Source organism: Pseudorasbora parva, chromosome 5, assembly GCF_024679245.1.
Source record: "Pseudorasbora parva isolate DD20220531a chromosome 5, ASM2467924v1, whole genome shotgun sequence".
In the NCBI taxonomy this organism is placed as follows: Eukaryota; Metazoa; Chordata; class Actinopteri; order Cypriniformes; family Gobionidae; genus Pseudorasbora; species Pseudorasbora parva.
The window spans coordinates 29,655,989-29,944,346 of record NC_090176.1 but is presented as its reverse complement, the minus strand read 5'-3'; the positions used below and the strand labels follow the sequence as shown (position 1 = coordinate 29,944,346).

Below are 288,358 nucleotides of genomic sequence, written 5' to 3'. Positions count from 1 at the left end.
AGCTCTGGACAGAGACAGGGGATGTCCCTGGGCTCTGGATGAAGACAGGGGACATCACAGGGCTCTGGACAGAGACAGAGGGTGACCAGGACTGGGGCGCGACGCTCTCCAGACAACGGATGACAGCCTATCTCCAACTCAGTCCCATGGTACCTGGGAGGTCCACAGGGGGGGTTAATAATAGCCCCGGTCCTGAACAGAGTTTTCAGTGTCCCATCCTCGAGCGTACAGGTGATGGCAACAGAACCAAAACGAGGAATAAAAGAAAAAAGGTCTTTGCTCTCCTGAGCCAGGACGATAATTCTGCCCTATCATCCATTTTGAGGGGTCCAATTTTCTGTCAGGGCTGTGTGCAAGTAGGAAGATGATGGAAGAAGAAAGGAAGTTTAATAGCAGGAACAGGCAGTTAGGTACACACAATATAACACAACGGAGATCGGACAAGGGCTGAGAGAAAGGGGAGAACTAAATAGCAAACGGAAACAAGGTAATGAACAAGACACAGCTGAACAAAACTAGACTAACGATGGTAACCATGGAAACTGATGAAACTGAAAAAAGAACCATGTGACAACTGAAAAAACACTGAAAGTCTATGAACAAAACAGAACATGGCTGTGACAATAACACTATACTTTGTATTATATTAGCCTGACAAGCCAGACCCACATCAAGATGTTTGGTCTGGAAACTCACCATTGACAGGGCTCAGTCCGAGGGGCGGGATAAACGGTTGTCTTTCAAACTCCCTCTGCAAGCAATTGGATAGCGCAACAACCAACCAGAGCAACGACGGTGAATCGGAGCTAGTTGACAGATTAAACTTTCACTGTATCTGGTCGGCAAAACTCAGAACACTTCTTCCCTTCTTAAGAAGGACTTTAGTGCCGTTTTTTGTTCTTTTCTCAGAGAAAGGTTTAACTCCGAGTCTTCCAGAGTCGTAGTCAAAGCTGATTCGAAAGACCGGTGTTCACCAGCTTCTGTGTTTACTAGTAGCACACAAGCGTAACTCGGCCGTCATTATGTTAAGCCTCGCTCACCGACTTTATACATGATGTTATTGGCCTGACCAGAGTTTGGTATTTACAGCTCAGAAGGTATTTGCTAGACGACACTCGTATTATATTACCCGTAGTATTATATTACCCTTGCATAAAATTGGAAAACTAGTTAACGCTGCTGTGAGGGTGTTTCTAATACAGCGGTTATGGGAGTGACAGCAAAGTTCACATTTTTCTCTCCTGACTGCCGTTATCAATCTCTATTTTTTCCCCTCTTTTTAAAGTTGTGAAGTCTTTCTTTGCTATTTCAGAAAATGGGAGCACAAAACATACAATATATAGTCTCATTCGCTGCTATAGATGGTTCCCCAACTATGATGATTTTTGGAGTTATTGCTGAATAAAAATTCACTTCTTGATTTTATAAAATAATTTCTTGATTCATAGTCCAGAATTAGTTCATGTGTACTTAAAACTGTACAGGAAGTTAAATATGGTGAGTGGCAATTAAATGGGCCTGAGAGAATGATGTGAAGGGAGTGAATTATGTCTCAGAAGACTGTGTCTCCCCAGGGGTGGAGGTATTTGTTGCTGTAATAGGAAGCGTTTGGTCAGCACTGAGCAGCTGAAGTGAGCAATCAGGTCCGTGGCAGATTACCTTACCCAGACGACAGGCCTGCTGGGAGCGTCCTGATCTAACGGCACCTGACATGCCTTCCCACAGCTCCCTGCATGTGACTGTGTGTTTCTCCCTGTATGTGTGAGTATTTATTTGCATGTGTGTGAGAGTTTAGGGTCTGCTGGCTAGTGATAGCTGTTGAATCACATGTTTTGCCAATCTGGTGGGTTGGCATTTTTTGGGTGGAAAGGATTTGAAAACAAAAGATTTAAAATTCCACAATAATTTACCCCCCAAACTACCCACACTAAGTGCTTTATTTACCAGAATAGGAAGCGACTGTAGTGGTTCAGTCTCCTTAAGCCTTTTCCTCTATCAAAACATTCATGGCCTTCAACTCGGCTACTCGTGACCCTGGCATCTGTTTGAGGAAATGGCCCTTGTGCATCATGAACTAAAATGAACTTTTTCCTGTGGCCTTGAATGAGAAGGTCATTAATGGGAAATTATTCCAACAAACTCTCTCTCCATATCACACCAAACATATCTACAAAGCGGGTGCCATTTGTGTCCCTCATATGTGTAACAAATTTTTAGTTAAACTAGTCCGGCTCAACATGAAAATTATTTCATTTTTATTTTATTATTAAAGGTCTAAAAAATGATCTTCTTCTAAAAAAACAAAACTCTGTAGTTTCATGACCTTTTAACATAAGGATTGTATTATCAAATTGAATATTATAATTATGTTGCTTTTCTGTGAGGCAATTAGACGGACGGACAAACGGATGGACTCCAAGTCAAATGAATCCATGTCTTTTCCAAAATCAACTGAAACTGTTCTTTACTGATATATCACAGCTTGTTTGTATGCTTTCTGACAACGCCAACACTGTCAGAACGAGGCATATGTTCATCTGACTGCACATAATTTGCTTAGTGACATTGTAATCTATGCAAATGATTTTTAAGATGAACACAATAAAGCCCTCTCATTTTGTAACGTAAATAAGTATGCATGAACAGACAATTAGAATATGATAATGTAAATATCAATCAAATCGTGGGGAAAACATGTCAAAGCTAATTGCCCATCTATTTGATTGCCAATAGCCACAAGCAATGGTTTTCTCATACAGTTTTATTCATTTTGAAGTTCACCATGTAGATGAACTTTGTGCTGGCCGTTTGTCAGATTTCGATTAATATGGTGCGATGTGCTGTTGAACAGGCTTACAGTGTGAACTACAGAAGCACCTTCAAATGTGCATTCTTGAGTGTCAAACGACACAAGGCATATTAAACCAACCCGGGTCATCATGCCATTGTTTATTCTCCAATGTCTTAAAAACAGCATTGTTCCGCTTTTTTAATTAGTTTTGTGGACCTCCTAAATCATGTGACAAATGATACTGACAAACAGTTACACTTCAAAGTACTTAAAGGAAACATCCATCAGCAGTATATAATTTGCAGTTTGGTCATTATAACATTAATTTATATTTTCAGTCTTTTAATTTTTGTGGAATGCAGCTAATACTTGGTTTGAATGCTTCTTTTAGTATTACATTTCTCACACAGCCTATTTACTCAATTTTTGTTCTTAATTGTTTTATCTAATTAATTCCACACAAAGTTGGGGGGGGTGCACCTTTTTCCTTTTTGCACATTTGATGATTCAAGCATATGTCCTGGTTAACTTTAGTTATTGTGGTACAAACAAAATACAGTTTAACAAATCTAAAAGTGCATTTACACAGTATATACTATGTAAATTGTTCTAAACAAATCAGCTATATATATTATATTATATTAGTTTTATTTATTCAGCATAAGTTTCCCATATATTTTTTGTCCTGTCTATATTTGCACATTTTTGTGCATTTTGTTTTACAAGCCTGCATTTTGTGCATTTTTGCATGTGCTAAGAAGTGACCTCAAAGACATTTTTGTCAAGGAATTAAGAAAATAATTAAGTCATTATTCAAGAAATAACTCTACCAATCTGCCTTTGGTTGGACAAACAGATCCCGCCCCATAACACACCATTGGTTGATTCAGTGTTGCTGTCAATGCACATTAGATTTGGGTAAGAGAAAGTATTTTAACATCAAAAAATAATAAAAAAATACACACATCACACTTACAAAATAATGGCCACAGTGAGGTCAAAGGTACACACCTGACATTTCCTGCTTTTCCTGTTTCTAATTGGCCATGTCCGACGTTTACATTTTTAAAACCAGGGGAAGTGTGGCATTTATCCTTGTATAAACACACAACGCCATTCAGGATGCAACAGCTGTCGAAGATTTACATGCCGCATGCCAACCAGTGCCGCAAACTTGCATCATTAGAGTGTAAATGCTCAGACAGCAAGGTACCTGCAACATGTCACTCACTATATTTGTTATTTGAGCAGACATGAGTTGAAAGCATGAAAGCCAGCAAGAAGCATGCAGGAGTGATTTGTGACTGTATTTTTAGCTCAATGCTTCATGATTTGTAGAAGATACATTTTCATTGCGGCAGAAACGGTGCATTATGAAAAACAAACGTGAGTATAAGTTTAAATATTTAAAAATGCAATCGACACAGGAACTTTTCGTGTTTAATGTAAATTGTGCCGTCATTTGTATTTAACAAATCAAGCAGTTCCCGTTTTCACATATAACCTAAGGATTCATCGGAAATTGAGAAGCCTATAAATTACACGAAACAATCAAGTTCCCTAAATCAGCACTAGAGTTCCCTAAAGGCTTGTTCCATACTGTCGTTTCACATTCTCTGTCAAGTTTTTCCTTTTCACACACACTCACACACACTCACACACACTCACACACACTCACACACACTCACACACAGCAGCACAAAAACGTACACTGTGATTTTCTCATTGAAAAATGGCTGTGAGCAGTGAGCACCTATGAAAAGCTTCAGAATTGTATTTCCCCACATCATTTATTTTCTTTGGGCTGCCGAGTCTTTCTCCCATGCTTCATGCTCTGGCTGCGGTGAGCTGAGAGAGAACAGGACACGCCTAAAAAACCCTAAAGTGTCTCTGGTGGCCGGTGTCAGTTGTGCACAGAGATTGTGGTCCTTGGCCCCGACCCAAGGATTAGGTGTTCCAGGGAAGAGAGATTTCTTGGCCCTCGCCAATCCCCAAGAGTGCTTTGGGAATTGTGTGTTTGTGTATATGTGCCTTTTCCCTCCTCCCTTCCCACCTCCTCTGCACTTGAGTTTTACGCCATCTTCCTCCTCCTCAAATGCCCACGATAGCACGCGGATGGCATAATCAGGGTCTGCCCTGACTGGGTGGGTTTAAAAAAGACTGACAAAATGTAGCTTGAATTGTGAGGGGGGACAAATCTAGTAATATAGTCAAACAGAGCGGGAGAGCGAGAAGGGGGGAGAAGGGGGGAGAAAGAGAGAGAGCGCGAGAGAGAGTGCGAGAGCAGTCAAAGAAGTGAGCGGTGGGGGATCTTGGGCAAAGGAGGTAAGACAGGATATGAAAACAATGGACTCATTGTAGAGAGATGATAGAGGGATGAAAAGGAGATCGGTGGAACACAGCACCATCTACAGGCTGATATGGCACACCATCAGATGATCGCAGGAGGACGTCCAGAAGTGGGTGGGATGGCGTTTCCTTTCATGACTGGATATCATTTGTGATTGGGAAGAATAAATGATGAATTCACTGTAGTGACAAGGGTGAAATCGCTTTGATAAGAGATGGATACTGTTGGTTTTATAGTTGCAACATGAGAAAGAGTGAGTCGGTTTGAAATCCTGATGTGTTTCCACATAAAAGACTTCGACAAACAAGAGAGAGGTGACCTATAGTGACAAAATGCATTCTTCTCCATTTCCTGCATTTTTATGGGCTGCACATGAGAAGCTTGAATTTCAAATGGAATAGTTGTATGAGTGCCAGCTCCGACGCTTCCGCTCTGCTCCTAAGTCCCTCTTTCTGTTCTCCAGGTGACTGTTTTCTAGCCCCTCCACCTTTCCTGTGCCAAAAATGCCAACTGTAACAACAAAGAGTGGCAGATGCCAAGGGAATCCCAGACGAATGACCTCCGTGAAGCCGGCCTACCAAAGAGAAGCAAATATTTACCCTGCGTGTTTGAACCCATGGCGCGGTGCCACGACTGCCCCTCAGAGCACATACCGGGCCGATAGGCTTACTCGTCCTCCAACTTTACTCCCGAGGACTTCTTGGTACACCCTACATGATGGCCAGATAAAGTCTTCTCCATTTTCGACCATCACATCATGGAGAGGAACATGTCAGAAAGGGGTATGTTTAAGGAGATATTCCAGGTTCAATACTAGTTAGTTCACACATAAATTTTGATTATCACAAAAATCAATAAGTTCATCTCTCTTTCTCTTTAAAAAGGAAAAAGAAGGACAAACTTAAGATTTTTTTAATAAAATGTTATAAAGCCTAATTGAAATAGTATATGGATAATGTGCATGTTAATGTGATTCTCTCAGTGGATTTATTTTATAGACCAAGTTATAATGCCTTAAAAATATTATTCAAACAACAGCTAAAATAATATACACATTAAAAAAAAAGAATTATCCAAGTGCTTTTATAAAGTAACATTTCTGCTTTTAAACCCTCAAAATCTGCCCTATTCAATTCTATTGTAAGAGCCTAAACATAGCTGCATTTTATTTTTAAATAAAAGAAAATATGAGTTAAAAGTTTTTAGTAATAAACATTATGCCACAAAATCTGCCCTATTCACTTTTATCACTTTTTTTTATTTAAAAAAATAATAATATATATATATACAAAATGAAAGTTTGTGATAATCAACATTATGCAACAAATACTTTCAATTCAATTTAACTTGTACTGAACCCAAAATACTTTTATGTTTTCCCTTTTCTTATTTTTCTTATCAAACTATTTTCAATTTATCAAACAATTTCTCAAACTCATTTTAAATGTCCTTATTATTACCCGTGCCAACTCTTATTCCATTCAGGTCCAACACATCCCAGAGCTCAGCCGCCCTGAGACCAATGTCTCCTTACGGGGCGCGGACTTCAAAGTCCATTTTGGATGGACTGATCTGAAGAATGCGAACCCGTCTCTGATAACCAACAGAGCAGTCGGGATCAGTGGAGAAGCCACCAAATGAGATCTCCTGGGCATCAAACACACACACAATACATAAAATATGTGCATATATTAATGTGCTGTTCTATTCTTCTGTCGAGGTGAAGTTGGATGAAATATGCTGACAGTCTTGGCTGTGCAAGATTTACTTTTCTGTCATCATTGAACAATTATTCATGGAAAACACACATTGGTTGCAGTTTTCCTCAGCTCATAGACTATCGAAAGAGTTTGCAGGTCATACCAGGGTGCAACAGATGCAAGACAGCACATCCAACCCACCTGTGCACTCCATGGCCCCATAACCAAGCATCATCATCCATCAGATTAGCATGTCCACTCCAAGAAATGAGCTCTCAAATCAGCCTTTAATCCCTCAGGAGAAAAACAACAACAGCAACATGGCACCATATAGGACAGATGTGCAAAACCTTGACCTGGGACAAGAAAATGGCCACTTTGATACTGTGTGTCGGTCATCATTTTAACAAAACAAAACAAAAGTTAACATCAGACTTAATCTGATAAAAGGTTCCAGATTAGGTGCGGCGCAAATTGAGAAACTCTGATCAACTTTGAATGCCTGTCAGGATTAGGGTATTGTGCTCCAACCGTGCTGGATTGCTGGATTGTAATCCTTGTATCCTGTAGGAGCAGTCATCAACTACATGGTCGGGAAGCAGGGTTTAGAGGCAAAATGGAGATGAGTACAATGTATTGAGCTCTGCTGAGGAAAAAAATATCAGAGGCCGTAGCGGATCAGTGGATATGGAATCAATCACTAGAGCAACTGAATTCATGGCTCTACTAAGCTTGTTCAAATGTTCTTTTGAGAACAGTGACCCAAAGAAAAATCTTTAAAAAATTCTTCAATGTAAACAAAAATTAACTTTTTTTTTACTGAAATATTCCACATCAAGCTCCATGTCGAAAACGCATGACTCCAGGAGTTGGCATGCGGCGGCGACTCTAGCCTGCTCAACCCACGCCATCTCTAAAGACCCTTAAACCAAAGCAAACGTTTCAACAACATTTCCATCCATTTCTACTCTAACAGTGTGATGAGAGCAGGTTAAAGCTGTAAGCCATCAAAGTCTGCCGAGCAGCGTGCCCTGTTTGAAACTCATCTGGATCCCCCATAAACACTCGGCTGCTAATTGGCTGCACATGTGGCGCTGAGTGCATTTTAGCATGCGTTAGTGTGTGTGTGTGCTGCAGCGTGTTAGAATGTGCATGCGTGTGTTGGCATACACCATGGCTTATCAGTCTGATCAAAGACAGCCTTTCCTTAAACTGTCTGCAATATGAAAGGCACACAAAGGCTTCATGGTAAATATCTGATCCGGAGAGTAATTGGTACCTGTCTCGGAGATCTGGCTCTTTGATCGACACTCCTTTCCTCTTCCGTAGTTTAAATGTGGAAATATATTTATTGGTGGCTCCCCCACATCCGATCGTCGTGAGCCATCTGGGCAGGGTGCTAAAAGATGCTCGCTGCCAAAATGTGCTCATGAAACTGTCCTCGCTACTTGTCACACTGCATATCAAGAACACCTATAGGAGGAATGACATACAATGTAATTATTAGGAAAAATTGTAAAAGGTAATAATATTTCACAGGGTACTGAGAAGCACATCATTTCAGAAATAAAAGACTCAAATGACTTGCTAGAAAGACTACTTTCATAGATAATTCACGGTTGTGCAAGCAAGCAAATAAATAAAATCAAATGAATTACATTATTTCACGTAACAAAGAATGTATTTTTTTACAAGAACAATACATCCCTTTAGTTGATCCACTATTACAGACACGAAAATCATCTAAATGCATCCTGTTTAAATGATTAATATGATGAAAGCCACTTAAACTTAAACGAACCTTCTGAGGTCAGGTGACTAACATAGTGTCTTGCTGGGACAGGGTTGAGAGTCACGACTTTTCACCCCAGTGCATGGCTGTGTTGTCTGTCATTTTGAACATGACTGAATGACGGCTATTTACATGCCCTAAGGGACAGAATTGTGTGGCAGGGGCCAGATCACATGTGCGGGGTCCGCTGAATTGAACGCCTGTGTTAAAGGGGGATTTTTGCCACTGTAGAATACTTTCAAAAACATCATCCATAAACTCACACTTCCCTCTAAATAAAGTCAAAAACTGTTATGTCAGTAGATTTAGTATAGGTCTAATGTTTTGTTGGTGTTTGGATTTTTGTTTGTTTGGTTTTTCATAGAAATTATATGGATTATATAATTAAATACTCACATGAAATGCTGTAAGATGCATAAACGAGTTTCCTCCAAACCACCCAAAAAAAATAATTTACGGCTTTTATGGTTGCTGGGGCCAGTTGATACTCTAAACTAAACCATCTATCTTATGCATGTAACATATCACCACATTAAATAACTGTTGGTGCGCAGGCAGTGTATTGACAGCATACAGGCCAATACAACCTCAAATGTCACCTATAAGACCATAAGCCACTTTAGGGATTTCAGTGATGCGATAACTCACATATCATAATCAAACAGAGTCTGGATGCGATTACAAAAGAGCCAAAGGCCTCAAGAAATCCTTCTGTCCTCTCAATAACAAAAGGATTGCTTTTTCTCCCGCTAGCTGGCCACGTTCTGTTTCACGACTGAAACAGCGCCTCAAAAACATCTTTAATAGCCTTATCAGTCTGGTTGGAAAACACAGGCCCCCGATTCTCGCTCCGTACATCAGAAATGTTGCCCTTCAAATGCTTAGAGAGTCTGGAGTTATTTAGCTCTGGTCCCCAATTCCAGGCCCGTGCCAAACCCAGAGTAGCATTGGAGGATTGTGTTTAAGAGCTGGCACAGGATAGCTCGGATACTTGTGTGCAAAGACACTGCCAGAGGGAGGGTGCCAAGAGGGCCCATCTCATATCCAAGCTGTAAGCAACTGGAAAGTTTCAACAATTGTGGCATTACATTTTGTCTTGGACTGGGATATTTTAATGTTCACCATATTTTATGTCTTGCATTGGAATCACCTGAACAAAGTTCAGAAAAACTTTCAGCATTCATGCAAGCGCCGCCATCATTTTTTTACTAATATTGTAGTATTTATTATAAATTATTTATTTGTGCACATTATTATTTTATTTTAAATGTGTGTATACTGTTGAGGTGTATACTGGAACATCGTAATCTTTAATCAAAATAGCTGTATTCAAATAAGAGGGATAACCTGTCACTCAAACGGGAAAGCAACAATAGCAAACCACAACAATCCAATCAATTCACGATGGACAGAATCAAATCCCACCCTACAATTCTTTTTCCAACAAGCCATTTCATTCAGAAATATATCATAATAAGGAAAAAAGGATAATCGCAACTTCCGTTTCATTCCGACTTTAATTCGTAAATTTGCACTCTGCAACGTATTTTAGCAAAAAAGAAAAGAACCAACTTGGAGATGTACAAAAGTAGAATATCATTAACAGGCAATTAAAGACGACACAATCAACCTCAAAACTCTGTCGCTGATTTCTACTGGAATATATCAGTGCTCGATCTATGCAGATCTACGAACTTCCATTACCTCCAATGTATATCAGATGGGGAGGAAATAAAATCAGTATTCGCGTCCCATCCAGCTTTTTGCCAACAGGAGTCTACGAATTGGAGGCAAGTGGTGGCGAAGCGGGGCTGTGAACCTCTCATTTGCAAGAGCACAGAAGTGTGTGGCTTAGGAAAATGGCAGTAATAGCAAACATGTGTGCCATATGTAACATGTTAGTGAAGTTGGGGGGTCTTTACAGAGTGGAAATCTTGATAGCTGCTGATAAGAGCCCTTTCTTAATTTAGTTGACTATACAGGAGGAAACTACTATATACAAGCATCAGACAGATGAAACGGGAATGGGGGAGGTGGGGGTTGTTTGATGTTGCTTTTTATACAACAGTTCAATTAACAAGAGGTTAATATTGAGTATCTTACATTTTAAGACAGTTCTTGCAGTTACTTTGTTTGCTCCACTAACAAAGTCACACACAGTATAGGTTAGTTCCTGAATTATTTTTTAACAAAATCTATTGGGTGATCCAATGACTCAATAGAGAAAGACAACAGTGTTTGACATCAATGTACCACAAGAGCGACTGGAAAGCATACGGAGCTGTCTGCTCTTTAATTGTTCTCACGATACTTTGCTGTCATACACCGATCGGTCTGTGCAGCAGCTCTTCAAGTTGAACACACCTAACCACTTGTTCTCTGAAAGAATCAGCAATAATGAACGAATTGGGGATGATTGATTCAATGACTTTGCTGTAAAGTTTTTTTTTTTTTTTTTGCATTCATTGTTGTAGAAGTGTGCATCCAGATGGGAGATATGACTGCGGTTTAGGGCGGTTTTCTATGACATGCTTAAACTAATATGATTATGAAACTTAAACATATATAAATAAGTGAATGACTCAAAGATTAGACCAATACTTTAACAATACTGATTTGTTACACAATCAGAGAAGATTTACCATTGTAAAATAAAATAAAGATTTCAAATTAAGTGAACACATTTTTGGTAATGACTCCTGGAGAGTCTGTTTATTAATAAGCGGTGGAGATTTCATGCCCTGACTAAGATTGCATCGAAGTTTTACACTTTAATGTTTTTTTTTTTTTTTATAGATTTCCTGGCAAACATGGCCTAAATGCTTAGAGGGAGGATAAATTAATTTTTAGTGAGTATGACATGGTTCTCCTAAAATAATATTCACATTATTATGTTTCCAAATACTTAAAAGGCATGTATAATTGAGGACATTGCACACTTCATTTGACGATAAATTATTTTCAAAATGATGCCACTACAGCAATAGTTGGAGGCTATATCCAAACACAGGACTGTTTTACAGAATATCATAGAAAATTATACAGTATAGTTTTCCATATCTTTCTGTAATTCAGAAAATAAAAATGTCTTTATCCTCTTTATAATGTTGATTTCATGTTCATTTGCATTTCAGTGGTACAGGGATGAAGTATTTTTCTAGCATCACACAGGTTAAACCTTTAGGACGATGAAGCACTAAATGTTAACTTGTTTCTGGGTTTTGGCCTACAGAAAAGTGTTTTTCCTGCATATAATATATTTATGTTACAGTAATTAAATCACAGAATTATTATTTTTTTATTCTATTCCCAGCCATAATGCAGAGGACAACAGTTATTTTGAGGAAGTTCAGAGCCCTGTAAATAAGTAAATAAGAACCTCAATGTCACATTCATCCTTTGAGTTTTATTGTAACTACAGACTTGTTGTTTATTGTCAGTTTCTCAGCACTAGCAGCTCTAAACTAACATGGTTCATTGTGTGTTCATCGACAACTTGAAGCCTCCATTCTACTTCTTCAAAAAAAAAGGAGGATGCCACAAGGACACCAGCACGTTGGTTGAAACGGATTTGTGCTATTGCTAAGAGACCACTGGTCGAAGCCAAAACCTCTTCCTTCCTTCCGACCAGCCTTAGTAGAGAACAGCTTAAGCTGCAATGAATTAAGAAAATGAGAACCGGAAAATTGCACTTTTAATTTTCTGACCTTGTTCCATTTCCTGCACTAATGTCCAAGCGCTCTGGGAGCCACATCCCTCCTTTGTTTTTATGACTTTTATAGACAACACTCCACCATGTAAACCCTATTTTCAATACAGAGCCTAACAATAAACATTTTGTTTCAGTTTGGATCGATGTGTCTGGGTTTCCTCTGATCACGGGGTTTCCAGCAGAGAAAGGAGAAGAAGTGGCTCAAATAAAAACTTGAGGGACATCATGGAGATTTTGGCAGATTTTTGAGTACCATAACAATATGATTTTAATGTGGCAGAAAATCTCCATGAGCCATAATAGCCTGTAGTGAAACCCTGTTGAGTTGTACAAAAAGTGAAAGGAAGTATGCCAAAATTTTCAGAAATCACACAAACAGATATTTGATCAAAAACAGCGGTGACGGTAGAAATGTGGTACTTTTTACATGTACGTTATTCTTCTGAATGCTATTTCAATCTTTTATTTTTCCAAGTCCATTTTGTCCAGAGGATATTGGAATGACTGGAAGGTGCGTTTCGTATCAATGTATGAGACTGATATCGCTCAAAGTCAGCTTTACTGGGCCAAGTCTCAATGGCTCCCCAGTGCTGGTATATAGCGAGAATATACGCTGCTTGAATCACCATTATTCCACAGCTGGCTTACTGCATTTAAACAAACCGAACGGAGGTCCCATGAGAGAATGTAACTGTTTTAACAACAGCAGTCACATGCAGTACTAAGTGATGACATTCAATGGCTGTGGGGTATGTGGAGGCCTTATTAATCATCATACTTTTTTTATCATAGCTTTACTTTTGTAGTCAAACATTTTTTTGAGCTCTTCTTGTTTGTTTGTACTGCAGAATCCTCGGTGGAAAAACGAATCAGTACCCTGCGCAGAACAATAACTTATTTGATTTTAATGAGAGGGTTGATATTAAGCCGGCTCTTTATTTGTAGCGTACTATTTAGTGTAGTGTGTGAAAAAGAAAAGGGGAATACTGCATAACTGTCTTGCGTTAGTGTTTGGATGTAAGCCACTCTGTTTTTGCTCCATGCAGAGATTCATCGCGCCCTCAAGGAGCCTTATTTAGAGTACAGATGCATCTCATCTGCTGGGTCTTAGAAGCCATGCCACATGGGAGGACACAAATTTGTTTTAAGTAGGAATTTAAATACACACATAAAGAAAACTCTCTCAGTGCCTTGGCCTTACAACACAAACTTTGTCGATTTCACATGTCTCTTTCACTGAAGAGACACAAAGAAAAAAGAAAGACTGCTGCCCCATTTTAAGTCACGCACCACTGGCTGAAAAAGTTTGCGCTCCACCGCAGACAATGGTGCATATGAGCGATTTGGCAGTTCTGTATTGTTTGCGTCAGCAGTGTAAAGTAATTTATCCAAGATAACCTAAGGAGACCTCATTTGGTAGTGGTGAATTGACCATTCAGTCTTATCACAGGCCTTTCTGAGATGTTCATAGTCTCTCTGTTTTATCCGAGTTTAAGTATCACAACTCATTGTCCTTGTCTGATTTAATTAGATGCCACTTTATTTGGGAGTTAAATGACCATCTCTTCCTCTTTTCAAAATTTGAAATGACATTGTGACAAGACAGTGATTCCAATCTGCCTCTCATTGTGTCCTGCTCGCAGGGACGCAGACACATAAATTAGGCATATGAATTAATATTTATAAATTGTGGTTAATCTTTCTCTGCCTTGAGAGGTAAAATGATTGCAAATGACATACCGTATAGATACTGATGCAAGTTTTTGAAGTTAATATAGATTAATTTACTGTTGTGAGAGTAACAAACTGTAACGATCCTATTGCTTGTGCCTCACTTCTACGTGGAAACACCATGCATGTTAAGTATCCTGTTTTTAACAAGAAGACACATTTTATTTAAAATGTGGTGGTTTTTCATTGTTTTCATTGTTTTTAAATTGTTTTCCACCCATACAAATAAATCAAACCGTTGTAACCCTTTTGGCTGCCTTGTTCTTGTGCAAACCTACATTTACATGCATACTGTATACATGTTATGTAATGTAATGTATATGTATAATGTTACAATTACTACATTTAATTTTAAATTATTCTTTAAATATTGTAATATAAATTTTACATTATGGTTTTATCCTGTTTTCGAAAGACAGGTTGGAAATAAGTCACGATTTTAATCCCACATAATTTATTTTTGTAATATTGTTATTTTAGTTTGGTGGGGAAAAAATGTGTTTATTTAAACAATTCTCAGTTTAAAGTATTATTTAATCAATCTACATTCGATCAAATCCACAGGGAAAAATTATATCAAAAAGACTTTAACAACAACAAAAATTTACTTTTAGATTACATTTTTTTTTTTTTTTTTAAATAGAGATTGATAGAATGCAATCTAACCTTTGACCCTTCCTGCTTCCCTGGGTTATAAAGTGACTGAGTGCTACACAGCCACAGCAGCTCATTCTTAAAGGGCTCGTAGGAAGGACACACTGCGTCTGTAGTGAACAGCCCTCTGGTAGAGCGTTTCTGCACAAGAAAGCTTGAGGACGCATCTGAAGTGCTTTGATAAAGTGCTTTGAGAGAAAATGAACTCCCTCATGGATTTAATGACATCAAAGAGTAAGTCTCTGGCATCGTAATAAATTCAGACCAAACTCATTGAGAAAGAGAGGGAAATTGAGCCTTGATTATCACAGCTTTTGTGTGACATTGAAAAGACTAAGAAGGCCAAGGGAGGAAGGGGATAAAAAAACCCACTTGTCCTCTCTCAAACTAGCCCACAGAAGAGAAAGAGAAGAGCCGTTTTGAGGCCGTTAGAGCGATACACCGTTCTGAAACAGAAACTTTTCTGTCAGCTTTTATATAAGCCTATATGAGGGACAAAAGAAGGCCTAGAGTATAAGGTACCCTCACAGGGGCCATTATTTATTGGGGGGGGAGGGGGGTGTCCAAATCCCTTGATCCCTTGATGCATTATTATTTACATGTTATCACAGTGTTTAACTGGTATTTTTAATGGCAATCCAAACTGTGATCTTTGTTATTTTATTTTGACATTTAATTTTTTTTACTCTTTTCCCAGTATAAATAAAAATTGTCAGATGCTGTGTTAGATTCTGCCATGTTTCAAAGCAACAGAAATAATTGAGTTTGCAAGCACAATGGGTCTGGCATCAGTACCTTGTCACAAACGTTCTTACCTCATAAGAGGACGTAATTCCATCTCAGTTCATGCCAAATTAAATAAATGTTTTCATAGCGGTATCCAAACACTTATCCAAATAGCTTACCGACTCTGCCTTCCACACACTGACTCATAGGTGACAAACATATATGACATGGAAATATTGGATATAAAAGTCAGGGGGGTGAATTATGGGAGTATAAAAAAGACTGATGTAAAAGTAAGGCCAGTCTGTCATTACCTCAAGTTTTTACAGCAATACCTTTCAGCTTCAGTTTTGGGTGAGAGCTGAAAGGCTGAAGTCAACAGATTTATTTTACCTGTAGAAGGCCTTTGCCTGTCAGGATAGATGAGTGTGAATTGATGCCTCTAGAAATTGCCATTTAATTGTTCTGTTAGTTTTGACATCAAAAAGGTTTTTGTTTTTTTTATGTCAGTTTGTATAAACTAAATCTAGTTGTTGTTAAAAAAAGAAGACCAATTTAAATGTAGCCCTCCTGGCTGAGCTAATCTGTCGTTTAAATGGAATGACTTCAGCGCTGTGACTTGTTAAATGAATTGACAAGTGACAGAGAATGATTGGTGCAATGGAAAAAGCCCAGAAGACAGTTGGTGTACACATATTAAAGCCCTCTATGAAAATCATTTAGGGTGGAGAATCCGGAGGTCTGTGCGAATTAGTGCTGGTCTTGATTTAGTCCGAATAAATCTCTATAAAACTCAGCATATTAATGATTTCTGAAGGATCACGTGACACAGAAATTTTATTTTTATTTTTTCAGTACAAAAATATATTAAAATAGAAATTTTATTTTAAGTTGTAATAATATTTCACAGTATTACTGTTTTTTACTATTTTTATTTTATTTCAATTAAAAGCATTTAAAAAAACAAATGTAAAATATCCAACACACTTTTGGGCAGCTTTTTTACATATAAACCGATTGAATGGAATTATCTAGATTTTGGCTTAAAAGTTTGCTATAAAATTATCTTCATTTCATTACAGTCATTAAAACCATATAATTTAATGAACCACAGACATGAAAACCTGCAACATGTTACAGTGCCATCTTTGTTGAGCAAATAGTTTTAACAATCAACTTCAGTGATGAAAGAAGAATGTGAGTCCTTGTATGTAGTAATTGGGGGTAACATTGTGTATCAGTGACTGGAAACTGACTATTAATGCTGATCAATGCTAAGAAATTGTGAGGTATTTTGACCTACTGACATATAGTTTTAGTGTTAAGCTAAAGAATTAGTTTTGGCAATTGAACTACAAGATAATCAAATTGCTCCAAGTCCCTACTGTATTTCTGTGAATTCTATTTCATGGTATCCATTCAATGACCCTTCAATGACTCTCAAATCTTCCAATCCAAAATGTGACATTCTCAGCTCCTTTGAAATAAACAGAAGGTCAATAATATTATACAGTTATGTTTATGGTGGGGTTCCACACCTGAACTGACTGGAACACCTGACACTAATTACCCCCTTTTCAAGAGTTCATTATCCAAACATTCCACAGGCCTTTTCAATTAAGGCCTTCAATTGTTTAAACCAGGGTTGTTCCTGAGATCTACCTTTCTGCAGTGTTTAGTTCCAACTGTAGTCAAAAGTATGACGTTACCGTTATCACGTGAGCAAACACACAACCTGAGCGCCAGTCTGAACTCCGTCTCCAATATATATATATATGTGTGTTTTAATAAACAGTTAGGTCCAGTCTAACGATTCTGATTGGATTGTGTTGGTAATAGACTCTTTCCTAGAAACTAAAATGTGTTGTGCCTCTAATAAGTGCTTTTGATCTTCTTTTTGCTTTAAATGATATGCAGAAAATGCTGGACAATGCTTCAAGCGCCTCAAAGCTCGCAAAATGCGCTTTTTTTTTTACTTTTAAACAGGAAATGACGGAATTTTACCATACATTAGGCTTGTTTGAGATGAGCAAAATCTGCGCAGAACCGATCACCGGTGATCAGCGCGAGATGCATGCCGGTTAGAAATGTGTCCGAGGGCGGTCCGCCTTGCTCTGATGTCATGCTGACGTATGTCAAAAACCTCTCGAGCGAAAGGCGGATGTGTCGGATTCTGCAGTCGAGCGCAGTTGCTCTCCACCGACTGCGCGGAGCAAAAGCATGATGGGAAACGACTTGCTGACGACACAGCTATGCTTATTGTTTGAAACAACCGTAATGTAAGTTTGTTTTTTAAAATATTTGATTTTAAAACTCTGATATTATGTTTTTATGTGTATAAATTATGTGTGAATATTCCCAAACTCTCGGACAGTGCGATCTCTCTGTGGGTTATGTGAATGTTGTCATATTAATAAAAATATAAAAACGTGTGTAATTAAAATAAAAATAGTTGATAAACAGGCCTTTCGAAAGGAAATAAATAAGAAAATCTTTGGGTGTCTTGTTCATAATATTTATTTTCATATAAAAGCAACAGAACTTAAATGACATCCAGTTTATCAGCAACAAAGCGCACGAGTGTGAATCCCGCGATATCCGCAACTGATCTCGCAGGTGTCTGATCCACTACGAGAGGAGAGAACTGTCCGGCTTGCCTGCTCTTTTTTCACTCCTCCCCTCACTGCAGCCGCCTAGTCTCGCCTTTATTTCAGGCGAGGCAAGGCGCATCTCAAACAAGCCTATTTTTACAGCAGGTCTATTCGAACGGGATTACTATTACCCGAGGTCATTTTTCCAGACCTTTTTACAGAAGGTAAAAGTCTCGGTAATCTTTACTGACATTGTCCGTAATGATTACCGAGATGGCACATTCGGACGGGACTAAAATCACAGAGAACCTCTGGTAATAATTACTTTACCCCCACGTCCCGATGTTAAACTAATCCAGTCCGAATAGGGCTAAACACACCTAAACAGCTAATCAAAGTCTTGAACTAATGCCGCGTTCCAGGAAACCCGTATTTTTCCAACCTTCTGTGAAAGTGCACTGGAACGGCCGTTAAACCTGTGACTTCCCACCCGTGAATGCGTACTAGATCAATGTACTCCCAGTTACTGGCGTCACATATCCCGCAAAACAACAATGGCAGCCCCTACAGATGCAGTGTTTATGACAGTCATACATTAAAAAACCAAATCGTTTATTAAAATAAGGTATTGCTCTAACGTTATTTATCAGCAAATGTCAGGCATTATCAGCAGCTTTTCTAACGTTAGCTCATTTTTGGTCCATTGACAGCAAGAATACATTTATACCAAATAAATGTCCAAATATACAAATAATGTAACAAACTTTGCTTATCAATACATACATAACACACGTGCATGTACACCTATAAATTACTCGCATATACATTCGCGTATACTATTGGATGTTCAAAAGGCATATACGTTATACACGTGCACACTAATATAAAATCCATACCAATACATTTAAGGTTAGTAATGAAGGCATACACACTTTTGAATAACTTGCATACACATAAACTTGACGAAAGCATCTATAAATACTCGCATTTACATATAAACTTCCATGCATATACACCTATAAACTCGATGCGTGCACACACACCCATAAAACGTGCATACATACAAAAAAAAAAACGTGGATGCATGCTTTAGTTGTGTATATGCTAGTGATTTCACATGTGGATGTGCGTTAACTTTTCAGTGTAAAAAGTCATTGCAGTGTAAAAGGAAGTCATTTGTGTTTACACGGAAGTAACCTGCCTATATTTACCGCATTTGCAACTTTGCAATCATGGAGAGGGATCGTGCTACAACTGAAGCAATTAGCATTTTGCGAAATGTGCTTGCTGCGGTCAGTGTACCTTCGGATAATTCGTTCTTTTTTCGTCATTTTTTTTCATATTTTTATTTTAATCACACTTTCCTCTAATCCACCAAATGGGGGGGGGGGATTAAACAAAAATGGATAAACAGCTTGAATATTCGATCTCAACATGGGCGGGAACAAAACACCCCTTTCTGCTGATTGGTCAACCAAAGATCAAGCCGCACCTTCAGTTCTCTGTGCACTGCGCAACAGAATAGTATCTATCTGATACATTTGTACAAGGCATGTGCCGATTTTCGATAATGCGATTTATCACGATAATGAATATGCACGATATTGTTATTGTGGGCACTTTAAAATATCGTAAAAAATAATTTATTAACAAATAATATTTTTTTTAGAATGCACTCAAGAATACTTTTCCCATCAACCGTATAAATGCTCAACACCGCTGTATTCTGCGTCAAAGGGAAGAGCTCAGGTGTAAATGAGAAGCACATGAACAGTGAAGGAGACGCGCTAATGAAGTGCCGCTCACTGACAGCAGAGGGCGCTGATGAACTGCAGAATGCAGCGCTTATCCCAGAAACCCGCAAACAAACAAAAACACGTGTAGTTTTTAAAACAGCCATTCGTTTTTTGTAATCTCAATGTTGTTCATCACAGGCTCAGCAACAAATACTTAATACTTAAAGACTTAATAGGCTATTTATTTTCAAACTTAAACATTTTTATGTTTTAATCTGGACTACAACATGCCCTAATGATTAGAACTGTTCTGATTATTTGTTATTGTTCAGTAAAACTTTGAGACATACGACTTCATTAGTTAACATGTTAATTCATTATTACCAAACTGACAATGAAAAATACTTATAAAGAATTAATTATTCTAAGTAATGTTAATTTCTTAGTTACTGTTTAATAACATTAAAATCAAAATAACTTTTTTAATGGACCTAAGATAAAACTAACAATGATCAGTATTTCTTAACTAACATTACCAAAAACATTACACTTTCTGTACCAAATGTAGCTATTGCTCAATCTTAGTTAATGCATTAAATAATGAGACCTTATATTAATTTGTTGCCTGTTGTTCTTTATAGCCTAATTCTTTTGCACTTTAATATGTTTGAAAATTGTACTTTTACCGCTCTGAAAAAAAATCTGCCTCTTTATTAAGTCTCTTAATTTTGTTTCCACATTTGGCACACCGCCTGTTTTTGCGAAATTATCAACTTTACGCGAGTGCCTCGGAGTCGGCACAGCACAGTGCGGAGGAATCCATTGTTTTGAGGAGAATGTTGCAGCTGTCAGTCAGAGCGCCGGTGTGGAAGATCTGGTGTGGATACTATCATTCAGAATCCCAGATTCTACTGTTTGAATATATGACCGACATAAGAATGCCATCTGAACGAGTAAGTAGCTAACATCCACTTTTGTTCTGACCTAGGGGAAAAAGGCACTGTAATAAATCGCGATGATTAATGGAAGTTTCCATTTCTGTGCAGTCTAATTTCTAATCGTCATATAGGCTAGGCCCTACCAAGTAGGCCTACAACAAAATGTGGAGTAGGCCTAGTGCTAGTGAACTCCCCATAGCCAGCATAAAATAATTGCTGTTTACCATAATGCACATAGCAAAACGAGAAATGCACAACAAAGAAAACTCTGCAACTGTATGAATTAAGCGAACAATTACTGTTATAGCATATTTCAACTATAGAAATATCTTACCTGTTCAGCAGGGGAGAAAAGCAGAAAAAAACCTTCAAAACATGGAGTTCACGCCACCCTTAAAAGCCCTTTTTATCCTTGTTTTCGCATCGGCCGATCGAAGTCTCTTTTTTTTCTGTAGCCACTCCGAAGTCTGAAGACTTTTGCATTTTACAACGGATGTCAGTTGTCACTGTCGTTTGAACCTTTTTGGTTCCGCATCAAATTGATAAGTTTAACTATATCAAGTGTTGTGTGAGAAGGCTATAAATCTCCACCTCCACGTCCTCACACGCAATATAGCCTGCTAACCGGGACACCTTACTTATGTGGGCAGATGTGACGTAATGACGCAAATATATGCTTGAATTTCCCGCGAAAACCCACCATGTAGGCCTACCACTCAGGGTGCGAACTACGGGGGAGCTAGGGGGAGCTCGGCTCCCCTAAATAAGACATGGCCTCCCCTGAAAACGTGATTTGTGAAATTTTGGGGGGTCTCAAAAAGACACTGTGTTATTTTGAGGTGCAATTAAATTTTTATGTAATGTAATCATTGTGGATTATTATTTGTAAAAATTCCTAAAAATATATAATTAATTCATGCATGACAGCAGTTTAAATCTAATTCACTTCAATAAAGATAACTATACATGCTGTTCTTGTCATGACCATCAAGGTGTGGTGGCACTGCGGTGCAAATTCCACTCATGTTTAGTACATGTCAACGCAAAGATTCGTAGAAAAAACAAAAACGAATATCCACTTCTTGATCTTGAATTTCTGGAAGAACAGCAAATGAAGCTGACCTCAAGCCTCTGTGGTCGATTCTGTGTTAAGGCATGTTATTCCCAATTATGTGTTGTGGCTGGGTTGATATAGGTCTGCGCGACTATCGATTGAATTATGGTATTCTTCTGTAGCCTGACGAGTAACTTCAACCGTTGTTCATGTGAACTCAAAGACAGCCGGATGCTTTGTTTATAGATTTGTGGGTTTTTTGACCTATCAATTCTTGTTTTTTTCTTCCTTCATTAAAATCAAAGATGTTCTTCAATGATTGTAAATTGTATATTAAGAGTCTCCGCAATGCATTAAGCAATAGATTGACGCGTTCGTCTGTGTGTGAAGTAATATACACGTCCTCTTTTGTGTATAGGGATGCAAGCCCCCGAAAAGTGGGCTCCCCCAAAGGCCACAGTATAGTTCGAACACTGCTACCACTGGAATTAAAAACATTATTATTACAAGCTTATTATTGAAAATTGAGCTAAGATACGCAGATAGCTTTGAACACTGGCTAGTTATTACTTGCTCAAATTAATTCTTGGTTTCTAAAGATTTTCTGGTGTCAACATAGTAATTTAGCTGTATAATAAATAAATAATAATAAAAAAAAAATATATATATATATATATATATATATTAAAAAAAACAGTATTTTATATATATATATATATATATAATAATAATAGATTTTATTTATAATGCACTTTTCATTCCGAAGAATCTCAAAGTGCAACAAGGGGGGGGGGGGGGGGGAATAACAACAAAAAATGAATAACAAGTAAAAATATAGAATACTACAAACAATCAACCAACACAGAAAACAGAACAGAAACAGAGCTGATGGTGAACAGAAACAGAGCTGATGGTGAACAGAAACAGAGCTGATGGTGGACAGAAAACAGCTGATGGTGGAAGTCTCTGTTAGCTCCGCAGCACACTGTGGTCCACTCCATGTTTCAGATTTCTCCCAGCGGCAGTGTCCCGATGACATCGCCGAGGCACGACAGCTGAAGACCAGATGATGGGTCTTCTTCATGATGATTCAAACGATGGGGATCGCTGCAGCACCATGCAGGAGGCAGAACATTCCTCCGGGCACTTCTGTGGACACACCGGGGCCGGCGCAGATGTCCAAGCCGCTCCACGGTCGCAATGCAGGACGGAACAGCGGCGCAGCCGAGAAGCAGAACATCCCAACATCATGCCGGACGCCGACGACGAGAGCCCGGATGACGCTAGCCCGGTGCAAACCTCAGCCACCATGCAGCCCAAGCCCAAGGGAGACCACCAGTGAGCACCCGCGGCGAGAAACATCAAATGTCCTCCAAACCAGAAACCAACCGCAGCAATTCAAACGTAAACATTAAAGAAGCGGTTGAAAACGGCGAAACGACGAACAACGACCTCTCAGTGGCTGCCAGCAATCAGCAACAGTCCCAATTGTAGCTCTGACTGTTAGACTAGTCACAAACATAAGGAAATAAAATAAAATGTAAATCTAATAGTACATTAACATGATTTGTTGTGGGTGGAGAAGCGGCGAACAGACAACGCCAGCGTCCTCTCCCCCACGTTGCCTAGCAACTCCCAAATATACAATATATATTATATATATATATCCCAATATATATATTTTTTTTTTTTTTACTTGTTTACTATTCATTGGCTTAGAGTTTAACTTATGCTATATTCATAATCAAATATGTGGAGAGAAAATTATTCTATACTAAATACTGTCCTGTATTGTTTAATATAATGGTAAAAAAATATAAAATGTAACTAAAATATTTGTATATATTTTTTAAATATTTAATACATAATAGTTACCTTTTATTTCTTTACCACTATATTAAACATTAAAGGGCAATATTTATTATACATACATTTTCTTACAAAAAATTAAAATGTGTTTTAAAATAGGTTAAATAAATATTAGCGGCTGGGTTGAGCTCCCTTCAGCAGAGTGTTCTTTCTGTAGTTTAGAGGAAGAGCACAAAACTTTCAACATAACTGTCACAAGCCTCACGCACAACAGTCTCACTCAACTCGATAGCTCCACCCAGCAGTAAACGCTTTCCATTTTTTCATAGTGAAGGCAGAGCAGGAAATGATATAATTGTTGCATTTTTCCCATGCCCATTTGCCCTGTGCTTGACCCCCTCCTTCGGCTGCTGGGAATGGTCACTTAGTGATTAGTGCTGTGAGCGTCTGAGTTTTCATCCGCAGAGATCTGTGTAGGGGGTGTTCGGAGACCTTTACAGTACGTCCGTGTGGCTGTGAGAGAGGACTTGTGGGAAAAACGGGTTTATGTGGCGCTGCTTCTATAAATAGAGCATCAGGAAATCTGTTTAACAATCACTCATGGGATGTTTAATGAGTCTATAGTTAGCAATTCCAGCAGAGAACAAAAAGACATTTTTAATCAATCAGCTACATTGCATTACGAATGTGCAGTGTGCTAAGCTGCCTTTCGCAGTGGATTTGATTATGGCTGTTTTATCACGTTCAACATCAGCCTGTTCTTCAGTCGATTAATACTGTGTATAATAAGGTTGCTCATGGGAAAGGCAACATCTAAACAGTGAAGTGAATTGTGTCCTAAATCCAACTAAGTGACATCATGTCGTTTCAATGCTGAGGTCATATGAAACGCCCTGCGCCGTTTCCCGAGAGAAGACAGTGAAAGATATTAGGTGTTTCGGACACTCTGGATGGAAGTCGTAATTTAAGGTCTAAATTAGATCCACTAGTCTCAAATCTTGACCGTAACGGTGGGAAATGTCAGTCTGATCTCAGGCATCACCCAAGAGACTGCTGTTGCCGACTATTAATGTTAAACTGGCCCTCTGTAGTTCCCATAAACATTTATTGACTTCTAATAAGAAATGACACAAATGACTCTGTCTGGACGCTTCTAATAAACCCTATATTTGAACTTTTGGACAGTAGCCACTTTGACATGTTATAATCTACGATTGACTTTCCTGCAACTAATTTCTATCTTCTTGCCATTAAGTGGATACAAACTGAAGAATCTCGACGGAAGTAGTAAGTCATCCAGATAATTTTCGCCTGCTGTTTAATAAATACTGTAAATTTGGACATAATCTTTTCACCTACTATATAGGGAAGTATGTGTATTCAGATTGTCTGTCCAATTTGGCTAAAAAAAACGTGTCTTTCGATTGTTATGCGTAAGAGGGCAGATCACACAGAGCACATTTCTGCCTTAAAAACATGAGACGCATGCGTCAATGTAATGAAAAGTGTACTGTGACCGCCCTCTCATACCAGGACTCTATAATGTTTTGCTCACAGAATACATCAAAACACACACTCTTTTTTTTAAAAACTTTTTCTTATCCCAAAATGTTTTTTACTAATTTACCATTTCTCAAATGTTCTCTTAACAGAAATTTCTAAACTGAATCTCTTGATACAAATGTTGGACTATTTCCTTGACATATAATTGTTGTTTTATCCAACTTTTATACATTAATGTTTGAATTTAAAAAAAATTATATTGAGTTGAGCAGGATTGTCTATTAAGACAGCATGATTTATGATTCATGCTTGACTTGATATGCTACTTTTAAACCAAATAGATTCATTTGATCTCATGGTGTTTGTCAGCCTCTCCTCACCTTCTGGAATAAAGTAGATGGGAACCCTCAATAGCTCTGTCTCTGATACATTTCACTTACTGAAGGAAATCCAAACCAAATCACGAGTCATCAAACATCACAATGACGATATATCATTCTGGATCCAACTATCAGTCAGACCTCAATTTATTTGGCATCCACGTCGCCTTTGTGACATTATAAAGGAAACCAGTGCGCTCTGTGATTCCAATCCAGCTTTTCCCTTCCAAAGGTGGATAAACAAGTCATGAATTCTGGGCAGTCATCTCTGCAGAACTAAAGACGTACTGAGACCCAGAGTATCACGACCAGAGCACACCTCTTCCTTACAAAATGAATAAACTCGTACTGGATTTCCCCCCCCCCACCCACCCCCCCTTTTTTTTTGTTACCTGATACACAGAACTGGGTGGAATAATTGGCTGACATTTCCTTTTATTGAGAAATTCTATTAATTAGAAATTCTGAAAATATATTAATATATATATATATAATTTATTTTATTTTTTTTATTATTTTTTTCGCTGTTTTTTATTTATATATATATATATATATATATATATATATATATATATATATATATATATATATATATATATATATATATATATATATATATATATTTGACTGGTTTAGAGATGTCCAGAAAAAATGAAAAAATAAAATGTATAAAATGAAAATAATAATATTGTGATTGTGAAAATTTAGGAGCCACTTACACAACATCGTTTTCGACAAAAAATGAAAACATTCTATACGTTTTGTTCGCTCATTTACACAACAGTTTTTCGGGTCCTGAAAAAAAAATAGCGCTATCATTTTTGTGTAAACTTCAAATGTATGAATTTGTAAAAACTATGCTGTCATGCTCATGCATATTACTGGTTTCGTTTATAGGCACATAGTGGTTCTTTTTTCAAAGTGGCATCGCCAACTACTGGCCTGGCAGGAGAATAAAGATATTTAGTCGCTTTAAAGGGATAGTTCAAAATTAAAGTTCTGTCATCTTCTACGCAGACTCCTGTTCCAAAACGGTTTGAATTTTTTTCTTAATGCCTAACGCAAAAGAAGATATTTTAAAGAATGTTGGTAACCAAACAGGTGTTTTTTTCATACTATGGAAGTCAATGGGTGTTTGGTTCCTCGTGTTTTTCAAAATATCTTCTTTTGTGTTCAGTAGAAAAAAGAAATTCACACGTTTGGAACAACTTGAGGGTAAATGATGACAGAATTTTCATTTTTGCATGAACTTGAAACAGAGCCATGAGAAAAGGGATCATTTTGACAGCGTTCCTACTAAATGGAAAAAGCGGAAAAATAACCTTTGGGTTTTTTGTACATCGTTGACGTGTAAATGAACCCATATCTGCAGGTGCAAGACTGACCGAGTCATGCAATAATTGTCTTCATTTGTGTTGTGTACATTATGATTACATCTAATCATTTCTCATCAGTAACACAGTTGTATACCACGTTTTACCTTTTTTTTAACAGTGCAGGATGTCTGGTGACTGTTTATATGACGGATCCCAGCAGCCTTTGTGTTTGAGATTGGGACTATTGTAGTAGCTCAGGAGGTTTAGTTAGTTTGTGTTGGCAAAAATCCTTCATTTTAGGGTTTCAAACTACTGTTTAGTTTTTGCATAAACAATTGCATTGTTCAGTGTCAACCTTATTTTTACCTCCTTTCTTTTTTGAAAGTAGGATCGTGTCAACAGTTGGACTCGAAGTGGTCCGAAAAATCTTACTCTCATGAATTCCAGCCAGCCTCTCATTGATACAGTAACAAAGCACGATGAGTGTTGTTGGCTGTTCAGTTAAATCGTACAAACAATGTGAATTCTGGAATTTTCATTTGAGTTCCGACACGTATAGTTATTTATGCACTTGATATTTCAAAGATGACAGAAATGTGTGAGGAACTGCAGTTTAGTATCATAATAAATGTCTGATTTATTATACTTTTCTCTTTTGCCCCCTGTAATTATGTGTGTATTTTATTTATCGAAGATGAGAATTTATTTACAAATAATTAATGGATATTACAACACTATTTTCATTTCTTTGTGTGATTGTGCAGACCATCACAGTGATTTATGAACGGGATATTGGAGTAAAGCTGTTGGCTTGTGGTTTGGGAACTGTAAGAACTGGATTAGACCGTTTTCGGCCTGTGAAAGTAGAAAAAGAAAATACCAACATGCCAGCAATCCAAGGTCCATAGTGGTCTTGTGTGTGTGTTATCAGTGGAATGCCAGTGAGGTGGGGGATACCGTGGCATTCTAGCTGTAGTACTGAGGAATCCGTCTATGATGAATAATGCCAGGCTTAGAAGATGTGTGCCCAAGCCAAGATTTGAAAAGCTTCACCAGTAAAAGAGGAGGAGGAGAAATATGTGCTTGATTGTTTTCTATATGCAAAATTCTGTTTGTTGTTAGAATAGAATGAATTCTATTCATTTAAAGCATTCTTTTTATTGCTCTGCCTTCTGAACATCGGAGACATTTTAAAGCAGAAGAAAAAAGAATGAAAACAATACTAATTTGCACTTGCAGGGTTTAAGTAAAGGCCAGTGTTTGCTATACAGTATCTGAGGTGATTTTGTCAAGTGCATGGTTTCCTAAAGAAATTGCTGTCACTCTTTACCTCTAACATCTGCTTCCATTAAAAGCCACTCAGAATGGTAATTTAGTGACCTGCTGAGCCCCGAAGCCATCTCTACTGAAGCACACCTGTGCTTTTCTAAGAGTATAATGGGATCAGGACTATTAGTCTGCAATTAGAGATTGTTTAAACCTGAAGTATTACCAGATCACATTACGGGCACTGGCCAACATTTAAACAAGTTCACAAGTGCAAGTCACCCAGACAAAAATGGAAACCTCTTTAATGCGTATATATTTTTGCACAATTGCACTTGTGCTGAGATATTGGTATACATGCTGCTTTGTTATAAATGCTGTTTATGGAGCAATAATTAATTCCTGGTACCAAAAGGTCACAGCATTACAATATAATTTATGGCTTTTTAATTACTATTTTAGGTAATATTTTTGGTACATAGATGAACACCTAAAATAACTAATGTCACCTGCATTTATATTAATATTTGAGTTATTACCGCAGCTTCATTTGGAAGATATAGTTACACCACTTGGCTTTGGTAGATGACATAAGTAATACTTGAAGCAGCCGGGTACGAGTTGCTTAACTAAACATTTATATTAAGGAGACATTGTGCACCGTGTGAATTTGATAACTTTTGATTGACCCTTGTGGATTATTAAGTCTTAAGCACACACTGCGACCCATGATCTGTGTAGAACTGAAAAACGTCCAAAAGCTTGTTTCACTTGTGGACCAATTTGGCCTGTCCAACACCCTGCAGCTGTTAACATACCGTGAAATGCTCAGACTGGGCCAAAAGACAGGAAGTGGTTTGTATTTAGACATCGAGTTGATAACCACCTTCTTTCTTGTTTTTATGAGCGATGAAAAAATCTACACATGAAAAAAATGGGGAAAAAACTGTTAAGAAAAACATTCAATTACACACAGTCAAACTGAAATTACAGATTACTGCATTTGAATTACATTCATAACATGTTATTGTACGCTCAATCTGTCAGTAGGCAATACATCAACATTCTGAAAAGTGTTTTTGTTTGCTTTAAAAACCATGTGTTAAAGCCATAGACCAAAGCATGTCAATCTAGCCACTGAAATATAGCGTTAATGTCAACATGCCGCCCTCTAGTGTTCAAGAGACACTTTACTGTGAATGGAAGCATTTACAACAGAAACACAATATAAGAAAGCAATCTAAAACTACATACTCATTTTGATTTGAATTAAAATGTCAAAACTAATTACAATAACAAGTTCAATTGATATCAAAATATATAATCAGACAAAGGTTGAACATGCCATAGGCCTAAACATGAAAACACAAATGTCATTTTCATGTCATTTTGCATTGAACCAAAGCAAAAGTTGAAGTCAAATAATTAAATAAACATGGAATAAACATTTCAGACTAGTTATATATAAAACCTGTTCTCAAAAATTAATAAAAGAAGGGGGAAAAATCCCACTAAGCTTATATTAAAACATTAGCTTAACTTCTGCTGCTCACTTGACTTTCATTCTAAACATTTATACATGAAAAATGTTTTTTTCTTTTTTTCTTTTCTTATATTTTTAAGTTGTGGTGTGTCTCCTAAACTATTGATTTTGGGATGAGCTATTCCTGAGAAACAGCAGAAGAGGGATGTAGTGCAGCAAAATGTAGCCACCAGATGGCAGCAAAACATTGTCTATATGTCTGATATCTTCGTTCGTGTCACATGGAAGCTTTTGATTGTTTTAGACATTTTTGGAAAGGCCACACACACAGAGACTGTTAGTTAAATAAATTATACAACCAAAATAAAAGTGAAATTGATGGTTTATTTTATGCCATGTTTCGACATCCTAACTGGTTATATTACTATAGCAGAACAACCCTCCATTTTAACTCTACATTCTGAAATGTATAATACAGAGTCACAGAATTTGTCAAATTTTTAATAAATAAATAAAAAATAGGTCCGTATGAGATGGGTCATCATTTACTCACCCTAATGTCGTTTCAACCCCTTAAGACTTTATTTCATCATAAGAAGCAATTGAGTCTCTTTTAGAAAATTTGGAATAAACCTGATTTAATATAGTTTTACAATCTCTTTATGAACTTTTTGAAGCGTCAAAGTGGTAGTTGCTTACACTGTCAATGGGGGGACACAAATCTTTCCGATTTTATTAAAAATATATTTTGTGTTCCGAAGATTAATGAAAGTCACTAAAATAAAAATAAAAATTCTGAGTAAAAAAATACAATAATAAACAGATTTCATAGGACTCTACATTTAAATAAATTGCATGCACTGCAAAAAAAAATAATAATAATTCCACAAATTCTTAACACCCTTAAATAAAGCTGCATTTACTTGACTTGCAAACTGAAGAAAATAAGTCTTGTTACCTGAGAAATTGAACAAAATTAAGTGAGTTTATTGTTAAAACAAGAACAAACACATGTCATTGGGTATGAAAATGTGTGAAAATGTTTTTATTAACACATTGGCAGATAAAATCACTTTTACAAGATCACAAGATTTCCCAAGATGTATTATTATTTTATTATTTATTTTTTTATTATTATTATTATAGGGTTACTTCAGCGATTAGCATATGGCTTTGTATCAGTAGAAACCCTGGAGTATATTCAAACGATTGTGCTCCCCACCCCCTCCTCCGAGAATGCAAATTGACAATATTTGCGTCATTGGAAGAATTTTTGGCCAAAGGCTAAAGAATACAGGCAGCAGAGGGAGCCATTTCCTCATGTTTTCAACCTGCGCATGGGGATGGGAGATCGCACTGACAGCTCAGCTCACAGCTGCAGGCATTCATGGAAACAGAGCTATGCTGAGCAATGTAAGTGTTTAAACTTCTCAAATTAATTTCTGTGAAAGTTAAGCTTCCAAAGGCATGAACTGAAAACACGCCAGACAGAACTCGCGTTTCGAATGTATGCCGCGAGCACGGTCGCATTTACCTCAACTCTCATCACGAGAGCTCATTCATCACGGTGAATATGATCTGACTCCTGCTGGGTTTGTGCTGTGACACTCGTGCGGCAACTCACTCATTATATTGAACAGACATGTTCAGTTTTAAATGGTAGTGTCTGTTCTCTAACTGAACTGATTTTATGAAAATGCGGTGGGAAATTAATTCGGGAATTATTGTCTTTCATCCCCATGAGACAAAAATATATTTTCTGTCTTTTCTCAGTCTAGAAGGCACCTAAATTCCAAAATAATTTTACATTTCTGCTACATTAATTACCCAGTTTAAATACAGATTCATCTTCGAAGCGCTGAAGTACCCCTTTAAATAAAAAGTTATGGAGATCTGTTGGAAAATGTTTTTCAAACTTTGAAGTGTCACTACTACAACTCATTGTGTACTTAGATGTACATTTTTACACAGACTTACATTTAGAGAAAAAAAAATTACATGTTATGTTCCCTTCAGTTTATTCCTTAAATTGTATTCATTTTTTCTTAAAAAGTAGCCTGACAAGCCAGACCCACATTAAGATGAAGTTGGGTCTGGGAACACACCGCTGGCAGGGCTCAATGTAAGGGGGCGGGATAAATGGATGTCTTTCAAAGACACACTCTTTGCTCCTCACTTTTTGCCAGCTTCTTTGTTTACAAGTAGCACACGTAACCTCCGCAACTCTGCCGTCATTATGTTAAGCCCGCCCACTGAGTTTTAAGTAAAATCTAAACATGTACTCAATTTTTACTTGTAAATATTAAGATTAAGATGCTATCTTAAACATTTAAACCTGAGTGAAGCATTAGCTACATGTTTCTGTATATGCTTATTTTTTATTTCTTGTCAATAAATTACCCTAAACTGCACATTCACAGTATTATTTTGTCACATTATAAAATGCATTAACTCATTAACTCAGTCAATAGATTTACTTAATTATATTAACTTCATCCAATTTGTAAGTAAAAATTACTTAAACGTGCAGTATGCAACTTTTGGCCACTAGGGGTCACTCATTCAAAATAATAACAACAGACGTACTTTGATGACGTCGGGAAAGTGCGTGGGCTCATGGGAGTTGTTGTCATTATTGCCACTGTCAACCAGCGAATCTGGCATCTCCAGCAGAAAACATGTTCGCTGACAAGGTAATTGTTATATTACATCTCTATTATTGTTAAGTTTAGTTACGGCTTTTCACTTTATGTAATGTCAATCTAATGAAATAGCAGCGAGCTACCGTTACTTAACAAACTTATCAGTAACGTTAGATAATGTGCGAGACAGAATGTTGTGCGGGCGGTCGCTATGCCAACATACCTATAAGTTGGTAGGCTATGTTGACATAACCGCGCATCATAATTTGAGTTACTCAAATTATAGATATGTTGACATGGCATCCGCGATTGTCGAACATTCTGTATATCAACTCTTCAATAAGGAAATAAATTTCAATTTAGTTTATCATTACCAACATAAAACAGTAAATGAGAGAACCAGCACCAGCAATACGTTGTTCATTGGAACACGCGCTGTGTCGCTCCCCACGTTCATCAATCATTCTAATAAACATTTATTTTGGAACTCAGAGATATATGAATAAGTAGATCATTATTAAATCAATATTATATGTAGCTAGTATTAACATATGATAAAAGTGACGGTCACCTTATATTAATTGACCAAGATAGTGGCATATTACCTTATGAAGCTAACGTTACTTTCTCCAGCTACATATAAAACCAATAATAGCTAGTCCATCTGCGTTTTACACATGACATCATCGTGTCACCAAATATACGGATAGAAATATACTTTTGAATCAGTTTTTAAAAAAATAGCTCTTTCAGTCTCCAAAAACACAGGATCCGCCTGTTTGAAAAGCCGATACAAAATGTATAACATTACGTATTCAGCTAAACGCGTCTCAATGTGGTCAAGATCGCTATGCAATATGCAAACATACAGCATGTTATGATTATATGATTATTATGTTAGCTGAATGGTTACTTAAATGACCTGTTTATTAAAACGCAAGCGAGATCAGCATCTCTCTGCAGTCCGAGCTTGTCACGAAGATTTCGCCATCTTTCAAAGGCTTCTCCAAGGTTTACACGTCTCTTGCTTCTTCTACTGTCCCAAAATCTTCTCGGGTCATTTTTTTCACCTGTACGTTTGCGCTTTGTTGAGCTGGCACAACGTACAGGCAAAGAGTAGTCATGATCCATTATCATACAGACTTTTTTATACGGGGGTTCCCCTTATACTGTCTGTCAGTGTTCCTCTTTGAGTTTGGCGGTTCCGCCCATAGGTTCCGCCGAGTTCGCAGGAAGCAAGACGCAAACGTGGATATGACGTGAAAGACTGGCGACATAACGGAAATAAAGACACGGTCCGTGTCTTTGAATTAAAATATTAATTTCTCTGGATTTAGAAGTTAATTGGAACTGTCGGGATAATGTAAACACACAACTTTAAAAAATATATAACATAGATATAGTGATCTTTTATATTTTTAATGCTGAAACATTACATATTGTGCCTTTAATAAAATTTAACAGGCCAAGTTATATGTACTTGTGCACTTTGTAAATTTTACTCAGCTTAGTTAAGTAAATTTACTTAATTTCCTTAGGTGTTAAATTTACTTGAAAAAATGTTGTGCAAAAACTTGCGAAATAAAAATTGAGTAAATTCTACTTTTTGTTTTTTTCAGTGTGTGTGTGTATATATATATATATATATATATATATATATATATATATATATATATATATATATATATATATATATATATATATATATATATATATATATATATATATATATATATATATTCATTATTGTCAACTGTGGCTGCTTCTGAGATGTTTAGATAGATAGACTAGGAATAAACCTTGGGAGGAACTAATACTCAGCAGGGGGAGCCCATCATCTTCTAACTGTCTTTAGGCCCTATTTAAACAAACGCAGGAAAAAACAGAGATACATACACAAATGTTAATTTAACCTGATATACTAATCCAGAAACAGAAAATGACAACAGTGACTAATTGATCTCTCATTCAATTAAATGTAATGATGAATTATCATAAATTGACAATGCTATTCCCTCTCAAGAAGACATCTTCTCCTCTATTGAAGCTCAGCACTTGGAGCACAGAATAAAGATCTTAATGAGGGTTTTTGAGCAAAGCTACACTCGAGCCATCTCTATAACTAAAACCTTGCTTCCCCCTTTAGAGGAGAAACCACAAAACTGATGTCAGATTTGTGTAATGAGGTAGTTTCCACCGCCACCTTAATGAGATTTTCTTGGCAGCGCTTATAGCTCCATCTAATGCAACATAATTCTGAACGCAAGACCCCCTATTGATGCCTGATGATGTAATGCATGATGCAACCGTGTGTAAGGCTTTGACCAGATTATATAAAAGATGAGGCCGAGGGATATTGGTGGAAAGTCATGCCGTTAGGGAAGAACAAGTCTTGTACAACTTTTATATATAAAACTGGATTTGAAAAAGTATAGCGGCTCTCTGTTTGGTATCAACAGTCTACAAATAGTCTTTCGTTTAAAAAGCCTTTTGATATCTGGATTTATAAAGGCCACTTTGTGACTAATACAATAAAACCAAATCATCAAATGTTGTTTAAGATTGCTCTATTGTTAAAAAAATGTATTGAGCTGCCTGTTGCTATAAATACTGATGTCCTCGGTGATCGAACCGTGTGTTTGTGGGGATGTAAAGGTCATGTGCCATTTTAAACCTGTCTTTTATGTGCCTTTTTACTTCATGTAACCACACATGAAGGCTGGCACCACAGGATCTATCTATCTATCTATCTATCTATCTATCTATCTATCTATCTATCTATCTATCTATCTATCTATCTATCTATCTATCTATCTATCTATCTATCTATCTATCTATCTATCTATCTATCTATCTATCTATCTATCTATCTGTCTGTCTGTCTGTCTGCTCTGGATCTTCTCAAATCATGGTGGAAAACATCAGGTTTGACACAAACTTGTGGAGTTTATGCAGATTCAACGCTGACATTAAAGCAAAAGAGAAACAAAGACATTGGAAATTATTTTTTCAACTGAAACCTTTCACTCAAATTGTTATGGTAATAATACATGCTTTATTCAGTCTTCATTCATAATCGAATTTATAATGAACAAAAATGGTAGTAAATTAGAAAAATGCAAATTAGATTTTTTTTTCACTTCTCACTTTCAGACAAAAAAACTCTTCTTCCTTTATAATTTCAGCTGCATTGAAATAGCAAGGACAACTTGGTATCAACTAGTTCTTGCTAAAGTTTGTCACCACACGAAACAAACCAAACTCTGATGTTAAGCACACTTGAGCCTTCACCAAAATCTGTAGTGTGAGGCCCTTTCGAGTTTGACCACAGCAAAACAAAAGCACCACTAACATTCTGACTATAACTAAATATTCTAGCCGCTTCTGTGCACAGTAGATCCTTTAAAACCGTTTCAGTGGCTGTACCTTAAAAATAGAGGAATTATAATCCCTGGAAGTGGTGTCAATGAAGTTTTGTTGTGTCCCAGGGCATGTGTTGGTGTTTTTTGGGCTATTTATATATGGCAGAAATGTGCGCTAAGATGATGGGAGACATGTGTTTGTCCAGCCACGTTCCCTCTAAGCCTCGAACCAAAGAGGAAGGTGAGGATGGGATAAGAGCACCCATTCCTCTAAGGCAGGGTTTGCTTTTTTAAGCTGTGGTTGATCCCACTATATTGGCTGGTATTTGAGTGCAACTTGTTTAACACGCTTTTTTTTTTTGTCACCACATGTCCTTTGTGACTCTTCAGCTAATTCCCAACAGTGTGTTCACACTTGTAGTTCAGTTCTCTTGGATTTGTTCCAGAACAAAAAAATAAAATAATACATTCAGTCCTGGTTATCTTAGCGTTCATAGTGTCATTTTTAGGGCAGTACCTAAAGATACTTCCTGAGAATCCAAAACTATGCTGTGTGCTGGGCTAAATGCAATCACTTGTAAAGAGTTTATAAAATGTGTTAAACACAATTTCAGCCTTCTGTCCTTTTTAGGGTCACATCTGGTGACATCACGTCCTGTTTTTTGTTCGTTTAGATGTCTATGATCTGTGTTGTGATAATATTTCTGTCAAACCGCACCAGAGTTTGTTTGAAAGTGGACAGAGACCCACCTTTTCAGGGATCTCAGACCTCATTTTTGGTTCGGATGGAAGCGTTCACACTTATTAAAGGGATACTCCACCTTTTCATTTTAAACTGTTATTCCCTTTACTAAGACAAGTTGATACATACCTGTCGTCTCAGTGCGTCCACTTAACCGCTCTGGCACGCGGTGACATTTTGATAGCATTTAGCTTAGCCCACTAAGTCCAGTTCATTCACTATGGTACCAAACAGAGATCAAGTTAGAGGAGGCCAAACACCTCCACGTTTTCCCTATTTAAAGGGGGGGGGGGGTGAAATGCTGTTTCATGCATACTGAGCTTTTTACTCTGTTAAAGACTTGGATTCCCATCCTAAACATAGACAAAGTTTCAAAAACTAATGTTGGGACGTTTGATGGAGTATTTCTGTGTCAAAAATAGTCCTTCTGGTTTCTCACAAGTTTCGGAGAGTTTTTTTTCGAGTATGGGTCCGCTTGACGTCGATAGAGCGGAAGGTCCTTGTATTGGTCGTACGTGCTCTTCTCCCGGTAGGGTGCGCGCACGCATGTGTAGAGCGAAAGAGGAAATTCACGCCCATAAACACTCGCTCAGGTGCAGATCCAGTTGTCCGTGAACACTTATGTCGGTTATAGTCCGTGCAGCACTCCACTTTATTCCTATGGGTGACATCAAGCGACTTCAACCCTTCAGCACAGCATTCCGGGAAGGCAGCGCTGCATTTGAACCGATTTGAACGCAGAAATGACGGGAAGCTTCACAACTTCGCTTCAGTCGCATCGCAAAGTGGATTTCCACAGTCACTGCTGTCACAGGACTTCACCAAATCATACCAAAGAAGTGTGTTTTTGACAGAGCGGTCCCAGCGATAAAGGTTCGGTCCTGCTTTGGAAGCAGCCGGTTAGTAAAACTGCTTCAAATGTCTGTGCTGTTGGCTATCGTCACGTGAGTAAACATCTGTAAACGACACGATCGAGTGCTTCGTCATTCAAATGCGCTAACGGTTACTCCATTGTTGTTCTGCATTTACATTTACATTTAATCATTTAGCAGACGCTTTTATCCAAAGCGACTTACAAAAAAGGGGAGAGTAATAGAAGCAACGAAACAGACAAGGCCAACAACCTGTAAGAGTTGTAAGAAATCTCAATTAGTTAGCACAGTACACAATTTTTTTTTTTTTAAGACATCTACAACAAAAACTCACGTACGCGTACGCAAAATGCCGAACACTCGATTTTGATAGCTATGATAACAACCCATTAGGACTAAGGCTGTTGCCCCAGCTGTTGTCGTTAAAGCAGATTCTATGTATAACGTTACACTAGTCTGACGTGCAAAACCGTTTTGCTTGCTACTGCTAAGGTTTAGTCGCATACAATGGTCCATAAACCGAATCATGTCCTCATAAACTGCGAGTAAACACACACAAATGTTGACAGGCCACTAAATACAGTACATACCACAGAGACGGACGTCCTGCTGTTGCTTCTCCTGTTCAATTTATTTCAGCCTCCGGATCTGATTCTGGATCGATAGCCATGGGTTTCTCCACGCTTGAGGATGTCACCGCTTTGTGCGCATTCGTCATTCTTTAGCTCCGCCCACACGATACGCCTCCAGGCGCTCGTTTTTTTCCGGAAAGACTCTGTACACCCTATCTTTCTTTTATAAATTTAATAAAACTAAAGACTATTCGGAGATATGAAGGATGCGATACTACTCTATAGGTACTCAAGATTGACATGAGATGAGACTGAAACTGAGTGTTTCACCCCCCCACCCCCTTTAAATACAGTTACCTGAATAGTTAACGACCAAGTATGGCGACATAAAATAAAACTTGGCAATTTTCTAAGCCAGTTAAAAAGGATAACTATAATGTATGGCGGAAAAGCATATTTGAGAGTACTTTGAATCGGCGCAGTAAAAATTCACGCCTGAAAAACCCTCCTTCAAATCTCCCCTTCACGAATTCGATTCAACAAATACATTTATGATCCAGAATCGGATCTGGAGGCTGAAATAAATTGAACAGGAGAAGCAACAACAGCAGGACATCCGTCTCTGTGGTATACTGTATTTAGTGACCTGTCAACATTTGCGTTTGTTTACTTGTGGATTGTGAGGACATGATTTGGTTTATTGACTATTGTATGCGACTAAACCTTAGCAGTAGCAACCAAAAAGGTTTTGCCCGTCAGACTGTGTTATAGTGTTACACAGAAAAACAATGGAGTAGTGCATTTGAATGTGCTTTGTGTGAACGTCCCCTAGGTTTATGTTTGGGGTGGTTTTACAATAAACAAACAGACGCCTATAGTGGTCAACTAAACAAATGTATTTAAACATGCCATAAATTACATTGCATGCTTCATTGATAAATTAGCTATACGATCGTGTTGTTTACTGATGTTTACTCACGCGACGATAGCCAACAACATAGACATTTGAAGCAGTTTTACTCACCGCCTGCTTCCAAAGCACGATCGTGAACCTTTATCGCCACCGCTCCATCAAAAACACACTTCTTTGGAGATGTTGTTGATTTGGTGAAGTCCTGAGACAGCAGTAAGAGCAGTGTTTATGGGCGCCGTGCATTTGCTCTCACTTTGGTTGACGCACACGCACCCTTCCGGAAGAAGAGCCCGTACGGCCCATACAAGGACATTCCGACCCGTTGACGTGAAACGGACTCGTACTTGAAAAAAACTCTCAGAATCTTGTGAGAAACCGGAAGGAGTATTTTTGACACAGAAATACTCCATCAAACGTCCAACTTATTTTTTTTTTTTTTTACTTTTTCCATGTTTAGCATGGGAATCCAAGCCAACCCAGCATTTCACCCCCCGTTTAAAACAAGAGCCAGAGCAAATAATTAACATTTATATAAGAATGTTTACATAGAATCAATACAAAAACAAACTATCTGTAAAATAAGATATTAATAACACTTCCGCGGATATTCTGTATCATAACAAGCAAAGCGACTCACCTAAAAAAAAAACTAAAAAAAGGTCTCAAGCGCTCACAGCAAGCCGTTTTCAACTGAGTGCCTAGCGCTTTCAACTGTCAAAAAATGCTTTGGTGGACATTTAAGACATTTCTCCTTATACAGATCCTTTTTGCCATAAAGGGTTCTTTAAAATATAGAAACCCAATGAACCTTTTAAGAGTGTATGTGCATTTTTTTATTTTTTGCAGAACACAAAGACATTTTTAAGAATGTTTCTATACGTACAATGGAAGTCATATGAGTCCAAAATCATGCTGGATCAGATTTATTTGCTTGTATGGGCAAAAAAGGGATGTTTTTCAAAATATCTTAATTTAGAAAGACAGTAGAAAGAGTCATATGAAAGTGTGAACTCTCCTACTTTGAAGTTGCATGCCATATTTCCATCTTGGGTGTTTTTGGGTGTCCATCAAGGTGTTTTTTGGTGCATTCTCTTCTAGTGTATGGACATTCCAGTTTTAGGGTTAGTTACAGTTTGTGCATGGGCGTGTAGGATAATTAGCGTGACTGCCGGCATATGTATGAGATGGCAGGGCGGAGGAAATGTGAAAGAGTGGGGGGACATATTCTGTGTAATCAGCATAGCTTCATTTTGTGCGTCAATCCAACACACACTGTCTGCATCAGTGAATCAACCATCACCTTCTTGTCGTGTTTATGTTTTCACAAGTGTTTGCTTTCCTCGTTTCTTCAGTTAGTGAAACAGCTGCCATCTCACGCATAGCTGTAAGCTCCTGGATGATATGTGACTGGTTAACTACACAATGGCTTAGTCCTGCCGGGCTGAGGGGGGGATGGGACTGGGGTTTCTGGTCACATGATATGAACCATATTTAATACAATGTGAACATGCAGTAGGACTTGCAGCAGTGGGTGTGCCAGCGGCACAGTACAATCGCACATCTGTGTCAGTGACCCACTAAAGACCAAATACTGTGCGCTTGTTAATACCAGTCGTGTGACCAATCCAGGAATTCAATGAGAAATACAAGTACAGTGAATTCTCACACGATGCTCACAGTAAGGAACTACGTAAGCGGTAATGTGCCAGTAAGTCAGTAAGTGATTACTGCAAAATAAATTCTTGACAGGGTGATTGGGACCCTGGTGAATTGGAGGGGTCTTGTATCACCCTACAGTAAATGGGTTTATTTTGAGATAATCACCAGCTGACTGCACATTATCACAATTAGTATATGGCTACTTACCAAATAAAGTTAAATGGGCATGAAATATAATTATGTTTGAGTTGAAATTATAGTCTTAAGTTTCACTTAAAGTTTAGTGTTATTAAGTTTGGAGTTAGTCTGACTTTTTTTTTTTTAATTCAGCAAGGATGCATTCACTTGATCAAAAGTGACTTTTACATGAAAGATTTCTATAACAAAAATTCTAAAGAAAAAAAACTGTTTTTGAAATGACAAATGTTTCTTGAGCACTAAATCAACATAGAATGATTTCTGAAGGATCGTGTGACACTGAAGACTGGATACCATCACAGAAAAAAATTAAATTTTAGCTAAATGCAGCTATGATGAGCATAAGAAACTTCTTTCAAAGACATTAAAACACTCCCAAACCAACCCCAAAACGTATGAACACTAGTGCATGTATGTGTGCATCTGCAATCCAAGTTACTTCTAGCAATCTGCAGGTGAATTGTCTGTATATGAGAGTGTCTCTGTATCTTCTAATAATGTTAATCATGCACATTTCCTTTATTTCAGAATAAAGTCTGAGATAATAACAAAAATTGCTGTGATCAACAGCTTCAACACTGTTTCCAGAAACAGCGTGAAGGGTGGGGAGAAAATGGCATCATTCTCTGTCACCCTTGCTTTTGTAATCACTCTGAAGTGACATGTAGGTCACCATGGCTCACAAAGCTTAATAGAGTTGTGAAGTGTATAATCAACAGCCATTAACAGAGTGACATGTGAGACTCAAATCTGGATGAGTAGGATCTTCAATCTTTTCACATTAAATGCTGCTTATCGGCATAGAGGCTTCCATCTTAAACCTTCAAGAAATTACTTGTCAACCAACTTAGAAGGACTATAAGGATACACCACCATGACTTTATAAAATAAGCACGGGGGGGGGGGGGGGGGGGGGTAACACGCAATGTTTTTTAAATTTATTTAAAAACAAAATTCTGTTAAATTTTCTACTTGTTTTTTTGTTTTCGTTTTTTTGCTAGTACCCGTTTGGAGCACCTTTTGACTTCAGAACTGCCTTCATTCCCAGTAGCCCCTCACTGCAGAACACGAGATCCAGGAGGACGAAGACGGGTAGGTTTAGGGATATGTAAAGTGGGAGGAGTTGGATTCAGTTCTAGGGGGTAAAGATTGGTAGGTTTAGGGTTCAGGGGGCAGAGACAAATAGTTTTAGGGATATGTAAAGTTGGAGGAGTTGGATCCAGATCCAGTGGGTAGAGATGGGTAGGTTTACGGTTCAGGGGGCAGAGACAATAAGTTTAGGTATAGGTAAAGTGGGAGGAGTTGGATCTGGACCCACACTCGCCCCCTGGATCTTGTGTTCTGGAGTGAGGACCATCTCTTAATTCTTTGTAACATAGATTTAACAAGGTGCTAGAACCATTCCTCTGAGATTTTGGTCCATATTGACATGATAGCAGTTACTGTAGATTTGTCAGCTGCACATCATTGATGTGAATCTCACATTCCACCACGACCTAAAAGTACTTTAATGAATTAAGATCTGGGGACTGTGGAGGCCATTTCAAGAAACCAAAGTGTGATGATTTGAGCTTTTGTGACATGTTATCCTGATGGAAGTAGCTATCAGAAGAAGGTACACGTCATGGTCAGCGGGTGTTGTTTTTATGGTCAGTGGCATTTAAATAATGTTTAATTGGTACTAAAGGGTCCAAAAGTGTGCCAAGAAAATATCCCCCACACCATTACATCACCACCAGCAGCCTGAACCGCTGATACAAGGCTGGATGGATGCATGCTTTCGTGTTGTTTACATCAAATTCTGACCCTACCATCTGAATGTTGCTGCAGAAATCAAGACTCATCAAACCAGGGAAAGTTTTTTCTTCTTCTGACAATCTTCTGTTGTCCAATGTTGGTGAGCACGTATGAATATATAGTATATAGTATAATATATAGTATATAAGTATTTTTACTTGTACATCTTTAAAGTATATGTACTTTATCACTGTTTTGTGACTTTTACTCACAATATTCCAAAGCATAATGTCGTATTTTTTACTTTTCATGAATAAAAGTTGTTTTTTTACCTTTTAATACTTAATTACATAAACATTTATTTCCTATTCGCACTTGCACATGATTAGTATTATCTGGGGACCTCTGGTGATTTGTAATAATTGCAGAGATTGTCTGTTATCGTAATTCTGTGCGAATCGGCCATGTCTGTAATTTGTAAAGTAAAACTTTCCCCTCAAATTACCTACCATATTTCGCTGAACACCGAGGTCCTGTGATAATATTAGTCCCGTGCGAATGAAAAACATAAGAACAGTACAATGACAAGCTCGCTTAAATGGGCGCTTTTACATTTAGCTTTGAAACTGAATCTTCTCACTCATGATAAATGAAATCTGACTCCTGCCGGTGGTCTGTGCTCAGTTCAATTTTTAATTGTAGTGTCTGTTCTCTATCTGAACAAAATTATTTTTATTACTATAAAACAATCAAAACGATATTGATACATATATGATTGTTTGTGATTTTATACAGCTATATATATACTACTATATGTTAGTAAATTTGAGTAAAATCACAGGCTTTGCTTATCCCGTGCGAATGTGCCACGCAAAACTCAGATGTGGGGGAGTAATTTCTAAATCACAGAGGCCCCTAGATAATATTAATCCCATCATTTTAAATTATTTTTACTTGAGTAAAAGTAAGAAAGTACAACATTTTTAATGTGATTAATTATTAAATGATATGAAATGTAGTGCAGTAAATAGTACAATATTATGCCTTGGAATACTGTGAAGTAAAAAGTTTCTAAAGAAGAACACTGATAAAGTAACATACTTGAAAAATGTACTTGATTAGAAAGTAAAAAATACTTCACTACTGTCCGCCTCTGATTGTAGCCTCAGTTTTATGTTCTTAGCTGACAGGAGTGGCGCCCAGTGTCTTCATCTGCTGTAGGTTCGACGTGTTGTGCCTTCAGATATGCTCTTCTGCAGACCTTAGTTGTAACAAGTGGTTATTTGAGTTTTTGTTTTTAATGTTACTTTCTATCTGCTCAAACCAGACCTTTGGCATCAACGAGGCATTTTCACTGCCTAAATGCATGGAGTTGCTGCCATGTCATGGGGCTGATTAGATATTTATGTTATGAGCAGTTGAACAGGTGTCCCTAATTAAAGTGGCCGGTGAGGATATCAGAACAGAACATTAACCAGGTGACAATACAACAACAACCGTGAATCAATAACTAGATGGGGTCCATTCTTCGTACCTGAGATGATTTGACAACTGCCAGAACTTCTAATCATGATAACTGATCTGTGAGATAACTGTTCTTCAAACAGATTTGTGGATTTGATTGAAATAAATTATCTGAGATTCAAATCTAGATGACAGTAATCCACGTACGGAAAACGGGCCCCAAGTCATAAGCCAAAAGGCAACAACTAAATTGTGTCCCATGTTATTTCAAAAAAAGAGCCAAGATTTGGAAGAAAACCAAATATTCCATCGCACTATGAAAATCTCAAATATTTGCAATTAAATACTCATAAATGAATGCCTCCAAATGATCGATGTTTGTTGTCAAACTGCAGAAAAATACAAACAAAATGACATAGTGCTGAGCTTCAGAGATGTGGTGGCATATCTATTTTTACTTCATCTCATTTAAGGAGTTGATATTCATATCCTTGGAAGTATGCAGAATGTGTCTTACTCATCCATGCGTGATGTTGTCAGGAGCTTGATGAATTATTCATTACAGGCCTTTATTTTTGCGTGCCTCTTTAGGTTTGGATCAACAGCATAGTGCATCATTCAGGTGGCCGACAGTATGGTGCGAAAGAACAGTCAATATTTATGTGGGGGTCAGTGTAGTCATAGTTAAAACTAAAATATTCCTTATTGAAGTCAAGACTGTTTAAAGCAGCAGACATAAATCATTCATGCAGCGGACGTCCTCAAAGGATTCACACTCAAACCTGTAAATATGTTACACATTGCTTGATCTTGACACTTCAAATGTTCACCAAATACGCATTTTGTTGTTTTTGATTTAGTGAAAAGAAGCCATGTTTTTGTCTACAGTTCAAATGGAAACACTTTAGTACTCCTGTAAAGAAATTGAACATGTATGATTTGTACACAATCCAGAATGCTGGAAATAAGCTTATTTAACAGTACAATAAAATGAAGTAGGTTTGTGGCAGTTTATTTAGGTTTTGGTGTTTCTTTCATCAGATCAGAGAAGCTGACCGCAGCTTTCTGTTGAAGTGGGGAGGGTCGACGTGACCTAACACATTGCATCTAAATTCTGCTGCTAAGAGAGTCATCTATTATCCATGCTGTGCTTCCTGCAGCCCACGCGCTCTTTTCATAGAGAGATTATGCAATTTCCACCCAGCAGAAATCCTTTTTCTTAACATACGAGGAACATTACAGAAACACTATAGAAAGATCTTCATGCTTGCATTAAGAAGATCACACGATTTGGGTTCGCTAACACTTGTCGGAAAGAGATTACGCCTTTTCTGACCCCCCTGCTCACTGTTGATGTACAGAAACAAACACAATAGGACCCAATGGCATGTTTTAATGAGCAAAAGCAGTGTACTTTATGCATGACATATCGACCACGATATCAGTATCTGATACGTTTATTTTTAATGTTATTGTTATCTGCCAAATAAGAAAATTTGGCCAATATATGTTGATATTGGATTATTACCTACAGCTGTTCACAGTGATGGGTTTGCTTGAAATATTATTGAAAATCTAGTTAATTGCAACGTGCAGTGCAAGTCTGCCATTTAGGCTACATAAAATAATGATGAGGACATCATAATAATTGAGTGCTTGGGACATGGCTTTTGCAATGGCGATCGGAGCCATTTTTCACTTTTTGGCAAGTGAATCCAGAACTTGTCTTACAAAGCTTTACTTTTTCTTTGGTCAAGATAAATTTCACAAGAAATGAAATTATTTACACTTATTCATGTTCAAAAACATAAATTATATATGTTTTCAAAGTCAAATGTCTAGCACCTATAGCACCAACAATTCCTTCCTTCCTTCCTTCCATCCTTATTCTTGTTCAGAATTATTATGCATTCATAATACGTTTGAAACTAGTGAAAATCATGTGATTCAAAAGAAATAACACAAAATATACATTTATCAAAAAACAATCACTCTTAATATGCAAGTGCTGGTCATATAATTAGAATATCATCAAAAAGTTGATTTATTTCACTAATTCCATTCCAAAAGTGAACTTGTATATTCATTCATTACATACAGACTGATATTTTTCAACTGTATATTTATTTTAATTTTGATGATTATAACTAACAAATAAGGAAAATCCCCAAATCAGTATCTAAGGCAAAATATTACAAAATTTTTAATGTAGTTATGGCTCTAACAGCTTGAATGGTGAGACTAAACAGGCTCTCAAAAAATTATATAATTTTTTTTTTTTTAGATTTATAGGCCAATATATTGGTTACCGGCTTTTAAATATAAAGAAATACCATTATCGGTATCTACCAAAATGTTCATATCGATGCACCCCTAGTTTTTATCCTATTATTTTTCCTACTATATGCATTTGCTTAGTCAATGTTGTTGTAGATTTTGCTGTTGTACTTGGCTGTAAGGACCCTTGAAATAACTGAAATCATTTGGCGAAGCGATATGTAAGGGATAATGTACACCCAGCCAGTTATTATCGCAGAATAAACCCCGATAGAGTCATTAGGGCCCCGACGCGAAGCGCAGAGGTCTTGCATCACTCTGAAGGGGTTTATTCTGCGATAACAACCGGCTGGGTGTACATTATCCCGCTTATTACACGGCTACTAGTCTCAAATAAATAATTATTAGACACAAAATATTGTCTTGAGATTAAATATTTTATTAGCTCTTACGCAAAGCTTCCGCGAAGAAAAACAGTTCCAACCTGCTTTAAGCCTTTATCTTTTGCTGAAGATTTGCCATATGCCCTTGCTAAATGTTGAAAAATGAATGCTGAAAGGGTTAGTTCACCCAAAAATGAAACCAAGCCTATGATTTACTCACCCTCAAGTCATTCTAGGTGTATATGACATTCTTCTTTCAGACAAATAGCTACAATCGGAGATGTATTTAAAAAGTCCAGGCTAACGTTAATCCCAGCAGTAGTTGTACGTTAGTTGTGTTTGAAGTCCATAAAAAATGCAGCTGTCCATCAAATTACGTGTTCCACACGACTCCGATGGGTTAATAGAGCCTTCTGATTCGAAACGATGCGTTTGTGAAAGAAAAATATCTATATTAAAAACGTTATAAAGGAAACCCGCCTTGAAGTCTTCCATTGTAACCCACGGCTGTTTAAACCATAAGATGGCGCCAGCGTTAAGCATAGAAGTAGTACCGGTCAAGATAATTTGTAGTACCCGTATGAGCGGGTGTTATCTGGAAATAACATATCGCTGGAATGCTCGATTGACCAATCAGAATCAAGTTTTTCACAGAGCCGTGTAATAAGGAACTGTAATGCGGTCAAGACCCACCTGGAACTACTTTAGCCATGCATTTCCCTGAAAATAATTGCACACCTTATAGAGCGCACGCCAACTAATCGGATTCAAGTATTCAACAGCCCGCAGTAGGCCTTAAAGCGTGTACTAAACTCAAATATGACTTTAAATATTCAAGAGTTATTCAAAGATGTGCGTGTATAATGTGTAAAACCAAATTAAAAGCGAGTCATTTCTGATCAAATGATGAATGGTGCATTTACAGACCAAGTGCCACTGAAACCAACCGCCAGTATCAGTGACAACACCACACTATTCAATACGATTGCTAAAACACACATCCACAACATAGCGCATCCTCAGTAAATGCGCACGCTAATCTCTCTAAGCTCCAACTCTAGCTGTTCTTCCAGAGAATAATTCTTCCAGCATGAGTCAACTGTCACTAATCATTCAATCAGTTCACTCACGGGAGCGCAAACTGCCCGAGCAGCAGATTCCTTCAGCGAGAGTCAGAGAGGAACTCGGCGAGCGCAGTAATCCATACACGCAAGAGCACACATACACACGCTCACGCGCCCATGAGGAAAACAAGAGCTCGTGCATCTATTTTTGCTCTCCACGACCTATGGTTTTACAACAGATGCAAACCAGACTGAAAGCCTACAGGCTAATCGATATCAGAAAAAGTGAACCTGTAGCCACAGAATCTGACTCACTGTATATAGTTACAGAAAAGCAGTGAGTTGAAGTAACAGGATAACAAGAGCGCATCTACCCGCTGAAGCAGGGAAAGAAAACAAACTGATATATAGGCCTAGGGGCGTGAGTCGTCTTCATTAGATAGTTGGATAGGCTAGATTGGCGTCAACTGGAGGGGGAGGACAGGCTGTTCTCTCTGATGGCATAAGACATTTCCATTTCTGAGAACACACAGGTGAAACAAGCCTGTGGCAAAAGGTGTTTTATTGCATCACCCTAATCATAATGAAAACCTGTTCACCATGAAGCGTAAATGTTAGAGTATCAGTAATGTTGAACATCATCAAAATTATAAAACAAATTTATAATGACTAAATAGGATATGATTATTCACTTAAATAATTTGAGTTAAGGGCCAGTCACACTCATACTACACTTTTTTGAGCGTCCTGTGAAAATGTTAACTCTTAACTGACGTAGAATACAAACTTTAAAGGGTTAGTTCATCCAAAAATGAAAATGATTTCATTAATTACTCACCCTCATGTCGTTGGACACCCGTAACCTTCATTCATCTTCGGAACACAAATGAAGATATTTTTGATGAAGATAAAGCTGATGGCTGAGAAAGGCTTCAGATAGGCCTCCATTTTCATTCAGTATATTCCCATTCACAAGACCCATAAACAGTGGCTGTACAATCATTTTACGAAGCAACGAGAATAGTTTTTGTGCACAAAAAAAAATTCAAAATAATGACTTTGTCCGCCAAGATATTGTCTTTGGTGTAGGTGTCGGATGTGAACTCACCTGGAACTCACGTGATAGCGGCGCTCCTCCTCTTCTGGGTCATGTATTGAACGGTGGATCTGCGTCCTATTCTCACGCATGCGTCAAGTTCATATCAATAACTGGATAAAGTCGTTATTTGTATTTTTGTGCGCACAATAACTATTTTCATCATATTGTAAAATTGTTGTACAGCCTGTAGTGAGATGGACTTTGTAACGATGCCTTTAGTGCCTTTATGGGTCTTGTCAGTGGAAATGTACTGAATGCCTATGGAGGCCTATCTGAAGCCTTTCCCATCAGCTTTCAACAAAAATCTTAATTTGTGTTCCGAAGATGAACAAAGGTCTTACGGGTGTCCAACGACATGAGGGTGAGTAATTAATGAAATAATTTTCATTTTTGGGGGAACTAACCCTTTAAAGTTGCAGATTTGCAGCATTGCAAGATAGTTGAGTACATTGTATTTTTACATACTCAGATGATTTGACATTATTTACAGCCAGTATTTTCTGTTGGCTATTGCGTGTTTCCCAAATGAATCACTTGTATTGGGTTTTGTCTGTTCCATTTGAATTGGCCACATGGGTTAGGAAAGCAGTGTGAATTAGTGATTCTGAAACTTGCTTAAACACTGAATCTTTTAACTACAGTTCATTGAAAATAAGTTCATTCAAACTTGAAAATCCTATCAATATGTTTACATGGGCCCAACTATTCCATTTAGTAATTGGATTGATGACTCATCCCGACTGAAAAGCCTTCATGAAATCCAAATAAAATTTTGAACAGACTGAAAGGGATGGTGAAGACCTGAAATAATCAGATAAACATGAAAAAATAAGCATGTAAACGCTTGAATCCACTGTGTGTGTGTGTGTGTGTGTGTGTGTGTGTGTGTGTGTGTGTGTGTGTGTGTGTGTGTGTGTGTGTGTGTGTGTGTGTGTGTGTGTGTGTGTGTGTGTGTGTGTGTGTGTGTGTGTGTGTGTACATGTGCTGTGCTGTGATGCATATTAACATATAAACATGTGTATGTTTATTTACTTATGAACTGCTTAGTGGGGGAGCGATTATAGGCAGCAGCGCAAAATTGATTCTCCGCTCATTTGATCTAATATTTGATGTTTCTTGAAGATTCTTAAAAGTAACAACCTATTTTAAATATATATTTTTATTTTATTTATTTATCCATTATTTTTCCAGAAAGGTCCCATTGAGATTAAAATAAATCTCTTCTTCCAGGGAGTCCTGGTCAAGATGGCCATAACAAAATCTCACATAACACACAAAATACATTCTAAAAGGGTTAGAACTAAAACATTTAGCATAATTCAACTAATTAAAACGGCAACATGATTCATTCATTTTAGACTGCAAAACATTTTTGAACATTTTCAAAGGAGGAATTGTTTCTAGAGGGGTAGTAAGTTAAGGTAAGCATAATAAGAAAAAGATGATTTGCCATGCTCTGAGTGTACCCTAGGTGCAATTAATCCCCTTTGATGTTCTGGTGCTATAGTTTATTTGTCGTAAGCATAATAGACTAATAATGTAATCTGGAACCATACCTATTAGGGATGCAACAATACAGTTAATCCACGGTTCAATACATACCTCGATTTTTCACCACGGTTTTCAGTTCGGTTCGGTTTTTTGCTATTTTATTCTTAGGCGACAGGAACAGAAAGAGGTTAAGGAGAATTTTTTTTATTGTAATACTCTTTTCTTTATTTTACTTAAAAGACTTGAAAACCTTACTTTAACTTAAAACTTTACTTAAAAAAAACTTGTACACATTCCTAATGTATTGTATAATATAAAATAAATAAATATAAAGACACAGTGGCAGCTCAGAGATGTACAGTAGGATTTTGAATTAATAAATGTAGGCTAAAATTATAACTACATAGTCTTCAATATACAATATACATTGATTGAAAGCTACTGTATTATTACTTTATTCAAGAGCAGTGAGTGTTTTTTTTTCTTTGTCTATTTTAATACCTCATAATTTTAGAGGTGAACTTTCCCTTTAAGTACAAGCGTTCACAATCACTAGTCTGCGCTGCTAAGACCTCATACACACACGCGATTTTACTCTCAATTTAGACATAACCCGACTGTGTTTATATGTTACCCTTGTGTGTGTTTGACAGTATTAGCGTAGTAAGACCATAGGGAGTAAGACACTTTGCCCAGTAATCACGTGTCAGTGTGTCTTTTTGTGCTGGCTCAGCGAATGTAAAACGCAAATTAAATGTTTAACCAGCAAGGCTTAAAAACGCGGGTAAACACCCCTTAAAAAAACGTTCAAAAAACATTTCAAAACCGTTTTAGAAAAAGGACACGGGCCAAGTGGAATAACAAACTTGTAGCCAATCAGCAGGTAAGGGGCGTGTCTACTAATGATGGTGAGAAGAGCGCTCTCGCTCTGTGTACGTCATTATTCAAAACACACGAGTCACACATGACGGACAATAGGCGAGAACTAGCCTAATATATCCTGCTTGACTATGCTCGTGTGTCATGTTCGCTTGTTAGTCCATTTTGCCATCGTATTGTGTCTCACTTCAGCGATGATAAAGACCCGTTCATTTCCACACCGTATGGAGCACTGTGTGCTTCAAGCATCAGCTCACACAATGTCTCCAACAAGTAAGATACTATACTCCTAATATGTTTGCTTACTCTTTTCATGATCTATATAACCCTCTCATGATCTATATAACCTTATAATATGTCGTTAGCTGGACTGTCGTGCTTGTGTTCTATAGAGTTGCTCATGAGAACAGTTTGATCGCTATCTCTAATCTTGTCATAATTGTAATATGTCGTTAGTTGGACTGTCTGCTCATGCTAGAGTTGTTCATGAGAACAGTTTGTGATTTTGTGATCGCTATGACTAATCTTGTCATAATTGTAATATGTCGTTAGCTGGACTGTGTGCTTGTGTACTATCGAGTTGTTCACAAGAACGGTTTGTGTTTTTGTGATAGAAGGGATGACATTTTCATTGAATATTCGACCTGGATTAGTTACACAGAGATTCTGCCATAGCTGTTGATGCCTCTGCTTTGAGTTTACGTATGTGTGGGGTGGCGCTATCAAAATAGGGGCGAGACCCTTTTGGGGGTAGGGGCGTGTTTGTTTTGGTGATTTGAAGTACCAACAACGGTTACCAGATAGCACTTACCCCACCTTTAACTTTAGTGCATATAGTATATTTGCTCATATCAGCAAGTAGACTTGCAGGCACACTCAAAAAGAGACGTAATAAACTGAGATAAATATTTTAAAATGAAGAGTAATAGAAATAATTAATTAAATGCAAAACCGATTTATATCATATATAACCATTTTAGGTCAATATTTTTCACCCTGATCAATATATGTATATTGATGTCTGTATATCATAATATTTCATTTTATAGGGAATAACTTCAATTCGGTCCATGACATAATAATGCATGAATTAGACATTAATAAATGCCTAAATAATGACTAACACAATAATAAATGAATAATTTTGCACCTTTAATGAAAATGAAGAAGGAAAAGCCAACACACAAAAACACAGCCTGGCTTCATAAGTTACATTAGGCCTACGATAATAGGATAAAACATAGAAGCTTGCAGTCATGCAGAGGGACAACATTTTCATAGGTTAATATAATTAAGGGGAATCCAAATATAATTGCTCTGCAGAAGTTTGTTTTTGTTGAAAGAATGGATGCTTACAGTAAAGAGAAAGATTATAATAATAAACACCATCCAGCCTTTTCAATAAATATGCAGAAGCATGCATGCATATAAATAACATAAACATAATCTAAAATAGGTTAAAAAAAAGTACTCAAAAAAAATATTTACACAAAAAGTAAGTGTATAATTCTCTTTCTAGCTCCAAAGGAAAAGCTTTTTTGCTGAAAAAGAAATCTCAATCTTGGTTTGAGTCTTTTCACCAAATAACCAATATGAAAATAAAAGGCTAACTCCTCATCAATTCATTTTCCTTGGTATTTTATAAGTTGGTACTCTTTCTATATCCAGGTCATCAATAGTACGAATAAGCGGAGCAGTGGTCAAAGAACGGCAGCGCGTGAAAATAACATACTTGGTGTTGTTTACATTTAAGACTAATTTCAATTTTAATAAGGTAAGCTGAAAAGTATTAAAAGAATCCTGAAGTATTTCAATAGCTTAAGACAGAGAGGATGCAGTAGAGTAAATAATTGTATCGTCAGCATAAAAATGTAAATTTGCAGATTTTATTCCCTGCCCTAATTCATTAATAAAAATAGAAAAAAGGAGTGGTGCTAACTGCTAATAAAGAACATTGCAGGACACCCTTCTTGACTGTTGCCATAGATGACATGTAATTTCCTACAGCAACACATTGAGTTCTCCCAGATAAATAGTTTTAAACCAACTGAAAGGCCGAATTACAGAGGCCTATACTCTTATGCCTCTGTAACAGTAAGGCATGATCACCTAGGTCAAATGCCTTTGTCAAATCAACAAATAAGGCTGCAGTGCTGTCTCTTATCGAGAGCAGTGATTAAATCATTTGTAACTAGTGTAGTAGCTGTGATCGTACTATGACCCGCTCTAAATCCTGAGATGCGCTTAAAATATTATGATTAAATAGGTATTCTTTCAGTTGTTTATTTAGCATAGATTCAAAAACTTTAGCTAAAATATGTTGCTTGTACTGTAACTAGCTGCTTTCTCTGAAGGATTGCTTTCAGCTAAAGGATTAGCTTGCTCAGCTCATTTCAACCACCATCCTTTGCACATTGTGATATTTATTGACGATTGGCGTATTTTTACAAGAAATTACCTCTAAAGCACTGTATCACACGTGATAAGGTTGCTAGATTGCATCTGACAAGAACAAAGGCTTACCAGCGGTACAGTGATCATCCAACTAATGCAAACACAATCAAATGAGATGCTATTGTGTATTGGAGTAACACACGTAAGCCTCATCAGATATCCTAGCCGTGAGTACTTGCACAATCAGTAAAGAACTGTTTCTGTGTTGGCTGGAGCTCAAGTTGTTTGAGTGCTGCATTGTACTGTACTGTACGAGGAAGAGGAAGGGAGGGGCCAATCTGGAAAAAAGCCACATAACTTAAAAGCCTTCAGCACTGATCTGAAATCAGCATTTAGATGTCCTAATTGTGGTGAAGATTATGATTTGTTAAGCTTTAATTCCTTGGTAATTGTATAAAGCTAACAATTTAGTGGTAAAACGAAAATGTATATGCTTTAAAAGGAAGGGAAATGATGGCTCTGTCATTTTATTATTAAAAATAAAGACAACTGTTCTAATGTATCTTTGTCACAATTCGTGATGTCAGTTTAATACAATTGATTAGGCTATAGAATAAAATAAGTAAAAATGAATGCAATTAATAATGCCCCTTGACGCTGGAAGGGGCGAAACAGAACAGATTTTGTCTTTGTTTTTGTTTTTTTCTTCAACACAGCTTGGCTTCAGTGGTGGTGAGAGACATTGAAAAGAAAAGCAAGATCTGGTTGTGTTAGAGGCTGAGCTAAGACTGTCCGTCTGCACGTATGAATACACCAACATTTAAAATAGATCGAATGTGAATGCATGGATGGTAGACCAGTGAAAGAATTAAAAAAAAAAAAAAACATTTTGTAAAAACATTTTTTATAATTTCTAGTGATAATTATAATAAGTGCTATTTAAAAAATATAAAAAAGTGCTATGCTTTTGACTTCCACGTAAATGTCTTAAAGGTACAGTGTGTAGTTTTGGGCTCTGTCAACATCTGTGGTTGAAACAAAAAATTGCAATCTAATTGCAAAGGAAGCCTAAAATGTCCTGCTAAATCAAACTGACAGATTTGTTATGTACAGTGTGATATCTGAAATTCATTAAATTGTCTTGATTTATAGCCCATTTGCTAGCCTGACAAGCCAGACCCACATCAAGATGTTTGGTCTGGAAACTCACCATTGACAGAGCTCAATCCGAGGGGCAGGATAAACGGTTGTCTTTCAAACTTCCACTGCACGCGATAGGATACGGTGCACAACCAACCAGAGCAACGAAGGTGAAGCAGAGCGTGTTGATAGATTAAACATTCACCGTATCCGGTCGGCAAAACTCAGAACACTTCTTCCCTTCTTAAGAATGACATAAGTGCCGTTCTTTGTTCTTTTCTCAGAGAAAAGCTTAACTCCAAGTCTTCCAGAGTCGCGGTCAAAGCTGATTCGAAAGACTGCTGTTCGCCAGTTTCAGTGTTTACTAGAAGCACGCAAACGCAACTCGGCCGTCGTCACTCGTCATTATGGCCCCGCCCACCGACTCTATACACGATGTGATTGGCCCAGCAAGAGTTTGGCGTTTACAGCTCAGAAGGGTATTGAGAGTTGCTAGACGACACTCGCGGGCAGATTAGATTTGCTGTCGCTAGGGTGCGTCTAGATTTCTAGGCTACCCTTTTGCAACAGATACATTGAAACAATTGTGTTTTATTTAATTCATTAAAATATCATGAAGTTAAGATCACCGTTTGTAATCGATTGACAAATCTAGTTGTGATCTATAACATAAGGAATATGGACAGCACCAGGTGGTGTGGCACTAAAAATGAAAAGATGGGGCGGGGAGCTTTCAAAAATGAATATTTTTGGCTATAAACATCTCATTCTTTTTCAGTGTCTATTTGGTAAACATAATCAAGTACCTTTTTAAAGGCTAAGCTTAACATGTGTGGCTTTCTTTTTTTGCCTTGGCAGAGGAATATGTCGCTATTGATTTCATATGCAGCAGTAACACTGCATCACCGTGTGGAATCGATCAGCTGTTCAAGTGCTAAAGAGTGATTGCAAACGTGGAAAAAATAAACCTCATTAATGTGAAACTAGACCACTATTTTACTAAATGGCCAGTCAGACCAATAATGAAAATAAGCTGTGTCCTGTAGTTTATTTTTATAGATTACATATAAAAGGACGGTTCAACTATATTTCACAGTTTCACAGACATGTTCCCATTTTAGTAACCTGAGCAATGAGGACTTTATCAGCAGTAAAGGTAAAGTAAGAAGTTCCTTAGGGATGAGAATCACAAGAAATTAAATGAAACAGGTTCCAGCTGCAGTGATTTAAGTCTCACAAGTACAACATGGCTATAATCATAATGACTTGCAGTGAGCTTGAGTGATTGAATCAGATGTTAATTCATTAACAGCTCTGACTGATTCAGTGAGTGAGGCGTTTTAGACCAACAAGTAACCTGTGACTCATTTGAGTTGCTGTGAAAGATGAAAAAGAACTAGTTCGTAAGAATGCAAACATTCATCAACCATTAATACATTCAGTTCTGAATAAGAACTCCTTGATTCCCAATTTCTCAACCGTTTCTTCACACACACAAAATGTAGGAGTGAAAAAAATGCTGAGGGAGGGAGAGAGAAAACAGCCGACCAAATAACGCATAGTCCAGCATAGCCCAGGGAACCAAAGACAACTGTTGTCTTGTCATCTTTGGCACTTTTTTTCTCCGGCCTAGAAGAGAAAGATCATCGGAAAGAGTGAGAACGTGTGTGAATTTTCCCACTGTTCTTGGCCGAGCTGAGTGACTGCTTGGTCTGTGCGTTTAGTGGCTGCTAATCATCTCTTCCCGTCGTTGTTGTGGAAGTGCATCCTGTGCCAAGGCCTGAACCACCCTCGCCTGGCACACTGCCTGGACCATCTCGCCCAGGCTGCATAGCTGAAGTGGCTTGTGGAGCCAGCATGGACACGCAACCCAGCGGGACGCTCCTCACAACACCGCCCAGTGTTAAAAGAGAACAGATCTGTTCCGTTAGCATGAACATGCTAGTGCTGAAAATATATTCCTTTCTGATATGTGCAGAGACAGTGTGCTTTACACACTCACTATGGAGAACATATAGCTGCAGTGCAATATGGCTAATCGGAAATCAAAATGTACACTCTACAATTCTCGATCTTGCAGATTGCGCTGCAGTACCATCCATAATGAGCTGAATTTACATATAAAGATGGTGTTTGCATAAAACCTCTTTAAAATAATCACAGAACAGCATGAGTTCAATGGATTTAGCTTAAGGTTAAACTCGATTGCAGATTGTTTTGCGCAACATGCAGGTTTTTGTTAACCTGACAAGCCAGACCCACATCAAGATATTTGGTCTGGGAACTCACCATTGACAGGGCTCAATCCGAGGGGCGGGATAAACGGTTGTCTTTCAAACTCCCTCTGCTCACAATTGGATAGCGGTGCACAACCAACCAGAGCAACGTGAAGCGGAGCTAGTTGACAGATTAAACTTTCGCCGTATCCGGTCAGCAAAACTCAGAACACATGTTCCCTTTCTACAGAGCCGTTCTTTGTTCTTTTCTAAAAGAAAAGCTTAACTCCAAGTCTTCCAGAGTCGCGGCAAAGGCCGTTTTGAAAGGCCACCATTTGCCAGCTTCTTTATTTACAAGTAGTATATGGAACCTCCACCGTCATTATGTTAAGCCCCGCCCACCGACTCTATACACGATGTGATTGGCCTGACCAGAGTTTGTTTTTTCCAGCTCAGAAGTCTATTGAGAGTTGCTAGACAAAACTCATTGCAAAATATATTTGCTGCCACTAGGGTGCGTCTAGATTTCGAGGCTTTTTTTCATCTACTCACCCTCAAGTTGTTCCACCTGCATGCAATTCCTTTCTTCTGCTGAAAAAAAAGATATTCTGAAAAATTGATTGGCCCCACTGACTTCTGTAGTATGGAAAAAGAAAATGCAATGGAAGTCAGTTGGCCCATCAATTGTTTGGTAACCAATATTCTTCAGAATCTGTGTGTGTGTGTGTGTGTGTGTGTGTGTGTGTGTGTGTGTGTGTGTGTGTGTGTGTGTGTGTGTGTGTGTGTGTGTGTGTGTGTGTGTGTGTGTCCTGGTAAACCCTACGTTATGGGGACAAAATGTCCCCACAAAGATGGCAATATTTGAAATCCTTGTCCTTGTGGGGACACTGTTTAGTCCCCAAGAGGAAAACATCTTATCATACTAAGTGATGTTTTTTGTAAATGTAAAAATGCAGAATGTTTCCTGTGATGGGTAGGGTTAGGGGCAGGGGCAGTGTAGGGTGATAACATATACAGATTATACAGTATAAAAAACATTATACCTATGGAAAGTCCCCATAAAAATGGAAACACAACGTGTGTGCATGTGTGTGCGTGTGTGTGCGCGCATGTTCAGCAACACAGCAGAACTGTTTTTCATTTTTTTTTAAATATTAATGTCACATTTTGAGGATTACAATCGTTCTGGTGATTCTTTGAGGGTGTTAATGATGATTATCATATGAGGACGCGTTTCTGAATTGTAATCTTCTTAATTAGCGCTCGCAGTCATCTGTTGTGTTCATCAGTGGTGATGTAAATGACTGCATTAATAATTGATTGTTGGCACACTGATCTCTAGCTACATGCTTTTAACAGATGGCCTGATGCTGAATGGAGGTTTCTGCAGCTGTTGGTTACAAGTTAAGGCAGGTAGAACTGGATTTAATATCCACCAAAAGCTTTTAGTCTTTTTACTGCCTCCATGGATTTTTTCAGGTCTTCGTTATAAGGGTAGGATCACATGCCCCTGATCCCCTGGCAAACTAGGCATACTGTGCTACATATTCCTGATTATTTACTCTTCTTTTGGAGGGTTTTTTCAGCTTGGTCAGCTGACTAGATTTGTTACTGCCAAGGTTGTCCTTAGATACCCTTGTTGCACCTAGTCTTTGCAATTCAAGCTTAATCTGTTACACGGGGAAAGCGCAGCCGTGTAGGAGGGAAACAACATCAATCTTACAGCTGTGGAGATGTCACGCAGCTTACCTATTTCCACCCCTGCTGTCCCGAACAGCCGTAGCGCACATGCTTTGACCTGTTTAGTAGCTCTTGAGCCCTGTTTTCAGATAAAATATTGTTGAGAGAGCAGCATGGTCTTTGTATGAATGCCCACGCAAGGCCTTGCCAGGTTGCGGCTGAGTGTATCGCTAGCATCGGATTCCATCCCCATGGAGAGACAGAACCAAGGAAACCAAGGGGCTGATGAATAAATAGTATCCTGCTGATTTTACTGTGAAAATGTTTCTTTAGTTTGCCGTAGACCAGCAAACTTACATGAGCGATAGCGAAAGAGAGCAATACGTTTTTTATTATGCATTAACCCTTCTTAGTCACAAAGCTTGTTTTATTTAGTTATGAGCTGAATTGGAAGAAAAACAATATGAATAAAATGTGCTACTCAACAGAATTGCACTGAGAAATCATTTGCACAACCCACTAAAGCGCATGCTGCAGGCTAGTAACAACAATATATTGCATTTAGTGCATCATAAACCCCCTCAAAGAGGCACAAATGATGTCCTGCTTCCCATGGACTTATTTAAATTTGCAGAAATTTGCCTATAAATACATATTTTCTTTTCCATATGTAGTTGATTCTGTTCCTGAATAATAAATAGAATATATTTGTGCTACTAGCCTGCAGCACCATTGCTGGCCTTCTCATTAACAGCGGTGTTTCACGCACTGATGATATTTCACATGTTGAGCTTATTATAAATATTATAATGAGATTAGAAATAAATTTGCTGTTAAGAAGGCACAGAGAAATGTGCTTTTATTCATTATTTACTGATAAACAGGATTTGTTTGTGCACACACGCAGACACACACACACACACACACACACACACACACACACACACACACACACACACACACACACACACACACACACACACGTTCCATGTTTTATGGGGACTTTCCATAGGCATAATGATTTTTATACTGTACAAACTGTTTAACCTATCCACTAAGCACAACATAATTAAGTATGAAGCTGTTTTCCCATTGAGGACCAAAAAACTCCCAACAAGGCCAATGATTTCTGGTATTACTATCCTTGCAGGGACATTTTGTCCCCACAATGTAACCCCCCACAACCACACGCACACAAAAAAACATATTTATATCAAATAAATGGTTTATTTAATGTACGATTAAAGCCAATGTGTGTGAGTGTGAGTGTGAGTGTGAGTGTGAGTGAGAGTGTGTGTGTGTGTGTGTGTTGGTTCCGAACCTATTATTAGATCTGTTATGCATGAGTACATCAGATCACTCTTTCCTCTCCCACACATTGCAGTGTTTGAAGAGTATAGTTGTATAGTCGAGCACTAGCACTGACACCCATTACTAGTCGTCTTCAATCCTCCGTGAACTGCAGTTCATGCTGATATATGATGAAATATCTGCTATAGACCTTTGTGTGAGGAAGTAGTCAAATAGTCTTTGGCATATGTTTGCCAGTCACTGCTTTTTTTTAGATTTAAGCTTTGAAAAACACAATGTTCCATTGAACTTGAAAGACGACATACAAAGCTAGTGTCATATGACAAATGAATGACTTGGGAGGTGAACTAATCATTTCTGTTTCTCATCATTTATCTTTGCTCCATTATAATTATCTCTTAACTTGGAACATGATCAAAGATTCCATGAACATGTTCTGGGAATTTGGCTATTGAAAATGTAACTCAAGTGAACAAAATTACTTTTGAGATTTGATGATTGTGCTGAATGAGATTCAAAGATTAAGTCAATAAAATGATCCTCTCTTCCATTTTCGCATATAAGTTTAGTTAACAGTGTAATCACCGTCTGCAGTTTCGATTTTGGGAAAAAATAACCTGTGGGCGAAAGCAGACAATATGATTCAAATGGTTCATGAACAACCCTTCACTATTCGGAAGTACATTTTGAAGCGTCCAAGCAGCTAATTTGGTCAGTGCTGCATTTTTCGTGACTCATTATGTATCAGACATGCTGTAGAGTTTTAGTTTTCATAACACTAAGTCTACTTGATTCAAATAAAGTCACCATGATCAATGTTTTAGAGCTTTCTAACCAATGTATACAAGGTTTTTAGCATTCAAGACACAAACAGAAATGCTTTTCACACACTGACAGTAGCTCTCAAAACTACATAATTAATGGGAAAATGCACTCTAATCAAGCACAACAACCATTACAAACAATATAGTTATCAGTAAAAAACACTACATTTACAAATTACCAGTCATTTTCAGGAACATGGGATGTAAGTATTCATCTTTACTGCATATCCAATTATTTACACACAAACACACACATCTATATGTATATAAATTGTATTTGATGTCAAAAGGTTACCATACATATGGTCATTTATACAGACCAATACATACCGTACTGTATGTCACTTAAAATGCAATAAATTTGTACAAGTCAAGAGAAACATATACACAGTAATAACTGGAACCCACATTAAAGGCAAAGCTTTAAACTCAGTGACCCTTCTCCTAACAGCCTCGGATATGTCCTCGAGCCATTTGCCATGATCGTGACAATGTCACCGCGCTGCTTTCATCAATGGCACAGCCGTTCACTCGATCAAAGGGATCTAAGCAGAGAGCTGGTAAGAGTACGCTCCTCTGACGAGACCAAAGCTCTGCACATGGCATTCGCTTCAGCACTCTCATGTTGCAAATGATCAGCTAATTGGCTAATTAAAGTAATCTTTGTATAAATTGCTCCTTAATTACAACCAGCCAATAATGAGCTACCCCAGAGGGAGGGTAAACCCCCTACCCACACCAGTGTGACTATTATTACACCTCTTCAGTTTATATGAGCCTGTGATTGGTGAAACATCAACCATTCTTATTGACAAACATACACACATTTGATGCCAAATGAGTCAGATAGCCAGAACAGCAGATACACGCAAATACTTACCAGACAACAGCTGGCCACTGCTGACACTGAAAGGTATAGTTTCTCAAAAACTAATCTCTGTAATTTACTGACAAACTCCATTTTCTGATTGCGTTTGTGGTTATGTTCCAGTAAACATTCCTGCATAATCTCCCCCTCTCACTTTGAACAAATACTAGTAATTGATTTAGAAATGTGGGCCAACAGCCCTGAAATAACGCCTTTCAAGCAAAGAAGGCTATGCAAGTGATACACTGTATTTTTCTCTCTCACTCTCCAAAGGAAGTCTGAAGTTCTTCATGTGCTTAGAAGGCACTTAGTTAAAAAAGATTGACATTTTTCACAAGGGAGGAAAATTGGAGTCCCATGACAGCTGAAGCGCTTTCAGGATAATGTGCCATTAAGACTAGTTGGTTCCTCAACTGGAATTCAGTGTGGTTAATATTTAGGATGTATGCATATTTAGACTTGCATATTTAAAGACCTAGCAGAAAGCAAATTACTAATGTACAATTAAAAACTATATAAATCTGAACAGTTAAATGTTCATCTTAGATTTTTATTCAGTTGATTGGTGATGAAGCAACAACTATCTGTATGATTTAGTCTATAGAATGCAGTTACAATGCCCCTGAAATGTAAGATATTGGAGCAAAAATGCCCCGTATGAGTTTTTTGTCTCATATTTATAGTAATAAGCAATATCACATGAGTGCTGTTTTAACCCAAATGGCACGAGTGCAATGTGATATTGATTTTATACAACAGTTCAATAATAAGTTTAATATTTTATCATAATTTGGACACAAAATGAAAATATTACCTGTAAAGCTCAAGCAAAACTGTTGTGCATCTTTGAGCAACACACAGCGGTGTTTCGATTCTAAATTATTTAGCTTTTTTTTAGCTTTTATAGTTTCTTATTTCAAGAATAAAAATAAATAAATAAACATATATATATATATATATATATATATATATATATATATATATATATATATATATATATATATATATATATATATATATATTTGGTGGATAGTTTGCTGGAAATTTTAAATTGTTGTTTACTTGTTGTATTAAACCTGTATGCCTTAATTTGCAGAACATAGAAGATATTTTGAAGAATGTTTTGGTAAACAAACTTTTTTGCCTGTAAATATAGGGTGACCATATTTTTATTACCAAAAACGAGGACACTAGGCCCGGCAATGAGATACTTGAAGTTCACTCAAAGATTCCTTATTAATTTCTATACATTTAAAGTATGCCCCCTTTAGAAAATTGCTATATTAGGGCCAAGACTTGAAAACAGGATATGTCCTGGGAAAACAGGACGTTTGGTCACCCTAGTAAATATATCTACTGTTTCAGAATATAAATATATCTTCTGTTCATATTTGATCGTAACATAGCTACACAGACGAGACAGGACAATGAACTGAACAAACCAGGGAGGACTTATACTAGAAGTAAAGAGGGAACTAAAGAGTTTATTAACAAAGGCCCAGTGAATGAGATGAATAATCTCATAATCTTATATTAAATATATATACCTGTAGGGTTTAATACAGAGTTGTCCCACCCTTTGCAGCTAAAACAGCTTCTGGGTAGGCTTTCCACAAGGTTTATGAGTGTGTTTATGGAATTTTTTTGACCAATCTTCTAGAAGCGCATTTGTGAGGTCAGGCAGGCACTGATGTTGGACGAGACACTCTAATTCATCCCGTATCGGTTTAGGCCAGGATTCTGTGCAGGACAGTCAGGTTCCTCCACACCAAACTCGCTCATCCGTGTCTTTATGGACCCTGCTTTGTGCACTGGTGCGCATACATGTTGTAACTGGAAGGGGCCATTCCCAAACCGTTCCCACAAAGTTAAGAGCATAAAATTGCCTGATATCTTGGTATGCTGAAGCATTAAGAGTTCCTTTCACTGGAACTAAGAGGCCAAGCTTGATTGTATACACCCTTGCCCATGGAAGTGATTGGAACACCTGAATTCAGGGATTTGGAGGGGTGTCCCAATGCTTTTGGTAATATAGTGTTTAATGGATAAATTGGTAAGTATCACAGTGGACCAGCTATAAAAAATATAAATATATAACAAAAATTTGTTGTCTTTACAAGTTAAAATTGTATTTTATTTGTTAAGGAATATAGCAATAACATATTTATTGGTCATACAAAGTTTGTCATAAATGTCCATAGATGGATGAAGAGTCCTTTGGCATGTAATGATTTCATGGAAACTCTAGCAGTGAAATGTGAACTATCACAGGTAACATCGATTTCAACACGTCTGAGGGAGAATTCACTAAGAATGAATGGGCTACTTGTACAAACAGTTATGTTTATTACTGATCCACTGTACAGCACATCTATGCCGAAAGGTCATTTTTAGAATGAATGATTTTCATGAGATGATTTTTAAAAAATCTAATTTTAAAATTAAATCATTGTTTACTATAATATATATATATATATATATATATATATATATATATATATATATATATATATATATATATATATATATATATATATATATATATATATATATATATATATATATATATATATAGTAAACAATGATTTAATTTTCGTTTTAATATAGTTTGTATACTATATTAAAATAACTAAAATTATGTACCCACTTTCTATATATATATATATATATATATATATATATATATATATATATATATATATATATATATATATATATATATATATATAAAACACACACACAAAGAAGAAATGGACCAATACCTATAGGGACAATGCATATACATATATTGGACAAAATTCAAAATGGTGGAAATTGTTTACTTTTGTGAACTATACTCTATAATATACTATAGTATACTTTTGTGAACTATAGTCCTTTAGGTTTTTCGCCTGATCAGAACCAAAACAGTGCAGAAAGATTCTCTGGAGTCTAAATATATATTAATATATTAGTATATGGGAAAATATGTATTTAAAGGGTGGGTGAAATGCTGTTTCATGCATACTGAGCTTTTTACACTGTTAAAGACTTGGATTCCTATCCTAAATATAAACAAAGTTTCAAAAACTAATGTTGGACGTTTGATGGAGTATTTCTGTGTCAAAAATACTCCTTCTGGTTTCTCACAAGTGTCGGAGTTTTGTTCCAGTATGGGTCCGCTTGACGTTAATAGAGCGGAAGGTCCTTGTATGGGCCGTACGGCTCTTCTCCCGGAAGGGTGCGCGCGCGTCGACCAGAGCAAGAGAGAAAATGCACGCCCATAAACGCTGCACTCACTGCTGTCTCAGGACTTCACATATCAACAATGTTACCAAAGAAGTGTGTTTTTGATGGAGCAGTCACAGCGATAAAGGTTCACGGTCGTGCTTTGGAAGCAGCCGGTGAGTAAAACTGCTTCAAATCTCTGTGTGTAGTTGGATATAGCCGCATAAGTAAACATCAGTAAACGACACGATCATATATAGTTAATTTATCAATGGAGCATGCAATCTTTGGTGTGTGTTTAAATACATTTGTTTAGCTGACCACTATAGGTGTTTGTTTGTTTATTGAACCACCCCAAACATAAACCTAGGGGACGTTCACACAAAGCGTGCTTCGTCATTCAAATGCGCTAACGGTTACTCCATTGTTGTTCTTTGTATAACGTTACACTAGTCTGACGTGCAAAACCGTTTTGCTTGCTACTGCTAAGGTTTAGTCGCATACAATAGTCCATAAACTGAATCATGTCCTCATAAACTGCGAGTAAACGCACAAAAATGTTGACACAAAACAGTACATACCACAGAGACGGACGTCCTGCTGTTGCTGCTTCTCCTGTTCAATTTATTTTATCCTCCGGATCAGATTCTGAATCATATATGTATTAGTTAAATCTGATTGATAGCCATGATTTATTAGGGTAACGTTTTCTTTTTCACGCTTGAGGATGTCACAGCTTTCAGACGCTCTCAATGAAAGTTGCGTGCGCTCGTGATTCTTTTGCTCCGCCCACACGATACGCCTCCAGCCGCTCGTTTTTTTTTCCGGAAAGACTCAGTACACCCTATCTTTTTTTTTTAATAAATATAATAAAACTAAAGACTATTCAGAGATATGAAGGATGCAATACTACTCTAGGTACTCAAGATTGACATGAGATTAACTGAAACTCAGTGTTTCACCACACCCTTTAAGGCAGCTGTCACTAAGGGGGATTGGAGGGTGGATCATGGTTTTTGAGGAAATTTGAATAAGGTTTTTGTAGCATTGCTTGAGTGCACAATGAAGAGGAGAGTTTGTACTTTTTTACTACAAAAAAGTTCTAGACTGTTTTTATTGACAACCTGTTTTACTTTTTCTTTAATTCCACTCCACTTTAATTAACTCCTTTTTGGACTGCAACATCACTCCCGTCTTGGTGCGATTCTTCTTGTGACCGCTTGGGTTTCTATCACACATGGTGGCAGCGCTGGGATATCAAGTGATATCAGGTTTATTGCTGAGTTACATTAGAGCTGTGTGCCAAATCACATCAGTTGATGCCTAATAGCTCTGGGAACTGCTGAGGAAAGAGGACACATATTGTTTAAATCGGTGGGAGATGACTCCTTTGAGACAGTCTTCCAGATGTTTGACTGACAAGAAGAAAACTGGCATGGTTCAGTTTCCCTCAAATAAACGACCATGGGCTGCTCGCCTTTTACTGTATCTGCTGAAAGGAATTGTTTTTGTATGTTTATTTCCTGTTGGTATACACCATCTTTATTCTCCTCCCACACTTTCCTATTTGCTTGTATCCTCTTGACCTCATGCTGAAATATGAGTTTTATGAAATCCATTTTATATTAGACAGTTAAGGCGAACAGTGAGGGACTTTTGTTAGATATACAAGTGGTATTTTCCAATGTTTCTCTGAGAAGGCCTTGCGCAGGTGCCACACTGTCATTTTTCATTTCATGTCACCGTCCTCACACATGGCGGTTTATTTAATGGGATAAATAGGCAAGGAGCATCAAGTTTATTAATGCATCAGGGGGTGACTGCTGAGCAACAACAACAAAACTTGAGCTACTATTTAAAAGGTGGCATCCATATAATGCATGACCACCACAGTATACCTTCGAAATAAAAGGCTTTTATTTATATGCTGTCAATACAGTTAGCTTTACATCTTTTCAATGGCAACACAACGGCTCCAGACAAAGACGCGGTGAGAGGCAGCTATGTGAACGCAAAAAATATTGTTCGAGCTCACTACAGCTGCCTCGCACACTTTCGGTGACTGGTTTTTACTGTAGGTTTGGCCGGCGCAAGCGGCGCAGTGTGGGAGAGTGCCTCTCGACCTTGCAGACTGAAAGGGTTTCCCAGGGACAAGTCACAAAGAGGTCCGTCCGTCAGAGGGGCCCACGCACGCCGTCTCAAAGATCAGCAGCAGCTGTCACGCTGGAGTTCTCGCCAAGCAACAACAGTTCGCCGCTTTGAATAATTTCAGTGAGATTTGAATAAGCACATTTTCGAAAGGGGTTTTGCCAGCTTCGGGGTGACTGCGAGCAGAGCGAAATGAAAATGAGGTGACTGGAGTGAGAAATTGAAGCTCGAAGTGAAGTGAGAAGTTTAAAGGTGTGAGGAAATCCATCTCCTGGGTGGCGATGGAGAGATTCAAAATGAAGTAGCTAAACTAATATCACGCCGTTTTAAAACTTTTATTGTTACACCGAATACGTGTTTCCCAGCCTGTTTTGTCTCTTGTTACGCCTAGCCCATCAAGTCTCAAATACTCCTTAAATGGATAGTTCACCTAAAAAGGAATCATCAGTTACTCATGTTTTTCCAAACCCATAAAACTTTTGTTCATCTTCAAAACACAAGTGCAGATATTTTTTTATGAAATCTGAGAGATTTCTGTCTTCTCAATTGAAAGTCTGTTCACCTCTGACCGTTCAAAACATTCATTAAAGATTGTAAAAATAAATCCCCAAAACAACAAGCAACAGTCAATTATGCTGTGACTTTGGAACTTTTTTTTGTTTGGTGAAGCAACAGTTCACAAAGTAAAAGTCTGTTCACTCCAAGCACAATAGTTTTAATAATCATTCTAATTCTAAGATAACAAGGAAGTCCACACCACGGCAATAATGATAAAAGGAACTATTGTTGGAATCACTTTCAGAATGATTTTTTCCAGCCGATAAGTGATAAAAACTTTGACAGCCAATCAGAATCCATCCTGCTTTTAAGAGCTTGAGCATTTAAAGTGGCAGACAATGTAAGCTGTAGTGCCTTTATAGTAAAGATACCCTTATCATCAGTCAGTTTGGACAATAATGTAGTTATCTTTATAGTTATTGTTCTTGGTGTAAACTGGAGTTAACTGTCAATGTAGTATCTAAAATATAATTACTCTAGTTTATTGTAACTCTTTTCTTTCATTTTTTCTTTATTAGTACGTTTGTTTGAAGCCATAATTTGATTCAGAGAAAAATATAAATCTCCTGACCTAGAAACTGTTTAAGATTTTTTCTTAGTAACACAGCCTAACTCTGATATATTGTATAAATATTATGATAAAAATTAAATAAAACACGACTACTCATCTTCGTCAGATGATGCATGTTCAGTCAGTGCAATGAGAAAATTCAAGTGATATCTGATAACAGAAGCTTCTGGTTGATCTGAAGGGTTTCTGTACATCCCAAAATACCCTGGAGTCATCCTCATAAACCATATATCACCACATTTACTGCAGACAGCTTCAGCAGCCAGGAACACAGGCCCCAAGCTCAAGTTTCATTTGCATCTCTGATCAGGATTTTATCTACAAATAATGTGCAGACGCCATCTCGTCTCCTGGTCTGCGTGTTTGATCTCAAGCGCAGTGAGAATCTGATATCAGAGGCTCTTGTAAAAAGAGACAGGCATCAAAAAGCCTGCCACGGAATAAGTGTTTACCCATGACATAAGGAGCTGTCAGTGTGTCGTCCGCGCTGTCGGTCCCCTCGGGATAAAGAGCTGTGCAGAATTGAGGACTTTATCTCTCTAGAAGGGATTATATGTGGTTACAGGGCAGAATCGAATCATTAAAGGAGACTTCCGGGTTCAAGAGAAGTTAAGTTCTGGCTTAACATGCCATAATGTTGATTGTCAAAAAAAAAAAAAAAAATTGATTTTTTTTTTTTTTTCGAGGCAAAATAATTTTTACAAACTAAAATGGCCCCCTTGCTTTAGGTTATAACATCAGATTTCACATAACTTGCAGAGCTCATGAGAACAAGCCTTGATTTCACAGCATCTGCTCCAAGATTCTGTTGTAATCGTCAATGCCAACGTTTCATTGTCTGACGAGCTTACAGCGAAGTGCTTGTTCTTCTGCCAAGAAACAAAACAAAACACCAATAAATCTGACAATTGAATTTTTTTCCCTTTTTTCGGGTCTGGTAACTGACTTTGCATTGATGTCCTCTGGCAAATCACATTATTCATAACTGTTGACTCATTATTCAAAATCATTACCACGCAGACAAGCAATTAAAATGCACCCCAAAGTTGTTTCCAATGTGTCATTTTCAGGGACAACTGGGCAGGCATACAGCATATTTCAAACTATACAAAGATTTCTATTGTTTCAGATGGAATCAGCTGTCAGTACGGTTCTTGTATTTTGCAGTTTTTGAATACAGTATAAAAAAATCTCAAAATAGTGCTGATCTCTGGTGAGCTTTTTGCATTCTTATAATTCTGCTTATCAGGAAAAAAATTTGCACAAAAAAAAATCTTAATCTACTATCAGCATTAGTTTTTAATACATTAGGATTTTTCCATTTTTAGTATTAGAATATTTTTCAGAATATATTTTTTTTATTGAATACTAGAGATAAAAGATGGGGAATTTTTTTTCATAAGAATTATTAATTGTTTTAAAAATATTTAATATAAAATTTTAATATTAATAAATACAAATTTTATGCAAGAAAATATACTACATGACACATGTTTTTATTAAAAATATGTAATGATTAAACATATTTATATTTAAACATATAAGAGTTTGTCTGAATATATATATATATATATATATATATATATATATATATATATATATATATATATATATATATATATATATATATATATATATATATGCATATATGGTTGTCTTAAAATTTTGAGTTTATTGAAATTAAAAATGTGAGTTAATACAATGAAGGGAATTTGTTTAATAAATAGAAACTCAAAATATTTATGTATCAGAACCACATAAAAAATTTGATAAATCATGAAAATATAGCAATATTTGGCATGTTTCACTGCATCATCAGAATTAAAACACACACAATTACTCAATATGCTTACAAAATCTTTTAATAATATTTTAACAAAGGTTGTCGAATCTCAAAAAATGTTCATTGTATTGGCTCAAAATTTTAAGGCAACCAGGTAACTTTTTTTCTAAATAATTTTCACAGTATATACATCAACTGCAACTGACTCTGGTTAACTAGCTTCACTAACATGGAAAACCAAAAACAAAGATAATAATACAGTATCATTAAAAGCAAAGCACATAGGCCTATTCATATAATTCGGGGTTGCTATGGTCGCGCAGGTTGTTTACGCATTTACCTCGTGGCCATGAGAAATAGATGTCGTTTCCTCAACATATGAAGTCGAGAAAAATATATTGTTCTCTCAACATGACTTTACGTCGCAAGGCTACTACAAAATGACCACATGGCCATGTTTTATCACATTCCCACAAGTTAATATCTCATGGCCACAACCTTGTAAACCCTAATGTTCTCTTTACTTAAACAAATCAAGTAATCTTGACTTAATATTACTAGTTTAGTCCAGAAACTCACAAATATAAGTTAGTATAACTTATTAACCTACAAAATACATAAACTTAAAGGGGGGGTGAAACACTCAGTTTCAGTTAATCTCGTGTCAATCTTGAGTATCTATAGAGAAGTATTGCATCCTTCATATCTCCGAAAAGTCTTTAGTTTTATTATATTTGTAAAAGAAATATGGGCTGTACCGAGTCTTTCCGGAAAAAAACCGAGCGCCTGGAGGCGTATCGTGTGGGCGGAGCTAAAGAATGACGAATGCTCAAAGCGGTGACGTCCTCAAGCGTGGAGAAACCCTTGCTATCGATCTCAGCTGATAGATATATGATCCAGAATCTAATTCAGAGGCTGAAATAAATTGAACAGGAGAAACAGCAACAGCAGGACGTCCGTCTCTGTGGTATGTACTGTATTTAGTGTCCTGTCAACATTTGAGTGTGTTTACTCGCAGTTTATGAGGACATGATTCGGTTTATGGACTATTGTATGCGACCAAACCTTAGTAGCAAGCAAAACGGTTTTTTCACGTCAGACTAGTGTAACGTTATACAACAGAGAACAGCAATGAAGTCCGTTAGCGCATTTGAATGACGAAGCACGCGATCGTGTCGTTTACTGATGTTTACATACGCGACGATAAGCAACAGCACAGACATTTGAAGCAGTTTTACTCACCGGCTGCTTCCAAAGCAGGACCGAACCTTTATCGCTGGGACTGCTCCCTCAAAACACACTTCTTGGAGTGTGGAGATCCACTTTGCGATGCGACTGAAGCATTTCTGCGTTCAAATCGGTTCAAATGCAGCGCTGCCTTCCCGGAATGCTGTGCTGAAGCGTTTAAGTCGCTTAATGTCAAAGTGGAGGAATGAAGTGGAGCGCGGCGCGGACTATAACTGACATTAGTGTTCACGGACGACTGGATCTGCAGCTGAGAGCAGTGTTTACGGCCGTGCATTTCCTCTCTCGCTCTAGTCACGCGCGCGCACCCTACTGGGAGAAGAGCCCGTACGGCCCATACAAGGACCTTCCGGTCTATTAACGTCAAGCCGACCCATACTCGAAAAAAACTCTCCGAAACTTGTGAGAAACCGGAAGGAGTATTTTTAACACAGAAATACTCCATCAAACATCCAACATTAGTTTTTGAAACTTTGTCTATGTTTAGGATGGGAATCCAAGTCTTTAACAGTGTAAAAAGCTTTTAACCCCCCCCCCCCCCCCCCTTAACAAGAACTAATTCACTGATTGGAGGACATTTAAAAAGGCGGCCTTGTCTGTTGCTGATTCAAATTAAGATTCGTAAGTTACTAAACCCAACAATAATATGTGAACTAATGTATAACTAACCAGATTGACTTTATTTCTGTTTTAATGAAAATAATAGTTTCATTGGAAGTCACCATGATGGAGATGAGTTATTGCTTTAGTTGGGCCCTTGACCCTTGACTGTGTAATATTAGTGTTTCTCAGGCTGCTCTATGTTTGTGAGACACATTTGTTGTGGAACACAAAGTCAAGAGAAAATATCATCATGTGATGCTGTTTATTCATTGATGAAAATAACATCATCATGTAATGACAGAATCCATAATCTAATACAGAGTCCAATGCTCTGCTTGTTGAAGTGATTAATAATAGTTTTGAAGAATTATTAATAATAACCATGAGATCTTTCACTGTTATGGTAATTGAACTTTTAATATATATATATATATATATATATATACGGCATTAGTTAGACACACACAGACATGAAGAATCTGCGTATAAATCTCTACTATGGTGACAATCCCAAAAAAATTATTAAATTATTCCAATTAACAGATCAACTCTGAACATAAAACAAGCTACAAAAACATCAGAAGAAAAGAGCAAAAGTAAAAGAAAATAGTAAGAATCAAAGAAAATGAGTCGCAATTTCGATGCATAATTTATTCATGTCGCAATGCATGGTGGGACCCATGGGGAAGTTTTGATTGGTTGTACCCAGCATGGTGTACTGTACTGTGTATCCAGTTGGGTGAACTTAGCAATTAAAGTAGAGTGAACGTGAGCACCAAGTTAAGTGAACTTAAATATACAAGTTTTGGGAGACTCCATTACTCAATTAAATTGAGGGAACGAGTTTGAATCAACTTATTAGGGTTTTCAGTGAACATATTATCACGTTCCCACTAGTTTATATTTAATGGCTGTGACAAAACTAAGTGAACCAAACTCCCAGGAGGTCTCCCCTCCCGGTCACCAGGCCACTAAAAGAGACTTAAGACTTTACCCCCTATAGTTTCTGACTGCAGCATTTTATAATCTTTTTTTTTTTTTTTCATTTTGGTATGTTTTTCACAGTGAATTCTTTCATTTAAATAAAACAGGTGTGAATTTGAGAAAAACAGGCTGCGTTGGGCCACTACAGGGAATTGAAACCCATCTGGCATCCCTTCAGACATGACAATATCACTTTTCCAGAATGTGGCCACGGCTGACAGCGACAACTTAAATGAATCAACACAGCGGAGGCATATGCGATTTTCTAAAGCTGACATATTGAACAATATCTTTTTCAACCTATGGCTGAAATGGTTGAAGCCTGTCAACCCCACCATTCCCCCTTGGCACTTGCTCTCACATGGAGCACTTTGATACATTCAGTATGATTTAGAACCACTACCTTGGACAAAACTACTTCGGCAGGAGGGGAGGAGATCAGCAGGAACTTGAGAAATGGCTCTTTTATCAGCACTAAAGTGCTGGTTGATCGATGGGCCGAGATTAAAGAGACTCTGATGCTGGCCACGCTTGAGAGAGACATCAGGAGAGCCTGCCAGGACAAGTTTCTCAGAAGTGTGTTTATGCGAGTAAGAGTATAGCCGATTTGGTAACTGGGTTCAGCTGAGGACAGGAGTAGCATGGGGATTCAGGCCAGAACATTCCTCTGGAGAGACACGATCAGGTTGGCCTGAGGCAAAAGTATCTGCGTTTTGAGGATACAGTCCAAAAGCGCACATTTGCGCACTGCTTGGCATCAACTCAGCACTATTGGTAAACCGACAAGCTTCCTTATTTTCTTAGCGATCATTTGTAGTATCCAACATTTATTCAGATTGAAAACAGCAGGTTTGATTGTGCTTTCAAATTCATGTGTGGCATCTCAAGAAGCATTCTGTACAGCAATGTGAATGAGTTGAGCAATCTCTTTTTGCCCTCCAAGAATTTGGCATTTTCCTGTAAGTACATATGACTGGAAATTCAGCAGAGATTGAATCCATCACAGGAAGGTGAATAACTGCCAGATTTCCCCAGAGCTATACAGTACGTGCACATTCAAACAGTTAAGTCGAAACATGCCCGTATGTAATTAGCAGAAATTATGATTGCTCATACAGTTAATGATTTGAATAAACTTTTGCATGTAACTCGCCCTACAGCATTTGTGCTACACTTTAAAAAATTAAAAACAACCCAATGTTGGGTCAAATATGGACTAACCCAGCAGTTGGGTTGTTTTAACCCAGCGATTGGGTTGTCTTAAGCAAATATTTAACCGAACCGTGGGATTAAAACAACCCAATCGCTGGGTTAAAACAACCCAATTGCTGGGTTAGTCCATATTTGACCTAACATTGGGTTAAAACAACCCAGCATTTTTAGAGTGTATGGACATTAATGGATCTTGGTTAACCGTTCTCATGATACCCCCACTTTGATATTAATAAGATAATTATTCAAGTATGACTTTTTTACTTGAAAACTCCATTGCTTGAAAAAACATAATCCACTCTGATGACACCAATATGCTCTTCATATTGCCATATAGGCAATTCATAACTATTTTATGTTTTTGGCAAATTGTTGACTAATTCTGATTAATTTGTATCATCTGCTTATGGCCAAGGGTGGACCTGTTTATGGCTAACTTCTTCTATATAAAAAAATCATACATTTCCGAATGAATCACATCACAAAAATTCATTCAAAATTTTCACCTTGTAAAATGAATACATTTTGTCTGAAGATCATGTTCATTTTGTGCCCAGTTTAAAATGTACAGACCCAAGAGGAAGAGCAGTGAAGGACAGCCATTTTCCAGCCATTCAGACGTGGTTCTCTCCTCACGACATGTAGATTACAATAACTGAGGGAGATCAAATGAAGTGGTTTTTTAATTGCAAGAGAGAGGCTATTAGTGAAGTGCCCACGCAGAACCAGCTCTGCTCGGCCATCGCTACCACATTTCACTGCAAATTAATCTATATAAATAATTAAAAAAAGGCAAGAAAGATGATAAAAAACAGCAGGGAGATTCGCTCACAGACAGTAGATATAATAATTACAGAAAAGGGCAAGACGAAATGTGGGGACAACAAGACGTGGAATGAGGTCAGAAAGCTAAACAACGATCAAGGTGAAGGAGGGTAAACAACATGTTCCTGAAGAGTTTACTCTGGTGTCATCCGCTATACGTGTCAGCTCTGACATATGTGGCATTTTCAAAAGTTTACCTTTGTTTATACTCTTTAATGTGTGATAAAACCGAAAGTCCAAGCCCTCAACGGCTCGCTAAGCTTACTTTTTCACAGATTCCTAATGTATTCTTCCTTTCTTGTACAATGAGTATTTCACACGCTCTTTCTTTTCTGATGTTTTAAATGTGCAGTGTGAAGACTGCAGCAGTGCTGTATTGGGGGGATGTGCAGTACCATCTGTGCTGTGCTTTTGAAGGTCATTAGCAGGTCCGCATGGAATCTGTGCTCACAAAACTGCAGATTTACATGGAATTGAAACATTGGTGTTTTACAAAGTTCTACTACATGTTTGTGTGTTGAAATGCTTTCAGCTATCAATAAGAGTGTATACTCTCTCCCTTTAACACAATTTACCACATTCAATGCGCAAAAATCTGAGTCTGGTTATTAGCCATCACATGCTGGAGAAAGTATGTAAATTACTGTTTGCGTGTAAAATAAAATCCTTTGCTTTTTAGAACGCTCAAAATTTGAGGTTCTGCGCCGAATATTCACTAAAGAAACCTTTATGACCACATTTGAGTCATGAGGTGCCATGACACTTTTATAACCCATAATGCAACATTAGTGCTCATTATGAAGGGGTTGTGATTTTAAAAGAAAGCCCCGGCAATAAATGTATGAATACAATAATCTCACAGCATGCTGGTCTCTATACTGCTCATGTTTTCAAGAAACATCTAACTTCCCACTTGAACTCCACAGATGCTGACCTAGATATTAATATACTTTCCATTTCCCTACCCACATCCTGTTTAATATCCACAGACATCCTTTTGTTACAACCTTACCTGTTACTACTTCAATTTTTGTGTAGTACACTGCATGTAGTGTATAGGGTTGTCAATTTGAACATTTAATTTAGCACAATGATATAATATGCTAATAATATACACATAGTTAAAAATGCTTTTAATCATTACACACATTAACTGCAAATAATAGTTTAATTTATCAGCATATTAATTGTAAGCCACTTTGGTTGAAAGTGTCTGCTAAATAAATGTAATATGTTATTAATCAATTTTTATTTTTAATTGAATGGCAGCTCTATATGTGCTATATGTCTATGTCTGAAAATGTTCCAATGTTTTTTTCATCCCTCTCGAAGAGTTGAAATAGTGAAGATGAGGGCAGAACGCTTGAGTGTCTGAAGTGTTTAGCTGTGTTGGGTCTAGTGGATGTCAAGAGGCACAGCCAGGAACGTTTTCTCAGGTCATGTAGTCATAATACAGCCTTCAACCCCACAACCACCAGGTAAAGACAAACACAAAAGTGACCCCCTGCCGGTATGCCCAGGTGTGGGGCGACACCACAGCAGGGGGCAGCTCACAACCTTTAGAGCAAGGCTAGATCATGCAAGCTTTCCTTGAAAGTCATGCTGTCAAAGCCATTTTGATTCCCAATGTGAGCTGTTTATCAGGAAAACATTTTACAAAAATCTTAAGCTACCATGGTTCAACTGACATGCTGTGATAGCTGATACAATGATTGCATGCTATTATATAATTGGGGGGACCATTAGAGAATATATATTTTTTAAATAAATAAATGATTATATTAGGGCAGCAGTGCCAAAGTGAAAATACCGTCACATACATGGAAAATCAATTATGCCTCGGCTCTTATTAAACAAATGTTTCAGTGCTTCACTGTTTGTCAGTAGTGGTCAAGATAACAATGAAGTGAAGATGTCCAGTGGAACAGCATGTCTAGTGACAGACGCATTCGTGCTGTGAGGAATTTATCACTATGGCTCCATCAGTCTCTGCCCAGCCAAGCTGCCAGTCTTTGGATGAAACCCCACTTGGCATCGGCCACTAGCTTTTCATTTCAGCCACGGACAAACCGAACCATCAGGGAATGAAACACAAAGCAGTTTAAAAAAATGATACAAACATAATCTGTGGGGTCCCTTCTTTGCTCCCTAAACATTCATACGAGGACATCTTTAGAAGTTCACTTGATTAAAGTTGTTCAATTTGAATGGCATCAAACAATGATGTAAATGATGGCAAAAATCATTGCAATAATTTTTACATACTGTATATATTACAATCATTTAGTTTATTTAAATGTACATATTACATATTATAATATATTTAAATTGAAATATTTTGTCATATTTGAAACCACAAAATTGTAATAAATAATAATAATAACTTTTGCACCTTTAAGGCTCCAAAGTGCTGCACACAAGATAATCAATGCATCAATTAAAAAAAAAAAAGGGGGGGGGGGGGTAAATTAAAAACCCAGGCAATAAAATAGAACAAAAGTCAACAAGCAAACAACTCTTAAGTAACTCTCTGCATCATAAGTTGAGCTTCCCTATAGTTCAGGAGGAAGAGAGTTCCAATGGATAGGAGCATAGGAAGAAAAAGCCCTGTCGCCTATAGATCATAAGTGGGTTTGAGGGACAGCCAACAAATTAGATTGTGAAGAGCAGAGTCTATGATTTGGAATGTAAGAAATGAATAACTCGTGATAAATAATGTGGGGCCAAGCCATGTCAGCGTTTAATGTCACCTAACCGCAAGCCAGTTCAAGGACCTCAAAATAGTGATGTGACTACATGTCCAGGTCCCCAGTCAGGATCCTGGCGTCCGAGTTTTGTACTTGTGCAGGTGATTGTTGATATTTTTGACATTTATTATGATGATAATTGTGATTTGGATAAATTATAAAATATGTACGCAAAGTTGTGGTCACATTTTACCATTGTTCTGCAAATTTTAGTGGGAGAAAAAGTTATTTTAACAGGAATCCACATGATCAGAAAATTTGTGTGCGGGTGAAAGATTTTGCAACGGGTTCAAGTTGGTCACACGAATTTGCCCCCTTGACCAACAGAAAACTGGTTGGTTTGAACCATAGACTGTAAAAAAATATGGACGTAGTGTCCGTGACGTCACCCATAGGATTCTGATAAGCCGTTCTGAAGCTTAAAGTACGGGCGAGCTGGGCGTTGCCATCTTGTGAGCGAGTCAACGCGTGTCACTCCCGGATAACAGAAAATGGGCAAAAAGGCGGGATGTGTGCGGAGCTGAGGTGACGCAATAACTATAGACGGCGGATAAATGGCTATCCCCTTGTAACCACGCCCTTAATTATGCAAAATCTTAAGGCTTTATATAACGTAAACGAATGAGTTATAAAAAAAATCACCCCCCTCAGAGTTGTCATAAGGATCAAAATTAGCCTTATAAGCCAAAACCACAATTTGTACCAGGCTGTAAACATGATTTTTTCTGCTTTAAAGTTGAGAATTTTAACATGGGGCTCAATGAGATTCTGCTCCCTTCTGGAGCCTGTCCCTAGTGGCCAGTTGAGGAATTGCAGTTTACATTACTTCCGTATTGGCTTCAAGAGAGATCACGGGAGGTTGCCGCTTGGTTTGAACATGACTACTGTGAAAGTGTTGCTTCATCACTTCACTATCAGTGACCATAGACAATGGATCTTTTTTCCATCGAAATATTGCAAATATGATCACACCCTTACTTTTGTCGCCTATAGGGCTGCGTTTCCCTAAAGCATTGTAAGCCTAGATCGTAAAATCATTGTCACCAATGGTCTCTATACGATCAACTTAGCTCACAATACTTTTGGGAAACGCAGCCCTGACTGAAAATATATGCTTCCTGCGATTTGAAACTTCAGTTATGACAGCCAAATACCTTGTGACAAGCACTTTGCAGGGCACTATTGGGGTGAATGCAAGGTACCAGTACAGTTTCATGGATTTTTATTGATACAAAGACAAATTAATGAAGAAGGTTAAATTTAAATGTGTGAGGAAACTCACATCACATTGAACCCACCATGGCTCAATGTGCTAAAGCATGTCCTAACCAATAAGCCACGGGTCTCTATGGCACAATATGAGCTCTGAAACCAAAAACAGACAGGCAGCATGTAATGTGAAGTACGTAAAGTCAAACTGTGGGGCGTGCGTGCTCTTATTTCACCATATGCTGTGACTATTTTCCTACCTTTTCATGAGCCGCTTCATCCTCAAGGGGAAAGTCATTTATTCCTCCTCTTGTGTCTGTGGCCCAGAGGCACTGATTCCATCTAAGGAACTGAAAAATAATTAAGAGCTCTTTCTGCTTATTACGTGTTTGCTGTAAGGCACCAGCTTTTCCATATGCTTTTCAGATTTATATACAGCACTGTAGCCTGACATAGACAGCAGGACAATGACAAGGTCAGTGATATTTGAAAAAACAGGATGGCAGTCAGATCATGAAAAGCATGAAACACTGCTTTCAACTGAAATACCCATTTCAGTCTGCAACCCGGCGGCATATTAATGCCATAGCCAAGGATTGGAAGATTGAGTTGATATGTTTAGGTTTTATTTATTCTGTTACAGTTTTTAACATGTTGACCCTCTCTCTTTCTGCCTCACATGCAGGCACATGCACAGCACTACATTAGTGAGATTAAAGCTAATTGGGCATGTGTCATTTTGGCCTGGGTCACTCAGGTAATCTCCAGTCACCTTTAGTATCTGAGACAGTTACACTCAACCTTAAGCCTCTGCCTTAAAACAAATCTGTTTCATGCATGCGTTAATCTCTACTAGTAGTAGTATGCAATAACAGCACTTGTTTCATCTAATAATATTGGTAAATTAGCTCTGCCATTGCCTTGTGTTTGCTGCATATCCTTTTATGTTTATATCGTAACATTAAAGATGCATAGAAAAGAGTCACTGAAATGGTGAAATGAGCCTATAATTGTCTGATGGTTTATTTTGATGTGTTGTAAAACTGAAATACTGCAATAAATCTAGTAAACATCTTTAAAATTAAATAAATAAACTTGAAGGGCAAAATATATTCAAGATATTTAGACTTGTTTACTGAGAATATAGGGATAGTTCACTAAAAATGACTCGCATATTTACTCACCACCCTAATGATGCTCCCAACCTGTATGACTTACTTCATTCTGTGGGACATAAAAGAAGATATTTTGAAGAATGTTTCACCGTTTTTTTCCCGTTAAAGGAAATAAACCAAAAACAATAGATGAGCTAAAACTGAGGCAAAAATAGACAAAGTGGCCGTTCACACACAACCGTTTTACATTCCACTGCTCTGCTTTTCTAAAGTTTTTCTATAAACACGCTAGACGGACGTGTTTTACAGTTTCACTCGTGTCTCTTGCATTATCTCGCGTATGACATAGCGTTCTAAAAAAAAAAAGCGTCCCGTGTTAATGACCTCTTAGACATAATGCGTTTTCAAACCTGCAATGCTTTATTTTGGTTGACGTTTTTAATTTAGAAAAGAGCAGTGTGCTGCAGGGTTTTATTTTATGTTGCTAGGCAACCCCAAAATCAGCTGTGCTGTCAGTCTAATCAAGGTAACTGTCACCACAATGGAAAGCCCACCTCTCCATTCATTCGATTGGGGGGGGGGGGTGTAATGACGTTGTACGCGTGCGTTTCGGCTCAGTTGATTTTTTTTCAACTTCATGCGCTCAGAGCGCTCCTACAAAAACACGAGGCCTTAGCACCTCCTCAACTCCTTAGGAGCGTGCAATAGTGTAAAGCTGAAATGATAAATGTTCTTCAAAGCAAGTTCATCTTCCTAAGATGCATGCATTTTTAAAGGTTACTGTATAATATAGAGGGGGGACAGAATAGACCCTATGCTCTGAGAGACGCCACAGTATGTTATGCATGGTTAAACCATCATCACCATGGATATCTCAAGCATACATACAGTTTTTTTCCAGAATACATTTCAGGACTGTTTTCAGATCTCTCTAGCTATTATTGTAGAACATCGGCCTGCGGAATAGCTGTAATTTAGCATTTGAGACTTGATTACAGCTTTCAGAGATAAATGATAGGGCCTCGTTAAGGCTGCCATAAAATAATTAAATCAAAGGAAAATGAAAGGGAAGTGGAAGATGATGCCTTGATTTGCTGTTATGGTGAATGAATAGGGGTATTCTTGTCACGTGTCAAGGCTCAGCATTAATGTGCTTTAAGAGAACAGGATGTAATGTGATTTGCCAGCGCTTAGGCTGTGCGCTTAGCCACGAGCAGGAAGAGGTAATATAAGACGTAAGAATGTGGCTTAGAGCTCATTTTCCAGGCAGGGGTTATGTTTGCACCAAATACGCAATCTGGCTGATTTCATCTTTGACACAGTAATTCATTGATTTAGCCTGATGTTAGTACAAATACACAGAACCAGGTCCATTGTGATTGGGGCCTGGTCGTAGGTTGTGCATAATTATTGGCAGCAGTGGCAGACAAAGCACCAAGGGAAATGTTAATTAGCCACACAGAAGAGCCACATGTCCATCCGGCCAAGGACGCCCGGTCCAACCGGTATGACAAGCACTGACAGATGTGCTGCCATCTCGCACTCTCCCTTTGAAATTTATCAGGATAATCCCCAGCACGTTTAGAACTTTGATTAAAAGTTAATGAACTCACAGGAAGAGATATGTTAGGCATGTGAATCCGGCAGTCAACCCACGAGGCAGAATATTCTTCGTGGTCCAGTAGAGAGCATGTGTGCATGCTGTCACTGAGACACTGTGCTGACAACACGTCATTAGAAGTATGTGTTAAGTATCCACGCGAGCATTGTGCGGTGCTTGGGACTGACTTAGCAAAGAGGTTCCTGTGTGTCACAAGGTCGATAAAATGGCACGTGTCGTGAGGGAATGTCATTTCAATGGGTTATTGTAATGACCTTCCATGGGAGCGCACGGCTGCTGCAGATAAATTCCATTTTCTAGCTCTTAATTACGATGAGCTGGAGGGAAGATAAACACTTAACAGCCACTCACAGTCAAGTTGACAGTCCCTCAAAGGCCACAAAAGAGTAATTCCATTCTAGATTATAAACCATACATTCAAAATCATTAGCTGCACAATATGGACCAATGAAGTTTCCTGGTTGGTAGTGACAATGGCAAGGAATCTTTGTAATTGCTTGACAACACTGCTCTGGCCTTGAGCAATTGAGAAATAATTCCTGTTGATCAGCACGTAGCAGATGACGGCCAAGTGAACTACTATCAATGCCAGTGTGGTGGGATGGTAGAAAAGATGCTCTAGTCTGTACATGTACTGTACACTAAACCTCTAAAGACCCTAAGGGAAATTTAAGGAGTAAACTGAAAGAAAAACTGTGTGTCAATATGTCCTTTAGGGAGAAACCCAACGACTTGTATTAGCAACAATTCAGAGTTTGGAAAATACAACTTCCAATAAATCTCTATTACATCTAATTCGCTTTACAAAAAAAAAAAGGTAAAACTCTGCTCTGGTTTAAGGCCTTCAGGCCTTGATTCGTGTAAGGGTGAATTAACTTTTTCAGACTTTTTTAAGATCTCCAGAAACCCTATTGTTATTTTTAGTGTTAATAATAATAATAATAATAATAATAATAATATAATTTTTGGTAATTTTTGTCAAAAGTATACACTGTAAAAAATTATTTAGAAAAAGTTACCTGGTTGCCTTAAAATTTTGAGTTCATTGAGATTTAAATTTTGAGTTAATACAATGAAAATTTTTTGAGATTTGACAACCTTTATTAAAATATTATTAAAATATTTTGTAAGCATATTGGGTAATTGTGTGGGTTTTATTTCTGATGACGCAGTGAAACATGCCAAATAGTGCTATTTTCATGATTTATAATTTTTTATGTGGTTCAGATACAATAATATTTAGAGTTTCTCTTTATTAAACACATTTCCTTCATTGTATCAACTCAAATTTTTAATTTCAATAAACTCAAAATTAAGGCAACCAGGTTACTTACTTTTTTAGGTTAAACCAACAAAAAACAATATTTTTTTACAGTGTATGTATTTTTTACATGGCCTTCAGTAATGTTAAAACAGATGTGTACACTATCTATCCATCTATAGAGATGCATTGGTTCTTTTAAAAGGGAAAGAGGTGGTGTGGAGGTTGGTAGAAAAGAGCGTTCTTCAGCATTCTCTCGGGTTTGAAATATCAGGAGAGGGAGACAAAGTGCGGTGGGCACTGTCATTGATCATATGTCTTTGACCTTCACAATAGCTTAGTTTGAATATTTCCAAAGTCACCTCAGGTTGGTGGAAAACTGACATTTAATTTGTGAAATGTATGCTCCAGAGTGCTCTTTTTACATTTAGCTTCTCAAAACTTCCAGCTTTTTTCTGCATGCACTGAATCAGAAACAGAAAGACTTCAACAAAGGTTCAGATCACTGCAGCAATGAAAAAAATGCTTATGGTTAAATAGGGCATCAGGATTATGTGTGAATATTTGTGGATCAGATTACATAGGCTGCATTGGGCCAGGTTGGGAGTTGCTATTATGTTACAATGAGAGCAGCACACAAATCACTAAGAACAGTCCTCTGTGGAGACCTTGTAATGTAGATTTATGATGCTTTTTATTTAAAAAATTGTCTGGTTAGTACCTATCTTAAGCCACTAGATGATTTGTTATAGTACATTTAAATGTCTGGATAAAAAAGAAATGTTTTAAATTAGATTGAATTAAAATACACTAAGCTGCTTCATATATGGTCAGTCCTGACCATGACAACACCACAAAATATTTAAAATGTATACAAACGCATATTAAAATCAGCAACTGTTTACCACAGGTGTACAAATTAGTTGTATAGTTAATGCAAATTGAAGTATGAGTGAACTTTAACTTCTTATGAATTCAGACTTTCCTGTCAAAATGTGACTGTAAAAAATGCATTGGGTGTATATTCATGTAAAAAATATTTTTTTAAAAAATTTTTTATTTAAAGGCAACAATATTAAGGTGAAACATCCAGAAAATGTTTTTCCCTTTATCATTGCTGACAACAACAATGGCAAATTATTTCTAATTAACCATGTAGGCATTTCATTTTTTTTGTATGAGCAAAACAATGAATTAATCATTACCTACTTGTCTTTCTGTGATAATTTCCTTTTCATATGATTCCTGTTGCAAATATCTTATGCATGGTTTCACAGACAGGGCTTATATTAAGCCATGATTAAACCTTAGTTTAATTAGGGTAGCTTTTATAAAAAATGCCCGGTGTGCATCTCGAGACAAAACAATGGCACTGACATATTTTAAGATATGTCAGTGAAAGTTGCTTTCAGTTAAAACAGCTCAAACGTGAATTGTAGTAAGCCCTGTCTGTGAAACCAGGGGTTAAAGTCTTAGCTATAGAAAAGCTTTTTGAACATTATTACTGTTATTGACCATGTCAATAGCAGGGATATTGTCACACTATGGGGTAAGTTGTTATAAGGGCCATCGAACACCCTGTGACATATTGAAAACTTTTTCTGTGTACAAGCATCTATTCTGCTTCAAGTGAGATCTTAAAAACTGTTTATGAGAAGTATTAATTTATAACACAAATGTATGACAAGGTGTAGTCTCCAGACTAACAGACTTTTGATCTGGACACCAAAAGTTTAGAGGTTCAGAAAAGATTAATCACTATCTGGCTAACTGAGATTTATGGAGATAAATGTTAGGATTATGATTTTTCAGTATACTACTGCACAACATAAATTTATATTAGCACATTTGTTGTTAGAGCATTTGGACCCAGAAATTGTGACATCAGACTTAACAATTAGATTATAAGCTTTGCTTTTCAGCAAAATTTGTATAATAATTATGGGTGACACTTGGTTTGGGGAATATGTTTATATGTAATAGGTAACTATGCAGGAAGTAATGCAAGACAAATGAGTAGCACTACATTAACACTTCGGCTACTACTATTAACTAATATGGAAACAATTAACTAATCAGTAAGTAATATCAAATGTATTAGTTAGTTTAGTAGTTTAATATTTAGTTCTTTATTAGGTCATCAATAAGTACTGAATGAGATTGGCCTCTTTAACTAATAACTATAAAAAATTATAAAGAATTACCAATGAATTACTAATCACAGCATAAATGTGTATCTGAGACATAAACAATTGTTTCACTGCCGAGTAACTAGATAATACTTGTGTAATTATGATGCATTTTATGACTATGTTCAGAGTAAAAATATTTTTAAAAAGACAATCTTCAAAAACTAGCGTATATTGATAGTCCAGGTCAGTTCTTGAAGAGGTAATAATACCACTTCAGTAATTAGTAATGCAATTTATTTATGTGTTTAAATCTATCTAAAAAAATAAATAACATGTCATTGTCAATGAACTCTCAGAGTACAAGTAGACTGTTAGGGATAGAAGAATAATTTGCATGTACTTGCATAGTTACTTAGAGACTGTCTCCTTAATATCTTTATAAATACTTTATTTTGATGGTCCCCCCAACAGACTATAATACCTGATAGTTGACGGGTTGCAAAGTTACTTATCGTTAGTAGAATGCTAGAAGGGATTTATAGAAATAAAGTGTTCCCATAATATTTATCCCATAAATGTGCATGCATTTAGCTTCTTCTACTGCCTTTTCAGGTGGGAGTGATTTGGAGGCATTGCTCTGCTTGAAATATTAGACCATTAGCATTAATAACAACATTTTTACATATATTTTATGGAGGGCTCTATGCATAGAGCCATTACACACTTCTGTGATTGGAATTCTCACTCAACCCCTTGGCTATAGTTTTTAAGATATAAAACTGGTTACGTGTACGTGTCCCATGTAAAAAAATAACTAGCCCAGTCTTCCCAATATAGTGCAACATAAATTAAACGACAATTCTGCATTTTAATTCACCTTTTATAAATTAGAGGGTGTTACATCACATGTATCCTACACTACTATTAACATACAGTGAATAGTTTACTGCCTACCTTCGTCATTCTACTGCCACATACAAACCCCTCATAAGAGAGGGCTGGGTTTATGTGAAGCACGGTGGTTGGTTTCAATTATTTACATATGCGATTCTGATTGGGTAAAACGCTTGTCAATCGGTGCGGTGCCTCGCCTACGTAAAAAAATGGGCGGGTAAAGGCAGTGGAGGACAGAAAAAAACAAAAACAATCCGCCCGGGCGTCCATCTTGAATACAGTAAGCCAACGGTGACTGACAGCAACGGAGAGCGAAATCGCGATAAATTGAGTTCTGACCGCTCGAAAAAGTCGACCGACTGCGAACACCGGGAAAATACATATTGAAGGATTACATTTAGTGACGTTATCTGTCAATTCCGTCTAATTTTTAGCGTCATATTCCCGACGGGGCTGATGAAGTTATTTCAGAGGCTGTAACGTTACATGCTAAGCTTTATTCATCCGTCGACATGTCTTAGTTTAAAACGACTGTTTGTTTCAACTACCTACCTTAGCAGTTCTGGAAAAGCTTTGTAAGGTTGGTAATTGCAGGTTTGACTCATTAACACCCGAAGGAAATGTGGATATTGCGCGTTTGGCCATATTTAAGTCCTTCACTGTCAACTTGAGCTCGCGCGTGCGCTGAATCGTGCGCGTGACCCCATTTATTTCTCTTTATATATGATCATTTGTACTACATATATTTTAAAAGAAAAATAAGCGAATTAAGCGTGATGTGGAAATATCGTTTAGGGATATTAATTCCATTTTTATCCCCGTAAATGTGCTTGCATTTAGGGTTCTGCCATATACTTTTCAGGTGGGTGTGATTTAAAGACATTGCTCTGCTTGAAATATCAGTTCCTTTGCATTAATAACATTATTTCACATATATTTTATGGGGGGTTCTATGCATTGGTTGTCCAGTTCTGTTCACTGGAAATGGGAGATGGCCCATTTACTGAAAGATCTTATTGGACGGGCTCGTTTATTCTGAGCGCGCGACAGGGCAACATTGTACAGATAGTATTCGTAACGTTACGCGTTGGAATTTCCTCGTTATTGAAATGGGTTGTCAGGAAAACTGCATAGACAACCATATATCACTTTATTTCTAAAAGATCGTCTGCTTTGAATGAACTATCACTAGTGGACACTTTGATGCCGTTTCCCAGTCGCTAAATCGGAGGACTATAAACTGCCATTGGATTTGTGCACTGCCATATATCACTGACTCAGTGACATGGATGTGTTTCACTGACTGCTGATCAGTAGTTCGTGGGAAAACTTGAATGCAGAGACTCTTGGATTTTGTAGGACAAGACAGAAGATTGAAAAAATGGGACCTGCAACAAAGCTCGCTTTTGGAGTGTTCCTCATCTCCTGCTCCTCAGGTGGGTATTATATGTTGTGACCCCTTTAAATGCAATTTTTGCAGAGTGTTCGTTTGTGTCATGACATGTTTTTTCTTTTTCTTTCTGTGTATGTATGTGCCACCGGAGGCTGTGTCTCGTGTTACTCCGCATTGAGATCGAATTCACTGGTTTCTCGTAAAATAGCTACATAACACCATCTGAATATAATCTGAGCATGCACCATTAAGGAGCAGCGTTTACTGCCAGGATTGTGCAGCTTATTTTTTCAGTGACTGGTTTGACAAGTTTCCAACATGAAGACCCGTTCAGTAGAGTTTAGAAAACACACTAGTAGTGTATTGAAGTACTGTATGTATATAATATTGACCAATATCCTTGTGCTGGCTGTTGCTCCTCGTGCATGCATGCATGTTTTATATGTTGCATGTAAACCCCCTCTACTGGTAGCTCTTATTTTTTAATTATTCATCGATAAGGACTGTTACGTTTAGTATATGAGTGGTTTAAAAAGGGGGGGGAAATCATTTGAGAATGCCGGCTTGGCCAAAGGTTATATTTGAATGTGAGAACATTAGATAAGATATGGCTGAAGTTAAATGAGCCTGATGTGCATCTTTATGATTATATTTATTCAGGAATATGTAAGCAATAGCAAGGCAAACATTGGATGATTTTTTACAGACTCCGTGATCAAGGTTTGAATTTTGCTTTTATTGAAAAATGCACAAGTATTGTACAATGTGTTCCCACTACATCCCTCATCCTGGATCGCACTTGCCCACACAGCCCTGCACTCTTTTGGCTACAGAGACAATTAATCAATACAATGTTATATTTGAGCACATCGCTTCTGTATTTATATCAGTCTAAAGGCTGACGTATTCAGGAGCATATGGATAACATGGGAAACCATATCTTGTGGGTCACATTGCACATGCTCTCTGAGGAATCGGTGTAAACTAATGGGACGAGCATAGAAATTATTATAGACCTGCTTGTAGTGACATGAGGAACCTTGCACCTGATTGTTGTTTGAAGCACGTTTATGGATTTGTGTTGTATACTTGTGTTACACAACTGAATGCCTATTAGAGTTACTTCAAGATGTTACTGGATGTTTTGTCTGTATTTGGACCATGCTTGCTACTGTTTAGAATCATATACCAGAAATAATTGATTTTGTGTGCTGCATGCAAGCTTTCACAGAAGTTTTGCCCAGGCATGATTTTATGCCTGCTCAGAGAATCAAGTCTGAGCGCTTGTCCAGCCGAATGTAAATTGTGCCTTAAACGCCACAACTCTTAAAATAAATCACAACTGGCAACATCTGACCAAAAGCAAACCGAGAAACGGAAAGCTTAAAGAGGAATTTGTGAATTTATTTAATGTAGATTGAATAGATTTATCAATGCACAATGACAGAAACTGCTTTTTTTATAAATATATTTTTTACTTAGTAGGTGCGTTGCTGTATTATTTGCTATTGTTTTCAAACTGATTTTTTTGTATGTTCGTTTGATAGGATAACTTGCAATTGTTTTTATTTATTTATTTATTCATTTCGATTTCTTGTCTAATAATTAAATGTGCGATCAGATTGAACTCTGTGCTCTGGTTGAAATCAAAGCATTAGAGGGAAAAGCTTACGCTTGTAGCTTGTATTGATGCATTACAAATCCACACTCGCGTTTTGGCATGGAGTTACATTTTGTAGAAAGCAGCAGTAGCAGTTAGCAAACACACTTAGTGCATTAGTATAAAAGTATAAGAAGTAAAAAGTATTAGCCTGAAACCACTGGTAAGCCTATTACCTTGAAGTTGTAATAAACCTACAACCTGAAAATTGTTCTAAGATAAATGTATTATTATTACTAATAACAACAATAATAATCATGCTGACAGTTTTAACTTTCTGAGTGCTGGTCGCAGTCCTTCAGATCTGATGGATAATAACTATAAACTTCACATGTTAACCGGTACCGGTTAAATTCTGGGCTGGAATCCAATGGTAACTTGTTATTGACATTATGCCAGAGCTGCCTTGGTTGCTGTTTGCCATTGTTTGTTTACTGTAATATAATTAAAAAAAGATTAATATGCTGTCAATTATAGTTCTTAGAAAGAAAATCGGAATCGGCAAAAATCGGTATTGGCCGATCTCACTAACAAAAAATCGTAAATCGGAATTGACCAAAAAAATTGCAATCAGTGCATCTCTAGTTGCCATGAAATCCTTTGAGTTCATGTGTTGGATATAATATGTTTTTCTCAAATGAAACAGTAAAATGCTCATAAAGTGTCTCTCAGTGGCTCTGGAGATTATGTTTACGCATTCATATCCCGCAGACGGCAGAGATGGAAACACGTGACCGTAGCACATGCTTCTGTGTGTGTGGTAAATGCAACCACGCATCTCCGCGATTCATTTATTCACACAGGACATGCAGAATTAATATTTTAATAGTTGTTTTGTTGTTTAAAATTCACAAACACTGGTCTATATCATCAGATGCCTTCTCAAGTATTGAAATTTGGCACAGATTGATTTAATCTTAAAAGATGTGAGTTCGGCACCCAACCCTAGGGCTGGGCGGTATATCGAGTTTGTACAACATATTGATATATTTTTCAGAGACGATACGGAATGAGGCAATAACCGTGTATCTCGATATACAGCAGATTGATACAGAAGCATCTGAAAATAAGAGTACGTAGTGAGCTGATGCAGGGAAAGTGCATAATACAATTTGTCCTCAAATTGACACATGCTTTATATTAAGGGCTTCAAAATAATGGATATAGTTAGATATAGTTAACCCGTAGGCTATAGTTTAAAACAGCTTGCCCTGTCAGATGCTCTTAGATAGAGAGGCTACTCATGCTGACAGACGGATAAATATTTGGTGCTTTACTCAGTGCATAACTTATATTTTACAGGTATATTCTCCATCTGAAAACGTTAAAGTCCTGCAAATATGTCCATTTTGCTGTCAGAATAGGACGAGCCTTCTAAGTAAATATCCGCTAAACTTTAGGCTTCCGTGAAAGAGCGCCGCCACATGCATGCATGCCAAGCTGAAGGAGCACAATAAAATAGGGACGCAATAATTCTGATTAAAATATGATGTAAAAAAATAATGTTTATAAAATATTTGTTGATGGACAATAAATGTAGCCTGGCTTTGCCCTCAGACGTACTTCCGCTCAATTTTCATTTTCCTTCAGTACTACGTCTGGGACTGCGATGTATTCTTAGGTTTTTTCTGAACAAATTTTTACCGGTCCAATCAGCGAACAGAGGGAGTGGTCGAGAATGATGATGTTGATGTCGTGCGCTAGTTTGAGTTGTAGTTCAGTAATAGCGGCGGAGAAAGATGAGAATGAAATCATTCATTCCGTTGTGACACCGCTGCCGAATATCCAGAAGTTAAAGCCGGAGCAAGAACAAACTTTGCTGAGGTTTGTTGGTGGCCCTCCTCCCCAACAGGGTGAAAATCGGGAAAAGTTTGATTTTCCAGCTCGCTCCGTTAGTGGTGAAGGAGTTGGCTGAAGCCCTGTTCGGACGGTAATTTTTTCTCATGGGGGTTGGAAGGTATTGCCATCATTTAAGTTACAGGGGCCAGGTTATTTTATAGTTATTTTATTGCCGTCCGTCTCCTACCACCCGCGTAAAAATCCCTGGCCGAGATACCTACTGCTTTTGACAAACACCAAGGACATGTGGTAATGTAATGGCTGTCCGAATCCACATCTCTTGAGTTTTCAAGAATATATTACTTCAAAATTCACAGTTTATAATCATTTTTGACCACTGCAGAGCACCGTACGGTTGTGCTTTGCTGTTATTTGGATGCATTTCTAGACTTGTATTTCTATCAAATGCTGGCAAGTATTTATAAGAGCAATATATTTCATCACTGCTCAAACAAATTAAAATAAAAGCACATAAACATTTGAATTGGTCCATTATTTATACCAGCATTTATCATCATACCAAGTAGTGTTGTAGTCAAGACCACCTTAACCGAGACCAAGACGAGACCAAGACTTTGAAGGGCCGAGACCAAGACCAAGACCAAGACCAAGACAGGCCGAGACCGAGTCAAGACCAAGACCAAGACAGGCCGAGACCGAGTCAAGACCAAGACCAGTGCATGTCCCCACACTTATGATAAAATGTGGAATATGCATATGATTAGCACTTCTCTCGTATGTGTGGGTGTGTAAGTGTACCATGAGAGAAGTTTTGATCAAATAATTAAAAGGCATTGCAGCTTTGACGGAATTAATCTTTTTCTTCTATAAGCAAATAACACAACTTTTCGTCAATGGGAGGCACTGAAGACGACGTGTCCATATTGTTTACAGTCTATGGTGGACACAAACACCAAACTGACACTGACAGAGTTTTGAGTTTTGTTTTGTGAAAAGCGCTCAATCCCATTTTAAAACCTAAAGTTCCCTAAGAATGCTAATCTGGATGAGGTATTAATCTCAGACACAGTCCATTATGTCTTAAATGAATGTGAATAACAGGAGGTGGAATATGTATCATACAGATATGCATTAGTATGCTGCTTAAGCAAATTATTGTATATATGTATATATTTTTCATTTACAATTTGAAAATGTTATTGTGCAGCTTTATTGTGCAACAACAAGGAAAAGAAACCCTGTACTTGCATTTTTTGATTAACTAGTTTGATTTAACAAATATCTCACATGTGCAGGGTTTTTCCTGGGTCAAAAATGGTCTTTGGTGGTGGCTAACAGACCTACACACACACACACATTTTTTTTTTTAAATGCAACGAAACAATCATTTTTTATTATCTTATGTTTATATCTCATATTATGTATGATCTCTTATCTTGATGTTTCTTTTGTTCCAACAGGTTGAATTGTTTTGGTATATGATCATATCAATATTAGAAATAGCATTAACAGTTAACAAATAGCCTCATTTTCTGCTATATACAATTTAATAAAATGATCAGCTAGTTAACAAACAACTGTTCTGTTTTCACCTCACTCCAGTCCAAATTTTAGACTATTTATTTTACTACACATTCAACATACATAAGCTGAAATACTGTGGATAGTTAAAACTAATAAATCTTACTCTCCACTCTTGCTAAATTGGGTAAGCACACTTGCGTTCTCATTTCTGAGGTGTTCTGAGTAAATGATTAAACTGATTCGTTCAGTTCATTGTTGAACAGATCAGTTCTTATTACCGTCGTTAAAATGATTCGGTTCAAATGAGTCATTTGGTCAGCTGTCAGCTGTTTAGCTGGTCAAACGTTTTTTGAGCGCAATTCACACCGAGCGGTACTTCAAATCAGTTGTACGAACGCGCAACAAATTCGGTTTTCTGAACTTTTGATTTAGATTAATATGTGAAGTATCAGAGAGAGCTTATGTGCTTATTTTGAAGACAGAGAGAGTGCGCGCAGGGTGGAGTTCTCTGCTCTTTATATCCCTTCAGCTGTGGTCTTGACCGGTCTTGAGACAAAATCCCGAGTCATCTTCACCCGAGACCGAGACGAGACCGAGTAAAAATGCGGTCGATACCGAGACGAGACCAAGACCTTTAAAAAGTGGTCTCGAGACCGGTCTCGAGACCAAGACTGATCTCGAGTACTACAACACTAATACCAAGCATATGACATTTTATTTAAGGCATACAATCGTTACAGACCACATGAGCGGCGAGTTCCCGATTACAAAACTCTCCCCTTCACCGTGGTGTGAATAAATCACAATCCGAATGCACAAGTTTTAGTTGTGCACTGAGGTGGCCTGCACATTTATTTTGACGGATTTCCATGTGTGAAACAGGTGAAGGGCGCATGACATACGTCATGACCAAACGTTAGCGATTGGTTATGGCAGATCCAATAGTTTTAAACTTCAACAGAGTACCCGCCTTCGCTGAAGTAAATGTTTGTCAATGGAGAGTGGCCAAACTCTATGTGCAAATGAAATGTACGAGAGTCTGGTAAGACCAGGCTACAATAAATGTGCCATATGTGGAATTTTAGACCATTATAATGCTTTATTCTTTTGTTTTTTATTTTCCTTTTTAGTTTAGTGAATTTAAGAAAAAAATGATTAATTTTGGTTTTAGATTGTAAACTCCCAATTTGCGCATAATATATTGCATAGCCTACATTACATTCACTGTATTTTTTTTATAGTCTTCAATATCAACATTTTTGTTTTTAGGACATCATTGGGCATGTGAAATAAAATTATTATTAAAGTTTTTTTATACGATTTTTCCCCCATCCAAATAGAAAAAACTTAGAATACAGGGATATGCATATCGCAATTTGACAAAAAATACAAAGATTTTTTTGGCCATATCGCCCAGCCCTACCCAACCCTAATGATAACAGAAATGTAAAGTAATGTGCTTTATTCTGTTATAATGTTGACTGCAAACTTCTTAGTTGAACTTCTGAGCTTCTGTTTCCTGTATCTGTTTTTCTTGTAAATATTTACCAGCTATTATTAATGCCATGGTCAGCTGTTTATGATGAGAGCTTGCGAGTTTGTGTCTTGCGAGATTAACATTTAAAGCAAAGGAAAAAGTTTGTGTGCCTTCTAGACTGCATCCTCATTTGGCAGTTTGCATTAAAATGACGCATTTATGCACATCGTTATGTGCGCTTGTGATTGTTACTGTTCTAGACTACATACTGACTGGAGTGCAGAATGGAAATAAGTGTGGTTCCTCTTCAACTGTTTTACTGTAATCTATCACTGTAAGAAACAGCTGTTTTGGGTAAAAAGGGGTTAAATTTAGTTCACTTGTATAACACCCGGACAGCTTAACTGGAGTCATTGTACAGCGACACAACCTCTAAAACAAATCCTCAAAACAAAAATCTTTCTCTGTTGGATAACATATATTTACTCCAGAAATCCTCTTTTGTATACAGCCACAAGAGGGTTGCTGATGGGCAAATTGATAAATGTGCATTTGGATTATACAATGGCTGGTTTTTGTTGTTGTGAGACTAAAAAAGTCTGTCCACCTTGATCTTACTTGCTTAGTTATTTTTTGTATTTATGTGATGAGTTAACATACAAGGCTGTTATTTGTAATGAAGGTGCAGAAGGAAATAGCCCAAATGTTTGGTTGCTCTCTTTTTATTTACATTTTCTTGTAATTTCTGGAATAATGTGCTAATCTAGTCTTTCTAGAACATGTTCATTTGGATGAACTTTTTGATAAATTTCAATCCGATATATTCAGATTCTCAAATATGTGCAAGTGAATTTCTCATGTAAACCCATTTAAAATGATCATGTTAATGGATCTGATTGAATCTGTCGGATACAGGTTTGAGTATGCAGTGTTTAAGTTAGGGCTGTCCCGGTTAAGCAATTTCCATTGTGGTTTAACACCTGGACACAAACAGTTTGCACGAAAATGTTGTAACACTCTTGTATCATTATTAATTTATTTACCATTAAATGCACAGTGACGAATTGTAAAACAAGGCCACAGCCACACACAAAAAAACAACAACAACAGAACTCTGCGGTTGCCGCAATTTCTGTGGTTGCTTTCCTTCCTCTGTGGTTGGCTTGTCAATATTGGTATTACAATATTGCGGTTATCGCAACACACCTAGTTTAAGTTAGTCCCTAATTCCCTGCCATGTTTAAAAAACAAAACAAAACAAAAAACCCTAGAGCAGATGCAAATGGCTATAGCAGCACTGTTTAATGTGAGCCAGAACATTTTTAGGAAGCCTTGGGAAGTTTTATCACAATTGACAGCGTGTTATTAAATAAATGAGCCCAATGGAGGCGTGGGTTCATCCATCAGATATTTTAAACAACCAGCAAGGACTTTATGCTTAGTAACTGAGTGCAAAGAGCATGTTTGAGTCGTGCGCCTCGCAGCTTGCACCCACTGCAGCACCGGTGGATCTGCGGGTGAATGCGACCGGGCCAGTAGAAAAAATTCTTACCGTTGAGCCGAGCCCTGCAGTTCTTCTGTGATTATATGAATATTTATAACACAGAAATAATGGTGCTGTGTGGTTGAAAAGACGGTTTGTGGAGTTGTTTAATACACTGCTCTCTCTGGGTCAGCGCCAACGCCAAATTCAGATTTGAATATTCCTGTGTGGTTTTGGTCAAAGGTTTAATTAGACACAGGTGAATCATTGTCATTTAAGAATGAGTTCAGGATCTTTAACGATTAATTGTGCAGCTCTAGCTGTATTATATGACGAGCGCTGAGCGTGTCTGTCTCTGGCTCTCGGCGCCAGCTAAAATGCATAAGAACGTCAAAGGGTAAACCAAATTCATTTCTCATCATTGCATATTTGAAGCCCTAAGTCTATTACGCTTTTGGGTTAAATAGTTAACCAGGGGTCATTTCACTATTTATTTACAAACTGCAACTGATTAGATCTGTATATTGCACGTGTTTTAGTGCATTTATATTGCATATCTGTTATCTGATTCTGGAAATCCTGAGGGTGAATTGATGTTCAGAAGTTGATGGGGTTTTCACTGGCCAAGTTCACAGTAAATGCTGCTTCTCACGAACAACATTTCTGCAAGTGCAGTCAGTGCATGGGTCGCTCGCTTATAGCATGCATTTCAAAACATAGCCATCTGCCATCCATCTTCCTAAATTGGTTTCCAAATCAGTTGTCAACAAATGAGAGGCTTTAGTGCTACCTGTTGTTTTTCCACCAAAAGCCCTATTGTGACTTGGCCCAAAACACCTATGGCTTAACATTTGCCTAGCCAAGAAATAAAGACAGACATGAAAGTACTGTAATTTTACTGCTGTTCTTTAAAATGATAACTATTATTATTATTAATTATGTGATCTCTTACGTTACAGTACAATATGGGTGGTTCAGCTTTTCCTTTTTTTTTCTTAGCTGATCAAATATCCTGGTTTACTCATTTGCATTCTTGTTGCATTAGGAAATAAATGTGCAAAATAAGTAGGTATCACAAATTCTGCCTTACTGTACTTGACCTTAGTCTTCCTTAGTTGGTTTATCTCAGTAAAGTATCTTCACCCAGATGTAATCAGTGTTCTCGGCTGCACCATGTTTCTTTAATGCCAGGCAGATGGATGTTTTTGTCCCAGTATCAAATGTCTGTATGAACCCGTGTGCTGTGCAGTTTGTCGCACCATTATAAAAAAATACTTTTTCACCCCGTTAAGTAAATTCACAGCACTAATATTCAAACAGAAGGTCAGATGGACTAGAAAAGAAGAATGGACTTTCCGTGAACAGGAAGAGAGGTTTTAAAAGAGGTTAAAAATGGAAAGTCTTTCGTTTAAAGTTATTCTGTATTGATCCATGCAATCTTGATGGTACAAACGCATTATAATTTGATTCTTCACTTTTTATTTTATTTTGCCCAAAGCGCTAATGTGTGATTGATAGCTTGACCTTGTGTTGCTTCGCAGTGTATTTTGATCCTCGCCAACTGGACTTCCATGACATAGGCAGGTTGCAGCCACTGTTGCCCAAGATGCAGATGCCTCTGTGAATAATTTACAACCACGGTTGACCACTGCTGACGGAAGGGCTATTTGAAATCAAATGTGCTGCCTTTGTCCTCTAACAGTCTGCTTTGACCTGTGCCGTAGTTTTTCTGTTTTCTTGTTGACAGACAATTAAATCATGATCGAGTAAGGCATCTTTTTATTTCTGTTTTGGCCTTCCATCCACATTGAAGACAGCGTTTTTGCCACCAAGATGGAGGTTTTTGAAAACGCTTTCCCAAGGGGATACATTTGAAAACAATTTTCGCATTGTAGTGTGGACTGTGAAAACAGAGGTATTTGAAAACGATGAAGCATGTTTAGTCATGTGATGAATATTTGTTGAATGAATATTTGCGAGTACCAAACTTGAGTGTTTTTTTGGTCAGAAACATAGACAATTGTGTCAAAATGCCCTTCTTGGGCAGTACTCAAATAAACACAGTAATTGAACCTAAACAGTTTTGTATCATGTATATTGGAACCAAGCATTAGCTGGTCAAGTGACAGAAGCCTAATATACCTGCTGTTGTCTGTGTATTTAACAATGTTACTCAAACAACAATAGATAATGAGAAGAATCAATCTGTATTTAATTTATACAATGAAACATTTGGTTAATTCAATTTCTGTAGTATTCCTGTACCTGAATACTGTTAGACCTGAAAATCTTAAAGCACTCTTTATTTAATTTTGTATTTGTATTTTGTATTTATTTGTGCTTAATATTTTTTTTAATTTGCTCTTGTTTATTTGTCTCTTTTTTTCTTTCTTTCTGTTACGGGCTGCGAGTGTATCGGATGTTAGTTGTTTTTTTTGTGTGAAAAATAATAACTTGCAGTCTCGGGCTGTCTGATACACACACATATCGAAACGATTTGTGACAAATGTTTGCTAAAACACTGCTAGTCACTTTCAGAAGTTGTAGCGATGCTTTCTTTTCCCAGAGAGAATGTGAAACACAAATGGTTTCATTCTCAGTTTTTAAATACTATTTTAAAATATAATTTAAATAGATTTTACACACTAATTGCAATATCGTATCACATATCGTATAATGCATTATTTAACAAGATATTGCATATCGCACTTTTCTTCAATATCGCACAGCCCTAGTTGGGTTAGTTAGTTTTTTGATGCTATAAAAACAGGGCTGGGACATCATGATTGACAGGTTCTCTAAGCAAAGTAGGCACCGACGTACCACCAGATTTTTTTAAGGAATTTGGCGACATTGGAGCTTTAACTTTAATTTCTACATTTCCATAGCTTTATTTCACACTGACATAAAGAGCTGTTCTGCAGTAAATGGTACTAACCGATTCTGCTGGAGTGTGGGTGGGGCCTTGATACCACGGCTCCGCATCATGATCCCTACTGCCTCACCTAAGGGGGGAATTCCCCCCAATTTGCCCAATTGAAAATCAGCCCCTGTTTAATAAACAGGGAAAATACTTGAAAACACTAGTGTGGCCATGGAGCATTTTTTTTTTTATGAAAATGTTGCTTTCAAATGTATCCGGATGAATTCAGACATAACCCAAATATATATCAATCAGTTTATCTCTGTAACAGCAGACATATTCCGGGCTTTTAGCGTAAAAAATTAGCTTGGCCTAAATATTGCGTATTTGAATGTTTTTTCAAAAGATAGCAGATTAAACTTTTCGTCTCTCAACACTTTTGCAACCCCTGAACAAGATTTCCAAGCTTCTTCAATACATTGTATTACACATCTGTACATGAATTTCACTGTGTTTGCAATCAACTTTCAGTGTGACACAAAGTCAAGTTACTTTCTGACAGCTAGACACAGACAGGGGCGTGGGACTGGGGGGATAAAGGGTACTGAGTAACCAGGGCCCAAGGCAGGGAAGTCCGTTTTCTATACATACACATACATGGTACGGGGGCCCAGCAAGATGGTTTGTACCCAGGGCCCAAAATTTGGTGCTACGCCCCTGGACACAGAAACAGAGGCTGATCCAGTTTGTTTTTTGAGTGCGATCGTTCATGTCATGCAGCATAGATCTGTGATCTTGCGCTGTCAAGAGCAGAGCTTTCAGACAGTCCTTTGGTGCTGGCAAGTTTGGGAGGGTGGAGTGGAATCAAAGCAGATTAAAGGGATTTACAGCAAAAAGTGTGTTAAACATGATTGGCAGCTGATTGACTTGTATGCAAAAATGTTATATATTGGCAGATCAGTGATGTGTCTGGATCTATTTGCTTGTTCAAAAATATATAAAAAAGAAAGAAAGTTCATACAGACAAAATAGACTTTAGTTTTTAATTTATGTTGGGGATTTGATAATGTAAATGATAATGTAAAAGTAGTTAAGCTGTGTGCGTGTGTGCATGTGTGTTAATTAGGTTGACAAATAATTTTCCTCATCCAAATTTTTTCACTGACTAAAAACGAGACATTTGAATGAGTAAAAACAAGACAATTGTTTTATTTAGTATGACTGAAACAGACTGAAAACAGAACTAAAACAGTTAACTATATCAGATGTTTAAAAAAAAAATGCAGGGTCGCTCTTGCTCATATCTAAGGTAAATCATCAACACTATCATCCCTAACATGTATGTTATTGAACTAATGACATTTTAATCGGCTAAATGGCACAGATCAAATGCATCAGGTTGTGGGTTCTCGGGTTCGGTACAAAGCTCTGTATGAAAGCTTTCATTAGCAATTTTTCATACGACCTGTTCTCCATTTCGAACTAAACTGCCATTGTAAAAGTGGCCTGAGACTACAGAAGAAGGACACATTGTCATACACACACACACAGTAGACTTGCGTGGCATATAACTGTTACGGTAACTTGGGGCAATGTAAAATAAGTCATATGTTTCAGCATGTTACAATACATATATGGCTTGAGTTAATATAGCCTATTCTGTAATGAATTAAACAGTTTGTTATCATACAGATTGAGAGCGTGAAAGGTCTCTCTCTCTCTCTCTCTCTCTCTCTCTCTCTCTCTCTCTCTCTGTGTGTGTTTATATGTGTATACTATACATGAATACAAATTTGTTTTGTTTTTTGTGAAAAATATAAAAAAGCAAATATCACAATACAATCACAGTATCACCTTGTAGACCTCCATGACTGTTTTTCAAGGTCTATTTGTTTCTTATAGTTTTTTTGTTTTTTTTGTATGAGCTAATTTATGATATTAAACATGCTATTCATTTGTATTTAGTATTCCAGGAACTAGGTTTTTTTTTTTTTTTCTGTTTTTGAAATGCGAAAAAAATACTTATTGGGACTTATATTTATCTTAAGGAAGTTAGTTAAAAATAAGAAGTTCTCTAATAATAGCTGTTGATAATGCAATCATTTGGTTAAAGGCTTATAAGCATCTTCAGTAGATTGTAACTAGGGTTGGGTATTATTTGAATTAACAATTTTGATTCTTTTTCTCGATTCCAATTCTTATCAGTTCCTAATTTTGATTCTTATAAAGTAAAAAAAGTTTACACACATACACACACACACACACACACACACACACACACACACACACACACAGGACTCTACATAGCGTCCATTTTGGGCGCATTTACGGCTAAAAATGAATGCGTGTGACTGTGAAAAAATATTTAGGCGCACAGGTGCGAGTGACCTGCTCGATTCTCATGAATGGATGTGTAATACAATCGGAATAAAAACTACAATTCCCAAAGTGCATCAACACTGAGAAACTGATCAGTTTCAGTTTCCTACTGCATGCTTTTTATGCCTTCAGTCAGCAAAATAAGTGCAAAAAAGATTGTTTACAAAGTGAAACGGGATGACGCAACCATGTGCACGTTAGCCTCACGCTGATGATTTACAGCCAAATCAAAATTAAATGGAAATACCACTGTGGCAAGCAGCGGGGCGAGGGACCGCGAGAGCGGGCCGGTGACGAGTGCTAATGAGTGCTAGCTGCGTGACACAACTACATTTGCAACGATTCAGAATCGATCCGAAATGTCCAAGAATCGATTTAATAAATTAATAAAATCAGCGGGCTGTTCGTCTCCATTTTGTAACTAGCCTATACGCGACGTAGAGTCCTGCAACGGCATAAAAGTGGCAAATTGTGACATTTTATAAAAATCATGGGCGTGGGTGCGGGCGGATAATTAACTCTGTGCGGGCGGGTAGTAGCGCGGATGAAATATAGGTGCAATATTTCTGTGGGGAGGTGGACGAGAGAGCGAGCGGGACCGGGGCGTGATTGTGAATGAGCGTCGCCTGCGAGCCACACGGAGTCCTCTGAGGGAGCTCGGAGGCATATAAGGACGAGAGATCACCAGACCTGGATTTGACGTTGAGTTGTGTTTGCGTTTTATTATGTGTGTGTGTGTGTGTGTGTGTGGCAGTTGTCTGTGAGGGGCTGCCCACGTTACTTTCGTTTTGTTTGGTTAAAGTCTTTTAAATGTTCGCCGGTTCCCGCCTACTTACTGCAATTGTAAGGGGATATATGGCGTTTGTAAAATTTATTTTCTGAAATTAGTAATAATATTTATATACAGGTTTATCTAAAATAGCTAAAAATAAAATAAAATGCACACTAAATATAAACATTTCTTAAGTTTAATTCATGGTGAAAACATGAGCATGCATAGTTTAGTGGAGGATATACGCATACACACATTTTTGTGTGTATGTATAATATGTATATGTGTGTGTACTTATATTACATTGTCGGGACCAAATGTCCCCATAAGGATAGTAATAGCTGATAGTAATCACTTTTCAACCAGCTCATTGAAAAGTGAGCTGGTCCCCACTTTTCAAAATGCTTATAAATCATACAGGATACGTTTTTTTGAGAAAGTTAAAATGCAGAATGTTTCCTGTGATGGGTAGGTTTAGGTTTAGGGGCAGTGTAGGGGGATAGAAAATACGGTTTGTACGGTATAAAAACGATTACGTTCATGGAGAGTCCCCACAAAGATAGTAAACCGTGTGTGTGTGTGTTTGTTTGTTTGTTTGTTTGTTTATTTTTGTTTTAAAAATTATAAAAACACAACCAAAATATAAAAACCTTGATACAAGGGGCACCAAGTAAAATCTTGCCTAGGGCAGCAAATTGGTCAGGGCCTGCCCTGAGTAAAAGTAAAGCTGGTGAGTGGAGTATATGAAATTGTTGACAACGAGTCTTTAAAGGCAGAGCCTCTTTCATTAGCCCATTCATGACACTGTTGATGTTGAGAGGTGCAAGATAAAAAATAAAGCATTTTAATTTGAATGATTTTAGCGTGTGATTTATCACGGGCACGGGTGGGGTAACGGGCCAAATATTAACGGGTCTGGGGGGGTGCGAATTTAATTTTGATATTTTCAATATGGAATCATTTTGAATCGAAAATCTTTTTGAATTGAAAATCGATTATGAATCGAATCATGGCCTCAATAATCGGAATCGAATTTAATCGTGAGATGGTAAAAGATTCCCACCCCTAGTAGATCCGGCTGCAATGTTTTTCTGCTAGACGCATGCAGTTCTGTTTATGAAGCGCCATAGTGCCAAAAGTTACTACTTGCTATTGCTCTGAGTATTGGCATGATTGCATGTGTGATACTGATCTTGTACAAAAATCCAATAGACAAGTTGTATTAAGTACGTTTTAGCCACAACACTGTCTATTTGTGAAAATCAAAGTCACACCAGAACTGATTTGCATCTCCAAGCGATTCGATTCAAATGAATCTTGTGTTTTGAACCATTGACTGAATGACTTGCCGCCACCTACTGGCGGTTTTATTTTCATATACTTTGCATGGACTTTTTATTTAAAATAGTAAACTTTTAAAGTTTAATTTGTACATATTTCTAAATTCAAAAACTTATATGTAAAACGTTCGTACAACATTTACCCATGAGCTGCATTAAATGCTTTAGGTGTTTGATTGTATGAAGCCAGTTCTGCTTTTTTCGTGTGTGTGTATTTGTGCTGTACTCTCAGAAGTTAATGATAATATTATGTCAGAATTTGTAGCTTGTTTTAAACTATGTATAATGGTTGTTTCTGAGTATATGTTTTGTTTGACACATTTCAGGGTTTAGTGCTGCAATATCCTGCCTGGTCAAACCTTAAATAAACCGAAACACTATGTAAATGTGTCTAAATCTCACTTCAGATTGAGCTTCTGTGCCACTTCTGCAGTGCAAATATGGATATTTTGATATTCATATTCATCTCATATGATTGGAAACAGTCTGATTGTGTCTAATTGTTCTAACTAAAATTATTACTTAAATTAACATTTTAAAAACAACTTTTCTATTTTAATTTAAGAAATTGACAGATGATGCATACATTTAATAAGATTAGAAAACATTGCTCTTATAATGGTAAAAATGCCCCTGGACATTAATTTAAAGGGCTGGTTCCATTGTTTGGTTCAGGCTGGTGGTGGTGGTGTAATGGTGTGGGGGATGTTTTCTTTGCACACTTCAGGCCCCTTAGTGTCAATTGGGTGTCGTTTGAATGCCACGGTCTACCAGAGCATTGTTTCTGACCATGTCCATCCCTTTATGACCACCATGCACCCATCCTTTGATAGCTACTTCCAGCAGGATAATGCACCATGTCACAAAGCTTGAATCATTTTAAATTGGTTTCCTGAACATGACAATGACTCCCACAAATCTCCATCAACTGCATGATATATATATATATATATATATATATATATATATATATATATATATATATATATATATATATATATATATATATATATATATATATATATATATATATATATATTAGGGGTGTAACGGTTCACAAAATTCACGGTTCGGTTCGATACGATACACTGGTGTCACGGTTCGGTTCGGTACGGTTCGGTATGTTTTAGATACAGCAAAAATAAAAAATTGGCAGATAAATTACCTTTTTTAATTTTTTTTTAATTAAAACTAACAAAGTATGATTTTTTTTTTTTTTTACATTGAACAATGATGGAGTTATACTTTACCCATCTTCTATGTAGTTACAGGAATAAGACATTAGCTCTTTACATTAGCTCTCTCCACACCTTTTTCACACACTACTGCTTCTGTCATCCCTTTGGCGTGTCTGAAGAACGTGGCTGTTCAGTTCTCATTCATCGGTAATGTAATGTGCCGTTGTAGCTTTGTGTAGCCCTTGACATCCAGCCGTCTGTTGTCAGAGCATCCGCTGTTGCTTTGGCCAATTGGTTCTCTGTTTGTGCTTTTGTTTTTTGGGACAAAGCAAGAATTACTGGCTGAAATGGGCTCGTGAAGGAACATAACGGGGCTCAATTACTTTAAGCATGTTCTTAAAACTCCGTCTGCGGTGCGTTTTGCGCTGCGTATGCGGTGCAGCAGCCGCACACCCTGTTGTGCTTTCAAATATGCTGCGTTTGTAGTTCGCAACCGTTAACATGGGTACGGAAAAAATACGCACCGCATAGACTACGCACTGCAGACGGAGTTAGTGTGAAAATGGGCGTAAGGTCTCATATCCGCGGCTATAGGCTAAATGGGCCACTCGCCGCGGTGATGTCTTTTGCCATTTGAATGAGTTGGAAATGTCTGTCTTAATGCTGCGGGGATAGTTTGTGGCTGTTTCTCCTTTTTATCGTTTTGTTGTCGGCGTAAATGAGTTGACATGGCATTAATTATTCCCACTGCTGTACCATCATGTAGCAAATGCGACATATAGGGATGCACGATATTATCGGCACGACATCGGAATCGGCCGATAAACGCTTAAAATATAAAAATCGCCATCGGTCGATATGAAAACATTATGCCGATATGCCTTGCCGATATGATAACGTGTTGATATGCGCCTGCAATAACTCACGTGTGCAAGGAGTGCTACAGATGAGACCATGTCAGCACTGCAGTCATTCTTCAAGTGAAAACAAGAAAATACATTGCATGTACAGTGATTTATATTGACTGTTTTTAAATGCTGCCTTGAATTTCTGAATGCACGTACAGAAGGACGTGACCGTCAGCAGCAGATTTGCCACGTTTTCACAACAAAACGAACCCAAAACAAGCCCAATCGCGTCTCCCCACTCTCTAGCGCGTGCGGCAGCCTCCACAGCAGCAGAAGCTCCTCCAGGTCCTAGTGCCCTCCAGCTAGACCGCTATATATTTATACATGTAGTGGGTGCGCTGTTGTTACACTAATACAATGAAAAGTAGAATACACAAATAAATTGAAGTTACTTCTTGTTCAGTATAAACAAATCAGTAATGATGTCATAAATCACAAGCATGACACTTGTAAATTAAATACTTTTATATACAGTGTATTAATCTGTAATAAAATTTTATGAAATGGATGATGAAAAATAATCCAAGGAGCTCTACAATAATTGTAGAATTAAAAGACAGCATCAATGGATGTCATGCCACCCCCACTTCATGTGCACAAACGTTAAATCCAAAAATACAATATTAAGGTTGCAGCTGCATCTGGGGTGAAAAATTACTGACTTTATTATTGTTATTTTCAGAGCTTTTAATATACTCTTATCATAAAAAGAACTTTATTAAAATTTATTTATCTTCAACAAGAATCCTTTTATTAAGGAGACCTCAGAAATCTGAAACCAGAATGAAAAAAAATAGTTTTTGCTCAAAATGGTGTTGTTTCCAAACAAAGGGAAAAAATAAACATATATCGGTATCGGCATCGGCCAAAATTAGCTGAAAAATATCGGCAGATCGGATATCGGCAAAAATCCAATATCGTGCATCCCTAGCGACATACCGTTGTTTTTTTATCCATCACTCTTGCCAACACCATCATAGCTTACAAAGAATCCAAAGTTCACCCAAACACCAGACCTGTTGGTTATTGGAGGATCTTCTATTTCTGGTTTGTTAAACAATAGCCATTTTGCCACGAGCATTCAGCGCGTAGCCTACTGAGTAAGCGAGCAGCTGACTGAGCAGCCTAAAACATATTTGGTGTTTGTTTGTTTTTTTCACTTCGGCGGTGTCAGGGGCATTGCCTGTTATGTCGTTTTGGTTATTGTTGAACGCATGTCATTATATTTCACACACTTTTTTATTTTTCCAAGTCTAATTAATTAGTCCGAGAACCGTTCGGTACATAATGCGTACCGCGTACCGAACCGAAAGCCTCGTACCGAACGGTTCAATACGAATACGCGTATCGTTACACCCCTAATATATATATATATATATATTGCAGTCTTTTTTTGCAAAACACAATTCATTGTAGCTGAATACTATGAACAAAAATCAACAGGCTAGGAACTTTCGTCTATGGTTTAAAAATACCATAGTAAAAACTCTTTGGTCGAAAAGAGTAGACGATGGAGACATATAATAAAGTTTTGTTTTAAAATGTACAGCAATTCCTCAAATATTTGCTTCATTCTATTCATATCCGGGTTTGAACATTTCTTGGAAGGAACTTTTTTGAGACATGAATGCCAGGAAGTCTGTTTGTAAAGGTAAAGTGCAAGATCTCTCACTGCCTGAGAGGGCTTTTGTGTGTGCTTCTCAATAGGAGCAAATCCTACGATTCCCAATTATGCAGTGGAAAGTTTTTATTTGTTTTTTATTTTATTTGAGAGGTTATAACTAAGGTTCAGCATTTATATGCAGTATTGCACATTTGGTTATGATTTAAATTCCTAATTTTTCTATAAAGGTTTGGTGGACTTTTTCAAACTGGCTTTACAGTACAGTGTACACAGACTCTAGTTCTGTGTTTACAGTGGCATTGCAAATCAGTCTTTGAATATATCAGTCAAATTTTTATTTGAATGTGGTCAGAACAGGACAAATATTATGTTTGGAATCAGATTTCCACTTCCACTTTTTTCACATTAGTAAATGGTTTGAAGTCCAGATATTTCTACAGGTAGCAAAATTATTTGTTTATTCGCTCTATTACATTTCAAACTGGCCTTAAACAAAAAAATAAAATAAATCTGTAGCCATTTGAAATTTGGAGGCAACCACAGCATTTTTATCACAATCCAAATAAAGATTCTGCATTTTTATTGAATGATGTTAAAAGTTTCATTGTTTTGCTTACACATTATATCACATATGAACATATCATAATGTAATAAGCTGTGCCATTTTACAAAAAGATAAGCTGATTTATAAATATATTGTATTCCTTTATATATTCTATTGGAAAAGTGTACAGAGAGGGTTGCTTCAGTGTGACCCGTCTCTGGTCTGTGTTAACATCCTGTTTACAGACTTCATAATATTTCCACACAAATCTCATATTGGGAAATTATTGCAATGCAGTTTGTGTACAAGTCCAGAGCAGACAGGCAAAATTAAGCCATCAACCATTTCTATTCATATAGCAATTAAAGCATTGGCTTTTACTTCATACACCACAGCAATGGCAGTTGTGAGGGTGGCATGATACAGAACGCCTCAGGCCACCCTCCTCCACTGCTTGGGTCCCATTTACTCTTGCCATGAAACTGCATCTTAAGTAATTGGATAGCTATCTGATTTTCTGAATTCAATTGTCCTAGACCACATAAAAGCACTTGGGTGTGTTTACATGGATGATTTTGTGTTTTAAACCAATAAATCTAATTACTCAACTCACTTTTTAGTGCCAAATGTAATGAGGGGGACTTGGTTTCCGATGTACTGCATGAGTACAACTAGTCGCATTGTCTTTTGCTGTATACAGGTATGGTAGCTGAGCACTGATATCTGCATCGTTACTGAAGCAACCAATAGGAATGACTGAAAAAAAGCATTCAGATTCAGTCTGATCACATACAAAATGTGTGGGCACTCAGCCCTGTGGATCACATTTAGAAAAACAAATAGGCCATTTATGATTTAAGATGTGCAGTTTATTTGTTTCAGTGTGCAGTGATAGTTTAAAATGGATCATAATTCTTTCTAATATTCCATGCACCAAGACAGAAAATAACATAATTCCCTGTTTTCTGGGGTCAAGTTTTGTTGGTATATGGTGCTATAGTTCATGCGTTAAACAATAGAACAGAACTATATAGTTCGATATGCAGTCATGCTGCCATTATTCCATGTCTGATGAGGCCTCTGGAAATATAAAAATGTAGATGTGTATGAATAGAAGTGTTCATTGGAGTAGTAAAGGTCATTCTCTTTATTGCTTAATTGTTGCACAGTTAAAACCCTGATTCACACCAAACTGACACGCAGACAATCACTAGATTACAGTATGTAACTTTTCAGACATTCCATGAACATGTCGAGCGCCATCAAAAACCAACAGATTTAGACGGGTAATACACTGATCTGACAAAACCGGACGTCTTTCGCCATTTGTCGTGTAAATTGGCGAAGCAAAGAATAAAACGTCAAGCAGTAGCTACGTTTACATGGACAATTTTTTAAATGAAATCCATTCCGATTTATGAATCCAAAACATTGTGTTTACGTGAACGAAAAATAAAGTGATCAAGTTGATGTGTGCGTTAATATGTTACAAGCTTCAAATTGGAATCGATCTTTTAAAATGGGCACACTACACGAATATACAGTTTACCGCTTTGGTGCATGCTAACCATCATCCGGCCATCGTTCGTTTTCTTTGTTTTAAAAAGCAAGCTTAATATTGCTCTTTTCCGGGTCCTGGATAGGAGACGATGCGCACATTTTGTGGCATGCTGCTGTGGATCAGAGCCTGAAGCATGGACTGGTATGTTCTGCAGCACTTCAAAAACGATAAGTGGAACGAGAATTTTAAAATGACACACCACAACAGTCATTTATTACACTATTCAACAACAACAACTCGTTTTGTGCGTCACACGTCATTAAGGAATTTCAGTGTCATTGCACGTGCACAGACCAATCCAGTTTTGGTTTTTAAACTGATCAAGTGTTTACGTGTCCTATCGAATGGATTAGAAAAGGTTTAAACCATCCCTTAAAATCTGAATGACATTTCAATTGGATTTAGCCAATTCATTCCAGTTGGCGTGGTTTAGACTTGGTCCGATTACAAATGGATTATTAGGGTCTGTGTAAACCCGGCTAGTGTCTGAAAGGAAAGTCTGTGTGCAGAGTAAGTGATTTGTCACAGCGCAACAAGTTTAAAACAGAAAAGTGTTTATGTAAAATGCTGAAATATTTCGCATTCTGCACTTCTAGGTCACTTATCATATAATCAAGCATTGATCATGTGAACCTTTGAATGGATGGGAAGATGTCGTTCTTCTATTGAAACACAACATTCACTTCTGCTAGGCAAAACCTTTCAAAAGACATTGCTGGCTTTTTCTAATATACAGGCAAAGTGTTGGTCATCAAGTTTATTTTGTGTAAGAAAACCACCATATGTGATTACTGTCGGCTATCATAACGTTGGCTGTCATTCATGGGCCGTGTTTGGAGTGTTTTTAAGCTGCCTCTTCCACCAGCTAAAATATATTTACAGTGCACACTGCTGTTTTACCTCGTGTAACCCTGCTGACTCAGAGGAGTCTATGTATCCCAGCGTCTCATATTAAAAACCGAGAGCAGCTCAGCGGAGGGGCAAGGGCTGTTGTCAGGAAGAGCAGTCGTCGAATATAGGTCAAAGATTTATTGAGCCATCTACTTGTTAGTGGAGAGGGCAGGTGAGCAATTCCCTTATGTTTGCCACTTGTAATTAGTTTTTAATTTATTCTAGATGTTTCCTAACATATGCTCAAGGCATTGGAGCAATTTGGTGTGCTCCTTTTGTGATTCAAAATGAGTAAATATGATTCTTCCTCTGTTGGTCATAGTGCATCTTGTGCACCATCGTTCTTTTCTGCCTTGATTTGGATGTGACAGTAATTCCAGCAGATTTTCTCCTAATCCCAATAACGGTAACTTGTGTCTCTGGAACAAATCCTGAGGATTTATCCCCACTAAAGGCAATTAGCAAATTAATTCCCACCAAAATAATTTACGTCTTTCCTTCAGGATATTGTTTTTGTAGTGTGATAAACAGAAACAATACAAAGTTATATTTCTGTAATATTGAAATAAGCATGTTCTGTTGGTCTGTTGAATACTGATTTAAAAAAAAAACGCTTTCATTCAGAAACATGTTGACATGGAATATTTCAGAATGTATCACCCCAATTGTATTTTAGATTTTATGTCTCTTGTCAAGTAAAAATGTTTTATATAATATTTAAAATGTTATGGATTGTGATATATTGACCTTTTACTATATACATTGTCATGTGTACAACCAGTGAGTTTTCGCGGATTCGATTACATGATTCAGTCTGTGATCAATTTAGTCTAATTCATGTAAAAGAAGCAATGCGTTCATTTTTGCATGTATGTTTTAGTTTATGTAATATTTATTTGTTTGTTTCCCTGTGCCACTCCTAAAAAGGAATGCAGGAAGCACTGGTTTCATGTTGTTTTAGTAATAAAACCAATGATGTGAATTACTACTGAAGGTGCCTCGTCTTGTGGAATGCATATACTTAATGATTGATTGTTCTTCCTGTAAGAAAGTGGTGTATGTATGTTTGGAACACACTTAAGTGCCATTTGAATTTTCCTGTAATCACATTATTGCCTTTATGCACAGTGTGTTCCATTCAAATGTATCCAACTTGATGCTGGCACTAAAACTTGCCCAAGTCCTCAAAAACTTGTCCCAAAGCGTAAATTGTTCCTTGTGGCACAATATATGAACATAAGCTCAAGCCAAATGTCTGGATCTCTAATGTTCCCATAGATGCGAGATTACTGCCAAACTAAGCTAACACCTGACTTTCTGTTGTATTCTGTTACGCTCCGAGTGCAAGAACACATCTTATGTAAACGTCCAGACAGACTTAGTCGTACGAGTTTGCACGAGATCCCATGTGTCTTTGATCAGGATTAGCAAGTGAAGTAAGAATCTAAATCCACTATTTGCTCTTTATTTTGTTCATGAAATCTTCTAAGATTTTTGTCTTGTTTGTTAAGTGATGTGATGATATTGGGTGTGTTTTGGATAATTTCTTAACACTCATCACATCAGTGTCATATTCAAACATGATCTGAGTTGCGGTTGTTTCAGGAAGAATTTGGGAAACCGCCCTCCACCACATCCTGTTTCAGAGTGACCCTTCTGTGTTAATCACACTCGCTGCTTTACACTTGTTGTTTCTGGTTAACCGCAACACTCGTTTTTGTTTTGTTTTTACCATATGGTAACCCATGGGGCCCATCTGTGGAATTCACTTTTTCAGGGTTATTGTAAATCAGTTGTGTCTGAATCTTATGAATCTCCAATATCTGTCATCTTTGATTGATATTCACCTGCCGATCAGTTACCGACTGATGGTTGGGGTTTAAACTTTATGCTTTGTGGTTGTGTTTAAAGTCTTCTGAGAGATCAGTGCAGCAGGTGTCAGTTTCCACAGCAGGCAGTCCATGTCTTAACCAGCTTCCCCTGTGGTTTTTTTCCAGGTGCCATTCTCGGCCGCTCAGAGACACAAGAGTGTGTGCTCTACAACTACAACCCCAGCTTGGAGAACCGAAGTAACCGCAGCGGTATTGAGTCATGTGTGGGAGACAAGGACAAGAGGCTTCATTGCTTCGCAACTTGGCGAAATGTGTCAGGATCAGTTGAAATAGTAAAGCAAGGCTGCTGGCTTGACGATCTCAACTGCTATGACAGGTAATCTTTAGCGCGTATATGCCTGTTTGACATTGCCAAGGAACCAATATTGTGTAATACAGATAATCAAAGTCAAAACTTAATGCAGACAATTTCATTGTTTTTGAATTCACTATCATAATGTGGTGTATTGACCATTAACAGTGCTAACTTTAATGGGATCCTTTTGAGTCAAATATGAATGAAAGAGTCAATGACTTGCGCCTCAGTAAATTAATCTTGTATGTTTATTCACTGCTCGCTCTGATGGAGTCAGTGAATGATTTGTTAGAATGAATCAAACTGATAACCCAGCAGTCTGTGAAGTTTTTTGACTCCATCAGAATTATTCAGCACAATTTGAAGTGTCAGGTTCAGTGCTAACCGTATGTCACAGCTTTCCCCTCTGAAAAGCAGTTGTTTTAATTTCACTTTTAGAGATATGGTCAGATACTCCAGCCAGAGTCCTGCACGGGTTGGGGTACCCGACGGGTCGAACCGCAAATTTTGCTGAAATGGTTGAAAAACATCCAACTGTGTCGGATACGGGTGAGGGTTGGGTTGGACAAGCGCGGGAAACACAGGTCTAACATGGGTTTAAAACAGTCACGTGTCAAGTTGTCAACGTAAAAATATATGCATATTTTTAGGAACACATCTACAAAAATATGTCTTGCCTGTATTTCAAGTTTATAAAATAATTTCAAAACAATATCGAATGCCGCCGCCGGTGTGCGTACACCCATTGAAAATAATGTTCGAATTTTAAACACGTGGCGTGGTGCTGTAATTGCTTTTGTATGACCTGGCAATAAATGTGTAGGCCTATATAATGTTATATGCTAAACTGATTTTATTTTGGTTGTGGGTCAGGTGTCAGTTCTATTTTAACCGGGTCGGGTCGGGTGCGGATTTGAATTTAGTGCTCCATGTCGGAAAACAGGTTGGATGCGGTTTACAAAATCGGTCCCGTGCAGGACTCTAACTTCAGCACTGGCCTTTTGATTTTTGACTATATCAAAGTTTCAAAAATTTTAACTTTAGTAGAGGTGTGTTTGCTGCTCACATGCAGTTTTTCACTTGTTTTGCATCAGCATCTGTACAATTATTGCCATTTTGTAAAAATATTGCATTGTGAGGGGCACTACCATTCTAAAGTTTGGGCTCAGTAAGATTTTTATTTTTAAAGATATAGTACTTTTATTATATAGCAAGGATGCATTAAATTGTACAGTAACAGTGAAGACATTTATAAAGTTAAAAAAGATTTCTATTAAAAAAATTCTGTTATTTTGAACTTTTTATTTTTTTTTAAAGAATCCTAAAAGAAATATATATATATATAATATTAAGCAGCACGACTGTTATAGATATTGGAAATAATAAGAAATGTTTATTTAGCACCAAATCAGTATTAGAATGAGTTATCAAGTGACACTGAAGAGTGTGGTAATGGCTGCTGAAAATTCAGCCGTACCATTGCATAAATAAATTACATTTTAATTTGATCAAATCAATTTAACCTTGGTAAGCATTAGAAATGTATTTCAAAAACATTTTAAAACTCTTACCAACCCCAGAGTTTTGAAAAGTAGGGTATACTTTTATTATTATTATTATTTCAAACATTGTTTAACTTGCTCTAAATTGGCCATGCTCTACACATTACAGAGAGAATACAGCAACTAAATACTTCCTTCTCAAGATTTCGTTTTTTCAGATAAAGTCTAGTGTAAACATGTTTCCATGTTGAGGTTTGATTGTGAACCTTGTAACCTTCAGCCATAAAAGGGGAGATATTAAAAGCAGGTTTATCAATGCATCTGCCCCTATGCAACAGGTAGCACTGCTGGCAGATCAGGAAGTGCTTGTCCTGAACGAAGGTGTTTTGATAGCGTGCAAAGACGGCAGCACTTCTCCTGTCCTAACATGCTGCTGAACCTGTTTACCTCCCTCGCTAGAAAGATTTATGTTTTTTTTTTTCTGCACATTGCTCTGCCGTGTCAATTCCTGAGCAAGTTTTGCGACCACTTAATGGCGCGTGTGCGTCGCAAGACAGTAACTGACTCACTTTTCTGACTAAATGCCTCTGGAATGTCATCCATTCCCCTCTTCTATTTTTTGTTCATTTGCACCTGTGTGTATGTATCTTAAGGATTATTGGTGTGCTGCTAAGCTTTGTTTATCTTCTTTAAGCCAACCTGAGAGCTCTGCTTTGATGTGGGCTGCCAGATTTTAAAAAGTATCTCTTTGGCACAGGCATTTTTCCGCCCGTGTGCATTTATTCATTTGTTTGCTATAACCCGAGCAAATTCCAAATAAACCTTGCAGCATGCATGACTTATTAATTCCCAAATGTGATGTCATCTTTGTTTGTTTTATTTCCAAAAAATATTTTTATGATTCAGAAAAAAGTGCTGACCATTTAAAAAAATTTAATTAAATTAAAATGCATTACATTATTGTGATCAGTATGTACTATTGCTCAACAATTTTAGTCTTTCAGTGGTTGAAAAAAAAAGAAGATCCGTTGTTGACTGAACTCTGCTTATTCTTTATCTTATAGCACAGAGTGTGTGGAAAAGAAGGAGGACCCAGATGTATTCTTCTGCTGCTGTGAGGGTAACATGTGCAACGAGAAGTTCTTCTACAACCCTAACCCATGGCCAGGTCATAGTAAGGCTCCCTTCAGCGACACAAACAGCAAAGTCTTTAAGGGTATTGGAAGTTCTTTAGTTCTACCTCTCTTTCTTTGATGTAATTGTGCTTGTGTTTGATTCTGTCATTGTGAAACTCTCCTTTCTGTCTTTGTGTCATCATAGTTTATATTCCCTAATAACCTTATCATCAAAATCATCAGATTACCTCAAAGCACCTTTCAGGTGTTTTTTATGACTATTCATGTCAAAAGTCATAACACGTTCACAGTTCACAAAAAAAATTTGTTCCATGCGTTTCATATTCCAAATTATGAGATTTGTGTTGCCACATTTTAGCACCACAATGCTACCTGATTCATACCTGTCTTGTAACAAATGTTTTTGTTGCATTATAATTAGGGAAATTAATTGTTTAATTAACGTTCGATAATAATTTAATGAATAAAACGTATTGATAGTCGATTAAGCAGGATCATGCGCATGCATAATCAACCACAAAGCACGTAAAGCAAACAAAAAAAAATCAAGTGAGTGCTCTAGAGTTATGTTTGGGACCATTTTACAGCTGGAGTTACACCTTCATGACTAGGTTTCCGTGTGCATTCACAAGCTTTAAACTGTTTTTGACCTTTAATGGATGTAAACCTGTTGTTGGAGACAACAGGGCACTTTAATCAGCAACACTATATTGCACTTAGTGTATTATTTTAGATGCCCTTTTAAAAGACTACTATTGAAAAATGTATATATTATATATAAAGTAGTTATTATTATATAAACCAATTAGTCTAGTAGAAATGACTGTGTTACACACCACTGCTGAAATCCACCCATATTTGGCTGGTGGTAATCTAAAATCATAACATATCACTGTTGTGATGTTTATATTAAATCAACTGGTTGTCTTGAAACTGCTGTTTTTAGTGTGGCTGACTGAATTTGTGACATGGTGGTCAAAGTGTTGTCAGTGGTGTGAATGTTCATTATTAGTTTCTGTTGTAAGACCCCTTAGCATTGATGAGGTGCCGTTTCTTTGAGTGTTTTGGGGTTTTATAGTTTCTCATGAGTTTGTCATTTTGCTTTTGCATAAATGTACAGTTCCAGTGAATCCATTGTGCCCTCCTTGTGAATGTAGAAAATACAGTTTTAACATTTAGATTTTTGAAATATCAAATTACAGAAGTGCTTTTAAGATGCAGATATTAGGGACTTTTATAAAGTTGGTTATGTGGTATGCTCTGATATGCTTATTGACAAAGCCACCAAATCTCCACTGAGAAAATCTGTGTTAATTGCTTCATGTCTTGGCTCTTATACACATCTGTATTTCTCGTGACCACTGCATAGCTCAATGGCTGTGGATTATTCCGCTTTTGAGTGAAGAGCTTGTTGTCTGTCTCCTATATTACCTTATTGATACTGCGCATCAGTCTTTTTCATCTTTCATAACCTTTGCTTTACTTTAGCGTGGTTAAAGTTCTTTTCAGATCGGCAGGTTCCTTTGTGGAATCGAAATTGATTGTTGTGATCTTGCTGCTACCAGAGGCTTTTATAAATTCAGGTGCTTTTTTACATCAGAAATGAAAAAAAACAAAACACTAAGCTCAAATACAATGGATGGAGTTGAATAAGGAGCAAGAGATGAACATTTGATTTCTGGCTTAAGCTTTTTTTCTTTCCTTTTTTAAAATAATAATGAAGCTCTGTAAAACGTGTCAAAAGTTTTAGAGGAATGATTGCATTGTCCTTGTATCTATAGATATATATATATAGATATTATTATTTTATGGTATACTTGCATTACCATAACAAGTTTTAGGTCATTAATATTTTTTAAAAATGTTTTTCATTAATGCTGCAGTTGTTTGAAATACAGTAAAAAGGGTAATATTGGGAATTATCACAATTCAAAAATGTTTTATTCCATTTTAATAGATTTTAAAATGTAATTAATTCTTGTGAAAGCAAAGTTGAATTCTCCAGTCTTCAATGTCACATGATTCATTCTAAGGCCATCCTTAAAAATATTTTGGTTTGCAGTAACAGTAAAAATTTTTAAAAAAAGGGTCGGTAGGTAGGTCTATATTTTTTTTTTTCAAATTTTAATACAAAAAAAAAAGTACATTTTTGGTGATGGTGATTACGTAGGTATGAATTTAAACAAATTGGCATATCGTGACATCACTGACTGGGTCTTCAAGCCGTGCCTTCGGGCGTGTAGGCTAATTGCAGGCTATATAGACCACAAACAAATTGAAATATTTGTCAAAAGCATGTTTATTGCATAAATTTCCGGTGCATTCTTAAATAAAAGTGTCCAACCACCAGCTAGCTGTCATTGACTCAAAGCTGTCAACCCTCCCTTTTTTTCCGGGTTTCTCACGTATTTTAGCTCTTTTCCCGCTGTCTTCCCGTTTTAGTATTTTCCCGTGATATGTTTCTTATTTTTACGCTCGATTGTGTAAAAAGGGGTCGTTTTACGCTCTATTGTGAACACGCAACTATCTGTGTCTGTCTCTGAAGTGGCTTCCACTTCTTGCCAGACCAACGCATCTGGTGATACAGACTAGTGCATTTGAATATTAAAAAGCAAAAAGTTGTTTTTATGAATTCAATTAATTAAGTCTATAACCAGCTATTTAATCAAGAGCAGTGAGTGAGTCCTTATCTTTTGTTTGACAGAGAGCAGTAAAGGCTACTGCCCCTTTAAGACCTAATACAGAGATATGCATCGTCTTTCTCGACTGTATAAAGTTCTCTTAAGGCATATACAGACTGTCTGATGGATACTCATCAAGATCGACATGTTGACATACTTTTTGTGTGAGTTTATCCGTTCAAACGCAAGACTCGAAAGAACTCAATATTTGCGCGCTGTGAGACGTGCGCGCGCTGCGCACAGAGACAGATCTTCTCTTACTGCAGAGGGTTCTCATTCGCGTCTTCTGGCGAATATACTGAGTGATGATGCCGAAAATGACTGGTCATACGGCAGCACTCAAATGCATTGAACACAGTTTACAAAGATAGACCGTTTTGCCCACGTTTTCTTTTATTATCGCTGTTGTAGTGTACGTGTATCCATCGACAGAACCATACATAAAGCATTATTTTTCAAGTTACAACCAGTGCCGCCGCTCCCACCACGCGCTGGGGTTGAGCAGAACACACGCTACCCATAGCAATCGCGTTATGACAACGACATTTCAGACTGACAGAGACAAGATAAACGGCTTTTCCACCATTTGTTACTGTTTTGTACACGTTGTCATATTAATTATAATTCAAAATCTGTTTTATTCGCCACAATATAGTATTGATAAATGTTGAGGGGGCACTTTTGATTCATTTTCAAAAAGGACAGGGGCTCAAAGCCCTCCCCTCTGCAGTGCACTTGCCTGGTGTGTGTAACGTGTCCATGGTCCTCCTGACTCCTATCACACAATGCGGCGAAATCTCCGACAGGGCTTTAAAACGTTACAGTGAATGAGAGTATGAGCCGAGCCGAAACCATGGCCGAAACGAACGCACGTGCTGGCCATAGTGTGACATCCGTTAACCATAGTGTAAACATAGATGACGTCACGGGTTTTTCTATAAACGAAAGAACGTAGCCTTCGTTTGTATGGCCCAGGCAATTTATACATTTATAATACTTACTAAAATATAATTCATATTATTTTATTACTGTTGTATTAGTTGTTTGAAAAGTAAAAAAAGAAATTGGTCGGTCTTAAAGCCAATTTACAACCGGCAAGTCGGTCGGACTAAAAGGGAAAAAAAATAAAATATTGAGTCGGCCCTAAATTGACAGGGTCGGTCGGGTTACGGCAAACAAGAATATTTTTAAGGATGGCCTAATATGCTGATTTGGTGCTCTGTAATAATTTATTTTCCCCTTTTTTTATATATTTTTTGGAACCATGATAATATTTTTGTTCAGGTCTTGGATATTTATGTGAAAAGTAACATTAATGACACTTTTTATCCATTTAATACATTCTTGCTGATCAAATGTATTTTCAAAAACATTCTTTTGAAAGTAGTGTATATAATACGTTTGGTTGATGTAAAAATAACATAAATGCTGCAGATGTGACAAAAACAGTTGTGACCGTCATTTAGGTATTGCTTATGTAGATATTTGCTTATAAAAAAATGATAACTTTGTGTCTGTATGTAGTTGAATAAGATTCAGATTAGATAAGATCTGGTGAGTTAGTCTCCTGTCCTAGTCTAATTAACTTCACATTGTCAAATAAACAATTGCGAGGCAAAAGATGTACACATTAACAACTGGTTTTTCTTGTTAAAAAAGAAAAGCAACATTCATGTTACAAAAATAGTGCTTGGTACTGCTTAGCATCACACTGTAACACAAATTGGTGCTGAATACAACTTGAAAAGCTGTTTTAATAAATTCACTGGAAATACATAGCAGTACTTTTTTTAGAGTTTGAGCCTGTGTAGGTCTTCATCACTGCAGTAGATCCTTAAAATACATGAAGTGAAATGAGCATGGCTTCTGAACAACCATCTTTTGAGCGATTGTGTAATTTGGCAATTCAGTGCTGCTTTCATCCATCCATCTAAAATGAAACCTTTAGATGATCGTCTAGCATATCATATAGAAGACATCAGAGCTTTCGTTGCACCAGTTTGCTTTGCTGTCTTTTGGCTTTTAACAGCATAACGTGCTCTTGCAGCCCCAGAGATGACCGTGTCTTTTAGATTACAGAGTCTGATCTGGTCGCTTTATCTCTTCTGAGTAAACACTGACATCAACATCCTCTTAACTAAATGAGGGATGGAGGCATGTCAGCGAGCCACTGGTCTCAGCTCCCTGCAGGAGGGCTGTTGTACAATTCAGCAATCGTGATTTATCATCTGCCTGCAGTTGCTTTAAAAGATGCCTGATTTAGTTGTGTACAGTGCTGGTTGGGCTCCGCCTGATGAGTTTTGACACTACAACTGTCTGTATCAGTGCAAATGCAGTGGGTAGAGTCTTTAGTACTTCAGTAGCAAAGGAGGTGGGTTGGGGGGGGGTCTCACTCGTGCTTATGTAATGGGTCTATTTCCAGCACTGACTCACTCCATATGGAATGATCTTGATATGAAATACAAAAACCCACAGGGACACAGAGAGTTGCACAAAGCACATTGGAGTTTCTCAGAACTCACTTTTCTGCAAGCATAGAGCTGTGTGCTTTTCATGACCTTGTGACTGGGTACTTTTTTTGCCCCGCGGCTGCATGTGGCCATTCTGCCTGCTGAGTGGGGGAAGGGTGAAGTAGGGTCGGATGAGAGTGGGTTTGTTGGGGGTGGATGTGTTTTTTCCTCTGCTCGTGGATTAATCCACAGTCCTTAACCCACTTCCAAGTCCATAGCTCGCACGAGAGGGAAGAAATGGCATCACGATTGGGATCTCTGCTGGACCAACGATAATACGGGTTCAGCCGAAGTTCGAACGGGTGGGTTGTTCACATTGTCCCTCAGTCGACCCAGGTGAATGGGAAATGCTCTGTCATAACACAAAAGTGAGGGATCTCTGCATCTCTGGCGAACAGCCACAACCCAGTCCAATCTCTGGCACTAGATGCAGAGAAACCAAAGGCCACCTCGTGCTCTAAGTATACACACTATTCTCCCTCAAGCACACACTCGTGCTGTTCTGTTGAACTACTCTTAACGGGAATGTGCATTTGCATAGACACATTTGCATTGGAAAAAAAACTGTTTGCAAAAGGCAGGATCTGTCAGCAGCCTTTAGGGAATCAAACCAACCTTGAATTTCAAGGCTAGCATGTAAGAATTGTAATTAGCGGGTTCAAAAGGTGTATAAGATAAGTATGCAGTGAGAGATTATCAATGCACACTGTGTATCTCGCTAATGCTACGTACAGAAGGTGTATGCTAGACTTTACATCTGTCTTATGGTTGTGTGCTTTTCCTCTTGAGGGAATAAGGGGCAAATGCTCGTCTTAGGTTCTGCTTAGTAATGCTGATATCATCCCTTTGTTATCCCTTTCACATTCATATCTTTTATTAAACCAATAATAATAAAAGTGTGGCTTTCAGCTGTTTCTAAAGAGCATATATGTATTAAAAAGTAGGGAAATGTGGATATTTCTTTATATTTCTTTTATTTACTTATTTAATTAATTGTATTATTTATTTGTATTTATTTTATTTTAGCCCTTTCAAACAGAACCGTTTATTTAATTTAAAAAATGGTAATTTGACAAAATTAAAAATTTTCATAAAAGCTTAGAATGTAGACTCGACTCTTTAATTTATTTACAGACAAATTAGAAATGTTCTGTTTCGTAATTTATGAAATATGATTATAATCATAATTGGTATCTGTAAAAATATAATGACCTATATCATATCAGTATATTGTATTAAATAGTAAAATACAGCAGGCATATAAAGTGTAACCCTAATTGTATATAAGGAGACCATATTGAATCGAACACAGGGGTCTTGAGAATTTTAATGTCCTTATTTTTATAATTTTGTGTTTTATTTGTAAGACAATGGCTGAAACATCTGCTGTGTGTGTGAATAGTCATTTCCTAATTAGTGTTATATTTCGGTCACAGACACACTACTGTTCAAAAGTTGTGGGTCAGTAAGTTGATTTATTTTATTTTTTATTTACTTTTTTCAGTAATGACAAGGTTTAAATTGATCAGATGGGACAGTAAAAACTTTAACCTCTTTTTACATTTTTTGTTGAAAAAAATATAGTTTTTATCATGGTCATCCATAAAAATATTAAGCAGCACAAATATTTTCAACATTGATAATAATAAGACATATATATATTGAGCATGATATCTATAGGATCATGTGGCACTGAAGACTGGAGTTAATGCTTCTGAAAAGTCAGCTTTGCCATCACAGGAATACATTATATATATATATATATATATATATATATATATATAATATATCATAGAAAATGTATATTTTAAATTGTAATAATGTTTCACATCATTATTGTTTTACTGTATTTAAATCAAATAATTGTAGCCTTGGTGAGCATAAAACACATTTTCGACCTCAAACTTTTGAACAGTAGAGTACATGTAATAAAAAGTATTGATTGGTACTGATATCTCATTCTTTTTTATCTCCCAGCAACATCCAACCCCTTCACCCAGAAGCCACCACTCTTCAGCACCCTCCTGTACTCCATCGTGCCCATCATGGGCATCGCTGCCATTGTCCTGCTTTCTTTCTGGATGTATCGCCATCACAAGCTGGCATATCCACCTGTTCTGGTGCCTACCCAGGTAACTTGATACCTTTTGTATATAATGCAGGTATTTTTATTCACTTTTAGTAAAATGGGAATAAAAGTCTAATTTATATGGGCTTTTAGTGTGTATGTGTGTAAAACACTAATATAAATGTATAACATGCAACAAAATGTTGTCAAATTCATCTGCTTTTATCAGTGTAGCTCTTGAGTTTTGGTGTATCGGGACTTCATGTCACTAGAAACTGTGCTGGTGGGAGCTGCTATTTCCCCTGGGCAAAACCTCCTGTTGACGTGAATGACAGTGAATTCAAGGATCTAATGTGCTCAATGTCACACTCACTCAAGCTCAAACACACTACCAGCTGAAATCAAACGAGATCTGTCAGGACACTGTTGTGTTTCGATGCCCTCTTCTCCCACAGTAAACACAAGATAACAAAGCTGACATAACACAAGACACAAGCAATCAGGTGACCTTTACCCCCTGTGTGTGACTAGTGTTAAGAATCGCATCTACATCTGAACTACGCAATAGATCTTTGTAAATTCAGCAAGTGAAGTGAAAAACTACTGGGCCATTGGGGAAAAAATCTTTACTGTTGAGCCGATCTTTGACAGCTCAGAATAGCATTTACAAGCGCATGTGCTGGGATGATATATGGGACCATATGGTAGCACAAAGGGTTACCTTTGTGTTTCAGGTGAGCATTTGGAATTCCCCGATTGAGTTTCAGTGTTATGTAGGCCAGATCTGACGGATAAACCATCCCCACAGCACTGCTGATATCAAATATCATAATCAGCCCAAACTTGTTTTTGATATGTTGGAAGATTTATTAGTTCTTAATGCAGCAGCAGTCAATAGTCTTCTGGGACTATTACAACACTGTTTGCAACTTCCGTAATGGTATATACTTACTGTAACCTTTTCATAACTACATACATTTTATTTTTAATTGGATTGTAAAAAGCTGCCTGTATATGACAGGTGGTCAGGAATGTGTCTGGAAATGAGGCTTGGTGATATGTCAGCTGAAAAGGAAAATCGTTTTGGAGGCTGAGAAAGTTTTATTTCATGTTTATTTATTTGCACTTCCGTTTAAAGGTTTGTGAGGTCAGTAAGATTTATTTTTATTTTAAAAAGGACACATTAATAGCCTGGATGCCAGCTGAATTTAGCCCCGCCCACAACATTTGAGGTCGGGGAGTTCGTTCTGGATCTGTTGTGGAGTAACTATGCCCAAACAGGAGCCGTTTCAGACCAATCAAATTGTCAGGACGGGCTTTATACGATGATTGACAAATAAACGCCACGGAATCATCCACGTCACAAAAGAGCGAATTGGGTTGAATTCATTCTAATCCTAAACAGAGAACTTGTTCGTATATGCATTATGCACCTTTACTATTTCTCTCAAAAATGATGATCGTGTTGGTAAATACTCTGCATCCTTAAATTCTTTTTACAACGCCGGCAAAGATTGTTTACACTCATCTTCTTCTTCTACTTCTTCCAGCGTGCATGCAGTTGAGATCTGTTGTGTCGTTCATAAATGATTCGTTCAGACTAATCTTAATCATGACTCTGGAACTAGTTGTCTCAGAAAGCGATTTGTTCATTTTGTGTTGGCCGTGCGTGCGCTACATGCCATCGGTTCTGTACAGGATCTTCTGCATTCAGCCGATGGGTCTGTGAGTTTGTGAACAAATGACTCGAACCAGAAGACTAATTAATTCTGTTTCCGGGACTGCATGCATTACAAATGGGGCTGTCACGGCCCAGATCAGACACTGATGGCGAACTAACTACTCAAACTGATGACAGGAGAGGTTTAACAATACTAATCTTTCCAGGGAACCGACGTTATAAATGTGAAGTGACAAAAGAAAGAACGACTCTGATTCGGAGGTGATGTTAGCTAACAGACTGCATAGCCTAAAGACCCAGCTAAGCAATTCATGAATAATTTCTTTCCTGAAGTTTGGCCTTGGCTGCATTAGCTTATAATTTTATTTTAATTTTATTTCAAATGCTATCAATGTTTGCATAAGTACTGGGGATTTTAGTGACATTTATGTGACATTTTAATTATATACTGCTGAAATGAACGAAAGTACTTGAAAAAAGATTTGTTCATTTTGCTGAACGAGATTCAAAGATCCGAGTCCGTAAAAGAATCCCATTTCTATGCGTCGCTCAACATATGTCTCTTACTCCTTTGCTCTGATTGGTTGTAGGTCTATCCAGTTGACCGTTCGCAAAGACCCACCCCCTTTAGTTACTGTTGCTTTGTCTGACACGTTCTCACACAGTGAAAACACACCGCAGAGCAAAGAGGATACTGACAATGCACTGACAGACAGGGCAAAGCAGGTTACTTTTAATATAAGACAAAGTCTCAACTCAAAAATGTCATGTCATGTTGTCATGTTTTAAAGAAATGTAAAAAAATAAATACCGTTTGCGTCTCTTTAATGTGTGATGACAAGTCCCTGTATCGCCTCAGAACCGACCATCTCTTCTTTCTATTTAATTTATAGTATCAAATAAACATTAATGAGCTTGAGAAGGAATGTTGTTTCACAGTTTTTCAAGTTCAAGTCCACTGACATTAATCTTCAAACTCTCTTGACTGCTTTGTCGGACAAAAATGGCAGATGGCGGATTATGATTGGTCAGATCACCTGTCAATCAAACTCGCAGCAAAGGGTGAATTGAGTGCAGAGGCATTGTCTTTTCTGGTTCGGTTGAAACGCCCCATAATCACAGCCCAATGGAGCAGTATCAGAATCATATTCTGACTAGAATTGAGTATGATGACATCACATTAAAGGTGCAGTATATAATATTGACGGCTAGTGGTTGAAATAGGTACTGCAGTCCAAATTTAAAATATTGAGCGAGTACAATTGACAATGGAAGGCAAGGACACACTTAGTTGATATCCATGGTTTAATACTCCCGTTCATTGAGATTTTAGATGGATGCCGAGGCTTTTTAGGTCAGGTAGAATCTGTGATCTCTGATCAAGGTTTTTTTTTTTTTTGGCTTCCATGGCTGCGATACACGTTTTTTTTCTGCCAACTGGCAACCCAGGTGCCGAAATACTGTTGGGTAAACTGGCAGCGTGCCATATCGCACAGACCAAAACAAAACAGACATTCCGACACGGATGCACATTTCAAAGTAGAATAACTGGCTGTAGCATTGTTTTTCAGAGAAACGAGTATGAGCTCAGCATGTTTCCTAAATCTCTACAAGATATTATGGTATGTTTATGCTTTTGGATAGTAAAAAAAAATACATATAGCACCTTTAAACATTTTACATTGTTACAAATTAATTCTATTTTAAATAATGATGTTCTTTTAAAATTTCTATTCATCAACGAAACCTGAAAATATTGAGCATATTAGAATAATTTCCAAATGATCATGTGACACTGAGGAATAGTTCCTGAAAATTAAATGTTACCATCAAATGAATAAATTACATTTTAAAATAAGTTAAAATTGATAACAGGTTTTTATTTATGTTTTTAATATACAGTATTTTATTTTTTTAATATTTTTCACAATATTTCACTTTTAGCTGATTCTTTTATTAAACAAATGCAGCCTTTGTGAACAAATAAATCTTACCCCTCAATTTTAAAAAGGTATTCATTTACTTTTTGTTTTGATCGATCATTTCCTCCATTATTTCGTCTTTCAAGTTCTGCATCACAAATGTTGTGAGATTGTCAGAAATGATTTTGTAACGTGGTAAAGAGAAGTGACATTTCGCAGAATGCCACAAAGAAATGTGCTTGTTTTGAATTGCTTCGAAATGTTTTTTTTTTTGTGTGTGTGTGTGTGGAAATCTGTTGAATTGAATTAGACATTTGAGTGCAGAAAAAGCCTTTATAGGTTTTCTTTCTTCTTCAATGGTGAAACCATTACCTTCCAAGAGCTTGCTCAATGTCTGTTAATAAAGATAGGTTTTTTCATTTTGCTTGATCCTGCCTTTCAGAAGAGCTAATATTTCTGCATTATATTGCTGAAATAACCTTTCTTTCTAGTGTTTTTCCTCAAGATTTTTGTACTCGATACCAACTACTGATTTCTTGTCATCATGATCACAATACTCAATCTTGATCCAGATCATTCAAGCTTTAGTTTTTATAAGGGTTATGTAATGTTGACTGTCACTGTTAACCTTTATTTTTTGTAAGATAAAGTAATACCACAGATGTTGCCTCATTTATATTATTTATAGTAATGTTGTGTCAATTGAGAATCAAATAAATAAGCACAACAAATTTAATAGGCAATAAAAAAAGAGCTCACACAAAACACTATCCGTATTAGGATACCAAGGATCTGTCTCTATGAATGAGTAATCAATAAACTATTCATTCAACCAATATACGGTACTTTAAAAATGCCTATTAATTAGTGGCTGAACAAAGGTGTTGAAATTCATTTTGAGCGCCACTTTACAAGGCTCAATAGGAGAGCAACGCATTACCTGGATAACGCAGAAGTTGATGTATGACTTGACCTGAAGATTGACAGGCGCAGGTAATCACACGGGGTGTGTGTGTGTGTGTGTGTGTGTGTGTGTGTGTGTGTGTGTGTGTGTGTGTGTGTGTGTGTGTAGACACAGAGAGCAGGTGACAGGCAGCGAATCAGGTTCGTTGTATTAAATGCTTTAGCCACTGTTCCTCCGTGATATTTCTTTAAAACATGACAGGTGATGTCGTCACGCGTTTTACGTCATCAAATTGGGATCGTTTTGTGAAATCAGCCAAATTTAGTGACTACCGATCAAGTCAAAGAATGTGATTGTCAGGCTGATACCAATTTGCGGCTTATTGATCGGAGCATTCCAACTTTCTAGCATTTTTTATTAAGTTTTGTACTTAAAGCTGCAGTCCGTAACTTTTTGCGCTCTAGCGGTTAATAAACAGAACTGCATGTGTGTTGCGGAAGAACATTGCAGCCGGGGCTTCTTGTCTCTGTTTATGTCTCACCGCTACTCCGAAATGCACTGTAAATTTCATTTAAATTGGCCCATCTTTAAATTTGAATGGTAGCCTGGTGGTGGTTGTTGTATGCATTAACATTGGACATTTTATCAACATAAATAAGAATCATTTTATGATGCTCTTAGCAGTTGTCATCAACATTGTTTTGAATAGCTCTGATTGAAACGTTCCTCCATCAATTCTCAGGCCATTTTAAAGCTTGTAGTTAAAAATAATGTGTCTTTGCTTGAAATATTTGGCCCCCAGCCTCCACTTTAGAGTCTCATACCATTTAGAAGGCAGAGAGACGCTTCTTGATTATTTAACAGTTTTCTTTCAAGGGCCCAAGACCCAACATGCCCCTTAGGAGAGAGAGCACAGTGTGCTTTAACCGCATTAAGTGCTTAGCTTCACGGTGAGGAAGGGAATTTTTTTGTTTCAGGAAAGAACGACCATTCAGGCAACTGCACGCATTTTGCAGTGTTTAAGGCCATGAGGTCAGCTCCTGCATTCATGTGCAACTCATTGCATTGTTCCATTTCTATTCAGGTTTTGGCTCTTATGCATTCACATGCTCAGTTCTACAAACTTATTTTGCTGTTGTTTATAGCTGATAATAATATTTTACATGTGCCACTTCTGTCTTCAAAAAAATCAGCATTTTTATATTTGCAACTTTTGTGCTTAGTTATTGTTATTATTTGGAGAGGGAGAGGGAGGATGTGCTAACTGCTGCAATATGGCTCTGAAAACACTATATTCTTGTTGTAAGTTTTCATTTAAGTCATGGTTAAGGTGTTTCTGAACAAAAATTAAGTGCTAATTTTGGCCGTTTTGAGAAGAAATGCAGGGAGATCTGTTGTAATCCCTGAACAACGATTCATGCGCCATTTTCTTTTGTGTTTTCTTTTTTGAGATTCTGAAACGTTACTAGTTTTCCGTTTTATTTAGTGAATTTCTTTTGAATTCTTGTGGAAGTCTAGAAGTTGCTGTAACATGCAGATTTGGCCTCAGGTGAGAGCAGCAACTGTTGAATGGTGTCCTGGGGGCAGAAGGTTCATTCTTTCCAATTATATTCACTTACATAGGTAAAATTGCACACAAGTCAGAAATTCACCAACATAAATCTATATTTTTAATCAGAATATCTACTTAAGGCCCACACCTACACCCATATATTCCTTTTCCCTAAATATTACTAAAGTTCACTTTAGCAAGCTGTTTCGAACTCCCAAAACAAACTCCAAAGGAAGCTCTTTTTGGCCTGATTTTGTTTGAAATTGTCACATCTATTTGTTCTTTGATTTAGCTTGAAGTATATCAGGGCCTTTAGTCTCTGCACATTAAATTATCTGAAGAAAGTATTTTAACTTGTTTTTTTTTTTTTACTATAACAGAATCATGTTCCTGTCTTTTGGCTTGACATAAATCTTAGATATTTTGGACAGTCAAAATTGAGTTAACCTGTAGATGTGTTTGTTGGACAGCAAGTAAAAGTTCCTATTGAAAAGGAAAAGAGATTCTCGTTCTTCTACAGGTCCTTCTCAAAGAATTAGCATATTGTGATAAAAGTTCATTATTTTCCATAATGTAATGATAAAAATTAAACTTTCATATATTTGAGATTCATTGCACACCAACTGAAATATTTCAGGTCTTTTATCGTTTCAATACCTCAAAAAATTAGCATATTTCATCCGACCAATAAAAGAAAAGTGTTTTTAATACAAAAAAAGTCAACCTTCAAATAATTATGTTCAGTTATGCACGCAATACTTGGTCGGGAATCCTTTTGCAGAAATGACTGCTTCAATGTGGCGTGGCATGGAGGCAATCAGCCTGTGGCACTGCTGAGGTGTTATGGAGGCCCAGGATGCTTCGATAGCGGCCTTAAGCTCATCCAGAGTGTTGGGTCTTGCGTCTCTCAACTTTCTCTTCACAATATCCCACAGATTCTCTATGGGGTTCATGTCAGGAGAGTTGGCAGGCCGATTGAGCACAGTAATACCATGGTCAGTAAACCATTTACCTGTGGTTTTGGCACTGTGAGCAGGTGCCAGGTCATGCTAAAAAACGAAATCTTCATCTCCATAAAGCTTTTCAGCAGATGGAAGCATGAAGTGCTCCAAAATCTCCTGATAGCTAGCTGCATTGACCCTGCCCTTGATAAAACACAGTAGACCAACACCAGCAGCTGACATGGCACCCCAGACCATCACTGACTGTGGGTACTTGACACTGGACTTCAGGCATTTTGGCATTTCCTTCTCCCCAGTCTTCCTCCAGACTCTGGCACCTTGATTTCCGAATGATATGCAACATTTGAGCAACAGTCCAGTGCTTCTTCGCTGTAGCTCAGGTCAGGCGGTTTTGCTGCGGTTTCTGGTTCAAAAATGGCTTGACCTGGGGAATGCGGCACCTGTAGCCCATTTCCTGCACACGCCTGTGCACAGTGACTTTGGACTTTGGACAGACTCAGTCCACTGCTTCCGCAGGTCCCCCAAGGTCTGGAATCGGTCCTTCTCCACAATCTTCCTCAGGGTCCGGTCACTTCTCGTTGTGCAGCGGTTTTTGCCACACTTTTTCCTTCCCACAGACTTCCCACTGAGGTGCCTTGATACAGCACTCTGGGAACAGCCTATTCATTCAGAAATTTCTTTCTGTGTCTTACCCTCTCGCTTGAGGGTGTCAATGATGGCCTTCTGGACAGCAGTCAGGTCAGCAGTCTTGCTCATGATTGCGGTTTTGAGTAATGAACCAGGCTGGGAGGTTTTAAAAGCCTCAGGAATCTTTTGCAGGTGTTTTGAGTTAATTAGTTGATTCAGATGATCAGGTTAATAGCTCGTTTAGAGAACCTTTTCATGATATGCTAATTTTTTGACATAGGAATTTTGGGTTTTCATGAGCTGTATCCCAAAATCATCAGTATTAAAACAATAAAAGACCTGAAATATTTCAGTTGGCGTGCAATGACTCTAAAATATATTTAAAAAAAAAATGTTAATGTAAAATATGTTATGTTAATAATGTTACATTATGTAAAATAATGAACTTTTATGACAATATGCAATTTTTTTTAGAAGGACCTGTAGAAACCATGAAATTCCCTATCGTCTTTCCATCTCATATACGTTAAACTAAAACTAACGCTTGATTTCCTCTTTCCTTCCTCAACTAGCACGCCTTTCATATAATGATAGAGGTAAGAGAAGCCTGATTCATTCATCTTTTTTTTCAAGATTATGTTGGAACCTCATTTTAAACCTTTTTTTCATTGCTATCAAAAGCACCCCTTTGTTTTCGTTAGCACATTTTCCTATAATATCCCACTGGTTTTATTTTGCGTTTATCCCTGCACATTGCCTCATCAAACTGTGATGTTCTGAGTTTCAGTGCACGGATAACAAAAACGAAATCCCCTCTGATTCAGGGGATTCAGGCAGAGATCCCTTGATTTAGGTGCATGGTAAAACGGCAGTACTGAGATTGATAAATGCACGTCTCCAAGCATGCAGTAAATGTATGCAAAGATGAATGTTATGAATGTGGGGATGGGGGAACAGCTTAAAGTGCTTTTATTGTACTTAACATATGAACATTTTGCAGTCATATTGAAAGATTCATAGCAAACTGGCATATTGCATCAGTGTCTCTCCTTGGACATTCTCCGTTACTGCACACAAAATGCACATGAAAAATCAGTGGTTTGATCTGGATGCGAGTCTATGCAGCACTCATTTGCCAATCTGTGTGGTATTTTTTGCCAGAGAGTCAAAACTCTTAAAAACTGGAATGAACTAAGATTATTCCCTAATGAGTCCTGAGCTTTATTTACGTTTGCATGACTGTGCTTCATGACAGATGTTCATCCATGAGCTAAATAAATCTGCAACAGCAAAATAAAAAAAATGCCTTACTAGTTTTATAAGGGTCATATTATGTAAAACAGGATTTTTGTTCCGCTCCCAGAAAGAATAGTGATTTTTTACAGATTGTGTTTATTATATTATGTTTTTCAGCAATCATTTTCCATATCACCCTAACAGCAAAACATTCTGTTTTATTCCTGGGGCCAGGAAAAAAATGTTTAAAATGATCAGGAAAAACTGTAATATGACCAAGATGTTTAACTTTTGGTCCAGGAAACCTTAATTTATAAGTGGACCCATTATAAGGGGGAAAAATGCTGCCAAAGTGTAAGACATTGCCCTTTTAAAACCTTTTTAGTCGCTTTGTGTTCCCAGATGGTTCTTGAACAGTAATTTTGGCCAGTCCAAGAACAAGTAAAGGAAATCAACTGGTCATTCTGAGATTCTGGAGCCAAAGATTGTTGCTCAATTGCTGTAGAGATTTAGCTCATCTTGAAGGTTTATTACAAACATCACATTGATGCTTTTATCCATCTTTTTGTCAATACTAAGAAGATGCACTTTATTCAGTTCTGTAAGGGTTTAGCTTTGCATTGCTTTGTATATATGCTGCAAATGATTCCATTACAGCAAACCACTGTGTATTGCTTTGGTCTAAATATGTCTTCTAAATTAACAACCGTATGTAAATAATACACAAGAGATCAAAAGCCCCAAATGCACTTGCGGTTTTTTAAAAGTCATGGACCTTATGGAGTGGCTCTTTGCTATAGAAATCTTTTCTTCTTTTTTTTCATACAGAACATTTTCAGTAGACTTAATAACAATCCTTAAAGCCTTGAGTTCAATAAAACCATTATCTGCATCAGATTATTTTGAGCTATTAAAAACTATTCAGACATGCATCAACAAAACTATAGCAATCTAAACATTCAGTCAGCTATTACATCTGAATTGAATGTTATGTACCACAAAATGATGAAGGCAAGCATTTCTGTGAGCTTTTGTTTGCAAAAACAAACTGAATGTGATCTGATATTTACAGAATGTGTGTATAAAATAAGAAAACAAATGAGAAAGAAATGCTGTATATCTGAAAATGTATTGCTTAAATTATCTTTTTAAAACCTGTTATACGAATTATAAGTTGAGAAATGAAAATTAGAGACATCTGTGGTCACAATATGGCACTAAATACATTTGTGAATGCTTCACACATACAACAAATGTCTGTTGGACTTTTTACATTGGTGTCTTTATTTTCAGACATTAAACAACACAAACAACTCCAGTAACCTGCTCACTGAAATACTATATCTGCCACAGGCATCTGGGTAGACAGATAGCCCTCTTAAATTACCTGTTGTTCTTTTTTTTTATTCTATTTTGGAAAAGGAATGCTTTAAAAATGTCAGCCTTTGCCTCCATCCACGGCTGCTGCCCCAGGGGCAAACACTTCCCTTAAGACCTATTGTCATCGTAGTTGTGAGTGGTGTCTATTTAGTGGCTGAAGTTTGGGCAAATGGAAAAGTAAACATGACCCTGACCTGTGTGGGTGTAGATGTGTGAGGTCAGGGTGAGGGTTGCTTTCTTTATGTCCCCCTGAGGAGCTCAGTCCCTCCTGTACCTCCATCCTCTCTCATTACGTGTCGGGTCTCTCGGTTTGTGTAGCAGCAAAGCATTGCCATCTCAGATATGTTCGCTTTCTCGGCTGCGACCTAACCATTTCGTGTTTTTCTTCTCTGTATGATGGATGTTCTGTTCTTTAACCCCATCTCCTCCCACCCACAGTCATGCGATGTACTTTTCTTCGGCATTTGTTTCCTTGAGGACTTGGGAAAAAAGTTAGTTAACAACCCAGATCCATATGCTAAGGAGTCTCGGTTCAGAACAATCAGTGCCTTCTCCCCCCAATGTTCAGTTGGTGGAAATGTAGGCCACATAAAAAAACATGCCTGTTCTCAGTTTGTCCTACTTTTGCCTGAACTCCAAACCACAATTCAGCAGGTGCACTGTGGACAGCCTTTCTTCATCCTACCTACTTATTGAGCATTTGTTTCTAATGGAGGCCAAATTAAGCTGTTTTTCCCTATTCAAGCACTTAAGACTAACAATGGGAAATAGATTGTTTAAGAGTTTTGAGGTGCATCTCACAAGACCTGGGAATGTACCTGGGTCATTTTTATTCACAGAATAATTTATTTATATATATATATATATATATATATATATATATATATATATATATATATATATATATATATATATATATATATATATATATATATATATATATATATATATAATATCTATGTATATATAATTAACATAATATCTATGTATATATAATTAACATAATATCTATGTATATATAATTAAAGAAAACAAAGGTTTTATGTTTGCATTGCTACATAAAGTTGAGCAGTAATCAATGCTGGGGGGGGGATACACACACATTTATGTATACACCTTCTTCAGTAAAATTATGTCAGTAAAAAAAATGTATTATTTAATCAGGTATATTTTTTTTTGTTTGTTTGTTTGTTTTAAATGTCAGTGTCAAATTTGTAATTTCTAAAGTATTTTGCGTTGAATTAGGTGAGCAGTATGCCAGGCTCAGCCAGCCCAGTGGCAGGGTTTGGATTTGTGCCTACAGATACCATCTATATTGCTTTCCGACACTGATTCACTTGAATAACTGGGATTAGCTTATTTGATAAGCGGGAAACAGCCTATTGTGTTTTGCTGACAAAGGGTAATTGGTCAGAAAAGGTCATATCGGCTGTAGACAGGGTTAGAGCGCACACTCATGCATTTAGATGAACTTCTAAATGGTTTCTGCGTACATGGGTCATGTTCAGAAAGGTTTACGCCTTAAAGGTGTAATGGCATGCCAGTGCATTTCACGGCACCCACAAACTAGGTCAGCTGATTATTAAATCTGTGGTCCACTTACAGAAGCTGTGGATTGTTTAACAAGCTCTGAACTCCCATAAGCCCCTTCTGTCAAGGCTTTATGCAGCTCAGCTGCATGACATGAGTCCACCTTTACCCCACCACATTACCACAGTCAGCTAGCATTTCTTGCATATGTTATTTCATATAAGGTATCTGGCACAATATTAGGGGTGGGGATCTTTTGGAATATCACGATTTGATTAACATTTTATTGGTGATTACTGGCTTTAGAACTATAAATCCATGCAATTTCTCTTCTTACCTATAGTGTGTGTTCTTTTAAACTTCTCTTGCATAAGCGTTAAAAAGTTTAGAGTTGGTAAGATTTTATCTATTTTTTTAAAGAAGTTAATATTTTTATTTAGGAAGGATATTAAATTGATCAAAAGTTTAGCTTTTACCATTACATGAATAAATTATATTTTAAAACATTAAAATACAAAATGGTTATTTTAAATTGTAATATTTTAATTGTTTTATAATGTTTTTTAAAATGTTGAGACTACTTTCAAAAGCATTAAAAAAAATCTTACCAACCCCAAATGTTGGAATGTTAGTGTAGGTAAAACAGGATGACCTAAAGTCATCAAAATGAGAGTTTCTTCCATGCTTAATTTTAATCTAAGCATATGGATGTTTAAACCCTGTATTTGTCAAATGTATTTTCTCTATGCCAAATCAGAGTTTAATGAAGACAAAGTGTTTGCATGTGCTTGTGTACCCATTATCTTGTGTTTGCATGTATATGAAACTGAAAAAAATCTAGCATGAACCGACCCTTAACTCCTTTAAAGTGGGGATCACAATTCACCTGTGGAACCAGTAATAAAATTGAGATGATGTTTTATTTTCATGGTTTAATTTCAAGGGCCTGAATTCCGGAAAGTGTCCTTCTATAAAGGTCATTTTAAACGGCCCTTCCATGTACACACATCGAACATTATGGTGACCTTATGGTGGTTAATGATGTCACTCTAAAAACCCTGCATACGGTGTTTAGAAATCAGCACAGCCAGTATATTATTTAGAGACGAGTAGCTGCCAATAGTGATGAAGCCTACAGCAGTTATACCTACAGATGGTCTTTTCAACTCTGTAGCTTACATTTCCTTATTTGTTGTCTTGCAGGACCCTGGACCAATGCCGCCATCTCCCACCCTGGTCCAGAAGCCTCTGCAGTTGTTGGAAATCAAAGCTAGGGGGCGTTTTGGCTGTGTGTGGAAGGCTCAGCTGCTCAATGACTATGTGGCAGTGAAGATCTTCCCCATTCAGGTACTACGCGGACCCAAGGCCAGGGAATCAACTTCTAAAGCTGATGAGTTAATCTAACCTGCTTAACCAATTACACAGCCAAACGTGGAGCTGAGCCATGTGTCAGCCTGTGACGCACATTAATATTACATTGTTACAAAACATTTCTATTTCAAATAAGTGCTGTGAAAATTATCTGGAAAACGTTGAGCATATTAGAATGATTTCTGAAGGATCATGTGATAATGAAGACTGTAGTAGTAATAATGCTGACGTTTCAGCTTTGCCATCACAGGACTAAATTAAATGTTTACAATTTACAATATATTTCAATAGATAAAATATTATATAAAGTTCAGTTTACACCCACATTTTAATTATATATATATATATATATATATATATATATATATATATATATATATATATATACATATTTTTATTTTTATTCTTTTATTTTTATGAGATTTCTGAAAATTAGCAACCTGTCTCACTCCACAGCTTAGTGTTTGGTCAAATCCTTTGTTTCATCTATCAATCACCCATGTAATAATTTTCTCTGGTAAATGACTGCTTACTTACATAATCTGAGTTGATTGCGAATGTCAGCTAAGACTCGATGTATCAATTGTTTTAATGGTCAGTTAGAAGCCCTGCTGATGTCCACTTACCAGTCGATCGGTGTTTTGCCAATCATGCATGTATGCTGTAATAACTGTGTGCTTTGTCCTTCCAGGACAAGCTGTCTTGGCAGAATGAGTATGACATTTACAATCTCACCGGCATGAGGCATGAAAACATTCTGCACTTCATCGGGGCTGAAAAGAGAGGAAGCAACCTGGACATTGAGTTGTGGCTCATCACAGCTTACCATGAAAAGGTCTGGAACTAAAGGGGGGGCTGGACAGCACTGGCTTGCACTTAAAAGGAGTAACATTTATAGATCCATATTTTAGTTTCTCAAAGCTTACAAATAAATCTCTCTGTCTTCAATATCAGCAGGGATTATATGTTATATTCTTTTTTGCAGTGTTGCTAATTAAATTTTAAAGTCTTTTTCTGTTTGAGATATAAATTTTTATTAAGACTTTGAACTTTAGACTAAGATACTTTTTTGCTCATTGAAATTATCTGAACACTCAAAAAAACATGACAAAGAAAGATTGATACATGAGAAAGAGAATTAATACATCGTATTGCAAGTTTTGAATGCCACTGATGTAGTAAAATGCATCTATCCATACATTTGCAGTGTTGTCTATAAAACATTTTGTTATAAAGGTCTTCTGTTCGAGACGTTCTTAAGGGACATAAAAAATGAAGTGACAAAAGATTTGTTACAAAGTAAAAGTTTTTCAAATGTCATGTTGATGCCCAGTAAGATCCAATTATACAAAATATATATTTTTGTACACAAAGATGATTGAAGCTTTTTGAGTCAATATGTGCTACAGTAATTCTCACTGTGATTTACTTCATCAGCAGTCAGTCTGTGTGTTATTGCTGAGTTTTAAATTTTTATTGGGACTTAAATGGTTTTGGTTGTTTATACTGCAGGCTGATACACAGCCATGATTAATCCACACATCTCTGCTGTCTGTATGCAGGGCTCCCTGACGGACTACCTGAAGGCCAACGTAGTGACATGGAATGAGCTGTGTCACATCGCTCAAACCATGGCTCGAGGACTGGCTTACTTGCACTCTGACTTCCCTGGACACAGAGATGGCCACAAACCGGCCGTCGCACACAGGTTAGAAATATACAACTATCTAAAAACCTTTGTGGTTTTTGGATATATTGAACAGTGGACACTTGGTCTAAATCTTGCCTCGCATATGTTCCAAACCTGTGTGACTTTTCTTTCTTCTGCAGGAACACAAAATATTTTTTTCAAATGGGTCTCTGTGGGGGGGTTTTGTCCATACTGTATAGTCGAAGTCTTTCATTGTATAGTCATAAACTGTTGAAGCAGTCTTGAAACTATCTATTTGTGATCAATTTAAGCAATTTTTACATATTTAAACTTGTATTTTACATCCACAGGGATATTAAGAGCAAGAACGTCCTGCTGAAGACAAACCTGACGGCCTGTATAGCTGACTTTGGTCTGGCTCTGAGGTTTGAGGCAGGGAAGTCAGCTGGGGACACGCATGGGCAGGTAAGTGTTGGAGCTGGTGCTGATTGTAAAGTGCCGCCCTTTGTGCGAGGGTTGGCTGTGTGCTTAAATATGAATGTGATTCTGTGGAGGTGTATCAGAGGCTGGATCTCAAAGCCTAATGTGCTGTCCACATAAGACTCATCAAGGCAGACTGTATGCATTGGCATGTAACATTTTTACTGTCGTGCTAATCAGACGTTGGTCTTTCTGTGTGCTCCAGGTGGGAACCAGACGTTACATGGCCCCGGAGGTGTTGGAGGGGGCCATCAACTTCCAGCGAGACTCTTTCCTCAGGATAGACATGTATGCAGTCGGGCTGGTGCTGTGGGAGCTGGCAGCCCGCTGCACTGCCTCTGATGGTACGAATGCGTGAGCTGCTGTTCTTATAAGACCATTTTGACATCACTTTCTAAAGTTATATCAGTTACTATACTATGGTCCCCCTGCTGGAAGATTTGCGTTCAAACTCTGTAATAAACAGATTGTTCTAGTCAGTTTAATCACATTCTTTATTAACACACTGCCTTTATTGAAGCACACAGACACATCACCCACAGAGATTGGAGATTGCACTGCACAGGCAGTAACATTCAGGTGTACAGATACTTGTTGTCAACGCTGCACTGTGATTTTTTATAAACAAATTAGTTTTGCTACTCAATCGCTACATTATATTTGAGTTTTAGAAGTTTTAGTTTTGTTTTAGAAGTAATTAAACTCACAGCTTCACTAGAAGTAGAAAGACACTGCACATGCAGGACATTTACAAATGCGGTCTCACTCTCGCTCTCTCTCTCAATATTTTTTCCCAAATCAATGAATTCAAATCAAATTAATTTAAATAAATGTAATTTTACCACATTATTTTCTCTCTATGTCTGTGCAGAACGCTAGATCAATGAATCATAACTGACAAAAATAACTATAATTTTTAGACTTCCCTTCAGGTGATTCCTTGCCTCCATTAAAATCTCATAATGCACACCTAGCTGTGTATTATCCCTTACATATATAGTAGAAATTTGATTGATGTCTGGCAGCACTCGCCATTCTTTCTCTCACACACACACACACATTTTCTGTTTCACTGCCACTCGAACCTCTGAATAAGCATGTCACTGTAAGTGCAGTATTCTCACCATTATTGATTATTGCTGTCTGGTCTGATGGAACAGTATTGATCAGGTGTGGACAGTGAAGCAGACTGGGGCTGTTGTGACAGTGGTCGTCATGTGTGATGACCTCATTGACTTCAGTGCATGATGGGATTGAATGGATGATAAAGTGTGATGGCAGATCAGGTGGTTCAACGTCATTCTGTCCAACGTGTTTCTATCTTCTCCAAAGCTTCTCATCCCTTGTTTATTTTGCGTTTCTGTTGATAACAAAAAAGAATGTTAATTTGATATCAAAATACTTTCTCCTCACCCAATTTTACTACCTGTTTCAGCTATCCCTTGGCAGCTATATATGTTTTTGGATACAGACACATTTATACTGTAGGAGAAACATATTAAGCCTCATATTATAGATTGTTTCCCAAATTAAATAAAAAAAAGTAAAGTCAAAGCCAATTATTTAAAGCTGCTGTCCTTAACTTTTTTGTGTTCAAGATTTACAAAAAATTATATAATGAGGATGTACAACATCATAGAGAGCATAACAATTAAGGACTGCAGCTTTCAATATTAACAAATATATTATAATAAAAAAGCATGATAATGAAAATGATCATGAAAATGTTTTTTTTTTTTTTTTGTACCTATTATGTTAATAAAATAATGTATGCATAAACCTGGAAATAAACTTTTCAATGTACTTGTATAGCATTTTTCACGATGCATATTGTTCAAAGCCCACTTTACAGAGGATGTTGCAGGACAACCCTCAGTTAGAAAGATAAATTTGACAGTGTTGAGCAACTATCTAGAAAGATTCAACACAAATACAAACAATTCTTAATAAATGTACATTGTGAGGAAGGAGAGCCGAACACTTTTCCCCCAAAAAACTATATTTCCTACAATATGCTTTTCAGGATAGTTAAAAACTAGGGCTGTCGATATAATAAATTAACCACAATTAATCTTAATCTTTAGAAAGCAGAATTTAGTAAATGCAAAAAATATTGCATAGCAACATTTCATTCTGACATAATGTGAATTCTGACATACCTAAAATAAATTCATTTGTTGTTTTTGTCTTGCACATTTTTTGTGTACCCCTTGTAGCTCCCTGAACCCAGTATGAAAACACCCTCAATGGTTGGACTTCCTGATCTGAGCAGATGTTTGTTCATTTTTTCTGAAGGTCCAGTTGACGAGTACATGCTTCCGTTCGAGGAGGAGGTGGGCCAACATCCCACTCTAGAGGACATGCAGGAGGTGGTGGTCCACAAAAAGCTTCGGCCCACTCTCAGGGAGTGCTGGCAGAAACATCCGGTACATAATGTCCATCGCTAAACCTCGCCAAATATTTGAATAAAGGGAATGTTATGGTAGATGTAAAACGCATTAATTTGTTTTACAGGGACTGGCCATGTTGTGCGAGACTATAGAGGAGTGTTGGGACCACGAGGCCGAGGCGCGTCTCTCTGCGGGATGTGTCGAGGAACGTGTGGTCCAAATGCAGCGGCAGACCAGTGTCTCTGCCCCAGAAGAAATAGTCACCGTGGTAACCATGGTGACCAACGTGGACTATCCCCCTAAGGAGTCCAGTCTATGACTAGAGGATATCAGCATGTGAATTGCGGGCTGACCGAACAGAAAACACACGTCGGGAATGGTGGTGGACAGCTTTTCTGACAGCCGGCTTCAGACATGCTGGATGATTGTCCTGTACTTACAGCTGGAGCAAATGCAGACTATACATTTTGCGTTGAATCTGGGGTAATACAGGTATACCTGGAGCCAGCTATGTTAATGTATGTGTGTGTATATATAAACTAGTACCACAGGGCGCTCCGGTAAGGACGGAATTATAAGCCGGCATCAAAAACATTATTGTCCTTTCTCTGCTTGGAGAAGAAACTTTCCTGTTCAAGGAGTAAACGAGACTCCTCCGCACGGCGCTCGTGTCATTTCAGTATAAAAAAGGGCAACGTCCATGTAAAAAAAACACATTTAATGTGTTCATATGAATGACTATTGTAATGCCAATAAGAAACAGCTTTTTGAATGTGTAGTGTGACGCTGCTGTACAGATATCAACAGAAAGGGTGACGATACAACCCAAATCAACACGTGTTTTCTCTGAAAGCTTTCGGAGTTTCTGTCAGATAACCACCAACCTCTCGACAAGGTATACCTCAGTTTCTCATCCTAATAATACGTTTGTTTTGTAACACTATATGATATAAAAAAGAGGCTTTTCGATGACCTCCATTTGGCACGGAAGCTTTTTAAATACGGGGAAAAGTTTTTTTATATGACAGATTATGCCAAGAAACGATGGCCATTCATAAACCAGTGTTCTGCCTTCTTTCTTTTAGTTGTTCTCTGTGTTGCCCTGCTGTTTAAAATGTGATACCGTTTGTTTGTTGAAACAGTTTTTTGACCTTTATCGAGACCTGTTCAGAAGAAAAAAATCCCTGAAAATATGAATTTTGTGAAAGTAATACAGAAGCACTTACCAATATAGGTTTGCGGTGTCCACGTATGTGCATGCCTTGTGTTCTTTTCTTTTTCTTTTTTTCCCCCTTTGTTTTTCAAACCTTTTATTACGTGGAGCTTGTGCATGAGATCCCATAAGCAGTCATGGAAACCCCTTCATTTTTTGTTAATCTAAAGTATTTCCTGTCTTCAGGGCGTCATTCTTTTTGTTTCATTTCCATTTTCATTTGGAATCTTCCAATCCTGGTCTTCTGTGATCATTGTCTGTCTTGTCAAACTGGTTTCAGATCAGCAGCCAGGCGACCTTCTACACACTTCTACAAGAACTGTATCTCAGTATGTCTCAGGAAGCGTTTCCCTTTGCTTTGAGCCCTCTGGTGCCATTCTGGTGACCCTTGTTGTATTATGTATGCAAGGGCCCTTGATATATAACACCTTATTAGTGTGGTCATATTATGTGCAATAACATCCTAAGCAGGGACTGTTTCACAGCTCACAGGCCACTTCCAGGGTGGTAAAAATACAAGCGCCTAACGGATTGCTTAGACCATAATGTACATCATGAACTGAAGCTTACGACACGCTATGCATATGTTATGATGCCCGGTTGACTGAGAGTATTAAGCTAATAATATGCTGTAATGGGGACCGAACACATGCAGTAACTCTCTGCCGACTGGCTGACAGTCTTTCAAATGAACAGCTTCTCTGCTGCTGCTCTTAGGCTTTGTTCACACTGCGCTTTAATCCAGTTTTTGGCTTTCAAATCCAATCATTTTGCAAGAAATCTGATCCATTTGTTCAGACAGTGTAGTCAATATCTATCCCATTTGATGAATATTCTGCAATTAAGTTGATTTTAATCAGATTTTAAACCACATATGAATGTGATTTGAATGAGGTTTGTAAAAATCTTATTTTTATGTGGGGGTTTTGTTTTTCATTCAGACTACAAACTAAGCTGATTTAAGTGAGATACTAATTCAGATTTCTGCTGTCTGATCAAAACATGAAATATGAATCTGTGATTTTGTTCATTTTGCTTTTGATGTTTGTCGTGACATCCTGAATGGTGAAAAATTTGAGATCTGATCTGACCATTCAGATTTGACACATAAAAATCAGATTTTGATCTGATTTCAAACCACACGTTGATGTGCTTTGTTTCATCCATTCAGATTATGAATATCTAAATTGATTTTAGTATGATACAAAATTGGGTTTCTCCTGCTTGTCTGAACAAATTTTGAAATATAATTCAGTGGCTCATTTTGGTTCATTCTGCTTTCGTGATACCCCATGTGATGCATTTGACAATTTTCAGGTTCATACAACCGTATGCAATCAAGCCCTTTCAATGAACTCTCTCTCTCTCTCTCTCTCTCTCTCTCTCTCTCTCTCTCTCTCTCTCTCTCTCTCTCTCTCTCTCTCTCTCTCTCTCTCTCCCTTCTCTCTCTCTCTCTTTCCCTCCTCTCTCTCTCTCTTTCCCTCCTCTCTCTCTCTCTCTCTCTCTCTCTCTTTCCCTCCTCTCTCTCTCTCTTTCCCTCCTCTCTCTCTCTCTCTCTCTCTCTCTCTCTCTCTCTCTCTCTCTCTCTCTCTCTCTACTGTAGCATTCTCAGTCAGCGCATTCTGTTTTACTTCATCTGACTGCTGTCGGAATGATAAAGTAATAAGGGCCCATGCCATCTTTCAAAGGCCCTCTGTAGGTGCAAAATCTGGTCTGGCGGATATAAGACCAAGCTGAAGTTCTGGTTAATTTGCGGGTTAGGGTTAGGACAAATGCTCTTGGTCCGAGAGCATCTCCTGAGAGGTTCTTGCGATTTTCACTGTTGACTGTAAACACTACAGAAAATGTGTTAAACGTGAGCGACTGCTGCTGGCCTGTAGAGTGTTTTCACCAGGTGCTGTCCTGTACCCTTGTCTGTTTTTAGTGTTTTATTTGGGGAATCTGGGAAGAAGGTTGAATAAGATGAAAAGCCAAACTTAAAAAAAAAAAAAAAAAAAAAAAAAAAAAACTGTTTAGTAGAAGACTCAATTGAAAACGCACCGTATGTACATATGAATGTTGTTTAAGATTGTGAAAAGAGCATGAGGTTTTTTAATGTCTCAAAGAAAGAAATCCTTTATTGATATTATTATTATTATTATTATTATTAAATATTTTAATGTTAATTTTGTACATCTGTATCTTAGATTTATTAATTTATATCATGGCCCAACTGTCATTCTTCTTTTTTGGATAAACGAGAAGTGATGCTTTCTCTATTTTTAAAACTGGTCAGATAAAACACTACAAACAAATCAATCCTTTACCTCAGACTTCCACTCACAGCGTTCAAAAGAATGAACAAACAGTGTAGCACGACAGACCACATGGTGCAGCGTTGCAAGTATTGCTCCTGGGATTCGACCAGCAGCTTCTCTTTGTCTTTTCTCTCAGACACACTTCAGTGACAATGTTTCTTCTCATTGAGTGAATGTCTCCACTTTACCAAAACTCCATTTTAGGTGCGAGCAGCTGTTTTACTGTTGTGCTGGACATGCCATTTTTGTCCACCTTACTCTTGAGTATTTAACGCATTCAGGGCCTGATCAGACGTAATTGTTACATAATGTACAGATTAAATTTTATGCTACTACTCCCCTCAAATAAAGTATAGTGACTGCTCTCAAATGTGTGCTGTGTCTCAATTCCTGAACTCATCTGAAAAGTCACATGTGTGTTTCAGTCTGCTTTTAAGCCGTTTAATCCCAACGGTCACAATTTTGACCATACATTTTTCTCGCATATTTTAGTGTGGTATTAATTAGCAACTTCTATTATGAAGCAAATTTTCAGTTATAATACACATTTAAGGCCAGGTCTAACATTGTTGTGTAGTTTGGTCGCGTGAACACACACACTTATTTCTTGGTACTGCCATCTTAACACAATGACAATGTGAAAGCACAGAAATGACAGGAAAATTAATTAATCAAGGTTAATTTTTGAATAGCTCATTTTTTTGCACACATCATCATGAAAGGGTTATCTGTCCATACATATTGAAATTATATTAATACATGGATTATTCTGTTGTCAGGATGCAGATAAATGAAGTCACAAGACGTCACAATTGTGACCGGTAGTATAACACAGAATATGTCCCCTCTATGTCATTCTGTGTTATTCATATGAACTCTCTCACAGACTGAACTGAAAACTATCCATCCATCCATCCATCCATCCATCCATCCATGGTACTTGTCTATTCTTTCTGTCTGTCTATCTATACTTCTGTCTGTCTAACTATACTTCTGTCTGTCTAACTATACTTCTGTCTGTCTATCTATACTTCTGTCTGTCTAACTATACTTCTGTCTATCTATCTATCTATCTATATATAAACTTCTGTCTGGTCACTATTGTGACCGAGTATAAAACCTAATATTTCACTATTTCACATTGCATGTACTCACATTGCAGGAAAAAAAAATGGAATTAAACAGGTTAAAGGCAGAGGTGAAGATTTCCCCTGTAAATGTTTAAGCACAAACACTGCATCTGAGATCATGTATAGATCACATTACAAAAATAATTAACGTTACTGATTGTAATATTGGCAAATTGACATTCTCTCAAAGCTAGGATCAGTACCATCCAGCCTGGGCCTGACAGGTATTCCATGAATACACCACTAGATGTCAGCATTTCAGCTCATTACACCCTCATTTTGATGACTTTACTGATGCTCCTAACATGAAAAAAGTTTGGGGTTATAAATTTATTTTTGGAAGAAATTATGTTGATATCTTCAGCAAAGCTGGAAATAAAAGGACAAGATTTTCCAATATATGCTGTTGTTTTGAAATGTATATTCATCAAATAACCCTGAAAAAAATGTTTCACAGCTTCCACAAAATATAGCACAACTGATTTCAATATTGATAATAAGGCATTTTCCCAAATCAGCATAATAGAATGATTTCTGAAGGATCATGTGACAATGGATGATGCTGGAAATTCTGCTTTGCAACACAGAAGTAAATTAGATTTTAGAATATATTGCCATTTTAAATCTGCATCAAATAAATGCAGCCCTGGTGAGCATAAGGTTCTACTTCAAATTAAAATCCTACCATGTTATGAAGACAATATTATTATTAACATTATCTGGATTTGTTCACTGTTATACATCTGGATTATATATATAAAAAAATGTTCTGGTGTTTCTAAAATTGCTGTCATTGTCTGTAGTCCCAGACTCACCTGGAAAGAGACTAAAGCTCCAGCAGGAGAGTTCTTCCGTCCAGTGACCGAACGCCCACCATAGAGGTTATATATAAATTCAAGTGGACTGCTTGTCCGGCATCTCATCTGACTGTTTCTCTCTAAGCGGTTGAACTGAAACACCTGGTCAAGGTCCTTGAATAACAGTGTGGGAGTTGACCGAAGTCGACACATCACATTCTCCCAGCATGCTGCGGTGTGCTAGGCCACAGTGAGACGGCAGCATTCATATCTAAAGCTCTAAAAGTATAACCAGGCTGCCCTCGTGAGATCGCATGACAGTTGAATACTAAGTTTGCTCAATACTTATTATTTAACATGGATAATCATTGTGAATCGCGCATTTCAGCAATTGCATTGGTAACAGTGTTATTTTATTATAAGTTATTGTGTTATTATTTATTATAAGATTTATAATTAGCTTATTTATATTATTTAAAATATTTGTTTAATATTTCTGCTAGTTGTTTAAGCGACATTTGACTTTTTTATTTTATAATTTTTCCGTTTATAGTTTTTTATGTAGCCTATACATGTGTTGTATAATAGCCTAGTTTAAGTTAATGATAACCACAGTAACCGAAAAATTGTGTTATACATCTGTATAATAATGATTTCTGTTCTTTAAATAAGAAAGATTTGATCTTGTGACAGCTGTTTTATATTGTCATTTTTCTGACATATTTTCATGTTCCTCTAATGTAACGTCACTTTGAATAACTGCTAAATCATATATTTCATAGTCTAGAATATAAATTAAGTTTGTATTAAAAACATTGAGTCACTGTTTTAACACTTCACTGCGTACCACAGACACCTGTATCCCAAGAGTGCATGAATGGTTGTCCACTGAAGCATGGGCGTAGATTGTCACAGACACGCCACGCTCCAACGTTGCCCACTCACTACGCACACCATCTCCCGAGTTCTAATCACACACACACCTGGTCCTCATCACCACCCCAATCTACCACAGCACAAAAGACACACACACCCCTTAAAGGCTACTGTCCGGTCTCGTCTATGAGAAGGTACTAACGCTCTTTGCTTTACCTCAGGACTCCCTCGAAGTATCCCAGTGATCTCTTGTCAGAATCTCCTCGTGTCTCCTTGTCCAGTGTGTGTCTCCAGCGAACTCTCCATCATCAATCTCCAGCCAACTCTCCAGCGGTTCCCCTACGAAGACTCCTGTTCACCTGTCCACCTGCACTTCACTTCAGTCACACTCTCTGGTGCTCATTAAACTCAGCTAACTAACACCTTTGTATGTACCCGTGACAACTACACTAATTTTCATAAATTATTTCAACACTAATAATCATAAATGTTTCTTGATTATGAAATCCTCATATTAGAATAAGTGAAGGATCATGTGACACTGAAGACTGGAGTAAAGATGATAAATTCAGCTTTGATCACAGGAATAAATTACTCTTTACTATATATTCACATAGAGAACAGCTGATTTACATCAGAATAATAGGCTAATTCACTTTAGCAATAGGCTATATTACACACACACACACACACACACACACACACATATGTGTGTGTGTATATGTGTGTATATATACATATATAATATATGTAACAGGGTTTAAATAATGTTGGTTAAATTCATGCACAAATTGGGAAAACTCGCCATTGGCTGTTACATCACTTGTACTCACGTACGTTTTGTTGAGGGGCGGAGCTGCGTATTCTCCAGAAGTTTCGCGATGGTTCGCTGCTGGTCAAATAAACAGAGAAACCTTGAGTGACCATCCAACTGATTGTCTGCCTGAAATTATTCCATCAAGATCAACACAGTCACATATATATATATATATATATATATATATATATATATATATATATATATATATATATATATATATATATATATATATATATATATACACATATTATAATTTTTTTTAATTGTTTACATTGCATACAATCTATGGAGACTTAATGCACAAGTGTTTGTAGTACATAAATCATAAAATTGGCATAAAATAGGAGAAACATATTATAGATATTAGCGGTTATTGTTCAGTAATGTATTTGATATCTTACCGAATTAAAAGCAAGAGATGCGATAAATTATATCGGTCAAAAAAATGGTATTACGACATTTCTGTCCCCCTCACTTCTGAAAAGATGGCTACGCCCCTGCACTGAAGCTAAGCAGGGTTTAGTCTGGTCAGTACATGGATGGAGACCTCCTGGGAAAACTAGGCTACTGCTGGAAGAGGTGTTGGTGAGGCCAGCAGGGGGCGCTCACCCTGTGATCTGTGTGGGTCCTAACACCCCAGTACTGATAGAGACACTATACTGTCAGAAACCACCATTCCTCTGATGAGTGTAAGAGGCTATCATATTAGAGGGTCTAGGCGCTCTGCTAGGCGCTCTGCTAGGCGCTCTGCTCACACTACTCCTCTGCTTCATGACCTTCACTGGCTACCTTAAGGTATTGCTTCTAACGTTCAACGCATTAAATGGTCTTGCTTCCCAATATCTCTCTGACCTACTCTCCCCTTACCGCCCTGTCCGGTCCCTTAGATCAGCTGAACTTGGTTTGTTATCCATCCCTCGTTTCCGTTTGTCTACTGTTGGTGGAAGGTCATTTAGTATAAATGCTCCTCAATTATGGAATTTGCTGCCTCTTACACTACGAAACATCTCATCTGTGGGTGCATTTAAGTCCCAGTTAAAAACATATCTATTTAACAAGCATTTCGGATAATGCAATTATATGCATTATGTGATGTGTATATATAAATGTATATGTAAGTAAGTGTCTGAATGTACTGTATTTGTGAAATGAAAAGCGACCTTGAGCTACGGAAAGGCGCTATATAAATAAAACTTCTTCTTTTTCTTTTTCTTCTTCTTCTTCTTCTTCTTCTTCTTCTTCTTCTTCTTCATGAGACGTTAAACCTAGCTTGTGACTCCCTGTGGTCATTGAAAATCCCATGGATCTTGTAAAGAGTAGGGGTGTAACCCCTGTGTCCTGGCCATGGCCTCCTAATGCACCCCATTCTCTGAATTGGCTCCATCACTCTCTCTCCTGTCCACCTTATAGCTAGTGTGAGCACACTGGCACTGTTGTACGGTGGCTGCTGTCCCATCATCCAGGCGGATGCTGCACACTGGTGGTGGGTGTGGAGAGACCCTCTAATATGATTGTTAGTAAACTACTTTGAATGTACAGAAATACATAGTAAAGTTCTATATAAATGTCTTTCATTCATAAGCAACATGTTTCACTCACATTTATGAGTGTTTTGGGCATGCGTCATGTTTCAATTTATACAGATTTGGCCAGTATCCATGCAAAAGCAGCTCCTTAGAGTCAGTCAAACTGCCCTTTGAGACAGAGCGGTTGATAATAACCTGATCAAAAAGAGCAATTGTCCCTGGAGGAGAAAATTAACATCTACATTGAGTTCCTCTTGGGAAAAACATGTGTCTCTAGAATCATTTGGCAGCTCCCAAACACAGATGTCCCAACGCCAATGCATATATGCCTCGATGCACATCTGCCATTTGCCTCTTCATCATCTCCACTCCAGAGCTAACAAGAGAAGGTTTCACACGATGCAAAAGTGGAAATAGCACTGTTGTTATTTTTAACTTAAATTAAAGATATTTTAAAAAATTCAGTGATTGATATAAAGCTGAAATAAAATATTAGACAAAAAATGTTTTCTCTTGCCAACAAATTGAATTAGGTTATATACACTCACCTTAAGGATTATTAGCAACATACTTATACTGTGTTTGACCCCCTTTCGCCTTCAGAACTGCCTTAATTCTACTTGGCATTGATTCAACAAGGTGTTGAAAGCTTTCTTTAGAAATGTTGGCCCATATTAATAGAATAGCATCTTGCAGTTGATGGAGATTTGTGGGATAAACATCCAGGGCTCGAAGCTCCCGTTCCACCACATCCAAGTGTCCACCACATGACTGTGAGGGCCATTTTAGTACAGTGAACTCATTGTCATGTTCGAGAAACCGATTTGAGCTTTGTGACATGGTGCATTATCCTGCTGGAAGTAGCCATCACAGGATGGGTACATGGTGGTCATAAAGGGATGGGTACATGGTGGTCATAAAGGGATGGACATGGTCAGAAATAATGCTCAGGTAGGCCGTGGCATTTAAACGATGGCCAATTGGCACTAAGAAGGCAAAAGTGTGCCAAGGAAACATCCCCCACACCATTACACCACCAGCCTGCACAGTGGTAACAAAGCATGAGGAATCCATGTTCTCATTCTGTTCACGCTAAATTCTGACTTGACTCTTGCATTCTGACGCTAAATTTGAATGTCTCAACAGAAATCGAGACTCATCAGACTAGGCAACATTTTCCCAGTCTTTAACTGTGCAATTTTGGTGAGCTTGTGCAAATTGTAGCCTCTTTTTCCTATTTGTAGTGGAGATGAGTGGTACCCGCTGGGGTCTTCTGCTGTTGTAGCCCATCCGCCTCAAGGTTGTAAGTGTTGTGGCTTCACAAATGCTTTGTGCGAGCATGCTTTGCATACCTCGGTTGTAACGAGTGGTTATTTCAGTCAAAGTTGCTCTTCTATCAGCTTGAATCAGTCGGCCCATTCTCCTCTGACCTCTAGCATCAACAAGGCATTTTCGCCCACAGGACTGCCGCATACTGGATGTTTTTCCCTTTTCACACCATTCTTTGTAAACCCTAGAAATGGCTGTGGGTGAAAATCCCAGTAACTGAGCAGATTGTAAAAGACTGGCACCAACATCTATGCCACGCTCAAAATTGCTTAAATCACCTTTCTTTTCCATTCTGACATTCAGATTGGAGTTCAGGAGACTTCCAATGCAAAAGCCTCTAAAAGCCACCTCAAAAAATAGTGAATGCTCTCTGCACATAGTATACGTATATACTGTTTGTATACATATGTGTGTATATATATGTGTGTGTATATATATGTGTGTGAAAAAAACTAAAAGTAAAACTGAAAATATAAAAATAAAAGTCATCTTCAGAAATGTGTTTTAGCACTTTTGTGTATGTGACCATTTTAATATTAGCGGTAACAGCATTTTACATTTAAAGCTCTCCGTTCATAAAATGCATTCATTTGTTTTAGGCAGAACAGAAAAACCAAATGTTACTTCAACCTCAACATGGAACTATTAAAATGGAACCGTCCAAACCACAACACCAGATCTGGAAATTTGCTTAAAACCTATTGGTAGTAATGTGCATAAATTCAACAGAATACAACATAAACCATGCCATGATCACAAAGAAAGGTTTTACTTAAATTTTTATTTGGACAGATACTTTTTTCTGGTCTTGTATTAATTTAAGATCTTGTTTCAGTATTTGTTTCTACAAATGCAAACTACATGGCTGATTTTTGTCTTTCAGCAAATTCTACTGACCACCATTTAATAAAATCTGTCTGAATATGTATATACAGAACAGAAGTATCCAGATTTTATGAGAGGAAATTTTATATCCAGTCCAGAAGACATATTCTCATGTTTGGGGGATAATGTGAAACATTGTAAAATCTCCTCTCCACAGGCAAAAAGGAAAATTATAACTCTTGACTCTTAAAGAGTTTCAGCACAAATGAAAAAAGACCCATAAGATATGCAGCAGTGTGAGTTACTTTTTTCCCTTTACACTTTCAGACTAAAATGTCAATATCACGTGTCCAAGAAGTTGCCTAAAAACATTCTACAGGGAATTTACATTCACACATGAGCTGAGTTGAAACTAGGTCTAGTAATGCCTGTGGCCCACATGGGGCCACGTCACAATATCACAAGGGCCCCTGGGCTCACTGTTCCCCCTAAGCGAATACACATAGCTCATAATATACAATTCAGGAGGTCTTCAGGAAGCTATGTGCATTTACTGAAGTGCTACCGGAGTAAGAAAATTCTACTGACTGCAACTTCCACTTCTTTTTCTACCCTAGGAAATCTTCTTAGAGTTCACAGGTTCCCAAAAATAAAGAGGGAACTCAACTCAGACTGTCAGCAGTATCCTAAACTCCTACAATGCTGTGAGGCACTTGGCCACACTCCTGTCACCATTAGCTGGCAATGTGGAACGTCACATCCAACTCCCTGGACTTAAGGTCCGGGACCTGCAGTACATAAAGTGCAGGACCCCGAGGGGAAAGCAGAGTATTTTCTGCGGTAATGAGGAACGTCATAGCTGTCACAGCACAGAGGGGATGGGAAACCTCGGGACAATACTAAAAAAGGAGGTTCGCACATGCAGGCCAGTGATATTCAAGTCAAAGTTTTGGACAAAACGGATGGTTTGTGAGAGGAAGGAGACCATTTGTGGAAAAAAGTGGAATAATAATATATTTTATTTATAACGCACTTTTCCGAAGAATTTTAAAGTGCACCATTTTTTTTTTATTTTACTGCTTGTTCAAATTGCTTAATTAAAATTAGCTAAAGCAACACAATTGCTATACATTTTGTCTAAACTTAATTTGATTGTGTTCAATCCACAAATATAGTAAGTCACATTTAAGTCAAACTTAACCCGTTTGTGTTGTGTTACATGAATGATTTATGTTGCAATAATTGAAACTGCCAGGGCTTGTTAGTTCCCAGCATGCTTTACGGTTTAATCAAGAGCGAGTAAATTACGTTATTGTATGTTTTTTTTAAAATGTATTTTTGAGAAAAATGAGAAAGGGGGAGACTTGATTGTGTTAAATAGAATTTAATATTCAATTATTTTGGAATTATTAGAACAATTTAAACTATTGTGGGTTACCATTGTGAAGAAGAGTGGAGCATTTGCTGTAGACTAAAACAACCAATGTCATATAACGGCTGTGTTGAATGAACTTTTAATGCTTAGCATTCAAGATGCTAATGTGTGCTACTTCTAGCTAAATGTTTGTCGCTAGTGCAGTATTATAATTCAGTTGTGTAACATATGAAATTGAAGTGGATGAATGAATATATAAAATTGAATGTCTGAATCATGACAGGGAATCATTTAAAATTCCCTTTGAAACTACTTAATTGAGTCACTCAAAATGTATTCATTCCATTATGCTGAAGTGACATGAACAAAGTTTGTTTAACGCAATTTATTCATGTCGGACCGATGTACACAATTAAATAATGTAAATCCAACACACTTTGTTTTCAGTGTGCAACACGTTAAAATTACAAAAATGAATAAAAACCAGTAAAAAATATATAATAATAAAAACAAATCAACACAAAAGCTTTTCTGAATAAAAACGTCTTCAGTTCTGCTTTAAAATGGTCCAGGCTCTATACTGCTCTCAGCTCACTGGGGAGGTGGTTCCAAAGCCGCAGTGCAGCCGAGCAGAAAGCTCGGTCCCCCATGGTACGGAGCCGGTGGTGGGGACTTGAAGAAGCAGGTGGCCTGATGATCTGAGGGTGCGGGTGGAGGATTTCAGAGTGATGAGTTCTTGTAGATATGGTGGTGCATGTCTGGTGATGCATTTGTGTGTAAGCAGGAGGATTTTATAGTCGATCCGGGATGAAACAGGGAGTGTAGAATGGGAGTTATGAGATCATATTTACAGACTCTCATTAGGACTCTGGCAGCGCTGTTCTGGATATATTGAAGCTTCTGGATATTTCTGCCAGAAATCCCAATGAAGAGTCTGTTGCAGTAGTCCAGCCTGGTGGAGATAAAGGCATGGGCAAGTTTCTCTGCATCTGCGGTGTTAGAAGGGGATGGAGTTTGAAGATGAATAGCCATCTTTGAAGCCTGTAATGCCATTTTCCTGGCTACTTTTACCTTTGAGACATCATTGAGGTTAAATGCTGGGGAATCACTAGCCTACTATCAACAACTGTGGGTAGTGAAACATCTCGAACATCAGAAAATAACATTCAGGATACAAAAACAAATGTACTAGGGGATTTACAGAGATGTGCATGTAGATTTTAGATGAACCCCCCCCCCCCCCCCCCCACAACAAGCAGAAATTTACAAGGAAATTTACAGAGACTGTGTAGACATCTTAAATGAACTCCTCCAGGTATTTTTCTCAAGTAGAGTTACAGTTGAAGAGGATCAGCAATGATCAGTAATTAGTGGGACCAAGGCAGACAAATCCATTTATAACTTTTAAAACCAACTGAAGTATCAGATTGTTGATTTGTGTAATGCACTGGAGAATATTTTTTTTCTATCTCATGACTCCTTATTTCTTCTAAAGGCTAAGTTCAATAGTTGTTTTCCCCATCTCATCTTATTGTTCAACTTAGTGTTTTAAAGCAATGGACTAGCCATAAGAGTACCAAGATATTTTCCAGTGGGCCAAGTGTCAAAACTAAATGCTAGTTTTGTGTCCATGTTTTTGAAGTAAGTATCTTATGCTCATCATGGCTGTACTTATTTATATTAATAATAAATAAAAAAATCTTCAGAAATCATTCTAATATCTGATGCTCAAGAAACACTTCTGATTATTATAATTTCTTACATTTTTGTGGAAACCGTGATATAGGATACTTTTGAACATTATAGTGTATAACGTAATGGCTCAATTTAATTCATGAATCCTAGTGTATGCAAGCAATTTAGGCAATGTTCTGTAGAGAAACAGTGAGTGCAGCCCTGCAGTGCTCAGACGTTCTCCGCTTATCTATCGCACATCCACTACTGCTTTAGGATTGCCTCAGTTCAGCTCGTTCCTCTCGTTAAAAATGATTTGTGTCTTAGCAGGTAACTTTTCCAAGCAGCTCCCTATGCTACACTTTCCTCATGGCCACCCAGCTCTCTTCTACTATAGCAGACTGCACAGTGAACTCAATGGCAGTATCAGAAATCAAATGGTGAACGATGGATATTATTTATTTAAAAAGCTCATGTCGACAGAATAACCAGTCAAATAAAAAGCAATAATAAGCAATATCATTGCATTTGAATTCAACATTTGTAGGTTGACTAGGCTGGGCTACAACTTTATAGCCTAGATTTTATAGGTTATTGTTGTGAAACAAGTAATTCCTCATTCTTGTTATTGGTAATTGTCAAATTATTGGTTTGAATGCTACCAACTTGAAGTTTTGGCAAATTGGTGGTTAATTTGTATAAATTTGTTCAATTCATATATAGGTTATGTCTTTGATTTGGTTACGGCTTAATGGCGGTTACAGGTTTAATGTTCGAAAAACACAACATTTCGAAACCATGAAATTGCTACATTGTAAAAATGTTGTTATGTTTACACATAAAGAACAAGTTAGAAGGTACCCATTACCTATTGTGTCCTAATGTTAGAGTTGTAGGCTACTGGTGTAACCCGAAGGTTGCAGGTTCAAGTCTCAAAACTGGCAGGAAATAACTGAGGTGCCCTTGACAAAACCAATCGCTCCCAAGATGGCTGCCCACTGCTCCAGGTGTGTGTTTGCAGTGCGTGTTCACTGTGTGCACTAATTTAGATGGGTTAAATGCAGAGGACAAATTCCGAGTATAGCCTCGGCCTGCACGTTATGTCACTAAGCGTAGAGGTTGGTTGCCCAAATGTAAAACAGTTGATCAACAGGGGCACAGTGACGGGGAAGATTAGGACAATTTGAAGGGCCCTAACCCAGGGGCCTGTTCAATGCTCTTCTGAATCCACCAACCAGGGGAGATAGGCGCCCCTGTGGTTTTCAATTGAAAAAGTTGGCTTTAAAGGGTCATGAAACCCCCCTGCTGCAGCGGTGTTTTTTCACACCTTCGATTTGAAAAAGCTTGTTAAAAGGGGAGTGGTCGACTGTAAAAAAAGGTGGGATGGTATTGTGTGGAAAGAGGGAATGGTTTGCATAAATAGGGGAGTGTCAGTAGGTGCATTAAGATTAGCGATTACAGTGGTTCTGAGACATGTTCTTGGCTCACGTTGGCATTGTTTACCACAGTGAGATTAAATGAGGGATGAGTACAGATGAGATGAGAGAGCTATGAGTGGCGTGCAGCAGAGATCGCAAATCATTCAGCTCTTCAAAGTTCAAACCAGCATAATTCAGTGAGAAATGAAAATAAATGTTATTCTGCATGACGAAATATTTTGCAAACGTGATAAAACTATATTTGTCCAAATATGCACGCTGTTTGGCAAGATGAACAACGCGCCGACGTGATAAGAGAACGTGAACCACCCAACATGCGATGTGATAGAGATGTGTAATTATAGATCGGGGTAAAAGCGAAGGGGTTTGAGGCTTCATAGTCTCGACCGCGCATCTGAAGCAGAGCGACGCGCGCTGGGTTGCCGTGACGATCCGCGCTGTCTATCACTCGGCAGCTAAATCTATATTTGTCCAAATATGCAGCACACTGTTTCACTAAGAGCCCGAACACATGCGGTTTAGTGCATGGCTGTGACCACAAATAAAACGGAGAGGACGTGGCTTTTGTTCATTAGCCTACAGATTACAGATTGGTTATTTTGCACTCCTGACATAGATAGTTAACGCTTGCAGGTTCGGCGTGCGATTCCTCAGGTGAATTTTACTTTACCGAGCCTTTGTAGCAAAGGCTTCCACAGACGGCGCCGGTTACAGCTCGCTCGGCGCCGTTTACGTTACTTCGTATCAGCACAACGCCTAGCTTTCCTCCGTGACTTTTCCGCACGCTGCTTCCAAAACTTCCCCACCATATCTCTACAATAATGATGGAAGACGAGCCTGACATTAGTGTCTGTCTCATGCATATTAACTAAATTATCTTGTATGCATACTACAGCGCAGGGATTGGACTGAATGAGCTTTATGTCATGAATATATATGGAGAATCGCTCGGAGCGGTCGACGTCAGCATGTGCCCAGCACCCCATACTTGGGCCGAAAAGGCCGTGCCGACGTCAGCATTTGTGACGTTGCTCCGACTAAGCTTTTCAAACCGGAAGACAGAAATCGCTCTGAAAAATGCAAAAATAACTATTTTCACATATGAATACCATTAATGAGTACCCTTAGTGTTTTCAATGATGTGCAGCCTATACATATCTGTTTACATCTCAAAAAAAGTGTTTTGGGGTTTCATGACCCTTTAAATATTTGTGTACATTGTTGATTTTAGGCCATATTCGTCATAGCGGTACAAATGAAGAAGTTATCCTCAATAGACATTTTTAATGGACGGTATACGTGTGACAGCTCTCCGATGAACGTATCTGTTCTCTCGTGCCCGTGTGTCGTAATATCGTGTGCACGCATGTTGCATGAGGTGCGCGCGCAGCGGCACACGCGCGCTCCCGCTCACGCTCTTTGGCAGTGTCGCGCGGGCTGTCGGGATCATGTCCGCCATGTTTTCACACCAGCCTAGAAAAAAAAGCCCGTGAAAAAACACCACAACTCGCTCAGAGATGCCTTTGACCGCCGGATTTCGATCGGAGGGACGTCAGTGAGTGCGGCCGCGGAGAGAACCGTCGGCTCGTGTGTGAACTTGTACCGAATGATCCGTGTTTAGTGTGTTTGTGATCGCTGAAAACAATGAGTAAACTCTCGTTCCGCGCGCGAGCGCTAGACGCCGCCAAACCGCTGCCGATCTACCGCAATAAAGACCTCCCGGACCTCACCGACTGCGTCTCCATCAACCGAGCGGTCCCACAAATGCCAACCGGGATGGAAAAGGAAGAGGAGTCGGTATGTAAATGATTTTAAAATCCTAATTTTTCATGAGGTTCAGGTGCATAGCAGGGTGTTGGTATTCACGTATCGTTTACGCACGTTTCAGTGCGTAAGTCCATTCTCTGTTCATAGGGATCTGTAAGCAGCGTTATCAGGCTCTACGTTACGTATAAAATAGACGGCAGTTGCGTAGTCGTGGGAAATGTTTTACACTAGTGGCGTGAACAAGGTTATTTGCGTGAGGGATTTGCTAGTGGTCGATGCCCATTGACGTCAGTATTTTTGCGCAAATGCGTTCGAGATTAACGTATGTTACGACAGGAATACTTAAGTTGAACGGCGTGCCTCTGAAGCTTGAATCTGTGTTTGATTCTTCAGTGGTCCTGATGTTTAGTTTCTGCAGCAGCTGTAGTTATCAGTTTAAGCACACGCAACTGACAGAAGCATTGAAGACAGTGCAATCTACCAATATGACATGTTGTATCCTTTACGTTTGAAATATATCAGTGGTATGTTAATAGGGGAATCGTACCATGGTATACATCAGAGCGCCATATAGCCATGATGTTGCCATGGCACCACAATATGTTATGTTTAAACTACCACCCAATGATGAAGTAAAAATAAACTCATAATAATAATTCTTAGTAACAATAATAATAATTATTATTATTTGCTTACATTATTATTATTAGTAGTAGTAGTTTAAAGTGTACTTGAAGAAAGAAGCAGTTTTGTTAATTATTTGTTAATTAATTAAAATGTTAATTATGTGTTTGTCAGTGTGGTGTGGCCAACAGGTAAGATGTTGTGTTGTTGTTGTCAGAAAGAGCCTCTCAAACCCCCAATGACTGACCTTTGATAAGGTCTGCTTTTTAAAACCATTATACATTTTTATTAAAATACATTTTTGGTCAGGTCAAATGTAGTAATTCCAAGAAAATGTATTGTAAAAAAATATCATATCAACTGATATTGATATCGATGATGTGAGTGACAGACCATCAAGCATTCATTGGTTATTTTAGTTGGATTCATTTGGGTTCATTTGATTTGATAGTGAAGTTAGTTTTATTAAAACAGAAGTTTTTGAAGTGAACTCTCATGTTGCCATTATGATCAGCAAGCTCAATAGGTTATGTTGGACAGATGTACAGTATGGAGAGCAAGTACTTCAGGGCCTGACATTAAGCATGTTCATGCGCTTGTCTTTCGGACAAGTAAATCGTTCATTCACTTGTCCGAGTAAAAAAATGTGCTTGTCCGGAAAAAAGTTCGATATTTTTTTTTAAATTTTGCGTTTGTGTGTGTTGTAACTAGGGATGTCAATTTTCACAAATTCCCATGATCGATCGTCGTTTAAATTAACGATCAATTAATCGATTAATCGTTAACCATAATACTGAAATATGCGTATACAGCAGTGGCTTATAGCCGACAGCATGACAGTAGGCCTATGTGCAATGCTGCTCAAAACGCCATGTTCTTCACCAAATGAATGAGAAGGATTTTTTTTTATCTAAACAAAGGGCTATGGGATTGTAAAATTAGTCGATGTTATTTATAATTTAATTAAATTACTTATTTAATAACCAAATATAATATGTAATACAACACGAACGCCGCCTCAGATCTGTTATTCAGAATTTGTGGACGCACTTGCAAGAGCAACGTGCTGAAACGTCACCTAAACCCAGTTAATTCAAAACGATTTATTAAAATATTGTTTTCATTAATGTTATGTAATGTGACAGTCCCAATCATAGTTATTATTAGTCGTGCGTTGCTGTTTGAACAACAAAAAGCTTCCTATATGAGATTAATCAGATTTATATAAAGTTAACAAAATATTACAAATTATATATCTTCACAAAATGATGCGAATGGACAAGTGAACTTGAATTGAGTTGCTGATATTCATATTCAGAATGGGAGACGCGTGCTCTAGGAACAACGCTCTGAACACGGCACCTAAACCCAATGACTTTACAACCATTTATTAAAACAGTGTTCTCATTTCTGTTATATAATATGACTGTCCCAATCATCGTTATTATGCATTGCTCTGTATTAGGGCTGGGCGATAAATCGATAACGATAATTATCGTGTTTCTTCAAAGTCCTTCCATATAACATGCAGCCCAACACAGCGGTGAATCTACATTAACTACATTCACACACCGGCTTATTACCTTGTTAGCTGTAGTGGGTGACTTATTTACAACAGGCTAACGTCACCAAACTATAATCACTAAAACATCGGACTTGTACATCGCTATCATAATTGTTTGTCTTTGGTGATGTATTAATGACTCCTGAATGCCTGTATCAAAAGAGAAATAATGTCATCTGGTGTTTAAAATTAATAAAATAGACTAGACAGCCCTTACTGGAGAACCACAAATACTGAACTTTTCTCTCTCCCGACCAGCCCACTGTCAGTGAGGTGTGTGTTTGTGTGTGTGTGTCGGTGAGATGCACGGTGGACCAATCCACTGTGAGGCAAGAGAAGGGGCCTCAAAATGTTTCTTAAAACGCTTTTTTTTTGCCCGTTTGCGTTTTTAGTGTTTTACTTACACATTTAAATATATATGATGCAATATTGAGTGTTTTTGTTCTATTTAAGCTGCGAAAATCGTTCACAGCAGAACCGCAACGCGTCTCACAACGTGTGTAAATGAACGATTCATTGTTTGAATGAATCGTTTGAACGAACGACTCAATGACTCGCTCATTAAGACGGCCACCTGCTGCCACCTACTGGTGGTTTAATTTGATCTTTAAACATACTTTCCAACATGTCTTATTTGTCTATTCAAAACTACAAATCTCAAAACATTATTTAATGCTGTTTTAATTTTTCAGTGTAAATTATTTAATTTGATTGGTAACAGCCCTTATAGTGTTTTATTTTAATTAAATGTATTGATCAAAATTACAAATATAAAATGAAACATGAAGCTTAGCCTATATTTAATAAGATTAAGGGAATCTTTATAAAAGGTGAAAATATCACAAATTTCAAATGATGCAGATTTAAATACGTCAAAGCTGATTGAACACTGGTGAGAATATTGCTTTAGAATAAATTATATTTACAACACACACACACACACACACATTTTTCCGGACAAGCTAATTTTTTACTTGGACAAGCTTGAACGATGTACTTGTTCGAAGGACAAGCACATGAACATGCTTAATTTCAAGCCCTGTATAATGATATATTATTGATATATAGTGTTGAGTAAAAAAATGCTGGCCACAGTTAAGATTTTAATAAATAAATCTACCTCAGTTTAAATAAATTGTTCACTTGTTTGAGAAGTGTTTGTCATGTTTTGACAATAAAGGATAGTTAAAAACCACAGCTAACTGTTTGTTTTATACATATTTCACTCAGGAGCAAAAATATGCCTTTAAACTTTAAAGAAATAAACATTTTACATTTATCGTGATATTTATCGATATCGACTGATATGCTAAATTATATTGTGATAATTTTTTTGGGCCATATCGCCCAGCCCTACTCTGTATGCGCTAAACTGAATGAAAACCGGTAGCCATTACTGACTGAAGCCATTTGTTAGTGCGTTTTATTTCGCTGAAAGAAACGCATCCTATATGATTGATCACATATATAACGTCACAAAATAAATGTAATATTACAAATTACTTCAGCACAATCTGATGCGAATGCACAAGTGAACTTGAACTAAGTTACATGCGCGAGTCAGAATGCGTGACATTAATGTTGTGCACGCGCTCTTCCTGGATCAACGCAATGAAACGCACGGCAAATAAACCCAAATATTTAACAATCACAATGTTTTATTACAATAGTGTTCTCATTAATGTTGTGTAATATGACAGTCCCAATCATAGTCATTATTAGTGCTGTTGGAGCTGAAGCTGATCACCGCCACGCTTTTACTACCGCTCGCCTCTAACGTTAATTATTAACCAAATGCATCCTTATGAGATAAATCAGCTAAAGATAGGCCTGCACAAAATAAACACAATATTACAACTTACATTTGCACAAAACAAAAGGCTGCGAATGCACATGCAAGCTTGCAGTCATGATGAAGGTGTAACTCCAGCTGTAAAATGGTCCCAAATAGAACTTGGGCACGCTCGCATCATTTTTCCTCCCGTTTCCTCACGCACGCGCATGACCCTGCTTAATCGATGATCGATAAGTCTTATCGATCAAATGTCTTATCGACAATTAATCGATCATCGATTAATCGTTGACATCCCTAGTTGTAACTATAATTTATTCTGAAGCAATATTCTCACCAGTGTTCAATCAGCTTTGACATATTTAAATCTGCATATTTGTGAATTAAAAAAAAAAAAATATTGAATCATTTCAAATTTGTGATATTTTTACCTTTTATAAAGGGCATTTCCCCCCTAATCTTATTAAATATAGGCTATGCTTCAGGTTTAATTTTATATTGTTAAATTTGATCAATACATTAAATTAAGACACTATAAGGGCTGTTAACAATAAAATTAAATAATTTACACTGAAAAATTACAACTGCATTAAATAATGTTTTGAGATAGAGGGACGATTACAGTTTTACCGCAATACGCGGTCACGTGACGCCTACCGCGGGTCTGAGATCGTCACCGCCATCAGCAGTACAGAAAAGAAAGAAAAAAAACGTTTACATGCAGCCTTCATATTTTTTTTCATAGGCTATTATTAGGGCCCTATAAAATCCGTTTTATTTTTTCCCAAATTCCGTTTTAATTTTTGCAAATTCCGTTTTTTTTCGTTTAAATTTTTGCAGATTCCTTTTTTTCCGTTAAAATGTTTGGCAATTCATTTTTTTTTACCCTTTACTGTTATTTTGGTGAAAAAAGAGTGTGCTTTTAATGTTAATATAATAGAACATAAAACAAAAAATAGGAATGACCTTAAATTTATTGAGGTAACAAACATCACATTTACTTTTTAGGACAAATATGATATTTGACATAACACTGCACTTCAAGTACTTCAAATATTAATGGTTATTAGCTTTAAACTTTCCGGTAAAATAAATTATAATAGTTTATATAAGTTAAAATGAAAGTGCTCCAGTAACTTCTTCTTTCAAGTACTTAAAAAAAAAAAAAAAGAACTAAAAAAAATCATAAGAATCATCTTTTACATACAGTTCTATTAATTAAAACATTTAAAGCTGAAAATTAACATTAAAAAATAACACAATTCACCATGAAATCATCCGTTATGATATCCAGAGCTGTGAAAAATAAAAATACACGAAAACACAACACTGCCTGAAGTTTTTTCCTTCAACTTCAAAGGCCCCTTTAAATTATTAAAACTAGATGCTTAATTTTAACTTTAAGGTTACGTATCATGTAAACTACCCATAGGCTACAGCATGTTAAATGCATGTTTGCAACCGAGGGGAAAACGGTCGCATTTTGCAGCAGATATGCATTGCTGCCTAATGTGCCCATTATAAATCAAAGCACGAGATGACAGGGGTCGAGCAGAACACCGGAAAATCTGACAGAATGGACAATATTTGTCTGTCTGTGCAATACACGAGCCGCGGTTCAGGTGCGCGCGCGACCAATGCTGCCTGAGTACTACGAGCGCGTGGCTCCCGCTCTCCATGCGCAAAGCTTCTGCGCCGCCTGCGCGTGCAGTGTGAAACCGCCGTTAGCGTCGAGTTTCTTAACTTTTTCGCTGCTGAAAGCAGAGCCGTGGAGACCAACTTCGCCGTACTTTCATTGTTTTGAAGGGCGAGCTGAAATGACGGGAGGGGTTGTGTCGTGGAGATTTGCTTCCCCCCGTCTGCACTTTCCTCAGACATACGTTCTTAACCCACACGACACAGAATTTCATTACAAATATGTAAAATTCCGGGGAAATCTGCGTTAACACCAGATTCCGCGTTTATATGCAGATTCCGCGTTAATATGCCAATTCCGCGATTCCGCCCGCGATTCCGTGATCGCGGAAATTATAGGGCCCTATATTATTCACTTTATTGTGATGGACATTTACATTTACATTTAATCATTTAGCAGACGCTTTTATCCAAAGCGACTTACAAAAAAGGGGAGAGTAATAGAAGCAACGAAACAGACAAGGCCAACAACCTGTAGGAGCAGTAAGAAATCTCAATTAATTAGCACAACACACAACAATTTTTTATTTTATTTTTTATTTTATTTTAAGACATCTACAACAAAAACTCACGTACGCAAAATGCCGAACACTGGATTTTGATAGCTATGATAACAACCCATTAGGACTAAGGCTGATGCCCCAACTGTTGTCGTTAATGCGGATTCAGTGGCCCAATGGGTTGGTTTTGTATGGCATTCTAGCTAAACGCGTAGCAATAGCCATCTACAACAAAAACTCACGTACGCAAAATACAGAACACTGGATTCTGATAGTTATGATAACTATGTAACATACCCGCCTGAAGGCACAAATCCGGATGAGAGACGTAGATATGATCCAGGAGTGTGCGATTTTTGGTCGTTGCTGTGGTGATCAGTAAGTGCTATTCTGTATTGGTCAAGTGCAAATGGAAAAGATGTGTCTTAAGATGTTTTTTAAAAATGGCTACAGACTCCGCAGCATGAATTGAGATCGGCAGGTCATTCCACCAGGTGGGAACGGTCCAGGAAAATGTCCGTGAGAGCGATTTCATGCCTCTTTGGGATGGAACCACGAGGCGCCGCTCACTCTCAGAACGCAAGCTTCTGGAGGGTGTGTAAGTCTGAACAAGTGAGTTTAGGTATATTGGTGCAGAGCCAGTGGTTGTTTTGTAGGCGATAACTAGTGCCTTGAATTTGATGCGAGCAGCCATTGGCAACCAGTGCAGTTTGATGAAGAGAGGCGTAACATGCGCTCTCTTCGGCTCATTAAAGACCACTCTCGCCGCTGCATTCTGGATCAGCTGCAAGGGTTTGATAGTGCATGCTGGAAGCCCAGCCAGAAGAGCATTACAATAATCCAGTCTGGAGAGAACAAGAGCTTGAACCAGGAGTTGTGCAGCCTGTTCTGATAGGAAGGGTCTGATCTTTCTAATGTTGTATAAAGCAAATCTGCAGGACCGGGCTGTTGCAGTAATTAGGGGTGCACCGATCCGACTTTTTCAGTCCCGATACCGATGCCTGGGCTTTGTGTATCTGTCGATACCCGATACCGATCCGATACTATTGTTAAATTAATAATAAACTGTATACCTTCCTTGAAGAGACTAAAGGCACCAGACTTTACTAAATAAAGATAATAAGACAAAATAACAGATGTATGCAAAGTGTTGAATTCTTATTTATTTAAAAAACAATTGTGCATTCAAATCTAAAATATAATTTAGGGCTCGACATCTTGTGCATGCTCATGTCTGTCCTTCGGATAAGTAAAATGGTCATTCACTTGTCGTGCTTGTCCGGGAAAAAAGTTAGATTTGTGTGTGTGTGTGTGTGTGTATGTGTGCGCGCGAGTTGTAAATATAACTTATTCTGAAGCAATGTTCTCAGTGTTCAATCAGCTTTGACATTTTAAATCTGCATATTAGTGATATTTTACCTTTATAAAGGGCATTTTCCCCTAATCTTATTAAATATAAGCTATGCTTCAGGTTTTATGTTATATTCTTAAATTTGATCTATACATTAAATTTAAATAAGACACTATAGGGATGTTACCAATCAAATTAAATTATGTACCCAGAAAAATTACTACTGCATTAAATGATGTTATGAGATTTGTATTTTTGAATTAACAAAATAAATGTTGAAAAATATAGGAAACTAAACCACCAGTATAGATGAGTCTTAATGAGTGAGTCATTGAGTCATTAATTCAAACGATTCATTCAAACGACTGATTCCTTTAAGAATGAGACAGTCGTTTACGAACAGGTTATTGAATCTTTGATTCAACCACTGAATCATTCCGAACACGTGAGATGTGTTATGGTTCTGCTTTTTGGAACTTTGTTGCTTGAAATCTTTGTTTGGAAATATTTTCGCAGCTGAAATAGAACAAAAAGACTCAATATTGCATCTAAAATGTAAGTAACTAATGTTAATGATTGTTTATGGAGCTGTCATAGGAAATCAGTGACATTTTCAATCGTGATGGTATTCAGGGAAATAGCACATTTGGTTGTGTGAAGTTGTTTAACTGTATCATATGTTATAAAGATAAAAACGTAACATTTTTAATGTTTACCGCAATTACTATGTGTGAGTGGCGCTTTTTTGATTTCTCCTCAAGATGCGCGAGCGTCAACAGCGCGTTGTTACCGTCAGTTCATTACATTAGCATTATCCACTATCAGTCACCACTTACAGTAAATTAATTCTTTGCATCCTGCAAAGTTAGCTGCTGGGCTATATTGTCCACTCCTTTAGTTTTACTGAGCTGCAGGAATGCAGCGTGCTCCTTAACATGGTGTTTCTGGATTAAATTGGTAGTATTGCCGACAGATGAACTAGTTGTCGTGGCAAGCATAAAATATCTCTACACATCCGACTCTCTGGCTCGCTCCATGTTGCTTCGAGCACGAGACACACGTGAAGCTGACGAATGACGTAGGGTTCTGCTGCGATTAAAAAAACAAAACAAAAAAACACCTGGATCGGCCTGTGGATCTGTTCATTTTTCCGATCCCCGATCCAGCTTTGTCGTCAGTATCGCGGCCGATATCCGATCCTAATATCGGATCGGTGCACCCCTAGCAGTAATGTGGTCAGTGAAGTTTAACTGGTCATCAATCACAACTCCAAGGTTTCTTGCTGTCCTTGATGGAGTTATGGTCGATGAACCAAGCTGAATGGAGAAATTTTGATGAAGTGCTGGGTTGGTTGAGAAAACAAGTAATTCTGTCTTTGCAGGATTGAGTTTAAGATGATGCTCTTTCATCCAGTCAGAAATGTCTGTCAGACAGGCAGCGATATGAACACTGACTGTAGGATCATCTGGTTGAAATGAGAAGTAGAGTTGAGTGTCATCAGCATAGCAGTGATAGGAGAAGCCGTGTTTCTGAATGACAGAACCTAATGATGACATGTAGATGGAGAAGAGAAGTGGTCCAAGGACTGAGCCCTGTGGAACCCCAGTAGCCAGATGATGTGACTTCAAGTTCAAGTTCAAGAGTTTTATTTGTCACATACACAGTTATACAGAATACAACCGGCAGTGAAATGTAAACAGGTCCGCTCCATGGACAGCAAATAACAATTAACAAAAAAAGCACAATAAATTATAAAATAGGAATAGGATAAAATCGGAATAGGATATGGTGCTATATATATATTCATATGTAGAATTATGAATAAATCAAGTAAAAGAAATAAGAGATGTGGAATAAAATAAGTGAGATAGTAAACTGGAGACTATAAAAATAAATACGTGGATAACAGAAGTGCAGGAGTGTAATGTGCAAACAGCATTATAATGAGAAGTTACATGGAACACAAGAATAAAGTGCAGTGCAATATCAGTATGTGAGTTTGTTAATACTGAGTGAGGTGAAGTCACATGTTGTTAAGTGACAGCGTTCAGGAGTCTGATGGCCTGTGGGAAGAAACTCCTCCTGAGTCTCTCAGTTTTGGCCATCAGGCTACGGAAGCGCTTACCAGAAGGCAGCCGGGTGAAGTGGGGGTTGGCCGGGTGATTAATGTCCTTGATGATTTTTGTAGCTCTGCCTCTGCATCGTTTGATGTAGATGTCCTGCAGAGACGGGAGAGCTGACCCTGAGATGCGCTCGGACAAGCGCACCACTCTTTGCAGGGCTTTGCAGTCGTGACTGGTGCTGTTACCATACCACGCTGTGATGCACTGAGTCAGTAAACTTTCTATTGCCCCTGAATAGAAAGTTTTCAGGATAGCTGGTGAGACCCGGAATTTCCTCAGCTGGCGCAGGTGGTACAGTCTTTGCCTGGCCTTTTTCACCTGAGACTGGATATGTGCAGTCCAGGTCAGGTCCTCGGAGATGTTCACACCCAGGTATTTGAAGCTGCTCACTCTCTCTACTGGTGTCCCGCTGATCATGAGAGGGGAATATGACCGTTGCTGTCTCTTCCTGAAGTCCACAATCAGTTCTTTGGTCTTGTTCACATTCAGAAGGAGACAGTTGTCTTGGCACCATGATGTCAGTTGCTCCACCTCGTCCAAGTATGCGGTCTCATTGTTGTCGGAAATGAGGCCCAGGACAACAGTATCATCCGCAAACTTGATGACAGAGGTGGAGCTGTGTGTGGACAAACAGTCATGCGTATAGAGAGAGTAGAGCAGGGGACTGAGGACACAGCCCTGTGGAGCTCCCACACTCACGGTGATTAGGTGGAGGTGAACTGTCCTACTCTCACCACCTGAGGTCTGCCAGTGAGGAAATCTTCAATCCAGTGACAGAGAGAAGAGTTCAGTCCGAGATCCAGGAGTTTGTTAGTTAGACTTAGACACTTCACCTCTCCATGACACCCTGTAGGACCTACCAGAGAGGTAAGACCTGAACCACTGGAGAGCAGATCCTGAGATCCCTGTCTTCTTAAGTGTTGACAGGAGGATCTGGTGGTTAACTGTGTCAAAAGCAGCAGACAGATCCAGCAGAATGAGCACTAAGGATTTGGAAGCTGCTTTTGCCAGTCTCAGTGCCTCAGTTACCGAGAGCAAGGCAGTCTCGGTCGAATGGCCGCTTTTGAAGCCGGATTGGTTATTGTCTAGGAGGTTGTCCCGTTCAAGAAACATAGAGAGTTGATTGAACACAACTCTCTCAAGGGTCTTTGCAATGAAAGGCAGAAGGGATACCGGTCGGTAGTTTTCTAAAAGTGCTGGATTCAGAGAGGGTTTCTTAAGCAGTGGGGTTACCCGAGCCTGCTTAAATGCTGTGGGAAAGGTTCCCGTGTGAAGAGAAGTGTTGACAATGTGAGTGAGTGCAGGAGTGATTGAAGAAGAAATTGCCTGAAGGAGGTGAGTGGGTATAGGATCAAGTGGACAGGTAGTAGGGTGATTGGAAAGGATGAGTTTAGAAATATCTGCCTCGGAGAGTGGAGAGAAGGATGGAAGCGTGTTCGTGTTAGTTGTTGAGATGTGCGTGTCAGTTTGTGATGAGGAGAACTGTTTGCTAATGAGAGCTGTTTTGTTTGTGAAAAATGATGCAAAGTCATCAGCTGTAAGAGTTGATGAAGGAGGGGGAGGAGGGGGACAAAGGAGAGAGGAGAATGTTTTAAAGAGTTAGCGAGAGTCAGAGCAATTGTTGATTTTGTTGTGGTAGTATGTTGTTTTAGCAGTGGAGACATTTGTAGAGAAAGAAGAGAGAAGAGACTGATAAAAGGCAAGGTCAGTATTGTTTTTAGATTTCTGCCATTTCCTCTCTGCCGCCCTGAGTCCAGAGCGATGTTCACGGAGAACATCAGACAGCGAGGGGGCAGATGGGGTGGGGCGGGCTGGTCTGGATGAAAGGGGGCAAAAACTGTCTAAGGAGGATGTTAGAGTGGAGCAAAGAGTGTCAGTAGCAATGTTAGTGTCCAGTGCTGAGAACTGAGCAGGTGGAGGGAGTGAAGATGAAACCATAGTGGATAGGCGAGAGGGAGAGAGTGAGCGTAGATTACGCCGAAAGGTAATCTGTGTAGGAGTACGTGTTGTATCAGGAGTCAGTATGAGGTTAAGAGTGATGAGAAAGTTGTCTGAGGTGTGTAATGGAGTAACTAAAGTGTTGTCCGTGGAGCAGTTGTGTGTGTAGACAAGGTCTAATTGGTTACCTGATCTGTGAGTAGCCGTAGTAGATACTAACTTAAGGTCAAATGAAGTCAGTAGAGTGCTGAAGTCTGCAGCTAGGTGTTTATCAAGATGGATGTTGAAGTCACCAAGCAGAATCAATGGAGTGCCATCCTCAGGGAAGCTAGAAAGTAACACATCCAACTCCTCCACAAAGTTACCGAGGTGACCTGGAGTTACCGAGGTGACCTGGTGAGTAATAGTGATTGAGTGCGTTTCAAATGAATTGGCCGATAGAGACGGTAATGGATCAAATTTCCAATCATTTGAGATAAGCAAACCAGTACCCCCACCCCTCCCAATAGGCCGAGGAGTGTGTGAAAAAGTATAATTGGTTGAGAGGGCTGCAGGAGTGGCAGTGTCCTCTGGTTTGATCCAGGTCTCAGTTAGGGCCATGAGGCTGAGCTGAGAATGAGTCCCAATAGATGAAATAAAGTCTGCTTTTTTTACAGCCGACTGGCAATTCCAGAGACCAATTGGAATAAAGAGTAAAGTAGCAGAGGATGTTAGGATATAGCGCAAATTATTAGGATTACGGCGTCTCGTGCATACAGAGCGTGATTTACGAGTGCTAGACGATGACATTGTCTTTTTTTTTTTTGTCTAAAAATATATAATTTACTATAGGCTACTCTGTATTTTATCTCTTTACATAAATACTAATTTCTACTTAAAAACTAATTTTAAATAAACACACTTATGTTACACTTAATTAAACATGCTTATGAAAGGAATGTTTGAGCATTTATTATTTTAAAATGTAGTCTATATCTGACATAGACTACAGTATTTAAAATAGAATATATGCATTAGTTATACTATCAGTTTAGTTTACAGAGCAAGCTATAGAAGAAGATTAGTGTGTGTCGCACTCACAACAAGATGCGCAACAGTGGGCATGGCATCAGGGTTTAAAAGCGGTTTACTGCTGAACCGCGGGAATTTCTTGCTTTTCAACCGCGTTAAGAAAAAATCCATACCATCCCAGCCCTAGCAGGTACACTGTTTAAAAATGAACATGCATGCCTGCAAATCCCGATGCTTCAGGTCATTTTGCAGTGAGATAAAGTTGCACTTTCGTATCGTTGTTCGCGCTGCAGTTTATCATGTGAAAGGTTCTGAGATGATTTAAAAAAAATAGCAGCTCAAGCTGCATCATTTATATTCTTTATATAAAAATGTATTCTCGCAGTTTTTTCTTTGCAATTTGACCACTTATCTGGAACAGGTGTAATATTTTGTTTCTAGAAACATCTTTGCGAAGACGATTCAGACGAATGCAGTTCCATTCATGAACATAGCTGTTTTGCTCTCTCGGTTCTTATCAGTCATATTTAGGGATGTGACGATGATCAAGTTTTCCACTGGATAATCAAAGCGTGACAACACTGGTAATTAGGGCTGGTTATTAACACAAAGTTTACGATTCGATTTCCATTCACAATTTCGATTCAGATTTCAATTCAATATTGATTATTGTGGATATATATCAGGAAATAGCCTGCACATAAGGCGCTGTACATAATTTTATTTTTCAACATAATTTTTCTTCAAAACGAAACTCATTTTGAATGCGCTCTTCAACGCTAATACACGGGCAACGAAACCACAGATAATTTACAACACTTTAATCATGTTCTTATTATAATTCTATGTAGCCTACATGACAGATTGGCGCTGCACATAATTTATTTTTCATGATCAAAGTGAGAACAGCATCACTGGGCGTTTTTGAATCAATGAGAAACATTAAAACAGATCAAATGTTAAAAAAATGAGTAACACTGCTGCATTATTAATATCATCAATTAGGGGTGTCCATGGTTAACCGATTGACCGATTAACCGTTAAAAATTGCGTAACCGAGTGAAACATTTTGCTCGGTTAAGTGGCGCCAATGACGTGCTTTGAATTTAGTTGTAATATATTTTTGCACCCCCAGAGACCGCCAGAGCGCTCCCAGACATTTGTAATATCCACAAGAAGAAGTCATGACCCGCTTTCTAAGCGGGCAAAGAAAGCATGGGAGTACTTTAAAAATGAGAGTGACGGGGCAAAATGCAAGTATTGCAATGCATGACATCATGAAGAGGAAAATAACATAAGTCGCACTGGACTATAAGTCGCATTAGGGCAGAAGCAGAGCGGGAGCCGCGCGCGCTGTGCATAACTGATCAGAAGAAAGAAAGTTTGAAGTGAGAAACTTGTGAATGACTAGAGAAAAGCAGAGGTTACTTTAACTGTAATGAAGAAAACAAAAAAGCTTATCGCGGACTGAAAGCAAGATGGCCAGAGCTGAAGGGACGAGTCCACAGATGTTTGAACTCTGCCGGGAGAGGCTCAGCCGCGCGAGTCAAACGCTGTGTGAATCATTCTCGGCTGCATATTTAACTACATGCCCTAATCATGCAGGCATCCTCGCGGCCACCTGCATTGCTCGTGAACTGGAGCGCATCTCATCCTAATTTAACGAAACTCAGCGTACGCCTCACAGACATGAAATATATCTTAAGAAAGCTTGAAATGTCTTTTAACAATTTAAAACGAAAAGAAATAGGCTACTCTCTCTGTTTATGTAATCCATGATGTGCATTTCTCTCTATAGGTGCGTTCACTACGGAGAGAGCGGTCGTCAAATTAATAAGCTAAAAATAACCCTGACGCACACTATGGGTAACCGAGTATTAACCGCTAAGGGCCTCGGTTAACGGTTAATGAAAAACTTGAAAACGTGCAGCCCTATCATCAATGATTTTGAAAAAGAAATAGCTATATCTAGAAATATATATAATATAGCTAATATCTAAAAATAATATGACCGTCTCAAATAACCCAGAGTCGATAATGTCGGGCTGTTTGCTTTTGAGCTGAAGCTGAAGAGAATGAACACCAGCCGAAATAACGGCAGTGCTTTGCTAGCTGGTTATTAAACTCAACCAAACGCCGTCCTATATGAGATTAATCTGATATAGACAACATATAATCAAGTATAAAACAAATAATCTTACAACTTGCATCTGTGGAAAAGGACGCGGATACGCAGATGAACTTGACCGCGCTCTGACTCTGTTTGGGGATTTCCTTTATTAACAGCGTGCGCTGATCCACGGGGAACTAAAGCACAGAGAATACAACATTATATGACAATCATGTTCTCATTGTAATGCTGTGTATGTGACAGATTGGCTGCCGCACATCTTGCACTGTATTTCATGATCATTCTCAGTGCTTCAGGCATCACTGCGCGCTTAGTTTCACTTTGTTTCGTGGTCTGGAAGGCGTGCTGTCTAATGCTAACCAACCAGACCTCAGTTACCGTCCAAAATGCCACAATAACCAATCCGAGAAATATACAAATATATTTTTTTAAAGTCAGGGCAATCATCGTTTTCATGATCGATCGTCGCTGTCACGTTCGAGTAATCGAGTACTCGACCACTGTTGCCCATCCCTATGTTAGGCCTATCAACGATTCTAAATTCGAATATATATAAATTCGAATAGTTTTTCAAAAACAAATTTCAAGGTGAAAATTAATATAACGACAAAATGCGCACCCAGATGTTCATATATATATATATATATATATATATATATATATATATATATATATATATATATATATATATATATATATATATATATATATATATATATATATATATATATATATAATGTACATACATAGGGGTGTGACTAGTAATATATAACCGTGAGACCGACGGTTATAGTTAAACACTATATTAGAAATCTATAACCGCCAAAAACCGTGTTATTAAAATATTTTTTACAAACAAAACAAAAAAGCACTGCGGGTGGAAATAGTATCAGCGAGGGAAACGGAGGTGGAATTAGTGGTGCTTAAGAGGCAGCTACTGCTGGAGATGAGAGGTCTGTGCCCCACCCCTTACCAAGAAGAGAAATCTTGGAGATCTCCTTAATAAACGGAAGTCTGAAATCTCTGCCCCTTTACCGTCCAGAGCTGCGCTGACACGGAGTTAACCCGCTATCTCCACGAACAACCAATTGATCTAAGGCTAATCCACTAGCATGGTGGAGAGACAATGAAACGCACTGAAGAACATCCGTTCTGAAGACATGCACCGTGCTCACATGCACCAAGCTATAATGTTGGCAAGAGAGGAAAGTACATTTTTTTGAGGGATAAACTTATTTCGTAAGAATTTATGAAGATAACGTTGGCATAATGACACTGTCCCTAAACTACACATGTAAGCAAACAATCAACTACTTCAACTGTGCCTGACATTAGAATTTATTTTTTCTGAGTTGATTATTACACTTTACAACAAATAAATAGCTTTTATAAAACTGTATAAGTCCTGGTGGCTGTTGAGAGTTGCTATGGCATCCGTAAACAAATTCCAGCTGCTGGAGAGGACGGCTTCAAGATCTGATGCGGCAGACAAACTGAAAGCTGTGATGATTGCATAGTGGCACTTCATATCGATTAAGTTCATAACCTGCTGTTTCAAACATTAAGTTAACAATTTATTTTTCCACACAGGCCATGGCCTGAGACCTGTTTATGACTGTCAGTGCAAACCTGTATGACTATTAATGCATTTGTGATTGAATCTCTGTATATAAATAAACTTATAGCAAGTAGCTAGTTACTGGGATTTTCAAGCACAACCATTTCCAGGGTTTACAAAGAATGGTGTAAAAAAGGGAAACGCATCCAGTATGCGACAGTCCTGTGGTCAAAAATGCCTTGTTGATTCTAGAGGTCAGAGGAGAATGGGCCAACTGATTCAAGCTGACAGAAGAGCAACTTTGACTGAAATAACCACTCGTTACAACCGAGGTATGCAGCAAAGCATTTGTGAAGCCACAACACGCACAACCTTAAGGCGGATGGGCTACAACAGCAGAAGACCCCACCGGTACCACTCATCTCCACTACAAATAGGAAAAAGAGGCTACAATTTGCACAAGCTCACCAAAATTGGACAGTTGAAGACTGGAAAATTTTTTGCCTGGTCTGATTAGTCTCGATTTCTGTTGAGACATTCAGATGGTAGAGTCAGAATTTGGTGTAAACAGAATGAGAACATTGATTCATCATGCTTTGTTACCATTGTGCAGACTGGTGGTGATGGTGTAATGGTGTGGGGCAGGGGTCTCCAACACGTCGCTCGCGAGCTACCAGTATCTCGTTGCCTGGTTTGAAGGTAGCTCGCCAAGACGTACTTTGCATCTAATCAGAGTAAGCTAATTTTATCTGGCTTTTTATGTATGAACAAATGTAAATATAACATGCTAATGTTGGGTTGTCACAAGTACAGGTACGTTAGTCCCATGTTGGTAGGGAAATTTAAAAAATATGACGATACCAGCATTTCTGTATTACCGGTAGTACCGACTCCCGAGTATATTCCGTACACGAAGCTTCCGTGTTAATCCAAGCGCAGGGCTCCAGACTGTAGCCGAATATATACTAGTGTCTGTGAATATTAAACTGCAAATTACTATTTAAATATTAGCCTACTCCTGCAAATTCTCCGCCTCTGTGCGATTAACGGGCGCAGATGCGAGGGCGCGGCAGCGTGCGTGCGCACACTCTTGTGTCTCTGCCGTGTGCCACTATATGAGGACACACGGACGCATAAACTGTCACTTCATGAGAATTTAACATTTCATTTAAGAAAACTGTCATATGAACACACTTCACGGCAACCCGTCAAAATAAAAGTTGGGTTTAACGTGAAGTTTAACGTGGAGAAATTGACAGAATATTTTTGGCAGATTTAACTACGTCTCAATGTAATAATAATACATCTCTACTAATAATAATAATTATGCCTAGATGGTTCCACTTATAATAATTATCATCGTAAATAATAAACTTATTCAATTTAATTGATTTTTTTTTAAATAGTTAAATAAATAAAAAAACATTAAAAAAAACATTTTGCTGTTGTACCGAAATTGGTAATGAGTAGGCCAGGGGTTTTCAAACTTTATGATGCCAAGGACCCCCAAATACCTTTATGAGGGACCCCCTTCTTTAAATCCATCTATTTTTATGTACAAAAAACATTTACACAGTTAGATAAATAGTAAGTGTGACAATATAAATACAATATATTGTTTCCCATCTTAAATTAGCTGTTAATGTTGGATGTATAAACCTGAAGAAGAACATTTTTAATTAAAATTATTTGTATAAAACTTTCACAATAAGTGTATGCAGTCAACGTACATACTATGTTAAGAAAACTGCCTTACAAACCCAGTGAGAAAGATAAAGGGGACTATAGTGAGAAAAACCCACTAAAGACAGAAAGCAAACATACAATTCTAAAATGTATATGGCAAGAAAGGAGAGAAACATTTAGAAATTAAACAATTAGAATATTCGGTAGACTTATGCATTTTATTCATGTCTTTTTATTCTCTGAAATTTTCTGGGGACCCCTTAGAACCTTCTGGAGGACCCCTGGGGATCCTCGGACCCCAGTTTGAAAACCCCTGGAGTAGGCTACCGTAAAATGTTTATGGTGTTGGTACCGACTACTGGAACTTCTACTACACTCTTTCAGGTGTAAAACAGTTTGGATAGTTGTTAATATGAGAATTATGATGCATTATATAAGAGTTTTAAGTATTGTATAACATGAGTAGCTCTCGACGACTTTCATTTTTAAAAAGTAGCTCTCAAATGAAAAAAGGTTGGAGACCCCTGGTGTGGGGGATGTTTTCTTGGCACACTTTAGGCCCCTTAGTGCCAATTGGCCATTGTTTAAATGGCACAGCCTATCGTGAGCATTGTTTCTGACCATGTCCATCCCTTTATGACCACCATGTACCCATCCTCTGATGGCTACTTCCAGCAGGATAATGCACCATGTCACAAAGCTTGAATCATTTCAAAATGGTTTCTTAAACATGACAATGAGTTCACTGTACTAAAATTGCCCCCAGATCTCAACTCAATAGAGCGTCTTTGGGATGTGGTGGAACGGGAGCTTCGTGCCCTGGATGTTTATCCCACAAATCTCCATCAACTGCAAGATGCTATCCTATTAATATGGGCCAACATTTCTAAAGAATGCTTTCAGCACCTTGTTGAATCAATGCCAAGTAGAATTAAGGCAGTTCTGAAGGCGAGAAGGGGTCAAACACAGTATAAGTATAGTGTTGCTAATAATCCTTAAGTTGAGTGTATATAACCTAATTTAATTTGTTGGCAAGAGAAAACTTTTTTGTCAAGTAGAATTAAGGCAGTTATGAAGGCAAAAGGAGGATTAAAAACAGTATTAATATGGTGTTCCTGATAATCCTTTAGGTGTGTGTGTATGTGTATATGTGTACATATATAAATAAATTAGGGGTGGCATGGTACATGAAAAAACCCAGAACCGTTCGATTCACTTGTCTTGGTAAAAGACAGTTAAAGTGGTGCCAGCGCAAATACTTTACATTGTGTCGAGATTTTATATAGAAACTAGGGCTGCACGATTAATCAAAATCGACTGCAATCGCGATTTGGTTTGTGTGCGATTATAAAAGCTCAAAGTCTGGGATTTTAATGAAATAAATGAATGCCCAGTGTGTTGGTGAAGAGCGGCTCTGTGATCAGGAGTAAACGCTGCTCTGTCTGAATGACTGTGAGTTTGAGTTGCTTATGACGTGCGTTTGAAAAAGCAACACGAGTCAAACATCTTCACAAACTAGTGAAGGGATTATACACTTGTTCAACAAAAGACAATGTTTAATAACATGTTTTACCTCACTTCATATCGTCAGTTGAGTTTGTGAGCTGATGTGGCTTCTTATCACAGAATGAGGCAGACAATGCGTTATTTTATAGTATTCTATACAGTGATGAAGTCTAAGTCAATCAGCACTGCATTATAATAAACTTTATAATATTATGAAAATACCCATGACGGCTTGAAGAACTCAAATACACCATATTTTGCTGCAGTCGTGTTTATTGTCGTCATGTTTAATCAAAGCGTTTCTATCATAGACTGTAAAAAAATATGGACGTAGTGTCCGTGACGTCACCCATAGGATTCCGATAAGCCGTTCTGAAGCTTAAAGTATGACCGAGCTGGGCTTTGCCATCTTGTGAGCGAGTCATCGCGTGTCACTCCCGGATAACAGAAAATGGGCAAAAAGGCGGGATGTGTGCGGAGCTGAGGTGACGCAATAACTATAGACGGCGGATAAATGACTATTGTACCAGGCTGTAAACATGTTTTTTTCTGCTGTAAAGTTGAGAATTTTAACATGGGGCTCAATGAGATTCTGCTCCCTTCTGGAGCCTGTCCCTAGTGGCCAGTTGAGGAATTGCAGTTTACATTACTTCCGTATTGGCTTCAAGAGAGATTGCGGGAGGTTGCCACTTGGTTTCTATCTTCTCTTTACACCGCGTTAGCTTCACATCAGGGATTTCCTGAAAACTAACGTTAATTACTTCTCTGAGGCAAATGTAGCTTTTCCGCTCAAGGGCACCCTCTGGCTTTCAGTATGAATTAAAAACAATAAGAAAATAATACTTAATCGTACTACATTTTAAAACGTAATAAACTTAAAAAATTATACATTTATAGGACAATCCATGTTTTCTTCAATGTACAGGAGTTTCCCCCCCCCACAGTGGATGCACAAAGGGTTCATATTTCATAGAAATTGATATGACAGATGAACAACACATCATTTTTTTTTTTTTTTTAAAATAATAACCCCTTAGGCTTAGACCTTTCTAATGTTGTTTAGTCATAGGCTGTCTGCATATTAATAGGTAACCCAGCAGTGTTTTTTCTCACTTGTAATGGCAATATTTCTTATTTGTAAAAATATTTTTTGCAGTAATTATAATCATAATAATTATTATTAGTCATATTAATATATAAATACAAAATGATATATCCACACACTTTTCATTTGTAAAAAATAATAACAATATCGCATTTCAAATCGCAATTGCAATTTTACCCAGAATAATCCGAATTATATATTTTCCCCAAATCGTTCAGCCCTAATAGAAACAATATAGAAACAAACAATATGTGAACTGAGATACTGATAACACTTCCGCAGATATTTCACACACACACACACACACACACACACACACACACACACACACACACACACACACACACACACACACACACACACACACACACACACACACACACACACACACACACACACCAGGGATGGAAATTAACTTTTTTGTCCACCGGCCACTGTGGCTGGTGGATTTCAAAATCTACCAGCCACTACATGTTTTTACCAGCCACTTTTTGTTTTTAACCGACAATGTGTTACTGCATGTGAAAAATTAATACTACAAGCTCTACAATACTTAAGCAGTTTATTTAATCTCAAGTCTCAATGAAATACTGACATTTTCTCTATCTCTCTTATACACACACAAACCATGAACTGATATACATTTCATTAAATGAGTAGGGCTCTGTGCTCTGTGCGCTTTTTTTTTTTTTTACCTGGATGTGGCATTTGGATGATTCGTGATCTTTTATGGCTTCCAGTTTTAGTTTTTTAGTCCCAACAATGAAACTATTAGTTTTGGCATCTTCTGAAGCGTGTTGACGACACACCGAGCAGAACATTGTCAGAAGGCATGCACAGAAATAAAAATTCTTGGCCGAAACCGAAACACCAAAAGAAATTATGCTAACTATTAGTACCATTGCATTTATGGCTAATGCTGTGACTGTGTAACTTTACTAAAAATCAAGGCATTGCGATTGCATAAATTAATATTAAAGTTTCAAATATTAATCAATTACAAATTATGCAAATATTTATTTAGCACATTGCAACAATCCACAGTATAAAATACAATTCAAACTAAAATGTTTAACTTGACCTCACTCATGTGTGCATTTAATAATAGCTAATGTACAGTACAAGCCTAATGGCCTGCAGAAAGGTACAGAAATTCAATAAAGTAATCAAATGTAAAATAACTGCATATTTTAACTGTTTAAATTAAAGATTAATCCTTATCAAACTTACAAAAGCTATTCAAGAGCAGTGAGTGATGTCCTTTTGTTTGACATTAAACAGACAGCAGTAAAGGCTACTGCCCCTTTAAGACCTAGTGCAGGGATATGCTCTTCTTTCTCGACTGTATAACGTTCACTTGAGGCATATTCAGACTATGTCTGCTTGGATACTAATCAAGATGGACATGTTGACATACTTTTTGTGTGAGTTTGTCCATTTAAGCGCAAGACTTGAAAGAGAACTCAATATTTGCGCGCTGTGAGACGGGTGCGCGCTCTCGGATGATGCGCAGTGACGGACCTTCTCTCAGCGCGAGCGCGAGTTCGTATTCGCGTCTTCTGGTACTACATCCGGGTAATGACGGCGAAAACGACTGGTCATATTCGGACATACGGCCGCACTCGCATGCATTGAACAAAGTTTACAAAGAGGGGAAATAGTATGCTATTTTTATTTACCCGCCACGGTGGCCGGTAGGTGAAGCGAGTTTACCCGCCACAACTCAAAATCACCCGCATTTGGCTGGTGGCGGGTGCTAATTTCCATCCCTGACACACACACACACACACACACACACACACACACACACACAAAAAGGCTACGCTGTGAAAGTTAAAACTAAAATGTGCGACTCAAGTCTGACTCGAGTCTAGTCATGTGACTCAAGTCCCCACCCCTGGCAAATACAGATGAATATTGTCCATTCTGTCACCTTTTCCTGTGTTCTCCTCCGACACCTGTCATTCTTCTGCTTTGATTTATGATGGGTAGCACATTTATCTGCTGCAAATGTGACCGTGTTCCCCTCTGTCCCAAACATACATGCATATAACATATTGTATATAATGTAACATTAAAGTTAAGATAAACTTCTAGTTTTAATCAATTGAACAGGCATTTGAAGCTTGGGCAAAAAGCTGCTCACGCTGAATTAAATTGACTTGATTACATGAAAAATGTTACGCCAATGTGTTGAACAGCGAAAGCAGGAGACAGCCAGTTTGGAAACAACTTCTACATGATATAACTTTTTAAAAATACTGTATCCTAAATCGTGGATCATTAAGCGATATCATATGCTAAAGTCAATTTCTGGAGTGTTAACAAGGAAAAACAATAACAACAACAAGAACCGTACAGAACCGGAAACCGTGACCCTAAAACTATGATACGAAGCGAGCTTGAAAATCTCATTAGAATGCACACACAGGAATCGATAAGCTGAATCGAAATTATAATTTTATTACATGTATCAGATTCATGAATTCGAATCAGGTTTTTTATATTTTTATATATTTATATATATATTTATATCCAACCATAGTTAAAAAGAAGTCTAGGGTTGGATATTAAACCCTGCTGCTTTTGTGTGCCACATATTGCATTTGCTCTCCTGACCTACCTGATAATGAACTGCTATTATTGAACTGTCTTCTACAGTAACTATCTTATGAATCCAGAAGTAATCTGAACAACTTGGTTCATTTGTATGCTTGCGAGCTGCGTAAGCCATTGCAGCGGGTTTCATCACGTTGCTGTTCTCAGCTTCATTAGAAGTTGTACTTGCCCAATTCTTATTTCCACTTCTCTGAGGTTTTTAAACTTTTTCTTATTGCTGAGTCCAGCTACATCACATTCGGCTTACTAAGTGGCCTCATTTGCTAATGGAAATATTTTGTGATTTATATATATATATATATATATATATATATATATATATATATATATATATATATATATATATATATATAAAATGAGTCTTCTAGATTCATTTTGAAATTAATCTAGATTAAAATGCCCGAATTGGAAATTCTGCCCAAGCCTTTCAGAATGTGTGCTACCCAAATAATAGGTGTGTACTCGGTTTAAAAGTCCAGTCTGAATGAAAATACACCATATAAACACCCCAATCGGAATAAAAATGCACAAACCGAATGAAATTGTAATCGGTTTGAGAGGGTGCTCACATCTCATAGACGCATGCGATTTTTACTTTCACTTTAGATATAACTGACTGTGCTAACTGTGTTTATATGTTAACCTTGTGTGTATTTGACAGTATTAGAGCAGAAAGACTGACTGTCCACTAAGCACGTGTGTTTGACAGACGTTGTGCGCGCGCTCAATGCAAAACAGTGCATGCATTATACAGTCGTGCCGGTTAAGCGCAGGTCGTGCCCACTAAGCACGTGTGTTTGACAGACGTTGTGCGCGCGCTCAATGCAAAACAGTGCAAGCATGCATTAAACAGTCGTGCCGGTTAAACATTTAATTTGCGTGCATGCGAATGCAATGTTTAATCGGCAAGGCTTTAAAACGTGGCTAACATCCCCTAACTTTAGTGCATATGATTAGATATTTGCGCTGGTCTGCTGGACTGAAATAAATAAACAATATTTTATTGATTAAGCTTATGTATTCAGTCATTATTCAATGGTATACTAAAAATACATGTGAAAAGTTACTTCTCATTGTTCTCAGGTCAAATATTTATATGCAATTAAAATGCGATTAATTTCAATTAATTAATTACAAAGCCTCTAATTAATTAGATTATTTTTTTTAATCGAGTCCCGGCCCTAGTTTAAATGAATCCCTGAAGCTGCGAGCTGAGCTGAGAGATCTCCATCCCACATGTGGGAGTGTAAAACATGCGGAAATAGCTCCCTCTGCTGGCTGTAGTCTTTTGCCTTTAGCCAAACGTTCCAAAGAGGACGCAAATATCGTCAATTTGTGTCACGGGAGGAATTTTTCCAGAAATAAAATGCATAAATCTCGTCTCAGGGGGATATGAGGGGGTGAAGCACATACATTTGAATATACTCCAGGGTTTCTACTGATACAAAGCCATATGGTAATCGCTAGGGATGGGTACCGAAACCCGGTATTAAACGGGCCCCGGGGTTGAATTTTGAAAGACCGCTGTATCGATAAGCTCGGCCGTTATCGGTTCTGCTGTCGGTACTTTTGAAAATACACGTGACGTGACGTGACGTGACGTGACGTGACGTGACGTGACGTGACGTGACGTGACGTGACGTGACGAGAGAGAGAGAGAGAGAGAGAGAGAGAGAGAGAGAGAGAGAGAGAGAGAGAGAGAGAGAGAGAGAGAGAGCGCAAAACGACAGCCTAATGAGTGATGACGGACGGAGGACAGAACTAAACATTCAAACATAGCCTGGTTATACTTTACACTAGATTGTGATAATGTGATTTTATTTTAGATTTTGGCTTCTTTGGCAAAGATTTTGGCTTTAGATTTTGGCAAAGAATATAATTTAATTATTTATGTCTAGCGCAACTTAATTCCCTTTGCAGCGGTAGCCATACGCTGTCATTTCTCCCTATAACTCAAACGTAATGACAGAATCAGCACGATCGGTGATTGTTGTAAAATACAGTCTAGCAACTGCTGGTAAATTGTGGGATGCGTTTAATAATAAAAAGAGCGATTAAAAGCACAAAAATGTGCGCAAGAGATTGTTCCCAAGTCGGCGCGCGCTCCGAAACAGCCCGCAACGAGACGAGCAAATTACACTTTCGGTTTCACACTCGCGTCTAAACGATCAAATGTACACAAACATCTATGTCAAAATGACCGGCTTGGAGAGTCTCTTAAACACAGTTTGTGTCTAAAATGGACGTTGTTATTATGGATAGTTGGGAGAAAATGTAGTGCATCCTATTATCAGTTGCCTATAGATCTGCACATCTGTCTTAAAGAGGCAGCAGTGTAAATAAACATGCTGACGAATAACTGCGAATTAAACAACCAAATGCAAAGAGAAAATCACTCACAGCTCTTGAATGAATAACTTCAGCTTTAATAAGCATTAATTTATCCTATCTATGATAAACTGTGCAGTGTTACTTTACATTTGATTACTAGAATTCTTCCTGAAATTAAAGCACTGTGTAGGCCTATATAATGTATATCTTTGTTAATTGTGTGTGTGTGTGTGTGTGTGTGTATATATATATATATATATATATATATATATATATATATATATATATATATATATATATATATATATATATATATATATATATATATATATATATATATATATATATATATATATATATATATATATATATAGTAAATCTCAAAAAGTACCGTTAAAGTACCGGACCGATAAGCAGTATCGTTAAGAGTAGTAATACCGTTAAAACCTTAACGATACCCATCCCTAGTAATCGCTGAAGTAACCCTTTAAGAATCAGTGTATAGTTAAATTATAGAGTGTAGACTAAGTAAGCAGTTTTATATTTGATTATTTAATTTCTTTCTTGACTTGCTACTGTTAAATAGACCTAATGTAGCTGAAAAATAAAGAACCGTTTTAAAACTGTCATATTGTTTGTAATTTGCATTTTTTGCTTATTTTTAAAACAGATACAATTAAAAATCTATATTATAATTATAAGATTACATTTTTAAAAATATTAAATTACTTGAATCATAAAATAAGATTTTGGTCATCCCAACCTGTTCAGAAGTGAAAGGTTAGTGAATGATAACATGATTGATAATGTGATCTTTGTAAAGATCTTCAAACTGGCATGTGGTTATTATAGCAAAAAGAGGAGTGAATGGTCAAAAACCAGGGCAGGAACATGCTGGCCAAGTAAATTTTTAGTAAAAATAAATGAATGAATAATAAGTTCTGTTGTCATATTAATCATATTTTCTGTTTTTTGTTTGTTTTTTACCGTGGTATCGGCATCGAGGTATTTTAGTCTGGTATCGTATCGAAGTCGTAATTTTTGTATCATGACAACACCTATATAATATACGTGAGGACAAAATCTTTACTGGTCTGGATTAAATGGTGTAACATGTTCGCAAATATGAGTTGACCCACTCTATCAATGCAGAATTAGCTTTCCTGAGTCTATCTCTCATGGTGTGTTTCAGGAGCACCATCTCCAGAGGGCCATCTCTGCCCAGCAGGTGTTCCGGGAGAAGAAGGAAAGCATGGTCATACCTGTGCCAGAGGCAGAGAGTAACATCACCTATTACGACCGCCTTTACAAAGGAGAGTTCCGCATCCCCAAACAGCTCATCCACATCCAGCGTAAGTTACGTCTACCTATTACATTTCTTGGTTTAAACTAGGGCTGGGCGATATGGCCCAAAAAAATTATCACGATATAATTTAGCATATCAGTCGATATCGATAAATATCACGATAAATGTAAAATGTTTATTTCTTTAAAGTTTAAAGGCATATTTTTGCTCCTGAGTGAAATATGTATAAAACAAACAGTTAGCTGTGGTTTTTAACTATCCTTTATTGTCAAAACATGACAAACACTTCTCAAACAAGTGAACAATTTATTTAAACTGAGGTAGATTTATTTATTAAAATCTTAACTGTGGCCAGCATTTTTTTACTCAACACTTTATATCAATAATATATCATTATACAGGGCTTGAAATTAAGCATGTTCATGTGCTTGTCCTTCGAACAAGTACATCGTTCAAGCTTGTCCAAGTAAAAAATTAGCTTGTCCGGAAAAATGTGTGTGTGTGTGTGTGTTGTAAATATAATTTATTCTAAAGCAATATTCTCACCAGTGTTCAATCAGCTTTGACGTATTTAAATCTGCATCATTTGAAATTTGTGATATTTTCACCTTTTATAAAGATTCCCTTAATCTTATTAAATATAGGCTAAGCTTCATGTTTCATTTTATATTTGTAATTTTGATCAATACATTTAATTAAAATAAAACACTATAAGGGCTGTTACCAATCAAATTAAATAATTTACACTGAAAAATTAAAACAGCATTAAATAATGTTTTGAGATTTGTAGTTTTGAATAGACAAATAAGACATGTTGGAAAGAATGTTTAAAGATCAAATTAAACCACCAGTAGGTGGCAGCAGGTGGCCGTCTTAATGAGCGAGTCATTGAGTCATTCATTCAAACGATTCATTCAAACAATGAATCGTTCATTTACACACGTTGTGAGACGCGTTGCGGTTCTTCTGTGAACGATTTTCGCAGCTTAAATAGAACAAAAACGCTCAATATTGCATCATATATATTTAATTGTGTAAGTAAAACACTAAAAACACAAACGGGCAAAAAAAAGCGTTTTAAGAAACATTTTGAGGCCCCTTCTCTTGCCTCACAGTCCACGGTCCACCGTGCATCTCACCGACACACACACACACACACACACACACCTCACTGACAGTGGGCTGGTCGGGAGAGAGAAAAGTTCAGTATTTGTGGATCTCCAGTAAGGGCTGTCTAGTCTATTTTATTAATTTTAAACACCAGATGACATTATTTCTCTTTTGATACAGGCGATGCGGAGTCATTAATACATCACCAAAGACAAACAATTATGATAGCGATGTACAAGTCCGATGTTTAGTGATTATAGTTTGGTAATGTTAGCCTGTTGTAAATAAGTCACCCACTACAGCTTACAAGGTAATAAGCCGGTGTGTGAATGTAGTTAATGTAGATTCACCGCTGTGTTGGGCTGCATGTTATATGGAAGGACTTTGAAGAAACACGATAATTTAATAATTAAATTCCGTGTGGTGAACGTGAACCTATGATAAGCAGTCCACGCACGTCGCTCTGTTATATGTCGGATGGGATCGCTAAAATATCTCCAAACCACTGAAGTTGAGCGAACTAACTTGTCAACGATATCTGTGTCCTCTGAGCTGGCCGTGAGCGCTGCATTTTCTTCATTATTGCTCATTTTTATCGCTCCACTTATCTCCGATCCTCCAAGCCTGTCAGCCATATGGTCAGCCACAGACTGTAAACATTACCGCGTGCAGCACGCAGACGTCCGGTCTGCAATACGCATGCGCAGCATTACGCATAGCGCGTAAGCATTATATCGAGAATTTATCGACCTGTTGTTATCGTTTTATCGAGGAAAATTATATCGTGATAATTATCGTTATCGATTTATCGCCCAGCCCTAGTTTAAACATACAAATAAAATGTGATTTGATTTTTAATTGACTTAATCTTACCTGTACCTTTTGCTCCGGACCAGCTCTGGGTTTGGATAACGAGCTTCCTGACTATGATATGGATTCAGAGGATGAGACTTTACTGAATAGACTCAACCGCAAGATGGAGCTCAGACCTGTACAGTTTGAGACCATGATGGACCGGTTAGAGAAAGCCAGCACCAACCAGGTAATAACATGTGAATTATACTAGGATGCACAGACACAAAAAATTCAAAACCTGATCCTTTTCATAGATCCTATATATAGATATGTAATACACTGCTTTGAAGTTTGGGAACATTATTATTTTTAAATGTTTTCGAAAGAAGTCGCTTATGCTCACCAAGGCTGCATTTATTTGATTAAAAATACAAAACAAACAGCATTATTGTGAAATATTATTACAATTTAAGATAACAGTTTTTATTTTTATTTGTGATGCAAAGCTGAATTTTCAGCACCATTACTTCAGTCTTCAGTGTCACAAAATCATTCTAATATTCTGATTTGGAGATCAAGAAACTTTTAATTTCTTTGCTGTCACTTTTTATCAATTTAATGTCTTTGCTTGAATAAAATTATTTCTTTAAACAAATCTTACTGACACCAAACTTTTGCTCAACAATATGAACCATGTTCTAAGTAGGCAATAATTAAACTCAGTTATGTACTTGTCGTATTTTGTACCCGTGTTTTGTTCATGATTTTCAAGAATGAGGATGTCACATCTGTCTGATCTAGCTCGATTTTACGAAGTAACTAATTATTTTGCTCACTATTCTAGTTTTTGATTTGACACATGGTCTTGGATATTTTTCAAAAATATATTGAAAATGTTCTCCCTTTTTGTTATTCTAATTTTGCATACTTGCATACATACATATTGATTGCAAGAGTTTTGAGTTGTTGAGAACTGATCTCAAATAAGTACCTCTTACCTCTGCATATTTCACTTAATTCACATGCATTCCTCTGTCTCTCTTTCAATCATTTTGTAGTTGGTCACTCTTCAGGAGGCCAAGCTGCTGCTAAATGAAGATGACTACCTGTTAAAGTCGGTGTATGACTACTGGGTGAGGAAAAGGAAAAACTGCCGGGGCCCGTCGCTCATTCCACAAATCAAGCAGGAGAAGAGGGATGGCTCCACCAACAACGATGCTTACGTGGCCTTCAGGCGTCGCACAGAGAAGATGCAGACTAGGAAGGTATGCATGTGCCTCTGTGTTTTGTCATGCATGCCTCAAACAGTATTGTCAAATGGCATTCAGGCAGGTCTTGTACCTTCCAAATTCAATATTTTTTTGATACATTTGTGCATCAAACTAACATCCTTGCGACACGTGAATCTCCTGTATGTGTGTGATACACACACTCATGTGCACAGAAAGCCATTTCAGACAGCCCTTGAATGGACAAAAACACAATTATGCCAAAATGCCTTTTTTATTGAGTGTCTTCACTAGCACACACTTAAAAGTTAAATAAAGCCTAATAAATGTTAAAATGCATAGCTTTTAATTATACTGTAATGCTGAATGATATAATTAATGGTTAAAATTTAGATTTAAAAAATCTATTTCATTGAGACAACTATGGTTGGGCATCGTTTTGATTTGAACGATTCTGATTCCGATTCTTACTTTCGATTCCGGTTCTTTTCGATTCTCGATTCCGATTCTTTGAGGGGTGGAGTCAAAACATGTCATATCGATATTCAATGTTATTTTCAATAACACGGAGGGAAAAACTCTGCATATACTGTCAATTAGATATTTTTTATATAATTATTTTTTTTTGTCTGTCTTTTGAAAGTCTAGGCAATCAAAAATTTCTTCTGAAGAGATCACTTTATATGATAAAGCTTTTAAAGGCCCACTGAAGTGCCTTGAAACGCGCCGCATTATTCAATGTGTTGACGTAATTTTCCCTGAAACGGCTTCAGCTGTTAGCAGCTCCTCCCCTTTTTTGAAACAGCCAATAGCGTTTCTTTAATATACAGTTTGACTAGAGCGCAAGAGCGGACCTTTCTCTGTTTGGTAAATCCAGTTTCCTCTAACACTGTTTGCCATCATCATCTCCTCCATATCGCTTTGAAATGCAGCATTCTGTGCAGAATTCAAATGGGTCGATATGTTTTGTTGTCTGCGCGGACTCGCGCATATGATCCGCGCTGCGCTCTCGTGTCTGTAGTCTAAATTTAGACCTGAGCCGTTGGGGTGTGTGCGCGGCTGCGGTGCGTGAAACTAACGTGAAAATAGACTTAATTCATCTCAAAGGAAAGCATATTTACACTGAATGGTTTCCTATCACATATATATAGTGCGCTATGTGCCTTTCACCATGTAGAAATTAGTAAATGTGTGTTAACAACTGACCGATTTCAGCCGCAGCTTCAGCAGTGTAAGGGTGCGGCCTTAAGATTCTAGAGAGCATTTTGATTGGACAGAAGATTTAACGAGAAAGTCAAGTCTGCGATGATGTCACCAAAATCTGAGATTTGTTTTAACGGAAGTGGGAGACTGTAAATTTTGAATGCTTATATCTCGTAAATGCAAATTTTGTCATAGTTTTGGAACATACCAGCTTATTCATAACTTTAAGGCTAACACAGTCATACTAAAAGCTAAACAACTTAAATTTTGATTTCAGTGGACCTTTAAGCTTTTTCTCATATATAAACATTGATCAATTACTATTAAAAATTATCTCACAAATATTTGCTAACTCAATGTATTTTTTACAACGGGGTACATAATTTTTTACATTTTGAATGGTAAATTGAATTAAAAAAGATGACTAAACAGTAATAAAATAAGAACTAATAAACTTATTACAAAAAATAGCACAAATTAATACAATAGAATAAAACATACAAATGAAATAGACTGCTTTATTTTTTCAGGTAGGTCTAACATTCAGGTAAAAAACTGAATTTAAAAACGCAAAGTGGCTAATTAAATTTAAAATAACATTGGATAATGTTATTTGCACAAAATTAAATAGTTTCATATAAAACCATTTAAGTTACACAAGTTGATCAGTCAAGAGCAGTGTGATCATTTGTCTTTTTGTAGTTTGACTTTGAATAACTGCTGTCCCTTTAAGAACTGCCGCACTCATGGATACTGAACACTGTTCCTGTTACTCATTCTTCATTTCTTCCTGAATTATTTATGACTGTGTTTACATTAATACTCTTCAAAATGTGCACTGAGTATTTGTTTGAGTGTATTTGATCATTAATAAGCTGGAAAAATAAGCAAATATTTGCACTTGTATGTCAGAGGGGGCTTTATTACGGTATGTGTGTGTGCGCTTCAGATGTGAGCGCGAAATTTGCGGCGATTCGTAGAATTATGCGCAATCCCGCACGAAATTCAGACCGGTCACACACTAACACTGACACGCTGTCATGAGGAAAAGTCCAGCAGAATGCGCGTCCGTCATGTTCAGAGGGTTAACCGGGCTGAATGAGAATATGCGGCTGCGAGTCAACTCGCTGTCGGAGAGGAGAGGAGAGGAGAGGAGAGGAGAGGAGAGGAGAGGAGAGGAGGGCGCAGCTGGGATCGATACTGTAGAAACTGAGCAGACTATCGTATCTTTTCAGATATTTCAGTATCGATATTTTTGACAACACTAGTTGCACTGTGCCGACCCAGGCTTTTTAAAAGTGAAATAAATCCACACTTCAGAGCTGCTTACCGGGCTTCCATGGCTAAAACAACAAGCGGGCATGCTTGCAAGCACCGGAAATCAGGTGGCCATGGAAACCAAAACTTGCGCGTTTGGAACCGATGATCGGAACCGATCCAATGGAATCATTATTTTTTAAACGGTTCCAAGTTAGAACCGGTTCTCGATGCCCAATCCTAGAGACAACAGTAGCAGTATTGCTATCAGGGATAATAGTCTTCTTTCATAAAAAAGATGCAATTAAACAAATATTTAAAATATAGGCTGCTCTCTTGTTGTTTCTACATTTATTTATAGATTAAATTTTAATTTTTACAATATAAAAATATATTAGAAACTTTAATGTTAGTGTTGTTCAATTAATCATGGAAACATTTGAAAGCCACAAATTAAAAATTGTGATTAAATTTATTTTCTTTAACCGATTGATACATACATACAATATTTTTTTTCTGGGTCAAACTGTTTTTGGGGTCTAGACAGACAAACACGGTCCGCACCTTACAAAGTTCTCTAAAAATGTACAATAAATCCAAAATGAATGCAAAGAAATAGGTTTTCAACTTATCCTAAATTAGATATTTATAATCGGTTATGACTGTCAGATTCAAGATTCAGATATCAGATTTAATTGCACATTTAAAAAAAATTCAGAAACTTTGCAACATATAGTTGGCAGCATGGAACATTTATATTATCTATCTATCCATCTTGATATAAATATATTAATTAGAGGTGGGCATAGATAATTTTTTAAAATCTAGATTAATCTAGATTCATTTTTAAATTAATCTAGATTAATCTAGATCAGTGGTTCCCAAACATTTTGTAGCACGCACCCCTTTCTAATGTTTGATACCTGTCAAGCACCCCCACCACTTTATTTCGGTTAAACATCACATTTTTAATAGCAATAACTAAATACAAATATTCTCTGTATATAAGAAAAAAATCAACATTTCAGTTGTAATATATATACAGCATAGAGTTAGGGGGGTTTGGAGGCATGCTCCCCCGATAATTTTTTTTAATTTTCTGATCTACATATGAGCATTCGAAGACATTTGAAAGCCATTTTTTTTTTTTTGAGAAATAGCTTTAAAACTAAGTCAGTGGGCTGTAAATTATTTGTCAATTCCTGCTCTCTCCTCATCTCCATTACTCCTTATTTTGCCCTGTCTCTTCCCCTCCTAATGCATTCAACAAAACATAGGATAAATTTATAGTTAGAATATTTTTTTATCTGAAGAAAACATATTCATTAATGTTTTTTGTCCTCTCACATTGACAGTATAGTTAATTATCATATTAAATCACATTATAAATTAAACAAAGGTTTATTAGTTTGCCTGATTATTTTTATCGGTTAAACATTTTAATCCTAAAACAGCTGCCAAATATGAAATGCTTAGTTTAGCTACCACACCATACCTGGCTCCATATGTGATTTATATATGATCTCAATATGTGTCCATATTCCACGAGTAGGAATATAGTGTGGCCCCTTTAAGATATGCGCGTTCCCCATTGAAATGCCGGTATTTTGTTTGTGTGCGCCGAACTGTGCAGCGATTCACGTAAACAGACAAACACTGACTCGAGAGCGCTGTTGTTCAGAAAAGTAACCTGCATATTAGTTTTAGCCGATTGTAATATATTTAGTTCAGTAAAACACATGTACTGTAACAAGCGGTGATGGTGTTAATTATTTACCTAAGTAAGAGTGAGCTTGCAGTGAATCGCGCTCGGACTGCAGAGAATGTGCTCTGTGAAAAAAAACGCACTTTTCTTTCGACCTAAAATGAAAAGGGCAGGGCTTTTTGGCGCTTGTAAAATGAAATTAAAATATGATTTACTATAATTTACTACAGCTTGTAATGTGAAATTTGTATTTATCAATAATACTCTGACATGTGAATTTTACCCAAGTTAGATACTACAAATAAAAAATAAAAAAGAGGCAATTTTGTTTGTTCTGCCATTACAAACATTCTCTCGCGCACCCCCAGGTGGTCAGTCTGCGCACCCAGTTTGGGAACCGCTGATCTAGATTAATTTGGCTCATCTGAATTCTGACGAAGGCTTTCAGAATGTGTGTGCTACCCCCTACATGCATTACGCTAGGGGTGTAATGGTACAGATTGCTCACGGTTCGGTTTGTATCACGGTTTTAGGTTCACTGTTTCGTTATGATTCTGTATTTACTGCATCTACAAGCAGCACACAAATAAATACTACTGAGCAAAGATACTAATAAAATAAACAATGCTTTTCAGGTGGGTCTAATATTAGTTTTTAGGTAAAGAAATTGAATAAAGTAATCCAATGTAAAATAATTGCATATTTCACTGTTTAAATTAAAGATTAATCCTTATTAAACTTACACAAGCTATTCAATCAAGAGCAGTGAGTGATCTTTTGTTTGACAGACAGCAGTAAAGGCTACTGCTCTTTTAAGACCCAATGCAAAGATATGCATCGTCTTTAAGACGTACTTTCACTTAAGACATACTTTCTGTGTGAGCTTGTCCGTTTAAGCGCAGGACTTGAATGATAACTCAATATTCGCACGCTGTGAGACATTTGCACGCTTTTGGACAAGTGGACAGAGGCAGATCTTCTCACAGTGCGCGCAAGTTCTCATTCACGTTTTCTAGTGAATATACCCGGGTGATGACGGTGAAAATGTCTGCTCATATTCGGACATACGGCAGCACTCACATGCATTGAACAGTTTACAAAGAGAGGCCATTTTGCCGACATTTTTCTTTTATTATCGCTGTTGTAATGTATCACTGAGAAGCCAGCACATGTATCCATCGACAGAAACATACATAAAGCATTATTTTACAACCCATATTAAATATGCGTCATCAGATGTGAGATGAACCGCGCGGTGCAAGTGCACCTTTTGCATGGCACCCCTGCTCTCGGCACCCCTGCTCACGTCAGACGGCACCACGGTTGGGAAACGCTGGTATAGACCCAGCTCCTAACCCAACTTTGAGAATAGATTAAAGGGATAGTTCACTTAGAAATTAAATTTTGATATGTTTTACTTACCTCATGGGTATCCGAGATGTAGGAGTATTTGTTTCCCCAGTAGTTTCAATTTTGATAATTTTAGGTCAAACCGTTCTTGTCTGTGCCTCACATAATGCAGGTCTATGGTCACCACCTCAAAGAGCATACACAGAGAAGTTCAAATTAAACAATCCCCCATCGTAAGTACACACTGATGGCCTAAGACACGAAACGAGTGGTTTGTGTGAGAAAACGAACAGTATTTATATCGCTTTTACCTCTTTTACCTCTTGTGACCAATGCTGCCTGTAAAGCACAACGGGTGCGCGGCTCTCCAATACGTAAAGCTTCTGCACTGCCTGCGCTTGCAGTGTGAAACCGGCGTTAGTGTTGAGTTTCTTTACTTTTTCGCTGACGAAAGCAGAGCCATGGAGACCAACTTCGCCATACTTTCATTGGTTTGAAGGGGGAGCTGAAATGACGGAAAGGGGTTGTGTCGTGAAGATTTGCTTCCCCCGGTCTGCATTTTCCTCAGACATACATACTCCTCCCACACAAAACAGAATTTCGTTACAAATATGTAAAATTCCGGGAAAATCTGCGTTAACACTAGATTCCGCGTTAATATGCCAATTCCTGTGATCGCGGAAATTATAGGGCCCTACTTTTGCTAAAAAAGTAACCCCAACGTTTTTTGTCCTGTTCTGCCCTTTGCTCTTCTGTGTTAGTCAATACGCATGCGTCAGGGCTTAATCTTTTAGCGCAAGTGACTCGCATCCCGCTGGCAGCTAGGTATTTTAGTCTATAAAATATTTAAATATTGATATTTTTCTTACATAAATGCACCACTTCGCTTCAGAAGGCCTTTATTAACCCCTGGAGCTGCGCTTTTGCGATAACTCCTGTTATTATCAATAAAGCTGTATGGGCTGTGCAATGAACCTCTTATTGATATTCTGCTTATACTTTGTTGGTTATAATTAAAGGATTCACAAGGCAGAACTTAAAAACACAAAAACTCTGCCGTTTTAAGCTTTCTAACTTCTGAACTAACTTAAAGCTGTAAACACATCTGAGTGGCCATCTGACACGCACGGACGCACACACACTCAAACACACACTTCCCTAATAAAGATCACATTTTCCCCTCAATAGAAGTGTGAACACCTACCGGAACCATCCGTCTCTCTGTTATGCTGTCTCTGTAGAATCGCAAGAATGACGAGGCATCTTATGAAAAGATGCTGAAGCTGAGAAGAGAGTTTAGCCGAACCATGAGCATCCTGGAGATGATCAAGAAGAGAGAAAAGAGCAAACGAGAGCTGCTGCATCTGACGCTGGAGGTGTTTGAAAAAAGGTTTGTCAATGTTACTTTTTTAATACAGCTGTTTTGAGAAAATGTCAGTTGTTGAAAATATAAATAAACTGTTATGTATCACTTAACAGCTAGAATGTTTGTTGTATGTAAAGTGACTCATCTCTCTCATATGGTCTTGTTAAGCTTTAAATAATAGTTAAAAAAACTGCAAATTTGTTTTTACATTTGTTTCTCTTTGTTTTGTGTTTATTAGATATCAAATTGGAGACTTCTCAGGAGAGATTCTGAATGAAGTCACTGTACCTCTGGCAGAGAAAACCATTTACACTGCACCCACATCCTTACCCATGAGCAGTCGGCACAAGGCAGAGAGCAAAATCAAGGTAAAGGCCAACACTAGGAGGGAAAGATCTTTGAAATAGCTTGAATGTGCTCAAGCATAATTACAAAACCATTTCTTCTGTCTCTTTCCTTCAGGCACACAAAACTGGGCCCAAACACCTCCACCCCTTCACAGTCAAGCCCGAGCCTCACTTTGACTTTGTGCGTTCTCATAAGAAATACAACAAGAGGCCCAAACTTGATGCATTTCGCCAGCCTTGTCGGCCAGAGCGACAGCAAACCATCGTCAAGGCAGACATTAAACAGTACGACTTCCACAGCTCTGGAGAGGAGGATTACCCTCTGGTCAGTACACAATCAGTGTTAGGGTACACATGCTCATGTTGATGTGTCATATTTTGAGGTTTTACTTCGAATACGTTCAAATGATTTTTGTCATAAGATGTAGTAGTATATAAAGTATGTTCTTTCTCCTTTTTTTGTCTTTTGAAGTCTCCAGCATCAGAGCCAGATGAAGAGAACGATCCTGATGGAATCTTTGCCTTTAGACGGAAAGCTGGCTGCAGTTACCACGCTGTGAGTTTCCCACTGAACATCAGTGCTGGCAGTTAAGCATAAAACAATCTGCAATTGTGCCAATCAGAGCTGGGCAAAATAGCTGAAAATGTTGTATCTTGGAATTTAGTCTGCCCTAAAATGGCTTAAAGCAGTCGTAGTTTTGCTTGTAAAACTTATTTTAATCCATGGACACCAGTATTGCAGCTGCATTAGTAAAACATTTTTTATAAATGATAAAAGTAACTAAAATAATTACATTTGTAAAAATGTGGATTTTTTGCTTGCTTGTTTTTGTTTTTAATGTATTTTGAGCCTTGTTTCGTCTTTGCTGAGGCCATCTAGGCCCTGTTTACACCTGTCGTTTTGGTTGAGCAGATTGAGTAGATGAGGGAGACACATTTCCATTTACACCTGGTTATTAACTTTCCAACTGAACTGAGGGTCATGACAACGGGAGGGTGTACGGGTGCTGAAACTGGCCATGTTATTTATTTATTATTTTGGCATTTCATATAAAGCATATGACCGACACTGCTGCTTTGCTTTATTTAAGGTTAATAGTGTGACTAAAACCTCCTGCTGCAGAGTATATGCTATACTTATGCATATTATTAGACTCTGGGGTACATAAGTCATTTGCTTGTGTGTTATGTGTCCTCAGCCACTGGTGGATCAGAGCTGCTCTCCTCACTGGCAGCAGGCAGATCAGGACCGGCTGTGGCAGCGGAGTTGTCTCACCGCCCTCTCTGTGCCGAAACGCTGTATTGCAGTGACACACAGGAGGGTGGGAAGAGGTGGCAGGTGTGTCACTTTTTGCAGTTTACCCATTTCCCTTTTTATCTTTTATAAAAACGAGTTTCTTGTACTTAAGTATGAGTCACTCAATAGATAATGTGTGGTTTGAATGTATGACCCCACTATTTGTTACTTAATTTGTTACTACAGATTAAAGTAGAAAACTTGTTAAGGCTACTCCCTAATGATCAGTGCTGAAGGTCACAGATTGTACCAAATATCTTATAGCACTCTGTTGTATTCCTTCAGGGTTGTTTTGGATCGCTCCTCGTCGGAATTGGACCGCGCCCTCAGACACTTGGACCCTGACATGTTTTATCCCTCCACTGGCTCTAGTGTGCCTGACCTTCCCGTCCACGCAAACACAAACTCTCACGTCTCCAAATCTCCTGAGCGCTCACTGACTCAGCTCCTGAATGATATCCAGACCTGCAGGTGGAAGTTTTTCCGCCCCCGGCCGCTACAGGACAACTCAAGGAGTGAGGACAAGAAAAGGACTACGCAGGTGGAAAAAGGGGGAGGGACGCCTCTCTCTAACAGTGTGTCAGGTGAGATTCAGAAGGTCAAAAGAATTTCACTATTGTGCCCTTCTGTCTATCCATTTACTCTAGCGTTTTTCGACAGATTCAGTCTGTCAATCATTTTTAATGTGGCTTGCTGATTGATTTTGATGAAATTGCTGCACTGTCTGATTTAAAATAGCATTCTATACATAAAACTCAGCAGAGAGTTCAATGGCTCTCAGTGGTAGTCAATTAGCAGACTGCCGTCCTTATGCAGAGCACATTTAAGATTTTTTGCTGCTCATAATACAGCTACATTACTTTCATAAACTTAAACGGGTACCATTTAAGCACACACATTAAATTGCATCTTATCCTGTCAAATGTATATAAAAATGGCTTACCTTGTAATGAATATTTAGACAAACATAAGAAATAGTGATATGCCAGCTAATGTGCACAGTACCACTGTGGCTTTTTATGTATATATATATATACGACTACGGAAATACGTCGACGTTAGTGAAATGCGTCGGCGCGTCGTGTCACACATTCATCTCGCGTAATGTTGGCTTCTGCTCGTGGGATAACTTAAATGGAAGCAGCAGCACAAATAAATACCATTGAGCAAAGATGAGAATAAAATAAACAATGCTTTTCAGGTACCTATCACAAATTCTATCACAAAAACCTAGACCACGAATATCAAAAGTATGGGAATACTTTAAACAGAGGCCAAACAGTGTTTCCCACACATAGACTAATTTATGGCGGACCGCCACATAATCAATACCGGCCGCCACATATTGATTCATCACTCATAAATTTTTACGCTATTTAAAAGACGCACGCATATTCGTTTAGCTGCATTTCCTTAAGTTCTCTCTCCGCCCTTTTCCGCCAAGTTTTATTGCATTTTGGCGCATTTAGTGTGACAGCTTTTAAAACCAGAGCAGTTGAATAACAGAATTGCGACACGCCTTCATCACGCGGTCACGGCGCTCATTATAATTCTTAACAAACCAGCGCGGTGTCAATCAATTACAGACCAGTGTTTCCCAACCGGGATCCCGAGCAAAAGGTGCCGGGACGCACTTACACCGCGGGTCATTTCACACCTGATGACGCATCTTTAATATGGGTTGTAACTTAATAATGCTTAATAATGCTTAATAATACATGCAGAAACATGTATGTTTCTGTCGATGGATACACGTGCTGACTCCTCAGGTATACACTACAACAACAACAGCGATAATAAAAGAAAAACATGGGCAAAACGGTCTCTCTTTGTAAACTTTATAAAATGCATGCGAGTGCTGCCGTACCTCCGAATATGAGCAGTCATTTTCACTGTCATCACCCCCGTAGCAAGGAGACTCAAATGAGAAGATCTGTCTCTTTCAAAAGTTATCTTTCAAATCCTGTGCTTAAACGGACAAACTCACACAAAAAGTATGTCAAAATGTCATAGCCTACTCTGTATATGCGTTAGATTAGTGAACTTTATACAGAAAACACGACGACTATCCTTGGGTCGTAAAGGGGCAGTAGCCTTCACTGCTGTCTGTTTAATGTCAAACAAAAGATAAAGACATCACTCACTGCTCCTGATTGAATAGCTTTTTTAAGTTTAATAAGGATAATTTTTTTTAATTTAACCTATTAAATGTGCAGTTATTTTACATTTGATTACTTCATTCCATTTCTCTACCTAAAAACTAATGTTAGACCCACCTAAAAAACCTGAAAAGCATTGTTTATTTTATTCTCATCTTTGCTCAATGGTATTTATTTGTGCTGCTGCTTCTATTTAAGTTATCTGTTCTTATTTTCTTTATTTTCATTTGACAGTAGTCCTTTTTCCCCTGAACATAGCAAATACCGAACTGTACTGAAACGTGAACCTAAAACCGTGATACAAAGCGAACCGTGAGAAAAGGGTAAAAAAAAATCGTTAGATTAGTCGACTAATCGAAAAAATTATCGTTAGATTAGTCGACAGAAAAAATAATCGTTAGTTGCAGCTCTAATATATATATATATATAATATATTATGCAGAATTTGATGATGAATACTAACCGTTTGAAGTATGCGAGTTGTTTTTAAGTTGCACTTGCATGTTAAGATGTAAATAATCTAAGGAGAGGAGCCTTTTTTACTCCTGTGACCTGTTATTAAATGAGCAACATTGTTTGTCATTACATTGCAGGGCTGAGTGCAGTGTTATCATTATTGCACATTATTGTTATATATAAATGTACATTACCATTAAAAATGTGGGATTGGTAAGATTAATGAATGTTTTTGAAAGAAGTCTCTTATGCTCAACAAGGCTGCAATTGATAAGTACAGTAAAATCAGTAATATTGTTAAATATTATTACAGTTTAAAATAAATGGAAAAGCTGAGAGATGCTGATTTAATCAGGAATGTGATTTATTTAATTATATTTTTTCCTCGAGAGTAAAGCCAAAGTTCATTTTCAGTTTTGATTCACAGTAAATGCTACTTTATAAGTGCTGTGTTTGAAGTCCTTATAGTTTGTATTTGAGGAATGCAACGTGCACCAAGCATTTTCAAATTCATAATAAGAATTGTTTTTTGTTTTTTTTGCAGTACAATAGTATTTTGTGTGTGTGGAGAGAGTTTAGGGGTTTGGAGGTCAGGTTTTCCTTCTTTTTTTGTTTTAGCTGATCACATGCCAGTTTGAGTATCATTTCTTAACATTTTTGAAAACCGTTGTGCAGCTTAATATTTTTGTGGAAATATGCTTTTTTTCAGGATTCTTTTAAATAGAAAGGTCAAAAGAACAGCATGTATTTTAGATAATATTTTGCAACATTTTAAATATCTTTGACTTAATCAGCAAGGCGGCATCAAACTGTAATTTCTTTCCTTTACTGGCACCTAGTGGTGGAAATTGAAATTGCTGATTTAAAGCCCCTTAAATTTACCCCCATGCTCTTGCTTGTGCAGTTGGGTTCACGGAAGAGCAGTTTCACTCCCATCAGCAGCAGCTGGTTCAGATGCACAAACAGTTACAGCAGCAAGAACTCCAGCAGAACTCGACAGCACCAGAACCCCACACGCACCTGCCTGTGAGTATATCCGCACAATCTCCGGCATTATGGGGCAAAACCTCACTTCTATTTTATTCTGTAGTAATTATAAAGTCATTAAATTTTTTTATTTATTTAAGAAGTAATTTTTTTCTACTTCCTTCTACAGAAGACGGCCTCATCGGACTGCATGTCTAAGACTCTGGACTCGGCTAGTGCACACTTTGCTGCCTCTGCTGTGGTTAACACTCCCAACAATGAAAACAGGCCCCAGATTGCAAGTGTCAATGGCGTCCTTTCTAATTCAGGCATGTGGAGCTCGAGGGGAATTTAACAGAGGCACTGCTTTATAGAACTTATGAGGGAATCATAGCAAAAATTAACATTTTAACAATATCAAACTTTGTTTTGTGGTTAATTGAGAGATTTTTGTCTCCTGCAGGAAGTTTTAGACAAGCCAAATTGAACCGTTCTGCCAGTGGTGGTGAGTCAGGCTCTTTAGTACGGATGACGAGTACATCTGGCCTTCAGCTGCCCGTCCCTCAGTCTCTGCCTCTCGGCCACGGGCACCTGACCACCGTGAACGCTGTATCTCCTGCCCACACGCACCACAGTGCACGTCTGTGTGCCCCTTCACCCTCAGCCTTAAAGCTGGCCAGCGTTGCTAGCAGTCTGGACCGGGTACCCAAAGTCACCCCCACTAGTGCCATCGACATCGCCAGGTCTGAAACCTGACACAGCACCTAATCGTTTTCCTTTTCTTTTTTTTCTTCTTTTTTTCTTTTAGTTGGTGTATAGTATCCGTTTCAAAAGTATGGGGTCTGTAAAATTTGTATTGTCTTCTATAGTAGTCTCATATTGACAGAGCCTGCATTTAAAAAATAAAATAAAAAATACAGTTAGAAGAGTAATATTGTGAACTATTATTATTTATTCTTTTCTTTTTAAACATTTTAATTTATTCATGTGATGACACTGCTGTATTTTCAGACATTACTCTGCCTGGAAATACATGGTATTTCACCCAAAAATGAAAATTCTGTCTTTAATCACTTACCCTCATGTCGTTCCAAACCCGTAAGACCTTCGCTCCTCTTCGGAACACAAATGAAAATATTTTTGATGAAATCCGAGAGTTGTCTGACCCCTCCATAGACAGCTATTTATTTACCACTTTCAAGGCCCAAAAAGGTAAACGCATTCAATAAAATAGTCCATGTGACTTCAGTGGATTGACCTTAATTTCATGAAGAACTTTATTCAGCAATTTCTTCTTGTCTTTGTCAGTCTCCTATGCAGTTTACGTTAGTCAGCTCCTGCTTCAGCATCACACGCATGCATTGTAGAGCTCATGTGAACAGCATCGGCCAATGGTAAGCCAGCGTGCTGGCGTAGCTCTGACGTTCTGGACTGTATTTACTTCATTAACTGTGTAGGAGACTGACACAGATGTGAAGAAATTGTTGAATAAAGTTATTTTTGTTTCTTTTTGTGCACAAAAAGGATTCTCATTGCTTCGTAAAAGTAAGGTTATACCACTGGAGTCACATGGACTATTTTAACAATGACTTTACTGCCTTTCTGGACCTTAAAATTGTTAATTATGTTGCTGTCTTTGAAGGGGTCTGAGAGCTTTCGGATTTCATGAAAATATATCTTCATTTGTGTTCGGAAGATGAACGAAGGTCTTACGGGTTTGGAACAACATGAGGGAGAGTGATTAATGACATGATTTTCCTTTTTGGTGAACTAAACCTTTAAGAAGCCATTACTCCACTATTCTGATTTGATGCTTCGAAGGATATTTCACCCAAAAATTAAGTTGTCATTTACTCACCCTGGTGGTGTTCTAATGTTGTATGCTCTTTATACTGGACTACTACTAAAAAAAAAGAAAAGATAAAAATCCGCTCAGCAACCATCCAAGCTCACCTATATAATGAATGGCAGTGAATTGCGACCAGCGGCAAGCTTAAAAAAAAATGCTAAGTATCACAGAATAGTGCCATGTGGAATGCGTTATATTCCAAGTGTTTTGAGGGTATACTAAAGGGTTTGGTTAAAACAGTTTGGTTAAAACAACATTTCGAGAAGTCTTAAATTTGGGGACAGATATCACAATGAAACTTCAAAAGGCGATAATTTGTGAGTGCTGCATGTTTTAAACACAAAACGCAGCTCTGTTGCACTTTCTACAGGCTCACATTTTCAGAGCAGTTCACAGCCAATGAATTTTGACAATGTTTTTTCAAACTAGTAGCATATATCTTTAAATTGAAAATGCTCAATTGTATATTTTATATATATTGCAGGGAGAATCACGAACCAGAGAGGCTGGCTCTCAACGGATTATCAGAGACCACAGTCGCCATGGAGGTCACATAGCCCATCAGAAACACAAAGACTTCAGTGCTGAAATCTGTGCGCTTCTACACAGACTTATACCCAAAAGCAGCATATCAAAATATTAAGAGAAATTTGTCAATATTATAAGTGTACATTTTGTAAAATTGGGAATTATCACTACCTTGTAAAATAGTATATTTGTATCATTAGTCTGTCATTTCTGTTACTTGAATCCTAGATTATTATTATTATTTTTTTTGGTCATCATGCTTTTGCACTTGAAAATGCAAGCAAGACAAGTGCATCAGTTCATGTTGGGATCATGAGCATGAATATAGGTCCTGTGTCACTTGTTTTAACTATTTATTTTGCAATGTTTACATTTTTGTATCTCGTACAAATAAATCCAATGTTGTGACCACAAAATGCAGACATAGCTAGTATACCATGCTTTTGTGCCTTTTTTTTTCTTTAGAGGAACGAAATTTTAGTTTCACATATGAAGAAATGTGCCATTTTACAAGTGATGATCTTCCCTCGAGATGTTGACCGTATTTCACTGGTTTATTTTTTATTTTTTGCCTCTTTCTTGTCTTACCAAGAATAGCATGTTAATCTGGAGGCCGATGCCCTCCATCAGAAGGTATTTATATGAAGTTCCCTGAGAAATCTAACAGAAGCCCTTCAATCTGGCTTATAGTTTCTGCTCCTGACCGAGTCAGCCGAACGCTCATTTTTTTGTCTTTAGCTGTTGCTGGTTAACCTGAAGGGAGCCGTTCGGGCTTTGACAGATTTTGTCTTGGAAGTAAACTCATTTACAGGTCATAAACATTGTCAGCCATCTTGTTTATGAATGCTGAAATTTCTACATTCTCAGTCCAGTATCTTCAAATAAATTTCCCCTTTTCAAACAGACTTTTTAATGAAATAAGTGACAGCTGCCAGGGTTTAAAAATAAGACACTAGATTCCACTTGAGATCTCCGACATGAATATTTTGTTGCATGTTCTTACAATGTTTTGGAGGAATCATACGAGTCTGTAGGTTGTCTTCATTTATTTCTATTAATTGAAAGCCAATTCATTTAATGCAAGAATTGGCTTTCACCACCAGAGGGGGCATATGAGCTCTTCTGGCCATAAAACCCAGGGCAAGTAGTTACTTGGTTAGTTTGGCAGTTAAGCTTACTGGTCCCTCAGCAGTATGTAACCTGCTTCCTGCCACTTTACTCATGGGCACAGAAGAACCAATCTCCTGAGAGCTGTGTATGCCATGTGACTAAAATTACATTGTCTCAATGTTGATACTGATACACAAAATATTTACATTTTAGAGGAATGAACCTACAAATTGCTTGCTTATAGATGTCTCTGCATATTAAGCTGGGATGGTATTCAATATTTTAACAATCCCTTCAACTAATGACCATATACAATGTCTATTACCGGATTGTTTGAGGAGCAGAAGATCAGGACCAGAATATTGAGCCATAAAAAAAAAAGTTTTTGAAAGAAGTCTCAGTTGTCACAAAGGCTGCAGTTATTTAATCAAAAAAAATGCAGTAAAAACTAAATATTGTAAAATATTACAATTTAAAGTAGCTGTTTTCTATATTTTAAAATGCAATGCATTTATTGTGATGCAAAGCTGAATTTTTAGCAGCCATTACTCCAGTCTTCAGTATCACATGACATGGAAACTTCTTTCAGGATTCCAAAAAAGAAACCATTTATTTAATAGATATCTTTTGTGACAATTTAAATGTCTTTACATATACATTTTTATCAATTTAATACATGTTTACTGAATAAAAAATCTTAATTTATTACCAGTAGTGTATATTGACACACTCAACAAAATAAACATGACAAACATTTTGTAAGATTTTTCTATTTATTGTTTCTTAGATGGAGTACATGAGCTAATGACTAAAGACAGAAAAGTGTAGGATCTTATTTAAAGACAACTTATATACAAATCAACAAAGAACAAAAAGTAATTTTAGATTGGAGCATTTGTAGTAATTATAGCATATTCGACTGAAAGGGTTCTGTATGTATGGCTAATTATTGATCCCATTTAAAACAAATTATTTCGAAATAGCATCTTGAGACAAAGCAATGGCACTTAAGATACGTCGGTGCGTTACTTGCAGTTAAAACAGCTCAAATAAGCATTTTAGACATGGACTAGTCTTAAGTCTTATCTGTAAATCAGCAGTGGTATGCATTTTACCACTCCAAGTGTGATCCTGATTAAACTGTAATTTACTGAAACCTTCAAACAGTGTCAAGTTTAGCTACAGTAGATATTGCAAATTTAAAAAATGTTAAGATACAAAAAAACAAATCCTCAAACTTTTTCAGCAAACTCACGATCAGTTAATATTTGACTTGCAGTCTTATTTCTGATCAGAATTGCTTTTGTCACTGCTTTTTTGTTCTTGTGCAAATTCTGACTCTTTATTAATTCTAATATTCATATAATAGCATACGACACAAAAATAATTCAACTCTTTGTGCAGAAAATTTCACATTTTAGATGTAAAAAAAGGCTTATGAAAGCTGAAAAAGCAAAACAGCTACAAAATAAAAGCTTTTGACTGAGTTAAAGAAAGCGTCAAAAGATCTGCTGCTGATTCTTGTTCCTCATGGCTCGCAGATCAAAGTCTCCACAACAAACTTGTTTTCAAAATGGCGGATCTTGTGGCAGTTCAGAGCCTCGCGCTTCTGCATACCTGTGGTGAAGAATATTCAGCTCTCAAAAGTTTGCAAGTATGCAACAGCTATGATGTGAAACCTTAAACACTGCATGTATTCGGTTTATGGCAGGCCAGCACATTTCAAATGTACTTGTTTATACAATGAACATAATGAGAGGAAATGCTGTATGTTTCTGTATTTGTGCTTAAAACTTGAGAAGTTTATGGAAAGAAATAACCACCGTTTACTGTAAACAGTCTTATCATAGGGTTTGTTGGTGTACACTTACCCAGTATGGTGTCTCTGCGCTGCAGTCTGTACGTGTCTTTGTCACTGCAAAGGTCATTGATATAATAGCCCAGATCACTGGTGCTGTCCAGCTTCTCTGTCACCATCATCTCTTCACGCATCAGGTACGACTGAGGAAGGTACATTTTTGTCTGCAAAAAAACAGAAAACGTAAACCTAAAGCTTGGGACGCCCCAAGCCGACTTCAAAGATGTAGCTTGGACAAAAACTGCCTGTGCTGTTGCCTCTTGTTGGCTGCATCTCAGGCAAAAATCTCCCCTTGAATACAAAAAAAGGATAACTGCCGATATATAAAGTAATCTATTTTCGTCATTCAAAAAGAGAAACCGAAAACTAGGACTGCAGATATACAAACCGTCAACAAAGCAGTGCTTGCTTATTTTGAATCATGCTGATCACTTTTCTTCCTAAATATTATTCGCACAATGGAATGCTAAGGTAAGATTTTGTCAAATTAGAACAGCTTTCTGTCTGTGCTGCCTCGACTTTCATCACCGACGGCCTAACACAAAAACAAGTCGGCATTCGATTGGAGCCAACAGTGTGGAACACCCTAAAAACTAAGCTAACTGACTTTTAAAAATGGTTTGGTGAGTCCCGGGCTTAAAGGAACACTTACATTTTTTTGAAAATAGACTCTTTTTTTTTTTAATAGGCCCTAGAGTTAAACAGTTGAGTTTTACAATTTTTCTAATCTATTCAGCCGATCTCCGGATCTGGCGGTATAACTTTTAGCGTAGCTTAGCATAGATCATTGAATCTGATTAGACCGTTAGCATCTCGCTGAAAAATGGCCAAAGACAATATTTTTCCTATTTAAAACTTGACTCTTCTATAATTACGGTACATTGTGTACTAAGACAGACAGAAATTATATTACGCAGCGCCTGAAAATAGACTATTTTCCGTCAACATAACCAACATGACTACCTGCTTGCACAGTGAGCATGCTGGAGACTATTTTCAGGCGCTGCGTAATATCACTGTGCCTGCTGCATCACTGGTATTGCAGCAAAGTTCCTTGATTATTACGCAGGAATGAGTATAGTTTAGCCATATCGGTCCAGAAAATAACAACTTTTCATTTTCCGTTGGTCTTGGTACACGATGTAACTACAGAAGAGTCAAGTTTTAAATAGGAATAATGTCTAAAGTCTTTTTCCTTTTTATTTAGTCATTTTTGAGCGAGATGCTAATGGTCTAATCAGATCCAATGAATTATGCTAAGCTATGCTAAAAGTTCTACCACAGATTGGCTAAATGGATTCGAAAATGGTAAAACTCAATTGTTTAACTCTAGGGAGTGGGAAAATGAGACTATTTTCAAAAAAAAGTAGTGTTCTGAAATGCACTTGTGTAAAAAAAAAATGCAAACACAAGGTAGAACCACTTATTGACAATGTTCATGTCATCCTGTTTACCTTGATGTTGACCAGGAACTCATGGAAATCTCTTGGTGGCATGACGACAGAGGTGTTCAGGGCGATGATGTAGCATTTGTTCAATTTCACGTCAAGGTAAGCAGTCAGCCTCTGACAGCACAGAAAGACATACAGGTTTATTCACATGGAACCAGAGAGATGCATTTAAGAGTGACAAATTATTACAGTATTATAAGATGTAACCAACTATTCAAGATTGAGAAGAGCCAAAATTAAAAATATAACAACTGGTCATTGAAAAATCCATATTGATTATACAAATGAAAATCCAAATGTCAATTATGTAAATATGACTCTTTTCTGATTATAATTGTTTTTCCCAACAACTGGCGATATTGGTGTTGTGTAGCATTGAAACCCCATCAATAATTATTATGTGTTTATGCAAGTAGAGTACAATTACATCAAGGTTAAATCGTTTGGGGTTATGTAAGATTTTTTTATGCATTTATTTGTTCAAAATACATTAAAACTATTACAAAATACTATTATAATTTATTTAAAAAAATGTTGTATTTGAATATATTTTAAAATATTTTATTTCTGTGATGCAAAGCTGAATTTTCAGCATTATTACTCAAGTCAGTGTCAAATGATCTTTCAAAAATCATTCTAATATTGTGATTTGATGCTCGAGAAACATTTCTGATTATTATCAATGTTGAAAACAGTTTTGTTGCTTAATCATTTTATGAAAACATATTTTTATTGACACATTTGCTTCCCTAGACTGATGAATATAATAGAACTTTCCTTTGAAATAGAAAGTGTTTTATGGCATATAGCTCATCCTTGCTGATTAAACAGTAATTTCCTTTAAAAAATCGTAATAATTATTTCACTTAATATATTCTCTTTGCAAATGAAAATCTCAGACATTGAACATTTCAGAAAAACAATCCAATCCCTACTTTATGATGGATACAAATACAGTGGCAGGACATTGTGGATGATTTATGAATTTGATTAGCTAATATTGCTTTTTTCAGAAAAAATAGTGAAAATACAAAAAAATGCACGTTGCCACAAATATAGTGGCAAATTATTGAATTTGCATTAATTAGCTAAATCCAGAATGGATTGATGATATGTGTGTAGTGGGTATAGCTGAACAGTAGCTTTGTGTGTGTGTCTGTGTGTGTTTGCACCATTTTGAAGTCATGCAGGATGCCAGCTGGATCGCTGTCCTTGAACTCAGGCACTGGTACTTTGATGAGCTCCACCTCATCGTCTTCGTAAAAGCTCACATTCTCTTCAATCAGCCTCAGCGGCATTCCCGCCTCCACCTCCACCTCCTCATCAAACTCATAGTCTTCCTCAAAATACTTCATCCCACAGACAAACACCTCCTCCTCCTGTGGGGTTAAAAAAACATATAGCATGAACACAAGAATGTTTATGTCTGCATCAGCATTTAAAAAAAAAAACTCTTCCCCTACCAAAATTGGTTGAATTTAGATTCATTTTTGCAATCACAAGATCGCAAAATCCTGGAGGGACTGATAAGAGTGTTCATTTCATTACTGGAAACTATAATGATAAATGTTTGTCAACAACCTGTTTTATGACTAAGATGAAATGATGATGAGATGAGACCAACATCATTAAAAGGGACCTATTATGCCCTGTGGCAAGCAGCGAGGCGAGAGACCGTAAGAGCGGGCCGGTGGCGAGTGATAATGAGCGCCAGCTGCGCACCACACCGGTCTCACGGTGGGGTAACGGGAGTATAAATGGAGGAGCGAAGACAGTGGAAGACGAGAGAGGACCAGGCCTGGATTTATGTTATGTTTTGGTTTACGTTTTGTTGTGTGTGTGCAGGCAGTCATCCGTGAGGGGCTGCCCGGGTTACTTTCGTTTTGTTTAATTTTTATTTTATTAAAAGTTGTTAAACGTTTGCCAGTTCCCGCCTCCTTCCTTCCATCTACATACCCCGTTACATTGGTGATGAAACCCAGGAGGAAGGAGGCCGGAACTGGCGAACGTTCAACAACTTTTAATCAAATAAAAATAAACAAAACGAAATGAACATGGGCAGTCGTCCGTGAGGGGCTGCCCGTGTTCATTTCGTTTTGTTTATTTTTTGCACACACACATCAAAACGTAAACCAAAACATAACATACATCCAGGCCCGGTCCTCTCCTCGACCCGGGTTTCCGATGTAATGAGACATCATGCTCTGCCAGATTCTCCTGGAAATCGTGCTTCTTTGGTTGCGGAGCCGCACGCAAATTTACTAAATTTGATGTCCACAACAGCAAGCAAAATGGGGTCTAGAGCACTCCGCGTTGACGTCATTTTTGCCGCGTGCACACTCGCGCTCGTGCGGACGCGTCAAGTATAAACAAGGTTTAAAGCTACACTGAAGTTGGCAGTTTAATAAATGCAAGTTAATTCTTCAGTTCAATCTTTGTGTGCTATAAAAGGCACATAAGTTCCTGTAGAGATAGCAATACACATTCTCTTTTTTTGCCAAATAAATGAAAAGCATGTCATCAATGTCTTCTCTCTTGCAGTATCAAAATCTCACCTAGCTTTCCTCATAGATGGTCAAGTTCAGTTTGTGCATGATTACAAGATATAAAAAATGTTTAATGCTGTGTATCCTAAATGGTTGATAATTAAGCTATATATCATATGCTGAAGTAAATATAGTGATTAAAACAAAAAAACAAAAACATGAACCGTACAGAACCCAACCGTGGGTTTTGTGAACAGTGCCACCCCCAGTATGCACCTCATCTATTGCCGTTTTCATCCACTTTATTTATTGTTTTTGGTTATTTTGTTCATTTATTTCGGATATTTCAAATGTTTTCCATTTTCAGTGTTAAATAGTCTTTAGAAATAAAAGTTTATTGATCTTTGAAAAAATGTATCTGCATTATTATGCCATTATCATTATTTTAGATGAAAACGGTCTCAGAACGACAATATTATCGTTTATCGCAATAATTTTTTGTCCAATTTATTGTCCAGCAAAATTTGTTATCGTGACAGGCCTACTCTCACGGTCCCTTGCCTCGCTGCTTGCCACATGCCCCTTTTCACAAAATTTAATACAAATTTTTTGGTGTCCCCAGAATGCGTCTCAAAATAACTCACAGATCATTTATTATAGCTGGTCAAATTTTCCCCAATTTTGAAGCAAATACACACTGTTTTTGTCTGCAAATGAACTGCTGCTCCCTGCCCCCTTTCCAGAAGCTTGAGATAGTCCGAAAACAACAAAACTGGAGAATATCACGCAGCTCAAATTTCAGGAATTGTCATTAGTGGAGTACTGATGAAGAGTCTCAGGAAGAAGTTACAACTTTTAGTAGGACTGCACATGACTTTCCTGTTCCTACTGGATTTCGTCCTTCCCATATAAGCTTAATAAAGTTGTAGGATAATCAGTCGTATTTTTTAAACTCCATTTTTAAACTCCATATTGTCGCAAATTTGCCGTTCAACCACGCTGGTTAACGATGTCGTGCAGGTGATGCACGTACGCAAATGTGCACTCTTCAAAAAACGCTTTAAATCTCTCTACACACTAAAACATGTATGTATTAGAAATAAAAGATATAAATTGTACTGAATATTAGCTTGCTTATTTTGCTCAAGATAAGGATTCATTAAATCCACATCATAGAAACGATGCTTCTGACCACAGGTCGAGAGCGGTCATTCAAACTACACAACTTTGCGATCTTGTTTGCGAATGTTCGTTGGAACGTTCAGAAATGACTCAACACTGTTTTAGATTTTGAAAGATTTTCTGGTTTGAAAATTTTTCTGATGTAGAGAGTGTGTTGATTTATATGATAAAAATCAGGAAACTAGATTAGATTAAATTAACCATACGTATGAGTGTGTGCTTGAGGGTTGAAAGTGCACAAAAATTGGATAAAATGTAACAAAAATAATGACAACAATCATTGCGATTATAATTGTATGCACATGATTTGTGATTATTAAATTAACTATTATGCAGTGTTATGAAAAAGTATCTAAGTTTTCATTGACTAAAACTAGACCAAAATTACCCGACTTTTAACTGGCTAAAAAAACAGGTTGCCTAAAAAAGTACATTTGACACAAGACTAACAAATATGATATGCTAAACACTGTGTGTGTGTGTGTGTGTGTGTGTGTGTGTGCCTGTTTATGTGGTTTATGAGGACACAAATTTGTATAACTACATGGGTATTACACTGGTATTACACTATAAATGTGGTTTATGAGGACATATCAAATGTCCTCATAATTCAAATGGCCTTAAAAACATACTAAATGATGTTTTTTTTGAGAAAAAGTAAAAATGCAGAATGTTTCCTGTGATGGGTAGGTTTAGGGGCAGGGGCAGTGTAGGGGGATAGAAAATACGGTTTGTACAGTATAAAAACCATTACGCCTATGGAGAGTCCCTGTAAACCACATAGACCAACATGTGTGTGTGTGTGTGTGTGTGTGTGTGTGTGTGTGTGTGTGTGTGTGTGTGTGTTTTTGCACCATGGTGTTGTCATCCAGGATGCCAGCTGGATCGCTCTCTCTGAACTCAGGCACTGGTACTTTGATGAGCTCCACCTCATTATCAGGTTTCTTAGGGAAAAACAGCAAAGCTTGATACAGAATGAACTTACAGGAACATATCTAGAAATGTCCTGCTGCCTTGTTTTGGAAGAAATCTTTCTCTCAAGATGTGATCACTTTATGTAGAAATGTATTTTCCTGTGTCAATATTAGGGACTTGTTTCTTAGAATTTGCCACGATGTAATGTGAAATAGGCGGCTTGCATCATCGCACAAACAAGTTTATTCTCATTGCTATGTGGTCTGTGTTATATCTTGCTACTTTAATTAATGGTTGAGAATTGCTTCAAGAAACAGGCTTAGACTGATTATGACTGATAAATACAGAAACTAATAAAAAATGCAGATAGTGACGCAAGATGACAGGGTGTTATGTTTTGTTTTTGATATCACTATGGTTACATCAATCATCTCACCTCTATAACATAGTACCTATACAGGTAAGCTCCTCCCACCACTATGCCAGAGATCACGAGAGCCAATCCCAGACAGAAGCACCAGCACCACACCTTAGACTGCTGACGCACCAGCACAGCTGATTCAGGATCCTACAGGACAAATCACACAGAGAAATGATGGTTACATTATTACATTTACAAGTTTACACCCTTTAGTCAATAATTGTATTCCTTAAAACTCATATTTAAAAGTTTTTCCGTTTTTCCGTCACGTTAGTATAAATGACCCAGCCATGAATATGCAAATGATCTCAGCCTCCACTCACTCCCACAAGCTCTTGAGACAATGGCAAGTGGAAATACTGGTTTAATTCAACATTATAATTCAACATTATATGTTTGAACCTGAAACTGATTCAGAAGTATGGTGAAAATTTTATAGGCTCTTATAAAAGTACATGTATGAGAAATGGCAATGCGTTTAATGTATCACTCTCTACTATGTCAGACACATAACGCTTAATTATGTTGCTAATGTTACACAAACCATGTTCCTGTTCGCCATGTCAGTCCGCCTTTTAAAAATTAGCATCCTTAGAAATTCTACAATTATTAAATTATTATTAAATTCGATAATGCGATTTATCACGATAATGAATATGCACAATATTGTTATCGTGGGCACTTTAAAATATCGTAAATAATAATTTATTAACAATTAATATTTTTTTTATAATGCACTCAAGAATACTTTGCCCATCAACCATATAAATGCTCAACACCGCTGTTCTGCGTCAAAGGGACACGAGCTCAGGTGTAAACAAGCCCAACATGCTTTTGCACATGACTGAACCGGTGGAGGAGACGCGCTGCTGAAGTGCCGCTCAGTGACAGCAGAGGGCGCTGATGAACTGCAGAATGCAACGGTTACCCCGGAAACCCCGCAAACAAAAGCATCCGAGCTAGTGAAGGAGTTTTTAAAACATCCATTCGTTTTTTGTAGGGCTGCACGGTTAATCGAAATCGAACCGCAATCGCGATTTGGCTTGTGTGCGATTATGAAAGCTCAAAGGCTGCGATTTTAATTAAATAAATAAATGCCCAGTGTTAGCAGAGCGGCTCTGTGATAAACGCTGCTCCGTCTGAAAGTTGCTTATAACGTGCGTTTGAAAAAGCAACACGAGTCAAACATCTTCACAAACTAGTGAACCTGTTCAACAAAAGACGTTTAATAACATGTTTTACCTCAGTTCATATCGTCAGTCGAGTGTGTGTGAGCTGATGTGGTTTCTCATCAGTGTGAGGCAGACGATGCGTTATTTTATAGTATTCTATGTCAATCAGCACTGCATTATAATACACTTTATTATTATGAAAATACCCTTGACGGCTCGAAGAACTCAAATACTCCATATTTTGCTGCAGTCGTGTTTATTGTCGTCATGTTTAATCTAAGCGTCTCTATCTTCTGTTTACACCACTTTAGCTTCACATCATGGATTTCCCATAGACAGTAAAAGAAATGGACAGAGCGTTCCCATTGACGTCTACGGCGAAATAATGAAGTCAACCTAGGGGCACTCACTTCCTGATGGCTGAGCGAACTGCGCAGGCTCAGACTGAGCTTGACGACGTAGATGTGACGTGAGCCTCCTGTCTGACAGCTGTGAGTCTTCTAGTAGATGTGGAAAGCGAAAGCTGAATCACGTTGTTTCAAATATTTTCTCCCGTTGCTTTTGGCTCACTATGGGCTTCTCCCCATTCTTCCCCCTTGACTTTATCAGACTAGTCTCCAGGACATGTCTCCACGTCCCCCCGATTGTCTCATAGACAATAAAAGATTGCCTGCGAGCGTCTCCTCAGGTCTATACGGTAATTTCTCAACTGTGCGACAGGGTCGCGTTGGTTATGACGCAATCGTTAGCCTATTTTTACAAAAACAGCTTCTGCGGGGCGATAGTGTAAGATACAAGGTAATGGAGCCTTTTATACATTGTCGTGTTTCTTTAGAAATAAACAATGGACAAATGGAGTCTTTAAACGTCTCAGATGTAAAGTTATTCACTGTCAAAGTGACTCAAAAATGAATGGGAGTCAATGGGATGCTAACAGCAGGTGATGGCTTGGTTAGCAATGGCAGCCCCTAGGGGTGGAACGCTTTCCGAGCGCTAGATTACCCCCTTGGGATTTCCTGAAAACTAACGTCAATTACTTCTCTGACGCAAATGTGGCGTTTTCCGATCGAGGGCGCCCTCTGGCTTTCAGTATGAATTAAAAACGTTTGGCTAATCAATAAAAAAAAAAAGAATACTTTTTTTTTTACAATAACTCCTTAGGCTTAGACCTTTCTAATGTTTTTTAGTCATAGGCTGTCTGCATATTAATAGCGAAGTTTTTTTTTTTTTTTTTGTAAAATAATTTTTCTGTAAAATATTACAAAAATAATAATAATAATTAGTATTAGTATTATATTGTTATATTTATTCTGACATACTCTTTTTTATTTGTAATTATGAAAATGTTATTGTAATGGTAATATTTCTTATTTTTACAAATATTTTTAGCAGTAATAATAATCATAATAATTATTATTAGTCACATTAATATAAAAACACAAAATGTTATATACACACGCTTTTCATTTGTAAAAAATAACAATAACAATAATCGCATTTTAAATCGCAATCGCAATTTTACCCAGAATAATCGCAATTATATATTTTCCCCAAATCGTGCAGCCCTAGTTTTTTGTAATCTCAATGTTCATCACAGCACCTAATACTTAATACTTAAAGACTTAATAGGCTATTTATTTTCAAACTTAAACATTTTTATGTTTAATCTGGACTACAACATGCCCTAATGATTAGAACTGTTCTGATTATTTGTTATTGTTCAGTAAAACTTTGAGACATCCGACTTCATAATTAACATGCTAATTCATTATTACCAAACTAACAATGAAAAACACTTATAAAGAATTAATCATTCTAAGTAATTTCTTAGTTACTGTTTAATAACATTAAAATCAAAATAACTTTTTTAATGGACCTAAGATGAAACTAACAATGATCAGTATTTCTTAACTAACATTACCAAAACATTATACTTTCTATAACAAATGTGATTGCTCAATCTTAGTTAATGCATTAAATAATGAGACCTTATATTAATTTGTTACCTGTTGTTCATTATAGCCTAATTCTTTTGCACTTTAATCTGTTTGAAAATTGTACTTTTACAGCTCTGAAAAAAATCAAGAGACCACTTAACATTGATTTCTCGTAAAAAAAATTCCAGAGCTGTATATATTTTTGGTGCATTATTGTATTTAAACATTCAGTTATACTAAAATAGTTCTTAAAGCTGTTATGCTATGGCAACACTTTTTTTGCAACTTATTTCAATATCGTGATAATATCGTATATCGTGATAAAACGTCAGCAATAAATCGCAACATGAAAAATTGATATCGGCACATGCCTAAGTTCATAATAACATCCTACATCATATATTTAATTCACCCGCTATATTGCTAAATATTGTTAATTCATACCAACAGAAAAATATACCAGGATAACCCTGCTTCTCTTGAGAGTCCCCAGCTTCGCAAAACATAGTAAATGCTATTCTAAAGCTCACCCACACATTGATGTGACAAGGTAGTTTGTGATGTAAGGAATAACGGCGATTTTTTTTCACTGCAGTTTTAAGAATAAAATACTCAGCAATGGTGTTGACATAAATTTGCACATGGTTTGTCTTAAAGTGTATTAAAAACACCACATATGCATATAAACATTAAAAAACTTATTTTTTCACCCCTTGATTTTAGTAATTATAGATAAAACACTTCTGCCATTCAAAACTACCATTTGTTTTAATAGAAATTAATTATTTTATTCTGCAATAATGCATTAAATTGATCAGAAGTGACAGTAAAGAAATGTATACTTATGTAAAACAAAAGATTTATATTTCAAATAAATGCTGTTCATTTGAACGCTCTATTCATTAAAGAATCCTGAAAATATGCATCACGGCTTTCAGAAAAATATGAACCAGCAAGATTTTTTTTTTTTAACACCAGTTCAGCATATTCGATAATAAAATTTAAATGAATGCAGCCTTGTTGAGCAAAATAAACAAGGCTTAAACCACAAGAACAGGTCAACAAGAGGATTAAAGTGGTTTGTTACAAAGAGTGATTTTTAAAGAACTAAAGGACAAAATATGAACTAATGCATATTATTTGATGGACGTTAATTACATTGTGTAAAAGAATCCCTGATATAAAGCACTATGTACTTTACACACCAAAATGCAACAAGTTAGAACAGGGCCTGACCTTCTCCAGCCTGACATGTACCCTAAACTTTCAGTCCAGACAGTAGATATCGTGCCTTGAGATACACTGCAAATGAGCCGTAGAGAAGTCTATTAAGAGACATTTTAGACAGAAATGATGACTAATGACAATTATAAGAAAAACAAAACAAAACAAAAAAGAAGTGAGAATCTCGTTTCTCGCTCTGGTTCCAAGTCAAAATGTGTTAAACATGTGTCTACTTCTGCAAAGTCACGAAGAAGAGCTATAATCAGCAACATGTAATCTATATTCAGCTTCCTCTCTCAAACAATAAGTGGAGAAGGAAGCTAACACGCACAAATTAAAAGAGAAAGTTAATCAAGTAGTTTCTATTTGAATAGCAGAAGGGGAATTTTACTGACTATCAAAATGAAAAAAGAGACACAGACCATTGTATAATGCACAAGTGAGATACTGCGCCAATGAATCAGTTCATTGTGCTCTACTCATTTTATCCAAATAGTTAATCCTCATTCAATATCTTAGTGGAAACGCAAAACCAGTTTTTAGACTTTTTGCATATTCTCTCACTGGCGTAACCGCACAGAACTTTTATAGAGAACATGGAGGCGGATGTTAGATGGCCTTTGCCAGGATTTAGAGTTGTGAGTCTTTTTAAAGCTCCTAGAAAGTTGGCTTGGCTTCAGGCATTTCCTTGATTCTATGGAGAAATCAGATCAAATTGTTCTATATTGCATGTTTGTATTCTTGGCTTGCAGCTTTGACTCCTTATGCAACAGTCTATCATAAACATGTTTGAGAGTGCACACGTCAAACATGCCTCAACACGTCTGTCTTTCACAACCCATGAAAAGTCTCCTGATAGTGAGTGTAAGGCATTTCTAATGTGTGCTGTGAAAATTACAGCTAAACTATGTCTGGAACAATCCCATTCTGAAAAACTCAACTATCTTTACTGCTTCCAACTCACAAAAACAAAAAAAAGTCTTGGGCAAGAGACATTTGAAGATTATTTTTTAAAAATTTGATTAATTTAATAGTAATATTAAAACACATTATTTAATTCTATGCAAATAAAATAAATAAATTTCCAATTATGGACAACCCTTCATCTGAATAGGACACTTGAGCATTGCATATGTTTAAAGGGGTGATGAATTAAGAAATTAACTTTCCTTTGAACTTTTGATATATAAAAGGTCATGGTATTATAAGATTAATTCAGTAACCCCGCCCACCGACTCATGGAGCTGTTCGAATCTAGCCTAGAAATCTAGACGCACACTAGTGGCAGCAAATCTAATCTGACCGCGAGCGTCGTCTAGCAACTCTCAATACACTTCCGAGCTGTAAACGCCAAACTCTTGTCGGGCCAATCACATCGTGTATAAAGTCGGTGGGCGGGGCCATAATGACGACGGCCGAGTTGCGTTTGTGTGCTTCTAGTAAACACAGAAGCTGGCGAATGGCAGTCTTTTGAATCAGCTTTGACCACGACTCTGGAAGACTTGGAGTTAAGCTTTTCTCTGAGAAAAGAACAAAGAACAGCACTTCTTTGAAAGGGAAGGGTCATTCTTAAAAAGGGAAGATGTGTTCAGAGTTTTGCTGACCGGATACAGCGAATGTTTAATCTATCAACGAGCTCCGTTTCATATATGCCTTCTGCCTTCTATATTGGATCTGACAGGAATGGTGCAATAAACTTATATGAGTAAAACGTCTTTTTTATAGGTAGTCCGACTATTAGACTAATAGTAGTCCGTGGGCTGTGTGTTTTCCAGATGTTCTACCAAAACGTACGCCCGTCGGCCATGTAATACAGAAATAATATTCCAATCAATCGTGGGTGGATGAGAAATAAATCATTGTGTTTGCTTGATAAAGACGTTTACGAGCCCTGTGGTCGAGAGAATCTTTGCAGTTGCCACTTTCAAAATAATCTCTCCCCCATGTCAACTGACACTGGGGCATAGATATGACAGCAGAACTAAAGCTCATTAAATATGCAAATCTTATCCAATCCTAGCCGTGGGCGTTTACTTCCAAGTCTCCAGTATGGCACGCCCATCAAAACCCAGCGTTTTGGAGAGAGCCTCAAAACCAGTGTAGAAAATAGTCTATTACTTATTAGTTATGTTTTTGAATGTAAAAACCACACGGACATCATAAGTCACCACAGACAACAGTATAAAATAAAGAAAAAAAGCCAGTTCATGACACCTATAAGAACTTTGAACTATGATGACAAAAATAAAAGTTCTTCATTGTCATTGATGATTCTATGAAGAACCTTTGCCAATCATGGAAATTAAACAAATGGAAGAAATGGTTCTTCTATGGCATTACTGCAAAAAACAAAAACAAAACAAAAAAACTTTTGTGTAATATAGGCTACTCCTCTAAATAAATATTATATAAACGACCATACGTTAGTTAAATTGCCTATAAAAGTGTATCTTTATCACATGCATGGTTATTATAAATATTAAGTTATTACTATCTGGAGTCATGTTAAACATCTCCACTTCCTGTTAATAACAGCTATAGATGTTATCCTATGCTATTCACATGGCACTATGGTCAAATGAAACGCTATATCAATTTTACATTTGTAACATTTGTAAGTGGCCTTTTTCTGAGGTTTTCTCAATTTGATGGCCCCTGGACGTCAGAGGCCATGGCGCACTGACTCATATAGTCCTTGATTGGGTCATTTTACTTTTGTGGCCAGTCCAAATTGTATTTATTTGAGAGGTCATCATACCCTTACAGTACACACAGAAAATACTTCAAATACCCTTCTGTATCTGACTTTCCTTACTATTGCTTTTAAAGGACACATTTTATGTGTCAAAAGTATTTCTCAAGTTTTAAAATAAACAATGAATAGATGACAGAGAAGACTTTGGGGTTTTCTACCAGCCTACAGAAATAACAAAAAAGTGATAGTGAGAGAGCTTGTGTAATTACGTTCTCAAAAGTTAAAATCAAACATTAAATATTATTCGAAGAATATTAAATATAAAATATTTTATATAATCATTAATATACCACTGCAGTAATGTTTGCCAGGGTGTGTGTGATGATTACCCGTCTTTGACGAGCTTTGGGCCGTCAGCCATTTTATAACACTTTTTACAGATCAAAGTCTGTTGAACAAACTTGAACAAAGAAACACACTTACTTCGGCATTTGAGATATCGTTACCCTCGATTATTCTCTCGGCATAATAAAAAAAACAACGTGCACATATAACTTTAAAAAAATAAATTAAGACATTAAGGCTAAAATTTGGGCGTAATATTCATAAAATGCAGATTCGCAATTCAATAGAAGTCAACCAGATTTGTTAATAACTACAGCTTACCTGTACATCTGTAATGAGACTTTCCTTCTTTGGATCCTTTAGGGCGAGAGCCTTGTTAAAAGAAACTTTAACCATAGTGAAAATTCACTGTAAGTTATTTCCGTGAGAGCGAAAGAGAAGTGAGATCGAAATGAAAGCGTTTAGTTTCCTGATCAGCAGCAATGTTTGCGTGGTGACGCACATGACAGATCACAACATGCTCTCGCTGCCTCTAGTGACAACTACTAGAAAATCAACCGCAACACCTGGAAATAAGACAGAAATAATTACTATGAGATTACTAGTACTTTTAAGTTACTTGTAAATGTGGAATATATAAGGCACTGATTGTAATAGCAACAACTGGAAGCATGGACTCTATATAGCATACTGATTCACAAAACATTCTCATCCAGAGGCCCATTTGAAGACCCCAGCACACTTCTATAAAAAGACAAACTTTTTTTTTTCAAAATTGAAATGATTATAATTACAATTTTAATTATTTTTAGTTATTTTAATGCACTCCTACCAATAATAATAATAATAATAATAATAATAATAATAATAATAATAATAATAATAATAATAATAATAATAATAATTAATTAATTAATTATATTTATATAGCGCTTTGCTTTACATATAGAAGGGGGGATTCTCCTCAGCCACCACCAATGTGCTTGTGCTTGAACACATTTTGTGCTTGAATTTTTGTGGACAATGGACCTTATCAAAAAAGGTTGAGAACCATGATACAACTGAATAATAATAATAATAATAATAATAATAATAATAATAATAATAATAATAATAATAACAATAATAATAATAATAATAATAATAATTATTATTATTATTATTATTATTATTATTATTAATAAATAATAATAAAATATGTAATTATTCATAAAATTATTATCGAACAATCAAAAAAACGAATGTGGTTGGCTAATCATCGCCAGCGTTTAGAAAAAATAAAATGTAAGGACCAAATAACAACGTCATCCCCCGCACCTCTACAAGAATTAATGTGAACTCAGTGTGAATTGTAGTCAATTTCATTGACGACGACTGTAAATTGTGGTCCTCTTGCCAACAGGCGTCACTGTCCGACACATGCGTTTGCTTTTCATTTGTCACGCATGCGCAAGTGAGGAGAAACTGTCATGGCGGCGGCGGAGAAACCAACGAAAGAAAAGCTTTTATCCACTTTGGATGATATTGAAGTTTTATCCAGGTTTGTCTTCATATATTTTTCACATTTAAATGAAGAATAACCATGTGTGTTTGTGTGTGAGTGTTTTAGCTGGTACAAAGCTGAATGATAAACTGCTTGTCCATTCATGAGATTTCCAGTGTTTTCTGCGTAACGTTACAGTTGCTGGATTAACTTAGTTAATAATTGAATGCATAAAGTCCTAGTCTCTCTTTTCCGCCCGAGTCTACTGTTTTCACATAATAATACACTTATTATATACTACTGCTGTTCAGTCACGGCTCCTATTTCGTTGTTTTTTTTTTTTTTTATTCTCTTGTTTCTGTTGCAGAGAGCTGATAGAGATGCTAGCACTGTCCAGGTCACAGAAGCTGCCCCAGCCTGGAGAGGACACACAGGTGAGAGACACTGTTTACACACACGCACACGCACACGCACACGCACACACACTTGAATATGGGGTTTATGGGGATTCTCCATAGATGTAATAGTTTTTATACTGTACAAACTGTAAATTCTATCCCTCTGCTCTAACCTTAACGTTACCGTTAAACCTACCCATCACAAAAACAGTTTAGTGTGTTTTTTAACTCATGTGTTTACATAGTAATGTCAATGTTATTATACACATTTGTGCCCTCCTCATAATCCACATATATACGTGTACACACAAGCACACACAGACAAACTCAAACACAGAGAACACTGACATCTCAGGAAGTGAATTTTCTGATATACAGGCTTTAAAATTCTGAAGGAAAAAAAACCTGAAAAGTTATGCTGTTACATACTCTAACAAATTACATTTGCTAAAAGATTTTTCATGAGCTATTTAATTGGAGTCAGTATAAAAATGATGAATTACTATATGCTGCTTGCTTGACTATTAGATGGCGGTGAAGTGCATGCAGTGACTGTATGCTGATGATTTTGTGAACAGATTCTGGAGCTGTTGGTGCAGAGAGATAAAGAGTTCCAGGAGCTGATGCAGACGGCGATGGAACAGGGCAGAGTTCACCAGGAGATGCAGACGCTGGAGAAGGAAGTTGAGAAAAGAGACAGCGATATCCAGCAGCTCCAGAAACAACTCAAAGAGGCTGAGCATATACTGGTGACTGACATCAACGCAAATTTCTTTTCAGTGACATTCAATTGTTTTAGCAATATGCAAACCAAATTACTTTATAAACTTCATGATTTTTTTTAAGTGCTCTTTGCATTACATTATTATTATTTATATTTATATATATATATATATATATATATATATATATATATATATATATATATATATATATATATATATATATATATGTATAGTTCTTTTTTTTGTGATTTTTTTTTTTTTTTTTTTTTTTTTTTGTGTGCAGTAATAACATTTTAATTTCAAACACTAAACACTGCTTTTTGTGTTGTGCATTTGATTTGAGACACTTTTAGAAAAATCTGTGGCTATTTGAAATTACAAAAATGAAAGAACATTACAAATGCCTTTTGAGTTTCCTCATTCTTTAACAAATGTAATATTATATACTAACTAACTAATATGAATAACGAGTGAGTAAAGTATGCATAACTACTAGAAACGAACCCTAAACCAAACCTATAATTTCATGTTGTTTAATAATATTACTCAGTACCTGTTTTTGTATTTACACTAACAAAGACACCTTAAAATAAAGTGCAACCCACCCAATCTTTTATAAATTTTATATAAATGTGTTTGAAACATTTGTTACACTGTAAATAATTATGTTTTTCATTTATCATCAGGCCACTGCTGTCTATCAAGCCAAAGAGAAACTGAAGTCTATTGAAAAGGCTAGAAAAGGTATTGTTGTCTTACAAAAAATAAGTCTCAATGGGTCAAAATTGCTTGCATTGTCAAGAAAAAAACATGGATAAGTTGTATCACATTTTAAATTAAATTCACACACAAAAATCACGAGCTTGCTTGCCAATTCAGTCTTAATAGGTTATAATATCCCCAAACTCTCAGTGTTTCCCACAGAATTTTGTGAAACTGTGAGGTGCTAAGAACTTACTACGTTTTAAAGTTTAATTCATCAATCTGGTGCACTTTGAGAATTAAAAACTAAGAGCTCCAACTCATATTAAGTGTGCAAATTGAACAAAGCACAAACAGACAGTCTTTTGATAAGGACACAAAGCCACAGTCTAGTTAATAAATGGGAAGCACTGAAATCTATTTGTGGCTGTCAATGCTGATATTGTGGGATGCCACAGATAAATCAGTGTATGGGAAACAATGCCCCTATAATAGTTCTGCGCAGAGCAAGAATTAGAGAAATAGAGAAGACGATAGGTAAGTGGTAGGATACCAGAAGAATTGTCGCTGGTATGGCACAGTGACTGTTGCATATATTCGCTTGTAATAATTACGATTAACAGCGCCGAATGTTGTTAAGGCTCCTCCTGAACATATGCTTGGAAATTCATGTATTTTTAGTTCCTCTCAATCCACAACAAATCCTTTAAATTGAATGGTATTGAGAACAGAAATTATTGTGGCATTCATTATAAGCAATATTTATTATAAACGGCAGATTTATTTAAAGCAGAATTAAAACTAGTGATGTTTAGGAAATGTGCTATACAAATAAATTAGGGCGCACATACCTCTCTTATTCAGCAAAAATCCAAATATGAGCACTTTGCACTTTTTGTGTGCTTGGCATTATTTGCGTTATATAAGTTGCATTGGAATGCAAGTAGCAGCATGTTCCCAATGATGAAAATGTGACATATATTCTGGTATAGTTTTACTTGATATACCAGTATCAGATATTTACTGGTTTAGTTTAAAATCACATTTTATCACTGTTTCTTTGGTTTGTTTTTGACTAGGGAGTATCTCTTCAGAGGAGATCATTAAGTACGCTCACAGGATTAGTGCCAGTAATGCCGTGTGTGCTCCTTTGAACTGGGTTCCAGGTAAACAACCTACTTCCTTCTGCATCATGTTCTTCCATTACTGTCTTTACTATCTGACTTGATTTACTCTGAACATTTTTCTGGTGATTTGATTGGCTTACGTCCGATTGCATGTGTAAGCTCCTATGACGTGCATGTTTGCGTAGGTGACCCCCGCAGGCCGTACCCCACTGATCTGGAGATGCGCAGTGGAATGTTGGGTAACATCAGCAACATGTCCACCAATGGAGTGAACGGACACCTTCCTGGAGATGCACTGGCTGCTGGGAGATTACCAGGCATGTTTACTCTTCTGTTCAGATGTTTGATTCAACTGTCCATGCTCCTTTCTCTTCTTGGTTGTCTTTATCATGCAAAAAAAATTATGATGGGTTTTATGTACTTTTTTTTTTGGCTAATGAATATTTCTCCTTTGGTTTTTAGATGTACTAACCCCACAGTATCCTTGGCAGTCCACGGATGTTTCCATGGGGATTCTGCCTCCTCACCATGGCAACGATTTTGGTCTGGAGCCACCTGGTCATAACAAAGAAAATGAAGATGATGTTGAGGCCATGTCAACAGATTCCTCAAGCAGCAGCAGTGACTCAGACTGAGTGTGTGTTTTTGTGAGATATGTCCACAGTAACTTGAGTTTGTCCACCTGAACAGCCTGAAAGGAAAGTATGTGTTTTCTGCATCTCTATCTTTTCTCTGTGATTGTGAAGATCCAGGTGGCAACATATAATACCTTGAAGAGTACCAAACCTGCACTGGTCCTCTCTTCAGCAAAGCCTAATACAGCTGGATATGTTTTTACCATTTGCCTTGGTTTTTTTTCATATTACAGATGCCTAGAGTCATCATTTGTTTGCATAATTTCATTCCACTGGCCTCAAATGTCACCAGTGCTTTGTTTTCATTGTGTGCACCGCATGACAGACTCATTCGCATTTTGCATATCTGTAATCTAGTGAAGCGTTAATTTCTGGTTTACAGTTGGAATATAAATAGCAATGTAAATACCTCTGAACTTTCAGACTCTGTAAATAAAACCTTTTTTAAAATATTATGGTTTTGTTATTTATATATATATATATATATATATATATATATATATATATATATATATATATATATATATATATTAGTGTGAAAGCAGTATACATTCATTAAAATGCTTTCACTTCAAACCCTTTTTTTCACTCCAGCCTCCGCCCATTCAGAAGTACTGGTACTTAGCTAGAAACCTATAGATGGAAGCCTGACAAAAATGCTTATTTTAAAGAAAAACGTCACATGGATTTAGAGCCTTTTGCTTCTGAAGTCTCGCTCTCTCGCTATACACACACATTGAGGAAAATAAATATTTCAACACCCTGCTATTTTGCAAGTTCTCCCTCTTAGAAATCATGGAAGGGTCTGAAATTGTCATCGTATGTGCATGTCCACTAGTTTTCATCCAGGTTTGCACACACTGCAGGAGGGATTTTGGCCCACTCCTCCACACAGATCTTCTCTAGATCAGTGCTCTGTGCATTTTCATTATAGACTATCAGCTTTAATTTATTACATTGCTTGCCAGTCAAAACTAGCCTAGAAATCAAGACTCAACCTAGCGGCAGCAAATTTAATTTGCCCGCGAGTGTCGTCTAGCAACTCTCAATACCCTTCTGAGCTGTATTCGCCTAACTCTTGCCGGGCCAATCACATCGTGTATGATTCGGTGGGCGGGGCCATATGACGACGACCGAGTTGCGCTTGTGGTTCTAGTAAACACAGAAACTGGCAAACGGAGGTCTTTTGAATCAGCTTTGACTGCGACTCTGGAAGACTTGGAGTTAAGCTTTTCTCTGAGAAAAGAACAAAGAACGGCACTGAAGTCCTTAAAAAGGGAAGATTTGTTCGGAGTTTTGCTGACCGGATACGGCGAATGTTTAATCTATCAACAAGCTCTGTTTCACCTAATGGTTGGTGTAGCGCTATCCTATCGCGTGCAGAGGGAGTTTGAAAGACAACCGTTTATCCCGCCCCTCGGATTGAGCCCCGTCAATGGTGAGTTTCCAGACCAAACATCTTGATGTGGGTCTGGCTTGTCAGGCTTAGTCAAAACAGTATTAATCTAACATCCTGGTTAGGGTTTGTTTAAAACTGCATATGAATTCAGCCTGGACCATTAAAACTATGATCATTTTTCAGCCTGAGGCTTAAACCTCATTAGTCTTAATATCAAATTTTAAAACATTTCCTATTGACATTGAGCAGTCAAAATCTAAAATTTGCGTAATGAATATTGTTTTATTTCTTTAAGCAGTTTGAGACTATAGGGAACACTGGGCTCAGAAGATGCCTTATCTTTTTATGATGCACATTATTATCATCAATCTACTTTCTCACTTTTAAAAAGTAGTTCTAAACATCTGAATGAGTTTCTCTTTTTACCTCTAAAATCAGTTTGCCGCATTATTATATTGCACGTGGTGACTGGATTTAACAGTCACAATGCGCCATTCTGAGCACTGAATTCTTATTTTGTCCTTATTTTTATGAACATATTTCCAGCCAGGTGCAAGTTCAGGTGGTTTAACATTGGCCACCAGATGGCGCATCAACACTAACTGGCCAGTACATCATCTTAAATGATTTTATATAGCATGCATGCATTAATTCACTAGCTGAACACCCATATCTTGTGTTGCCATAAGATACCGATGGCATTTGATTGAAGTGTTTATTATTTATAATATATAGGCTACAAATTACTGACATTAGTCTAAACAAATGTAGAATTGGGCCACATCCATGACAATTTATTTAGAAATAAATATAAATTGTTCATATGGTTGAATCAATGGTAGATTCAGAGAATTTAGAAGAATATCAACTATCCTAATCTTTTCAGATGCGCTATAAAAGCACAAACTGAATAAATTCAAGTCTATTTTTAGTCTGCTCTAAGCGTTCAGCATTAATATGGTGAGTCAGTCCACGACTATTTGAAACGCTATGTTAATGTGTAGCTACTAATGTTAAGTGTAGCCCACTAATAGGTGAGCTAATGTGTCAGGACATTTGAGAGATTTTCCTGCTTGTAAAAATTAATTGCTAGTAAATCACATAGTCATTTCTCTCTGCCTAATTAAGTATCTCAAAGTGAAGGGAACAACCCCTTTCCACATTCCACTGTGCATCTTTTCATGTTTCTACTTTACCACTTTCTTCGTGTCCATGTTCTCAGCAAGCAGTGGGGAGAATAGGTGAAGGATGAAAGAAGAGCTGGAGGAAAGGATGATTAAGTCTCTCAGAGGTCAACTATAACACATACAGTTGAGCTGTTCGTCTGTGTTGCTTCAGCTCTTTTTCTATAAACCTTGCTCGATCTTATCAAAATATTTTTCACTATATATTCACTACAATATTCAACAAACCATAAACAATGCTGACTATTTTCACATCACACTCACATTTAACATTTACTACCCTTAAAATACAAACAAATAGGACATCATGCAGAGACTCCTCTCGTTTTCTGGCTTTCTCTCTGCTCTTCGTCCTCTTACTGTATATTGGAAAGAAGACCAAACTCTTTAAAATAATGTGTCCAGATGATGAAAGACATGCCTGCGACACTTGGCCGATGGGTCAGAGACATCTTCTCACATCCCTGATGAGACATTGAATGATAAATCTCTTGGTATTACAACCTTATTTATAATCTCGGGGGGGAAAGAACCTGTTGTGATGTAACAGTTTGTACTGCTTTTTCTATGTTCAAGACTGACTAATTTCCAACAGAACTTCTCAGTGTACAATATGATAAAAGAAAACAAGCTGCATTTTAGTCTAGTGTTTCAGTAAAACATTTCAACATATTTAAATCAGTTTACCTTTGAAGCATAATGGCCATTGGATAAAGACTTGTTTTCAGATAATGTGTCTTGCATACAAAAATATTTTATAGAAATTAATACTTTCATTCAGCAAGGGCAGATTAAATTGATCAAAAGTGACAGTAAAAACATTTACGATGTTACAAAATATTTCTATTTCAAGTAAATGCAGTTCTTTTGAACTTTCTATTCATCAAAGGATCTTGAATAATAAAAAAAATCAAGTTTTTCACAAAAGCTTTAAGCAGCGTAACATTGATAATACTAAGAAATGTTTTAGAGCACCAAATATAAGCAATATTAGAATCATTTCTGAAGGATCATGTGACACTTAAAGTTGCATAACATTAAAGCTACAATGTGTGATATTTCCCCCCATCTAGTGGTGAAAAGGTATATGACCATCCAGTGAATAATAGTTTCTGTTTCTCTCAATTCTGATTTCGTTTTAACTCCTACGGTGGCTGATTTAGTCCAAGATTAACATGGCAATCCCCCTCTTCACATTCGACACGGTGCCATCGAGTGTTAAAACGCGAAAGGCGAAGCTTGAATTTATCGGTATGTCCCTCTTTGGCTAATGTACTTTCAAGATGGAGGGGCAACATGGCGACCAGCATTCGAAGCCCTCACTCGTATGTATTTTCATTGGCATATTATAAACTTACGAGAATACTTTATTACTTGAAAAAAGTAAATATACATTAATAAGCACATATATTTTTGAAAGAACTAAGTAGCTAAGAATAAACTAAAAAAAGTTACACAGTGTAGCTTTAACTGTTTTAATTCTACTGTATTTATGATCAAATAAATACAGCATATGAGAATTCAAAAACGTACTAAATTTGTTGTAAAAAAGATCTACAAAATTCGACAGCTTTACGGCATATACGTCACTTCCACCAACACGATACAGATTAAAAACGATACAGACCCCATCAAGCTATAGCAGATGTGTCATTCAACCTATTGTAAGTCGATGTATCATCACAAGAGTCTTGAAAATATATTATGAAGGTTGAAAAGTTCTGCTTTAAGAGGGCATATAATGGCTCAGTAAATCACAACATGATGGTGGCCATCGTCTCTATGGCAATCTATGACTCGTTTGACAACATCACTGTCTTTAGTCCACCAACATGTTCCCATAATGCAACAGGAGTGTAAATTAAGTGATGGTCCCCAGCTTCACTATATAGCCTATTATATGAAATATGTGTTATATGTGTGAGGTCTTTGCACCCTATATTGCTAAACTGCACTTTCACATGATATATCACTCTTCTGAAGAATTAACTGTGATTCAAATATAATCTTGTTCATGTAAAAAAAAAATGTTAGATTAAAGGACTATATATTAAAGACTTGCCTTCATAATTTTTTCTAGTTGTGAATGATGATCTGCTTTTAGGGTGTCTTTGATCACACAAATGAGATGGAGCCTGGAGGCATGTCTATCGCTCTCTCGTTCTCTCTAGTAAATGTGCTAGCAGTAATTGACTCTAAGGGCTTCTTCTCACCTGCTCACCATATGTGTTTCTGTCTACCCTGGTGCTGAATCTTTATAGTTTTTATTAGTGCCATCATTATAACCAATTATAAAATAATTAAAGTAAGTATAATCACCATAAAAAATTATAGGCTAGTAATTTACATGGAGACTCATTAAGTTTTAGAAAAAGTGATTGTAAGAGCATTAAATTATGTGAGGGGTGAGGGGTTGGTTGGATACATATGGGAGTGTATTATCTTGAGATTTTTCCATTGTTTTATAAAGTTCTATGAAGCTAAATTACTTAAATTATTATGTACAGTATCCCCACTTACACAGTCTCTAACCAAATAAAAAAAATATACGTGAACTATTGATATAAATGCATTAGCCTATTTCAAACTTGACCTGTATTTTATAGGCTAAATGTGGAATACAGAATATAACCTATAGAGATTGCTAAGACATGTGACCAACTGGGCGTGGGCGGCAATGTCATCAGAACGTAAAGAATTATGGGTATTGGGCAGTTTACATGACCTGGCATAGCAGGCTAGTGGCATGGAAATAATACAAATTTAGAGCGAAAAACTGAATATAATCATATAAAATGCAGCTATTAATACAAACAAAACATCTCTGGTTAACTAGAAGAGCATAATTTCATTCTTTTGTTAAATTAGAGCCGATCTGGCCCTTGTTGCCTCTGTTATCAGGGACGCGGATTTCTCTTGCATACTGCATTCTTCACACAGACGAGAGCTTTAATCTATTGCTTATTTGTTCTGGTGAAATCAGGAAACTAAATTCACAAAAAACGTGATGACATTCGTATTTTTATGAGGAAAAAAATACGAGGGCAGATTAGAAACGAGAACTTCTAACAAAGCATTAGGATAAGCAAAGTTTGCGACTCTATGTCACGGTGTGAGCCCATTGAGGTTGGATGTAGAGGGTTTGCTGGCCAGTCTCTCTGCAGGGCCTATAACATCCTGGGCATCATAGGGGCCAGTAAGCGAAGGGCCAAAGGAGGTCACAGAGTCAGCAGAAGTTGCCTCAAGGTGGCTGTGGATAAAAAGAGGAGAACCATGGGTGGGGTAGGGCTACCTGGACACAAGCTGGGGCCTGATCAACCCCAGCTGGGTCGGCTGGGTGAGAGTGTATGATGCTTGAAAGACCCGAAACACTCCGTGACCCCAGGTAACATCACTGATGATGTGTCCAGGTTGCATCGAGGTGATGTATGTGATAAGCCTTTATTCACATGAAAAATCTGGGTACTAACGCTATATTGTGTTTAGATGCACGAATTAAACATGAGATCTATATCAATAAAATGTATCCAATTAGCCTAGAAATCTAGATGCACCCTAGCGGCAGCAAATCTAATCTGCTGCGAGTGTTGTCTAGCAACTCTTAATACACTTCTGAGCTGTAAACGCCAAACTCTGGTCAGGCCAATCACATCGTGTATAGAGTCGGTTGGTGGGGCTTAACATAATGACAGCAGAGTTGTGCTTGCGTGCTACTAGTAAACACAGACTGCGTCCGAAAACCTAGGCAGCTGACTCGTTGCCTTGCTGCATTATCAGGCAAACGCAACATTCGTACGCCATCTTATTTTCCAAGCTCGACTGTCACTGAATGGAAAGCAAAGGATTGTGGGATATCAAAGGCAGCGAAGGATACATGTATGCTGCCTTCAAAAATCAATCAGATGAAGGTATCTCAGGAGACAGGAAATGAAGCAAACATTAGATTCGGACATTGCTTGATGCCTTTCTGGCTTGAAATGTGGCCTTTCGAATCAGCTTTGACCGCAACTCTGGAAGACTTGGAGTTAAGCTTTTCTCTGAGAAAAGAACAAAGAATGGCACTGAAGTCATTCTTAAAAAGGGAAGATGTGTTCAGAGTTTTGCCAACCGGATACAGCGAAAGTTTAATCTTCACTTGTTTACTAGCTTCAACTAGCTCCGCTTCAGCTTTGTTGCTCTGGTTGGTTGTAGCACTATCCTTTCGCGTGCAGAGTGAGTTTGAAAGACAACCGTTTATCCCGCCTCTTGGATTGAGCTTCCAATCCAAACATCTTGATGTGGGTCTGGCTTGTCAGGCTAGTATCCAACCCCATTTAATGTACAATGTACTGTCAATGCCATCTTTTGGACATTCATCATATTGCATTTGGTTTTCTTTTCTTGTCCTCAAATGCTCTAATCTGTTTATTTTTAAGTTACACTTAGATATTTAATATAATAATTGTTTTATTGGTTGTAATACTATTTTACGAAGGTAATCTTGGGCCTGCTTACTGCTGCTATCCATACCATTCGTTCCTTTTTGTCACCTCTGAAACATGGCTTAGTTTTAAAATGTATGGAGGTATTATTGTTGCTTTATTCCAAACAAATATATTGTTATCCACAAATAAATGTAAAGCGATTCACAAAAAATAAATAATTTCACAAATCAATAGAATGAGATCAACAAATATATGCAGGAGTTTCACAAAAAATAATTAGATGCACAAATAAATACAATGACATTTGTGAATATAAAAAAAATCCACACATATATTTTGATGTCACAAACACACAACTCTGCCTTGCATAAGTTGCATTCATTTGTAGATGGCTGCCTCTGCATTTGTGGATCTCTTCTTGCACATTTGTAAATCGTGTGGATTTTGAAACATTTCTAGCGTCTATGGTCTAGACCATAGGCCGTAAAAAAATATGGACGCCGCGACATCATCCGTTTCCACTAAACAGAGTTGAAGCTTTCAGACGGCCTGCATGGTGCTGACATCTTGGGACCAAGACTGCGCAGTAATGATTTTGGGACCGGAGTTGCACAGTAGAGAGCAGGACGTAGAGCAGGAAGTACAGCTGCAATATCAGAACAATTAATTATGTTGGTGTGAAATAAATCTACAGTTATGGAAATGTAGAAATTAAAGCTAAAGCTCCAATGTGCTCCCAAAAATACCCAAAAAAGGACGGGATTAGTGCCTCAGTGACAACTTCACTCAGAGAAGCTGTCGATCTCAGCTGTCATGAGGTCACACCCCCCGTTTTTATAGCATCAAATAACTAACTAAAACTAAACTTATTTTAAAAACGAACACTTGAAATGAAATCATTGTGATGATAACTGCCTTCAATGACATAAACTGACTTTGGGGAAAAAATATTTGAAGTGTAATTTTATTGTTTAGTTTGCCTCGCGTCCATAAGAAAACACAGAGGGGCAACCATACTGGGACCGGTCACCTGGGGGCGATCGAGGCGCGAAAGCTTCCGTTTCTGAGAGGGATACTGCAGGCTTGGTCTAGACTCACACAAATCCACAAATAGGTAGACTCCACCCACCATCTACTTAAACCAATCAGATAACGGCCATATCGTGCGGACCAATCTGTAGCACGTTCTCGCTCCAAGCAATCATGTTTTGGCCAGTGCCGCTGAAAAACAGAGTTATGACCACTGATCTATAGGACACTTCCATAGAAAGTGAGGAATGCAAAGTGGTGTGTCACGATGCAACCAAACAATTCCAGCATTAAACACCATTCATTTCAGTGTAGGCTATCTCAAGTACACTCACTGGAAAATTAATTAAATTAATGCATATTTTGAGATTTTATGGCATTATTGGCCTCTCAGGAATATTGATAGAAGATCTATATAATAGATCGTCAAACTCTAACTGCAGTTAGATAACGTGAGATCACTGCTAAAACTATTATATCCAGATGCTATCTGTCATTTCAGCAGTTTTTAGCATTTACCTTTTTCCTATTTTTAATGAATTTTTATAGTTAATCAAATTCATACCACTAAAATAACAATTATTGTTAATTTTTTTGTACTGGAATGTTAAATATATAGGCTAATTGTAGGGAACATTACAAAGTCTAATGAAAAACAAAAATATCTGACTACTTTATGATAAATCTTTATTTAAATCATATATGTGCTATTAGTTTTGATGAGATGATTTGAAGATAGTGGGACCATTCGTGTAAAAACTTGAACTAAAATTAATTCAGCGTTTTGAGACTGAAACTTGTTGTGATCGATACTGGGAGGAATCTCATTCACGGTATATTAAACATATGATTGGTTATTATTTTCAATAGAAATGCACGTGATTGGCTACAACACTCAACACTGTAAAATCTCACAAAAAAAATGTTGTACTCTCGTAACCCAAATGAAGATTAACATGTCTCTTCTTCATCTCTCCCCAGAATAAAATGCTACTGTAAAGCCTTGTCGAAGTCAATACACATAGTGTTAATATTTGCCAGAAATTGTTGTAAATATAGTGAAAATGTTGTCTATCCTGCTTAATCCTATTTAAACAGATTGACAGCGCCGAGTTGTTTGGAACTATTTGGAGATATGGCTCTGGTCAGCACGATTGGCCGTTATCTGATTGTATAGATCAGTGGTCCTAACTCTGTTTTTCAGGCACTGGCCAAAACGTTATTGGTTGGAGTGAGAAAATGCTACGATTGGTCAGCCTGAAATGGCCGTTATCTGATTGGCTTAAGTAGACGGTGGGTGGAGTTTACCTATTTGTGGATTTGTGTGAGTCTAGACGCTAGAAATGTTTCATAACTGCTTGTCTATGATATGTAATCCTCTGTAAGAATTCGTAATAATAGCATCTTTTTAGCGAAAGGGAGCTAGCAAAAGATCCAGTTTGTATCTATTTTTGAATTCGTCAAATGACTACATTTACAACGAGTTTTCACTTAGGTGAGTAATGTAGCCAATCACAGACATGTTTGTAGATTTCTACAACGCAGTTGGCCAATCACAGGTGTTGAACTTGGAATCCACTCACCACCGCCCGAGTGTTTGTACAGGTGCTGAGTTCAGTTAACCTGCGCGTCAATCCTCTGTAAGTGCAGACATTGGGAAAATAAGAGATTCATTGTATATCAGCTTCACTGATCAATCTAACTTTGTGAGATTGCGTTTATTGAATGAGTGACATCTTTTAGTGATTATAAAGTATATTACCACATACAGACATGCTTCAATACACTGACCCATCCGAATACATTCGGGATTCACTTGAAATGTGACAGTTATAAATCAGTCGAAATCAGGCTCATAAAAATGTCAGGAAAACACGATTTCTGGCTGCATGTTATTATCCGTGGATCACTGAATCTGTGGTAAGTTGTAAGGACTACCATATCGAGCCCAAACTTTAGTTTAAACTGATAATCGTTTCTCTGCTTGCGTTTTCCTCTATTAACTCCAGTCACACAGCAGCTCTTCTGCCACTCAGCAGATTTACACTGAATCATTTCCTATCACATATATAGTGTGCTATGTGCTGTTCACCATGTAGAAATTAGTGTTAAAAACTGACCGATTTCAGCCGCAACGTCTTCAGCAGCGTAGGTGGCGGGCTTTAGATACTAGAAAGCATTTGATTGTACAGAAGATTTGGTGAAGTCTGCGATGATGTCATCAAAATCTATAATTCGTTTTAACGGGAGTGAGAGACTGTAAGTTTTGAATGTTTATATCTCCTAAATGCTAATTTGTCATTGTTTTGGAACACACCAGCTTATTCATAACTTTAAGGCTGACATTGTCATACTAAAAACAAAACAAAATTCAATTTTGATTTCAGTGGGCCTTTCACATCTCTCATCTGGACCTTCGCCTCCTCTAAAAAGATTCAAGTCTGCAATGGCTTGGAGAACATGACACCATCATGTCACTGGACTGTAAAAGGTGAGTTAAACACTTAATACTAAACTTTAAAAGCATCCCCAGTTATAGCCTACCTAATAAATAACTCCATATTTACATCAACTTATATCATGAATGTGGCTAGACCTCATAAATGCTTTTTCATATTAAACTATGTTATTCCCTTAACTAAAACGAGTTTATACATACCTCTCTCGTCTCTCTGACGCGCGGCGGCAATCTGATAGCATTTAGCTTAGTCCACTAAGCCCAATTCATTCACTATGGTACCAAACATAGATCAAGTCAGAAGCGACCAAACACCTCCACGCTTTCCCCATTTAAATACAGTTACATGAATAGTTGAACGATCATATGGCGACATAAAATAATACGTGGCGCTTTTCTAAGCGGATTAAATAGGAGAACTATAATGTATGGCGGAATAGCACTTCTGAGAGTACTTCGACTGAAAGATCCTCCCTCACATCTCCTTTCAGGAGGATTTTTCAGGCGTGACTTTTTACTGCGCCGAGTCAAAGTACCTTGGTACCATAGTGAATGAACTGGGCTTAGTGGGCTAAGCTAAATGCTATCAGAATGTCACCACGCATCAGAGAGATTAAGTGCACGCACTGAGACGAGAGAGGTATGTATCAACTCATTTTAGTTAAGGGAATAGCATAGTTTAATATGAAAAAGTAGTGAAGTATCCCTTTAATGCGTCACGAAGCAAGAATAATGTTTGGATGAAGACTGCACTTAATTAATATTTACATTGCAGTTAATATTTACATTGCATGAACATGGCAAGGGCATATTGATACTAAAGAAATGTCAAGGGAAGACAACCAAATGCTTTTTATCTCTGACACTAATCCTGTCCTCCAATAAAGACTTTAGAAGTTTACACTGACAAATAATTGTTTTAACTTGGATCAGATAATAAAAGCTGGTATAATGCAGCTGGAGAAAAGGGTTTAGAAAAATGGATTTTCTCCTGTCAGATTTGTACAGAAGTGTGATTGTTTGTTTTTCCCGCTGAGAGCCTACTATGCCTTTTTCCCCTGACTGCACAATCTGTCTGAACATATTTTTCCCCTGATATAACAGGAGAATCTGTCCACTCCGTAACAAAACTGTTAAGACTATGGAGAATGATCATCTCTGCTTTCTCTTTTTTTTTACTCAAAAACTTGCTTCACATACCAGAGTTTAATATTTTATTTTACAAATGAATGCTTTTCCTAAGGATGTATTAAATTGATCAGAAGTTACAGTAATGTCAAATTAATTCTGTTCTTTTGTACTTTGTTCATCAGAGAATCATGAAAAAAAAAGAAAAATAAGTTGTAACCAAAAACCATTAAGTACCAGATAAGAAATATTTCTTGAGCACCATATAAGCATATTGGATTTTTTTTTTCTTTCTGAAAGATCATGTGACTAAAGCAGGGGTCTCAAACTCAATTTACATGGGGGGTGCTGGAGGTAGACTCTGGGTCAGGCTGGGTATTCCACACACACACACACACACACACACACACACACACAAACTGATCCACAACTGATCCAATCTTCTTAAACTTTATTATTAACAGTTCTTAAACATTAATGTTTCTTCTGAACATGAACTGTCCCTCTGAATTTAAATGGTTCATAAAGGCTTCTCTTGCCTACTTGATTTTATTTGTTTTAAATACAGAAATTAAATCATTATGTAATATTGAAATAATACATGTTTTTATATTTATTTAAAATAATAGACTAATTCAAAGCAAGGCCATAAGGTCAAACAGAGTGAACGAAATTCTAGGTCTAATTCTTGTTTGGAAATAATCTATTTGGGACTATTTGCAAACAATATTTGTATTAATTTGCATCAAATATATTATTAGTCCCGAGATTCTTCGCATGAGTGAAAATGAGTGATTATGGGGTGTGTTTCAACCGAACCAGGAAAGACCTCAATTGGATAGACCTACAATCAATCAGAGCAACGAAGCGACACATTGAGTTCAACAGCACTGTGTTGCCAATTCCGCGTTTTTTTCTGTGGGTTGTTTTCTATTTTTTTTAACTTCATATCAGACGAATCTCATCCAGTATTCCCAATGCCATTGCTTCCGCCGAAGACGGTCAAAATAACGGCTCAATCATAGATATGTGTACATAGATCCCTAATTCGACCGATCATTGCAGGCACTAATGAGGAATTTTTATATATCTTTGCTCACGCAAGTCATGGCGTTGGGAATATTAGATGAGATTTGTCTGCTTTGAGGTAAAAAAATTACATAAAACTGTTCAGTTTCTCGCAGAAACCAATCATTTTGTGTCTTAAGACATCAGTGTATCGCCACAGGGTTTAATATGGATTTGTAGGTCTATGTGTTTTTTACTCTCATATGGGCTCTCACAGAAATACACCCCATTCACATACATTATACGAACAACGGTTAAAAATCTTCATTTGTGTTCTAATGAAGAAACAAACACACCTACATCTTAGATGCCCTGGGGGTAACCAGACAAACATTACATTTTCCTTTTTGGATGAACTATCCCTTTAACTTGGTAGTGTGAATAATGCAGGTGTATTCTAGTTTTGGTTAGTTCGCCAAACTTTATCAGACTAAATCAAATCGCTGGTAGATTAACTTTAACATGTTGAAGGCTAGAGAAAGGATGGGTTGTTGCCTGTTGATCCTGCCTCTTGTGGTCTGATTTGTTGAAGGACTCTCCAATTGCATACAGAGTCATTTGAATAATGCTTGTTTTTCTTGCCTCTTGTGCAGAAGAAAATACAGAGCCCCCCAGAACAATGTTACATTTTAATTTGAGCTTGGTCTGGTGATAGCCAGTTAAAGAAGTGATGATACTCATGCACAACAATGAATCCTGTTGAAAGCAGTGCACTGTGATGCAATGATACTATATTGAATCCAGAGTGATTTTATCAATTTATAATCAAAATAATTCTTCTCTTGAAGTTACATTACACAAACACTGTCTTGATTTATACAGCGTGTCTCTCCTGGAACGATCTAGTGCCATTTTTCCTGTAATGAACTCTTATAGACAACCAAGTGAGATACATTTATTTTGCTGAGAATTTGAAAAAGGGAGTCTGGAATATTTTGGAAGAGGAACAATGATTATTCAAAGCTGACATTCATCTCCAACTCGTTCCTCAATTTCGAAAAGCTGTCCTATCTTGTCCTGACAGAACATTAACAGAGAGAGAAGATATATTCAACTGCATAGAAACAATCTGATTAGACAAAGCCATGCTGAAACATTCTTCATATTGGCTCATGTTTTTGAAGTCATTTTGTGCAACAGTGATAATGCTGGCTCAGTGTAAGGTGGCGTAAGGAGAGTGTCACACACACACACACACACACACACACACACACACACACACACACACACACACACACACACACACACACACACACACACACACACACACACACACACACACACACACACACACACAAAGGGTTTCCATGTTTTATGAGGACATTCTGTAGACTTCATGGTTTTTATACTCTACAAACAGTATATTCTTTCCCCTTACACTAACCCTACCCCCAAACCTACCCATCACACATAACTTTCTACTAATTTAGATTTTCAAAACAAGATCATTCTGTATGATTTACAAGCTTGTTTCCTCATGGGAAACTCAATGTCAAAATGTGCTGCAATTACTATACTTGTACATACATTTGGTCCTCATAACGTATACGTTAGGGTTAGCCTAACCCTAACTCTAACCCTATTGGGAATATCAGGACCACATACACACTTGTTTGGTTTCCATATATTATGGGGACTTTCAATAGACATAATTATTTTTATACTGTACAGCAGTATACTCTATCCTGTAACACTAACCCTACCCCTAAGCCTACCCATCACAAAACTCTCTGCAGTTTTACATTTTCAAAAAAGCTGTTTTCCTCATGTGGACCCAAAACATGTCCTCACAAGGACAAGGATTTCTAATAGTGCCATTTTTGTGGGGACATTTTGTCCACATAATGTAGGTTTTTACCAGTACCATACACACACACGCACACACGCACACACGCACACACGCACACACGCACTCACACACACACACACACACACACACACACACACACACACACACACACACACACACACACACACACACACACACACACACACACACACACACACACACACACACACACACACACACACACACACACACACAAACAAACAAACAAACAAACACTAATGCACTAATGCACAGCTTAAACAAGAAACTTTGTGTCCACCGCTCAGTGTCAGGAAATATTAAGCTCTAAACCAAGGTCTTTACCCTGTAGAAAGATTTGAAGTTCACTAGCACTGCCAGCTGTTCTTTCTTTTTATTCGCAAACAGATATTTTATAAAATGACCACAGATAGTGTCTAAATTGATCATTAGATGCACAGAAATATCTCAGTGATGGGTGTCTTTCAACAATGCGTTAAGCTTTCTCAACAGGATGTGTTATGTCTGGACAGAAAGAAGGGCTTTTCTTCTTTTACCATGACGGATAATTAAATCTATTCTGTCCTTCCACTATTTTGGTCTGTTTATCACACTGTAGTGAAAGCTTGAAAACAGTGGGTTGTTTTCGAGCTTGTTTTTCCCTTTAGCCAAAATCATGAATGAAAAGGCAAGTGTTCTTATCTGCAGAGAGCAAAGCAGTGGATGAGTCACCTCTATTGCACAGCTAAAAAGAGAGAGATGGCAGCGACTTTGGTTTATTAAGGGTAACATGATGAAGTCCAACTCACTTGGCCAGAAGAAAAGGAGAGAGGAAATATGAGGAAGGGGGAAAAAAAGACCTCAAGAGAATGAAAGAGACTAAATTCTGTACATTATGTTCAGACAATGAGTTATATTTTCCTGAGGCAGAGATAATTTTGAATTACTGGTCAACATATAGAGCAAATAACCAATCACAGGTTCATCTTTCTGTATTAAATTTAGAAAAAGGCAGTGTGTGCTTTTATGTGCCTGCAAAGGTCAGGACTGACACTGACTGCTGTGGAACAGCAGGATTGAACTTTTGTAATAAGAAAAGGTTTTTCTGTAATACTTTACAATAAGCTTTAATTAGTTAACATTAGTTTACTACATTCTTTAAAATTAACTAACAATAAACAATACTTCTACAGAATTTATTGATCTTAGTTAATGTTAATCTTAACTGAAAAATATTTAGATTTCAGAATTTTTTATGGACTGGTATGAAACTTTGTAAAGGTCTTGGCAATAACCATGGACATGATTAAGGTTAAATGGCCCTGATATCTTCTGTTTTTAGAAGAGTAAAACATGTTTTGGAAATTATATTCATTTAAAATGTAAAAGTAGTATTTTTGTTCATTTTTCATAGTAATAAATATAAACGTGTATCTTTTTGTTTTGTTTCACTTAAGCAAAAATATCCCAAGGATCTTCTTTAAAAAGAGACTTCGTTTTTAAAAAAAGTCCTGGCTCTTCCAAGCTTTATAATGGCATTGAATGGCTGTTTCAGTCCATAAAAGTGCATCCATCTATCATAAAAGTGCTCCTTATTGCTCTGGGGGGTTAATAAAGACCCTCTGAAGTGAAGTGATGTGTTTGTGTAAGAAAAATATCCATATTTAAAACGTTACAAACTGTAATCTCTAACTTCCACTAACTGTTGCATGCCTGCTCATGAGAGACTGGCGTTCCAGTGTATGAATAGGACGCTCCAACTCCGGTGAGAATATGCTATTTAAATATATTAATTCTCACGAGAACCAAGTTGTTTTGCTCTAGCCTCTGTGCTTCCGCAATCGTAACTGGAACTTACATTAAGCCTGCGTCCGACATCATACGCTTTCTGAAAAGAAGAATGTCAATGACGACCAGGCTAGAACTTTACAAAAAGAAAACAAAAGTATCACACAATGATACAGGGAGATGCACACCATACATGGAAAGTGTTCAGGAGGCACACAGTAAGGTTTTTTGAGGAAGAAACCTTATTATTTATTAAAAATAGTGGCTTGGCCATTACTTTGTGCACATTCCTGTAAGTGTGTGCGGGCCACCAGCAGCCGCTCACGCAATGTTCATGACAACCGGTATACAACATTAAATTCAGGAGGTTTACCATATTATTTCTTATTATTAACGTTATTGAAGAGACGAGAGTCGTGGTTGTTTCAATTAACCCTTCGCTAAGCCCCGCCCCCATAGTTACTGTTGCTATGCCTGCCAGCCTGGCACGTCTACTACAGTATGTATGCACCAGTGTCAGACATTTCCGAGGAGATAATTAGTCATTTTTGGCGAACAGGTGAAATATCAGAGAACAAGACAAAAGGGACTGCAGTATGCATTTGCGGGATATATCCATGACATATATGCAACCAATTAGAGAATCATTTCATTAAAATTGAAGCTAAAGACTATAGTTGCAGAGCATTCAGCAGCTGCCTCATACGCATGTTCATGCATAGGAGGGTAAGTGAAATTAGAAAATAATCGAAAAATTATAAATCAAACAGCTTATCCATAAATCTTGTGGAATAAACACAAGACATTAGCCTGACCACTTTGCAATGATTCTCCCGCTTATATTTAGCGCGCCGGCTTAACGTTACTGCTAACACGTTGTGTGTCTAATCTACGCTTTGGGCCTGCAGAGCCAGAGATACTGACCTGAGCCATACATCAATATCCCACAGTTATTGAAATTCAGCCTTATAACAGAAATTTACTCTCTCAAACATGATGGGTTTTTATTAATTTTATAAATACAGCCACTGCAACAATCCTTATTATGAAGGTCTTAATTTGCACACAATTTGTTTAAATAAACTACAATACAAAACTAATAAAAAAAAGCTACAATACTTTTTATAAGACAGCCTGGAACATGAAGTGTGTCCATGGGAGCAGCTTGTACCTGATGATTCGCTCCATTTCCCCCTGACAACGAGCATGTTTGAACAGATGCAAATGTTGGGGGCGTGCATATAAATGATCACCAATGCTTGCGTCACGGTTGCCGTTATGTTGAGAAGCACTTTTTTTTCTGTGGAGTTATGGATTCACGAGATTAACAGAAGTAGGAGGCAATGATGTTTGAGACTCACAGTATGTGATGTCCATGTACTGAACACTTATTATTTCACCATGGCAAGGTTAATTCAATTTTTCATTCTAGGGCTTTTCATTCTTTTCATTCTTTAAATAAAGCATGCACCATATCAGCAGAAGATTTATGGCTCATATTATCCCTCATGCATTTACAGATGTAGCGTTTTGACTGAACCTCTTCTACTACTGCTGCATGATATGAGAACACATCTTAACAATTTTCTGGATCTTAAAAGAGTCTGCGTTTGTGATATATGTCCTTATTTCATGCAAAATGCTACCTTGCTCTGTCTGGATGCATTGAAATCTGCTCAGAGTTTGCATTTTTGTCACCTATCGCGCATGCACACTTCAATAAGCTGACAGAACGCAGGTTAATGCGTTTACATGCAGCGGGAAATCGAGGTAAAATACAAAAAACTACCTGTTCCGACCGGTTTATTCTTACGCCGTTTATGAACTTACTCCGATAAAAGAAAATGGGTTACCGTGTTTACATGACCGTGTTCATTGTCGGCTTATTAGGTATAATCGGCTTAAGAACGTGCATGTAAACGCACCCATTTGTGTGATATTTTGTATTTATATATATTTTTTGTAAAGTTCTACAAACTTTACAAAAACAAATGTGTTGCACCAGTTCTGTCGGATCCAAATAGCACGAGCCCTCCATGAGTCAATGGGTGAGGCTACTGGATTAGAAATGCTGTATAGGCGGTGTTTCGTCGCCCAATGATGTAAGTATGAAGCACAAGAGTGTTTGCTCGGCCTGGTGTCTATAAAAGCTTTTCTTTGACTAACAAGGAAGTTTTCAACTCTGAAACTTAGAGGATATTCTTATATTAACATGACCTTTTATATATCAAAAGCTTAAGGGAAAGTTGATTTCTCAATTCATCACCCCTTTAAGTGTAATCCAACCTGATATGTGTTAAAAACTTGAAGGCATGTTCCTGGAAAACTGTATGGCTCGTAGACAAGCACACACATATTTTGGCATTGCATATCACAGGTCACTGGATCCTGCTTAACGTTAAACTGGCTTGATGCTAGATCTTGAACACTAGTTTCTAATTTCACTGCCCTCCACAAGACCACTACCCATTTATCGGTATTGAAATGTTGAAATGATAGATCCTCATTAGGTGAAGCAGCCATTAATATTCATACATTTTACAGCTCTCTTAAAAGTACTTTAATGATGTCGTAGTTGGTAAACTTTAGAGCCAAATCGAAATATTCCATTGGATGGATGGGATTTATCTTAGATAGGATTATTAAGTAATGGACAATTAAGATGTCAGCTTTAATTTAAGATGTATTTTATCTGTGCAAATTATCAATTACAGCTAATTTATATCTGCCCCCAATTCCCCTTTTTGCCTGTTAAACCTCTTTGAACATTTTCTCTTTATGGAACATAAAGTTTTAACAAGTTTCACATCCCTTGAAGCAATAAATAAATAAATAAACTGACTGGATTAGACTTTGAGTATTGTCCCTTGTGATCCTGTTATAGGGGCTGTCTTGGATATTGCCACCAGTCTTGTCACTTTGTGAAGTCTGTGCCATGTCAAGCTGAAATGTGTGTGTTTCAGATCTCCTAATACAATGTTTTCACATTTTTAGAAGAATGTTGAAGTTTCAATTTGCCTTCTGCTCATTAATAATGGACAAACCACTGTGCATTTTAGTTTAGATTGGCTATAAATGTGCAGATTCTCATTTATGTCACTGTGGGTTGATTCCGACATAAACATTTCACTATTTAAAACTTAGTTTCAGCTTCAGCATGCTGCATGCAGTATTAAATGACATTTAGCACAGTGTATTTGTGCTGTTCTGTTCAGATTTGTATCCTCTGATGTACTTCAGGCATCATTACACACATTTTCTGAACAGCAAAACTTCCAAGGTTCTGTTTTAAAGCTACAATACAAAACGTTTGTGCTGATTCTGGAAGAGTTCTAAAATTACAATGATAAATCAAATCTATCCTGAACCAAGTGTCTCAGTAAATATCCTGCAGTTTCAGAGTCCTGGATCGACCCGCTAAAAGTACTGAGTGATGCTTAGGCAAGAACATTTTCATATTACCGCTGCAGAAGTTTAGAAATTATGTTTTTGGAAAGTTTTAAATTATATTAAATTAGATGCAAATTATATTTACCCCCTAGAAGAAGCACTAAGTAGAATGTTAGTAGAATATAAATGCACATTTCCCAAAAGTCTCATTATCTGAGTACCTGAAAATCTCTTTAAATGAATTAGCCCATTATGTGAACAGATCCATTATTTGTAACTTAAACAGTCTCTAAGACTTAAACTTTTCTTTTTTGCTTTAAAAAAATAAAAGCTATTAATTCATTTTGGTCAGTGTACAATGTTTAAAATTATAAGCTTATATATAATATATATAATTTATATATAATATGTTAGTCCCACTCCCACTCATATTCACTCTGTGCTTATCCTGTATTGAATATTAAATAAGATGGCACACAGTAAGATAAACCTTTGGCAGAAGATGATAAAGATGATCTATGAATGTGACATTGCAATCTTCAGTGTGCATCTAAATATTTGACCAAAGGAGCACTGGAGACAAAAGGAGACAAAGAACTGTAAGCTGTAAGTGTCTAAAACACTGTCTTATTCTAGGGGACTCATACTACATAAGATAAGGGAAACCCTGTATAAGGGAAACAGGTCCATTTAGCTCAAATGAATGAATGAATAAATTAATTCATAGGAAATTTTGAAAGAGTATGATTTGACGGCTGAGCAAATGATTCAGAAGCCGTAACTATCTATGCCAGCCGAACTTAGCCCGGCCCACAACATTTTTACATCGGGAAGTGGTTTGGTCTGGACTCGATTGTAGAGGAGTTATTGTCTGAACAGATCGGACCAATCACATTGTCAGGGCGATGATTGACAGATTATCACCAGAAACGTAATTAGCCACGTCATCAAAGAGGGCTTGGGTTGAAGAACTGAGATGTGTAGATTCCGCCATCACTTAGATGTGTAGATTCTGTCATAGAAGATATCGACAGCGCATTAATTTTAAAAGAGGAACAGAGGACCGCGATCAAGGCATTTGCCGATGGGAAAGATATTTTGCCGTAGAAGTCTTCACGGAGCACCCGTGAAGACCTCGGGTCCCGGGTCTGTTTAACATTGTGTGTAATACCCGAGTCGATTGGACTCGGAGAACACCTGGCCATGATCCGAGTCAGCACGGCTTGTGTGTTTTGTCAAACTTGCAAATTGTAAAATTAGGATAAGAAAAGTGTGAGCTGGGAAATAAGGTTTAAAAAAATAAAAAAACACGAGCTAGCTCTCTCTCTCTCTCTCGCTCACGCCCTTAGCAGTTTAGAAAGCAGGCAGATTTAATGCAAGTGCACGGTAAAAATTAGCCACAAAATCTCAGGCGAGCTATCACAAATGTTTTCTGTGACGCTACAATTATGTAAAAAAGCATATTTCAGGTTGCTCTAGCTAACGCGTGTGCAGTCTCAAACGTGTGTCATGTTTCTATGGCAACCCAAGCGTCCGTAGTGACTGTAATGACTTATATTATTATGAAAAATAATATGAATGAGCCATCTTGTTTAATTTTAAAGTTTTGGTAGTCAGGCTTGGAACAACAAGAGAGGAATATTATACATCACAATCAGGTACAAGGAAAGGAGACAACGGCCATCATATAGATTTTTTCATATAGAAAAGTTATATTTTTTCGCAACTTGTTTATTGACTTTTTAAGAGCAGTTTATTGTGGAATATGAGACAATCGGGTCTGTGTTTTCCAGCCAGGTTCGATTCCAGCTTTCAAATAATAGTTTACATTTTGTTTACACTCATCTTCTGCTAGTTTCAGGCAGCATGTTCGTAGTTGAGTCATTAACATACGTCATTATATTTTATGGGTTATTAAATTTGATATCAATGCACCAGTTCAATTAGAATCTGGAGGTATTACTTAACTTAGAACAAAAGACTCTGAGAAAGAAAAGAAACTTAAGTAAAACTAAGGAAAGTGAGACAAGAGCATTTAGATGGCTTGTAATGAAATCGTTAACCCATTTTCTCTGATCTTGGTCTGCCACGATCGTCTGATTGTCTATCGTGTCATCTTATGTCTCTTTTGGCTCTTGTCTCGACTTGCACTGAACTCTTTTACACTGACTTACACTTACACTTCACTTACACTGATGTTCTGAGATCAATACTCAAATATTTACCCATTCTAACCAATTAGGGATCATCTTGGTGCAGGGGTGACAACGGCGAACTGGTTTGACTCTTTTTCTTGGGAGTCAAACAACTTTGGCGTTATCTTTGCAGCCCAGGCTCATTGGAAATACGTGACTCTGTCTACATTTTTGCAACACCTGAAATATGTACCTCCAGGTACGTTTACCTGCACTTTTTTGGTGAAACGTCCACCGGAGGCGCTAAGTGGTAATATTTTTTCTCCTTTCCCAGACCGATCTCATGAAATGGCGTATGTATGACACGCCAATTTGTATGCCATTTTGGCATGCTATCAAGACGCATAATCGCTTTTTAGCGTGTTTATCAACGCCGTTTCATTCTAGCCCCCTAACGTTACACTGCCCCTACCCCTAAACCTACCCATCACACACACACGCACATACACAGCCCCTAAACCTACCCATCACAAGAAACATTCAAAAAAACAATTTATAAATCCATTTACCTTGTGGACACACACACACACACACACACACACACACACACACACACACACACACACACACACACACACACACACACACACACACACACACACACACACACACACACATTCAGACACATTTTGAACGCGTAACTCAAACGCTTCCCTAAACCTACCCATTTGTGTATTATAAAAAACAGGATATAACAGGCAGATACGATTGAATGCACAATTTATTCAGAAAGTACAAATATCCCAAGTGTTCACATTTGTGTGAAGAAAATCCCCAAAAAGCGTTCAGTAACGTCAAGTCCATCCGCCAAAGATTTATAATACATCATACATATTGCCGCCAGAAGAAACGTCACATCAGCTTTGACAGCTTTGGCTGTTGTATGTCGTGTGACCAATTGCGTCATTACGTCAGCTTTGATTGTAAAATGCCATTGGCTCTTGTGTGTCTCGTGACCGATCACGTCATTCAACTTGTGTGTATCATTTGAATTAGAAATATGAATGAACGAGTGCATGTGTGTTCTGTTCGCAAAGGAGCACGATCATCATTTCAACGACTAAAACATTAAGATCAACTCTGTTCTTCACATGAAGATATCGTATGACTTCAGAAGACTTGGAATGCAACATGAGTTAATACTTTTACACAGTTTTTTGTTCAGTTTTTGCAATAAATACATGTGACTGTACATTTATTTGCCTGTTACGTGTTTTATATTGTTGAGAGTTGGTAGGTTTAGGGTAGGAGTGGAGTTAGTTGTTCCAAAATATAATATTAGGTTATAAATATTCATTCTGTGAGATCAGGTTGGCGCGTGTATGTTAACGCGAAGTCATGTTGCGCATCTGGAATGGAGCAATAATATTACCACTTAGTGCCTCCGGTGGACGTTTCACGCAAAAAGTGCAGGTAAACATACCTGGAGGTACATATTTCGGGTGTTGCAAAAATGTAGGCAGAGTCAGGTATTTCCAATGAGCCTGGGTTGTATCTTTGTGTTTGTCAAAGTTTGCAATGCAAAACTTAAAGTATTCTGTGGCTTGATGCAGACTCACCAGCGCCTGTTCTTTAATGGTGATAGATGGTTAATTGTTGAGTGTCTGGAGTGTTGAGTTGCGTTTTGTGTGGAATTGCGTTTGAACAAATCATCTGGAAGAATAATTTGTGTCTGGTGCACCCTCAATTCCTGCACTTACCAATGTCATAATTATTTATATTCAGTATTTTTGTAAAATACCCTACCCTTTTAATATACTCTATATTCAGTAACTTCTTTTTTTTGCACTATTTGAACTTAGCTCCCATAACAATGCACTTGAGAAACTGACATGCTGTTGAATCAATAAAGCAAATGTAAAATAAAGCAATGTTAGTTAAGATGATCTTAAGAGCGTGAGCGGCAACGTTATCAGGAAACCCAGACTAAAATGTTTTGTTGTTTGGTACTTCCTTCATTTCTGGTTTCCTGCTCACCATGAAATGAGTTCAAATTCCTCTTTTCATTTCGACACAAATGGTTCGCATAAGAAAATGAATGCTGTCGATTTATAGATTTTAACTACTTGTTTATTCCCCTGATGCCTTTCCTTTTCTTTCATTCCCTTCTTTTTCTTGCTTCCATTATTTGCCTTTTCTATTAATTTGTGTTTAGAATTAGTTTTGCTTCGTTTCACATAATGCACTCTTTTTGTTTACCTATCATTTTATATTTCCTTTTGTTGATTTGCTTTTTTCACATTCAGTGGCTTACCCTCCCCTGCATTTCACCACCGTTACTATCATTCTAATGCTTCTATTTTAAAGTCAGAAATTCCACTGCCAGAAAAAGGTTGTCAAATCACCTTAATTTATATAAGATTTATAAAATACAGATTTAAAGCAGCTTAAAGTGATTATACAATTCTTCTGTAAATCATCTCTAAAAAGACAATAGCGTTCAGCTGAAGTCAGTTAAGTGTTGATTCAGTTTAATAACTGAGTAAAGTAATAATAATATTTAGCAGTTTTATTGAGTTGACTGTTACTGACACAACTGAACTAAGCTGGATGGTGGCATCACTGTTTTCTACAGAGCTGCTATTTAGTTTAATTTAACTAATTTCATATTTGATGATCACAGTTATTGAGCTGAATTGACCTCAGCTGAACAACAACACTATTTTCATTTTAGAGCTGCTTTACATCAGAATTAAATTCTGTTTGCCTCATTGAATCATTATTTTCATTTTTATGTAAAGCTGCTTTGAATCAGTCTGTATAAGCGCTTTTCAAAGGTGACTTGACTTGATAAATTAAGATAATCTATTATGTTATTAATATTAGTTCAATTCAACTATAAAGCAGTCCTGCAGGACACAGTGCAGTGGATTATGCAGGAGCATTTCTAGCCTTTCATCAGTACTACAAAATTATCCAACTTATCCAGCTTTTTAGAAAACAAATTTGGAAAAAATCCAAGTCCAGGCACTCAATAGGATGCAAAAAGTAAAAAGCCTTTAATGGTAGGGCTAAAACATTAAAACACCAACGCGTATCGGCCCATAGGCCTTCATCAGGGTGTTGGTAACAAACAGACAGGATCAAGCACTACTTAAAGTTGCATTGGTTTCAGGTGTGCTACTCTGGCACTTGCAACACAACTATTTGCCACTAGAGGCAATAGTTCGGATACTGGCTAATGTCAAAAGTTAAACCATACAAATACAAGGAAAAATATAAGATCTCCAAGTGGTAAAAATAGGAGTGACACCAATACAAACATCTTGTGTACTCTATACAGTTATGTCCCCAAAGTCAATAAATGTGAATAGGCTAGTTACCCATCTTACTTCTGAATTCAATTGTCAAGATAGTTCTAAAACAACAAAAGAAAAATGTTATGGGCATTACAGTACATTAAAAGAATAGTAAACATTCACGGACAACAATACACTGCCCCTATAGAGACACAACCATTACCCCCACACTTAAAGACAAGTTAGTAAGAAGTTACCTCCCTGCTCCTAAACGTGAAACTTGGCTTCGTCAACCCAAGGGTAACTTCCCTTGTGGTAATTGTAATTATTGTGAGAATATTGCTAAAACTGACAAATTTTTGGATGTTTTTAGCAATAAGACCTACACTATTAATAGTTTTATAAATTGCAATACTACCCATGTTGTTTATCGTTTAGAGTGTACTTGCGGCTGTTTTTACATAGGCCTAACTAAAAGGAGACTAAGAGACAGGGTATCTGAACATAGATATGCCATTCGGACTGGAAATATGAACTATCCAATGGCCAAACATTATATAGATGCAAAACATGGGAGTGATTCGACCCTAAGAGTAGTGGGCATTGAGGCTATTCGCCTTGATGCCAGGGGTGGGGATATTATCAAACGCCTTAAACAAAGGGAGACATATTGGATCTATTCCTTGAGGGCCACCAGTCATCCAGGTCTCAACGAAGGGTTTGACCTCTCACCTTTTTTGTAACCTTTTTTGTAATGGTTGTGTCTCTATAGGGGCAGTGTATTGTTGTCCGTGAATGTTTACTATTCTTTTAATGTACTGTAATGCCCATAACATTTTTCTTTTGTTGTTTTAGAACTATCTTGACAATTGAATTCAGAAGTAAGATGGGTAACTAGCCTATTCACATTTATTGACTTTGGGGACATAACTGTATAGAGTACACAAGATGTTTGTATTGGTGTCACTCCTATTTTTACCACTTGGAGATCTTATATTTTTCCTTGTATTTGTATGGTTTAACTTTTGACATTAGCCAGTATCCGAACTATTGCCTCTAGTGGCAAATAGTTGTGTTGCAAGTGCCAGAGTAGCACACCTTAAACCAATGCAACTTTAAGTAGTGCTTGATCCTGTCTGTTTGTTACCAACACCCTGATGAAGGCCTATGGGCCGATACGCGTTGGTGTTTTAATGTTTTAGCCCTACCATTAAAGGCTTTTTACTTTTTGCATCCTATTGAGTGCCTGGACTTGGATTTTTTCCAAATTTGTTTTCTACATTTAACCCTTCCAAGAGCACCAGAGGGTGAAAGGGATTCCAGCAGCGCTCCAGTTCTCTTTTGTCTTATCCAGCTTTTTGTCTTAAAAAATGTCCCACTACGGTATGAGAGAATGAGAGATGAATTCATCCACACACCTTTTTGCCGGTTTGACCAATTAGTTGACCAGTTTAATTTGTGAATTTCACATGGTTAGCTTATTCTAAACAGTTAATAGAAAACACACATGCTATGATTGCTGAAATATTATCAGGGAAATTGTTAGGTTGGTATAGTGTCTCCATTGCCAGACAAGGATTTATCAGCAGCTTAATATTTTATTGCACAGCTGTATTTCTCTGGGGCTTGTGCCCCATGAAAAAGGGTCTAGCGATGACCCTGGAGACATGGCATTAAAAGCATTGCTCTACCCTATTCTTGGGGGGGAAAGAAGTTTGGCAACACAGCGGTAAAATCTACTACAATATCTCGGCACAATAGCAGTCAGAGGATGGTAGAAACGTGGTAACCAATGTAAATGCCTTACCCACTGAGACACCATACCATGTGAGTCACTCAGTTGACCCATTGTACAGGAGGAAATGAAAACTGATAACCTCATATTTCAAGTAAAGGTCATTGTGGACCCTGTTTCTAGCTACTTTCATTCCTTCTCTACCAACCACACACACAGGCACACACACCCTAATTACCAGCACGTACCAATTAGGGCACTTTCTTTAACACATTCTTTAAGCCAAACATTCTCTAATACTTACTTTCATGCTCCGTCTCCCTTTAGCTCTTACACACACACACACACACACACACACACACACACACACACACACACATAATCATTAGTGACCTATTTTCAAAAACTTTTCATCTCTGGAACTCTGAGACATTTTAAAACAATACAAACACCCCTGGCTTATTTTCTCTGCATGGAGAATAAAATCCATTGCCCTGTTACAGATTCAACGAGCAGATTGAATCAGCGTCTTCTAATTAAGTCTTCTAAACTGAATCATGTGGATTACTTTTATGTCTTTAAATGAATGGACAGAAATGATGAGATAATATAAAAATATTTGTATTTGTGTTCCAAAGATGTTTTCTTCTTATTATTTTTTTTTACTTTTCTTATCTCCATGTTGTTTTTTGTGAAAACATACAGCTTATCCGTGTTAACAAAATAACATGTTCATGGTAACAATAGATTTTTTTGCTAGGGAAAATCCTTGAATTATTTTGGAAACTCTTTCCAATATGTTTCAATTAGTTAAATTTAGTTAATGCATTAGGTATCAGGAACTAACAATAAACAATACTTTTATAGCATTTATGGTAACACTTTCCAATAAGTTCCTATTTTTTCCTATATATGTTTTCTTTGTGTTTCCCCGTGACCCAGTTTGTCAGTTTTGTTAATTAGTCATTTCATTCACCTGCCAACCTTAAATTATCTCATTAGTTCCCCTTTGTTTGCCCTTTATACCATACTTTCTCCCTTGTTTTCTGTCCATTCAATGCTTGAGTCTGTGTTTCAATTGGAAGTGTAGGTTGATACCTCCTGAGTTTGTTTTTAAAATATATTTCTTAGAAATATTTATCTTTGTGAGAGTTTATATTCCCATGTTACGTGACACAATGAATTTTCATAGCATTTGTTAACCTTTGTTAATGTTATTTCATTTAAAGGGTTAGTTCACCCAAAAATGAAATTGATGTCATTAACTCCTCACCCTAATGTTATTCCACACCCGTAAGACCTCCGTTTATCATCAAAACACAGTTTAAGATATTTTATATTTTATTCCCAGAGCATATGCAGTCTATGCCCACTTTACTGTCCATGTCCAGAAAGGGAATAAAAACATCATCAGTGTAGTCCATATGTGACATCAGTTGGTTGATTAGAATCTCTTGAAGCATCGCAAATACATTTTGGTCCAAAAATAACAAAAACGTCTCGGTTACGTATGTAACCCTCGTTCCCTAAAGAAGGGAACGGAGACATACGTCGGACTTAGACCGACGAATTGGGATCTGACCAATTCGTCAGTCTAAGTCCGACGTACGTCGAACGTGACCGACTGAAAGGGAACTATGACTTTATTCAGCATTGTCTTCTCTTCCGTGTTCCTCCAAAAAAAATGAATCAGTGAATCGATCAATGATTCGGGTCGCCAATGTCACGTGATTTCAGCAGTTTGGATCGCATCAAACTGGCAAACTGCTGAAATCACGTGACATTGTTGACCTGAATCTTTGATCGATTCACTGATTCATGACCGTTTGATACTTTTTGGAGGAACACGGAAGAGAAGACAATGCTGAATAAAGTCATAGTTTTTGATATTTTTGGACCAAAATGTATTTTCGATGCTTCAAGAGATTCTAATTAACCAACTGATGTCACATATGGACTACTTTGATGATGTTTTTATTCCCTTTCTGGACAGTAAAGTGGGCATAGACTGCATATGCTCTGGGACTAAAATATAACATATCTTAAACTGTGTTCTGAAGATGAACGGAGGTCTTACGGGTGTGGAACGACATTAGGGTGTGTCATTAATGACACATTTCCTTTTTGGGTGAACTAACCCTTTAATTCTTTATAATAAATTCAGTTAAGAGTGCATTAACTAATGTTAAAAGATATAATTGTATTTTTCATAATCACTTGTTACACTGTAATTATTATTAAGGTGAATACAGGTAAAGTTAGGGACGGGTTTGATGGTATGGGTAGATTTAAGTGGGGGTTAAAGTGATAGTTCACCCAAAAATGAAAATGTGATGTTTATCTGCTTACCACCAGGGCATCCAAGATGTAGGTGTGTTTATTTGTTCAGTAAAACACTTCATTTGTTTTCTACATCATTTGAGCAATGATGGCCGTGTAATTATAGATGTAATTACAGAAATTAATTACATGCAGATTTTTTTTAAATGTAAGTGCAACAAAAGAACATGTACACAAAAAAGTGCTTTGTAACAATTTATTATTTAAAATGTTAATACGCCGTATTAAGGACATTTAATATAAGGTGGGATCAAAATGCGATACAAATGTTAGTTCATTGGTAGTTCCTGATACCTAATGTATTAACTAATGCTAAAATGTACTTATTACAAAAGAGTTACTGCTATTTTTTCAGAATTATAAAAAATACTGTATATTTATTATAACACTGACATTCATTAGACATTTTGTTCGATTGGTAAAGGTGATTGACAGTTCATCTCCTTGACCATTGTTTCGTTAACTTTTCTCACTGGAGCTGGATGGCCCTGAATGTAGATGCCTGTCTAGTTTAGAAAAGCATAATTTAGCTCAGCGTTGCCTCCCAAATAATGAGCAAGCAAAAGCACGCTCTGTTTAGCTTGGGAGATTTAGCAGGTTTCAGGTAGTCCGTGTCTTCTTTGTCGTCTCTCGTTGGTGTGCGTGAGTTAGAATAATGAATGTCATCCTGAAAAATAACCTTTGCGAGATAATTTAGAAGCCAAATGTTGTAGCTGACATTTGTACAGAATGGAGATTCTGAAAAAAATATCATAATACAAGTTGGGAAAATGAGGGCAATTTTCATGTAATGAAATCTTTGTGTGTGGCTTTCATGTACGGTATGTCCGGAACAATAGAGTGCAACACAAAAACAGGTAGTAAAAGCATAAGAGTGATTCATAAGCTTAGCCAGTCATTTTCTTCTTTTGAATTTGACTGCTATATCCTGTTCCTGCTTGGAACGTTTTTCGGCCAGCAGCGGAAAATGTCAGAAAATAAATTTTTGTGACAAAGAGAATGTCTTACCATTTGCTACTTCGATTGCTTGAGAGTGAGAGCTCTGATGTACTCGAATCTGCAGGGAATATCCTGAACATTGGCAAGTGGATGTCTTCTATGACTCTCCAATTTATTTAATCTGATTTTAACTGTGCATTCAAACACTGGAAGGAATGACAGTCATGACAGAGTTTCCTCTCAGCAGATTGACTTAATGCAATTTAAGCTTTCACTCACACCTACACAAGCGCACTTACTCTACAGCACAAACAACTGGTTCATGTTGGTTCATGTACAGCACAAACACTGGTCCATGGTATGTGAGAACCCCTCTGCAAGATTGCATACACTACTATGATAGCACCAGGAGTGGAGCCAACATCTAGTTCATAGAACCTCAAAAACGTATGCGGCAAGGACTGCATCACACACATCTTGAAGGGAAGCCCCTGATAATAAAGCTTTAGAAGTAGCCTTGTCCCTAGTAGAGTGGGTCAGTTCAGACAAAGGTGAAGGCTGACCTGCCACATTATTAGGGCCCTAAAAAAACATTTGATTTTTTCCCCAAATTCAGTTTGATTTTTTCCCAAATTCCGTTTGATTTTTTCCCAAATTCCATTTTTCCTGTTTAAGTTTTTGCAAATTCCCTTTTATTTTTTTTCAGATTCCTTTTTTTCCGTTAATTTGTTGGGGAATTCAGTTTTTTTTTTCCTTTACTGTTATTTTGGTGAAAAAAAGGTGTGCTTTTAATGTTAATATAATAGAATATAAAACAAAAAATAGGAATGACCTTAAATTTATTGAGGTAACAAACATCACATTTACATTTTTAGGACAAATACTGCATGATGCAACATAACACTGCACTTCAAATATTAATGGTTCTTAGCTTTAAACTTTCCGGTAAAATACATTATGTTATATAACAGTTACATAATAGTTTATATAAGTTAAAATGAAAGTGCTCCATTAGCTTTTTCTTTCAAGTAAAAAAATTAAAAAAGAATCATCTTTTACATACAGTACTATTAAGTAAAACATTTGAAGCTGAAAATTAACATGAAAAGATAACACATTTCTCCATTAAATCATGTAGTGAATTGTTCTGTGTGTTAAACAATCACCATTATAATATCCAGAGCTGTGAAAAATCAAAATAAAATACACGAAAACACAACAATGCCAGAAGTTTTTTCCCCAACTTCAAAGGCCCCTTTAATGATTAAAACTATATGCTTATCTTAACAAAAACGGTGGCCATGACCACCGTGCCACCGCGGTGGTGAGGTGCCACCGGCGGTAGTGTGCACGTGACATGACACACTAGACGACAAGCAAAAAGAGTGTTGTATAGAATATAACGTGCAATTTCAGTTGCTATTTATAACCTGTACCTTTTAGCTGTATGCGCTTTTTAGACTAGCGTATAAAATAGCTAATTCACTAATTCTAACTCACACGCCATAAATGGGGTTTCCTTAGTTTGAGGGCGGCCAAATCCATTTTTTTCTGCATTCTGCAAAATCATTTCGTGTTGAGCAATGGACCTGGTTGGGAAACCAAATTCTACATCGCCGATCTGGGATCATTTTGGATTCGTGCCTAACGAAAAAGGTGAACCTTTAAATAAGGATAAAGCCAGCGTACAGGGGTAGCCTCAGCCTCACCTGTACCATGGCATTCAGCCCCAGAGGAGCCGGATGTGTCAGAGAAAACCACAGAGGGCAGTGAGAGGTCTCTTCTGCTCTGCCAAAGGTTTTCCATAGGATCTCGACCACCTCTGGGTAGAGGCCATTCCCCAGGCTTCGGCCCCTGCCTCAACAGGATGTCCGCTTCCTGATGGGAAGCAGTTTCTCTTGGGCCCACAGAAGGATCTGCTGTGCCAACTTGTATAAGGGGTGCAACCGCAGACCCCCCTGATGATTTATGTATGAGACCACCAATGTGTTGTTAGAACGAACAAGCACATGGTGGCAGGATGTAATTCAGAGCCTGAAACACTGCCATGATTTCTAGGCGATTTTTTTGCCATCAGAGCTGATGGTCCTGCCACAGAGTGACCACTCACAATCACCCTCAATCCATGAGGGATGCATCTGTCGTTAGTGTAACACGACAACAATGAGCCCCCAACACAGGCCCTTGGGACAGAACTCAATATGTAACCTTGCCATGACCCTAGTCAGCACCTCTACCAGCTCCTGACTTGCAGGGGACTGAATTGGAGACTCTTCAGTATCCCCTGTCACGATACTAACAACATCCAACTCCTCTGAGCTAAATAGTTGTAGTTGCTTATCAGCTGGCATGGAAGTAACTGCATCACGTGTTTCCAAACCCCAACATGATGCACTGGATATAACAGGTGTCAAGAAAGGGCGGGGCCCGTCTCTAAGCCCTCTTTTAGATCCATCTGCGAACCCCATGACTGAAGCCGCCTCTCTGCCTCAGAAGAAGCAGGACCTGAGCTGCGAGGAAAGCGAGCTGAAGCGCCCGCCTCGAATAGCACTAAGCGGGAGCGCAGCGTTCTTAATGAAAAACGCACAAAGTGCTCAAAACCAGTCCCCTTGAGGGCTGCCTGAGCATGCACTCTCAAACAGGCAACACACAGAGTGTGTATCCCCACCCATAATAAAACGAGGGCAGGGATGAACACACTCAGTTAATTGCTGTTCACTCGCCATAATAGTTTTTACAGAGGTGGAAAACTCCTGCCTAACTTTAAGACAGACAAAAAACTACTTTTAAAGACAAGGATTCTGGAAACTTTATAGTTTCCTGTTTATGACTTCACCCACCTATGATGTTAAGTCTTTCCATTGGACTGATTCTATGTGTGCTTCATGACACAATCACGCAGGGGCGTTCTCGGAGCATTTCGGCACAGCACAAGTTCCCTTGAAAGGCATCTTCTGTACAAACATTGTCTGTATACAATTATTTGCTCAGTTCTTTCACTGTACAGATGGAGGGACATTGGAAGCTTGATTCAGATTAAGGGATCAGTTAACTATGCAGGCAAATAACTTATTTCTGAGGGCATGGACCTGAGGCAAAAAATATAATTAATAGTTGTAATGTGGGCTTTATTGGCACTTTTTTAATATACAGTTAATTTTTTTTGGTCTTCTTGTTGAAGCCAATGGACCAAATGGAAAGTGGAGGTATATACATGGTCTTGCTCTCATATCTTTCTGAACTGGGTTTCTTTCTTCTGTGGAGCACTAAAGCATTTAGGCTATTTATGAAGCAAGATCATGTGAATCATATTTCAGTCTGGTCCTCTTACAGGACAGCATTATATAGCACTAAATTCATGTGGACTACTTTTACTACTTTTTCATTGTGTGGAAGAGAGCAGCACGATATAAATATCACCTTTTCTATTCTACAGAAGACGGAAGGTCATTTAGGTTTGGAATGACATAAGGGTAAGTAAATGATGAAAGAATATTATTTTTGGGGTTGCAGGAAAAGCACTTTTGTGAACTCTTGGAGTTTTCTAGCTTGTGAACAGGAGAGTTGGAGTATTGTCTGTAGCAAGACATCTAAACCCTTGCTTAGCTGTGAGACTGTTCCTGTAATTATTGTACTAAAAAGGTTTTAGATAAAAATAAAAAATTACAAATGATAATACTAACAGCATGCTGTTATGTGCAGTCGAATACACAGGTCAGGAAGTCATGTAAATGTCTCTCTAACAATACACACATTCATAATAGTCAGATTGTTAATGCATTAGTCACCATGCGAATGCACAGTAATCAAGGATAAAATACCCTTTCTGAAATCAGGAGTTTTAACTGCAGTGAGTCAGCACGTGTATAGTTTGTGCTAGCAGACATTTGTCATTGTTGTAAACAAATTGTGTGTGCAGCAATCACTTACATTATTTCAATAAAAGGTAGAAAGGGCTCCAAACAGAATTAAGTGCGGTTGAGCAATGATGGCCGTTCAGTTTGCATTACAATTTACATGTATTGATTTAGTAAACCATTTTATCCAAAGTGACATGAGTGGAATGCAACATAAGCGAGACCTGTTCTCCTGCATTTTAATAGCTGAACATCTTTCAAGTGAGTATTCAGAGAGGCTGGGATGAGGAAATCTCCCGCTTATATTAACACCTGGGAAGTTTTTTTCCCCTCACAAAACCGGAGATTACCTTTAGTCGAGCAGAGCTATTATATAAGGTGAGAATGTACATAGCACTTCTTGGCAGATTTGTATTTTTCCAAATGAAAACTGGTGTGTACCTACCAACACACACAGAGAATATGTTATATTCATCCCTCCAGGAAAACCTCACATTTCATCAAGGATATATTCAGAGCGGCAGGAGCGTAACAATGATTAGAGTATTCCTGCACTGCCTCATGAGGCCTTTTTATAGATTGACACACTTCCAAGCATTCTCTGTTTACTGCAGTCATCCGTCAAAGAAAATGAATAATTCATGAAAACAACTTTTAACGGTAGACATTCATGTGAAGCTCTTGTCAAAGTCTTTCCTCAGCAATCCTCTTGGAGAATATCCGATGAGTACTCATTACCGTCAGTGGTTAGTCATTGCTGACCTTGTCTGATGAGGTCTGGCTCTCCATTTGCATTTGGTAGGTTAATGTGCATGTTTTTTAAGTAATGAGAGATTCCCATGGGATCTGGAATCTTTTTGACATCAGCTCCCTAGATCTATTTTTATTGTTATTTTCTGTTTATTAACTTCCTCAGAAAGCATTACTTTCATATTAACAGCAATTTAAAACCTGTTTATGTCATGATATCGTACTTTGAAGTATGCAGTGACAGTATTGTTTTGTCTTCTTCTCATGCATGAAAATGAACAATAGAACAGGTACATGTCAGCAGGTTGTGGATCTGGGGTCACTTGGGTGACTTTATTTGATGGATGTGTTTATCGCCCTGCTGGGTCACCAGTGTCTCACCCTGTAGTTTGCTTTTATAGCTGGAGAATATTTCAAAGACAGCTCGCCACAATGCTCAAGACAGAGCTCGCCGAATCAATAGGTTCAAACTAGAATAAATAGATAGTTGCTTTTCAATTCTCACATGTCATGAAAATTGACAGATGTATACTGCTGTCCTCTGTGATAATCCATTCTTGAAACTTAGTGCTAAAGGACATCGTTGCATAACAGGTTTCATGAGGTGACTCACCATTTTTCTGTTTTGCATTCCTTTTTTGACCTGTGGTTAGTACATGAGCTGCTGTGTTAAATAAAGCCAGGTTCACACTGTACAATGTTTGTTGTCTGAGACAAATTTTGAAAATCCTAAAAGATTCCTCTCATCCTGGGCCAAAATCTGAAGTCTTTGATTGCTAGTTTGACATGTCCACTGACAAATCATACGATCTAATTTTACCTTCAACCGTCTGACCATCTTGGATGAAACTGCATTTTGTTTCGTGTTAACTCCTCCATTTTTAATGCATCTTAATAACAACTGAGATCCCACAGTGTGACATTGGCTTACAGCAGGGATCATGTACATACAGACTTACAAGCAACAGTCGTAAAGGACTACTATAACTCTTATAGTGTGCAGCAGGCTTAAAATGAATGCTTCTGTTAATGCAATATTATATGTGTAATTTGAGTTTAAAAAATAGATACAATAATAATTACTATTTGTATTTATACTTAGGTTTGTTGGGGTTTGAAAATTGATTACTATAAATAGAATGAATATCTAGCTTCCTAATAGGAAGATGGGCTATCTATTAGTGCTGAAGTTCAGAGGCATTATGCCCCATATAATTTAATGTAATGATTATTTTCAATTTAATCATTTTTTATAACTTTTTTTCAAGAGGGTGTCATTGCAGACCTGGTTAACCCTAACCCTAACCCTAACCCTAACCCTAACCCTTCATAACACCTCAGCAGTGCCACAGGCTGATTGCCTCCACGCCACGCCGCATTGAAGCAGTCATTTCTGCAAAAGGATTCCCGACCAAGTATTGAGTGCATAACTGAATATAATTATTTGAAGGTTGACTTTTTTTGCATTAAAAACACTTTTCTTTTATTGGTCGGATGAAATATGCTAAATTTTTTGAGATAGGAATTTTGGGTTTTCATGAGATGCCAAAATCATCAGTATTAAAACTGATAAAAGACCTGAAATATTTCAGTTCATGTACAATGAATCTAAAATATATGAAAGTTTAATTTTTATCATTACATTATGGAAAATAATGAACTTCATCACAATGTGCTAATTTTTTGAGAAGGACCTGTGTATATATTTCATTTAGCTAAAATCTCATTTTAATTTTAGCTAAAGTTTTAGTAATTGTGTTTTTTTTTTTTTTTTTTTTTTTGTCATTTATAACTGTTCTTAGTATGTCTATGTTTTCATGAATTTTTATTTCAGTCTTAGTTATTTTAGTACATCAGGTTAAGTCAGGGGTGTCCAACCCTGGTCCTGAAACTACCACCCTGCAGATTCTAGCTCTAACCTGAATCAACCCCTTGGTAGAAATAGGGTTCGCACACTTTCACTTTAACTTTCAAAGGGGCTCAAGCCTCAAGACTACAACTAACTACACATTAGTTTTTTTGTTTTTTACACTTGTAAATTCTGTAAATAGTTGCTTTAGTTTTTAGGGATTGTAAATGCATTATAATTAGCAGTTTATTGCAGATTTATTTGAATAAAAACTACTCTTTACAATTACAAATGTTCTAATAAAATTGGCCTTTTTGAAAGGATGCCTAGTCTTTTTTTGACATAAAAGCTTACAGAAGCTACATTTTTGAGAGAATCGTCCTCAAATTTGAATCAACACATGATCAGACATTCAGCTTTATATTTAGTTTATTTTCAGGACCTTAACATTAAAATCACTTACATTTTTCCCTAAGAAAAAAAAAGTGAGCCACTTACATGCATATTTTCCCTTGTTTTACTCTGTTCCTATACTATTTTGAGGTATTATGACTCTTGGGTAAAAATATTTCAAGGGTCTAGTTTAAAATAATACCAGATTTATGAATATAGACCATACGGTTAAAAAGCTGCAGATCTTTTTATTTAGGTATGTCGTTTTCAGAAATTCTCAAAAAATAGGGGCGCAGATTAAAGGCACAATATGTAATGTTTCAGCATTAAAAATATAAAAGATCACTATATCTATGTTATATATTTTTTAAAGTTGTGTGTTTACATTATCCCGACAGTTCTAATTAACTTCTAAATCCAGAGAAATTAATATTTTAATTCGAAGACACGGACCGTGTCTTTATTTCCGTTATGTCGCCAGTCTTTCACGTCATATCCACGTTTGCGTCTTGCTTCCTGCGGAACTCGGCGGAACCATAGATATCTATGGGCGGAACCGCCAAACTCAAAGAGGAACACTGACAGACAGTATAAGGGGAACCCCCGTATAAAAAAGTCTGTATGATAATGGATCATGACTACTCTTTGCCTGTACGTTTTGTCAGCTCAACAAAGCGCAAACGTAAGGGTGAAAAAAATGACCCGAGAAGATTTTGGGACAGTAGAAGAAGCAAGAGACGTGTAAACCTTGGAGAAGCCTTTGAAAGATGGCGAAATCTTCGTGACAAGCTCGGACTGCAGAGAGATGCTGATCTCGCTTGTGTTTTAATAAACAGGTCATTTAAGTAACCATTCAGCTAACATAATAATCATATAATCATAACATGCTGTATGTTTGCATATTGCATAGCGATCTTGACCACATTGAGACGCGTTTAGCTGAATACGTAATGTTATACATTTTGTATCGGCTTTTCAAACAGGCGGATTCTCTGTTTTTGGAGACTGAAAGAGCTATTTTTTTAAAAACTGATTCAAAAGTATTTCTATCCGTATATTTGGTGACACGATGATGTCATGTGTAAAACGCAGATGGACGAGCTATTATTGGTTTTATATGTAGCTGGAGAAAGTAACGTTAGCTTCATAAGGTAATATGCCACTATCTTTGTCAATTAATATAAGGTGACCGTCACTTTTATCATATAATACTAGCTACATATAATATTGATTTAATAATGATCTACTTATTCATATATCTCCGAGTTCCAAAATAAATGTTTATTAGAATGATTGATGAACGTGGGGAGCGACACAGCGCGTGTTCCAATGAACAACGTATTGCAGGTGCTGGTTCTCTCATTTACTGTTTTATGTTGGTAATGATAAACTAAATTGAAATGTATTTCCGTATTGAACAGTTGATATACAGAATGTTCGACAATCGCGGATGCCATGTCAATATATCTATAATTTGAGTAACTCAAATTATGATGCGCGGTTAATATGTCAACATAGCCTACCAACTTATAGGTATGTTGGCACAGCGACCGCCCGCTCAACATTCTGTCTCACACATTATCTAACGTTACTGATAAGTTTGTTAAGTAACGGTTGCTTGCTGCTATTTCATTAGATTGACATTACATAAAGTGAAAAGCCGTAACTAAACTTAACAATAATAGAGATGTAATATAACAATCAATTACCTTGTCAGTGAACATGTTTTCTGCTGGAGATGCCAGATTCGCTGGTTGACAGTGGCAATAATGACAACAACTCCCATGAGCCCACGCACTTTCCCGACGTCACCAAAGTACGTCAGTTGTTATTATTTTGAATGAGTGACCCCTAGTGGCCAAAAGTTGCATACTGCACGTTTAAGAGGTTAAAGCAACAAAAATATTGTTTTGGTTTTAATTTTAGTTTCAGTAAATTATAATAACTTTTGCCTTTAAAGTCAACTCATTCGGCAGAGGAATGTGTATGATTTCTCTGCCCTTGGTCTTGCTTTCATCTTACCTTACTTAGTTGAGAGAGAAAAAGAACAAAAAAAGCTGCATCCTTCTGGGGAGCAGCAGATAGTCATTTTGTGATGTGGATCTCGGCAGGTGAAGGAGCTCAATAAAGAGAGAGAGAGAGGCAGGGGGTTGAGTTAGTGTGTTAGCATGTCGTGTCCCCACGCTCCCCGCACTCCTGTCTGTTTTTGTGCGGGGTACATGACTCACTCAAAGGGCAGAAAAGCTTTAGAGGAGAGCTCAACGACCTGCTGCCAAGACTCAGAGGCTTCAGATCAATGAGCACACAGCTTCTGGCAGTCTCACTCAACAACAGGCTATGAGCATAGGCTTGAAGAATTAACCACAGGCAGTCAAAGAACAAAGAAGAAAAATGCATTTGAGAAGAGTTCTAACACCATATGCTTGAATATGGATATGTAAATGAAAGAAAAAGTTGGCTTTTTGTATGATGCGCTGAATTTGTCAGTGTATTTACAGCTGTATTTGTATATGTTTGGAAGTGTTTAGACATACTGCATTTGACGCAACAGCTGAGTGACATACTATAGATTTGATGTTTTTGAAAGGGAGAAATCAATGAGGTTATTTTAACAGACATGCTTGAGAAAACCACATAGAGCCCTGGAGTGTAATACCCTTTGTTACAGGAAGTTTGTAAAGTGAGCAACTGGCACTCATGGGAGATGAAATGACCATCTGACAGACAAACTGTAGCCTAGAAACTCATATTGGTGACCTCATGGGTCATTTTGTGCCTAAACACCTTGGTTGTTATCTATACCTTAACCAATCAGAATCATTCAACCTGGTTTGATGTTGACGTAGTTTAGTGACTTGTTAGAGTATAATTGCTGCTGTATGCGGCATTTCAGAATGTTTGGAAACAATCGGCACAGAGATACTTCCGGATGGCAGAACGCGAGCGGCTTCTATTGACAAACTGAAGAGATCCAGTCGGCTACTGTAAACAGTTACATAGTTAAGAACATTGTTGTTGATTAAAGTTGAAACTATGATGAAAACGTGTTGTGTTTGGGGTTGCGCTGTCAGATATACAGCAAAAGGTGTAGGATTGTATCGATTTCCTTCAGAAAAAAGTAAATATATCCAGCAAAACCTGTGGGTGAGGAAGCTAAAGCGAGTGGACGTCGTGAAAAGTGACGCTACGGAGAAGTATTCTCAAAATGGTCCATCTATAAGATGAAAAATCATATAGCAGAGCATAATTATCTTCAGCTGGGGAAATTCGAGAATAATATTAGTAAACTTTAGATCTCTTTTAAAGATCGAACTCGAGATGGTGGGGACAAAGATGAAGACGATGATGATGGGGATGGAGACGGAGACGACGAAGATGACAAAGACAGGTAAGTAGCTCGACAGGTAAGTCGCTCGACAGGTAAGTCGCTCGACAGGTAAGTCGCTCGACAGGTAAGTCGCTCGACAGGTATGTAGACAAAGGTAATGGGTGGTGATCGGTGCAAGACCAGACAATGAGTGTTTGTGACTGTCGTGCTTATATGTGGCTCTGGTGATGATGCGCAGGTGATCAAAATGCTGTTGATTGTGAACGAGTGGGCGTGGCATACGTGTCCGTGTCTGATGGTGCAGGAAGTGCGGTTGTGACACCCACAGGCTTTTGGATTATCGCTAAAAACAAGGGCTGCGTCCGAAAAACTAGGCAGCTGACTCGTTGCCTTGCTGCCTTATCAGACAATGACTTGTAAGGCAGCGTTTTGTGCATGAAGGCACCTCACAAAACTGAATTTGGACAGACTTCTTAAAGCAGTGTAACACTTGTAATCTACAGCAAAATAGAGCGAGCTCTTGTGAGAACTAAAAAGATATTTAATTACTACATTAGTCATTTCTCGCTAGAAGTTAAATCAGAAGTGGAAAATATTGGTAAAAAACATACATTAACACACAAACTGACCAGCAAACGCAACTTTCGGACGCCATCTTTTTCCCCCAGCTCAACTGTCACTGAATGGGAAGCACAGGATTGTGGGATATCAAAGGCAGTGAAGGATAGATGTATGCTGCCTTCAAAAATCAATCAGATGAAGGTCTCTCAGGAGACAGGAAGTCAAGCAAACATTAGATTCAGACGTTGCTTGATGCCTTCCTGCCTTTAAATGTGTCCTCCGAAGGCAGCATTTACAAGGTTTCGGATGCAGCCAAGCTCTGTTGTGAGCAACAAAAGTTTCTGATACTTGCACGTTTTGTCCATCAAGATAATTATCGTAGATGAACACAATTTTTATGAATTTTGAAGCTTAAATGCCAGAAGTAAAAAGCTAAACGTATTCTATAAATAAACTACACCAAAGTCCCAAACAACTTCCGACAACTCTTTCAGTTTTTATAAAAAACATGTTCCCAGAACATTTGAGTTAGACTAGTTTATAAGAGCACAATTAGAAGCAGAATGAGGCTGTAAAAGCATACTGAGGTTACCTGCTTAGCGTGTTGAAGTGTCTTGAGCTTGTGTTCACCACAGATCTTATTTTGGCCATTTAAACAAAACCCCAATATATATATATATATAAAAACTCTGACTTTGGGACAATGGAAGTGTACTACAAAATGATGTCATAATTGCACCACTCAATTGAGTGTGTACACAGGTCTATGAGCTCCATACTAAGTGTGAAGCTGGCTTCTGCTGAAGAAACTGCAAACTATTGAATTGATTGCATCTCTTACTCCTACTACTCCTTCATTAGTCATATCTGGTCCTGGGTCTTAACTGTAAATTCCACTACACCAAAATCACAATATAAAAAAGGGTTATCATAAGGTTATGATTATAGGGCTGGGTATTGTTCAAAATCTTTCAATCCGGTGCTAATTTCGATACCTCAGTTTTGATACCAGTTCCTAATGATACTTTTTTCGATACCATATGCAACCGACTAGCAGCACAGGCTAACATAAAGTGGTAGTCAACGTTATGGGGATGCATTTGGTTTAAGTAGTGAAATCAAACTTATCTGTCAAGTATTTCCCTGAGCACGATTGTCCCCCCTCCCGAATCCCTCGCTGGCCTGCGCTCACTCTTGCAGTTAACGTACCGGGCCGCACGCTTGTGTCATTCATGATACAACTTTTTGTTTTGAAGAAGAACAGAAGAAAAGCAATTTTACTAATGGACTGCTTAATAATAGATTTATCATTTATGCCGCTCAGCAATTTTCTCTTGACAGCGCTGCACTAATCAGAAGATTATTACAGAGGCAGCTGACTTTGATGGAGGAATTTACAGTTTTACTTGCAAACTACAATTCATGTTAATCAATAAGGTGATAACCAGGACGGTTCGTAATGATGACAGCAGCACACAGTTCCGCACAATGCATGCGAACCGCGCTCGAGACCAACCCTCACCTCTTCCAAGCTGGCCCGGGCCGGCTAAAAGAACAGTACCAGGGCATGGAACGGAGCGCTAACACTTGTCAAACGAACCAGGCTTTGGGGCTCCACTTTTATAAAGTGTAGCCACACTTTAGACCTCTTTGGCATTGTAAAATGACGTGGTAGAACACTTGTGTTGTGTCTACTGTGAATGTGAGTATCTTCAGAAATCCTCCCTGTCACGTGGTGGTGAACAGCCAGTCACCAGTGCTTTTGGTCCTTACATGCAGGTATGCTACAGGCTCACACAAACACAGCCACTCTGCATTTAGAACCAAAATTTGGCACTGAATGATAAATCATTTTTCGATAATCATAGCATCAGAGTTTTCCGTTCGATACCATAAAAGTATCGCCGTTCAGTGCCCAGCCCGAGTTATGAAGATGTCAAAAGTTATGATACCATTGAAAATGTGCATCCCATATATATTTCTGTTTCAGGATACGACTGTAACCCCTGAGAAGGGGAGCGAGACTAGGAGAATGCCCTCAGTCGCCAGCCAATTCATTGGTGTGTTTGTCACACGTTTCACACACACACCATAATTGCTACATGGTGTGAATGCAGCATAAGCTTGTTGTTTTGGTTCAGGAGGAGCTGCTGTTTGTGGCGCTTTGTGTCTGTCTGTCAAAAGAAAACAAAATTGTGTATGTTCTTCAATGATGGATGTTTTTAGGACATTTTGGAGATACAAAACCCAAAAAGATCAAGAGGCAGAATAACAAGGGTACAGCGGGCTAAAGGCACACCGTGAAAAAAAATACCACTCCCATAGTGTATGATTTAAAAGAACAACACTTTTTTTTATGGAATGTTGATGGAGCAACAGATTTTTGTGAAAATAAATTATAAAAGGCTATTGATACAAATACTTTAGCTCAAAATTGCTGGTTTAAAAACAACCTTTTCTGGGTTATCTGGTAACCAAGTTCCGGGTAAATATTGGACAGAAGAACACATGCTGGATTATGTTGTGCGTCGTTCGGAAACAAAAATGTGAGACATTTTCCTCTTTGTACAGTAATAATTTGACAGGAAAACAATGTAATAACCTTAATTTAATTCAGGAATTTTGCCCCCAGCAAGTTTTCTCTCAGGGCAGACCTTTGACAAATGCAGCAGCTGCTGAGAAAAACTACCCAGCACTGGGTAAAAATAGCACAAAATAACCAAATAAAATGTCTCAGCAGAGTGAAACCTGCATTTGAGTTAAAAAAAAAAAACTCAAAAAAAACTTTTTTGTCTAATATGTTTAAAATAATGTCTGTAAATACTTGTTCAATCAAATTAGCAAAGTTTGTACTGTTTTCTGTTTTGATAAATAACATTATTTAGCTTTGAAAATATACTGTCCCTGTTAACATACTGTATGTTCAGTTTAAACTACATTTGTAAAAAAATATATATATATTTTTAAAAGATGAGATTCTGCATTAGCAATTCTCATTTAAATCCACAACCTAAAAAATAGATAAAATAAGTGCAAAATCACCTTTGTGTTGCTGTCCTTGATCTCGTTAAGGATCAGATAAATTTCCATGTGCATAATCGAGCACAGCTGTTAAGAAAAGTGCTGAGAAGAATAAAGTCAAGGCCTGTAGCACAGCATTTTATTGATCTAATTGTGTCCATCTTCACAGCCCTCCTCAGAAAACACCACTTAAACACTTTTGTCCCCTGAACACCATCGGATATCACAAACTATCGCCCAAAGATCCCTTGATGTATTCAGTCTGAGCACTGTATTCCCCCCTTACCAAATCACATCTTCTAACATTGTAATAAAGGCCTCTTGGCATTTTTCACTGGCTATCCTTGCACCTGTCATGTCTAAGTTGGTCTCGGGTGCAACAATGTCAATTAAAAATGTAATCTTATTTTATACAAACCAAGGTGGTTACTTGCTAGCTATTCTTAGCCCAATTGCTACAAATGACATGCAACATTTTTTTAATGATTTATTTATTTATTAACATATTTTTAATATTTACTTTATTTATTTATAATGTCAATTAATTGATTTGTGACAAAATAGCTAGTGAAATTGGTTTTGAAGCAGTACATGCTATGGCATGTTTATCCTTGCAGAAATGTCTGGGAAGTTCCTCCAGATGTCCACTTCTTATTTTCTGACTGCTCTCTTTTTGTGACAATAGACTGTTATTTATTATTTGGCATTTGCTGAGGAGGTTTGTTGACTTTCATCAGTGAAATGAGTGCCAGCTGGGATGGTGTGAACACAGAAGGGGTTTTTAAACTGGCCAAGATCTTGAACTATGAGTTAATTCATTACAAATGAAATGGCAAAAATGTTTGATTGGCATCTTGTGATAGAGTTACAAGTAAGGGAAGCAGGCAGACAACAGACATGCACCAAGAACACAAACTGTGGATATGTTGGCATGGATCTAAATCACAGAACCGCAGCTGTGACAGGCAATTTTAATTGCACTGTTTGTTTCTTATAGATGAAGCAATTATATTTGTTTGTAAAAATTCAGTTTGTCTATGCTATTCCCACTCTTCTAAAACAAAGGAAGAGAAAACCATATTATTTCTATATATGTGTAGATTTAAAGGTTGTTTGCTCAAAAAAAAAAAAAAAAAAATTCTATTAATTTACTCACCCTCATGTCGTTCCAAGCCTGTTATAGACTTTTGTTCACAACACAAATTAAAATATTTTTATGAAATCTGAGAGATTTCTGTCCCTCCATTGACAGTCTATGCAACTACCACTTTGACGATTCAGAAAGTTCATAAAGAGATTGTAAAACTAATATATATATATATTAGTTTTACAATCTCTTTATGAACTTTCTGAATCGTCAAAGTGGTAGTTGCATATGAATCGAGCAGTTAAGTCAAAATTTTCTGTAGAGACAATCACTTTGTATGATGAACAGATTGAATTTAGGCTTTTATTCACATATAAAGGTAGGGACACACCAAACCTCTGCCAAAGGACAAGCGCTGATGAAAGCTGACTGTTGTCACCTCGTGTCGTCTGCTTCTGAGAAAAATACAAGCAACACACCTGAACACACCAAAAGGACTACAGGCAACTATCAACTTACATGGGCGTTCTGCTCCTGCTTGTGAAGGAGATAACTATGTAAGCATAAGATATGTAAGATATATTTGTCTATATTGGTCATTCAAACAGGGAAAGCAAAACTAAGGCTGCAGGTATACAAAGCTTACACATAGCACAGCGCTTGCTTACCGTTTTGAATACATTACACTCTGCTCAGGTTGTTATCATAAAAATATGGACATAGTGTCCGTGACGTCACCCATAGGATTCCTATAAGCCGTTCTGAACCGTAAAGTAGAGACGAGCTGTTCATTGCCATCTTTAAGGCTTTATATAATGTAAATGAATGAGTTATAAAAAAATTCACCCCCCTCACGGTTATCATGAAGGGCAAAATTACCCGTATAGACCAAAACCACAATTTGTATTAGGCTGTAAACATGTTTTTTCCTGCTGTAAAGTTGGGCTTTAAAGGTGCCCTAGAATGATTTTGAAACAATATGTTCAATTGTTTTCTGATATCTACATAAGGGGTATGTGTCTTATTTAAGGGAAAAATTGTCCAGATACAGTTTTACAGGTCCATTTATAACCCTATAAATTGTCCCTAGGATGTAATGCTGTAATTGTGCCCCCCTCAGCACTTGGTGCCCTATGCGCAACACGTGATGCACGTGGTGGGAGCGGCGGCACTGTGAAAAGTTCTCAGTCTCCTGAACAGCCTGAACATGAAGTGTGTCCATGCGAGCAGCTTGTACCTGATGATTCGCTCCATTTCCGCCTGACAATGAACATATTTGGACAAATGAAAATGTTGGGGGCGTGCGTATAAATGATCCCCAATGCATGCGTCACTGTTGGATTTATGTTGAGAAGCACTTTTTTTTCTGTGGAGTTTTGGATTCACGAGATTTACAGTAGAGAAGAAGTAGGAGGCAATGATGTTTGAGACTCATAGTATGTGATGTCCATGTACTGAACTCTTATTATTTTGCCATGGCCAGGTTTATTCAATTTTTCATTCTAGGGCACTTTTAACATGGGGCTTAATGAGATTCTGCTCCTTTTTGAAGCCTATGCCTAGTGGCCAGTCAAGGAATTGCAGTTTAAGTCACTTCGGTATTGGCTTCAAGAGAGACCGTGGGAGATTTCCGCTTGGTTATTATAAAAATATTTACGCAGTGTTGCTCAGGTAAGATGACAAAAATTATAACAGCCTTCTGTCTGTTCAGTTTTGATTTACTTCTTTGCTTTCATTGCTTTTGTTCTTATTCTCGTGCACTGAATCGTTCACTAATGTGAACAGCCAATTAGAGTTCTTTCTCTTACTGACAGCCCGATTGCGATTCTGCATGTTGAATTGGCCCCAAAAAACCCAACAGCATCTGACTAGAGCCAGCGGTGTGGAACACACCGAAAAAAGTAAGTCAGCCGATGCTCAAAAATGGTCCAACATTGCCTGACTGACGGCTTGGTGAATCCCTGGCTTAAACATTCATCAACGCACACAGCAGTTATAATACGAGAACCAATGATGTTCATTCTCGCGTGTCGAGCAGTTATAGCTGACCCTCTGTTTGTGTTCGCTGATCAACGTTAGACAGAAATAGAGCTTTATTTCCAAATATGTCTGCTCACACAAGGAATTTGTTTTAGTGACAGAAGAAGCTTCCAGTACACACACACACACACACACACACAGAAAAAGGGTGTCAAAATTGTCCCTTTAGGGGTACAACAGCTTGTCACAGGTACCTTTGTACCTTTTTTTTACCACAAAAAAGGTCCATAGTAGTACCTTAAGGTATGTGTTTGTACTCTTAGGTACTAATATGTACCTTTTAGGTGTAAAAAAAGGTACAAAGATATACTTTTAAGGGTACTGCCACAGTTAAAAGCTGTTGTATCGTTAAAGGTAAAAAAATGTTAACCCTCTTTCTCAGTGTGCAAAACAACAGTACACAGATGATAAAATAGAAAATAAAGAATAAAGATGAATGATATTTATAATGCACAGCATGGATGACAGTAATTTATATATTCTTGACAATTAAGTGTTATATAGCCAACTGAATCATTGTCAGGAGACTTATTCCTAAGCACAAAAGAGGATTGGTACAAGAGGATTACCAAATCATTGTTTTAAGTGTGAAAATATTGCAAAAGTAACAGAAATTCAAAAACAACGGACTTGTGACAAGGCCATTGAAATAATCAGGCCTTCATTTTCAGTTTTCATTTAGTGATAAGGGATTTTTTTTGCTAAACAAAGAGCAGGAGAAATACCAAGTGAGTGTCTCAGAGCCAGAAAAAGCTATGAAAAGAGTGACTGTTTATCTCACAGAAGTATGCATGGTTACTGTTGCCAAAGCAAAATAAAGTCAGTTAGTCTTTTCCAATGATCATATTTACAAAATATATACTTCTGGGAATCCATGCTCTGCTTTCATGAGACAATGTCAATCATTTTGGATCTAACAGCATCCAAAATGTTATGGTGTGGCTAGAGGAAAAGTACAGTGAGAAGTGTCTGGTTCCCACAGTAAAGTTCAATGCTAGAGAAGTTCTTATATTGGGATGTATGAGTACTGATGGGGTGAGGGAGTTGTGCTTTAGCAATATTTGTTTATCATTATTTATATAATTGTCATGAACTTGTGCACGCTGTGCCAAGAAGGGTAAGAGCAGTAGCCTATATTTAAAATTATGGAGGGCATATTAAGTACTAGAATATTATACATTTGTTAAATTAAATCTAGTGTGTTCTAATTTCAACAATTTTTCATTTAAACAAAATTGGTTAATTTACATATTTTATGGCTATTGAAGAGGTATTTTGTCTGTTTTTATTTGAGTATGTTAATTACATTTCAATTGTAGTGATCATTAAGGAAAAACTTATTTTGATTTTGTTTAGAGGGGGTGTACTTATTTATACTGTGTACTGTATATATAAACAACAACAGAAAAATGTGTATGTACAGGTGTGCTACAGAATACAATTAACAGGGAATAGAATAAAAAGCTTTAGGTTATTGTCAAATAAATATAAGTGGTACATATTTATGATTGCACAGTGGGGAGAACATTTAAAAGTTCATGAAGTAGATTGCATGGGGAAAGATACTTTTCTTGTGCCTTTCCTTTAGATTAGATTTTCTGAGCCCTTTCCTCACTCTGAATGTACAGTTCTTGGAGGGTGGGCAGGGTAGCACCAATAATACTCTCAGCAATCTGAACCATCCTCTGTAGTCTTCTGATGTCTGATTTTGTAGCTGAGCCAAACCAGTGCAGAGGACAGACTGAATCACTGCAGAGTAGAACTGCATCAGCAGCACCTGTGGCAGGTTGAACTTCTTCAGCTGGCGAAGGAAGTACAACCTCTTCTGTTCATTTTTTGCGATAGAGCAAATATAATTGTCCAACAACGGTAATTGTCCAACAGGTCCTGAGAGATGGTTGTGCCCAGGAACCTGAATGACTCCACTGCTGCCACAGATGTTCATTATGGTGAGTGGGGGTAATGCTGGGGTGTTTCTCCTAAAGTCTACAGTCATCGCCACTTTTTTGAGCGTGTTCAGCTCCAGGTTGTTATGACTGCACTAGACAGTCAGCTGTTAAACCTTCTGCCTGTATCAGTGTTTCCCGAAGAACATTTTCCAGCAGCGGTGCTGTTATGTGCCAGAGTTTGTTACCAAGCAATGATAGTAATTTCAGAAGTTTGACAGAAGGGTCTTTGGCAGTTGTTTGTGTACAGGGAGAAGAGCAGTGGGGAGAGAACACATCCCTGGGGAATCGCCAGTGCTGGTTGGCCACTTGTTGGATTTGAATTTCCCATTCTCACTAGCTGTTGCCTCTCTCTCAGAAAGATGGCAAATAAAGCTAGGAACAGAGAGCTGAGTTAGCTTAGTCTGGAGGAGTGCTGAGAGGATGGTGTTCAAGGCCGAGCTGAAGTCCACAAACAGGAAACTCACTAAGTCCCAGGTCTGATGAGATGTTGCAGGATGTAGTACACTCCCATGTGGACTGCGTCATCCACAAACCTTTTTTGCTCGATAAGCAAACTGCAGGGGTTCCAGCAAAGGTCTTGTGATGTACTTCCAGTCTTTCAAATTACTTCATGACCACAGACATGAGAGTGACAGGTCTGTAGTCATTAAGTCAAGTGATTTAGTTTTTTGGGGGGATGGGGATGATGGTGGAGCATATGAAGCCAGAAGGGACTTTGCACAGCTTCAGTGATCTGTTGAAGACCTTTTAGAAGATGAAGACCAGCTGGACAGCACAAGCTGGGGAGACACTGTCTGGGCCTGGTGCTTTCCTTGTCTTCTGTTTCCTGAGGACAGGACACACATCCTCTTCACTGATCTGAAGTGCAAGAGAGGGGGAGAGCTGAGTTGCTGAATGTGTTGATGGTTGTGCGGAGAGACTGTCAGAGTGGGTTTGGGATTTGAGACTGGGATTTTCAAATCTGCAGTAGAAATAATTTGGGTCATGGACCAGTTGATTCCCTACAGAATTGGGGATTGTGTCTTTTAGTTTGTGATATCTTGCAGGCATTTCCCCACTGACGCAGGGCCCAGCTTTTAGAGTAGCTCCTCTCAGCCACTCTAATCTCTTTTGTCAGTGTGTTTGGCCTGATTGTACAAGATTATGTTCCCATTCCTATAGGCATCCTCTTTGGCCTAGAGAAGCTGTCTGAATTTCGCTAAGAACCTTGAGCTGCTTTTCCACCGCCGGGCCAAACTGTTCTCTTTGCCAAGCCAGAATGGATATGGTTTCACTTCCACTGTGGGGCTGATAATGACTGCTCTTTGGAATGTAATACAAATGTGTCAGTTGATGGTAAAGCAACAGTTTACTGATGGTATAAGCTGTAAATCAGGACCCGCTATGGAGGATGCTCAGATATTTCTTTAAATTCTATTGCTCAAATAGCACGCTTAGCCAGCAACAGATAAATTGGTAGCCAGGCAACAGACAAGGGACCAATTCTGAGTTACGATGTCACCACATGCGTTCTACCAGCATGGTTTGTCATGGTTAGACAACATTGCTGAAAATTACGGGTCGAGAGCGATTTGGAAATCGTGCCATGCTGTACCAGGCTCAAGTGTAAATGGTGGAAAAGCAGCTATGGTTTGTCATTGTTATATATTTAACAAGTACTGGTAGGAATGCTTGTATCCTCACAGAAACTGATGTATGATGTGACCGTATCGGTGAGCTCATCCAAATCAGTGTTAGACACTTCCAAAACACTCCAATCAGTTCACTCCTGCTCTGCTTCATTAGTCCATCTTTTACAGGTCTTATTACAAATTTAGCTGATTTTCATTTCTGCCTATAGGTCATGATAAGATGAACCAGACAGTGATCAGAGTCCTAAAGCTGCTCTAGGAACAAAGCTACAGTATATGCATCCTATTCTGTGGTGTAGCTGTGGTGTAACCGCGCTGGCTTAAGCACCTTGGAACACTTGAGCTTTGCTCCTCCAGCTACAAGGTTTAGTTAACACATCCATGTGTTATTGTCACATCTGTTTTATAACATCCTTTGTGTTTTTTGCACTCAAACCTCAAACTACAATTTGAGGGGTATCCAATTTGTCTAAGGTTGTTTGTTTTTCAAAAAGGAGACAATCAATGCATCTCTGAGTCTCAGAGCATCCCATTTTAACCCATTAACAACAGACAGCTAATCCTTAGCATACTAAATGTGGACACCATGACATCCTGACTTTGTTTCTATAGATTGTGCTTTTCAGTAGCAGTTTGAATGCTGTAGTATTTTCAGGCGAAGAAAAAAAAAGTTATAGAAAAGAAAATAGAAAAGAAGAGATTTGTTGTGGATGTCAGTGAGTTATCTGACATGGATTTATCTTTGTTAGCTGCCTTCAGTGACATTGACTAATGCAGTCAATGAGAAGCATTGAAGTTTATTGAAGAAGACATAACTCATATCAGCATTTTATCTTAACTAAAGTAAATGACAGTAAACCATTAACAATCATAAATTACATTGCTATGTGCATTTACTTTTTTGGTGAATTCAAATTAGTAGTGAATTTGAGCAGATTTAAAAAAAAAAAAATTATGATTTACAGACTGGTAATGAACAGATTGCTGCAACAAGAGGTGTTGACTGAGGCTGAGTGCTTATATTTATCCACAAGCATAAAAACACTCGCAGATGATGATGATGACAATGGGAAATGAGCAGCAAACAGAAAATTTGCATTATGTAAAAGCCAAACTGTTCATCTAATCTCCACTGGTATGACTGATTATATTTTGGATCAACAATTAAAAAGAATAATCTGACATTATTTAGAAAACTGTCTGATTTAGTTTTATGTCACTTTGCATTGTCTTTTTTACACGCACACGCTTCATGACTGAAAAAGAAATAGAATGATTAATGTCACAAAGTCACTTAATATTTATTATATTAAGTTCAGTTTCCTTTCCACATTGATGCTGCATTTTTTTTCTACACACCATTCGAGTGCTATTAGATATACAAACCTGATTTTTTTTTTCAAAAATTAATTGTAGTAATAGATTTTAACACAAATGGTAATAATTATTTTATTTTATTTTATTTTATTTTATTTTATTTTATTTTATTTTATTTTATTTTATTTTTTGCTGCAGTGTTTGAAAAGTAATTGTACATAATTCAATTCATTTCCTTGTATGACTGCACCAAAACTCAAAAACCTTCATAATCTGGTTGTGTTTGATTAGACCTGAGTTTAAAGACTTTTTAACAGGTTTTCAATCTGCTATTGATAGAGAAACAAATGACTGGAAAATGACTATGCACAGATTTAGAAGATGCCTTTAGAATACATTTTGAATCATTATTCAAATTGGATTCTGTTTTTGGAAAGTAGAACTGCAGCTCTATCAGAGCCAAGGGCAGCAAAGGATTATTTTAAGCTTTAGTCATATATCATTTCTAAATAATTTCTATACAAGCCTCAAAGTGGTCAGGTTTATCCCATATAGAGCATGACCATTTTATTTATATGTTAACCCTATACTGTATACATGTTCATGTTTTTATGATTATTTTTGTAATAATCATAAATTCAAAAACTTAAACACTCAAAATTCATCTTGTGAAACCCGTTTAAAATCTGACATTGCATAACAATAGAAACAGTTCAATCCTTTTAAATGATCTCCTTTTTAAAGTACCTCACTGTCCACTAAGAACTCATCCTCCTCCTAGTAGGCAGTGTCATGTTCCCTATTAAAAGTCAATGCTGCGCTATCGACTATGGGAAAACATCTTTGTTTGACCGGTTGTGAAGCATAGTGGCAAACACACCAAGAACTTGGCTTTAAATAACCTCTGAGGATGACATCATTGGAATGCACGCTTGTGAGAGGCTATAAATAGATGCGAAACAGATTTGCCTTCAGGTTTCTTTATCTTCAGAGACCCCATTTCAAGCAATGTGTTCATCCCTGCCTAAGATATCTCACAGGTGGGTACACACATCAGCTGTGTACACTGTTTGGGAGTACAGCACACATGGGCAGCTTTTGAGGGGGCTCTCTGCCGCCACTCTGAAGCACCGATCAGAGGGCTGCAGTCCCACCTGGCCGTGTTCGCTCCCTGCCGTTCGGGTCTGAGGTGGCTGTTCAGAACGTGGGGTTGACAAATGAATTTGTATAGAGGGCTTGAGACTTCTGACAGTTCCGAAACCTGATGGCGTAGCGATCTGATTCTGAGGAATTAGATGCGCTCTGCATCGAAGTAGTTTTAGTAAATGAGAGCTCGACACTTTATTCACCTGGGTATGGTAGCGTAGCATGCTTGTCAGTTCTTGAGCGATCTTAAGAGTTTTCCTTCATAAAAATGTCCCGATTTGTAAATAAAAGCAGATGCACTATTAGGCTCCACCCCGTTGGCTTTTTTTTTCGAGGGAATAATAGTCTGATGCAAGGCTTGATCTCGAAGGTGGAGATTTTGTAAATCAAAGTGAGACACGCAAACGGTGTGTGATACTGTTTGGGTGCGAGGCATGCACAGTCACCTCCTAACTGTGTGTTCACACTGCCGGTGGCGAGAGCATCAAATTGGCCAGAAGTAGGGATGCTCATATTGACCTTTTAACCATTAACCAATAGTAAGAATTTTGACCGATTAACACTATCAGTTAAACGGTTTAAATTTTTTTATTATTAATTTTTTACACGTAGGCACGCAAAACTATTTATAGGCAAAATTATTTTGCCTATCCTCGATTTTCCAGCAATTGCAGTGTCTGCCCAAAGTCATTGCAACTTTATCTAGTTCCCTGAGATGAGACCTGTAAAAAGTTGTGTTCGGTTCAATAGTTTTGTGTTCGAATAGTTTTCGACCTCTCCCTGCCGGTAAGCCACTTAAGGGGGTCAAGAACGGTACTCTAAGAACACCCGAGGTCAGCCTTGAGAGGCTGATTCCCTTGTTAGATTTCTTCCTGGGATGGTTTGTCTTTCCACCATGGCATGGTTTGTCGACTGTATCTCAATGGGTCCTGTGGACTGTAGAAAACGGGTACAGACTGCAGTTTGATCTGCACCCCCTTAAAGTAAAAAAAGGGGTGGTCTGGACTGCAGTGGTCCCAGAGTAGGTTCTGGTAATGAAACAAGAGGTTCACTCACTCCTGGTAAAGGAGGCAATAGAACGAGTTCCTGTGCTTTATAGTTCCCAAAAAGGATGGAGGGCTGTGTCCAATTTTAGATCTAAGGCACTTGAATCAGAGTGAGTCAGATCAGGTCCGAGGACTGGTTTGTCACAATCAGTGGTGGAGGAAGTACTGAATCTCGGTACTTAAGTAAAAGTACAAATAACCAGAGCCATATTTACTTAAGTAAAAGTAGAAGAACTACAACGACGACAATCCTACTTAAGTAAAAGTAAAAAAGTACTTGATTTTAAATGTACTTTTAGTATTAAAAGTAAAAGTACTTGTATAACAATTTATTCTCTTAATGTCTATATTCTACTAATTAAAAAGAAGAAAACAGTTTGGGCTGTGGCATTTTAATTAAGTTAGTTTTGGGTTAATGTAGGCTAATTGTGCTTATCATCTGTTGCCCGTTTACATTCTGACTCACAATATCAGGGTGATCTGCAGAGTTAAATATCAATATTCAGAATTAACATTTTCATCAGCTTTGATGTATTTAAATCTTTATATTTATCTTAAATATAGGATATGCTTCAGCTTCACCTTATATTCTTAAATTTGATCAATACATTAAATTAGAATAACGCTATAGGGTTGTGTAGCGGATTCACAGAGGCAGGATTCAATTGCAAGTAACTCAGTTTATTGACAGAATAGTGTCACAGAAGTCAAAACTCAGAACACTGAAGAAGTCCGGATAAGACGGAGCAGTGAGAGAGGCTCTGTTTGGCGACACGGGCAGGCTGTGAGCAGCTGTGACTCGGGAGGTCTGAACAGGTATTCCGGGAAGGGATCCAGCGTTTCACGGAAGGGGGAAACGACAACCAACATGGAGACACAAGGGGAAACATCCAACAACGCTCTGACAAAGACAAGAGAGAAACAGAGAGACTAAATAGTGTGAAGGTGATGAGTTGCAGCTGGTGCAGGTGATCAGCCACAGGTGCGTGATGAGCCAATCCCAGGCTCCGCCCTCACCTACATTCAACACGCACCCAAGAGTGAGACAGGGAATCCATGAACCGTGACAGTACCCCTCCCCCTAGGAGCGTCCCCTGACGCTCCCAGCCGACCTTACCTGTTGATTGTAATCATCAATAAGGGAGTGATCCAGAATGTCCCTAGCAGGAACCCAACTTCTCTCCTCCGGACCGTAACCTTCCCAGTCCACCAAGTACTGGAAACCGCGTCCCCTCCGTCTAGAATCCAGAATGCGATTAACCGAATAAGTTGGTTCCCCATCTACGAGTCGCGGCGGTGGGGGAACCGGGACTGGCGGATTAAGGTGGGAGTGAAAAACAGGTTTGATTTTGGATACATGGAAGGCGGGATGAATCCTCCTGTACGCCGGAGGGAGTTTGAGGCGGACTGTCACCGGACTAATGATCTTGGTGACAGTGAACGGGCCGATAAATTTGGGAGCAAGTTTATTAGATACGGAGCGGAGAGGAATGTTCTTGGTAGAAAGCCACACTTTTTGACCGACGACGTAAACGGGAGGCTTAGACCGGTGGCGATCGGCTTTAGCCTTGGTGCGCGCTCCCACCTGGAGCAGAGTCTCACGGGCTCTGGTCCATGTGCGATGACACCTCTGGATAAAGGCGTGAACAGAGGGGACCGCGACCTCGGAATCCAGACTAGGAAAAATAGGTGGCTGGTAACCTACACTACACTCAAATGGCGAAAGGCCCGTAGATGACACTGGTAACGAGTTATGAGCGTACTCAACCATAGAGAGTTGCTGGCTCCAGGATGAAGGATTCTTGGATACCAAACATCGCAACACTCTTTCCAGATCCTGATTGGCTCTCTCGGTCTGACCGTTGCTTTGGGGGTGATAACCCGAAGACAGACTAACCGTGGCTCCTAGTAATTTACAAAACTCCTGCCAAAATTTGGACACAAATTGGGAACCTCTGTCGGAGACCACGTCCATCGGGAGGCCATGTAACCGAAAGACGTGGTCTACTACAGATACCGCTGTCTCCTTGGCTGAGGGTAATTTGGGCAAGGGAATGAAATGTGCTGCCTTCGAGAATCGGTCCACGACGGTCAAAACGACCGTCTTGCCCTGGGAGGGCGGGAGGGCGGTAACAAAATCTAGAGCGATGTGGGACCAGGGTCTCGAAGGAACAGACAACGGCTGAAGTAACCCATGGGGAGGTTGGTTAGATGTCTTACCAACCGCACAGACCGAGCAAGCCAAAACAAAACTGCGAATGTCGCGAGCCATAAGTGGCCACCAAAATCGTTGCTTTATTAAACTGCAAGTGCGGTTTACCCCTGGATGACAAGCAATGTTGGAGCAGTGACCCCATTTGAGGACCTCGGATCTTAACCCCTCCGGAACGAACAAACAACTCGGTGGGCCGCCGGGCGGGGGCGTTACCCCTTCTAAGGCCACTTTGACCTTCGATTCGATCTCCCATGTGAGTGTAGAGATAACTATCTTCTCTGGCAAAATACACTCGGGAGTAACCGGGCGTTCGGAAGCATCAAAAATACGAGATAAAGAGTCGGGTTTGATGTTTTTAGACCCGGGGCGGTACGAGAGAACAAAGTCAAAACGTCCGAAAAAAAGTGCCCACCGAGCCTGCCTGGAGTTGAGTCTTTTAGCAGATCTAATATATTCAAGGTTCTTATGATCCGTCCATACAATAAAAGGTACCCCCGACCCTTCAAGCCAATGACGCCACTCCTCCAACGCTAACTTGACGGCCAACAACTCTCTGTTACCAATGTCATAATTGCGTTCGGCAGGAGAAAGACGATGGGAGAAAAACGCGCACGGGTGCATCTTGTCATCTGAGGGAGAGCGCTGTGAAAGAACCGCTCCTACCCCCACCTCTGACTCGTCGACCTCTACCACGAACTGACGTGTGGAATCAGGGGCGACTAAGATGGGAGCCGAAACAAAGCGGCTTTTGAGTTTGGCGAATACAGCCTCGGCTGTATCGGACCACCTGAACGTCGTTCGGGGAGAGGTCAAGGCAGTCAGAGGTGCGGCTAGTTGGCTGAAATTGCGAATAAAACGCCGATAGAAATTGGCGAACCCCAGAAACCTCTGTAGGGCCTTACGGGAATCTGGACTTGGCCAATCCATCACAGCCTTAACCTTGTCGGGATCCATGCGCATTCCCTCCGATGACACGATGTACCCTAAAAAAGGAACAGACTGTGCATGAAAAGCGCATTTCTCCGCCTTGACAAAAAGCCCATTCTCTAGCAACCTCTGAAGCACTCGTCTGACGTGTCGAACATGTTCCTGGAGAGACAAAGAAAAAATCAAAATGTCATCCAGGTAGACATATATGAATTGGTCGACCATGTCTCTCAACACATCATTGACGAGTGCCTGGAAAACCGCTGGGGAGTTGGAAAGGCCGAAAGGCATGACCAAATATTCAAAATGCCCCCTGGGGGTGTTAAATGCGGTTTTCCATTCATCCCCCTCCCTGATGCGAACCAAATGATAAGCGTTACGTAAGTCCAACTTCGTGAAGACGGATGCTCCCTGTAACCTCTCGAAAGCTGAAGACATCAACGGCAAAGGATAGGTATTCTTTACCGTGATGTTATTCAGCCCTCGGTAATCAATGCAAGGTCGCAGAGAACCATCCTTCTTCCCCACGAAGAAGAACCCCGCCCCCGCTGGAGAAGAGGAAGGGCGGATGAATTTGGAGGCTAGAGAATCAGAAATATATTTCTCCATGGCCTCCCTCTCTGGAATAGAAAGAGAGTATAGTTTGCCCTTAGGCGGAGACTTACCTGGGAGTAAATCTATAGCACAGTCATAGGGACGATGCGGAGGAAGAGAAGCAGCTCGGGACTTACTGAACACTTCCTTCAGGTCGAGGTACTCCGGAGGCACGTTAGACAGATTCACCGTCTCACTCTGAAAAACAGAACGAGAAACAGACGAACAAGCAGACACCAAACAAGACTCATAACATTTATCACTCCACGCAGACACAGAGTTTTGTCCCCAGTCAACCCTTGGATTGTGTAACTCCAGCCAAGGGTGACCGAGGACAACGGGAGCCAAAGGGGAGTCCAGGATGAAAAATGAAATGCGTTCAGTGTGGTTGCCGGAAGTGATCAGTGTAAGTGGTTCAGTGGTGAATGAAATGTCAGGGAGAACTTGTCCGTTGAGTGCGTTGACAGAAATGGTGTTTTTGAGTGCAATGATGGGTATGTTGAGTTTATGAGCGAGGGCAGAGTCAATGAAGTTACCTTCCGCTCCCGAGTCGAGGAGGGCGAGGCTGGAATAATCCTGAGCTGCCCACAGCAATCTCACCGGGAGGAGAGTGGAGGATGAGGTCTTTTCCACGGAGATCCCGCCCGACAGTAGCCTTCCTCTTACCGCCGGGCGTGGTCTTTTACCGGGCAGGAGTCTAGCAGGTGTCCGTTCCCGCCGCAGTACAGGCAAAGACCACGGGATCTCCGTCTTGCCTTCTCCTCCCGGGAGAGCCGAGCTCGACCCACCTGCATGGGCTCCGGGTCGAAGGTGTAGCTGACCGCATCCGTAGCGCTGGCCTGAGGGCATTCGACACTCCCATGCTGAGGCTCCATCCTGGACCTCAGCCTACTCAGACGAGCGTCCACCCTCAACGCAAGGTCAATGAGACCGTCAATCCTCTCCGGAAGGTCGATGGTGAATATCTCCTTCTGGATGCGGTCAGCCAGCCCATGCAGGAACATGTCCCACTGTGCCTCCTCGTTCCACTTGCACTCGGCGGCCAGGGTGCGGAACTCGATGGAATAGTCCGAGACCGAGCGGTTACCTTGACGGAGCTCTGCGAGTTGACGTGCCGCTTCTCTTCCGGTCACCGCTCGGTCAAACACCCTTCTCATCTCTGCCGCCAGCGTCTGGAACGAGGAGCAGCAAGGATGTTGATTCTCCCACACCGCCGTTCCCCAAAGTGCGGCTCGTCCGGAGAGCAGGGTGAGGATGAATGCCACCTTGGATCTTTCTGTGTTGAAAGTCTGCGGTTGAAGAGCGAAAAACAAGGAACACTTGGTAAGGAAGGCTCTGCAATTATTGCTCTCACCGGCATAACTCTCAGGGGTAGGCAGACGTGGTTCCGGTTGCCGCGATGTAGATGGTGTGTGGGGAATCGGCGGTGGGTCGGGCACAGTGGGACCGACGAGTTGTTGCATCTGTTGGGTCAGCTCGGCCACCCGTGCCACCAAGGTGTGTACTGCCTGTTCTGTGGCAGTTAAGTTTGCCTCCTGCTGGTCCAGTCTCTCGTTGCTGCTGGTCAGTAGGGCGTTGATACTTGCTGAATCCATGGTTGGTCAGAGCGTTCTGTAGCGGATTCACAGAGGCAGGATTCAATTGCAAGTAACTCAGTTTATTGACAGAATAGTGTCACAGAAGTCAAAACTCAGAACACTGAAGAAGTCCGGATAAGACGGAGCAGTGAGAGAGGCTCTGTTTGGCGACACGGGCAGGCTGTGAGCAGCTGTGACTCGGGAGGTCTGAACAGGTATTCCGGGAAGGGATCCAGCGTTTCACGGAAGGGGGAAACGACAACCAACATGGAGACACAAGGGGAAACATCCAACAACGCTCTGACAAAGACAAGAGAGAAACAGAGAGACTAAATAGTGTGAAGGTGATGAGTTGCAGCTGGTGCAGGTGATCAGCCACAGGTGCGTGATGAGCCAATCCCAGGCTCCGCCCTCACCTACATTCAACACGCACCCAAGAGTGAGACAGGGAATCCATGAACCGTGACAGGTTGTTAAATAAAATAATTTACACTGACAAATTACAACTGCATTAAATAATGTTATGAGATTGTTTTAACTATATATTTTTAATACAATAAGAAACGTTGGTTGGAAAGAATGTTTAAACATGAAACTAAACTACCAGTAGGTGGCGGCAGGTCACAATGAGTGAGTCATTGAGTCAGTTCGTTCAAACGGCTGATTTGTTCATGAATGAGGCAGTCGTTTACGAACAAGTCATTGAATCTTTGATTCAACCGATTTATTCAAACACTGAATCATTCATTAACACACTATTGCTGTGGGATGCGTTGTGGTTCTGATGCGGAAATACGTATGATCTGATCTTGGAAATATTTTCACTGCTTTAATAGAACAAAAGCAGTTTATATTGCATCTAAAATGTAAGTGACTAATTGTAATTAATTGTTTATGGAACTGTCATGAAATCAGTGTCACATTTTCAGTCGTGATGGTATTCAGGAAAACAGCACTGTTGGTTGTGTCATGTGATGTTTTTTTTAACTGTATTTAATGTTATAAAATATTCACTGCAGTATGTTACCGAGTTTCTCTGTACGAGCGGCTTTGGTTTGTTTCCATTTCTCCTCGAGAGGCTGCGCGATTGTCAACAGCGCAACCGTCAGTTCATACATTAGCCTATTATTACCCATTCATTATCCGAACAAACCTTAATCTCAAGCCCTGAAACTGATCAGAAAATGTAACGAAATATTGTAGAAATGTAGTGGAGAAGAAAGTAAAATATTTGCTGCAAAAAGTAACGAAGTAAAAGTAGAAAGAATGCAGTATTGATTCTACTTAAGTAAAGTACAGGTACATGAAAAATTTACTTAAGTAAAGTATAACTAAGTATATGTATTTCGTTACATTCCACCACTGGTCACAATAGATCTAAAAGACACATACTTCCAGAGTCCGTCCTTCCATGTCACAGGAAGTTCCTGAGGTTTGCTTTCGGGGGCAAAGCATTCCAATATCAGGTGCTTCTGTTCTGCCTAGGTCACTCCCCTCGCACGTTGACCAAATGCATGGATGCAGCTCTGGCTCCACTAGACACACTGTAAAAAATTTCAAGTGCTTTATAATTAATTATTATTATTACTAATTATTATTTAGTAACTAGTTCCACAGATTTTTTACATTCACTCAATTTCGTTCTAGAAATTGTTACCTGAATTAACATTTTTTAATTAGCTCAAACTTGACTTCAATATTAAAATGTATGTTTTCACATTTATTTTTAAAGTTAATTGAATTAATAATTTTTAGTTGGCTCAAACTTGACTTCAACTTTAAAATGTATGTTTACTTAACCTCTTTTATAATTAATTCAATGAAAACGTTTTAATTAGTTTTTTTTTAATGGTTTTAATCGTTACTAGAAATTGCAGTGGAACTAAAATGCAATAGTTATGCAATAAAATGCATAAAATGTTATAGTGAGAATAAAAACAAATGAAAGCACATTGTATCATCTGCAGTTATAACATTTGTCATACAAACAATACATTTTCATAAGAATTAATTTCAAATTTCTTTAAAAAAAAAAATGACACTTTTCTTTAATGTCTTTAATGCACCTTTAGTTTGTAAACACACAGTCAAAGTAGATACAGTGGAGCATTCTTGCTTCTTGTCAGTGTTTCAGATAATTCACCAAAAATGAAAATTCTGTCATTTTCTCACCCTCATGTTGTTCCAATCCTGTATGATTTCCTTTGTTCTGCTGAACACAAAAGACATTTGAAAGAATGTTAGTAACAAAGCAGATGGAGCAAACATTCACTACTATAGTTTTTTTTCCCCTACTATGGTAGTGTACATCTGCTTGGTTACAAACATTCTTCCAAATATCTTATTTTGTGCTCAGCAGAACAAAAAAAAAATCATACAGGTTTGGAACAACATGAGGGTAAATTACAGAATTTTCATTTTTGGGTGAACTATCCTTTAAGAAGAACTGACTGGCTTGGATGAGAAACTTTGCAATGATGACAGCATCAATGGATATCTTGGTCACACCCTGTTGGAGAAAGAAATGGAAAAATTAATTAAAAAAAATCAAATTATGCTCTTTACACATTTCAATATTAAGAATGTACTTGCATGTGTGACTAAACTAAAGTTGCAAACTAAAATAGTTTTGTGTACCCTATATTGTAACATACATGGCTTTCTTTCTCTTACGCTGTTTAGAATTCGTCCCGCTTGAAAACGAGCGCCATTATATCATAACATTCGTGGTTATCACGTTCTCTTAACTTTACGGGACAATTTCACAATTGGAACACGAAAAATCACGTTTAACACAACCACGTAACCCTAAATAGCGGCCTACATTAGACATTTGGCATGTTTTAGTAAATTTGCTCGTATACAAATCAACACCTTGACCTATAGCTAATGAGAGAAAGACGTTAGTTTCATATGAGCATTCATTCGGTGACGACTCTGACTAGTGAACTTGACAGACATCACTTAAATAGCTAATCCCTATTTCCCTTGGATATATTCACTTCTAACTTACTTACTTCAATTCTAACGTTAAATATCCACACAAGCCTAATATGTTCAACATATTTGTCTGCAATTTAATCATTACAACTTACCTGACGCGTGAACTGCATCCTTAAATTGCTGCTGCTGTCTCCTGGTGAAACCCGCGAACTGCGCAAAGTCCTTCTTTTGAAGGTAACAATCCTTCCGCGAATACAGACCCTTCCGCGAAATCAATCGAGCAATACAGATCCTTCCGCATGATATTGGAGAAGTCAGACGAGCTCTTGTAGGTATTCATTAAAATTAGTCAGATTAAATGCAACAAACTAGCTACATATGTTCATGAATTATACATTTCTATTAAAGAAGTAATAGAAGTGTTTTAGGATCCACCTTAATGCAGATACCATCATAAAAAAACATGGAAAATACATCTAATTTCACAAATGTTGTTCTGATATAGGCTATTACCAAATGTTTCTTACAGCCCTTTTCAACAGCACAAACAAAGATCTATTTACCGTAGTAAACGTGTAAAATGTTGTTTTGGCCTTAATAGCCTACTTTTATAAAACATTGACTAGATTTGCGTTTTTAGTCCAGTCAACATTTGCAATTCTAAAAGTTAACTGGATTTGAAAATATCAATTAATTTAATGTTTTTCAAATATATTTGTGCAGGCTTCCAACATTTTATTAATTGGATTTTTTAGAGTGCACCAGGGCTCATATTGGCCCAGTCGCCCCAGAAATGGCAGTTCGGCATCGAGATGTAGTCCTTGGCCACATTAAACAACTGGGGTTGAGACTCAACTCAAAAAAGAGCGTGTTGATGCCTTCCCAGAAAACCACGTTCCTGGGCGTAGTATGGGACTCTTCGTCAATCCGGGCACAAATGTTTCTTGCACGTATCGAATCCATACCTGTCAAGTATCCCGTTTTGGCCGGGAAAGTCCCGTATTTTACCCTTCTTTCCCGCCGTCCTCCCGTATTCGTATTTTCCCGTAAATCTCCCGTATTTTAAACTGCGCTATTAAAAAAATAATAATACCGGAGTAAAAAAACCAAAAAAAAAAAATTCCAATCTGAGCTCTGTAACTAGCCTCGCGATAACTTCCATCTGCACTAGCCTACAGGTGGCCGTTGTCGCGAGGTTATAGTGTGTGAGGTCAGATGATGACGAGTGACAACGCGGGGAAAAACAAAACAGACCCAGAGACGGATGATGGACGTAACTAACGATAGAGACGGAAGGCACTCCTGCCAACAAACCCAAACCCTGTGTAAATACCGTGATCAATGGGACAGCGAATTTAATTTTCTGAAGAGGAGCAGGTGGGGGACAGTCACGCGTTTTGTAAGTTTTGTAAATGCGTCTCATCATGTGCGACAGCGGAAGATCTTTTAAAGTGACAGTAATCACTTATAATGACAATGTAAAGAACAAAAGTAATTGCTCACTAAATACTGTATGCTCTGCTCTTGAGTAAATAACTTCAGTAACGTTACCTTTAGTAAGGATTAATCTATATATAATTTATAACTTATGCAGTGCAAACTGATAACAATTTATGTACATTTCCCACTTGAGAAGTTGTTATACAGGTAGGAAGAGCACAGGTACAAATAAAATGTATTATTACTATTATGGGTTTATGTGAGGATTTAACCCCCCCCCCCCCCCCATCCCGGATTTTGGTACCCAAAAGTTGACAGGTATGATCGAATCCATACGGGCGATGGTCTGCAAAATAAAGCTAGGCCACAACATCACGGTAACGCAGTTTCAAAGACTGCTGGGGTTCATGGCAGCTACGTCCAAGAGGTTTTGTCCAAAAGGGAATCCATTTTATTTGATCAAAGTCATGCACAGATGCTGGCCATATGGAAGGCCATATGGAAGAATAAATTGTCTGGAAATGCTGGCAATCTTCAAGGCCCTGAGGAGCTTTCTACCAAGGCAATACATCGGTGGTCCCCTATCTGAATCGTCAAGGGGGACTGAGATAGCGTTTACTTAACTGGATTGCTCAATGGAATCAGTCTATGGCTAGTAGCCTCGTACTGACCAGCCCAAGTATGGTTCTCATTCATCATAGCACTCCTAGCAGGTCCTCCATGGCAGATTCCTCTGAGGAGGGATCTGTTGTCTCAGGGGGCACAATTAATCATCCCCAGCCAGAGTTGTGGAAACTGTGGGTACAGTATCTAGAGACTACCCTGTCAGCTGGAGTGGTGGAGACCATACTCTGTTCCAGAGCTCCTTCCACGAGAAGATTGTACGGCATAAAGTGGAATGTGTTTTCCAGTTGGTGTAGAGAATGTGAATTGGAAACAGTTAACTGCCCAGTGACTTAAGTGCTGGAGGTCCTCCAAAATCGCTTCTCTGCTGCTCTTACCCTGTCCACACTTAAGTTGTACGTGGCTGCCATTGCATCTTTTTACACTCCTCTAAAGGCGGGCGTACACTGTGCGAATTCGGACACTCGGGAGGTCGTGAGATATTGCAGACGCTACAAGTAATTTAATTTGATCATTGCATCAAATCAGCTGGTACACGACACGACTGTTTGCACCGCGAGCCGGCCGCTATCACACGAGTTTTCGTGTTAAACACAGACACCGGAGCTTTCAATCTTGCTGATAGCTTCTTCAGATACAAAAAAATAAAGAAAAAATGTGTGCAAATGATTTGTTGAAAAGCAGAGAACAGTAGCCATTCCATTTAACTGAAACAACCAGAGGGAGAGAGAAGAGTGCACGTGAGAGAGAGAAAGTGTGTGTGAACGCTGTAGCCTATGTTTGCAGCTACTGAGCTAATAATACTTATAGATTGAGCCTATGTTACGTGCTTGTGCATGATTTGGCAATAGGGGACAGCCATATGCTGGTAAAAATCGGGCCGATTCCCCGAACTTTTTAAACATGTTTAAAAATTATCGTAAGGTCGGGAGGTGCTCTTAACGTGCTCGTCTCGTCTCGTATTTCCTCTCACACGGTGCGAGCCGCGACCATACGAGCATCCACGATGTCCACGCGATTTCTCCCGAGAAAAAATTTTTTGTCTGCGAGTTCGTATGAAAGCAAAAATCGCACCATGTACGCCCGCCTTCAGTGATGGGGCTCTGGGGAAGCACCAGCTGGTCATATGGTTCCTCCGTGGTACTTGGAGAATGAGGCCTGCAGCTCGTACCAGAATCCCAACCTGGGATTTGGCAGTTTTTCTTGAAAGGCTGGCAGTGAAGAACTTGACTTTTTAAAAATGGTCTTTCTCTTGGCGATCCCTTCTCTTAAAAAAGAAGGGGACCTCCAGGCCTTGGCTATAACATAAACCTGCCTAAAGTTTGCCCCTAGGAGAGTTAAAGCCATCCTACATCCTAGACCTGGTTATGTGCATAAGGTGCCAGCTAATGCGGCAAGGCCATTAGTTCTTCAAGCCTTCCATCCTCCACCGCATGTGACGGTGGAAGCACAGATGCTTTATCTGCTTTGCCCTGTCAGGGCACTAAGTATGTATATACAGAGGTCTTCTCAGTGGAGGAAGTCAGGCCAATTTTTGGTGTACTTTGGGTCACCCAAAACGGGGCTACCTGCATCTAAGCAGATGATAAGTAATAGTGGTGCGGTTTGCCTTCACCTGTGGCCTTGAAGGTGCATTTTACTAGAAGCATGGTGTCTTTTAGGACCCTCCTCTCAGGGGTCCCTCTTTAAGAGATTTGTGATGCGGCTGGCTGGGCCCCTCCACACACATTCATAAGATTTTACAGTCTGCATCTTCCTTCCATGCCAGGTGCATGATTGTGCCTACAAATAGCTTGTAAAAATACAAGTTGTGGCTAAAATAGTCCCAGTTGTGGCTAAAAAGTCCCATTGCCACACCACTTCATGCCGGGAAGCAACTTGCTTTATCTCGAAAGCTTACTCTGTTGCGTGCCGGCGTCCCTTTGTTGCTTCCGGTTATGCCATCACA

At 37.8% G+C, this 288,358-nt stretch overlaps 4 protein-coding genes and 1 long non-coding RNA gene across 7 annotated transcripts; 3 read left to right on the top strand and 2 right to left on the bottom strand.

The window, feature by feature from the left end:
* Positions 1–76,905: 76,905 nt before the first annotated feature.
* Positions 76,906–86,106, bottom strand: LOC137075374 (uncharacterized). Its single transcript, XR_010905028.1, has 3 exons — positions 85,987–86,106; positions 79,596–79,635; positions 76,906–78,761 (listed from the first exon to the last, which is right to left on the bottom strand). It is a non-coding gene; the product is annotated as an uncharacterized lncRNA (long non-coding RNA).
* acvr2aa (activin A receptor type 2Aa) lies at positions 85,645–142,481 on the top strand. 2 transcript variants are annotated; one of them, XM_067443826.1, is made up of 12 exons: positions 85,645–86,870; positions 110,829–111,039; positions 113,585–113,736; positions 120,825–120,979; positions 129,136–129,159; positions 133,913–134,056; positions 134,772–134,915; positions 135,643–135,788; positions 136,082–136,196; positions 136,417–136,555; positions 138,507–138,637; positions 138,726–142,481. In XM_067443826.1, exons 1-12 carry the CDS (start codon positions 86,816–86,818, stop codon positions 138,918–138,920), a joined length of 1,611 nt encoding a protein of 536 aa, XP_067299927.1. In that variant the 5' UTR covers positions 85,645–86,815; the 3' UTR covers positions 138,921–142,481. The 2 variants fall into 2 exon arrangements, with proteins under 2 accessions (XP_067299927.1, XP_067299928.1); XM_067443827.1 differs by lacking the exon at positions 129,136–129,159 and having other exon boundaries at positions 85,650–86,870.
* Positions 142,482–155,295: 12,814 nt separating this feature from the next.
* Positions 155,296–201,029, top strand: epc2 (enhancer of polycomb homolog 2 (Drosophila)). The gene is made up of 14 exons (XM_067443825.1): positions 155,296–155,699; positions 182,396–182,555; positions 184,516–184,661; positions 185,473–185,679; positions 192,400–192,548; positions 192,763–192,892; positions 192,987–193,196; positions 193,344–193,427; positions 194,071–194,210; positions 194,454–194,752; positions 197,688–197,809; positions 197,940–198,078; positions 198,213–198,492; positions 200,083–201,029. Exons 1-14 carry the CDS (start codon positions 155,547–155,549, stop codon positions 200,153–200,155), a joined length of 2,292 nt encoding a protein of 763 aa, XP_067299926.1. The 5' UTR covers positions 155,296–155,546; the 3' UTR covers positions 200,156–201,029.
* A 961-nt stretch (positions 201,030–201,990) lies between these two features.
* Positions 201,991–217,413, bottom strand: itm2bb (integral membrane protein 2Bb). Of its 2 annotated transcripts, XM_067443828.1 has the most exons (7): positions 217,244–217,413; positions 209,565–209,696; positions 209,068–209,157; positions 205,718–205,924; positions 204,549–204,659; positions 203,108–203,258; positions 201,991–202,853 (listed from the first exon to the last, which is right to left on the bottom strand). In XM_067443828.1, the coding sequence occupies exons 1-7, from the start codon at positions 217,316–217,318 to the stop codon at positions 202,765–202,767; spliced, it is 855 nt and encodes a 284-aa protein (XP_067299929.1). In that variant the 5' UTR covers positions 217,319–217,413; the 3' UTR covers positions 201,991–202,764. The 2 variants fall into 2 exon arrangements, with proteins under 2 accessions (XP_067299929.1, XP_067299930.1); XM_067443829.1 differs by lacking the exon at positions 209,068–209,157 and having other exon boundaries at positions 217,244–217,412.
* Positions 217,414–218,306: 893 nt separating this feature from the next.
* On the top strand, positions 218,307–222,444 carry med4 (mediator complex subunit 4). The gene is made up of 7 exons (XM_067445016.1): positions 218,307–218,462; positions 218,773–218,839; positions 219,382–219,552; positions 220,215–220,272; positions 221,310–221,396; positions 221,543–221,674; positions 221,820–222,444. Exons 1-7 carry the CDS (start codon positions 218,392–218,394, stop codon positions 221,990–221,992), a joined length of 759 nt encoding a protein of 252 aa, XP_067301117.1. The 5' UTR covers positions 218,307–218,391; the 3' UTR covers positions 221,993–222,444.
* The last annotated feature ends 65,914 nt before the right edge of the window (positions 222,445–288,358 follow it).

Coding starts and splice junctions, on each gene's coding strand:
- acvr2aa (XM_067443826.1), top strand. CDS start 86,816: ATGGGACCTGCAACAAAGCTCGCTTTTGGAGTGTTCCTCATCTCCTGC. Junction 111,040..113,584: donor GATCTCAACTGCTATGACAG/GTAATCTTTAGC, acceptor TTTATCTTATAG/CACAGAGTGTGTGGAAAAGA. Junction 136,556..138,506: donor CCGCTGCACTGCCTCTGATG/GTACGAATGCGT, acceptor TTTTTTCTGAAG/GTCCAGTTGACGAGTACATG.
- epc2 (XM_067443825.1), top strand. CDS start 155,547: ATGAGTAAACTCTCGTTCCGCGCGCGAGCGCTAGACGCCGCCAAACCG. Junction 193,428..194,070: donor CTGGCTGCAGTTACCACGCT/GTGAGTTTCCCA, acceptor ATGTGTCCTCAG/CCACTGGTGGATCAGAGCTG. Junction 194,211..194,453: donor AGGGTGGGAAGAGGTGGCAG/GTGTGTCACTTT, acceptor GTATTCCTTCAG/GGTTGTTTTGGATCGCTCCT.
- itm2bb (XM_067443828.1), bottom strand. CDS start 217,318: ATGGTTAAAGTTTCTTTTAACAAGGCTCTCGCCCTAAAGGATCCAAAG. Junction 209,158..209,564: donor ATAGGTACTATGTTATAGAG/GTGAGATGATTG, acceptor TTTTTCCCTAAG/AAACCTGATAATGAGGTGGA. Junction 204,660..205,717: donor TCCTGCATGACTTCAAAATG/GTGCAAACACAC, acceptor CTGTGCTGTCAG/AGGCTGACTGCTTACCTTGA.
- med4 (XM_067445016.1), top strand. CDS start 218,392: ATGGCGGCGGCGGAGAAACCAACGAAAGAAAAGCTTTTATCCACTTTG. Junction 218,463..218,772: donor GATATTGAAGTTTTATCCAG/GTTTGTCTTCAT, acceptor TTTCTGTTGCAG/AGAGCTGATAGAGATGCTAG. Junction 219,553..220,214: donor AAGAGGCTGAGCATATACTG/GTGACTGACATC, acceptor ATTTATCATCAG/GCCACTGCTGTCTATCAAGC.